Source organism: Mya arenaria, chromosome 6 (assembly GCF_026914265.1).
Source record: "Mya arenaria isolate MELC-2E11 chromosome 6, ASM2691426v1".
Lineage (NCBI taxonomy): Eukaryota > Metazoa > Mollusca > Bivalvia > Myida > Myidae > Mya > Mya arenaria.
Genome location: NC_069127.1, coordinates 77,811,972 through 78,059,806, shown reverse-complemented (window position 1 = coordinate 78,059,806; position 247,835 = coordinate 77,811,972). Strand labels below are relative to the sequence as shown.

The 247,835-nt window shown below is 36.0% G+C and overlaps 1 protein-coding gene and 2 long non-coding RNA genes across 8 annotated transcripts; 1 reads left to right on the top strand and 2 right to left on the bottom strand.

Annotated features, from left to right (window-relative positions):
* Nucleotides 1-17,513: 17,513 nt before the first annotated feature.
* Nucleotides 17,514-243,553, top strand: LOC128237392 (synaptotagmin-7-like). Of its 6 annotated transcripts, XM_052952893.1 has the most exons (8): nucleotides 29,620-29,697; nucleotides 81,540-81,819; nucleotides 191,720-191,843; nucleotides 195,047-195,437; nucleotides 209,090-209,259; nucleotides 218,159-218,273; nucleotides 218,612-218,653; nucleotides 238,127-243,553. In XM_052952893.1, the coding sequence occupies exons 2-8, from the start codon at nucleotides 81,542-81,544 to the stop codon at nucleotides 238,429-238,431; spliced, it is 1,425 nt and encodes a 474-aa protein (XP_052808853.1). In that variant the 5' UTR covers nucleotides 29,620-29,697; nucleotides 81,540-81,541; the 3' UTR covers nucleotides 238,432-243,553. The 6 variants fall into 6 exon arrangements, with proteins under 6 accessions (XP_052808854.1, XP_052808853.1, XP_052808857.1 ...); XM_052952894.1 differs by lacking the exons at nucleotides 29,620-29,697; nucleotides 218,612-218,653 and adding an exon at nucleotides 17,514-17,532; XM_052952897.1 differs by lacking the exons at nucleotides 29,620-29,697; nucleotides 81,540-81,819 and adding an exon at nucleotides 135,951-136,057.
* On the bottom strand, nucleotides 98,851-101,990 carry LOC128237395 (uncharacterized). Its single transcript, XR_008261596.1, has 3 exons — nucleotides 101,939-101,990; nucleotides 100,884-100,962; nucleotides 98,851-100,561 (listed from the first exon to the last, which is right to left on the bottom strand). It is a non-coding gene; the product is annotated as an uncharacterized LOC128237395 (long non-coding RNA).
* On the bottom strand, nucleotides 202,768-203,364 carry LOC128237393 (uncharacterized). The gene is made up of 2 exons (XR_008261595.1): nucleotides 203,268-203,364; nucleotides 202,768-203,024 (listed from the first exon to the last, which is right to left on the bottom strand). It is a non-coding gene; the product is annotated as an uncharacterized LOC128237393 (long non-coding RNA).
* Nucleotides 243,554-247,835: the final 4,282 nt, after the last annotated feature.

Here is a 247,835-nt window from a genome sequence, read left to right as displayed (position 1 = left end):
TTTCTGAAAGTCTTGGTGTCACGTGATTAAATTTGAACACAACTATGACCTAGTTAAGGAATGCTTGTAATAGGATTTATTAAAATGCTAAATCGACTATCTTTAAAGCGTTTTTTTTGGTTTTGAAAATGTGTTTGTGAACTACATTTTACTTCATTTACCTGAGGATACAGTTATTTTGTCTGTACAATGCATACAAGTGAAATAACAGCGTGACATAAAAATGTCACGAATTCTGGTAGGGTTTGGATATGGCGTTCTCTTCAGCGAACACATCCCAAAAGGTAATATATAACGTGTTCGCTGAAGTTCTTTAGCTAAATAACTAGTAATTATCGCCATTTGAATGCACGACTTCACACATTTGCTACACAGGCATCTGGATCATTGTTTGTCACTTAAATGTTGTTTAAAACCATTTTGGGTACATACAATGAGATAAACAACACATCTGAAGATATTTAGTGTCTTTCATATACAAAAAAGAAACAAGGTATGTCACTCAAACTTACCCGATTTCACGGTAGAGTCCAGTTTTATGCAAATTTCTCAACCAACATAAAAACAATCCATTTTTAAATAAGTGTCATGGAAAGAAGAGTCAATTACCTTTAAAATGGTGTGCGATATGTTGGTATATCTATAATGTCTTTAGACAAACAAGCATAATTCAATGTCCAATTTTCGTGTTTTTCTTTAGTCGGAAAGAGTACAGCAAATTCAAATCTTCAATTTTCCCCGTGTAAACAGTACTAATGACAGTCCATTTGAAGTTATTTTATGTTTCAGTGTACAGATAAATTAATTCCATTTCTTAATATCACCATAAGACTAACACCACGGTTTAAGAAACAACCGTATCAGACGTTCCCATTGTTTTCTGTATTGAAGGTTAATTTTATGTGGAGTTTCTTCTTCCATTTAGTTAGTTTTAATGGACAGTTTATTTAATTTTGGCTTCTATGTCAGATTAGTTTGATCATCGCCATCAGCTGTCGTTGATTTTAAATATCCATGCTTAAACAATTTTTTTTGCTTAAGTCATGATGATGGACAGTGCCTCAAAATTGATACGATTTTAGTCAGATACTGCTGCCTAAAATCTGAACATGAAAAACAAGTCTACAATGTGTGCTAAGCATAACACGCTTGTGTAAATGTCATCATTTTATGTGTGTTTAAGAGTAAAAGAAAGTAGGGAAATTGAATGTTGCTATTATTCGAGTTTTCACTCTCAAAATTTTGCAAGTACTATAAAACTCAACTCGCATTTTCCAATTTTCACTCGCATTTTGCAAGTGCTGAATTCGAGCCCTGTACCTTTCTCTAATTACACTAAGTATTTAAAGAAACATAAATTCAGATCGATCTGTCAACAAAGCATCATCATTTTTTAACTACAGTACTGTTAAGACCAAACTTGACAGTAAGGCCAGAGTTTTTATATCTTTAGATTTACGGGAGCGCCGTACCTAAATATTGCAAAACCCAAATAAAAATAAAATTCATTTTCGTAGTTTTATTTTTATTTTTTCCGACGAACGTTGCTCCAATGTTAAGAAGAAAATAAAATTAGTGTTCTATAACCCATATCCCAGAACCAACAGCAGTCCGTTCAGTAAAGATGTTTACGGCGAACGTTCGCTGTTTGGTTTCCCGCTTAACGTGTATGCGCTGCGTTGCAACAGGGATACAAAACAAAACGTTACTGAACGCACTGCTGGTGTACCAATTGTCATTAATGATAAGTCTTTTTACTGCACAAACCACGTAAACCAGTCGGAAATACGCTGGGAAACAGAACAGGTACCCGTTACCATAACAACGTCCTGTCAAAAGTGAAAGTAGTTTTTGTCATACCCCTTATTTCTCGCAATTTCTGCAGCTATATAGAAATGTTTTACTACAAAAACGTTCCGATGTTTATGTCTCATTATTTAAATCAAACCGTGGAGAACTTAAAGCGTGTTGATGGTGAATTTTTTTATAGATTCAGTATGTTGTTCGCGTTTCGTGGAATGATTGCGAAACTTCCGGTCAAAATAAGGAGACAGAAATTCTTGGGTTGTTTTGTCTATTAAAAGTCGTTGGCGCACGTCGTACATGTATATTAACAAGGATGAATTGGCTTACAGTGCAAAAATGTATAGCTTCTGACAAACACAAACTGCAAAATGATATCGTGTTCATCATAGTCAAAATGGATATTTTTTCTGAATTTGACTCTGGGGAGCATTGAACACACTACTTCACGATCACATATTTGAAGAGAAAAACACAAGGTATCGTGATATTCGTAGTTGTTAATTAGTTTAATAATGATTTATAATGATTTAGAATTTAAATCGTTATAGAGTACTGAAAATAATGTAATAATAACATAGTGTGTGTTTCCGATAAAACAGAAAAAATCTGAACATAAGATATCTGGCAGTCAGTGCAAGAAGTCAAACTTATCCGTTGCTTATTGCCAACGGTCATAGCTGGAATTAGAAGGATATTTTTCAGGACTGATTCTAAAATCAGTTCTTAGACCTGGTTTTTTGAAACATATAACACTTGTCAAATTTATCTTAATGCTCCCGAATTTTCTTTGGTGAAGTACATAAATGCAAATTTTGACTGTCTGTGTATCCGTAAGCCCTGTCAAACTTTGAAGTGAAGAGGAATTTCCATCAGGGCGTCGACTTTTTTTGGTTATTTTTTCTATATCAAAACCACATCACGGTAAATTGTCATGGTGCTATTTCGTTAAAAACACATTTGACCTTATTATACCGTGTCTGAAACTGTGTTCAATGTTTGATTACTTCACAATGGAAAGGATATGCTTATACTGTGGGCAAAAGGTTAGAAATGGCCATTTAAACTTCTTTATTACACTGACATGTTTCATAAAATCCATGGGTTGATAATATATGCACCTCATATGCATAGATGCATTCGAACAAATATATACAATTAATTTCAATGAGCGCTTGAACTCCACAGTGTTGAGGTCAATATTTTCAGTCATTAAAAGGATCTTATAATTATGCTTTTGAAACTTTATGGTGATCTATCACCCTTTTTTCAGCCTATGAAATAGCTGACACAAGTAAGGTGTGTTTTGTCTTCATGATATAAGAAGATTTAAAAAATAAAAAAAATCGGAGAAAAATCCGTTTTATTTTTATTTATTTCTCCTTCGTGACATTTTATTTTTATTTTTATTTCCTCTTCCTTACCCAACTTTTTGAAAAATCTCCCGTAAATCTAAAGATAAAAAAACTCTGGCCTAAGTGAACTTCTTGTTCACTATCAGTTCACCATCAGTGCACTTTGTAGTGCACTAGGGTAAGACAAGGGTAAGACCAGGGAAAGACTAAATGCAGACAAGGGGCTGACCAGATAGGGCTTCTTCAGTCTATCATAAAAGCTATCTTTACAGTGAAACTTAGAATGATGAGTGTAGTTTTAACAGACGTTTTAATGTTAATTAATACATAGAGAATAATTATAATCCATTTGGACCTTTCATGTAAATAATATAGATTTATAAAATTAAATAACTGATGTTGTTTTATAAAAATAAATGGCAAACAAAGATATTTAAATGTTTTTTGTTATGCCCCCTTTTGAAAAAAGTGGGGTATATTGTTTTGCACATGTCGGTCGGTCGGTCGGTCTGTCTGTCTGTCGGTCGGTCGGTCGGAATACCAAATGGTTTCCGATCAATAACTTGAGAACGCTTTGACCGAGGGACCTCATACTTGGTATGTGTATTGGTCATCACCAGCAGATGAACCCTATTGATTTTGAGGTCAGTGGGTCAAAGGTCAAGGTCAGTGTGACCTTTACATGAAAAACGGTTTCCGATCAATAACTTGAGAACGCTTTGACCCAGGAACCTCATACTTGGTAGGTGTATTGGTCATGACCAGCAGATGAACCCTATTGATTTTGAGGTCAGTGGGTCAAAGGTCAAGGTCAGTGTGACCTTTACATGAAAAACGGTTTCCGATCAATAACTTGAGAACGCTTTGACCCAGGGACCTCATACTAGGTAGGCTTATTGGTCATGACCAGCAGATGAACCCTATTGATTTTGAGGTCAGTGGGTCAAAGGTCAAGGTCAGTGTGACCTTTACATGAAAAACGGTTTCCGATCAATAACTTGAGAACGCTTTGACCCAGGAACCTCATACTTGGTAGGTGTATTGGTCATGACCAGCAGATGAACCCTATTGATTTTGAGGTCAAAGGTCAAGGTCAGTGTGACCTTAACATGAAAAACGGTTTCCGATCAATAACTTGAGAACGCTTTGACCCAGGGACCTCATACTAGGTAGGCTTATTGGTCATGACCAGCAGATGAACCCTATTGATTTTGAGGTCAGTGGGTCAAAGGTCAAGGTCAGTGTGACTGTAAGCTGAAAAAAGGTTTTCTGATTGTCCATATTTTATTTTCTTATATAGTAGACAGTAGAAATTTATATGTCACTAAATGCATGAGTTGAAGTATCAGTTTTCAGTGAACATCTAGTTTAATTATGCCCCCCTTCGAAGCAGAGGGGTTATATAATTGCTTTGCACATGTCGGTCGGTCTGTTGGAAGACCAAAGCTTGTCCGAGTGATAACTCAACAATTCCCGGACCTATGGTCATCAAACTTGACATGAAGATTAGGTATGACCAGTAGATGACCTGCCTCATATGCATCCAATGACAAATCAGCTGTCATTTCAGTCCATGCATATTTCATTCAATTGTCCAAATATTTCTGGCAACTTGTTTTCTTTTGAAATATGCATTGCATTATTTTGATATAAATTGATAGGTATAATGATAAAATTTTGGTTCTGGGTTAATGGGTTTCATCTTCAAACACTTATTGAACATAACAATGAAAGGAATTCACGAGCCTTTATTTAAAGTAAAACAATAAGTTTCACAAGGTGATAATTACAAGTTGTTCGTTATTTGAAATAGTAAATCATCAAAGTTCACGCCTTATTGTACCAAGCTCAAACTGTGAAATTGTTGTGCCATTATTGATTCATTCAAAGATTATAGAAACAATGATTTTCTTCCACCTATTCTGAAACTTTCAATTTTATGTTTATTTTTGTTTAACAAATGTATTATGACTTAAGGTGACAACCTCACAGCAATCATTATCAAATAAGTACACCATTAATTATTATAGAATATTTAATACAGTGTACCCAGATTTATTAATTGCATTTCTGATTTGAAACACATAATAGATAAACACATATTTTAAATGTTTTGTATAATTGGTTCTGCTGCTTCATTATCAAATGAAATACTATCCATTGAAGGCTAATTTAAGCCTTCTTTAAGTGCCCCCCATAGTACACAATTCTGTGTATTGATCTTTATCTTTATTGCTTCCTGCTGTTTGTTAAATCTCAGCTCTGTCAGTGTTTGACTAATCGTTTATTTTTTTTAAATCATATTAAAGGCATTATTACGATGCTTTAGAGTAAGAATAAGAGTAATGTTAAATATTATTTATAATATCCAATGAATATCATTTATATTATACAACATAAATGGAATGAAACCCTTTTAACTTTATTTGTTTTATTATTTACTTCCCATCAGTCAAATTAATACATTGGCTATGCATACCTTGTTTATGCAAGAATTGTTTGTGTATTAGAGACAATGTTATTTTCTTCTCTAAATGGTGTCACCTCTAAATGGCACCGAGCCAATAAACAAATACACAGGAAATTGGCCCTCCAATGACACCAGTGCAATAAACAAGGGATACACAGCAAAGAATTATCATGACAATCATTCCTAAAACTAGGCCTTTGAAGGAAACTCAATATATTTTTATGAATTTTGTTTTAGAGAAAAGATATAAACAAATATCTGTTGATAAAAGATATGAAATAGGCTATATTTTGTGTTGCAACTGCATAATAAAACAAAAGTACTATTTCTTGAGGACACTTTTCATCATTTCTTAATCAAATTGTATAGATTTTTTTATTTACCATGCATAACATGTATTTTTACATCAAATAGCAAGTTTAATAGGAACTCATTCATTGTAATGCCTGCTTAATGGTTGGATGCATAGGATAATTCCCTTTTTTGCCATTTTTAATGTTATCACAGCAGGGTTCCTGATACTTCCTGTGTTTATTTTATTTGTTCCGACCTATCGGGGCTAACACTGTTACAATCTCATAATCTCACCACAAAAGTATGAATAAGCATTTTATCATTTGGCTAAAATTCAATTAATTTTAATGCCTGGTTAGTCGGCCATTTGGTAGGATAATTTCCTTTTGTGCTATTTTTATAGACAAAGATAAATAGATACATTCAGTATCAAATGCTCAAACTAGGCTTTTAAAATGTTAATGTTTGAAAAGTAATGAAATAAATTGTGAATATACCGTATTTTCTCGACTATAAGGCGATTCGCTTATAAGACGGCCCCCTAACTTTGCCCATGAAATCTGGTGCTTTTTGTTTCGACTCGCTTATAAGACGGGGTCAATTTTTAAGCAAATCTAAAATGCAAAAATTCTTCCTAATGTGTAAAAATGTTCAAGCTCAACGGACAATTATCGACTTTCGCGGTAACTGTTTTTGTTTTACTCAAAGAAAATGGCGGTCAACTGTGAGCTCTCTATTTGGAGGTAGGTTAAAAATGAGTACATAAGTTTGCAGGACAGGTCGTTACTTATCGAAATTGTAATAATTAATTAAATGCAACATATGTTTGTTTTAGTTTATTTTTTTATTGTAGACACCAATGAAGTTCTTCGGCAAAATAAATGGCTTCAATAACATAACTGCGAAAAGCCGAGGCATGAACAGGTGTTTGTTTAGCAATAATGCTTTAGGCAATATTGTCCCTTGATTGGCGACGAACATAAAGGATTCATATTCGCATTGTCATTTGTTTGCTTAATCAAATTGACAGTTAGGTACCAACATCATATTAAGATCCAATTTATTGATTTAATATATCTGTCAAACTAATTATACTGACACGCGCCATGAGAAAAAATGCAGACAACGGTACACTGTGTGACGTCAGAGCACGCGCGGTGAAGAGATTTCGTGTTGTTGTTTACTTAATTGCCCCATACTTATATCAGCAGACGATAGACTGGATAGATGAATACCCTATGTAAAATTTAACTGATTTTGACTTGGAATCTTTTTTTAATATTTTATCGACTCGCTTATAAGACGGGTCCCCTACTTTGGGGGTAAAAATCGGGACCCAATTTCCCCGTCTTATAGTCGAGAAAATACGGTAGTTACATAACATCTTTACAGGACAGTATCAGACAATTGCATTTATCATTTAGATTAGTATTTATTAACTTTTTGATGAAGTTATAATGTAATGCATATGAAAAAGCCTGAGCTACTATTTTTAAATCATTTTAATTAAGGCGAAGTCTTTTTTTCAACATCTTTAAATCACAATTACTTTTTTATCTTAAACATTGGTTTTGCATTCACAGTTTGAATATAAAAGTGCTGTTCTCTTATATACGTAGGATTCAGAATTATTATTTTGTAATCACTAATTGACTTTAATTAAATGTCTGAATTACCAAAAAAATCATAATTGTTTGGATGTTATAATTGTAGCATAATTATATTTATATCACCCCTATCTTCAAATATTGGCTTACAAAGAAATTTATTGTATTTATTTAAGAAATGTTTTATTCTCATTTCACCTACATTAGAATTAAAAAAAATGTCAAATATAATCAGTAAATGACGGGTAGAAACCCCTTGTCTTTAGTTAATGGCCCATTAAATGATTAACATCATAAAGTCATCAGTAAACTGTAACTGCTTGAGGAAATGATCTTATCAGTAAAATTAAATCAATATAGTAAGGCCAATCTGAGTGGACCAGTAAAATCAATACTGGCTTATCTAATAGACTATAGACTACATTAGTTTATCCATAGTGCACAAATTGTTCACTACGAGTGCACTCCTAGTGAACAAGAGTGTAAAGTTTGGCCTTAACAGTACTGTATCTGGGAGGTCCCGTTATCTTTCCCCTAAAAATATTTAGTGCAGGGATCTGTCATTCTTGGCTAGAAAAACAACAAGTGGGGATATGGATGCGTAGAGTCTCCAAAACAAAAATCGTCAAAGACTCTGAAGTGGCTGTATATACGGACTAAGCAGATATCAGCTGTTTTCTGCTGTGGTCTATGTGGGTAGAACCGATAAGCTGATAGGCTCACTGGGTTTGAGCCCATCAGTTGGACCCCCTTCTTTTGGCTCTTTCTCTAAGGTGTCGATAACTGGTGTCAGAAGTTAAAAGCAATTGTGTCTGGATCAGCCTGGAAGGTTAATGGTAATCCATATAAACAGTCGCTTCAGAGTTTTTGTTTTAGCGTCCATATCCCACTTCTTGTCTCAGGCTGTCGGTTTCATTCAAATAGCTTTCTTTTATCATAAGTTATATAAAAAAAATCATCTGAAATAGCTTCTGCGTTTGCATATCATCTTAAGTCCTGACAGTCATAATTATCATGACCATAGAAGCGTTTTATATGCTGACTAGTGGCCATTTATATAATAGTCAGTTTACGCCCAAAACAAAGTAACGCAGGTGGAAATTTACAATCTTAAGCCTAGTTCTTACACATTCTCCCTACAGTGTACATGAACATTGTATGCGAAATGTGGCTGTTCTATGATTTAATTTTTGTTCTTAGGAAGAAGAATGTTGTCAGATGGAAGCTTGAAGAAAACTTCACTATGCAGCAGTTCACCTTGATGTTGAAGACATTTACCAAGCTTAAAGAGGTAAAATTGATGCAAAGCTGGATTACCAGGAATGAAAGATGCCAAAAAAAAATTTATGTATCTTTTAATGTATGATTTTTTAGCATAGTGCTCCTACTCACCAAGGCATCCCAGGTGTTTCAGCCAAGCGGGACAGTTGGGTTTCCTCCAGGTACTCTAGTTTCCCCCACAACCACACTCCTTACTATTGCAGTGGTCAAATTAGCACAAGCCTGCAAGCCCTGCACTGGTAAAATGCTGTCCGAGCTTGCTCAAATTCAGTGTTTTATACAGCAGGGCTTGTTCAAAAATGTAATGCCAAGCAGTTGTGTGAATTTGGGCTTGTTCATCCAATTATTTACTTTTGATGACTGCTATTGTGTAAAATGAGAGTGATTTAGATAATTTTTCAGTGATTAAGATGATTAAGTTTAAACTAAACTACATAAAGATGTGACTCTATTATTCACAGACCTGAACTTCTACTCTAGTTCTACTTTATATACGCTACTTGCCATTGCTGTGACATTTGTTGAAGAAAGGTTATCAAACATTATTACTAGAAATTGAAGCAGGAATTATTTCCCTTGACTGATATCATTGTATGAATTCAAATGAAGGTTGTAGGACACGTGGGAGAGGTGCATTCTTTCAGTCAAAGAATGATGTATATGCATCATATGAGATATCTTCATATAGGTCTCAAATTCTCAGATGTAAAGCTCAAATACAGCTTGTTTTTACCCAGTAAAAACTCAAATATGTATTCACCAAAAAAAAAATTTTTATATGCGCTAACAAGCTTTATGTTTTACTCATAATGATGAACAGAAAAAAGACGCAAGGTCAATGCTGTAGGTTGACTGTTCTGTTGCTTCATGCAGGGCTTTTTCTGCCCAATTTGGGAAAAAGACCCTGGACATTTTGGGAAACTTTGCGTCGTCAAAATGCCGAAATTGGGAAATTTTACAGTTAAATGAAAAGGCTGTCTAGTCTCCTGTGAATTAGGAAATAATTTTATATTAGTTTATTTCCCTTTAAAAGACCCAAAATGGCTGAAATATCAATCCTTGGGTGTAAATATCTATTGCAATAAATTGATCATGACAGATAATATTTCATACAGATATCTGAATGTGATGAAAATGAATGATTTCAGAGTTCAATTATCAAAAACACTTTATGTCACATAATTTATTAGGATGTTGAAAATGAACCAGTACATGTAAAAAGACTTTCTAAAAAAAACACATTTTTTTTTTTTTTTTTTTTGGATTGGGATTTTTTTCTAGAGATTGGGAAAAATATCTCATATTTTGCTTTGGGAATGGGTCCGATAGTCGGACCCGTGGGTACTATAGAAAAAGCCCTGTCATGTCATTGATTATTTGATGATTTTGGTTTTCTTCTTTCTTCTTGTAAGAACACTGTCACAGTTTGGCTTTTGCAATGAGGCTCCTGTATTTAAAATAACTTGCCAGTATTTCTGTAATATATATTGCTGGTTTTGAATTAGGACATCAATACTTTTTTCATGTAAAAATGCATTTTTATGAATAAGGTAAATAAAATTTTCAAGTTGTATATTTCGAAAATTACAATTTTGGCAACTATTTACTGTTTATTTTGTATCAAAGAGTAAAATAGTTATTATGTCGGTATATGTGTTTTCAGATGCATTTAAAGGGAAAACAAATTTGGTGCCAAAACATGAGCAAGTCCTTTTGAATCTTAAATTTCATGTGATATGGTTCATTAAACTTTGTCAAAACATGAAGCTTGAATATTTTGTTTTCAGCAAGACATTGCTTCTATATATAAAATATTTAGAATTAGGGTTTCTTTTGAGACGTAAAAAATATATAGAATAAGGGCCTCTTTTGAGGCTTAAAAAATATAGAATAAGGGCCTCTTTTGAGGCTTAAAAAATATAGAATAAGGGCCTCTTTTGAGGCTTAAAAAATATAGAATTGGGCCTCTTTTGAGGCTTAAAAAATATAGAATTATGGCCTCTTTTGAGGCTTAAAAAATATAGAATAAGGGCCTCTTTTGAGGCTTAAAAAATATAGAATTAAGGCTTCTTTTGATACTTACATCATGTTGTTTTCACTGACTGTTGGGGCATGACTTACATGAGATTTTTCCAATGGCCAAAGTAGGTCAGAAATAGGTCTTTAAGTAGTAATATCCTTGCTATATGATCTCAAAGCATGTTTAATTGCCCATAAAAACAATTATCTCCACTGTGATAAGTTGGCCCCAAATTCCCAATGCTCATTACACTTTGCTACTTTTTCAACAAGTCCTTTTTTTAACGTCATCGATTTTCGATCTAATGAGTTTTTCCGAGTAAGTCATTGACATACACAGACCAATTCATTACAACAAATAACACCCCACAATGACGCATAGTATAAAATCAAATATTTACAAAGTGTACCCTAGAAAGGAACATAAGAAATATGCCTGGCATTTACAAAGATTTGATAAATAATCCCTATATTATATAATAGTTTGTGATGATCATATATCTGATGAAAGTTGATGGTAGTTCTTAGAGATCCAACCGGATCCGTTATTATTTTGGCTCTATAGGAAATCTGAATCTATTCTATCAAAGTTGAAGCCATGAAAGTAAATGAGAGAATTGATTTTTAATGTAAGTCCATTACATTATATTGTAGATGGCAGCTAAGTGAGGTTGCTGTGAAACAGGAAAGAAGATGCCCACATTTACTCAGGGACCTCCTGCAGGTATGTATAGTATATATATGCATTTTAATGCCTAACGTCTGTCAACTATAGCCCTTTAAAATAGTTCAAATGCATTGAACATTGGTCAAAGTCAAAAGGTTTGAATTCATTGGGTAAATAGATGAGACAAAAATCATCAATATTTAGTTGTAGAGAAAGAGAGATAGATAGCTAAAAGCATTTATACAGCTGAATCAAAATGGGTGTTCACTGCTAAGAAATATAAAATAAAATATATATAAAATGTTAAAAGACCAAATGTGCAGAAATTGAAATAGTCCCCACAATAGCACAGGAATTTATTTTGCAGTTTGAGTTAAGAAAGAGTTGAGAGTGAAAAATTCATTCATAGGCTTTGTTAAAATAATATGTTTTAAATACCTGCTTTATCATATATTTCTTAACATGCCTGCTCTAGCACATATATGCTTCAACATGCCTGCATAAGCACATATGCTTCAACATGCCGGCATAAGAACATATGTTTCAACATACCTGCATTTGTACATATGCTTCAACATGCCTGCTTTAGCATAAAATATGTTTCAACATGCCTGCATTAGCACTTATGGTGCAACATGCCTGCATTACCACATATGCTTCAGTATGCCTGCATTACCACATATATGCTTCAGTATGCCTGCATTACCACATATGCTTCAGTATGCCTGCATTACCACATATGCTTCAACATGTCTGCATTACCACATATGTTTCAACATGTCTGCATTACCACATATGCTTCAACATGCCTGCATTACCACATATGCTTCAACATGTCTGCATTACCACATATGCTTCAACATGTCTGCATTACCACATATGCTTCAGTATGCCTGCATTACCACATATGCTTCAGTATGCCTGCATTACCACATATGCTTCAGTATGCCTGCATTACCACATACGCTTCAGTATGCCTGCATTACCACATATGCTTCAGTATGCCTGCATTACCACATATGCTTCAGTATACCTGCATTACCACATATGCTTCAACATGCCTGCATAACCACATATGCTTCAGTATGCCTGCATTACCACATATGCTTCAGTATGCCTGCATTACCACATATGCTTCGACATGTCTGCATTACCACATATGCTTCAACATGTCTGCATAACCACATATGCTTCAGTATGCCTGCATTACCACATATGCTTCAGTATGCCTGCATTACCACATATGCTTCAACATGCCTGCATTACCACATATGCTTCAGTATGCCTGCATTACCACATATGCTTCAGTATGCCTGCATTACCACATATGCTTCAACATGTCTGCATTACCACATATGCTTCAGTATGCCTGCATTACCACATATGCTTCAACATCTCTGCATTACCACATATGCTTTAACATGTCTGCATTACCACATATGCTTTTGTATGCCTGCATTACCACATATGCTTCAGTATGCCTGCATTACCACATATGCTTAAACATATGCTTCAACATTACTGCTTTAGCACAACTGCTTAAATTTTCCTACATTAGAACATATGCTTTAACATGCCCGCATTAGCACATATGCTTTAACATTCCTGCTTTAGCACATATGCTTGAATTTTCCTACATTAGCACATATGTTTTAACATGCCTGCATTAGCACATGTGCTTTAACATTCCTGCTTTAGCACATATGCTTGAATTTTCCTACATTAGCACATATGTTTTAACATGCCTGCAGTAGCACATATGTATTTCCTTTTTCTGCTAGTTTTTTAACTTATGCCAGATCTTACACTTAAGACTAGCAACCTTTTCAGGGCATTCAAAAAGTCTTAAAAAGTTGTGTTTTTATTCTAGACTAAGCCAGGTAACATAAAAACCTTTCCATTATGTATCTTTATGAATGTTTACTTAAGATTGAAATAAATGAAACAAATGTGCAAAGGAGTATCTTTTTCACATATTTGTATCACCAAAATGTTGCAGGCTTAGTGGGATTTAAGTCTGAATATTTGTATGAAAGTTACAATTTATATCACTCAATTAAGTATTGAGGAATTTCAAAAGACTCCCACTTAAAATTTAGAATTTGAGACACGAAGCATTGAAAAGAGAATCTAAAAATATGACTGTAAACCAGGATTTTGAACTTGAGAATGTTTACATGATAGACCTATGAATACTGGTTGGATATTTATAACCATTGATAACCATTTCATATGCATTGTACGTATTGGATCGTATTTTATTTGATATTGTAGTAAAAGCTTAGTATTTGTAGTAAGTTTATATCTAATTCTCAATGTTTTGTACTTACTTTAAAAAGTGATTTCACATTCAGATGTAGTAGACAGTTTTTAACTTGTTATGGGTAGTAGAGAAACTCTATAAAATGGAATTAATAAGGACTCATGTGTAAATGACCAGTCATATATATATATGCAAAAAAAATAGATGTATACTATTGAAAGTAATATTTAACACTCAAATGCCTGATGGCTTTTTTCATACTGTAGATGATGGGTTGGATGATAGAGCAAATCTTGATGGAGCAAATTGATACCAGCACACTGATCATGTATGTATGAAGATGTTTCACCTTATATTTTCAAACTATTCCAAATGCTGGATGTATATTTAAATGTTAAATAATGAAATATGACACTCATGCATGGAGTGAATTATATCAAAGATGAACCAATGTTAAATAATGAAATATGACACTCATGCATGGAGTGAATTATATCAAAGATGAACCAATGTTAAATAATGAAATATGACACTCATGCATGGAGTGAATTATATCAAAGATGAACCAGGATTATGGTTTCATACTACAACGCGGATGCAATGCATACTTTAATGCACTGTTTATTTCAAACATGGAATCTTAAGAAGAGGTAAGATATCAGTGTATATATAGATTCCTACAAAACCTTTTTTGCTAATAGTGATGTTTCTTTGCTAAAATTAGCTGTAGGTTTTCACCAGAAATTCTTAGTGGTGTAAATCTTGTTTTATTTCTGCAAGAACAAGTTTAATTGATAATATTTCTTTTGCTAAAATGACCAAATTAGACATCAGCTTTCACCAGAAATTCCTTTTGGAATAATTATGTTAGCTTTTTGAGGTAATCATGGTCTGAAAGCAGGATATCAGATAAATCAGAAAGCCTGTTAAGGAATTACCGTGACTTTAGTGATTACTTTCTGACCGACATTATCTGTCCTTGCGAAAGCTTCTTCTAATTGACAACAGTCTAAAGCAGGGCTTCTAAAAGTTTGGAACCTCAATCGGTCCGGACCAGGCGACAACCCCCCCCCCCCCTGTTAAAAAGTCCGATTATATACAAATGTCACACATTTTTGCGACTTGTGTTTTTGTCAATATTTTTTCGCGATGTGGCAATTCTTAAGAAGGCTCTAGAACCACCATAGCCGATTTAGATAGTCATTTATACAAGCTTAATTCGAATGAGATTCTCATCGAGTTCTGTGGCGTTTCTAACAAGAAAGACTGCGATCATAAACTGCAGCCGGCGGGAAGTGGTCAGGCGACAAACAGTATTATGATTTATTTGCTTAATGCTTTTAAAGCGGGTCAATATTCAACTGATAATCTTGTATAATAATATATATCTAGATTATAAAGCTTTAAGTTTGATATCAACAATAATTTACTGTAAATTAAAATGACGTATGCGGCGCACTCAGCTATCAGACTCTGTAGTTAATCAATCGTGTCGCTGTTGATATCCTATAGGATTAGGTTAATTAATTCAGAATTTTAATGCTTCCGCGGTTTAACAATGACAATTGCATTTATCTTTAAAACCGGTTTTAACCAGCAATGCTTCTTTATTACAATTTAAATTTAACAGTTTGGAAATCAACAAACGGATATATTATTTAATGATCGACGACGACATAGCATATTGCCATGTGAAAATATGGACCGATTTTAACACTTAATCAGGATGCTGCAAGCACATAATTAACACATAATTTGTTTAATTTGTCTTCTGCGACCTACCAAGTCAAGTCAATATTTTCATACCAATACATGTGATTGGACCGATTGCAAGCGTCTGCTAATTAATAGATATCGAGTGTTCAGCTTAGCGGAAATAGCAGCTGGTCGCATTGGTCCGATGGTAACAGGACACTTTATTGGGGGTTATTTTGAATGTGTGAATGAGCCAAGTATGTTTGTGTAATACAATTTTTACTGACTTAGTCGTTTTGGACCGAAATGATAAAAAAAAATGAGACACTTTCGGACCGATTTTTTTTACACTTTTTGAAACTGAAATCGGATTGGTTTGGTCAAAATCGGTCCAGACCGGCAAATTGCTGGTTTTTAGAAGCCCTGGTCTAAAGTATGTTTTTATGCTCCCTTAAAATATTCGTGGAGGAAATATATAGTTGCTGCTTATAATGCCTGTTCATCCCCTTATTTATGATCCAAAGGAAGGGTTTGACAACAACAAAGTACAAATGTTTACCAAAGTGCATGTTCACCTTTAAGGTGAAAGTCAATTTCTCACTGAGAGGACTTATAAATGCCAGATTCGTGTTGCTACAGAGTTCTACAACTGTCCTAAACTGATGGAAGGATTTTAAAATACAGAGTGCATGTTTTAGCTTCCTACCTTCAAGGATAAATATCCCCCCACCCCTAGTATACAAAAAATATTTTAATGTAGACTAGATTGCTTTGTACAACGATTCATTTCCTTACAAAATATACAATACTCAATACAGTGCTTTTCAGGTTAAAAGAAACGGCATTTAAATAATATGTTTTAAAAGTAGAAAATGCAAAAAAAATGCCCGGGCAAGGGGCGATTTATGACGATCTATGAAAATCACCCTAGTTGAGGGCAAATGCTGTGGTCTTCTGAGCAAAATCCCCTGCAAACATTCCATATAGCTAGTAGGTGATATTGACATGTTTTTTAAGACATGTTAAAAATTGCCTTGGAGATAAATTCAATGAAGACATACCACGTGGTTTGTGATTTCTCATAAGGTTATTACAGGAAGCATCTTGATTCAGGTAAGATTATCCCTGTAAGTTCATTATTTTCATATCAAATCTTACAAAACATAGTGGAGGCTAAGGGAAAAAATGTTCTTGAGCAATTAATATTTTTTTTAAAAATCGTGGGCAATTGCTCAGAATGTATAGAATATGATAAATAAGCAAATTACTTTTTTTTTGTCAAAAATATGTTTATATAATTATAATATATTCACCAAGCTTGCCTTTAAAACGGAAGTCTCAGAGTTACATAAATGATTTTCTAGCATGAGCAAGTTTAGTTATCAGTAAATACATACATGTGATAATTTCTTGGGTCGATTCCGGGACACTCGTCGTAATGTCAACGCACAATTAAATTATTTTTAAATGGGGAACGTCTGTGGTGCATTCTAGAGCATATCTGGGGCTATTTAAGTCGTTTTTAACGTCGGGAAAATGTACCTAATTTGACCGCCTAGACATATTTTTTACTTGACATGTTTTTTTTTCTGAAAAAATAAAACCACCAGATATTTTCCCAGGCTTTAAATGAAGTGCTAACCAGGGGGATATGCAGTCTACTTTCGGTTTCATCAAAACAGGAAATAAACAACTATATGGGCACCTGTTTTCCCGCGCTTTTGAGAACACGCGTTATTCATAAGACCAAACAAATTCATATGAAAACAATGAATTTGTATACAAGAACCCTCCCCGACTCGTTAAGCACAACAAAAGGCCAATAGATCAATTATCGGGTGATTGACGATGACCTCGACGACACACGTACCAATCAACGGATTAGTGTCAACATGTCCTGTGTTTTACGACCAGTGTCCTGGACAGGCAAAATAGCTGACTTACATTGGTAAAATTAAGATAATCGATTCCGAGTTCTTTTTTTTCGTTTTTTTTATGACTTTCCAGGACAAACATGCACCCTCCATGATACGATTTTCGGGACAATCCCGGACGTGGGGGACGTTATCACATGTATGGTTCATATTAGCTTTATCATAACAAGTTGAAAAGTTTTCAATTCACAAATTTAATAATTTTTATATCCAAAATGTAAGTGATCCTTTAAAATCAGCCGTCTGAGTATCACTGTTTCAGGATGGAGCATCGAGCCATAGTATTCACTAATATAATTGAACAGGTGTGCTCAATTTTAACAAAAGGAAAAAAAAGTGCCTATTTAAACACCATGATGTGCACGGAATGTGCGTTGATTAAACAGAATGGCCTTGTTACCTTCTGAAGGTTGGACAATGTGTATTGATATCAACAAATTGAACGAGGGCAATATTCTCAAAATCGGTAGTCAAGAATCCGTTTTAACTTCCAGGATCTAATGTCAAGTTTCACAGTAACAAAAAGGATACTCAATTAAGGGTTCTTATTAAGCACACTTTCAGCTTAAATTCTAACAAACCTGTTTCATTATTGTCGTAAATACTACTGCTAGATTCTCCATCGTGTATCATAATTAATAACAAACATTACTGACATTCATTGAATACAAAACTTAAAATGGTATTAAAAATGATATAAAACTAGTTAATAATGCATAAACAATTGCATATCATTTACTATAGAACTTTACTAGTCTCTTTGATGCAATTATTCCAATGGGCTATGGGGGAAATGAATATTAAACAACCATTTTCTCAATTCATAATCCTATTATTATATTTTCATTCATTCTTGTCAATGAAATTCCAGGAATCAATGAATTCTACTGACAAATGATAGTTATAAACTGGTAATATAAATAATGAATCAACTTGCAAAAGGAGCCTTTCGAGGATAATGTCTTGTGCTTTAAACATGGCCAATAGCAGCTTCATTTGTCATTCTATTTTAGAAAGTTTTATTGAATAATATTATACCTCATTTGCATATTTCATATTTCCTTCAATACAGTACACTCAACGAGTTAGACCCACTTTCCTCGCTCACTCTGAGGGATAAAGTCGGTGATCGCGGGTTTCCTCCGAGGGTAAAACTGTTGCCCTCGCTAAAATTCCCCCGAGTTCCTCCGAGTGGCTGGCTTACCGCCGAGTTTAATATGAACGATAGCATTGAGAATCGTCCGATTTTATGATCCCGCGGCAGAACTCCGAGTCTAATCAGATAAGCAAGAAATCATTCTTGTTTAGAAGTTATTAATTTTTATTCTTATGCACATTGTTAAGCGTAAAGATTCTTACATGTACCAACGTTTAATTTGTATTTATGTCCGTAAACGCCAATTGAATATTGTCTTGAATTATAAACATTGAATCATTGAAGTATATCCACTAAGTTATTGCATCATAAAGCAGCCGACTATTTACACAATTCTGAACCATGACCTCTGACGTCAAGCGCGTGATCAATACAATGTAGAGTATACTATTTATTATTGGTGGTTAAAAATAGCTATGACGTTCATGGAATTTTCCACAGAAAACGAGGCAAGAAGGCCTTCAAAACCATGCGCTGTGAACTTGGAACACGTGTTTGACCTCCTGATTTTCCGAAAATGTGTAACCTAGAATTTCTCGGAAGAAATATGTTTATCAGTCATTAGCAAAAACACGTTTATAAGATGCATGTGCAACTAGTGAAATACGACTGCATTCTTGTGGTAAGCTAACTTAATGCAAAACGGGCAGAGGAAAAAGAAAAATAGCAATTTACTGGAGCCGTCGTAATCGGTTGAAAATTTTAATAAAATAAATATAACTTTAGCGTAGATTTTTATCTAGTGTCCGCAGAGTTTCGCGGAGGAACGCCGAGTTCGTTATTCTTCGGTCGACTGATCACCCTCCGAGGGCCTTAAATTCAAACTCTGAGGAACGCGGACAGTCGATAAAATCATTTTGCTGTCCGCGATAGCAAAAATCCGCGGAGGGAAACGGAAAGTGGGTCTAACTCGTTGAGTGTACTGTATTTAATCAGACGTCAACTGGTCAATATTTTTTGAGATCCACCTGCTATTGCAGGCCAATATACAGAGATACATCCCACTAGTCAAGGGAAAAAACGTAACAATAATTTAATGTTCAAAATTAAATGGCTGTCAATTTCCGTAGTGTATTTCCATAGTGTATGTAGGGTTGTATATGTTAGATCAAATATGGTATGTTAAGTTTTTAATATGAGAATGCAGCTCCCGGTCCATTAGTTTAATATATTTTTTAAGCTTAGAGATTTTACCAAACTCAACCTTCTGGCTTTGACAATGTTTGAAATACTGGTTATTTCGCTTGAGAAGCCTAAATTATTATAGCATGAAAGTTAGTGAAATGATAATGTTGGCCCATTAGTTGGTTGATTGAAGCACATTTTTTTTAAGTAGAAAAAGTAATTTTTTAAACCTTTAAGAAACACAAAAAAATAACAATTTAGACTCATGTGGCCACTGGTGAAAGTGATGTTAAGTTATGTGATCTTGGGGTGGTTGGGGGGTCTTCTTCCAATAGAGCTATGGCTATTTATCTTTGTCTTATATTATCCATTCTAAGGATCTTTTATCTCTGATATTGATATCCCCCCCCCCCAAAAAAAAAAAAAAAAATAAAAAAAAAAAAAAAATGAATAAATAAAATAAATAAAAAAATGAAATAAAATCATTATTATTATTTTTTTTTTATATATTTATATATATGTATATATTTTTAATAGATCAAAAATACAAAATATCTGCAAGTGCAATTCTCATGTCATTTTACAAGGTCCGCACAGGATAGGAAAAGTCCTGGAAAACTCCTTGAATTCGGCATCAGTCCTGGAAAACTCCTTGAAAATGACATTGTCAGAAATATCCTTGAAATGTCCTGGAATAATAAAAATTTCCCATGAAAATTTATAATTCTCCTTGAAATTGGTCGGAGAAACACTGTCTATTCAAAATAATCATTAATATTTACATTGCTGACCATCGGAAGTCAAATTTTATCGACGAAATAGACGCCGTAAAAAGCGCCGTGATTTCCCGGTTTTAAACCCGTTTTTTAACACTGCCTTTATAGTGCCGCGCGCAGAATAGCATGTTTCCGGTTATTTACTTCCGATAATCCGATAAAAATGTCTTCGCGAGGAAAATGTGTGTTTAGAAGTGAATGGGAGGCGAATGAAAACTATAGACGATGGCTTTGTCCATTTAAGGCCGACAAGACAAAAGCGCTTTGTATTGTTTGCGATAAACTGTTTGACATATCAAATATGAGAGAAGCTGCACTGAAATCGCATGCAAAGGGAGATAAGCATGTAAATAACATGTCGAGGGATTCAAATTCACATCTCAGGACTGCAAAGGAGAAACAAGAACAGCTGCAAGAGCTTGATAAGCAGCTCGCAGCTCTTAAACAATGTTAGGCAGGGTAAGTAACCAACACTAGCACCTTTATATCGAACACGGTATACACTCCTGGAAAAAAATATTTTAAGTCCTGGAAAAGTCCTGGAAAAGTCCTGGAAAAGTCCTGGAATTTGATGATGACAAGTCTGTATGAACCATGTTTTATCAATTAAAGGATAATTATCCTTTATATTGTGTTTAGAAAGGACCATCAAATGGTAAAATGTGGCTTTACACTGTATGCATGCTTGTGTTATCAGCAAATGTTCTTAAATCATTTCTTATTTGATTAGAATCTGGCCTCTTGAACACATAAAAAAGATGCCAGGCTTTACTTTCTTCTCAAGACTGTACATATTGATCAAAGTGGTATGCTGTTGACTATATTGATCAGTTTCAAACATCCTCTAAAAAGTTTCAAACCTAATTAAAAAGTTCATTGAAGACTTCCTTAAGATGGATGATAGCTTCTTAATAAGTGTAATCACCTGAAGAACTGAATGGCCTTCTTGAGTCTGAATATGGAAACTTCTTTGTGTAGTTTACATAATTATATAGAGGATGATTGTTTGTTTCATTGTAAGATCGTAATATATTTTATAAACTGAGTACCAAAAGCTACATTTAACGAGTGGAGTTGATAGACCAACATCCCCCTTAACCACAGTCAGACACTTACCATAATACTCATTAGATGGACCCACATGATCCCTTGTACTGCAGTCAGTCACTCTACTGTTAAACTCAATAGATGGACCCACATCCCCTTGCACCACAGTCAGACACTCTACAGTGATACTCAATAGATAGACCCACATCACCTTGAACCACAGTCAGACACTCTACCGTGATACTCAATAGATAGACCCACAACACCTTGAACCACAGTCAGACACTCTACCGTAATACTCAATAGATAGACCCACATCACCTTGAACCACTGTCAGACACTCTACTGTGATACTCAATAGATAGACCCACATCCCCTTGTACCACAGTCAGACACTCTACAGTGACACTCAACAGATAGACCCACATCCCCTTGTACCACAGTCAGACACTCTACAGTGACACTCAACAGATAGACCCACATCACCTTGAACCACAGTCAGACACTCGACGGTTATACTCAATAGACAGACCCACATCCCCTTGTACCACAGTCAGACACTCTACTGTCATACTAAATAGATGGACCCACATCCCCTTGTACCACAGTCAGTCATTCTACTGTCATACTAAATAGATGGACCCACATCCCCTTGTACCACAGTCAGTCACTCTACTGTCATACTAAATAGATGGACCCACATCCCCTTGTACCACAGTCAGACACTCGACCATGATACTCAATAGATAGACCCACATCCCCTTGTACCACAGTCAGTCACTCTACTGTCATACTAAATAGATGGACCCACATCCCCTTGTACCACAGTCAGACACTCTACTGTCATACTAAATAGATGGACCCACATCCCCTTGTACCACAGTCAGACACTCTACTGTCATACTAAATAGATTGACCCACATCCCCTTGTACCACAGTCAGACACTCTACAGTGACACTCAACAGATAGACCCACATCCCCTTGTATCACAGTCAGACACTCTACAGTGACACTCAACAGATATACCCACATCACCTTGAACCACAGTCAGACACTCTACTGTGATACTCAATAGATGGACCCACATCCCCTTGTACCACAGTCAGACACTCTACAGTGACACTCAACAGATAGACCCACATCCCCTTGTACCACAGTCAGACACTCTACCGTGATATTCAATGGATGGACCCACATCCCCTTGTACCACAGTCAAACACTCGAAGGTTATACTCAATAGATAGACCCACATCCCCTTGTACCACAGTCAGTCACTCTACTGTCATACTAAATAGATGGACCCACATCCCCTTGTACCACAGTCAGACACTCGACCATGATACTCAATAGATAGACCCACATCCCCTTGTACCACAGTCAGTCACTCTACTGTCATACTAAATAGATGGACCCACATCCCCTTGTACCACAGTCAGACCCTCTACTGTCATACTAAATAGATGGACCCACATCCCCTTGTACCACAGTCAGACACTCTACTGTCATACTAAATAGATAGACCCACATCCCCTTGTACCACAGTCAGACACTCTACAGTGACACTCAACAGATAGACCCACATCCCCTTGTATCACAGTCAGACACTCTACAGTGACACTCAACAGATATACCCACATCACCTTGAACCACAGTCAGACACTCTACTGTGATACTCAATAGATGGACCCACATCCTCTTGTACCACAGTCAGACACTCTACAGTGACACTCAACAGATAGACCCACATCTCCTTGTACCACAGTCAGACACTCTACCGTGATATTCAATGGATGGACCCACATCCCCTTGTACCACAGTTAAACACTCGAAGGTTATACTCAATAGATAGACCCACATCCCCTTGTACCACAGTCAGACACTCTACTGTCATACTAAATAGATGGACCCACATCCCCTTGTACCACAGTCAGTCACTCTACTGTCATACTAAATAGATGAACCCACATCCCCTTGTACCACAGTCAGACACTCTACTGTCATACTAAATAGATTGACCAACATCCCCTTGTACCACAGTCAGACACTCTACTGTCATACTAAATAGATTGACCCACATCCCCTTGTACCACAGTCAGACACTCTACTGTCATACTAAATAGATGGACCCACATCCCCTTGTACCACAGTCAGACACTCTACTGTCATACTAAATAGATGGACCCACATCCCCTTGTACCACAGTCAGACACTCTACTGTCATACTAAATAGATAGACCCACATCCCCTTGTACCACAGTCAGACACTCGACATTTATACTCAATAGATGGACCCACATCCCCTTGTACCACAGTCAGACACTCTACTGTCATACTAAATAGATTGACCAACATCCCCTTGTACCACAGTCAGACACTCTACTGTCATACTAAATAGATGGACCCACATCCCCTTGTACCACAGTCAGACAGTCGACGGTTATACTCAATAGATTGACCCACATCCCCTTGTACCACAGTCAGACACTCGACGGTTATACTCAATAGATGGACCCACATCCCCTTGTACCACAGTCAGACACTCGACATTTATACTCAATAGATGGACCCACATCCCCTTGTACCACAGTCAGACACTCTACTGTAATACTCAATAGATTGACCCACAACCCCTTGTACGACAATCAGACTCTCTACCGTAATACTCAATAGATGGACCCACACCCCTTGTACCACAGTCAGATACTCTACTGTAATACTCAATTGGTAGACCCACATCCCCTTGTACCGCAGTCAGACACTCCCCCACTGTACTCAATAGATAGACCCACATCCCCTTGTACGACAGTCAGACACTTTACCATGATACTTAATAGACCCATATCCCCTTGTACCACAGTCAGACACTCCCCCACTGTACTCAATAGATGGACCCACATCCCCTTGTACGACAGTCAGACACTTTACCATGATACTTAATAGACCCATATCCCCTTGTACCACAGTCAGACACTCTACCATAATACTCAATAGATGGACCCACATCCCCTTGTACCACAGTCAGACAGTCTACCGTAATACTCAATAGATGGACCCACATCCCCTTGTACCTCAGTCAGACACTCTACTGTAATACTCAATAGATGGACCCACAACCCCTTGTACCACAGTCAGACACTCTACCGTAATACTCAATAGATGGACCCACATCCCCTTGTACCTCAGTCAGACACTCTTCTGTAATACTCAATAGATAGACCCACATCCCCTTGCACCACAGTCAGACACTCGACAGTGATACTCAATAGACCCACATCCCCTTGTACCGCAGTCAGACACTCCCCCTCTGTACTCAATAGATAGACCCGCAACTTGTACCACAGTCAGACACTCTACCGTAATACTCAATAGATGGACCCACATCCCCTTGTACCACAGTCAGATACTCTACTGTAATACTCAATAGATGGACCCACAACCCCTTGTACGACAGTCAGACTCTCTACCGTAATACTCAATAGATGGACCCACACCCCTTGTACCACAGTCAGATACTCTACTGTAATACTCAATAGATGGACCCACATCCCCTTGTACCACAGTCAGATACTTTACTGTAATACTCAATAGATGGACCCACAACCCCTTGTACGACAATGAGACTCTCAAACGTAATACACAACAGATGGAACCACATCCCCTTGTACGACAGTCAGACACCCTACCGTAATACGCAATAGATGGACCCACATCCCCTTGAACAACAGTCAGACACTCTACCGTAATACTCAATAGATGGACCCACATCCCCTTGTACGACAATCAGACTCTCTAACGTAATACACAACAGATGGACCCACATCCCCTTGTACGACAATCAGACACTCTACCGTAATACTCAATAGATTGACCCACATCCCCTTGTACGACAATCAGACTCTCTACCGTAATACGCAATAGATGGACCCACATCCCTTTGTACTACAGTCAGACACTCTACCGTAATACTCAATAGATTGACCCACATCCCCTTGTACGACAATCAGACACTCTACCGTAATACGCAATAGATTGACCCACATCCCTTTGTACTACAGTCAGACACTCTACCGTAATACTCAATAGATTGACCCACATCCCCTTGTACGACAATCAGACTCTCTACCGTAATACGCAATAGATGGACCCACATCCCCTTGTACGACAATCAGACTCTCTACCGTAATACTCAATAGATTGACCCACATCCCCTTGTACGACAATCAGACTCTCTACCGTAATACGCAATAGATGGACCCACATCCCCTTGTACGACAATCAGACACTCTACCGTAATACTCAATAGATTGACCCACAACCCCTTGTACGACAATCAGACTCTCTACCGTAATACGCAATAGATGGACCCACATCCCCTTGTACGACAATCAGACTCTCTACCGTAATACTCAATAGATTGACCCACAACCCCTTGTACGACAATCAGACTCTCTACCGTAATACGCAATAGATGGACCCACATCCCCTTGTACGACAATCAGACACTCTACCGTAATACTCAATAGATGGACCCACATCCCCTTGTACGACAATCAGACTCTCTACCGTAATACGCAATAGATGGACCCACATCCCCTTGTACGACAATCAGACTCTCTACCGTAATACTCAATAGATGGACCCACATCCCCTTGTACGACAATCAGACACTCTACCGTAATACTCAATAGATGGACCCACATCCCCTTGTACGACAATCAGACTCTCTACCGTAATACTCAATAGATGGACCCACATCCCCTTGTACGACAATCAGACACTCTACCGTAATACTCAATAGATGGACCCACATCCCCTTGTACGACAATCAGACACTCTACCGTAATACGCAATAGATGGACCCACATCCCCTTGTACGACAGTCAGACACTCTACCGTAATACGCAATAGATTGACCCACATCCCCATGTACGACAATCAGACTCTCTACCGTAATACGCAATAGATTGACCCACATCCCCATGTACGACAATCAGACTCTCTACCGTAATACGCAATAGATTGACCCACATCCCCATGTACGACAATCAGACTCTCTACCGTAATACTCAATAGATGGACCCACATCCCTTTGTACTACAGTCAGACACTCTACCGTAATACTCAATAGATTGACCCACATCCCCTTGTACGACAATCAGACTCTCTACCGTAATACGCAATAGATGGACCCACATCCCCTTGTACGACAGTCAGACACTCTACCGTGATACTTAATTGATGGACCCACATCCCCTTTTACCACAGTAAGACACTCTACCATGATACTCAATAGATAGACCCATATCCCCTTGTACCACAGTCAGACACTCTACTGTTATACTCAATAGATTGACCCACATCCCCTTGTACCACAGTCAGACACTCTAACATGATACTCAATGGATAGACCCACATCCCCTTGTACCACAGACACTCTACTGTTATACTCAATAGATAGACCCATATCCCCTTGTACCACAGTCAGACACTCTACTGTTATACTCAATAGATTGACCCACATCCCCTTGTACCACAGTCAGACACTCTAACATGATACTCAATAGATAGACCCACATCCCCTTGTACCACAGACACTCTACTGTTATACTCAATAGATAGACCCACATCCCCTTGTACCACAGTCAGACACTCTACTGTTATACTCAATAGATAGACCCACATCCCCTTGTACCACAGTCAGACCCTCTACCCTGATACTCAATAGATTGACCCACATCCCCTTGTACCACAGTCAGACACTCTGCTGTAATACTCAATTGATAGACCCACATCCCCTTGTACCACAGTCAGACCCTCTACTGTTATACTCAATAGATAGTAGGCACTGAAAGATAGTGTTAAATCATAATTTTTTGGTAATTATCAGTCAAGATCATTATGTGATCAAAATCACAACTTTATATAAATTTTAAACTTTATAGTGGTATTAAAAAGAGTAGCAAGCACAATTTCATGGTTATAAACTTAACAACCATGATTAAACATGAATTCAAATTCTTATGCTGTGTTTTGTTCATAATTTTTTTTTAATAAGTTACATTTTTAGCGATACACTATTTTAGACCTATTAACACTAAAGAGGTTTGCAAAGGATTGATTTTGCAACAGTACTTGATCATTTTTTTTAAACTTTTATACTGTAGAAAGCTAAACTGTGCAAGTGTCAAAGTGTAGCTGTATAGAATACCAGGTTTTATATTAGATTTGTTAAAGATGCACTCTTGTCGAAAACAATGGTTCTTATAAATGAAGGATACCAAGTTTAATTTGAAAGAAATGCGCATATACACTATATTCCTACTTTATGAGACTATGGTAAATCACAGTAAATCTTTTAGCATTCACCAATCACTCAGATTTTGTTATATTACCAAGATTCCTAAAGGTTAATGAAGACCCATGGTATTTGCCAGAACATGTGAAGCCTTGTCTGGGAGAGGGAAGATGAATCCTTACAACTTGGCTGACTGGCTGACAGAATTTTATTGTATTTGCTCTCTATCAAAGAGCAAGCGATCATACGTCTCATCAATTCTCATCCATCAGTTTCATAGGAAACCCCAAATTGCAAGTGATAGAATTAGTCCCGATGAAATTAACAGCAAGTGAAATAGAGGTTGGCATTTAATTGCTCCTAGTTCATCATCACTTTGTGATGCAGCTTCTCACCATCTTGTGGTATATACAAAAAGCCAAGAGCGGTACAGAGCTATGTTCCTTGTTCAATTGAGAAAAATAGCTTTCAGTGCTCTCTTCTAGGGTTTAAATTATCGCACTGCACTTGTGTGCTTGTATTCATTGTTTAGAACTGAAAAATATGTTTGACAGTGTTTGAGTTCAGTTGAAGGGCAATCCACATTCACTAACCAACTTAGATCTAACTTAAAATAAAGAGTAGAATATGAGTGTTTTGATTGGACAGTAAAGGTAACTGGCCAATAGACTGAATTATATCACTGAGTCATATATCTAAGGATAAGGATAAGAATGACATTGAATACTGCCCCAGACGTCTCATTAAAGAGTACCTGCCACCATCAACAACTACAATCCTAGCACCTAGCTATACACAACTGATGACATTGAAGAAATACATCGCACATGATATACAGTTCTCCACGTTACAAGTATAGCCTGACCAAAACTGGTCTCGTCAGCGCAAACCGAGTTGCTTGTTCTTGGTTTTGGTGTTTTAAAACATTCTAGTACCTTGTATGAGATCAAATGTTGCCAACTTTCATAACAATAATGATGATCACTGTCTATGTTCAGAAGTTAATCCTGTAATAGGCCTGCTGGTCTTCATGGTTAACAGGCTGGTGTTTTCCCTGATGTTTTCCCTGATCTAGTCAGTAAGTCATTCCATGGGTTATGTTTTTATTAGAGCTCATATTTAAGGCCAAGATAATTATTATAGTATACTAAATATGTTTGTTTCTAACATTGTATTGAAATTGATCTATACATGGTATGATAATGTTGTTATCTGTTATTCTTTGAGGCTGATTAAAGTATTAAAGTTAAAGATTTGTCTGCACATTCTATTAAAATGCATTTGAAAGGTCCTGAATAGAAAAAATGTTTCTAAACTACTAAATATCCATCCCAGGAACTGTTTTTCATATAATTTGGCCTCAGCATAAGTGGATAGTTTTAGCCTTCCTATTGTGATAGAGCAACAAAGTGAAAGAAGACATCATTTCCTAATCATTTGTATTGTATAAAGCTTTGTTCTTTAAAACTCTAATGCCTTGATGAACAATTCATTGATTCTGTAGATTCGTGACATTGCGGGACAAATAAATGGAACCATTGCGATGACAGTGATAACTTGGAAATGTTTTAAATATTTATTTGCTTTTCTACGCTTCCATACCCAGATTCGCTTGTTGAATCTATTTTGCTTCAAACAGTTCCAGGTTAACTGTAAGAGGCATATTTTTATTCAGTGAAATGTTATATATTGTCAGTGGGTTGTGGACATTGTGAAAGTGTTGGAAAGGGGAACAAGATGTGATAAATGATCATGAGGGTGACATGGTGATATTGGAAAACAGTTTTTCAGTGTTTGGAGCCAGTTTGTGCCATAGACATCCAGAATTACCACTGGTCAGCCTCATACAATATTGAAGAGTTAACAGGTTTTTATATTGGATTATTTTATTGCTCCAAAGTCGGCAAAGGTAATAAAATTGTAGTGAATTATTTGGTTTCATCTTCACACATGACATTTTCTCAATTACCATGTTTGCTATAACCTTTTAATAGTATAGATTAATTTGATATGGTATTATTTCTTCTGTTTTCAATTTTGTTAATTGATTATAAATACAGTATTGTCATTTTGTAAAATGTACAATTTTGAAATGTGTATTATGTTTAAAGATGCACTCTTACTTCCAAATAAGCAGTACCACAATACTCATTTAATATTTGTGCGTTTTTAGCTATTAAATACACGGTTGCAATCATGTTATCAGTAATTGTTATTTTCCTTAAATACATAATTAAGTAAGTGGTTAAAGGTTTATAACTCAAAATTTATGTTTGTTTTATTGATAATAAATACAAGTAACACTTTAATTATTTTGTTTTAAGTTCTTATTTCAATGTTACATAATATGTTTCAGTCATTTTTTTTATGATTTTTAAATTTATATCCCAAAAAGCTTCTTTATATGCTTTCTGGTGGTTTATAAAGAGTTATCAGTGTAATTAAAATGATATATAATTTCAAACAGTGAAATATCATTTTGGTATTTTTTCTGTTTTGAAATTTAAGCCCTGCACTCTAAATACTGAATCAAACGTAAGCGCACACAGGGCTGGGACACAAATTCAATGATGTCATTTTGGAAATGACATTAATTTCGCATACAATTTTGCGTGCTTTAATAAAATACTCAAAAAAATGGTCATTTAAGATCCTTTTTAGGCATATTATATATAATAAAAAGAGAAATTGTTAGTTTCAGCGTAAGATTGGAATATATTTCACCTCATGATCACCAAAAGTAAATATTTCAATGGTGGCTATGCCAATTGTTAAATATAGGTTCTTGTGCTCACTCAGTGAAATATATTACGATCTTTAACTGAAACAAACAATTTTCCATTTTATATAATATTTACCCGAGTTATAATTAATCTTAAGGAACCAATTTCTACTTTGTTTGAAGCATTGTATTTGAAGTTTGTGTCAAATGTGCCTGATATTCTGCATTAAAGCTGCTCTCTCACAGATGGAACGTTTTGACAACTGTTTTATTTTTCTTCTTGGAACAAGCCATTTTTTTTCAAAAATGCATGGAAACCAGTTATATAAGACTGCTGACAAAAAGTTAGATCGTTATCTATATAACTTAAGTTAAAAAATTGAAGTTTTATGCATTTTTCTTAAACTGTTAGTAAAGGTTTAAGCCATAAAACATTTTCAATATATAAACAACAAATCAAAATGTAACAATTTAGGCCACTACAGTACCAAATCTTTTTAATTCACAATATCTATCATCAATATCTTTAGAACAAAATGCGTGCATGCACAACTGTCTGACATCAATATTTGACAGACACAAATGTTTGTAACTTCCTAATTATATTAATGAAATTTTACATACACTCAGCAAAATGTAACAGTAGAATATTGATGCATACTTGATGTACCTGAAGCTAAGAATAAAAATAGAAGAACAAATAGCATTTAATCATGACAAATATGAGACCCACAAACAAAAATGGAGAGTTCTTGATATCTTATATGTTTAATCTGAAAAACGACATGAGTAGCCACATCAATATTAACCAAAAAGAACCTTTTATAAAAATACAAAAAATAATCTTCATGAAAAAAGAGACATCACTCTGAAGGTGTGTAAATGTGCGTGCATGAGTTTCTTTTGTGTGGGCGTGGGTGTGTATGTATGAGTGCGAGTGTGCTTGCGTGCGTGCGTGTGTGCGTGCGTGTGTTTGTGTTGGTGTGTATGTGTTTGTTTAATTTTTTGTAAAATGTATTAAGCATTGAAATGTTTACAAAATATAATTTTTGTTTGCCTTTTATGTCAACATTCGATGTAGAAAATAAATGAGAAAAAAAAAAAAATTGACAGAATAAAGCTCCATATCTAAACAGCAGCAATACATATGGAAGTGATTTTGCAAGAGAGTCTCATTTGCACGAAAAAAGGCCTTCTTGACATACCTTGTTTTTGAAAGCAAAAAAATCCCAACCTACCCTACCTAGTAGATTTGGGGATGTTACCCTAAACAAACACTTTTTAAGCCTTATGTTGGGAAGTGCCTGATATTCTTCATTATTGTTGGGAAGTGCCTGATATTCTTCATTATTGTTGGGAAGTGCCTGATTTTCTTCATTATTGTTGGGAAGTGCCTGATATTCTTCATTATTGTTGGGAAGTGCCTGATATTCTTCATTATTGTTGGGAAGTGCCTGATATTCTTCATTATTGTTGGGAAGTGCCTGATATTCTTCATTATTGTTGGGAAGTGCCTGATATTCTTCATTATTGTTGGGAATTAAGTGCCTGATATTCTTCATTATTGTTGGGAATTAAGTGCCTGATATTCTTCATTATTGTTGGGAAGTGCCTGATATTCTTCATTATTGTTGGGAAGTGCCTGATATTCTTCATTATTGTTGGGAAGTGCCTGATTTTCTTCATTATTGTTGGGAAGTGCCTGATATTCTTCATTATTGTTGGGAAGTGCCTGTTATTCTTCATTATTGTTGGGAAGTGCCTGATATTCTTCATTATTGTTGGGAAGTGCCTGATATTCTTCATTATTGTTGGGAAGTGCCTGATTTTCTTCATTATTGTTGGGAAGTGCCTGATATTCTTCATTATTGTTGGGAAGCGCCTGATATTCTTCATTATTGTTGGGAATTAAGTGCCTGATATTCTTCATTATTGTTGGGAAGTGCCTGTTATTCTTCATTATTGTTGGGAAGTGCCTGATATTCTTCATTATTGTTGGGAAGTGCCTGATATTCTTCATTATTGTTGGGAAGTGCCTGACTTTATTGTTTGTAAATGCCTTATGTTCTTCATTAATGTTGGGAAGTGCCCGATATTCTTCATTTACCTTGGTAAGTGCCTGATATTTTCATTAAAGTTTGGAAGTGCAGGATTTTCTTCTTTATTGTTGGGAAGTGCCTGATATTCTTCATTAATGTTGGGAAGCGCCTGATATTCTTCATTTATGTTGGGAAGTGCCTGATATTCTTTTTTATGTTGCGAAGTGCCAAATATTTTTTATTAATGTTAAGAAGTGCCCAATATTCTTCATTAATGTTGGGATATGCCTGATATTCTTGTTATTGGGAAATGCCTGATATTCTTTGTTTATGTTAAGAAGTGCCCGATATTCTTCATTAATGTTGGGATATGCCTGATATTGTTGTTATTGGGAAATGCCTGATATTCTTTGTTTATGTTGGGAAGTGCCTGATATTCTTCATTAATGTTGGGAAGTGCCGGATATTTTTCATTAATGTTTGGAAGTGCCTGATATATTCATTAATGTTGGAAAGTGCCTGATATTCCTTAGTAATGTTCATCATGTTCTTGTTTTTTGTTGTTTATTGTAAGGATTTAGTGCCTGAAATTCTTGGAACAAAACCGTTTTTGTGCTTGTGTTTTTTACACAAATATGTTAAGATGTTAATATCATGTTTCCTATTGAATTTGTTGGCAAGGTTGCCATTGATGTCTCGAAGGACTTTAGTGTTTATCTCAACTAAGAATCCAATAGTTGAAGCCCAAAATTACAAACATTCTGGTATTTCCCATCTTATCCTCAAGTACAAACAACGTTGTGCTATTTTATTAGACATACGCAGTGTGTTTACCCACGTGATAAATTACGTCATATATGCTACGTCGAAAGGCAATATTTTGCTTAAAATGAAGACTTAAATCAAAGATAACTTTTCTTTTATGATACCATTTTAAATGAAACAAAGGGCAGTCTATGCCGTTTAAAGAGCCCCGCCTTCGTTTTATTACCGTTGTTGCCTTCCGACGTAGCATTTATGAGGCAATTTATCAGGTGGTATACACACACTGATACGTAACATCAGAAATAATAGAACTCTTAATTTTTTACGAGAATTTCAATAGCCTAAATAAAGCGTTTTATTTGTACCGGCATAAAACCCCCATGTTTTAATTGATATAAAGGTAGTCCATTCATCATAAATACAAAAATACTATGAAGTTTTATAAACAAATAGTAAAATGATGCAACATTGATTACAAGCCCTGTAGGAACTGCAGCCCATTGACAATGCTGATTTCATAATTCCTCAATAACTTATTCAATATTTATACTACTGTTTAAAAATGAACATTACAAAGTGTATTTGTCCGTTAGTTAATAAAATCAACGAAGAGTCATTGAGTATGAACTGTTATTATAGGAAAGTAATTTTAGTACTTCAAAGATATTCGTGTGTAATTTAAATCTACCATATAATTGGATGATTGATGTAAAGCTATTGCAAATCGTACATGTATGGATGAATTGTGAGGGTTTGAACACACCCCTTAGTAGTAAGTTCATGGTGAAAGGTGCAAGTATATGCTAAATTGCTGATGACTGCAGCCATTTTTTAACAGTGTTGTTTTCAACCCTGTTCAGTGTTGCCACAAACTCGACACTCACAACATAAAATGCCTTTCAATAGTAACAAATGTCGTCTGCCTCTTTGCCACCAAAAATGTAGTTTGAGAAATTGCGGACTATATAAATTGCAAGCTATGTTTCCAAACCAAGAAGCAATATAACGCAATATCTATTTTAATAATTTAATTTGTTGAACTTAAATAAAGATATTATTAAAGTAGTATCCCTGCACCCAAAAATGAATGAACATCGAAACGTAAACAAAATATTACTATCCACTCAAAGCGCATCATTCCATCACGTGACACAATGATCTCATTGATCTCAATGATCGCACAGTTTCCCCGCTTAAAACAGCACGTGATAGCCCACGTGGGAATAACAAACCCATGCCATTTTGACAGGCACGTACTAAAGTGCTGACGAGTTAGCTGACGATAGAAATAGAAGAGAGTTGCTGACCATATAGACAATGAAGGAAAAAAAGTTTTGAAATTAAAGATTTTTCAAGACTTAATGTTAACTTTATTTTATATACTTTTTATAGTGTATGTATAGACGGATGACTGTGTATTTATTTTTGAAAATTGGCATTTCATTGAAATGAATTGAGTTTTATTTTTTGCTGGTTTGGTGTAAATATGAGAAAATATCACAGATTTAATAACTTTTATAGGTGTTTCATCTACAATTGTTTGAAATCAATTATTTTAATTTTGATCATTTCAATTAAGAAACTATTTCTCTTGAATCTGTTGTATTTTCGAACTTGTTCTGTGAATAATAAGGCAAACATAGGCAAACTCTTGCTAATGAGTAAAGTTTGATTAGTATATATTTCATTTTCTTGGTTGGAATAGCACAAGCATTCACTCTTTTTTGTATTTACATTTTCTATTATTAAACCCCACACCTTTACGGGGCGGAAGGAGGTGGAGTTTGTTTCTATGCTGTTTCAATAATTCACCAGCCGTTGCATATTATCTTGTTATCATTCCTCCCGGCTGAGAATCCATTTTTTATGTAAATAATGTATATATCATTTTAAGTATCATGCAGCGCTATCAGCGCTTTGATTCTTTGCTGTGAAAAGTCAATTTATAGGCTATTGATGTTGTACTAGAAAATTAATTTAAATTCAATTAACATATTTTAGCAGATTTCAAGCCATGATCATTCAATGCATCAAATATTTGAAATGCTACACTCATTTTGCAAACAGTAGTAGCAGTTTCAGAACAGAAGTTTTGCTATGAACCAAGCACTAATTTGTATTAAAATGAATTGACTTTCATTACCTGTGTACAGCATCAAGACTTGAGTTAAAAAAACTTTCTAATGTTATGCACACTGACGAAAGATTATTAATGGTTGTTGAGTAAGTGTAATTAACCTTATTTCTTGTTTTTCTACATGTGCAAAGAGTGCATTGGTTATTTTGTTTGAATAACGGAGAAAATATAAAAAATAGGTTTTTACAATTGCTACTCTATTTGATCAATGATTGGGCCAGAGCTTTAGAATTACGGGAGATTTTTTTGTATCGTAGTGAAAAACAGATTATAAATGACAGTTGGTACACCAACCAGTTGATTCATATCTATGGGTAATATAACACTAATTTTAATTTCTTCTTAGATGAAATGATGGCGTAAAAAAATATTTTATTTTTATTTGGGTTTTGCACTATTGAGTTACAGCGTTCCTGTAAATCTAAAGATATAAAAGCTCTGGCCTTGGTGATCTTCAGTGCTAAAAATTGCCACATTTCTCCAAAAAGTCAAATGCAGGTGTTCTGCAAAATGACTTTAGAATTTTTGTGATATGTTGTCAGTACACACTCCAATCAAATGCAGAAGCATCGAAACCCAACTTCTTTTTGTGTGGTAAAGTATCATTTATAGTGCAACATCAGAAACAATGTTTCCTCTAAAGTTGCAACTCCGCCATGAACTGTCACAAATGGATACATAATGCAGACATCGCAATTAAGGTTTAAAAAAAGTTTTAGTCATTCGATCTGAGAGCCTCTGAAATTTTGACAGTTCCAAAGAGTTTTTGTTGGTCCGAATAAAATTTTAACATTTTTTTTTTTCACAGCCATGAGCTGACTCATAATAAAATTTTGATTTTATCTGCAGTGTGTATTTATCAGACGGTTATAGTACCGTTTCCTTATTGACTGCATAGCATGTTCCGAAAGATAAAATTGAGTTTGGAACATTTTAAATGTCATTTAAAACCTGCCAATGTTTTTGGCAAATGTTAACATTATTTTTTTAGCCTTTCTAAATTATAGGTACTATGGTACCCTTTCCAACATCTACACTCTACTGAATATGATATCGGGGATAATAAACAAAAAATTATTTATGAGAAAATATTAAGTTTCTTTTTTTAAAAAATCAGGTATTCTCACTTTTAAGTGGTGTTTGATAATATATTGTGTTCATTAATTCATAACATCTGAAAGTAAAAACTGTCCGTGAGGTTTCGACAGACCCCTTGCAATTTTAGTTGGACACAGTCCATTTTAGTTTACTGGTCATGACCATTGGACTGACAGTTTTGACGTTGTCTGATAATGATTTAATATTAATCTGTTTTACAAGATATTATTCAATTCTTGTTCCTTCAATAAATGAAGAAAACAGTACTATGGTAATGTTATATAATTAAAAAATATACCAATATCCATGAACATTTTGGACAATATATGATACTAATTTATACTCATATACTATAATTTTGTTCAAGACATCACTTGTGAGCCTATTATAAGACATTTGATCATTTACAACCTCTAAGAAATCATCATAGATTGGAATCATTGTAACACTGTGAATACAAAGTCATGTTCTTGTTGTACTCTTGACTCCTTGGAGCCTTGTCCTAATGTTGATACAGGCATTAAACAGAAGCCCTATTCTAGGGGAGAACACATTTGTCTTTGGCATGCATTTGTTTATTTGCAGGAATCAATCACATTTGAATTATTTTATGGATAGTTCCATCAGATAAGTGTACTTTTGTTTCATATGCATGTGTCCCTGGATAAATGTGGTCATCACTACTTCAATGGACATTCTGATCAAGAAATGTCCATTACATATCAGAATGATGGTGACTATTTGTCCTAATTCCTGAAATGACAGGGCGTTTTGATAATTTTCATTCAAATAATGAAAGCTTTCTAGAGAACCAAACTGTTGATTGCATGGTTGCAGATTACATGCAAGTCACATTATAACCCTTCAGGGTCCCTATTATCCGAGACCGTATTAGTAAAATGTGGGTTACAGGCTTCTTGAAATATCTAAACTATCCCTGGACTTCATATATTGATAAATGTCTGCATGAAATAATCATGGGTTACCAGTTCAGACCTAAAATATGTTTCCATAAGATGTTTCATGTTGTAATTGTTATTCAGCCTTTACATTGTTTTTGGCCATATGTAATGCCATGATCAAAAATTAATGTGCTCTCCGTGGAAATTGTTGTGTGTCCTACTGCACTTACAGAGCATGAAAGCAATGAAGATGTGATCAGTGCTTAAATAGTGATTCATCATAATTATACATTGTTTCTTGGCCATCAGATGGTCCATTTACAGACAGCCATTCATCATCTTCATTGTTTCTAAGCCATCAGATGATCCATGAACAACAGCCATTCATTCTTTACATTGTTTCTATGCCATAAGATGATCCATGAACAACAGCCATTTATTCTTTACATTGTTTCTAGGCCATCAGATTTCCCTTGTACAGACAACCATTCATTTTCTACATTGTTTCTAGGCCATAAGATGCTCCATGTACAGACAGCCATTCATCCTCTACATTGTTTCTAGGCCATAAGATGCTCCATGTACAGACAGCCATTCATCCTCTACATTGTTTCTAGGCCATAAGATGTCCCTTGTACAGACAGCCATTCATCCTCTACATTGTTTCTAGGCCATCAGATGTTCCATGTTCATATAGTCATTCGTCTTTTACATTGTTTCTAGGCAATGAATTATTCCATGTTCCAATACCCATGTAGCCCTTACATTTGTTCTTGGTCATAATATGTTTCATGTTCTAATAGTAATTCACCCTTTTAATCAGATCAAGTTTGCTTTAATTTTGGTCATCAGATAATGCATATCATTTTCGAGACTTAATGATTTTGCTGGCCACGAGGGGGTAACTGGAATCCCAGGCTGCCAAGGTGAGGCCCAGCTTGAACTGAGTACAGTTACCAGTTGCAGATTTCTTTTGTTATTCAAATCGTTTTTTCAAACCTAATTTCTTTGAGCAATTGAGCGATAAATTCAGAAACAATTTGTTCACAGATCATTACAATCAGTGTTACGTCAGTCTGTTTTGAGGTTCCCTGTCTGGAAAATAGTTAATGTTTTTATTGCATGTACAGTGACCAATGAAAAACTTTGATTTCATTATTCGGATTCTCCCGCATTGATATCTTCTAAAATTGCAAATAAGTTTGATAATGGCGCTGATCAACTGGAATTCAAGCACAGGTTGGGAAAACCCCATTTTTTGAGCTATTGGAAATGGTCTGTAGGTGATTAGGAACGAGCCTGTTTACTGGACTTTTCTAAAGCAGGAAAACCCCACTGAGTGTTGCGTAATATGAATGTTTTTATGCCCTTTTTGTGAATTGGCCAAGGGCCCTTGGACATCGTGAAAATAGCCACAAAATGCTTAAATTTGTACATATACATATTAAGCATTAAAAAAAAAAAAACCCTGCTACATGTTTGTGACAGGCTTTGGTTGTTTTAATATTTAAGCTCCTGCCTTTATTTTAGGATTGTGAATTTTTTCATTTTTTTGGAAAAAAAACCCACAAGAAAATCTTTTGGATTGTGAATTAGGCCAAATTTAGACCCATTTTTAGTAAAAACAACAACACTGTATACATATATTCAAAAACTACTTCTAAACTTGGTAAACTAGTAAACACTGCTGTTGATATACAATTGAAAATGTGAAAGTATAGACCTGAATAATGACCAGTGAACACATGCAGTGGAATAGTAGATTTGTTTTTGCAAATGACATATAATTTGATACAGAGTATGATTGCTAGAGTAGTAGTTTATAACTCAGGGGAAAGCTCTGTTAACAGTTAATCATTCATTATATAAATACCATGTTCATAACTCATAAAAAGGCTTTGAAAGGCAACAGGACTGTATGCTGGACCCAAAGGAAGTGTTTTATATTTGGTTTAGTAAATATATGAGACATTCTATGCTTTGATGTGGAGTTAATGAAAAAAAGGATATTTGCAGCAGCTTTGCCAATGTAAGTGGTATAATGATAAAACTATAAATTATATTTTGAAGATCAAAATGTTTACAAGATTTTACAGTATGTGTTTAAAATTAGATGTATTTGATTGTTTTATATATCCCCTGTCACTTTGTTAAATTTTTGTTAAATATTCAATATAATTCCTTTTACCGTTAAGGTATATTTCAGATGTATGTGCAGCACAATATTGCTGTGTGACATGTGCTTCTTGACAGTTTAGATATCTACTGCTAACAGCAATACTATCATGGCAATGTGTACTTTGTCATGCAAGCATAACAATCAGGATCATTTTCCCATGGCTAACAAAATTAAGTTAACTTCCCTTCATGCTTTTGAAGCAAAATATAGGAAACTTGTCAAATGGCCGCAGCATCAGAGATGAATTCAATTAGTTGTGAAGAGGAGGCCATCAGAATTTTTTCAAAACCATCTGATCTTTAAGGAAATGTTTATGATGATGTTTTTAGGACACGTTTTGATCCAACATTAAAGCCTTTTTGTTTTGACTAGATAAATTACGGATAATTACGGATGAGTAAAAATAATTGAATATGAAATTTTTGGAAAATCGTCATAAAATAAATATAATTATATGAAACTGTCGGTGAACATGCAGCAAGAAAGGCTAATTTACAAGATGATGAATGCTTAATGAAGGAGAATTAAGCTCATTTAAGGTCTTCTTTAAAGGAATAATTGACAGTGCTGTCTATAAATCAGACCAAAATGTCTGCAAGAGATTCTCTTAATGGATCAGTATTGCTTCAAAACTAAATGTTCCATTTAAAACAACCACAGATTGTTGACAGAAAATAATGCTGCCATCAAATATTGATAAAAAAAAGAGTTCCAATTATTTTAATTAAATTTCTGGCCATAATATGGGTTCATTATGCAAGTTTTATGAGAATATGATTCCACTTTATTTCCTATTGCTGTGAAAACATTTTACTTCGCCTGTTTTATTCTTATTCTGACGGAATCTATCAACCAGTTTCCATTAAGTTATTATCCCCTGCTGAATCGAAGATTTGTTATTATCCCCCGCCGAATCGAAGATTTCGGGAGGGGGATATTGTTTTGTGTTGTCCGTCCGTCATTCCGGCCGTCTGTCCGTCCGTCCAGTACCATATCCCATATCTTGGTAGGCATTGATCAGAAAATGTTCAAACTTGGTCAGAATGTTCCCCTTGATCATATCTCGACCACTTTTAATAGTGGGTCACATGGGGTGAAAAACTAGGTCACTAGGTCAAATCTTTGGAACATACTAGAGGCATTATACATGGTCAAATATTCATGAAACTTTATCAGAATGTTTTTCTTGATGAACTCTTGGTTGTAAATAAAACTTGGTCACATATGATCAAAAATTAGGTCACTAGGTCAAATCTTAGAAAAATCTTGTCCGGAACCATATCATGGTAATGATTGGTCAAGTTATGGTCAATATTGGTCATGATGAACCCCTTAAAGAAATATGGACCACTTAAAAAGTAGGTCACATGGGGTCAAAAACTAGGTCAGTAGGTCAAATCTTAGAAAAATCTTTGGAACATACTAGAGGCATTATACATGGTCAAATATTCATGAAACTTAATCAGAATGTTTTCCTTGATGAACTCTTGGCTGTAAATAAAACTGGGTCACATATGATCAAAAATAAGGTCACTAGGACAAATCTTAGAAAAATCTTGTCCGGAACCATATCATGGTAATGATTGGTCAAGTTATGTTCAAAATTGGTCATGATGTAAACATTGATGAAATATGGACCACTTAAAAAAGTGGGTCACATGGGGTCAAAAACTAGGTCAGTAGGTCAAATCTTAGATAAATCTTTGGAACATACTAGAGGCATTATACATGGTCAAATATTTATAAAACTTAATCAGAATGTTTTCCTTGATGAAATCTTGGACTTATTTAAAACTGGGTCACATATGATTGAAAATTAGGTCACAAGGTCAAATCTTAGAATTTTTTTGTCCGGAATGGAAATGATTGGTCAGATTATGTTCAAACTTGGTCATGATGTACCCCTTGATGAAATATGGACCGCTTGTAAAAGCAGAGCATATGGGGTCAAAAATTAGGTCACTAGGTCAAATTTTAGAAAAAACCTTTGAAACACATTAGAGGCAATATGTATGGTCTTATATTCATGAAACTTGATCAGAATATTTCCCTTGATGAACTCTTGGACATGTTTTAAACTGGGTCACATGTTATATGAAATTAGGTCACTAGGTCAATTCTTTAAAAATCTTGTCCGAAATTGTGGTGATTGGTCTGATTAAATTCAAACATGGTCAGAATATTCTCTTAGCTTGAAATTCGACTGCGTTTTAAAAGTGGGTTAATGGGTCAAAAACTAGGTCACTAGGTCATATCTTACAGAAATCTTTGGAACACTCTTTAGGCAATACATCTGCTCTATTTTCCATGAAACTTAATCAGAATGCCTCCATGAAATCATGGAATAGTTTGAAACTAGTAGGTCATGGGGGGTCAAAAATGAGGTCACTGAGTCAAATCTTAAAAAAACCTTGTGGACACTAGAGGCTATATTTTTTGCATATATCTGGACCAATCATCATGAAACTTGATCAGAATGTTTGCCTTGATGAAATCTTAGATTAGTTTGGAACTGGGTAACATGGAGTCATAAACCAGGTTTCTTGGTCAATTCTAAATGTTACATTATATACAATATTTTTTTTATTTCAAACAGTTGCAATCAAACTCAAACTCATATATATATATATTTCATCAACAATTGATTTCCATTCCTTGACTTAGCCCAATCAGGCGGGGGATATCAATTCAACGAATTTGCTTGTTATTTGGTTTTATTATGTGTGTTATTTCAAAGCTTGCGTATGCACGCTGCTATAACAGAGGCATTTCTGATCACACTTTGTGAGTTATAATTTATTTTGTGTTCACTAAACGTCCTTCATATGCCGAATAAATGGTTTAGTAGAGCAAAAATAAACAACCATTACATAGTATTCAAATTGATTAAAACAAAATCACATTGAGTTGCAGAGTTAAACATTTCTCTTTCTTGCCGTAAGATCCGTATTTTTTTTCCCCGAAAGTTCTGTATGAGGGGATGTATACTTCTATGCTGTTGAAGATACTGATTGGTCAGTCACAGGCTTTCAACTCCACATTCTTTTTTAGGTGAGGGGTAATTGTATCGATATCTATGATATGACTGATTTTCAAATCTAATGGATTTTAATAAGTTTGTTGAATGGGTGAAATGGTTATTATTAAGCGTGCAGGGTTCTTAAAAAGACAGGCACCTGGTGCATCTAATAGGATATTTACAGTGTGATATAAAATGGACATTACAGTTTAGAAATAGTTAGATAGGTCATATAATGGTCATTGCAGTTTAGAAATAGTTATGCAAGTCGTATATTGGGCATGACAGTTTAGAATTTGTTATACAGGTCATAATGGTCATGCCAGTTTAAAAATGGTTATGTAGGTCTTATAATGGACAAGACAGTTTAGAATTAGTTATACAGGTCATAATGGTCATGCCAGTTTAAAAAAGGTTATGCAGGTCTTATAATGGACAAGACAGTTTAGAATTAGTTATACAGGTAATATAATGGTCATGACAGTTAAAAAATCGTTATGTAGGTCGTACAATGGGCATCAAAATTTATAATTAGTTATACAGGTCTTTATATGGTCATGACAGTTTAGAAATGGTTATGCGGGTCTTATTATGGGCATGGCAGTTTATAATTAGTTATACCGGTCATATAATGGTCATGTCAATTTATAATTAGTTATACAGGTCATATAATGGTCATGTCAGTTTATAAATAGTTATGCAGGTCGTATAATGGGTGTAACAGTTCATAATTAGATATGCAGGTCGTATAATGGTCATGACAGTTTATAAATGTTTATGCAGGTCATATAATTGGCATTGCAGTTTTGAAATGGTTAATCAGGTCTTATTATGGTCATGACAGTTTAGAAATGGTTGTGCAGGTCATATAATGAATGTAACAGTTTATAATTAGTTATGCAGGTTGTATAATGGGCATGACAGTATATAATTAGTTATGCAGGTCTTATAATGGTCATGACATTTTAGAAATGGTTATAATTAGTTATGCAGGTCTTATAATGGTCATGACAGTTTATAATTAGTTATGCAGGTCTTATAATGGTCATGACAGTTTATAATTAGTTATGCAGGTCTTATAATGGTCATGACAGTTTATAATTAATTATTCAGGTCTTATAATGGTCATGACAGTTTATAATTAGTTATGCAGGTCTTATAATGGTCATGACAGTTTAGAAATGGTTATGCAGATCATATAATGAATGTAACAGTTTATAATTAGTTATGCAGGTTGTATAATGGTCATGACAGTTTATTGTGTCGCCTGAAAAGACGACATATAGGGGTTACTTTTGTCGGCGGCGTCGGTGGCGGCGTCCGCGTCCCATTTTCGCTTGTCCGGGGTATATCTCCTAAACTATTAGTGGTATCAACTTGAAATTTCATATGTAGATAGATCTAATTGAGGGCAAGTGCAGTGCACAAAAACCGTAACTCTTGCATCTATATGTTTAGAGTTATTGCCCTTTGTTAATTTTCATGCTTAAAGTTTTGTCCGGGGCATGTCTTGTAGAATATAAGAGTTATCAACTTGAAACTTCATATGTAGATAGATCTCATGGAGGGCAAATGCAGTGCATAATAACAGTAACTCTTGCTTTCTTAGTTTTAAAGTTATTGCTCTTTGTTAATTTTCTTGCTTACGTTTTGTCCGTGGCATATCTCGTAAACTATAGGAGGTATCAACCTGAAACTTATTCCTTAGGTATATCTGATTGAGGGAAAGTGCAGTGCACAATAACAGTAACTCTTGCATCTATATGTTTAGAGTTATTGCCCTTTGTTAATTTTCATGCTTAAAGTTTTGTCCGGGGCATATCTTGAAGAATATAAGAGTTATCAACTTGAAACTTCATAGCTAGATAGATCTCATTGAGGGCAAGTGCAGTGCACAAGAACCGTAACTCTTGCCACCATATTTTTAGAGTTATTGCCCTTTGTTAATTTCATGCTTAGGTTTTGTCTGTGGCATATCTCGTAAACTATAGAAGGTATCAACCTGAAACTTATTCCGTAGGTATATCTGATTGAGGGAAAGTGCAGTGCACAAAAACCATAACTCTTGCATCTATATGTTTAGAGTTATTGCCCTTTGTTAATTTTCAAGCTTAAATTTTGTCTGGGGCATTTCTCGACTAAAAGAGTTATCAACTCGAAACTTAATAGATAGATAGATCTTATTGAAGGGGATCGCAGTTGACTTCAGTATTTATTGTGCTCATTTTGGCCAAATAAAAAAATAGGTGCGTTTCAGGTAACACTGCCAAAAAAAATAGGGTAGGTAGGTCGGAATATTTTTTTATTTTTTTTTTATTTTAGTTTTTATTTATTGATTTCAGTAACTGTTGACTCAGAAAGTAACAAAAATAAAAGTCATCAATTTCCAGGTTTATCAGTAGTTTTTAAACATGTTCCATGCTTCAAAGGAAATATTCTTTATTTGTCTGGTTAAATACTTTGACAATGATGGTTGGATTTCAACTAAGTTATGGTACACCACTCTGCTATTATTTAAGACTTTCCAGGAACGGTTTTACTTTTCTTTATGCACCCTTTTGCTTTCAATCACCCTCTGTAGAATGCTAACCTCCCTGTAACATAATTACATGAAGAGTGAGACAGCAAATTTACCATATAAGCCATCAGCCAAGGAAACCTCAATGCTGTCAAGAGGACCTGGGGGTTCAGGTTTGAAGAACAAGGTAACATGCAGGTTTTATTGCCGAAATTGCACTGACATATCAATCCGAAAGTCAGTATCTGACAAGAAAATATAGTTCAAGAATTGAAATAAACCTGCCACACAAGCACAAACTACCCGTAATTCACCTTAAAGTTTGGACAATCTAAAAATTCAAAAATAATTTATTTTAGGTACCTAATTTTCGGACACCCAAAGGACATCGATTGTCACTTTTACAGTTATGCACCAGTCAATTGTAACCACGCCAATGTTTTGTTGTTGAATAAATATAATAATAAATATTTTGCCTACAACTCTGTTGTTGTGTTTAAGATTCATTTGTCTTGTTTTCACAACGATTGGCCCATAATACCAGAGGTGTGAATGTGATGACAATGCACTAAACACTCGTCATGTGTCATTAAGGGACAAATCGTCGGGTCCTAAAAAAAGTCCCCGTTATTTTACAATAACTGGCTGAAAGACAAATGACACAAAAAATTCAATTATTTTCGGTAAATTGCCTCTACCAATTAAGAATTTCTGAAATAAACTAGTTCCCAAGTCTGGTTTTTCCAATTTATTAGTAGAGGTCAATCCCAGAACGAGGCTGCTCATCCTACGGAAACGCCCTCCATTGGCGCATAACGCCAATTGACCAGAAATCCATCTAAGTACACGTTGTGTACAAATATGAAAGCAGAGGAATATAAATTAAAAGTTTTTGATTTTTTCTTTGTTCATAAAGTATTACTTTTTGTCTTTCTGAAATGAGGAATTTCATAGGCTCATTTGGTGGAATTCAGGGTCCGCCGCATGTAGTGGTTACGAGAAAGTAGAGCTAAAATGCCCCGGCTATTACTTTAGCGAATATTGTAATAGTTTACTACATTTTTTAAAAGATGTATTTTGGTAATCGAATATTCGAAAATTCGTTCGAAAGAATTACCGAATATTCGAATATCAATTTTGCCATTCGTTTGCATCCCTAATCTTTATCATTACAATGCCTGGCTAGATTACCTAACCGTATACATCACTGTGACAAGTTAGTTAGTTACTACCCATCCTTAACGATTTATTGCCTTTTGAAAAGGATGTGTGATATATTTAATGGAGGATTAAAGAAACAACAAGGGCAATCAAGAGATTAAGAAAACACATGACATGTTTGTAAAACGATCCGCCAATAAACTTTGAAACTTGTTCCGCACTTTTAATATAGACTTTATGAAGCAATAATCGTACAGTAATATTCATTGTAACATCAATAGAACAATAAAAGTCAACACATTCAATGATACAGGTAACTATTTAATGTGATGAATTAAAGTTAGAAATGCAATACTTAAGTTACAATCGAAAACACCACCCAGACACATTAATCCTGCATAACAATATCCATGTTCTCCATGAGATCCTCGTGGGTATAACTGAGTGTTATGTGACGTCACACAATGTGACTGTTTGATCTGAAGCCGATCAATGCATGTATAAAATGGTGTTGAATGAGATTTTAATTAACTTGATGAAGGAGTTACACTTATAGGCGTAATACCCATTGATAACTACGGATAAATTAATAAGTGGTAAAATGCAGACACGAAGAAAAAAAGGCAGGTTTACCATACATGTAAATAAAATGTAAAAATGGTTATTTTCTATGAATTCGGAGAGCGAAAAATTTATTATTTTAAGGTGTCCGAACTCTAACGTGAAGTACGGTGAATAAATTTTGAAATCCAACTCTAATTTTGTCAACTTTACGTACATACATTTCGTAAGAAATGCTTTTCGTACCCAAATCACATTTTTATCAGGGAAAAAATAGGTTAGGGTCGGCGGGAAAAAATAGGGTCGGTCGGGTAACCTGAAACAGACCTATTTTTTTATTTGGCCTTATAAAACCAATTGCTTGCTCCTGGCTTAATGTTGTTACCTTCAGTTCAAATGCCACCTACACTTGAAAGTTAAATGGCAACATCATTGTCTATAAATGAATAAAATGCCAATCTAACAGCTATAATGTCGACAGTAAATAATTCGTCAGGCGACACATCCGACTCGCTGAGTTCTAGTAATTAGTTATGCAGGTCTTATAATGGTCATGACAGTTTATGATTAATTATTCAGGTCTTATAATGGTCTTGACAGTTTATAATTAGTTATGCAGGTCTTATAATGGTCGTGACAGTTTAGAAATGGTTATGCAGATCATATAATGAATGTAACAGTTTATAATTAGTTATGTAGGTTGTATAATGGGCATGACAGTATATCATTAGTTATGCAGGTTGTATAATGGACATGACAGTTTATAATTAGTTCTCAAGGTCGTATAATGGACATGACAGTTTATAATTAGTTCTCCAGGTTGTATAATGGACATGACAGTTTATAATTAGTTCTCTAGGTCAAATATAGGCTATGACAGTTTATAATTAGTTCTCCAGGTTGTATAATGGACATGACAGTTTATAATTAGTTCTCTAGGTCAAATATTGGCTATGACAGTTAATAATTAGTTCTCCAAGTTGTATAATGGACATGACAGTTTATAATTAGTTCTCTAGGTCAAATATAGGCTATGACAGTTTATAATTAGTTCTGCAGGTTGTATATTGGACATCACAGTTTATAATTAGTTCTCTAGGTCAAATAATGGACATGACAGTTTATAATTAGTTCTCTAGGTCAAATAATGGACATGACAGTTTATAATTAGTTATGCAGGTTGTATAATGGACATCACAATTTATAATTAGTAATGCAGGACCTATAATGGACATCACAGTTTATAATTAGTTATGCAAGTCATATAATGGACAGGTCGTATAATAAACATGACAGTTTATAATTAATTATGCAGGTTGTAAAATGAAGATGACAGTTTATAATTTATGTTTTCTCTGTAGATAGATGCTTGGAAAAATAATCTGTAAATAATTAAGGAAGTTTTCTTATTCAATAAAAAACAGCATTACTTTCCTGCTCGAAGAATCTACATAATGGCTGATAATGTTGATACATGCCAGCAAACAACCAGTTTCCCTGCTTATGTATAACTTTATAAGGAAAACAATGTGGCCAGGTCGGCAGAAAGTGCCAATTGTCATTTAGTAGCTCATTAATCTAAAAAAACATGGGAACAGTTGGCTATAAAAACCTTTTGTCCCACAACTTTGTTGAGAACTAGGTCTTCATAATGTAACTTGATTGTCTCTGGCAATTTTATGGTCAATGCTCTGTTGTTTACAGTGGAGTTGATATGTATTTCAGTCTTAAAATGTTTTTCTAGTGAGGACCAAGGAAATTTTCCTGACCTTCCAGTGCTTTGTTGATCAATTACAGTATTAGACTGTGTCATCAGCAGATGGCTTGCTTAAGAAACAGGAAATAGTTTGGTTAAGTCCTGATACAAACAAAAAGCTGAATTTGGTGAAAGAAAGTCTATCAGCTAGCGTTGTAAAATAGGACCGATGAAAGGTAGTCCATCAACTTGTGGTGTAAAATAGGAATGGTGTAAGGTAGTCCATCAGCTTGTGGTGTAAAATAGGACCGGTGAAAGGTAGTCCATCAGCTTGCGCTGTAAAATAGGAACGGTGTAAGGTAGTCCATCAGCTTGCGTTGTAAAATAGGAACGGTGTAAGGTAGTCCATCAGCTTGCGTTGTAAAATAGGAACGGTGTAAGGTAGTCCATCAGCTTGCGTTGTAAAATAGGAACGGTGTAAGGTAGTCCATCAGCTTGCGTTGTAAAATAGGAACGGTGTAAGGTAGTCCATCAGCTTGTGGTGTAAAATAGGAATGGTAAAAGGTAGTCCATCAGCTTGTGGTGAAAAATAGGATAGGTGAAAGGTAGTAAATTACCTTGTGGTGTAAAATAGGACCGGTGAAAGGTAGTCCATCAGCTTGTGGTGAAAAATAGGAATGGTGAAAGTTAGTCCATCAGTTTGTGGTGTAAAATAGGGATGGTGAAAGGTTGTCTATCAGTTTGTGGTGTAAAATAGGAAGGGTGAAAGTAAAAAATAGTCCATCAGCTTGTGGTGTAAAATAGGGATGGTGAAAGGTTGTCCATCAGCTTGTGGTGTAAAATAGGGATGGTGAAAGGTTGTCCATCAGCTTGTGGTGTAAAATAGGAATGGTGAAAGATAGTCCATTAGCTTGTTGTGTAAAATAGGAATGGTGAAAGATAGTCCATTAGCTTGTGGTGCAAAATAGGCATGGTGAAAGATAGTCCATCAGCTTGTGGTGTAAAATAGGAATAGTGAAAGGTAGTCCATTAGCTTGTGGTGTAAAATAGGACTGGTGAAAGTTAGTCCATCAGCTTGTGGTGTCAAATAGGAACAGTGAAAGGTAGTCCATCAGCTTGTGGTGTGAAATAGGAATGGTGAAAGGTAGTCCATAAGCTTGTGGTGAAAAATAGGACAGCTGTAAGGTACTTAATTAGCTTGTGGTGTAAAATAGGGACGGTGAAAGGTAGTCCATCAGCTGGTGGTGTCAAATAGGACCAGTGAAAGGTAGTCCATCAGCTTGTGGTGTAAAATAAGAACGGTGAAGGTAGTCCATCAGCTTGTGATGTAAAAAAGGACCGGTGTAAGGTAGTCCATCAGCTTGTGGTGTAAAATAGGACCGATGAAAGGTAGTCCATCAACTTGTGGTGTAAAATAGGAACGGTGTAAGGTAGTCCATCAGCTTGTGGTGTAAAATATGACCGGTGAAAGGTACTTAATCAGCTTGTGGTGTCAAATAGGACCAATGAAAGGTAGTCCATCAGCTTGTGGTGTAAAATAGGACCGATGAAAGGTAGTCCATCAGCTTGTGCTGTATAATTGGAATGGTGAAAGTTAGTCCATCAGCTTGTGGTGTAAAATAGGATAGGTGTAAGGTAGTCCATCAGCTTGTGGTGTAAAATAGGACCGATGAAAGGTAGTCCATCAGCTTGTGCTGTATAATTGGAATGGTGAAAGTTAGTCCATCAGCTTGTGGTGTAAAATAGGACCGGTGAAAGGTAGTCCATCAGCTTGTGGTGTCAAATAGGACCGATGAAAGTAAGTCCATCAGCTTGTGCTGTATAATTGGAATGGTGAAAGTTAGTCCATCAGCTTGTGGTGTAAAATAGGAATGGTATGGAAATAACCCATATTCTACCAGTAATTGACTTTCAAAACAATTGTTGCAGTCAGTGGCAGCTAGCAGTGCTCATATATGCATGAATTGAGTGAATATTGCAATGAAAGTTTTAGATTAAATAAAAGTTTACGGTCATGCCTCTGCCAATTGGATCATGAGATGAAATTTATTCAATCATTTAGAAACTCTCTGATGAAAACAACCACCAAGTGTCCATTTGGTTTTATTTAGAGTTTACTCCCATATCACTGCCAACGGGATTGCTGATTGGATTCTGATTTAATCCATTGAAATGCCTGTGACGAAAAACCCAACAAATTCCCATAAAGTCATTAAGTGGTCTTGTGTTTTGACTTTTGATAATTTAGAGGCATTTTGGTCAAACACTAAGAAAGTTATTATTTATTATGGCTTTAATAAACTTTTGATTCAGCAGCTTGGCTTATTTCCAAATTAATGGCTAAGTAAAGCAAAAAGAGTCAAGAACTATTACTTGGAGTGAAAACAGTTATTTTATTTTATTTTGCAAGAACATAGATGAGTCTGCTGAAGCATTATATATATGTTGTATGGTGAATAGACACCTAACTGTCTGGGACGTACCATACAGTCATAAAACAGAAGTGATAATAGCTGTGATAAAGGTTTGTCTGCTTGAAATCACAATGCATAAGAAGAAGTATTGTTAAAGATCTGTAAATGATATTAATAAAAAAGGCTTTTATTCACAATGCATCATAGGTTTTCCTCTATAAGACAATAAACATTGTAAGAAGTTTGTTGAAGATGATCTTGTGACTTGGTTCCTGTGGCAACATGTAGAGGTTAGTGTTTATTTGGCGGTCTTTATGGAAATTAATCATTCAAATCTCTGTAGCCAGACGAATATTATGCATATGTTATTGTTTATTTGGAGGACTTTATTGAAATTAATCATTCAGATGTCTCCCAGCCAGACGAATTATTAGCATAGGCTATTGTTAATTTGGAGATATTTATCGAAATTAAAACCTCTAGCCTTGCAGAGCTGGGTCAGCATTTGATTTTCAAAACGACCTCCAAATAAATGGTAACATATACATTGGTTGGAATCACTTTTGTTTATTGACAAAGCATGCCCTTTTGAAACAAGCATGTTTTTGTCCGTATGTACGGCTGTAATATGTACGCATAAGAAACTAAAGCAAGATGACATGCAGTTACTATGTTACGTCATTTCAATACAACTATAGTTTTTGACATTGTTTCTTTGTTAACCCTTTCCCTCATGACAAATCAGCCATATTAGGCCTGCCATTGCATGGCTTATCAGTACATTGATAACCGGTAGCCAATAGATAATAAGCCCCTATAAGTACCCCTACTGCATAGGAGATTATTGGAAAATATTGAAAAATTGCCCCCTATGCATTTCTAACTTACTTTTCTAGTATTTCTTTTGGTTTAATCAATTATAGTTCAATATAAAGTTTGTAGGTAAATGAATTTCCAATCCAGTGGTATAATTTTTATTCTGTTGTCTAAATTATTTGGTTGAATATTTATAGAGAAACACAACTCCTGTGAAAAATTGGAAGATGTTTCAATTGATTTCATATTATACTATACTTCCATTGACACCTATGCATAACAACTTTAAAATTTTGTAGTATTTCTTTTGATTAAAATAATGTTAGAAATTCAAATAATGAATTTAGTATTTGTAGTGTATTAAATTTTGAATCTAGTGATCATAGTTTAATCTAAAAAGGTTTTGACAATAAACAAATATTCAAATCACAGAAATCATGCATTGTTAAAAAATAAACACAATTTAATTGGGCAAACAACAAATGTTATTTCAGATTCATTGTTCTCATAAATAAAATTGGCATGTCTGTTGTTTTGAAATGAATTGAATGAAATAATTGTAAATATCAAAATAAAAGGCTCAGGGTCTGCTACTGGCACAGTTTTAAAAACTTTGGGAACGTACTAGATATTGCCCTCAACAAGCCGAACAAATAGAATTTTTAATAGTCAGAATCGCTATTTAAATTAAATTTAGTGATTCCGTAATAATATTATAATTGAAATCTGTCAACACAAGGCAATAAATCAAGGTCTGAAATGCATGGACAATTACGACAACATTCTTGGGTATTTATCGAGATCGAGAGAACACGTGTTTTAACAGCTGTCAAACAGGGTCATATCACATATAATTTTATTATTATCCGTGTATTCACAACAAAACACTAACTTTGATTAACAGACGTAAGGGGACAGTTTTATTACCGGATTAACATTCCATTTTTGGAAACAGAAGTGACAAATGACATGTGTTTATTCAAGTCAGACTATTGTTTACTACATCGTAAATCAGCCATTTTGACACATTTCTAAACCATGACAGGTGACGTCATTAGCGCGTGATCAATAGGATATATTTATATGATATTAATTATTGGTAGTTTTAAATAGCTAGTGACGTGTATGGGGATTTTCCATTAAAAAACGAGACAAGCACGCGTCAAGCATGCGTCAAGCATGCGCTGTGAACTTTTAAGGCGTGTTTGACCTCTGTCTCTTTTAGTCGCGATTTTCCGAAAATCTTGAATAGTAACATCATCTTTTTTCATTATTTATATAATTATCGATGTTTATATTACACAAAAATGCATTTGTTGCGAAAAAATAAGCAACAGATATGTTAATAAATGACCGTAAATAAGCATGGCACATTTTGGAACAATCATGCGGGAATCGATAGAGGGACATTTTGGAACAATCATGCGGTAATCGATAAAGGGACAATTTGGAACAATCATGCTGGAATAGATAAAGGGGCAATTTGGCACAAATGCGGGAAAGGGTTAAGCTGAAATAATAATTAAGCTGAGATAAGTTGTCATTGAAAGAAGTTTTGGACCAAATTTTACCACATTTTGGATTTTATGCATGACTGTGGCCATGGTGACTTGAACATTATTGTCATGAAAACATGTTGAACACTGATTAAAGCAGTAACAGACTACTCCCATAACTGAATAACTGAATACAAATCTTAGAGACTACAACAATACCATCTTCATTGTTTATGACGTTATCTGTCCAAAATAGTCATTGACATACGGATGAGTGTTGTCTCATGTAAGCAAAGCTCCTGTTTTTATGGAGATTAATGCATAATATTATACAACAAAACAAATTTTGCCTATTAAAAGATTGTGTAATCTAGGCAGAGCCACAAATACCCGTTTCAATTCAATGGGAGGGGCACTTGTCAAAAAGGTATGCCCCTCCGACATTAGTTTTTTATTCCTGGTTGCGCTCATGTCAACCCACAAAATCTTTGGTGAGAGAATCATGCAGACGTAACATCAACCTTGTTTTGTCTAATCATATCTGTTGACTGCCACCATAGCAAATGTCCCAAAGTTCTTTCCCTTAGATAAAATAATACTAGCATTTGGTTTCCATTCACATTAAGAGTTGCAGACCCAGGATACCAATATTCCCTTTTACTTCCAATTGTTAAGTTGCATTCGTCTCGATGTATTCCCCATTATGCACCACAATGCAACATATTGAAGGCAACTAAGTTGTACACACATACAAAAGCGATAGACAATTACAAGTAGGCACAATACAATTATATGTAGGCATTTACCAGACAAATGGACTTGCAAACAAAGATGATAAATGAAATAAAGCAGCATGAATTAACTGGCGTTTATAAGCCCTTGCATGCTCTGAGAAACATAAATGCTCAAGGCTGGCAAAGAAAATTAACTTATTCCAATGAAAAAGGAAAAAACCCCAATGATAACCATCATACCCTGCTTCTTTCTTGAACATGCTGAACTCAATCAAATGTGAGGGTTTGCTAGGACAATTGTTACCTTGGGCATCATAAAGATAATTAACTTTAATTCAAGGAATGAGTTGGGTGATTGATATCATTATCAGGATTTGAATGCAGTTTGGCTGGTTCAAGTGTGTGGAGTTTGAAGGATGTTTCATGTGTTGTTTAACCAGACCAACTAGTATGTTCATATCCCTGATTATGACATCAAGCACACAATTCAATTTATTTATTTTTGCACCAATAGCCATAAGTTCTTTCCAGAATTGTTACAAAATACGTTTCATTTAAGGAACTAAAATAATTTATTATCCCGAAACATTCTGCCTGCTTCTGTTTCATTTGAAAACAATGATTGCCTCTCACTATACCTATATGTCACATTTGAGAGATTGGCTTAACTCAGTTGAGTATTAATTAGACATTCAAATGCCTCATTAATGTTACTCTTGATGGCAGATTGAAGCCCCATGTCTTTGTGGTTTCCTCCTGGAAATGTCAGGGGTGAAAACTGTTGTCTTTGAATTGTTATAGTTGGAATTTTCTCAATATTCAAAGGTCACTAAAGTATTTTTTTATTATTTCACTCATGTTCATAAATCTTCATTGTTGTTCATGGGTTGAATGGTGAAAGACAAGTCATAAATATTTAAATATGTTAAATCTTGTTAATATACAGTCTCTCCATTTTATAGATTCTGTGTTTGTTGCAGCATATTTTATCTTTGTTCTTAGAACTAATCATACCTTTTGTCAGTTTTCACTGTAAAGACACTTTGGGCGGATTGTTCAGAACTTTGTTAATGTCATCATTGTTAACCTTTAAATTCTTACTGCTCTGCTGCTGACAGGAAGTTAGGTGGATACACTTGAGATCTGCTGTACTTCTTACAAAATTTTAGACAACTGTTTCATATATGCTGGTTTTATTTGAATATATTGGAACATTGTAAAAAAGTTCACCTTTATAATTTAAAAAGGATGCTGTTTACCACATTGTTTACTTTAACAAAGTTCTGAATAATTGACCCTATATTTCTAGACTCACACAAAATGCTAATGATGATGGTGATGATGATGATGCAAACTACAGGGTGAAACCAAGCAGTCCAACTCTTACTGTGAACTTGTTCATTTGTTGCAATTCACCAGTAAAGAAGCAACATCAGGGGTTCTTAAAAGTTCAGGATAAATCCTAAAAATTAGGATTGATATCTATTAACTACCGACAAGTGTACAGTTATAAAGCTTGTTTTTGCTTGAAAGTTTGCATAAAAAAGAGAAGGAAGTAGCTTGAAATGCATGTAAATTACTTTGGGAACATTTTTAAAAGGGGTTCCAAGTCCTTTCTTAACACTTGTTTTTTGCCATCCCTGTTTCCGACTTTTGGGTTACCAGTCCGTTTGTAACATTTGTTTCTTGCCATTCCTGTTTCCGACTTTAGGGTTCCAAGTCCTTTCTTCACACTTGTTTAATTCTTGCCATTCCTGTTTCTGACTTTAGGGTTCCAAGTCCTTTTTTCACACTTGTTTAATTCTTGCCATTCCTGTTTCTGACTTTAGGGTTCCAAGTCCTTTTTTCACACTTGTTTAATTCTTGCCATTCCTGTTTCTGACTTTAGGGTTCCAAGTCCTTTCTTCACACTTGTTTAATTCTTGCCATTCCTGTTTTTGACTTTAGGGTTCCAAGTCCTTTCTTCACACTTGTTTAATTCTTGCCATTCCTGTTTCTGACTTTAGGGTTCCAAGTCCTTTCTTCACACTTGTTTAATTCTTGCCATTCCTGTTTCTGACTTTAGGGTTCCAAGTCCTTTCTTAACACTTGTTTCTTGCCATTCCTGTTTCTGACTTTTAGGATAACCAGTTCTATCTTAACACTTGTTTCTTGCCATCCCTGTTTCTGACTTTTAGGTTACCAGTTCTATCTTAACACTTGTTTCTTGCCATTCCTGTTTCTGACTTTTAGGTTACCAGTCCAATCTTCAGCCTTGTATTTTACCATCCCTGTTTCTGACTTTTGGGTTACCAGTCCAATCTTCAGCCTTGTATTTTACCATCCCTGTTTCTGACTTTTGGGTTACCAGTCCAATCTTCAGCCTTGTATTTTGCCATTCCTGTTTCTAACTTTTGAGTTACCAGTCCAATCTTCAGCCTTGTTTTTTGCCATCCCTGTTTCTGACTTTTGGGTTACCAGTCCAATCTTCAGCCTTGTATTTTGCCATTCCTGTTTCTAACTTTTGAGTTACCAGTCCAATCTTCAGCCTTGTTTTTTGCCATCCCTGTTTCTGAATTTTGGGTTACCAGTCCTTTCTTCAGCCTTGTTTCTTGCTATAATCCCTGTTTCTAACTTTTGTCACATTATATTGAATATCACCCTCTTTCTTTCATGCATTTTCTGGTTTCCCTCGATAATTTATAAGGTTAATGAGTAGTAGTGTTCCCAGATAGAAAAAAGCTGAAGTCCCTCTCACAGTTTTCTTATTCCTCAACTTTCATATTCCAAACCTGTTGTGTCACACCTGTAATCAAAATTGTCAAAAAGGTAATCAAATACTCCATCTGTATTTAGAGACCATGTACTACTACGGCATTGATTTTTGATTACTAAAGTGCTAGAGAGGTTGGTTAAACAATTGCTCCTATGTTTTATGCTTGTAGACAAAACTTCTGATTACTGATCTTGATTTTATTTATCTGCTACCAGACAAATAAATCTAGCAATTTGTCACACAATTTCATTTATATTATTAGGCTGCTAACAGTGTGATGGGTGTGAAAGAGGAATTATTCTGTCTTGATGAAGAATGTCCTTAGTCTATCCTGGAACAATGAAATGCTGTCTGATAGCATTAGCAGTGACCATAACAGATATAATGAAATTTGTAACCAATGATGGAAAATCTTCAAGCAAGTGTCACTTGCATGGGAATGTTGGTCATACCATAGAATAGTTTGCTGTTTGTGGGCACATTTTAGATCCCAATTAAGGATTTGTCATTACATTTAAATATTTCTCTACTGGGTAAAAACAGATTGATTGCTGTTTTGTGATCCTTTAAACAGACTGAAAAAATATTTTTTTATTATTCTGAATACAATGTTTCTGTTCATGATTGCCAAGAACTGGGTCACACTGTGAAAATAAATTTAGTCAAAAGTGACATGTCCTTTCTTTAAGGTCAACATTTAATTTGAACAGTATGATAGAATTGTGCACATATTCCTCTTTTACCTGTAAGGTCAAGGTCAGAGCTAGGGTTCATGTGAGTTTTTTTCATAGTTCAATTGTGTCAATTGCTTACAATGTTTCCCCAACCCCTTCTCCAGGTCAGGAATATTGGGTACAAACCTATAACTGGTCAACTAATATCTGCATCCAGGAGACTGTTTTGTGACTGAACTGATACCTTTGGGAACAAGCCTATATCTGGTCATCTGTTGCCTGTATCTAGCAAACATTTGTATCTAGGAAACAGCATATGCTTGGCTTACTGGTCTACGTTTACACCAAACACTTTATTACTCTTATTTGCTTATTCACTGATATAACATTGCTTCGGACAGGAATCTTGGACAAAAAGCTCACTGAATGTATGTAATTGGATAGGAAGCTAAAATGAAGTTCACATTTCCTTCCTTGCCTATTGAATGACAATGTTTGAATATCAATTGATTGGCAAACATCAGCTAGGGAGTCCTCATTGTCTAGAATGGTGTGCTGTCATAACATGCACAATGTTTTATATTATTGAATGAACAATGCTTTTTTATTATTCACCCATTTTGTCAGTTAATTTGTCTGAATGCTGGAACACAATACACAACGATTGGTTCCAGAAAGCTCTTAGATAGGACATGATGGATGAAGAATTAAAAGTATTTTTCTGTTACCTTTTTTCGAATAAAAAATGTTGAGGTATTGTGATAAAATACTGTCAATTAGCCCCCCCCCCCCCCAATAATTACAGCATATTTACAAAAAGTTGCACCTGATCCAGTCTTTTGGCCAGTTATTATACCTTTAAAGTAGGGCCTGTACATCGTCATATCCGTCCGTCCTTTCGGTCAGTCTGTCCTGTTTTTTCCAGTCCATATCTTTCTCATTCGTGGGTGGATTTTAAAATTTGTTGACACATATGACCACCAGAGCATGAGGATGTGTTGCGCACAAGACCTGTGTCCATAGTTCAGGGTCACAATCACACCAACCTTCTGAACTGAAGTATGTTTTACTGTATTAGCCTTACTGATAATAAGGCTGACTAGTCCATATCTTTCTCATTCACTATTTGGGTTTTAAAATTATTTACATGTTGCCCTTAGAACTGGTGTCCCTACCATCACAGTCAAAATTTGTCACACAATGTTGGATTTTCCAACTATTTGGCAGAAGTGACCACCATAGTATGAGGACATGTTGGGCATATGCCTTTGTTTCCCTATCTTTGAGGTCAAGGTCAAAACAAACTTCTGAACTTAGTATGTGTTGCTAAGTAACATAAAATCAGATTTTAAGATTATTTGGCATTTCGACACTTTGGTGTGCAGGGGTTTTAATCATATTCTGTGATAGCTCTAGTGTTTACAGTACTGGTCCTGTCCAATTAAAAACGCTCAGATCTTAAGTTCAATCTAGGTTGCTTATTGAATATGGCACTAGGGCAAGATAGCTATACACCTAAATTGTTCTGAGATTGCAACATCTTCAGATTGAAAGTTCTATCGATCTTGGAAATGAAAGATTTTGTAAAGTCATTAGAATAACGTATTGTGAGAATTAGAGTGATTCAATCAAATTAATAAGATTAATTGCCTATCAAAATTCCTTTTCTGCTTGGTTATTTGTTGAAGATGGTAAAATTGTAGGGTTTTCTGCAAAGAGACTTTCAAGTCTCAACCATTTGAAAGAACCTTCACAGGAGACAATGATGAATGAATTTCATGCTAATTAGTTTCAAGAAAAAACCCTATCGCTTATTCCTTGTGTTGAATATTTCATGATGTTTAAAAGATAGAAGGTCTACTTGTTCTACTTCAACTGCAGTGTGAGTGGTTCTGCAGTGTGAGTGGTTGTTTTTTAGTTTTTTTTTTGTCTTGGATGGAGGAACAGATATAGAGGATCTGTCCCGAGTCATCATATAACACACAAATCTACTCAACAATTTCAGGAAATATGTTAGCAAGACTTTGGACAGCTTGCTAAAATATTTCCTGGATGAATCTGAGTGTCAGATTGTTTTAATTAAATGCTTTTTTGCAAAATACTTGTGTTGATCACAAACTGACAGATCTATGCAATTTCCTTTGCTACATGTGTTGAAGTTATGTACAAATTTAAAACCAAATATATATCCCTTTGCTGACAAAGCTACGTAAAGCCATTGTCCATAGTATCCTATCCAGACATTGTATGTTGACGGTGCAACTCCCCTGCAATAGTCATGGGAGCAAGATTTTACAGGCCTTGTGGTGTCCCAACTCTTCCAGGACAACACGCAATGGTAGAACGAGCTCTACAGTGGCCACTGTGAGCTGCTCCCGACCTAAAAATTATGAGCTTGGAGAACATTTTATGAGTCCAGGAGTCCTATTTCTTTAGATTCTATTTGATTTTTGCAATTATTTTGAAAACCTTCTTGAACAAAGCTGGTAGCGTGGATGTGACCAGAGTATCAGTCGTCCAATGATAAAAGGCAGTTTTAATTGCTGGATTTATTATTGTATGCAAAAGAAAAGTAATCTATTCATTAATGCCTGGTTTCATCATGGAAATAAAGCTAATGGCCAGTGATTGCATTAATTGGCATTTATAAGAGCTAATTAAAAAGCAGAACAGAACAGAATTTATTACACGTAAACTATTCAAATAGCATCAAGAACATTTAATGTAACTGTATGCATGGTCTTCAAAAAATGTTTTTGAGAAGTTTGATTACATGTTTATTATAATCCTCTGCTTTGGAAGGCAACAGCACTGTTAATTGGACCCAAAGGAGCTGTTCTGTATGGCATTTCATGCTTTTATACAGCTTTAATCAAAATGGGATATTTGTATTGCGACTATAAACTATTGAGCTGATGAAACTAGAAGCAGACAACAGTTTTAAGGCAGAATGAGTTTGTATCTGAAAACCTTCATAATTGTCTTTTTTGCTTGTCATGTTTTCATATCCTGGATGTTGGCAGCATTGGTTAAAAAATTTTAACCTTGGCTGTATTAAACTAAGACAACTGACATTGATATTTTTTAATTGAAACACAAGTTGTACAGAGACAATTATAAGCACATATATTTCAAGGCCCATAACTCTGGCTTTAAGGTCTTGTTATCATCTCAAAAAGCAGACAAACATGGGGGGTTTTAAAAAGTGAGTGTTTCGGTATAAAATATTCAGAAACTAATCAGAAATGCTTAAACATGTATAACAATTTGTGAGTTGCTAATTATGGTTATACTAATGGAACAAGAAAAGGCAGCCAAATGTAGTTAAGGAAAACATATAACAGGATCATATTAATTGTCATGACAACCAAACAAAAAAAAAATTTTTTTTACTGAAATATGAGAGCTTTGAAGCTTAATGAACATAAAACAAGTGTGGCCTTCTTTGAGCTTACATTCTCTCCTTCTATGTTAATAAATTCCTTAATCTGCTTATATATGTATTGATTCTTATGAAACTTATTAGGAGAAACTCATGGGAACATAACAAGAAAGTGCAACTCACCATTAGATGCTCATTAATCTACGGAAAAAGAAAAATTAGGTCCGAATGACAAGATATAACATTCCCATCAGTGACATCAAATTACAATCTAGGTGATTTTTGTCAAGAAACATGATGTGGTGTAATTTGAACAGTTCCTGTAAATGTCATGGTCAAGGCATTGGAGGGCTAGAGCATGAGCTGGCCTAGGCCAAAAAAAAATGTTCAGTAAGGGTTACATCCTTTTCAAAAGCAGGTAGGGTTTCTTAAGGTCAGCTTTTTTTGTATTTTTAGCTAGACTATTTGAAGAATAAAGAGGGCTATACTACTCGCCCCAGCGTCGGCATCCGGTTAAAGTTAAAGTCCGATACCCTTCATTCAATTCCCTTAATATTTCACACAGTTTTTCAGGGCCATCACATAATGAGGTTAAATAACTCCATATTATCCTTTATACAAATTAAAGCCCCTGATTGACTATGGAACTTAGGTTAAAGTTTTAGGGCAGGTTTAGGATATATATCTATAACTTTTATACCATTCATTCAATTGACTTGATACTTGATACAATGAGGTTACATAACTCCATATTATCCTAAATACAAGTTATGGCCCCTGATTGACTTAGGAACTTAGGTTCAAGTTTTAGGGCAGGTTCAAGTTTTAGGGCAAGTTGAGATTTTCTCTTATAAGTCCAATACCCTTCATTCAATTGACTTAATACTTCACACAGGTGTTCAGGGCAATCACATTATGAGGTTAGATAACTCCATATTATCCTTTATACAAATTATGGCCCCTGATTAACTTTGACACTTAATAAGGTTAAAGTTTTAGGTCAGATTGGGATATTTCTTAATAACTTCTATACCATTCATTCAACTGACTTGATACTTCACACAGTTGTTCAGGACCATCTCACAATGAGGTTACATAACTCCATATTATCCTAAATACTAGTTATGGCCCCTGATTAACTGGGCAAGTTTGGATTTTAATTAAAAAACTTCCATACCCTTTATTCAATTGACTTAATACTTTGCACTTTTAATAACGACCATCTTACAATGAGGTTACATAACTCCATTTAAACCCTAAATACCAATTATGGCCCTTGATTGACTTTTTTTATATATATATTCTTTTTATTTCTTTTGACAAGCACATTTTAATATTCTTAACCAGATTTTCACAAAGGGAAAACAAGTTATAAGAATGACTTGTGGGCAGCGTCAATTTCACCTTATGTATCAATTTTTTTAGCCTGGTTTGACATCCAGTGACCAAACTTGGTATATAGGAAGAGTTTATGGAGACCTTTTATGGGATTGGGTTTGAGGCCCATAGGGTCAAGGTCAAAGCTACTATTAATAGAAAAATGGTTGGTATTGAACAACTTAAGTAAGGGTTGACATATTGTGAGCAAACTAGGTATATATAAAGAGTTTATAGGCCTTTCACGAGATTGCGTTTTGTGCCCCTGAGAGTTATGTTCACTGTTTACTTTTTAATTTGATTTTTATTGCCTTTCACAGGCACAAACATCATTATTGTATTCACTTCTAATTCAAAGCAGCGTAGTCGAGAGCACTGTCTTACGACAGCTCTTGTTTTACGACAGCTCTTGTTTTGTTATGGTTTATGTAAGAACGTCATTGTTATCTTTTGGGAATGGTGTTTCTTCTGTATAAAGCTTTAAAGGTTTATAACAACATATTGAAAGACTGATATATTTTTTTTTATTTTTTTATTTTTTTTTACCATTAGACTTTAAAAAGGTAGCGTCAGAGCCTATTTTGTAGGTAGGGTCACGTAACCCGAACCAAAAATATTTTTTGCACACTCTTAACAAACTTTGATGACTTGCCTTGTAGTGGCACTATCTTTGGATAGCTCAAGCATTATTGAAGGAAAAAATCAGTTATTGTCATAACCTTGGCATTATCATCCTGCATAACTTGAAACCCTTCAAGATATTCAAAACTTACAACACATATTGCCAGACACAATAAACACATGTACAGCAAGGCCCATAACTCTGGCTTTAATTATTGCCCTTCTTTGGCTGAGAAAAAATCTGTACCGATCTTTTTGACACAATGTTGCGACACAAAATGTGGAGTACAGAATTTGTTTTTCAAATTGGATTTCAGTTCTAATAGAGAGATTCAAAAAAACAAATGACTAATTATCTTCAGCTGTATTATTTTGTTGATTTGTTGATTTAAATCAGTACTTCAATTGACAGTGTATTATCAACTACAGATACACCATTGATTAAAATTGGTACTTTAATTGGAAGTGGATTATCACCTGGTGATGCACCATCCGTGGGGGGCCTGCTTTTATGTTTGAATTTCGATTCTTGTTGACTCATGGATTTAGTTTTGTTTAATAGCCTTGTTAGTCTGGTGATTGTCATAACATATTGTCATGTTGCAAGGGAACTTTTGAATAGGACGCAATTGATGATTTTGTGAACGTGGTTTTATTGTAACTCGATAGGACAGTAGTTTTTTTGCAGATAATGCAAAGGCAGGAACTATTTCAATATGCATAAATCGTCCTCACATTTCTCTGATTGCAAAGTCAATATGGGAATTTTGTTAATTGTTAACTTTGTAGGTTAGAATATAATCGTCATGTTAATTAATGTGATTTGCAAAACCTAATTGAGTCCCGCCATTCAAAGACATGAACAATTGATACATTCACTATATAGTGGTCTCTGAACATCAGTCACAACCATTGACTGCCACCCAATTACAACCATTGACTGTCACCCAATTACAACCATTGACTGCCACCCAATTATCGTGGTGTTAATGCCAGCCCGGATAACCTTCTATATTTCAATGTCGCTTTATTGCTTCCTTCTGCCAATTACCCCATGATATATATACTTAAAGTTTTTATGATAATTTGGTTTCCTTCTATATCTTATGAAAAAAGAGCATGGACAGTATTTAATGAGCCTGCAGTGCATTCAGAAAACATGTATGCGGCGAACGTTTGCTGTTTGGTTCTCCCGCTTGCAGTCTATGCACTGTGCTTCAACAGGGAAACAAAATGTTTGCAAGCGTTTTGTTAATGCTCGCCTTACTGAACGCACTGCAGATTGTGGCACACTTTGTTAGGCCCCGTATAAGATATTAATGATAATTGGGAAATGGGGAAAAAGTTGTTTTTGCATTGGGACTAGGGCTAAATTTCGGGCCAAAATTGGAAAGAGAAAAAACACTGGATGTTTATTGCTCCCCATTTCAATGGTGTTGAAAACACCAGGAACAAATCATAATTGCTTCTTTAAGGTGATGGATGACCTAAATAAAGTGCCTGGATGAAAAAAAACAATACTGTCATCAAGAGAATCTTTACTTGATTATGGTTCCGTTATTGTACAGATGAAAGTGGTTCACTGAAAAATGTGCCAAAGCATAGAAATGATTTTATTATACACAGCAGGTCAACTCTGAAATGGAAAAAATAGTTCTTTAGCTAATTTATGCAGATATTATGGTACAGGGAATATTGTCACAGATCAAAAGGCCCCAATCTTTCAAATCTGCATACCATAAACTATCTATTTTTGAGCTTTTATGAACTGTGTACCACCATCCTGGATTTCTAAGTTTTTTTTTTATTCTCAGAACTTTGAGCTTCTGAGCTTCAGTAGATGCATAATTAAAATTGCGAAGCCATTCACTAAGGCATGCAATACCTAATAACTAAGGTGTCTAAGGACTGTGTAATGTTAACAATTTGAAACTTTGAACCTCTACTCCTGCTGTTACTGTTTGATGAAGACACAGTATTGAATGAAGCAAATGACTTTGTTTTTGTTTATTTGAGTGGAGCAAAGTCTGTCATTGGCTGCATTATGGTTTGACCCTGCCCTACCACCTTCATCACTTAAATTGTGTTGAAATGCCATAAATGACATGAGATAGAAGTGACTTCAATGATAACCCAGTCAAATCCAGATATAAGAAGACTGGAAGAAACAGATTATGATACAAAAGATCCAGGTGCGATACCCTAGCTCTTTGCAAAGAGACATCTTGGTTCTTTAACGTGCTCAGTGCCAAGCTCCGATACACGGGATACAACTTTCCTTGGTTTAACCAGTACTGAGTACAACATTTCCCCAGTACTACCCTTTTAATGACTAGTGCTAAGCAAGGGAGCTACTGGTACCATATTTTAATGTCTTTCAGTTGCTGTTCATCAGATTTTCCAACATATCCACTGGAATAAGCCCAGAACCCATACCAAATTTCATGACACTGTGTACAGCTTGTACAACTTCTATGCCACTATGGGTATTGGTCCATATATGGTCATATCTATAACTTATTTTGTCTTCCTCCATATGCCAGTATATCAACAGTGTGAATTAAATGCATTCAGAGAGCTTATTCTGTATGTTTATAATAATAATAACCAACTATTATATGCATATACTGTTGTTTATTGCAGACAATTATAGGCATAATTGCTGGATAATTATATATGTATGTGTTGATGCATGGAGAGGTTGTTGGTCTAGCCTCAGACTATATATCCAATAATGTTGCCAATATAGGATATAAAATCCTTTTTTCTTCAGGCTCGCCAACAATGGGATAGATTAACATGTTACAATTTGGAAGAGCTCTGACAACCGAAATCCCAGTAATAAGATTACAAAAATGCCATCTTTCTATATAGTAATAAAAACAACCGCCAAATACATTTCATCATTAATTTGTTTGATAAAGTCAGTTATTTAGACGTTTGAGCATCACCCTGGCTAATATAATGGCATTTGCGGGGCATTTACTGCTGAACACTAAGAATGTTAGCATATTTTTTTTGTCTAATAAACTATAAGTTGTCGCTGTGCTGTGCCTGGCCTCGTCCTAAATTAAAAAACCAAATATTAAAACTTTGACTTTTACATATTATTTAGCTTGTTATACTATAGATATTGAATATTTATTCCATGTTATTGATACATGTTTATGTTATGCTGATCTTGAAAATGTTGTTCTTACAGTATCCTTCTCAGTGTACAAATTTCTTATTCTTTTTAAATCGAATGTGTGTGTGTAAGTCTGGTTTGTGGTCAGGCAAGTGGGTTTTCACCGGTTCTCCCCAGAACACGTGACGATGTTCTCGGTAACATCATGCAGACAAGAGTGAATTATATTATATTGTAGTAACTTGTTTCATAATTTTTGTAAAATAAATAAGTTTAAATTCAACTTAACTAAGGCCTAAAAAAAAAATACATTTGTTTCGGGTAACCCGACCCTACCTACGGAATAGGCGCCGACCCTACCGTTTTTATAGTCAGTTTGAAAAAAAAATTAAAAAAAAAAAAAAAAAAAAAAAAATTCGTTTTTTTTTTTAATTGCTTTTTAATATTAAGTTTAAACCTGAAATGCTTGTACAGAAGATAGCTTTAACACCATTCTCCAATGATGAAAATTATATTCTTTTATAAAACCTAATAAAAAAATAAAATAAAAAGCCTACCTACCCCACCTATTTTTTTTAAGGATGTAACCCTAACCAAACAATTATTTTTTTTAGGCCTAACTAATTAGACTCCAATTATTATTTCAAACTACTCATTCATGAATGTTTTTCCTAATTATATGAACACTTTTGTATGCTATAATGTAGCAAATGTTTTGTATATGTTATTTAAAAAATAATTCATGGTTGACTATGGCTGCTTTCAGTGGATAATTGCTCCAGTTGGAAGAATATTATTTCCAGAAGGGCTTTAGCCCAAGGTTATTTATTTTTCACTGGGGCAATTATCAACCGAAAGCCATGGTAAACCATGTCTTATAATCCTGTGTAATGCACATGTTTTGTCATTTGTCAAAGACTTTAATCAATTTTGAAAATTAAATTGTGGACCAACATAGGATTTGAGATGCAGAAAGTCTGGGAGGTAAAAATATGAGACATGCCTTTGAATGGCATTAGCTATTAAAAATAACGAAAAAATTGGAAATTAAAATAGCAAAGCTTTTCTCTTCGGAATAAGACAGCAAAATTACCATTCTTAAAATATTTCTTGTTTTTAAATTGGCTGTTTTTGACATTGACATTTCAATATGTTAGAACTTCTAGGGTCGATCAAACCGAAGGAGCAGTTTCATAAGAATCTGGGCTTGAATGACACCAGCCATTTTGCTGGAATAATTAACATTTCTCAGCAGAAAAAGTAAAAAAAAAATGTTTCAACAAAACATGTCCTTGTCTCAGTAAAACAGGCTCACAAGGATGAACCACAGTAGTATGGCTTGACCTAGCAAAAGTCTAGGGCTCCATACCCCACCAGCTTATTGAGCTGGCACTACATCATTACCACATACCAGACATGGCTAGTTACCTGATCACCAGCTACTTCAGCAACATCAACCTATGGTTCTCATATGGCAACTTCACAACAAACAAGCTACCACTTGGGAAAGGAATTGTAACAATATTCACCATCTCTGTCTTCTTATATGTCATGGGCATGATCATAATTATCAAAGCAGCAGAGAGGGAATCAAGAGGCCCTTGTACAAACACTGAGATCACGGCTTCTGTCCAACAGGATTCAAACCAGTGAAGTCAAGGTGTCAATCAAGTGTTTGGTGAAGTGGTTTGATGCCACACGTAAATGACTCTCGCAGCCAAGACATGCAGCCTAAAACAGCAGATTGAAGAGGGACTGAGGAGGATTGACAAGTCTGAACTCCCTGGAAAGTTCAAGGCATGGATCTTTCATTATGGTCTTTTTCCTAGACTCATCTTGCCATTGGCACAGTCGAAAAATTGGAGCAATCAGTTAGCAAGCATTTGAGGAGGTGACTTGAACTTCCACCTTCATTTACCAATATTGGACTCATGGCATGTCAACAAAACAACAGACGTCCTACAGCTCCCTTGTTGAGAAGAGAACCATGGTTTAGGGAGAAGTTCAGAGAGCAGAAGAGCAGGCATGGTTAACAAAGGCAGTACAAATTGGACCACAGACAAAGTGGAACTTGCTAGAGAGAATCATGACAGGAGATCTGAGCCACTTCTTTTGAGTATGCTTCTCCAATCCAAGTAAGACATGTTACTCTCTCCAACCAATTTGAAGCAGTGGTTATCTAAAGACCCTTTCCTGCTGCTGTGTGAGAACATAGGATCGCTGCGGCATGTAATATCTTCTTGCCGTACACACCTTAAAAATGAGAGAAGGAAAGAGAGACCCTTGAAACAGACAGGCCGCTTTGAAAGACAGGGATAGAAGAAGCTAACAACAACAACGTGTTTGACAAAAATTGAACAAGCAATCCATTGGTACTTGAGCATGCATGTATGATTAAAGCAGGGAATTGTGCCATTTGCTTTGACTTCCTGCTTTTTTAGGGTAATGTTGAAGCATTATTGATTGGAATTATGGGTGACACTTATTTTATTTGTTTTTATCTCTTGGGTATTCAATGTCATAACAATTGTTTAGAATCTTGCTTGTAATGGACATTATTTGATTAGTCTATGAATGGAGCCCAACAACACAGCTGAGATACATTTTCAGAGAAATTGTTGCTTAACTGCTTTGTGACTTGCGAAGTAGCTATATATAATTATATACCAAAAGTTGTTTCCTGGTGGTATGTAATTTGTTGTGCCAGCTTGAAGCCTGTCCCTATTGTATTGTCTGGAAGGCTCCAAATTCATCAATGTCTGTAAGGAGGTTAAAGGAGCGCTTAAATTAGAAATTGACAAATTATAGGCGACAGAAACCTACTTCTTGTCATGAATATTTCATCCTTGCATGAAAAAAAATGCTAGAGAGATAAATACACTTTTGGATTTGAACTTTCTAAATATTGAAAGGAAAAAAGTATTGCTCAGCTAAGCATGTTAACTTTTAACGTCAGAAACAACTTCTTGAACCTTTGTCAATATGAAATGAAATGAAAAAATAAGTCTTGTAATGAAAAATGTGTAAATTTTCTTTGTAGAACTAAAGATTTATTTTATTTTTCTTTTAAAAAGGGTGCTAGAGAAGCAGTAAGTATAGCAGAACTTCTGTACTTATAGATATACACACATGCTTCATAATCAACCCTTATTTTATGACAGGACTTCATCCACATTTCAAACAAGCAAGAGCATTTCCACAAAGGACAATACAAGCTATCAAGATTAAACAACCTTTTATTTAGATGTGGTAAAAAGCTATCACATACACCAACTAATTTCCAAGGTTTTGACTGTACTTTAATTACTGGGAAATGTCTGCTGATTCACCTGCTGTTTGGTGATGAACAGTATTGATTTAGTGATCAGAAATAATTACAAGCTCATTGTTTCGGTAAATTCTGTTTACTTTTTATTAGAAGATCCTTTGAGACCACGTTGATGAACTGTTGAGTGTCCCCTTCCATCATGCACACAATTAAACAATAACGGAACAAATTTGTCGCTGCTTTGATTGCTGAAAAAAAGATGGTAATGTTTTGATTGCTTTTAAAAGAGATACTTTAAGGTCTTCTTCAATCATTCAAGTTCCCTACAAATTATCTTAATTGTTAATTACAGTTTTCACTATGTTGCAAATTACACAGTTTTTAGAAAAGTCTGTTTTTAAGTCAGGCATGGTATAATTTGTTAGTTACATTTGATTCTAGTTATGATTTTCTTTCAAAGCCTTTCAAAGCTCTCTCTGCAAGAAAACTGGGTGAAGAGTTGAATGTTTTGGCAGGACTTGAAGTTTGTCATCCCTCTGTGTTTATGCTAGATCATGTTGTCAACTTATCCTGTGGTGCTTTAACCAGTGACTCGGAAATAATTTTTCTTGACCAGAAAATATCAAATCGTAAAAAAGGATGGTATTTATAAAAATCTTACCTGCTTTTGTCAAAAATCGATGAGACAAAACTGTAAATTTAAAAGATTGTTTTTTTGAAATTTACTAAACGTTTTGAAAAAATAATAATATGGTAAATATTTTTTATTAAACGTTTTCCATAAATTTGTAATAAAATGGATTTATATTTTACTACTGTATAATGCAATTTATCTTCCAATCAATGTGCATTAAATAGCATAACAATATAATTAATTTAAGTTCTAGTAACTACTCTCCAAATGTTATAGGACTGTACAGAATGGGTTTTTTTTGCAGACCTTTCTGTGAACAAAGAATCTAAGTTTGACCTGATTGAAATTACATAATTCCTTTCCATCTCCAATTCATTAATGTATAAATGAAGTTGTTCTTTTAATTGTCATTAAAAAACACAACAGAGCATGGATGGAAGCACTTATGCATTTTATAATGTCTTTAATCACTGGAATCTGAATGCATTGTTTCATGAACATTCATCACTATTGATCATGATATCTGACTGCTTTACAAGGTTACAGATAAACTGTTTTTACAACTTTTTTTTATTTTTTATCTTAGAAAGCGCAAATTTTTGCATAAATATCTGCAAACCAATAATAAAAGATTGCTGACAAATGATCAGATCACAGATTTACATAATTCCGTTCAAAAAGTAATGTTTTCAATGCTTGAACTTGATCCTGTTGTCAACTGATCCTTTGGTGCTTAAAATGGATCCTGTTGTCAACTGATCCTTTGGTGCTTAAACTGGATCCTGTTGTCAACTGATCCTTTGGTGCTTAACCTAAATCCTGTTGTCGACTGATCCCTAAGTGCCTAACCTAAATGCTGTTGTCAACTGATCCCTCAGTGCTTAACCTGGATCCTGTTGTCAACTGATCCCTCAGTGCTTAACCTAAATCCTGTTGTCAATTGATCCTTCAGTGCTTAACCTAAATCCTGTTGTTAACTGATCCCTCAGTGCTTAACCTGGATCCTGTTGTCAACCGATCCTTTGGTGCTTAAACTGGATCCTGTTGTCAAAAGATCCTTTGGTGCTTAAACTGGATCCTGTTGTCAAATGATCCTTTGGTGCTTAAGCTGGATCCTGTTGTCAAATGATCCTTTGGTGCTTAAGCTGGATCCTGTTGTCAAAAGATCCTTTGCTGCTTAAACTGGATCCTGTTGTCAAAAGATCCTTTGGTGCTTAAGCTGGATTCTGTTGTCGAATGATCCTTTGGTGCTTAAGCTGGATCCTGTTATCAAATGATCCTTTGGTGCTTAAGCTGGACCCTGTTGTCAAATGATCCCTTGGTGCTTAAACTTGACCCTGTTGTTAAATGATCCCTTGGTGCTTAAACTGGATCCTGTTGTCAAAAGATCCTTTGGTGCTTAAACTGGATCCTGTTGTCAAATGATCCTTTGGTGCTTAAACTGGATCCAGTTGTCAAATGATAACTCAATGCTTAAACTGGATCCTGTTGTCAACTGCTACCTTGGTACTTAAACTGGATCCTGTTGTCAACTGCTACCTTGGTGCTTAAACTGGATCCTGTTGGCAACTGCTACCTTGGTGCTTAAACTGGATCCTGTTGTCAAATGATCCCTCGGTGCTTAAACTGGATCATGTTGTCAACTGATCCCTCAGTACTTGAAACTTGATCATGTTGTCAACTGATTCCTCGGTGCTTAAACTTGATCATGTTGTCAACTGATCCCTCGGTGCTTAAACTGGATCATGTTGTCAACTGATCCCTCGGTACTTAAACTGGATCCTGTTGTCAACTGATCCCTCTGTGCTGAAACTTGATCATGTTGTCAACTGATCCCTCGGTGCTGAAACTGGATCCTGTTGTCAACTGATCACTCGTTACTTAAACTGGATCCTGTTGTCAACTGATCCCTCTGTGCTGAAACTTGATCATGTTGTCAACTGATCCCTCGGTGCTGAAACTTGATCATGTTGTCAACTGATGCCTCGGTGCTGAAACTGGATCCTGTTGTCAACTGATCCCTTGGTACTTAAACTTGATCATGTTGTCAACTGATCCCTCGGTGCTTAAACTGGATCATGTTGTCAACTGATCCCTCGGTGCTTAAATTGGATCCTGTTGTCAACTGATCCCTCGGTGCTGAAACTGGATCATGTTGTCGACTGATCCTTTGGTGCTTAAACTGGATCCAGTTGTCAACTGATCCCTTGGTGCTTAAACTGGATCATGTTGTCAACTCCTTCCTAGCTGCTTAATCTGGATCCTGTTGTCAACTGATACTTTGGTGCTTAAACTGGATCCTGTTGTCAACTGAGCCTTCGGTGCTTAAACTGGATCCTGTTGTCAAATGATCATTTGGTGCTTAAACTGGATCATGTTGTCAACTGATTCCTTAGTGCTTAAAGTGAAGTCTGATGTCAACTCCTACCTTGATGCTTAAGCTGGATCCTAATGTCAACTGATCCCACTGTGCCTAAACTTTATCATGTTGTCAACTGACCCCTCTGTGTTTATACTTGGTTAATGTTGTATGCTGAAACATATAATACATGGTAATTTTAACAGAATCTGTTACCTCATAATTGAATGTCCAATTTTATCCCAAGGATATGGTTTTCTTCAATTTAATGAAGGTCAGTAATACGATGTGTAGTCAATTTGTCAAATACTTTAATAGTTCCTAGCCAGATAAGAACCACCTCAAACATTTTGAGGCATGACCTTTCAACATTATATTACTTTGTTTTTTATGTAACCTTCAAAGATCAGATATACAGGTATGCAAACTGTTGGTATATTAGTCTGTCAGTCGAAAGGCATGTCATTGGTAGATCATTTCTTGTGCGCAAAATAATTGGGATAACAGTTCAACATAAATTTATGAAATATATTTTGAAAGCTGCCTACTAAATGACCCCTTTTGATTTTGGGGCTACATGTAGCATGTCAAGGGTCAAGGTCATAGTCCACAGTGTTATGAAATTTTGTGCCCAATATAAGAAGGAAAAGTTTGACCTAAGACCATAAAATTTAAGTGGTAGGTTGTCCATGACCATTTATTACCCCTCAAAGGTATTTTTGTGTGCAAAAGGTCAAAGGGCAAGGTCACATTTACCAATGCCTGGAAAACATTGTCCATGCATCTACTTAAGAATGCTTTGACCTTGACCAATGAAATTTAAGTTTGAAAATGTATTCGACCAGAAAAAATCTTTATCTGCTGAAAGCTAGAACCATGAAACTCCAGTAGGTTGGTAGGTTGTTGTTTTTGGGGTCAACTGGTCAAAGGTCAAGGTGAATGCCATTTCTTCTTAAAACATGTGAATGCAACAGCAAAGAGGTTCTCAGGGGAAATCAAGTTTTACAAAAACACTCTTGTTCGCTGCAACAGTTTTATCCCCTTCTTAATTCTTGTTTGTTGAAAAATTTAGCTCTCTGTCTCAGCTATTATTTGCTTAAACAGTTTGCCCTTGTTCTATACTCTTGTTTGCTGACAATTTTAGCTCCCCTTATCAACTCTTGTTCAATGCAACAGTTTGCCCCCCTTCTCAACTCTTGGTTCCTGCAATAGATTGCTCGCCTTCTCAACTCTTGGTTCCTGCAACAGATTGCTCCCCTTCTCAACTCTTGTTAACTGCAACAGTTTTCTCCCCTTCTCCACCCTTGGTTCCTACAACAGTTTGCCCATGTTCTAAACATTTGTTTTCTGCACCAGTTATCCCCCTTCTCAACTTTTGGTTCCTGCAACAGATTGCTTGCCTTATCAACTCTTGTTCACTGCAACAGTTTGCTCCCCTTTGCAACTCTTGGTTCCTGCAACAGATCACTCCCCTCCTCAACTCTTGGTTCCTGCAACAGATTGCTCCCCTTCTCAACTCTTGTTAACTGCAACAGTTTGCTCCCCTTCCCAACTCTTGTTCACTGCAACAGTTTGCTCCCCTTCCCAACTCTTGGTTCCTGCAACAGTTTTCTCCCCTTCTCAACTCTTGGTTCCTGCAACAGATTTCTTCCCTTCTCAACTCTTGGTTCCTGCAACAGTTTGCTCCCCTTCTCAACTCATGTTCACTGCAAATGATTGCTCCCCTTTTCAACTATTGGTTCTTACAACAGTTTCCCTATGTTCTCAACTCTTAGTTCCTACAACAGTTTGCCCATGTTCTAAACATTTGTTTTCTGCACCAGTTATCCCCTTTCTCAACTCTTGGTTTCTGCAACAGATTGCTCCCCTTATCAACTCTTGTTTATTGCAACAGTTTGCTCGCCTTCACAACTCTTGGTTCCTGCAACAGATTGCTCCCCTTCTTAACTCTTGGTTCCTGCAACAGATTGCTCCCCTTCTCAACTCTTGTTCACTGCAACAGTTTTTCCCCTTCTCAACCCTTGGTTCCTACAACAGTTTGCCCATGTTCTAAACATTTGTTTTTTTGCACCAGTTATCCCCCTTCTCAACTCTTGGTTCCTTTAACAGATTGCTCCCATTATCAACTCTTGTTCACTGCAACAGTTTGCTCCCCTTCTCAACTCTTGTTTGCTTTAACAGTTATCCCCCTTCTCAACTCTTGTTTTCTGCATCTGTTTGCTCCCCTTCTCAACTATTGGTTCCTGCAACAGTTTGCTCCCCTTCTCAAGCCTTTGTTCCTGCAACAGTTTGCTCCCTTTTCAAGTCTTTGTTCCTGCAACAGTTTGCTCTGCTTATCAAGCCTTTGTTCATTCAACCATTTGTTTCCCTTCTCAAGTCTTTGTTCCTTCAACTGTTTGCTTATATTTCCACGTCTTTGTTCCTGCAACAGTTTGCTCCCCTTCTCAAGTCTTTGTTCCTGCAACACTTTGCTCTGCTTCTCAAGTCTTTGTCCCTTCAACAGTTTGCTCCCCTTCTCAAGTTTTTGTTCCTGCAACAGTTTGCTCCCCTTCTCAAGTTTTTGTTCCTGCAACAGTTTGCTCTGCTTCTCAACTCTTGGTTCCTGCCCTTAGTGACCTGCATTAGGGTGGAACCCAGCCTTTTGATACACAGTATTCAGGGCCTTTTTGATATACAATATTTTGACAGGGGCTTTTTGATACACAATATTCTGACAGAGGCTTTTTGATACCCAATATTCTTGGGCTTTCTAATGCACAATATTCTGACAGGGGCTTTTTGATACACAATATTGTGACAGGGACTTTTTGTAACACACAATTCAAGGGCTTTCTAATGCACAATATTCTGAATGGGGCATTTTGTAACACAATATTCTGGGGCTTTCTAATGCACAATATTCTGACAGGGGCTTTTTGTAACACAATATTCTGGGGCTTTGTGATGCACAATATTCTGAATGGGGCTTTTTGATACAAAACATTCAGACAGAGGCTTTTCGATACACACTATTCTGGGGCTTTCTAATGCACATTATTCTGACAGGTGCTTTTTGATATACAATATTCAGGGACTTATTGATACACAGTATTTGGGGCCTTTTGTGAAGTACTTGTGATTGTAGAGGGTGTGTAAGCAGTATGCAGACACTCAAAGTTGATCATGTTTTCAGTATGCAGCAACTCAAAGTTATTTAGTATGCAGCAACTCAAAATTTGTCATTATTTGGTAAGCAGGAAATCAAGATTTGGAATAAGCAGCAACTCATAATTTGGCTATTTGGTACGCAGCATCTCAAAATTATGCAATATTTGGTACATTAAATCCTGTTTAGGTGGGCATTTCTCTGATTTTAGTAGCTAAACAATGCTTATTACAATAGTTACAACTCTAATTTACTCTGTAAACATGTTAATTGTTGCCAGTTTGTTCACAGCACACATGCTGATGCCATTTATATTAAACTGCTACCCAAGTGTAATACTACTAGAAGGTTACTGAACACTAATAACATTTAAACTATGGTTCATATTTAGTTGCCAGGGGTTTTAATTGACTTGTACTTTGCAGGATGTGTTTATTATCTGTTTTTTCATATGAAATCATCGTCAGTATGCGTTCCATAGCAAATAGGCGGGTATATGACCATAATTGTTTGCCTGTTAATACTGTTCTGCTCCTTTAAGGGAAGGTCTATATTTTAAGTTATATGTTAGAATGGAGCACTTGGTACCACATCACCTGGATCTGCCTGCCAATGGTAACCTAAACTTAAAAAAAGATTTTTCTGTGTTAAAGACCTTTATTTATTTCTATGTAAATGGCACATTTAATTATGTGTTTGCAGGGGGCCTAATTTAGACTAATTTCGATGAGGGAGGAACATGTACATGGACCACCACTGTTTTAAATGTATTTCCAAGGTAAACAATGTATCAGACTGCATGATAATGATTTTTTGATTACCATTATTATATAAATGTTATACGTTTCATTACATCAATAATAATTCGGACAATGACATTAAAAGTAATAATTAAATGTGCTCAAATATGAAGAACTATAATGGTATATAAGTGTATCTGGTAGGTAATTATGTATAACAAATATGCGAGATAATTGGGTAACAAGTTGCCGTTGGCTATGATTATTAACATTTGTTGCAACTCGAGTCTTATTAAAGCAATTATATTAACGCACTCAGTGTGTTATTCTGATTCTGCACCAAACAAAAACTGCATTTAGCTTCAACAGCAAACATTAACTGTGTTTAAACATAAAAATTGGCCATGTAACAGTACACATGTTAAGTGCACAGGCCTTTATTAAAGAAAATGTTGCATTGACTTGATAATGATTTAGCTAAAATAGAAATAAAAAGGCTATATTTTGACTAAACAATTAGTTACATCGTTCCGAGGCAATTTGCAAACATTTATTGGAAAACAAGTTTTAATTGGTCTCTTGGCAAGGGGAGAGGTTGGCCATTGTTACTCCAGAAACTACAACCGAATACTCTTTGCTTTTCATAATAACAAAGTGTAAAATTATATATTTCTTAATTCCTTATTTGTAGATATATATAATATATACCCTGTGGATAGAATATGCATTCTGGAACATTGTAAATATACATATATTAACATATTTTTGGACCAGAAAAGTAATCTGCTTTTTTCAATAACAAATCATATAGTATTCATTCTGAGTATTTGCCCATAATTTTGATAAAGTTATAAATTGCTCAACATATTGCTCAAGAACTGTTCAGTGTACAATTTTTCCCTTAGCCTGCGCTATGTTTTGAAAAAATTAAGAAACCAACAGCAATATTTCTATCTGAAGTGAGATGTATTTAGCTTCTTGTGATAACCAAATGTGATGTCACAAATCAAGTGGTATGTCCACACTGTTGTATGATCACTTTTTAACTGGTAAATTCAATACGGTAAGTGAAAATTTTAAATGTTAAAAAATTGAGACAAAATAATTCATTGGGTTTATAAAACACTGCTTAACCTTAATTTGTAAATAACACTATTCATTTAATTAGTTCTAGTAACTTCACTAAACTTATTGATATTTGGATGTTTGGTTGGTATGGTTGTTGGTAAGACCAGGTCCCTGTGAGGATTGGTACAATGGAAGTCTGTCCCTCACACCATTACACTCCTCCTTGAGGTTAAAGAGTCACTTCTTAATTCACTGAAGTCCTTCAGGACATCATCTGTCATGTTGGTGACAAGTGAACAATGTGATATCATCTAGTGGCACTTACTGCATCAGACCTATTTGGATATAAAAATCTGAAGAGAGCCGATGAATTTGCGGAATTTTTGGTTATCTGCAGTCTGTTGTTCATGATATTTGTTTGTCTTGGACTGTTAATGGATTGAAATCTGTGTTTCTGATATTTCCAACTTAATTTAATATTTGCCTTTTCTGATTGTTCTTGATATGTCATAGTTTATCCACCTTATTGTAGTTGTTGCAAGAAAAAAATCAGATCTTTTTTATTGGCATGCATTGTTATGAAAGTCAATGACTTCTTCAAGAAATGTCAATGATCTGTATTTTTTCAGTGACTATATTGTTAATGTTGATAGTTCAATGCCCATGATTAAAGATGAACAATTTTGTTGACAGAATTGTTACAGAATAGTGTTGCAGGTTGTTTTTATAGGTTGAAAAACAGTCAATCCTCCAGTCAAACCTTCAAGTCAATCCTCCAGTCAAACCTTCAAGTCAATCCTCTAGTCAAACCTTCAAGTCAATCCTCCAGTCAAACCTTCAAGTCAATCCTCCAGTCAAACCTTCAAGTCAATCCTCTAGTCAAACCTTCAAGTCAATCCTCCAGTCAAACCTTCAAGTTAATCCTCTAGTCAAACCTTCAAGTCAATCCTCCAGTCAAACCTTCAAGTCAATCCTCTAGTCAAACCTTCAAGTCAATCCTCCAGTCAAACCTTCAAGTCAATCCTCTAGTCAAACCTTCAAGTCAATCCTCTAGTCAAACCTTCAAGTCAATCCTCTAGTCAAACCTTCAAGTCAATCCTCCAGTCAAACCTTCAAGTCAATCCTCCAGTCAAACCTTCAAGTCAATCCTCTAGTCAAACCTTCAAGTCAATCCTCCAGTCAAACCTTCAAGTCAATCCTCCAGTCAAACCTTCAAGTCAATCCTCTAGTTAAACCTTCAAGTCAATCCTCTAGTCAAACCTTTAAGTCAATCCTCCAGTCAAACCTTCAAGTCAATCCTCTAGTCAAACCTTCAAGTCAATCCTCCAGTCAAACCTTCAAGTCAATCCTCTAGTCAAACCTTCAAGTCAATCCTCTAGTCAAACCTTCAAGTCAATCCTCTAGTCAAACCTTCAAGTCAATCCTCTAGTCAAACCTTCAAGTCAACCCTCTAGTCAAACCTTCAAGTCAATCCTCCAGTCAAACCTTCAAGTCAATCCTCCAGTCAAACCTTCAAGTCAATCCTCTAGTCAAACCTTCAAGTCAATCCTCCAGTCAAACCTTCAAGTCAATCCTCCAGTCAAACCTTCAAGTCAATCCTCTAGTTAAACCTTCAAGTCAATCCTCTAGTCAAACCTTTAAGTCAATCCTCCAGTCAAACCTTCAAGTCAATCCTCTAGTCAAACCTTCAAGTCAATCCTCCAGTCACTGATCATCTTTTGATACATTTATTAACCGGGTTTTCACATAGTGAAACCTGGTTATTAGAATGACGAACGTCATTGTTCGGGCGGGCGGCCTGAGGCAGCCGGGCGACGTCAAACTCACCTATGAAATTGAATAACTTTAGTAAGGGTTGACATATCTTGACCCAACTTGGTATTAAGGAAAAGTTTATGGAGACCTTTCATGGGATTGCGTTTGAGGTCCCCAGGGTCAAGGTCATTGTTACTAAAAATAGAAAAACGGTTGAAATTGAATAACTTTAGTTAGGGTTGACATTTCTTGACCCAACTTGGTATAAATTAAGAGTTTATGGAGACCTTTCATGGGATTGCGTTTGAGGTCACTAGGGTCAAGGTCACTGTTACTAAAAATAGAAAAACGGTTGAAATTGAATAACTTTAGTTAGGGTTGACATATCTTGTCCCAACTTGGTATAAAGTAAGAGTTTATGGAGACCTTTCATGGGATTGCGTTTGAGGTCCCTAGGGTCAAGGTCACTGTTACTAAAAATAGAAAAACGGTTGAAACTGAATAACTTTAGTTAGGGTTGACATATCTTGACCCAACTTGGTATAAAGTAAGAGTTTATGGAGACCTTTCATGGGATTGCGTTTGGGGTCCCTAGGGTCAAGGTCAAGGTCACTGTTGCTAAAACTGGAATAACAGACACAGGCTGAAGTTCTTCTGTCAATCATTGAAAACCTGGTTTCGTTGCATTGCGGCGTTTCTTGTTTAATATCATATAATGAATAAATTGCTGGGCTAGCTAATGCTATTTGATGTTAAACACCAACTGTAAATAAAGGGTCTTGTTTGGAATATTTTTTATTCTGATAATGTTTTTAACAACTGTGTATCATGTTTTTTGTCAATAGATTATTTTTTTATTTTTTTTTATTAAATTTTTAAAAATAAAAAAGTTTATCTTGCATCATCGCTCCAAAATTTCTCATCATTGTTTGAATCATTGCCTTCTGTGAAAAGATACTAAGAATTGGAATATATCAAAATACAATCAATTAGTATTTATAGCTATACTGCATATTATTTATTTTTTCAACATAATCATATTTATTCTTGCTTCTGACTAATAGTCAATGGTTACTTAATAAAGTTGACAGTTGAAGGCAGGTAACAGTTCAACGTCAGTTGGTGGAAATCATTTATATCACCTTATTATTACATTCTGTAATAATTTAACAGTTGCCAGTATTGATACTTAATATGCTCTTATAACATACTGGTACCTTTATTTCTGTTTTGGTTTAATGAAATTAATGATCAGTTACAGTATTTGTTTGTTTTCAAACAAGTTCAAAGGAAGTTTGAGTTAGTGAATGGTTTCCAGTTTTAAACTTTGATAGTTGTTATGTGGAAAATGCTGGGACAAAGAATTTACTTAGAAGAACATGACATACTCATTCAAAACAACAAAACATGGGAATCGACCAAAACTAACAACATTATGACAATTTTACAATAAAAAACACCTAATTTCTCCAAAAATATATTGCTGGACACACCAGCCATCAATGTACAACTGATGCCAGACCTTGCCATTTATTACCGCGGGAGCCGAGGTCTGACAAACTTTCGTACAGACTGGACTTTGTAGAGGAATTTCATTTAATTTTAAAATGTGAATGTTCCAGGGATAAGGGTTGTAACATGGTAACAGAGGAGAAAGACATTACTTAATATGTGATTGTTATAAGAATATCAGAAAACTTTACATAAGTAAGTATTATACAAGATACCCATGTATGTGGAAATAGCTAAAATTGTTTTCATCAAAGAACTGATTGGTTTTAAAAAAAATCTTTGTACATAAATATCTAAAAATAAAAGCTATTGAAACTACAAATTGGACCATAAATGGTAACTGTTTATTTAAATGTACATGTTTCACTATTTTTCGGTTCTCTTTGTTCGGTTTTTAACAAGGCAAAGTTTGACCATAACTTTTGATAATATTGAATGATATTTTTTTCTCTAGAAATAAAAATTGTAATTCAATTACATGTTTTGTTCTTTGCACATTCAAAAACAGTATTTATGAGACAAATATATGTTTTAGTTTTTAACTGACTTGCTTTAATGAACACTACTTGGTTTGATTGTAAATCCTTTACTTCAACAACACAGTCACCTTCTTGTAGAAGAGTACAAGGAGAAATAAGGAGGGAAATAGTTATGAAATACACCTCAACAATGAACTGAGTAATTGTCTCAAACTATATATTGTTGTTGTTCCTAATCTATACTTCGTATGTTGCAGTTAAAATTACTGTTCAAAAAGTAAAAATTGTCATATCAACCCAAGGTATATACTTCTTTTTTTTGTGCAGTTTCTTCAACATCAATAATGACATGACTATAATCTTATGAGATGGTGTTGTGGAATGTTGTGTCCACCTCTCACCAAAGGGAACTTGGGCTCTGTCACCACCTTTGGGTAAACTTTTTCATGCCATCTCTAAATGGACACCAAAAGGGGTTTCTTGTAACCCAGGAAACAGACTCAAATGTGCTCTATAAGAAACCAACTTTTCTTAAAATCAAGGCAAAAGAAACTAGTATAAACTAAACTGATCATAGAAAAACACTGTATACTTTCAGGTATGGAACAATCTGAGGTGTTGCTTATAGTGGTGGTATCAATCTCGTCAGTGGTGCTGCTTGTGATGATGATGTTGCTATGTGCCTGGTGTTGCAGCTGTTGTCGTCGCCATCGCAGGAAGGCAGAGGAGGATGAGGAGGCATTGTCACGGTCTGTACAGTCACTGCAGCTAGACGGGGAGTCTGGGAGTGATGTACGACATCTGCATAAACGCAGCTTGGATGACCCAGCGGCGGGCAAGATAGGCAAGAGTCCCATACTGGGCAGGAAAACTATACGGTAAGTGGAGTGGCACAAAGGCAGGGCCTGGTTTCACATGAGAAAGTTGCTGTACCTATTTTGACTTAATTAAAGTCGGATTGGGTTGAATCAGGTCCTAACAATAAGCAGATTTCTTCCTCTAGATGAACTATGCATTTACATATTACTATGCCACTTAAGGCATTCACAGATTACTATGCCACTTAAGGCATTAACAGATGACTATGCCGCTGAAGGCATTCACAGATTACTATGCCACCTAAAGCATTCACATATTACAATGCCACTTCAGGCATTCACAGATGACTATGCCACTTAAAGTATTCACAGATGACTATGCCACTGAAGGCATTCACAGATTACTATGCCACTTCAGGCATTCACAGATTGCAATGCCGCTTAAGGCATTCACAGATTACTATGCCGCTTCAGGCATTCACAGATGACAATGTCGCTTAAGGCATTCACAGATGACTATGCCGCTTAAGGCATTCACAGATGACTATGCCCACTTCAGGCATTCACATTTGACTATGCCACTTCAGGCATTCACAGATTACTATGCTGCTGAAGGCATTCACAGATTACTATGCCACTAAAGGCATTCACATATTACTATGCCACTTAAGGCATTCACAGATAACTATGCCACTTAAAGCATTCACAGATAACTATGCCACTTGAGGCATTCACAGATTACTATGCCACTGAAGGCATTCACAGATAACTATGGCACTTCAGGCATTCACAGATTACTATGTCACTTCAGGCATTCACAGATTTCTATGACACTTAAGGCATTCACAGATTACTATGTCACTTCAGGCATTCACAGATAACTTTGCAACTTGAAGCATTCACAGATGACTATGTCACTTCAGGGATTCACGGATGACTATGCGACTGAAGGCATTCACAGATTACTATGCCACTTCAGGCATTCACAGATAACTATGCCACTGAAGGCATTCACAGATAATATTCACAGTTTACTTTGCAACTTAAGGCATTCACAGATGACTATGCACACTTCAGGCATTCACATTTGACTATGCCACTTCAGGCATTTACAGATTACTATGCCGCTGAAGGCATTCACAGATTACTATGCCACTTAAGGCATTCACATTACTATGCTGCTGAAGGCATTCACAGATTACTATGCCACTTAAGGCATTCACAGATAACTATGCCACTGAAGGCATTCACAGATTACTATGCCAGTTTAGGCATTCACAGATTACCATGCCACTTCAGGCATTCACAGATAACTTTGCAACTTGAGGCATTCACAGATTACTATGTCACTTAAGGCATTCACAGATTACTATGCCACTTTAGGCATTCACAGATAACTATGCCACTAAAGGCATTCACAGATTACTATGCCACTTTAGGCATTCACAGATAACTATGCCACTAAAGGCATTCACAGATTACTATGCCACTAAAGGCATTCACAGATTACTATGCCACTTTAGGCATTCACAGATAACTATGCCACTAAAGGCATTCACAGATTACTATGCCACTAAAGGCATTCACAGATTACTATGCCACTTTAGGCATTCACAGATTACTATGCCACTAAAGGCATTCACAGATTACTATGCCACTTAAGGCATTCACATATTACTATGCCACTTTAGGCATTCACAGATAACTATGCCACTAAAGGCATTCACAGATTACTATGCCACTAAAGGCATTCACAGATTACTATGCCACTTTAGGCATTCACAGATTACTATGCCACTAAAGGCATTCACAGATTACTATGCCACTAAAGGCATTCACAGATTACTATGCCACTTTAGGCATTCACAGATTACTATGCCACTAAAGGCATTCACAGATTACTATGCCACTTTAGGCATTCACAGATAACTATGCCACTAAAGGCATTCACAGATTACTATGCCACTAAAGGCATTCACAGATTACTATGCCACTGAAGGCATTCACAGATTACTATGCCACTTAAGGCATTCACAGATTACTATGCCACTTAAGGCATTCACAGATAATATTCACAGATTACTTTGCAACTTTAGGCATTCACAGATAACTATGCCGCTGAAGGCATTCACAGATTACTATGCCACTAAAGGCATTCACAGATTACAATGCCACTAAAGGCATTCACAGATTACTATGCCATTTTAGACATTCACAGATTACTATGCCATTTAAGGCATTCACAGATTACTATGTCACTTACTGCATTCACAGATTACCATGCCACTTAAGGCATTCACAGATTACTATATCACTTAAGACATTCACAGATTAATGTTACTACTGATTTATTACACTGTCTCATTGTATTATTGCTAATAAGAGTGTTTAGTTTTCATCTGGGTCCAATCTGTTGAGTTATGAACATGCTGAAAAAGAAAAGAAAGGTTAAACAAAGTCAAGCAATAAATAAGCCATTATTATAAATCTTGTTGTTTGATTGTTGACATTTCCAAGAAACTGGCTCAGAATCACAGTTATGATGTACTTAAATGGCACTTATCTTTATTCAGGGCCGTTATTAAGGTTATCTATTTATGAGACAAAGAAATAATGCTTCATAAGGCCAAAATATGGTGACTAATATATAACTTCATTCAAGAAATAAACATGCAAAGACTGGCCAGAACTCAAAACAGTTCTTAATATTCAAAGGAAACTTCTTGCAAGAGAATATACACAAAAATACAGCAAGGCCCGTGACTCCGGCTTTAGTAACTGTCGAGTTTTGCCCCTTTTTCAATGGAAAAACAACAGTGGAGCTAAGGGGTGCGGTCTACTTTGCTTTTATTACCAATATTTCTTCAAGGTTCCAGTACATGAAATATTTTTCTGGTCTAATTTTGTTGGTGTAAGTCTGTCTTTTTTTCCCAGGAAGAAAAAGGATCACAGTATTAACTGTCTCTGCCTTATGTGATTATTGTTGTTATCCTTGCCGTTGGCAATAACTTAAGGACTATGTTACAAGACATATTTACATATGATTTGTTTCACAAGTACTGCCATAATACTGCTGCTGTTATCCTGTTGCTTGCTGACTGGCAGTGCAATGGCAAAAGTTTTTAAGCATGTTCAAAAACTTAAATTGTCTGCCGTTGCTAATTTGATGTCCTGACAGTGTACATGTAGTGCCGTTCTTAGCAATGTGATACAGTTGTGCTGCCATGCTCGTACTGATCCCCAAAAATTTCCAAATTTGAGCTCCAGTCCAGCCCCAGCAACCCATATCATTGCGACAGGCCATTAAGCAAGAAATTTTACCAAATACAGTCGAACCCCGTTGGCTCAAAGTCCTAGGGACCGGCTACATAGCCTCGAGCCTCGGAAATTTCGAGCCAAGCGGGAATAATTACACTCAGTATATAGAAATCGGTTCCTTATATCCAGTTCGAGCCAACGAGGTATTCGAGCCAAGCGAGTTCGAGCCAACGGGGTTTGACTGTAATATAAGGTACTGAAACCTGTTTGGCTTAAGATTTTTCAAGAAATGGGGCCATGGCAAAAAAACCCAACCTTTTCCTTGCAATTCAATTCCATCATATTTTAAAACAACAACTAAGCCAAACATGCTGTTAAAGAATTACCAGTTGGTTAAATCAGCATCCTTTGATGTTTACAAAATAACTTAAAAGCACATTCTAAGCTAATTTAGTAGTTATGTATTTTGAAGTCTGCAGACATTCCCTGAAATTGCATGTTGTAAAATGCATTTTAAATTCTTATAAGAGTGCTGTTTTACGTCCTTTATGGGTTTGCGCTGGTAGAAAACTCTGTAACATGTTCGTTTATATCTATTGAATGACCAAATCCAACTGACTTGATGTTCCATAAACTGTCACTACATCTATTATCACAATTGATTTTCCTGAAATACACCCTGCCCTGGAAAATGATCATTTCCTAAATGGTCCACTAATGGTGTTTTTGGCAAGATTGTTGTGGGGGGAAAAAGATCATCACCGCCATTGAATGGGTCTGGAAAATTTGGATGATTTATAATAGGTTTGTTATGATACGGCATTCCCATTTATTTTCAGAAGGAAAAGGAAGTAAGGTTGAGTAAATTAACTCAGGTTGTTAGCTATTTTGAGGCTTTGTGTGTTTGTAGAGACTGACTGATGTGAACTACAGGGGCGGCTCCAGGAATTCGCATTAGGGGTGTCTTAATTTAGGGGCGCAACCTTTTGATGTGTGCCCCTCCCTTAGAACCGAAAGTATATGGCATAAACTGTTTGAATTGGGATTTGGGGTGACGATTGTAGAGGGGGCCCACGCCAGGTGCTAAATTAAAAGCAAATGATAATCAAATTTATGATTTATACTTGAATGGTGAGTTTGCTTCAAAATCAGAACTTATAGGTAATAGTATACATCATGTTCATCAATATTTCCACTCATACTAAAAAAACAGTAATTTTAATTATCAAAAATTATGATTTTATAAAATATGAAAGTTAAACATATGTTTGTTTTTTATTTACCTTTGTCATTGAAAAAAGAAATGTCACAAAAAAAATGTAGAAACAATGTAATGGAGTCTCAATCCAAAACTAGTCCACCTAAATGGACGTCTGAGAGTATTTTGACGATTTTTGTACTTGGCAGATGATACATAACAAATGTCAAAATGATTAGTTTGAATCCCTGAACACTCATTTTCCTGGCGAAATCCAAAACCAATCATACTTACCCTAAGGAATAAGGCAATTTTGTTCCATTTTTGCGGAGTATATTTTGGTGGAAGGCAATGTAAGGGAAATAAATGCTAGCAACTAAGATATGTGAGTCACAATGCTTCTCTCCCTTGAAAAAGTGAAAAGGGAGGTAATATCAGCTAGTCGATTGATCACACTACTTATATATTAAGTCCCTTCTTGTAAACTATATCATTTTGTTTTATTTTCACAGCAGCAAATGGCGGTAAGCAGACAGTGTTTAAGTAGTACACATATAGATGTACTTGTAGATTGTTCAGTTTGAAAAGGGCACAATATAGGTTGATGCATAATTATGACTTTTTTGTTTGGATCATTCAAGTCAAATGAGTGAAGCATGATAATGCATTAAAATTCAATTATTATTTTTTGCAACAACCTATGTTGTGCGCCTTTATGGATTTGCCAGTGCCTTGTCCTGTCAGAGAAGGGATCAAGGGCATTTAAAATCGATCAGGAAACCAATCTCAGGGAATTGATCTGGGAACCAATCTGACTCTTGAGGTCAGTCAGGGGTTACATTCCAACTGACTGCTGGCCATTATCCTAACCCAAAACTCATAACATAAGTCACTTCTATGCCTTTAAATTTGATTTAGGGATGTCTGGTGGGCTAGTATGTCTTGTGGGTTAGTTGGATGCTGACTGCTTTCAAAAATGTAGGAGGGGTTTGAACCCAGAATATCCTGTACTGGGGCTATGATTAAGAACAGTCATAAGACCAAGTCTAGACTCAGAAAAGCACCTTTATTAAACCTTTATTAAATTACAAAGAAAGATCTTTATTCCATTCATTTTACAAAAATTAATGTGAATAATAGTACAATTTTGAATTCAATACAGCAAAATGTATCTTGAGTCTGAACTCAGACTTGAGACTGGTCGTAATCATGGCCTCTGCTCCCATCCTAACAGGCTCATGTCACTGGCTGAAGAATAGTCACTGTAACTCCAGTGTAGAGAGATGGTCACCTGTAGCCACAGTATGTAGTGTAAGCCTGTCTTGTATTTTCAGTTGTATTAGCTTAACAGTGTCTGTATTATCCATTATAAGGTACATGTATTGTCCTGGTCTTAGTATCATTTAGCTTGTTCTTCACTGCATCATATTACAATATTACTTGTCAGACTGAGAAAACACAAGCGTTGGTATCCCCACACAGTGCTCTTGTTGTATGCATCATAAGACGAAACATAGAATGACTAACATTTACAGAAGAAACTAAGGAAACAATAAATTATTCAATGAAATGAATTTTTAAAAAGCAATGCGATTGATTTAGTGAACAATTTGTTCTTGATTTGTGACTAAAAACACACATATTTATTTCAGTGACTATCATCATGAGCATGGTATTAAGGACAGGTGTGTTTAATCTTGCTCATTCTGGGCTAAAAGTCAGCCCATTAAATTTCAAGTGCTTAAACATATTTCCCCACCAAAATGAAAATAAAAGTGTTTTTTTTTTTTAAAAGCTGTTTTTGTTTTGATTTTTGTATCATGGTAAAAAAATGGAGCAGATATTATTTTTGTATGAAAGAATTGGTGTATTCTTAAAGAAACAAACTTTATAACATTCCTTTATTTTCTCCGCATTTTTAAGCTCACATGAGCATGAAATGTGCAAGGGTGAGCTTTTGTGATGGGTCATTGTCTGTTTGTCATTAAGATTTTTTTTTCAAATGAAATCTTGGCCAATTTCAACAGGAATAATCCAAGGATGGTTCTCTTCAAGATTCCTACAGAAAAATTGCTTCTATGCAAACAATGTATGTTTCCTTTGCAAAGGGAGAGTATAAAAAGGTATGCTTTTTATATAAAATTCCAATGCAGTCTGACAATGATTTAAGTCCCTGATAACAGGATCAAGCTTTGTGTACTTTATATTCAGTCCATTGCATTTGTTTTGTTGGGTCCAGCTTACATGAAAACCACTGGATGGAATTTAATTAAAATTCATACATTGATATAACATAATAAGAGGAAGTGCAGTTTTCAGGAACCATAACTGGCTAATTACAGAGTTATTTGCTTTGTTTCTTTTACTTGTCCAGAGAATAATTAACAGATTGAATCTTATAAATTTCAAATTTCAAACAATATTAAACCACAATGAGAGAATATAATGTACAATCGCCATAACACTATTTTACCTAATTACAGAGTTATTGCCCTTTGTTACTTATTTTTGTCTAGAGCATAACTGAAGAATTACTGAATGAAATTTAAGTAAACTTCATACAATGGTAAAGCACAATAAAACGAAGTGCAGTGTACAAGAACAATATCTCTATTTCAGCTTATTACAGAGTTATTATGTCTCCCCCATAATGGGGAGACATACTGTTTTTGCTGAAGTTGTCCGTCCATCCATCTGTTTGTACGTTACAAATTGTGTCTGCTCATGTGTCTGCTCCCTATCTCTTGAACCACTGAGAGGAATTGGAATAACTCACAACAAATTTTCACCATATTGTGAAAATACGCAGAGCACATGTTACAATCAGCTTGGTTAAAAGTCAAGGTCACGATTAGAGATCAAAGGTCATATGACTGCATTTCGTGTCCGCTCCATATCTCTTTAATTGCTTAAAAGGATTTGGAATAGCTACCCACAAATGTTCATCAATCTAGATAATGTGCAGAACACATATTACAACTAGTTCAGTTCAAGGTCAAGGTCATACTTAGAGGTCAAAGGTCATATGACTGTATTTTGTGTTTGCTCCATATTTCTCGATTACTTGAAGGATTTTGAAATAGCTACCCACAAATGTTTACCATACTGAGTTGACATGCAACCAGTTCAGTTCAAGGTCAAGGTCATACTAAGAGGACAAAGATCATATGACTATAATATAATTATATTTCCTAAATGCTCCATATCTTTTGAACTGCTTGAAGGACTTGAAAAGAGCTAGCCACTAATATTAAGAGAATGTGCGGAGCGCATCTTACAACAAGCTTGGTTCAAAGTCAAGATCACATTTTAGAGGTCAAAGGTCATATGACTATTTATTTTTCTTCTGTTCCATACCTATGAACTGTATGAAGTATTTTGAAATGACTCACCATAAATATTCACCATTTTAAGAGGGTGTGCAGAGCACATGTTACAACCAACTCGGTTCAAGGTCAAGGTTACACTTATAGGTCTAATGTCATATGACTATATTTTGTGTTTGCCTCTATCTCTTGAACCGCCTCATAACATTAGTGGGATACATCTGTTTTCATGCCTCTGAAGGTTGGCATATTAAAATCACACTGTCTGTCAGTCCATCGGTCCTTCTGTCCATCCGTGTGTCCAGCTCAACATCTCCTGTCCTGGCTGTAACTTTTTCTAGTATGGACAAATTTGAAATAACTTGCCACATGTGTTTGGCATATAAAGACGTCGTGTACAAGACCTTAGTTTCTACCTTTAAGGTTGTAGGTGGTCATGTCCAGGCTGTAACTTTCTCATGTATGTACAGATTTTAATATAACTTGCCACATGTGATTGACATACCAAGACAACGTGTCAGGTGCAAGACCCATTTCCCTACCTCTAAGGTCAAGGTCACACTTAGTGAGTGAATACTATGAAATGCTGCATATAAGGACATGGCCTATAGGTGCTTGTGTCCGGGTTGTAGCTTTCTCTTGTATGGACAGATTCTAAAATAACCTGCCATGTGTTTTTGACATATCAAGACAATGTGTCATGTGTAAGAACCATTTCCCTACCTCTAAGGTCAAGGTCACACTAAGTGTTTGTTTACTAAGTGATGCTGCATATAAGGACATAAGAGTGTAGGTTGTCAAGTAAAGGTGGTATTTTTTATGCTCAGAGGCAATTTAAAATAACTTGCCGTAATTCTTTGAATGTATAGGCGGTGTCGGATTTGCGAGACCCATGCTGTATTGTTGTCAAGCGATAGGGGAGTTTCAATCCTATGGGACAGTTGTTTGGCACATTAAAGCAACATGTGGTGCACTAAGAACCCCCTCTATGGTTTTACTTAGTACATCTAGTTTCATGTTGTGACATTCAGATCCACTTGTTATGTCATCAAAGGACACAATTTATTTGAGTGCAGTGTACAACTCTCCCACTTCAGGAAATACACATGTGCACCTGGAAACTGTCTTGTTAGATTAAATAAACCAGATACAGATCAAAGAACCGTCAGTCAACCATCAATTGTTATAACTGGTGACTTCAACCAAAATGCGATTGCTCGTCCAATTCCTTGAACATGCCTCACACTCACAGAAAAAGGATTTCCCAGTATTCTCACACACCGACCCATGTACAGAGAAAACTCACTAAACCGGACAAGGTCCGGACCGGGGAAAATTTCCGGTTTAGTGAGGATTCTGGTTTAGTGAGGATTTGATGTACGGATTAAGTTTACTCAAAATATTAACTGAGTTAACCTTTAAAGGGAAGTTGAAAATAGGAATAAAATAAAAACACATAAAGATAACATTTATTTTACATCAATGATGGTTCAAGTAACTTGAAATAATGCATAGAATATACATGTATATTCATTTATATATCAATGTACATTACAGATACAGTTTATATCATTGTACATGTACATTGTACATGTATCTTTACGCTTCTAGTGTGATACATAATGTTCATAATGTCGCCCACTGTTGATTTCCCGATGCCAAAGCGCTCAGCGAGAATCTGAAATAAATCGAATGAAACATTTTAATGCAGTGTAAAAGCGAAATTTAAACTGAAATTGAAAATAAACAGCAAATTCAAAACTTTCATACAGTAAACATACCTTGATTGTAGGCTTAGGGATTTTCTCAGAATCTCTAATGAGATTCATTTTGTCCTCTATGGACAGTTCAATTCTTCGACATTTAGACGGAGGTTGAGACATAATTAAAGCACATGCAAAAGTGATAAACATAATTCTGCGTTTTTATAATCATCTTTTTTCCGAGTCTAAAAAAATAAAACAACTCGCGTAATTTAATGCTTGTTAAGTATATTGATATTTTAATTAACGCACCGCTCTAATTTGATTCACTCATAGAAGTCTTTAGATAAAACAACCCTCCAAAATGATCACTTAATAACCGTTTCTAGTTCTTTATTTTCTACAACAAACAAATTAATGTCTCAATCAATTTTTCTTTTCACAAGTTTGATTAACGTTTGATTATCGCGCGGCAGTCAATCCACAGCGGAATCATCATTATCGATTATTGAGTTATCACAACATCAAAGGTGCAATATTTAACGACGCACAAAGTGACAAAGTGACATGCGATTCGCGAATTCCTAATACACAAAATCATTTTGACATGTTTAAACAAATAAACGTCCGATTTTGCGAGGTAAAATTACGTTGACAACTAACAAATTTTCTCGATTTTTTGTCCGGTATCCGGAATTCCGAGGTTCCGGTTTTGTGGGGATTATTTTACATTGAAAAGTATAAGGGAAAAATCGGGACTCTGAAAAAAGTCCGGTATCCTGAGGATTCCGGTTTTGTGGAGATCCGGTTTAGCGAGGTTCCACTGTATTAGGTTCTTGTTTCGACCATATTTTTTTAAGTATCTATCAGGTTTAGTTGGCATGAGACCAACAACACTGAAAAATTACAGTGACCATGCATAGGTCTCATGTGTTGTTTTAAAACATTAATGAGAGGTAAATAGTGTTTTAATATGTTCCACTTATTCATAAACATTCCTTGCTCTATCCACGCATTTCATTGCTATTTTCTTCCCTTTTTTATGTACTGACATTGTTCAAAAAAGAATGTCACGTTCGAGGGTATTCGTCACAAACTGTGACAGCTCTTGTTTTATCACAAAAACAACTGTCTATTTTCCTTTTGTAATTTTCTAATTTCTCAATGGACTTTAATAAAGCAACATACTTTGTTATGGATGATGAGTGGAAATGCAGTGTATAAGAACCTTAACTATATCTTGACTAATTACAGAATTATTGCCTTTTGTCAATTTTCATTATCAGTGATAACATTTAAGTACATGAGCTGTACTATTTAATAACCTTTGCCATTTTCACTATTCAATAGAATTTGTTAAAACAAATATGGCAGCCGATTTTGACATTTTTCCACTACAGTGTCCTATATATACTTTTAGTGGTATTAGGTAGTATTAGGTTTTTCTCTTGATTTTACTCCTATTTCTGCCTACAAAATTTGATAGCTTCTTATGAACAATGATTTACGATATTAGCTTATAACACATTTTTTATTTTATGAGAATTTCGGGCCTGATGATTATACTGTTGTTGTTTTTTACATATTTGAATTTGATATACAACTATTGATATAGACTGTTACCTATTTAAAATTCCAGTTGTTACTGAGAGAACTCTGTGAATCATTGTAAAAGCAGTCGCCACCAGACATACTCATTATTGCAATGCTCCATGTTTCGTGCCAGCTAGCCGTTAAATCTGCCCCTCGGGACCATACTCTATATTCTGTGTCAGAACAGTGATAATATCATTTTCACTTGTCTCATTCTGGGTTTTTATCTATTTATGCAGTTTTATGAACTTGCACTAGAGTAAATATTAGTACTTTGTCAAGCTGTGGCACTGTTTTCAGTGACTTCGGTGCTTAAAGGTAATGTTTTCACATCATGATCAGAGAACCTGCTGCAAGATGTCCTTTTTGCTGTGATTTAAATTCACAATTAAAACTGAATCAGAGGCAATTAACATGGCTACAGTTGCATGTTTCTACATGGAAATAAGTGCTTGTTTGTAAAGTTCTCTGTAACATGTTATGGACAACAAGTTCAGTCACCACAGAATCGGTTGGTTGTCATTATGCAATGGTATGCTGTTGTTCTTTTCTGATACAGTTAGTGGGAAAGAAGTGTGCTTATGAAAAAAAGATCAAAAGAAAAATCTGTGATATTTTTTAAAATGTTTTTGGGAGTTTGAGGAGAAATCTGACAGAAACCAGTCATTTAAAAATTAGAAAATAACACAAAAACTTTATTCAAATGCTATGAATTGTACATCCATTTATGAATGTGTAAGACAATATTTGTATACCTTTGTTTTATTTGAAATTTTTGATTTAAAATTACATTTATTTTTATGAAGAAGATTAGTAAGTTGCGTTATCCAGGTAACTTTTACAACAAGTGATCAATTAATTTGTAGTAATTATCAAAGGCAAAGAAATATTACTATTTTGGAAGGAAGAAAATAATAATATTTATTCTATTCTCTTTTTGTCTGAAAGTCATCAAAGCTGATAGAATTAAGCACAATTTTTTAAAAGACTTTGGAGGAAGGTAAATTTAATTTAATTGTCTTGAAAAACATATTTTTGCAATGACATATTTTGTTCTGCAAGTGCATTACAGTATGACATGACAGTGTATCATAAGAATATGATAAATCATGACATAAAATAATTCTGTATAATGAAAAAGTTAAGTGGTTTTCAAAGCAAACTATATGTGAATACATTTTTTCGTACTTGCGTCTAAAATTACTTTAAAATTTCGCCAACTTAGACCTGCTAAAAAAATCCCCCTGAATACAACCAAAATCCCCCCGAATTTTCAGCCTTTTGAACAAATCCCCCTGAATGGTCTCCAGAAAATATGGCATGTATGATCATTACATGCCTATGATGTAGAGTCACTTGACCTGGTTGGGCTGGTGTTTCGGAAAAATGTACAATGGAACTGGTAGCGCCACGGCCATAACATCGAAAACAACCTTGGATGTATATGGACGGTTTACAATGTCAGAAATCCATAAACTTAAACTATGCTGCAAGTAGATTGTGTAGTAATTTTAATTTAGCAGTTAAATAACCTAACTCTTGGGAATCTTAATTATGTTTGCAATAATACATTTCACAATCAATTTAAACTTTGATCAACAAATACAAGCTAAAACACTACATTTGATTAATGGTATAATTCAACATTTTACGTACTACTTCTACTGATGTACCAGCATACAATACTGAGGTTGTTTTCGATAAAAATGGCCGAGGATTTCGGAATGTGGAATTGGAAGTGATCGATGCATTTTTTACAGTATTTGAATCAGCATCAGCTTTGTTATTGTTATCATCTGTACCCATGAAAGGAGACAAGTTCATTTGATTTTCAGGGACTCTTATGTTCTTTTTAATTTAACTGATGATTCAGTTGGTTGATTTTCATTGTCCTTATATGAACTTGGTTGGAATACCTGTAATAATAATATTGTCATGATGTTTGTTTTTAAAAGCTTATCACAAAGAGTGTGACTGATAGAGACACATTTTCTATCAAAGACTGATTTACAGACTTTTTTGATAAAGAACAGATTTGCAAACAAAAATGCAAACTCACAAACTTTAATGTTATACAGCAGCTCTTTTTACAATTTTTACAAAAAAATAATCATACTCATAATGTATCAAACTTTATAAGAATTTGCTTTGGTGATCATTTAATGTGAGATTCTTAATTTTATGTTCAAATATCGCAAATCCCATGGCTTTACACATCCCATGGCTTTACACATCCCATGGCTTTACATCCCTGATGGCTTTAAACATCCAATGGCTTTACACATCCCATGGCTTTACACATCCCATGGCTTTACACATCCCATGGCTTTGCACATCCCATGGCTTTACATCCCATGGCTTTACACATCCCATGGCTTTACACATCCCATGGCTTTACACACCCCATGGCTTTACATATCCCATGGCTTTACACATCCCATGGCTTTACATCCCTGATGGCTTTACACATCCAATGGCTTTACACATCCCTGACGGCTTTACACATCCCATGGCTTTACACATCCCATGGCTTTACACATCCCATGGCTTTACATATCCCATGGCTTTACACATCCCATGGCTTTACACATCTCATGGCTTTACACATCCCATGGCTTTACACATCCCTGATGGCTTTACACATCCCATGGCTTTACATATCCCATGGCTTTACATATCCCATGGCTTTACACATCCCATGGCTTTACATATCCCATGACTTTACATCCCTGATGGCTTTACACACCCCATGGCTTTACACATCCCATGGCTTTATACATCCCATGTCTTTACACACCCCATGGCTTTACACATCCCATTGCTTTACACATCCCATGGCTTTACACATCCCTGATGGCTTTACACACCCCATGGTTTTACACATCTCATGGCTTTACACATCCCATGGCTTTACACATCCCTGATGGCTTTACACATCCCATTGCTTTACACATCCCATGGCTTTTCAAGTCACTGCTCATAAATCCATCTATCATACTGAATGTATCAGTTGCATTTTTCCTTGGCAGAATTGCACCCAGGTTTCCAGTATTTGATGGTTAATTTTATGAAATCAACAACAATTTAAAGTATGAATTCTGAGACAAATCATGTTCAGTTAGCCCTTGAATATTAAGTAGGTGGCCTTGGAGAAGAGACCAGCATTGAATCTCTGGTGGGACTTAATATTGCAGATCATGTAAGACACTGGGGACAGAATATCAGACAGGCAGACCGCTGGACTCTTAAGGAGGACCAGAGGGAGTCTGTGAAACGCTCTTGCACACATACTGACAAAAGACAGGATAGCGGACGGGCAGACAGCTGGACTCCTAAGGAGGACCAAATTAAGTCTATATAACACGCTCTCACACATACTGATGAAGGGACATGATATTAGACAGGCAGAGGAAGTCTGTGCAATTCTCTCTTACACCTATTGACAAAGGAAAGGATATCAGACTGGCAGACAGCTGGACTCCTTAGGAGGACCAGAGGAAGATTGAGTTACACACTCTCACACCTACTGATTAGGGACCGGATATCATACAGGCAGACAGCTGGACTTCACAGCAGGACCAGAGGAAGTTTAAGTTACACACTCTCACACCTACTGATTAGGGACCGGATATCATACAGGCAGACAGCTGGACTTAACAGAAGGACCAGAGGAAGTTTAAGTTACACACTCTCACACCTACTGATTAGGGACCGGATATCATACAGGCAGACAGCTGGACTTCACAGGAGGACCAGAGGAAGTCTGTTACACTTTCTTACACCTTCTGACAAAGGGAAAGGATACCAGAGAGGTCGGCTGCTGGGCTCCTTAAGAGGATTAGAGTGATTTTTTGTTACACACTTTTAAATTTTCATTAGCTCTTTTGGCACTGTCTGAATTGTCAATATCTTTCTTTAATGACCAGACAAATGTTTGATGTGAGGCATCAAAGAAGCCTACACACAAAAAACTCAGTGCGCCAAACAGTCCAAAGTATAAGACTGGTAATTAAGAAAACATAGTAACAGTAATTTTTATGTAGACTCGATTATATTTGGCTTATTCTAAGCTAAGAAGCCTTAAAATTAGTTATGAAATTGAGTAGCGAGAACAAAGATGGTACATTCAAAGAAATCATCTTAAAGTATTGTGTATGGTGTAACTCACAGCTATGGGTCTGGGCAACTGAATACCAACATGCAATTCCTGTCAGTTAATTGTTTAATTGAATTTAAACACATCCATTTGGTATTGATTGAATTACAATTGTCAATTATTTATTCAATTAGATGAAAAACACATTAACTATTTCCAGCATTCATGCAATGTGATGCAGTCAAAATCCCAGAGAAATGAGCTATTCGGTCACAGACAATTTTACCACAACCATTTTCAGGAATTTATTGGATTAGTCTAAATAATATATTTCAAAACAAGTCTTACAATTGCAAGAAATGGTGTCCAAATGGGTGTTCCATTAAATCCATGACAAAAATGTAGGGGAAAATCATTTAAGGGGTACTCAGTAGTATTTACATAAATGGAAAATCGCTTGTGCATAAAAAGGCTACAGCAGAGTATTATACATAATCTTAAGAACCAGAAAATTACCAGGAATTACTGAACATCTTCTTCTGTTTTGACATCACATGTCAAGTAGCAGGACGGATACTGAATAATGATCCAGTAATAATTCGCCATCAGCCACTGGTGTCTCTATGAAGTAATATAAGCAAGGAGAACGCTGCTGCTCAATAAAAGGCAGGACAGGAATGGACCACTGGCATGCCGACTCACCACAACGTTTGATTTATAACAGAGCCTTTAATATCGATCTGTGGATTTATTATTTGAGTGAAAATTTGTGTTAAAACAGTTGTGATCTAAAGTATAGTTCTTTAGTGAGGTGTCAGTGATTTTGCTGGAATTGGTTTGTAATGATTGGGCTGCTAAAAAATAGTTTAAATCTACTTTGTTATATATATTTATAAATCATAATTTTATTACTCACTTGGCAATTAGCAACAGATATCACATACATTTTGAAATGTAAAAGTATACAGTAGATGAAATAGACTAGCAGTAAAAAATATACCTGTTCTTACATTCATGGCTCAAATAGTTGAGGTGAACATAATGTCATCATCAAAAGGCTTGACAATATTCTAGACAAATTTCATATAAGGCACAGTTCCTCAGGTTATTTTTTTGGCAATTATTTTTTAATGAGACTGGTTCATAGTTTGTAAAATGCCCTTTTTACAAAAAAATAAATAATAATACAAGATGAAGGGTGGCAAATCATCATTAGGAGGGTCAAACTAAGACACTGACAGCTGGAACCCTTCCAAAAATTTGATAATCACTGCTAAAATATTGTCTTTAAAGACCACAATTTTGAATACCGTTGGTAATGCATTTATTGAAGAGTGATTGGTTGATATAAATTATGGTGTAATATTTCCCATGTATTTGATAAGAGTTAAAATATGCATCAGCTATTGTATGAGTCCTTGTGGCGGAGTGGTAAAGATGTCAGTTTTCTAATTTGTTGTGACTCTGGCGTGGGTTTTCTCCACACTTTCAACCAGAATATTTTTTTTATACTTTAATTGTATTTTTTATCTGCATTTTTGGTATCAAGAGTTAAATAATTATAAAATAAGTTTTTTTTCAGATGCATTACCGGGAAAGAAAAATTTGGGTGCAAAAACATGACCAAGGTAGCAATAACAACGTAAAAAATTAATTTCATGCGGTATAGTAAAGTGATATATCATTTTAAAGGTTACGTCATTACAAACTCAAATATGCACCTTTTTTTTTTAAATCCATCAATTTTTGACAGAATTATGGCCCTTTTAATTTTACATTTTCACCAATTTTTCTGCCAAAATAGGTCAAATTCAAAACTTCTGAGTTTAAATGAAATAAATAATGTAAAACAACACATTTTTTTAATTTTCTATAAATTTAATACACATTCCTAAATATAAGAGCTTAAACAATGTTTTAAGCAAATTATTTCACGTTAAAAAAAATGATGAAAAAACGTCTATTTTTAAGAAATTTAAAAAATGCTGTATATTTTGAAGAATGAGCTAGCAATAAGGTAAAAGTCAAAGAACATTTACTTTCTTCCATTCACTGCTTGACTGTTGCATTTTTACAATTAATAGTATTATAAATAGGAAAATTAAAGGCAAACAAAAAATTAGTTGCCATGGTAACCATTCAATAAAAATACAAAAAAATGCCAAGAAACATCGCTTTTTGTTAAAAAGAAGGATTATGTATATCTTGCATTGATTTGCCTGACAATTGTAAAAAAGGTGAACTTAAAACCATCTAGCAGTTCTGAATATTTTAATATAAGTATGAGATTGTCAGCAATTTTTAAGGTTAAATTATAAATATAATTGTATACAAAGTATGACCAAAAGAATAAATAATAACAGAAATATTTCATTGACTGAAGCGGACATGTTAAAAAAGTATCACATTGAAAATACTAAGGTTTTTAGACAACAATTACAGTTTCCTTAGAAAACTAGAGTCTAGTTACCATGGCAACTGTTTAAAGTAACACACTTATTCAATATCAATGCATACACATGTATAACAAACATATACTTTGACTGTTAACTTCTTACTTAACAATTCATTTATGGAAAATATTTAGTACTGATAACAAGATTGTAACGGTGTATTTAATAGCTGACAATGCAAAAATATTAAATGATTGGTGAATGCTTAAAGATTTACTGTGATCTACTATCCTTCATTAGAACCATTGTTTTCGACATTTATTCATCTCTTTTGGAATAATAAAACAGTAGTAAGTAAGTATTAATTGTGGTAAATCTTATGTGAGAGTAAGAGTACATCTTAAAAAGAACTGACTTTTTTTTAACTATAAACATGAATAATACCACTTTAATACTGTTTAGAAACAAACAAAAGGACAATATTTCAGTTTCAAACCAAATTTAAAGTACTTTTGTGAATAATTATTGGTTTCAAAATGTGCATAGATTTGGAATCAAAATGGCCATGCATGTATTTGTAACCATTCATAACATGTGAAGTTTTACACATTAAAAGACAACATTTTATATGGAAACATTTTCACTCTATAATCACTCAAAAATGCAGGAACTGTTCTCGCTGTACCAGGTAATCTTGGATATTGCAGGAATTGAGAGAGAATCTGTGAGACACTTCATGGCATGACTGTTGCATGATAGAACCACTGTCAAATACTGGAAAAATACTGTCAAATTACACCAAGCTGATTTTTTTCTCAGAAACCATCATGAGCCTGAATATATAACAAAGGAATGTGTTGATTTCAATACACATGTACACAAAAGAAACTACATGCATATAGTTTATATGGCAACATACATATACAGATATATACATGCAGAGTAAAAAGGTTTTATCACAAATCAATTAATTAAGGGAATACATTATATTACCAGCTATTATCTTAATTAAGTTGAAATACATACATAGAGAAGTAAGGATTTTCTAATTTAAAACTTCATACTGTTCAACATTTTTGTCCACTTTTTGTACATAGCAAATTACTTTTTCTTTATAATAATTTATTTTTCCTTTCCAAATTATTCCTCAAAAAGGTCAACATTATATTTTTAATAGAGCAATTTGACAAAAAGTACATACAATAGATTACTGAATCTGCATCAGTCAGGTGAAACTGAAAGTAAAAAGAAACATATTAAAGATAATTATGTATTATTCAGAGAGGGACAACTATGTATATATATGTAATGAGGTTTGATGTCTATACACAGTTTGGTATTTATTAGAATCAATTTAAGAATCAATTCAACTTCACAGCCCAGAAAAATGTCAAAAGCATTTATTTTTCAAATAATAAAATGTGTCATCATACAAAATGTCACAGTTTATAAAGAGTTCTCAATAACTTACAATTAGGTATAATTCCAAAGAAAATTAAGCAAATGGCATGTTTATGAGATATTCTCTGGTAAATATGCATCATAGTTCTAAGTTACCTCAGTTCTGCAATCCTTCCCATCATTCTGAGTGGCTGAATTTGAGTGGCATGAATGTATTCTATGGCTTTATATATCACTGAAAGAAAAAAAGATTAAATAAAAAAGGGGGAAACAAACAATCTATGACAAAACTGACCATCCATGAATTGGCAGACTTACTAATGTGTAAAAAATACTCACAGTATTTAGTCAAAAAGTAAGAACAGCCATTTATGGAGTGTGAAGTTAAAAATAATTTCAAATGGATAATCACAACATTGAGTTGAAAATTAATGACAGCAATTGAAATCCTATCATAACAGGAATTCCAATAAATTTGAAGACTAATAATGTTTAAAAAAATAATTTTTACAGAGAGTGATTTTATAATCCAAGTAACTATACAGAACATAAAAATGTTTCCTGGAATTTACACCTTAAAACATTGATATGTTGAAATTTGAAACTTTCCCATCATTATTTGAGTATAAGTTACTTAGTGATAATGTATGATCTATAAACAATTAAAATTGGTAAGCATCCAATTAACTGTTTAGAAGATTTAAAAATGCTTACTTTCTTAGTTTCAATTGTGAAATGCCTATATATAAGCCAGCCTGCATTTTTCTTATTAACCAATAAGACACTTAATGGAAACTTGGCATTGTAATTTGATTAATTGATTTTTGGTTGTCGAGCTCCTGGCTTTAAGTTATCAAATATGAATTTGTCGAGCAATGCCATTGGCAGAAACATGCGCATAAACAATAACAAACTTCAGCTAGACAGATTTTTAATTAATAATTTAGAATGGCTTTAATAAAAAATAACCGCCAATTATCCATTAGTTTATTTACTTGTTTTAAAACCGAAAGTGACCAGATCCCTAAAGAACCCGGTCTGTTGATTTCATTAAAACCGATCACAATATCCAAAATAAAAACAATTGTAAAAGTCTTATAATTTATTTATTTAAATTATAAATCATTTGACCAATTTTCATGCAAAAGAATTGGCAACCCCTAATAAATAGCATTTTAAATATAATAAAACAATGATATGCATAAACCCACCTCAATGTTTACTCAAAATAAATTACTATTTACAGAGGTTGGCATTTCAAGTAAAAAAAATTACTTCCTGGTTAATTCGGATACTCTCGGCTTTTAAGGTTGCATGCCTTATCAAATTGTTCTTGTTTTTGGCCACTCTCAGAAACGATGTGTTTATAAATAGCCCTTGCGGAAAAATGCGACAGATTACTGAATGAAATGGATAGTATCACTGTGTAGATAAATGAATGAATTTTCAGAAAACTGATGATGCATTGTTGTTCTCTTTCGATTTGGACCTGTAAATCAGCATGTCTTATCCCCTGATTTAGTTTTTGTCAAAATAAAAGCAGAAAAACTACATAATAATTCATAAAAGTTATACTCACCGATGCAGGAGACGTCAATGTATCCTTGTAAAGTCATTGACAATCAAAACAATCCTTCAAATATCCGAAATCGGAAGTATAAAATGCCAGTCAAAAAGTCCCAAGACCGGCAGAAAAACGACATATTACAAAAAAAGCTTGTGAAACTTTTTGCTTGTTTTATTTTGTTTCACATAATTAGATAAAACCCGTACTACAGTTGATAGATAATTTATTCATGATTATTTTGGTACCATTTTTGGCAGTAAGTATAAATGTTTGCAGGAGTAATATCCATTGGCGTGAGGAGTGGTATTAGCATTGTGCAGAATAGGGAAGAGTAAAATACGACGTCACGTTGTTATTGCTAACCAAGGCCCTTTAAGATATCAAACTAGCATCTGATAGTTTGACGTACAAGCATCATTAGTGATGACAGTATGTGACACTTGGAAGATTAGAAAAAATGTACACTAATTAGAAAGTACTATTTTCAGTTATCAAATTAAATCAAAACATGTAACAATTCTTAATAATGATGAGAGATTTTTAAACTTGGTAAATTTGTATAGTCACATGGATAGGTGGCAGCGTTGGTCAGAGACTGTAGATTTTTATTTTATCTATTTCATATATATTTATTTATATGTATAAAGCTATAAAGGAAAATAATTTTCACAATACTTTGTGTTCTCATTTGGCGTACTTTGTTAACTATGTTCCTAAAAGAATGGCAGCTTGATTTCCCTGAAGACAGAAAACTTCAAATAACGGCAGATTTTTACATCACCTTAAATTTGAAATGGAGACAGGAGGTTCAAATCATGGCAGTTTTTTTACTGAACTTAATTTGAAATGGAGGCAGAAAGCTTCAAATCATGGCAGTATTTTATGGCAACTTAAATCTGAAATGGTTTAAATTTTAAATGGAGACAGACTTTAAGTTTGTGGTTATGGACCCACTGAGAGACACAGTTAGATGAATGGTAATGATGATCTATATGGCTGGAATTCATTTACAACTGCTTTATTATGTTCTATGCCCCTTCAGGTGAAAACAAGAGCTCTCAATATAGAGTCCCTAGTTGCAGATCAGTTTTAGCAAATGAATTTTCTGATTGATTTTGAACACTCCGCTCTGTTTTTAAAGGCAATGGTTTAATTAAGTGAGTTGCACAGCTCATGCAGCTGCTTTATGCCAGTCAATTGCAATTTCAGAAATTTAAATCATGATGCATTGATGTCATTACAGTTAAGTGCCTTTTATCCTTGATTAGATGCACATAACCATGATGCAGCTTTCCTTTAGTGTCAAGGTCATACACAGAGGTACAGGATTTATATTGTATGGAATTGTTTTATCAAATTGTATGCAAGCTTTGTCTGCAAACTGAAAGCACTTCACAACTCTCTGCTTATAAAATGACAAACATGTTTTCTCTAAAACAACATACTCATCATTACCAGGCTCATATTGCCCTGAATCATGATGAGCAATTTATTTCCTTTGCTCACATTGCAGATAAGGTATGAACAGGTAATATTCCCATCTCAAATTGCAGTTACAGTATGGACTAGTGACTTCCTGGCTCATATTGCAGTTAAGGTGTAAACAGCAGACATTCCCTGCTGATATTGCAGTTAAGGTATGAACAGCAGACATTCCTGGCTCATATTGCAGTTAAGGTATGGACAGGTGACTTTCCTGGCTCATATTGCAGTTAAGGTATGGACAGGTGACTTTCCTGGCTCATATTGCCGTTAAGGTATGGACAGGTGACTTTCCTGGCTCATATTGGAGTTAAGGTATGGACAGGTGACTTTCCTGGCTCATATTGCAGTTAAGGTATAAACAGGTGACTTTCCTGGCTCATATTGCAGTTAAGGTATGGACAGGTGACTTTCCTGGCTCATATTGCAGTTAAGGTATGGACAAGTGACTTTCCTGGCTCATATTGCGGTTAAGGTATGGACAGGTGACTTTCCTGGCTTTCCTGGCTCATATTGCACAAGTGACTTTCCTGGCTCATATTGCAGTTAAGGTATGGACAGGTGACTTTCCTGGCTCATATTGCAGTTAAGGTATGGACAAGTGACTTTCCTGGCTCCTATTGCAGTTAAGGCATGGACAGGTGACTTTCCTGGCTCATATTGCAGTTAAGGTATGGACAAATGACTTTCCTGGCTCCTATTGCAGTTAAGGTATGGACAGGTGACTATCCTGGCTCATATTGCAGTTAAGGTATGGACAGGTGACTTTCCTGGCTCATATTGCCGTTAAGGTATGGACAGGTGACTTTCCTGGCTTATATTGCAGTTAAGGTATGGACAGGTGACTTTCCTGGCTCATATTGCAGTTAAGGTATGGACAAGTGACTTTCCTGGCTCATATTGCAGTTAAGGTATGGACAGGTGACTTTCCTGGCTCATATTGCAGTTAAGGTATGGACAGGTGACTTTCCTGGCTCATATTGCAGTTAAGGTATGGACAGGCTCATATTGCAGTTAAGGTATGGACAGGTGACTTTCCTGGCTGATATTGCAGTTAAGGTATGGACAGGTGACTTTCCTGGCTCATATTGCAGTTAAGGTATGGACAGGTGACTTTCCTGGCTCATATTGCCATTAAGGTATGGACAGGTGACTTTCCTGGGTGACTTTCCTGGCTTATATTGCAGTTAAGGTATGGACAGGTGACTTTCCTGGCTCATATTGCCGTTAAGGTATGGACAGGTGACTTTCCTGGCTCATATTGCAGTTAAGGTATAAACAGGTGACTTTCCTGGCTCATATTGCCGTTAAGGTATGGACAGGTGACTTTCCTGGCTCATATTGCAGTTAAGGTATGGACAGGTGACTTTCCTGGCTCATATTGCAGTTAAGGTATGGACAGGTGACTTTCCTGGCTCATATTGCCGTTAAGGTATGGACAGGTGACTTTCCTGGCTCATATTGCCGTTAAGGTATGGACAGGTGACTTTCCTGGCTCATATTGCCGTTAAGGTATGGACAGGTGACTTTCCTGGCTCATATTGCAGTTAAGGTATGGACAGGTGACTTTCCTGGCTCATATTGCCGTTAAGGTATGGACAGGTGACTTTCCTGGCTCATATTGCCGTTAAGGTATGGACAGGTGACTTTCCTGGCTCATATTGCCGTTAAGGTATGGACAGGTGACTTTCCTGGCTCATATTGCAGTTAAGGTATGGACAGGTGACTTTCCTGGCTCATATTGCAGTTAAGGTATGGACAGGTGACTTTCCTGGCTCATGTTGCAGTTAAGGTATGGACAGGTGACTTTCCTGGCTCATGTTGCAGTTAAGGTATGGACAGGTGACTTTCCTGGCTCATGTTGCAGTTAAGGTATGGACAGGTGACTTTCCTGGCTCATGTTGCAGTTAAGGTATGGACAGGTGACTTTCCTGGCTCATGTTGCAGTTAAGGTATGGACAGGTGACTTTCCTGACTCATGTTGCAGTTAAGGTATGGACAGGTGACTTTCCTGACTCATGTTGCAGTTAAGGTATGGACAGGTGACTTTCCTGACTCATGTTGCAGTTAAGGTATGGACAGGTGACTTTCCTGACTCATGTTGCAGTTAAGGTATGGACAGGTGACTTTCCTGACTCATGTTGCAGTTAAGGTATGGACAGGTGACTTTCCTGACTCATGTTGCAGTTAAGGTATGGACAGGTGACTTTCCTGACTCATGTTGCAGTTAAGGTATGGACAGGTGACTTTCCTGACCCATATTGCAGTTAAGGTATGGACAGGTGACTTTCCTGGCCCATATTGCAGTTAAGGTATGGACAGGTGACTTTCCTGACTCATATTGCAGTTAAGGTATGGACAGGTGACTTTCCTGACTCATATTGCAGTTAAGGTATGGACAGGTGACTTTCCTGACTCATATTGCAGTTAAGGTATGGACAGGTGACTTTCCTGACTCATATTGCAGTTAATGTATGGACAGGTGACTTTCCTGGCTCATATTGCAGTTAAGGTATGGACAGGTGACTTTCCTGGCTCATATTGCAGTTAAGGTATGGACAGGTGACTTTCCTGGCTCATATTGCAGTTAAGGTATGGACAGGTGACTTTCCTGGCTCATATTGCAGTTAAGGTATGGACAGGTGACTTTCCTGGCTCATATTGCAGTTAAGGTATGGACAGGTGACTTTCCTGGCTCATATTGCCGTTAAGGTATGGACAGGTGACTTTCCTGGCTCATATTGCATTTAAGGTATGGACAGGTGACTTTCCTGGCTCATATTGCCGTTAAGGTATGGACAGGTGACTTTCCTGGCTCATATTGCCGTTAAGGTATGGACAGGTGACTTTCCTGGCTCATATTGCCGTTAAGGTATGGACAGGTGACTTTCCTGGCTCATATTGCCGTTAAGGTATGGACAGGTGACTTTCCTGGCTCATATTGCAGTTAAGGTATGGACAGGTGACTTTCCTGGCTCATATTGCCGTTAAGGTATGGACAGGTGACTTTCCTGGCTCATATTGCCGTTAAGGTATGGACAGGTGACTTTCCTGGCCCATATTGCCGTTAAGGTATGGACAGGTGACTTTCCTGGCCCATATTGCAGTTAAGGTATGGACAGGTGACTTTCCTGGCCCATATTGCAGTTAAGGTATGGACAGGTGACTTTCCTGGCTCATATTGCAGTTAAGGTATGGACAGGTGACTTTCCTGGCTCATATTGCAGTTAAGGTATGGACAGGTGACTTTCCTGGCCCATATTGCAGTTAAGGTATGGACAGGTGACTTTCCTGGCCCATATTGCAGTTAAGGTATGGACAGGTGACTTTCCTGGCTCATATTGCCGTTAAGGTATGGACAGGTGACTTTCCTGGCTCATATTGCCGTTAAGGTATGGACAGGTGACTTTCCTGACTCATATTGCAGTTAAGGTATGGACAGGTGACTTTCCTGGCCCATATTGCAGTAAAGGTATGGACAGGTGACTTTCCTGACCCATATTGCAGTAAAGGTATGGACAGGTGACTTTCCTGACCCATATTGCAGTTAAGGTATGGACAGGTGACTTTCCTGGCTTATATTGCCGTTAAGGTATGGACAGGTGACTTTCCTGGCTCATATTGCCGTTAAGGTATGGACAGGTGACTTTCCTGGCTCATATTGCCGTTAAGGTATGGACAGGTGACTTTCCTGGCTCATATTGCCGTTAAGGTATGGACAGGTGACTTTCCTGGCTCATATTGCCGTTAAGGTATGGAGACAGGTGACTATCCTGGCTCATATTGCAGTTAAGGTATGGACAGGTGACTTTCCTGGCTCATATTGCAGTTAAGGTATGGACAGGTGACTTTCCTGGCTCATATTGCAGTTAAGGTATGGACAGGTGACTTTCCTGGCCCATATTGCAGTTAAGGTATGGACAGGTGACTTTCCTGGCCCATATTGCAGTTAAGGTATGGACAGGTGACTTTCCTGGCCCATATTGCAGTTAAGGTATGGACAGGTGACTTTCCTGGCTCATATTGCAGTTAAGGTATGGACAAGTGACTATCCTGGCTCATATTGCAGTTAAGGTATGGACAGGTGACTATCCTGGCTCATATTGCAGTTAAGGTATGGACAGGTGACTTTCCTGGCTTATATTGCCGTTAAGGTATGGACAGGTGACTTTCCTGGCTCATATTGCATTTAAGGTATGGACAGGTGACTTTCCTGGCTCATATTGCATTTAAGGTATGGACAGGTGACTTTCCTGGCTCATATTGCCGTTAAGGTATGGACAGGTGACTTTCCTGGCTCATATTGCAGTTAAGGTATGGACAGGTGACTTTCCTGGCTCATATTGCCGTTAAGGTATGGACAGGTGACTTTCCTGACTCATATTGCCGTTAAGGTATGGACAGGTGACTTTCCTGACTCATATTGCCGTTAAGGTATGGACAGGTGACTTTCCTGACTCATATTGTAGTTAAGGTATGGACAGGTGACTTTCCTGGCTCATATTGCCGTTAAGGTATGGACAGGTGACTTTCCTGACTCATATTGTAGTTAAGGTATGGACAGGTGACTTTCCTGACTCATATTGTAGTTAAGGTATGGACAGGTGACTTTCCTGACTCATATTGCAGTTAAGGTATGGACAGGTGACTTTCCTGACTCATATTGTAGTTAAGGTATGGACAGGTGACTTTCCTGACTCATATTGCAGTTAAGGTATGGACAGGTGACTTTCCTGACTCATATTGCAGTTAAGGTATGGACAGGTGACTTTCCTGACTCATATTGTAGTTAAGGTATGGACAGGTGACTTTCCTGGCTCATATTGCCGTTAAGGTATGGACAGGTGACTTTCCTGACTCATATTGTAGTTAAGGTATGGACAGGTGACTTTCCTGACTCATATTGCAGTTAAGGTATGGACAGGTGACTTTCCTGACTCATATTGCAGTTAAGGTATGGACAGGTGACTTTCCTGACTCATATTGCAGTTAATGTATGGACAGGTGACTTTCCTGGCTCATATTGCAGTTAAGGTATGGACAGGTGACTTTCCTGGCTCATATTGCAGTTAAGGTATGGACAGGTGACTATCCTGGCTCATATTGCCGTTAATGTATGGACAGGTGACTTTCCTGGCCCATATTGCAGTTAAGGTATGGACAGGTGACTTTCCTGGCCCATATTGCAGTTAAGGTATGGACAGGTGACTTTCCTGACTCATATTGCAGTTAAGGTATGGACAGGTGACTTTCCTGGCTCATATTGCAGTTAAGGTATGGACAGGTGACTTTCCTGGCTCATATTGCAGTTAAGGTATGGACAGGTGACTTTCCTGGCTCATATTGGAGTTAAGGTATGGACAGGTGACTTTCCTGGCTCATATTGCAGTTAAGGTATGGACAGGTGACTTTCCTGACTCATATTGCAGTTAAGGTATGGACAGGTGACTTTCCTGGCTCATATTGCAGTTAAGGTATGGACAGGTGACTTTCCTGGCTCATATTGCAGTTAAGGTATGGACAGGTGACTTTCCTGGCTCATATTGCAGTTAAGGTATGGACAAGTGACTTTCCTGGCTCATATTGCAGTTAAGGTATGGACAGGTGACTTTCCTGGCTCATATTGCAGTTAAGGTATGAACAGCAGACATTCCTGGCTCATATTGCAGTTAAGGTATGGACAGGTGACTTTCCTTGCTCATATTGCAGTTAAGGTATGGACAAGTGACTTTCCTTGCTCATATTGCAGTTAAGGTATGGACAGGTGACTTTCCTGGCTCATATTGCAGTTAAGGTATGGACAGGTGACTTTCCTGGCTCATATTGCAGTTAAGGTATGGACAAGTGACTTTCCTGGCTCATATTGCAGTTAAGGTATGGACAAGTGACTTTCCTGGCTCATATTGCAGTTAAGGTATGGACAGGTGACTTTCCTTGCTCATATTGCAGTTAAGGTATGGACAGGTGACTTTCCTGGCTCCTATTGCAGTTAAGGTATGGACAGGTGACTTTCCTGGCTCATATTGCAGTTAAGGTATGGACAGGTGACTTTCCTGGCTCATATTGCAGTTAAGGTATGGACAGGTGACTTTCCTGGCTCATATTGCAGTTAAGGTATGGACAGGTGACTTTCCTGGCTCATATTGGAGTTAAGGTATGGACAGGTGACTATCCTGGCTCATATTGCAGTTAAGGTATGGACAGGTGACTTTCCTGGCTCATATTGCAGTTAAGGTATGGACAGGTGACTTTCCTGGCTCATATTGGAGTTAAGGTATGGACAGGTGACTTTCCTGGCTCATATTGCAGTTAAGGTATGGACAAGTGACTTTCCTGGCTCATATTGCATTAAAGGCATGGACAGGTGACTTTCCTGGCTCATATTGCAGTTAAGGTATGGACAGGTGACTTTCCTGACTCATATTGCAGTTAAGGTATGGACAGGTGACTTTCCTGGCTCATATTGCAGTTAAGGTATAAACAGCAGACTTTCCTGGCTCATATTGCAGTTAAGGTATGGACAAGTGACTTTCCTGGCTCATATTGCAGTTAAGGTATAAACAGCAGACTTTCCTGGCTCATATTGCAGTTAAGGTATGGACAAGTGACTATCCTGGCTCATATTGCAGTTAAGGTATGGACAGGCTCATATTGCAGTTAAGGTATGGACAGGTGACTTTCCTGGCTCATATTGCAGTTAAGGTATGGACAAGTGACTTTCCTGGCTCATATTGCAGTTAAGGTATGGACAAGTGACTTTCCTGGCTCATATTGCAGTTAAGGTATGGACAGGTGACTTTCCTGACTCATATTGCAGTTAAGGTATGGACAGGTGACTTTCCTGGCTCATATTGCAGTTAAGGTATGGACAAGTGACTTTCCTGGCTCCTATTGCAGTTAAGGTATGGACAGGTGACTTTCCTGGCTTATATTGCCGTTAAGGTATGGACAGGTGACTTTCCTGGCTCATATTGCAGTTAAGGTATGGACAAGTGACTTTCCTGGCTCATATTGCAGTTAAGGTATGGACAAGTGACTTTCCTGACTCATATTGCAGTTAAGGTATGGACAGGTGACTTTCCTGGCTCATATTGCAGTTAAGGTATGGACAGGTGACTTTCCTGGCTCATATTGCAGTTAAGGTATGGACAAGTGACTTTCCTGGCTCATATTGCAGTTAAGGTATGGACAGGTGACTTTCCTGGCTCATATTGCCGTTAAGGTATGGACAGGTGACTTTCCTGGCTCATATTGCAGTTAAGGTATAAACAGGTGACTTTCCTGACTCATGTTGCAGTTAAGGTATGGACAGGTGACTTTCCTGGCTCATGTTGCTGTTAAGGTATGGACAGGTGACTTTCCTGACTCATAATGCAGTTAAGGTATAAACAGGTGACTTTCCTGACTCATATTGCAGTTAAGGTATGGACAGGTGACTTTCCTGGCTCATATTGCAGTTAAGGTATAAACAGGTGACTTTCCTGACTCATATTGCAGTTAAGGTATGGACAGGTGACTTTCCTGGCTCATGTTGCAGTTAAGGTATGGACAGGTGACTTTCCTGGCTCATATTGCAGTTAAGGTATGGACAGGTGACTTTCCTGGCTCATATTGCAGTTAAGGTATGGACAGGTGACTTTCCTGGCTCATATTGCCGTTAAGGTATGGACAAGTGACTTTCCTGGCTCCTATTGCAGTTAAGGTATGGACAGGTGACTTTCCTGGCTCCTATTGCAGTTAAGGTATGGACAGGTGACTTTCCTGGCTCATATTGCAGTTAAGTTATGGACAGGTGACTATCCTGGCTCATATTGCAGTTAAGGTATGGACAAGTGACTTTCCTGACTCATATTGCAGTTAAGGTATGGACAGGTGACTTTCCTGGCTCATATTGCAGTTAAGGTATGGACAGGTGACTATCCTGGCTCATATTGCAGTTAAGGTATGGACAGGTGACTTTCCTGACTCATATTGCAGTTAAGGTATGGACAGGTGACTTTCCTGGCTCATATTGCAGTTAAGGTATGGACAGGTGACTTTCCTGGCTCATATTGCAGTTAAGGTATGGACAGGTGACTTTCCTGGCTCCTATTGCAGTTAAGGTATGGACAGGTGACTTTCCTGGCTCATATTGCAGTTAAGGTATGGACAAGTGACTTTCCTGGCTCATATTGCCGTTAAGGTATGGACAGGTGACTTTCCTGGCTCATATTGCAGTTAAGGTATGGACAGGTGACTTTCCTGGCTCATATTGCAGTTAAGGTATGGACAGGTGACTTTCCTGGCTCATATTGTAGTTAAGGTATGGACAGGTGACTTTCCTGGCTCATATTGCCGTTAAGGTATGGACAGGTGACTTTCCTGACTCATATTGTAGTTAAGGTATGGACAGGTGACTTTCCTGACTCATATTGTAGTTAAGGTATGGACAGGTGACTTTCCTGACTCATATTGCAGTTAAGGTATGGACAGGTGACTTTCCTGACTCATATTGCAGTTAAGGTATGGACAGGTGACTTTCCTGACTCATATTGTAGTTAAGGTATGGACAGGTGACTTTCCTGGCTCATATTGCCGTTAAGGTATGGACAGGTGACTTTCCTGACTCATATTGTAGTTAAGGTATGGACAGGTGACTTTCCTGACTCATATTGTAGTTAAGGTATGGACAGGTGACTTTCCTGACTCATATTGCAGTTAAGGTATGGACAGGTGACTTTCCTGACTCATATTGCAGTTAAGGTATGGACAGGTGACTTTCCTGGCTCATATTGCAGTTAATGTATGGACAGGTGACTTTCCTGGCTCATATTGCAGTTAAGGTATGGACAGGTGACTTTCCTGGCTCATATTGCAGTTAAGGTATGGACAAGTGACTATCCTGGCTCATATTGCCGTTAATGTATGGACAGGTGACTTTCCTGGCCCATATTGCAGTTAAGGTATGGACAAGTGACTTTCCTGGCCCATATTGCAGTTAAGGTATGGACAGGTGACTTTCCTGACTCATATTGCAGTTAAGGTATGGACAGGTGACTTTCCTGGCTCATATTGCAGTTAAGGTATGGACAGGTGACTTTCCTGGCTCATATTGCAGTTAAGGTATGGACAGGTGACTTTCCTGGCTCATATTGGAGTTAAGGTATGGACAAGTGACTATCCTGGCTCATATTGCAGTTAAGGTATGGACAGGTGACTTTCCTGGCTCATATTGCAGTTAAGGTATGGACAGGTGACTTTCCTGGCTCATATTGCAGTTAAGGTATGGACAGGTGACTTTCCTGGCTTATATTGCCGTTAAGGTATGGACAGGTGACTTTCCTGGCTCATATTGCAGTTAAGGTATGGACAAGTGACTATCCTGGCTCATATTGCAGTTAAGGTATGGACAGGCTCATATTGCAGTTAAGGTATGGACAGGTGACTTTCCTGGCTCATATTGCAGTTAAGGTATGGACAAGTGACTTTCCTGGCTCATATTGCAGTTAAGGTATGGACAAGTGACTTTCCTGGCTCATATTGCAGTTAAGGTATGGACAGGTGACTTTCCTGACTCATATTGCAGTTAAGGTATGGACAGGTGACTTTCCTGGCTCATATTGCAGTTAAGGTATGGACAAGTGACTTTCCTGGCTCCTATTGCAGTTAAGGTATGGACAGGTGACTTTCCTGGCTTATATTGCCGTTAAGGTATGGACAGGTGACTTTCCTGGCTCATATTGCAGTTAAGGTATGGACAAGTGACTTTCCTGGCTCATATTGCAGTTAAGGTATGGACAAGTGACTTTCCTGACTCATATTGCAGTTAAGGTATGGACAGGTGACTTTCCTGGCTCATATTGCAGTTAAGGTATGGACAGGTGACTTTCCTGGCTCATATTGCAGTTAAGGTATGGACAAGTGACTTTCCTGGCTCATATTGCAGTTAAGGTATGGACAGGTGACTTTCCTGACTCATATTGCAGTTAAGGTATGGACAGGTGACTTTCCTGGCTCATATTGCAGTTAAGGTATAAACAGGTGACTTTCCTGACTCATGTTGCAGTTAAGGTATGGACAGGTGACTTTCCTGGCTCATGTTGCTGTTAAGGTATGGACAGGTGACTTTCCTGACTCATATTGCAGTTAAGGTATAAACAGGTGACTTTCCTGACTCATATTGCAGTTAAGGTATGGACAGGTGACTTTCCTGGCTCATATTGCAGTTAAGGTATAAACAGGTGACTTTCCTGACTCATATTGCAGTTAAGGTATGGACAGGTGACTTTCCTGGCTCATGTTGCAGTTAAGGTATGGACAGGTGACTTTCCTGGCTCATATTGCAGTTAAGGTATGGACAGGTGACTTTCCTGGCTCATATTGCCGTTAAGGTATGGACAGGTGACTTTCCTGGCTCCTATTGCAGTTAAGGTATGGACAGGTGACTTTCCTGGCTCCTATTGCAGTTAAGGTATGGACAGGTGACTTTTCTGGCTCATATTGCAGTTAAGTTATGGACAGGTGACTATCCTGGCTCATATTGCAGTTAAGGTATGGACAAGTGACTTTCCTGACTCATATTGCAGTTAAGGTATGGACAGGTGACTTTCCTGGCTCATATTGCAGTTAAGGTATGGACAGGTGACTATCCTGGCTCATATTGCAGTTAAGGTATGGACAGGTGACTTTCCTGACTCATATTGCAGTTAAGGTATGGACAGGTGACTTTCCTGGCTCATATTGCAGTTAAGGTATGGACAGGTGACTTTCCTGGCTCATATTGCAGTTAAGGTATGGACAGGTGACTTTCCTGGCTCCTATTGCAGTTAAGGTATGGACAGGTGACTTTCCTGGCTCATATTGCAGTTAAGGTATGGACAAGTGACTTTCCTGGCTCATATTGCCGTTAAGGTATGGACAAGTGACTTTCCTGGCTCATATTGCAGTTAAGGTATGGACAAGTGACTTTCCTGGCTCATATTGCAGTTAAGGTATGGACAGGTGACTTTCCTGGCTCATATTGCCGTTAAGGTATGGACAAGTGACTTTCCTGGCTCATATTGCAGTTAAGGTATGGACAGGTGACTTTCCTGGCTCATATTGCCGTTAAGGTATGGACAGGTGACTTTCCTGGCTCATATTGCAGTTAAGGTATGGACAAGTGACTTTCCTGGCTCCTATTGCAGTTAAGGTATGGACAGGTGACTTTCCTGGCTCCTATTGCAGTTAAGGTATGGACAAGTGACTTTCCTGGCTCATATTGCAGTTAAGGTATGGACAAGTGACTTTCCTGGCTCATATTGCAGTTAAGGTATGGACAGGTGACTTTCCTGACTCATATTGCAGTTAAGGTATGGACAGGTGACTTTCCTGACTCATATTGCAGTTAAGGTATGGACAGGTGACTTTCCTGGCTCATATTGCAGTTAAGGTATGGACAGGTGACTTTCCTGGCTCATATTGCAGTTAAGGTATGGACAAGTGACTTTCCTGGCTCATATTGCAGTTAAGGTATGGACAGGTGACTTTCCTGACTCATATTGCAGTTAAGGTATGGACAGGTGAATTTCCTGGCTCATATTGCAGTTAAGGTATAAACAGCAGACTTTCCTGGCTCATATTGCAGTTAAGGTATGGACAAGTGACTATCCTGGCTCATATTGCAGTTAAGGTATGGACAGGCTCATATTGCAGTTAAGGTATGGACAGGTGACTTTCCTGACCCATATTGCCGTTAAGGTATGGACAGGTGACTTTCCTGGCTCATATTGCAGTTAAGGTATGGACAGGTGACTTTCCTGACTCATATTGCAGTTAAGGTATGGACAGGTGAATTTCCTGGCTCATATTGCAGTTAAGGTATAAACAGCAGACTTTCCTGGCTCATATTGCAGTTAAGGTATGGACAAGTGACTATCCTGGCTCATATTGCAGTTAAGGTATGGACAGGCTAATATTGCAGTTAAGGTATGGACAGGTGACTTTCCTGGCTCATATTGCAGTTAAGGTATGGACAAGTGACTTTCCTGGCTCATATTGCAGTTAAGGTATGGACAGGTGACTTTCCTGGCTCATATTGCAGTTAAGGTATGGACAAGTGACTTTCCTGGCTCATATTGCCGTTAAGGTATGGACAGGTGACTTTCCTGGCTCATATTGCAGTTAAGGTATGGACAGGTGACTTTCCTGGCTCATATTGCAGTTAAGGTATGGACAAGTGACTTTCCTGGCTCATATTGCAGTTAAGGTATGGACAAGTGACTTTCCTGGCTCATATTGCGGTTAAGGTATGGACAGGTGACTTTCCTGGCTCATATTGCAGTTAAGGTATGGACAGGTGACTTTCCTGACTCATATTGCAGTTAAGGTATGGACAGGTGACTTTCCTGGCTCATATTGCAGTTAAGGTATGGACAGGTGACTTTCCTGGCTCATATTGCAGTTAAGGTATGGACAGGTGACTTTCCTGGCTCATATTGCAGTTAAGGTATGGACAAGTGACTTTTCTGGCTCATATTGCCGTTAAGGTATGGACAGGTGACTTTCCTGGCTCATATTGCAGTTAAGGTATGGACAAGTGACTTTCCTGGCTCATATTGCCGTTAAGGTATGGACAGCAGACAATCCTGTCTCATATTGTAGTTAAGGAATGGACAGGTGACTTTCCTGGCTCATATTGCAGTTAAGGTATGGACAGGTGACTTTCCTGGCTCATATTGCAGTTAAGGTATGGACAAGTGACTTTCCTGGCTCATATTGCAGTTAAGGTATGGACAGGTGACTTTCCTGGCTCATATTGCAGTTAAGGTATGGACAGGTGACTTTCCTGGCTCATATTGCAGTTAAGGTATGGACAGGTGACTTTCCTGGCTCATATTGCAGTTAAGGTATGGACAGGTGACTTTCCTGGCTCATATTGCAGTTAAGGTATGGAAAGGTGACTTTCCTGGCTCATATTGCAGTTAAGGTATAAACAGGTGACTTTCCTGGCTCATATTGCAGTTAAGGTATAAACAGGTGACTTTCCTGGCTCATATTGCAGTTAAGGTATGGACAGGTGACTTTCCTGGCTCATATTGCAGTTAAGGTATGGACAGGTGACTTTCCTGGCTCATATTGCAGTTAAGGTATGGACAGGTGACTATCCTGGCTCATATTGCCGTTAAGGTATGGACAGGTGACTTTCCTGGCTCATATTGCCGTTAAGGTATAAACAGGTGACTTCCCTGGCTCATATTGCAGTTAAGGTATAAACAGGTGACTTTCCTGACTCATATTGCAGTTAAGGTATAAACAGGTGACTTTCCTGACTCATATTGCAGTTAAGGTATGGACAAGTGACTATCCTGGCTCATATTGCCGTTAAGGTATGGACAGGTGACTTTCCTGGCTCATATTGCAGTTAAGGTATAAACAGGTGACTTTCCTGGCTCATATTGCAGTTAAGGTATGGACAGGTGACTTTCCTGGCTCATATTGCAGTTAAGGTATGGACAGGTGACTTTCCTGGCTCATATTGCCGTTAAGGTATGGACAGGTGACTTTCCTGGCTCATATTGCAGTTAAGGTATGGACAGGTGACTTTCCTGGCTCATATTGCAGTTAAGGTATGGACAGGTGACTTTCCTGGCTCCTATTGCCGTTAAGGTATGGACAGGTGACTTTCCTGGCTCCTATTGCCGTTAAGGTATGGACAGGTGACTTTCCTGGCTCCTATTGCAGTTAAGGTATGGACAAGTGACTTTCCTGGCTCCTATTGCAGTTAAGGTATGGACAGGTGACTTTCCTGGCTTATATTGCATTAAAGGTATGGACAGGTGACTTTCCTGGCTCATATTGCAGTTAAGGTATGGACAGGTGACTTTCCTGGCTCATATTGCCGTTAAGGTATGGACAGGTGACTTTCCTGGCTCATATTGCCGTTAAGGTATGGACAGGTGACTTTCCTGGCTCATATTGCAGTTAAGGTATGGACAGGTGACTTTCCTGGCTTATATTGCAGTTAAGGTATGGACAGGTGACTTTCCTGACTCATATTGCAGTTAAGGTATGGACAGGTGACTTTCCTGACTCATATTGCAGTTAAGGTATGGACAGGTGACTTTCCTGGCTCATATTGCAGTTAAGGTATGGACAGGTGACTTTCCTGGCTCATATTGCCGTTAAGGTATGGACAGGTGACTTTCCTGGCTCATATTGCCGTTAAGGTATGGACAGGTGACTTTCCTGGCTCATATTGCCGTTAAGGTATGGACAGGTGACTTTCCTGGCTCATATTGCCGTTAAGGTATGGACAGGTGACTTTCCTGGCTCATATTGCCGTTAAGGTATGGACAGGTGACTTTCCTGGCTCATATTGCAGTTAAGGTATGGACAGGTGACTTTCCTGGCTCATATTGCAGTTAAGGTATGGACAGGTGACTTTCCTGGCTCATATTGCCGTTAAGGTATGGACAGGTGACTTTCCTGACTCATATTGCAGTTAAGGTATGGACAGGTGACTTTCCTGGCTCATATTGCCGTTAAGGTATGGACAGGTGACTTTCCTGGCTCATATTGCCGTTAAGGTATGGACAGGTGACTTTCCTGGCTCATATTGCCGTTAAGGTATGGACAGGTGACTTTCCTGGCTCATATTGCCGTTAAGGTATGGACAGGTGACTTTCCTGGCTCATATTGCAGTTAAGGTATGGACAGGTGACTTTCCTGGCTCATATTGCAGTTAAGGTATGGACAGGTGACTTTCCTGGCTCATATTGCAGTTAAGGTATGGACAGGTGACTTTCCTGGCTCATATTGCAGTTAAGGTATAAACAGGTGACTTTCCTGGCTCATATTGCAGTTAAGGTATGGACAGGTGACTTTCCTGGCTCATATTGCAGTTAAGGTATAAACAGCAGACTTTCCTGGCTCATATTGCCGTTAAGGTATGGACAGGTGACTTTCCTGGCTCATATTGCAGTTAAGGTATGGACAGGTGACTTTCCTGGCTCATATTGCAGTTAAGGTATGGACAAGTGACTTTCCTGGCTCATATTGCATTAAAGGCATGGACAATAGTTAATGGTTGATATTGCAGACATTAACATGTCACATTCCTGGCTCATATTGGGTGTTAAGTTATAAATGGGTCACTCTCTTTGCTTATAATGCAGTGAAGTCATGAATATGTCACATTCCTTGCTCATATTTGAGTTAAGGTAAAATTGGCCACCCACCGGGCTCAGACATATATTAGTAAGAACAAATAAGATGATTATTTAAAGGTGCAATCTGGTCAACATATAATGGTTGTGATTTCTGTGGCAATTCTAAAGACTAAAAGTTTTGGGGGGAAAAATGCTCTTTGACTAAGAACAGTGGCAATGACAGTTGCCATGCCAACAATTACTATGCCAGTTATAACTTCAACAATGTCAGGAAAAAACTCTGTTTTGATTCAAGTTTGTCTCTCTTGCCCTGGGGCTCTGTAAGTTATTACATTATTTTCTCAGAACTTCTATCACAGTGACACTTCACATGGGTTGATAGTATTGATTGGTCAGTTTATGAGTTAGGTGTTTTGTGACTGTTGTAAATTGTCTGTAGTTTATGGTGTCGTTTATCTCACACTTAGTGCATTTTATGGTGTGGTTTATCTCACACTTAGTGCATTTTATGGTGTTGTTTATCTCACACTTAGTGCAGTCCTACAACTTATCAAGTTTTTGCTGGTCCACCCTGTGTGAAGCTTAGTACATGTCAGTTATTGTATTTTGATCCTGGGACATTGTTTGAAAATTTCACACTTCTTTCAAGTCTGGGGCATACTTTACTACTTTCTAGTCCCATCTGATCTGGTCTCTTTTTGGAAAATTATTTAGGAGCTATCGGCTTTGATTGAGAAGGTGTGAATGACCTTGGGATAATAGGATTACAGTTAATTAAAGTCTTTAAGAAATGAAATAAACATCAGATATTTAAGAATGGTTTCACCACTTTAATATCAATTAAACAAATCATAACTTAAAGGAAAGATAAAAAAAAATACGCAAAAATATGCCATGTACTAAAATTATAGTCATGAATTTTAAAAACATTTAAAAAAAACTCAAACTTAGAGGTATGTAATACTTGAAATAGAAACAATTCATAAACACATGTAACTAAGGTAAACTGCAAAAAATAATTGAGTACTGCTGAGAATTTGGACCTTCTTGACCCTTATTTTATTTTTGTTGCATAAAACACGCACTACCATGGCCATTTGACTATTTTTTCTGCTTGACTGTCTATTATGTAATAGATACAGTATGAGTTTTTCTTCAAAAGTGTCTTTTTACAGAATAAGAGGCCGTTTTGCTAGGACGAACACCAATTTTGTCCGAAAGGAGGCGGTGATAAAAATGGTGTTAGGCCTACCAAAACGGTTTCTTACGTCTGTAAGAGGGCACTTTTGAAGAAAAAACGAGTTACTGTATCTGACTATTTGTATCCTTGGCTTCCCCTCTGACAAAATTGGTGTTCGTCCTAGCGAAATGGCTTCTTATGTCTCCGATGTAAAAGGACACTTTTGAAGAAAAAACGAGTAACTGTATCTGACTTATACGATCATAAGTGTATTGCATATATTAGTGAGCAAATAAATGCATAAATGCATAAATAAATACAGATTTATAAATAGAAATATTTTTCAGAAAGATAAAATTTAGATTATAATCATGGCTTTCTAAATACAATGTTTCGGCTAGTGGGGTTACTCGAAATTTTCGTGCATGGTCCGCTTACAACCATTCAAAGACGCTCTTTCAATAGCTCTGCTGGGGGTATAGTCGTATAATATTTTTTAATAACAACATAATTCATGTGGAATCTTTTCAAGCACTTTCTGTTTTCGAAAAGCGGTGGGCTATATTTTCACAAGAACAGAATGTCTTAATGTTGAAGGTCTTTCATTTACCAGGTAACACTATAGATTGCAACTTCCTTTCAGGAATGGATAAAACTTTTTATTTTCTAGACAGAATACTAGATGTTCCCTCATCTCACTAACAACAAAGTTAACAATTGTGTTGACTCTCTTCAAACAGAATTCCACTGCATTCATGATTGCAAACACACCGCAGTAAGGCCAGAGTTTTTTTATCTTTAGATTTACGGGAGATTTTTTCAAAAAGTTGGGTAAGGAGGAGGAAATAAAAATAAAAATAAAACGGATTTTTCTCCGATTTTTTTTATTTTTTAAATCTTCTTATATCATGAAGACAAAACACACCTTACTTGTGTCAGCTATTTCATAGGCTGAAAAAAGGGTGATAGATCACCATAAAGTTTCAAAAGCATAATTAAAAGATCCTTTTAATGACTGAAAATATTGACCTCAACACTGTGAGTTCAAGCGCTCATTGAAATTAATTGTATATATTTGTTCGAATGCATCTATGCATATGAGGTGCATATATTATCAACCCATGGATTTTATGAAACATGTCAGTGTAATAAAGAAGTTTAAATGGCCAATTCTAACCTTTTGCCCACAATATAAGCATATCCTTTCCATTGTGAAGTAATCAAACATTGAACACAGTTTCAGACACGGTATAATAAGGAGGTCAAATGTGTTTTTCTGTCTTTAACGAAATAGCACCGTGACAATTTACCGTGATGTGTTTTTTATATAGAAAATATAACCAAAAAAAGTAGAAGCCCTGATGGAAATTCCTCTTCACTTCAAAGTTTGACAGGGCTTACGGATACACAGACAGTCAAAATCTACATTTATGTACTTCACCAGAGAAAATTCGGGAGCATTAAGATAAATTTTACAAGTGTTATATGTTTCAAAAAACCAGGTCTAAGAACTGATTTTAGAATCAGTCCTGAAAAATATCCTTCTAATTCCAGCTATGCCCGCTGGCAATAAGCAACGGATAAGTTTGACTTCTTGCACTGACTGCCAGATATCTTATGTTCAGGTTTTTTTCTGTTTTATCGGAAACACACACTATGTTATTATTACATCATTTTCAGTATTCTATAACGATTTAAATTCTAAATCATTATTAAACTAATTAACAACTACGAATCTCACGATACCTTGTGTTTTTCTCTTCAAAAATGTGATCGTGAAGCAGTGTGTTCAATGCTCCCCAGAGTCAAATTCAGACAAAAATATCCATTTTGACTATGATGAACACGATATCATATTGCAGTTTGTGTTTGTCAGAAGCTATACATTTTTGCGCTGTAATCCAATTCATCCTTGTTAATATACGACGTGCGCCAACGACTTTAAATAGACAATACAACCCACGAATTTCTGTCTCCATATTTTGACCGGAAGTTTCGCAATCATTTCACGAAACGCGAACAACATACTGAATCTACAAAAAAAATCACAATAAACACGCTCTAAGTTCACCACGGTTTGATTTAAATAATGAAACATAAACATCAGAACGTTTTTGTAGTAAAACATTTCTATATAGCTGCAGAAATTGTGAAAAATAAGGGGTATGACAAAAAGTACTTTCACTTTTGACAGGACGTTGTTATGGTAACGGGTACCTGTTCTGTTTCTGTATTTCTGACTGGTTTACGTGGTTTGTGCAGTAAAAAGACCGATAATGAATGACAATTGGTACACCAGTTGGTTCTGAGATATGGGTTATAGAACACTAATTTTATTTTTTTCTTAACCTTGGAGCAACGTTCGTCGGAAAAAATAAAAATAAAACTACGAAAATGAATTTTATTTTTATTTGGGTTTTGCAATATTTAGGTACGGCGCTCCCGTAAATCTAAAGATATAAAAACTCTGGCCTAATGTCCATTTGGCTGTTTAGTATTGAACCTGTAGAACTTGAATCATCAGATGAGAATAGCTGTTTTGTAAATTTGTGTATTCATAATAAAATATTGTTCTGGAGTTATTTTATGTTTTCACTTAAATTGTCAAAGTAATAACTACTATCAGTGTCTCTGATCTGGTCGTCTGCAATGGCTAGTTGCATCCAGTGATTTAATTGTGCCATCAAAGTGAATTTGTACGAATTTGAGTGGTTGTTGTCTAAATAAATTAAATCTGTAAGCCATAATTTTGCATGTTCAACGCTAAATGGCCTTCTCAAGTTCAACTGCAAGTTCTCAATATGTCAGACACAGTGTTCATTTGTTATCATTTAACCACTTGTTTTCTACAATGAGAATCAATGCCCATAAATCCATGCCCAGCATTACCATGGTGGGGATTGTTCATCAGTAAATCCATGCCCAGCATTACCATGGTGGGGATTGTTCATCAGTTAATCCATGCCCAGCATTACCATGGTGGGGATTGTTCATCAGTAAATCCATGCCCAGCATTACCATGGTCGCGATTGTTCATCAGTAAATCCATGCCCAGCATTACTATGGTAGGGATTGTTCATCAGTTAATCCATGCCCAGCATTACCATGGTGGGGATTGTTCATCAGTAAATCCATGCCCAGCATTACCATGGTCGCGATTGTTCATCAGTAAATCCATGCCCAGCAACCATGGTGGGGATTGTTCATCAGTAAATACATGCCCAGCAACCATGGTCGCCATTGTTCATCAGTAAATCCATGCCCAGCATTACCATGGTGGGGATTGTTCATCAGTAAAAACATGCCCAGCAACCATGGTCGCCATTGTTCATCAGTAAATCCATGCCCAGCATTACCATGGTGGGGATTGTTCATCAGTAAATCCATGCCCAGCATTACCATGGTGGGGATTGTTCATCAGTAAATCCATGCCCAGCATTACCATGGTGGGGATTGTTCATCGGTAAATCCATGCCCAGCAACCATGGTGGGGATTGTTCATCAGTAAATCCATGCCCAGCATTACCATGGTGGGGATTGTTCATCAGTAAATCCATGCCCAGCATTACCATGGTCGCGATTGTTCATCAGTAAATCCATGCCCAGCATTACCATGGTGGAGATTGTTCATCAGTTAATCCATGCCCAGCATTACCATGGTGGGTATTGTTCATCAGTAAATACGTGCCCAGCAACCATGGTCGCCATTGTTCATCAGTAATTCCATGCCCAGCATTACCATGGTGGGGATTGTTCATCAGTAAATCCATGCCCAGCATTACCATGGTGGGGATTGTTCATCAGTAAATCCATGCCCAGCATTACCATGGTGGGGATTGTTCATCAGTAAATATATGCCCAGCAACCATGGTCACCATTGTTCATCAGTAAATCCATGCCTAGCATTACCATGGTGGGGATTGTTCATCAGTAAATCCATGCCCAGCAACCATGGTCGGAATTGTTCGTCAGTAAATCCATGCCCAGCAACCAAGGTTGTGATTGTTTATCAGTAAATCCATGCCCACCAACCACGGTGGGGATTGTTCATCAGTAAATCCATGCCTACCAACCACGGTGGGGATTGTTCATCAGTAAATCCATGCCCTGCTACCATGGTGGGGATTGTTCATCAGTAAATCCATGCCCAGCATTACCATGGTGGGGATTGTTCATTAGTAAATCCATGCCCAGCATTACCATGGTGGGGATTGTTCATCAGTAAATCCATGCCCAGCATTACCATGGTGGGGATTGTTCATCAGTAAATCCATGCCTACCAACCACGGTGGGGATTGTTCATCAGTAAATCCATGCCCTGCTACCATGGTGGGGATTGTTCATCAGTAAATCCATGCCCAGCATTACCATGGTGGGGATTGTTCATCAGTAAATCAATGCCCAGCAACCACTGTGGGGATTGTTCATCAGTAAATCAATGCCCACCAACCACGGTGGGGATTGTTCATCAGTAAATTCATGCCCAGCAACCATGGTGGGGATTGTTCATCAGTAATTCCATGCCCTGCAACCACTGTGGGGATTGTTCATCAGTAAATCCATGCCCTGCTACCACTGTGGGGATTGTTCATCAGTAAATCCATGCCCTGCAACCATGGTGGGGATTGTTCATTAGTAAATCCATGCCCTGCAGCCATGGTGGGGATTGTTCATTAGTAAATCCATGCCCTGCAACCATGGTGGGGATTGTTCATCAGTAAATCCATGCCCTGCAACCATGGTGGGGATTGTTCATTAGTAAATCCATGCCCTGCAACCATGGTGGGGATTGTTCATCAGTAAATCCATGCCCACCAACCATGGTGGGGATTGTTCATCAGTAAATCCATGCCCAGCAACCATGGTGGGGACTGTTCATCGGTAAATCCATGCCCAGCAACCATGGTGGGGATTGTTCATCAGTAAATCCATGCCCAGCAACCATGGTGGGGATTGTTCATCAGTAAATCCATGCCCAGCAACCATGGTGGGGATTGTTCATCAGTAAATCCATGCCCAGCAACCATGGTGGGGATTGTTGATCAGTAAATCCATGCCCAGCATTACCATGGTGGGGATTGTTGATCAGTAATTCCATGCCCAGCATTACCATGGTGGGGATTGTTCATCAGTAAATCCATGCCCAGCATTACCATGGTGGGGATTGTTGATCAGTAATTCCATGCCCAGCATTACCATGGTGGGGATTGTTGATCAGTAAATCCATGCCCAGCAACCATGGTGGGGATTGTTCATCAGTAAATCCATGCCCAGCAACCATGGTGGGGATTGTTCATCGGTAAATCCATGCCCAGCAACCATGGTGGGGATTGTTCATCAGTAAATCCATGCCCAGCAACCATGGTGGGGATTGTTCATGGATTGTTCATCACACATTTTAGCGTTGTGAGTACTTTCTGAATTAATTGAAATTCAGCTTCTAATTGAAAACTTATTGATTTAGAGTCAGTTCAATGATTGTTTTAATTTGAGACATTGCTGGTCAAATATGGTCCATGTCTTGTTTCAGAAGTAATATAAGGTCATTTTACTGAGGGATACATGTTTTGGCCATTTCTTAGCTTTAACTCTTACTAGCGCTAGAGTTACCTTTTTCCTTCATCTCTACTGCTGTACCTTACCTTTTTACTGTCGAATATGAATCGTCAATAAAAAGTTAGGACAAATGCATTTTCAGTTTCTTCTCAGGTTTAACACAGGCATGCTTTATTAGTGACAAAACCTGAGCAATAAACAGTAGCGGCCTCTTATTAAAATGATGACAGACCTGCATGACAACAGTGGCCATGTGATAGGGTTGCATACTTCAAAGAGTTCATTGTTCACCATACTATACAGTAGTTATAAGTTTCCTATGATAGAATTTGTAAAATACTTTTTTGCTTTTATAGATTTTATTTTTTTTAACTGAATTTGGAACACATAACTCGTACATTCATACGTATAATATTCCGCAGATAAACTTAAGATTTAGGTATTTTACTTAGGTAAGTAAAATATTTCCAATTAGAATATTAACTGTCATAAGGGGCCTATATATAGTATGAAAGGCATTCTGTCTACAATTATTATGCCCCCTTTTGAAAAAAGTGGGGTATATTGTTTTGCACATGTCGGTCGGTCGGTCGGTCTGTCTGTCGGTCGGTCGGAATACCAAATGGTTTCCGATCAATAACTTGAGAACGCTTTGACCGAGGGACCTCATACTTGGTATGTGTATTGGTCATCACCAGCAGATGAACCCTATTGATTTTGAGGTCAGTGGGTCAAAGGTCAAGGTCAGTGTGACCTTTACATGAAAAACGGTTTCCGATCAATAACTTGAGAACGCTTTGACCCAGGAACCTCATACTTGGTAGGTGTATTGGTCATGACCAGCAGATGAACCCTATTGATTTTGAGGTCAGTGGGTCAAAGGTCAAGGTCAGTGTGACCTTAACATGAAAAACGGTTTCCGATCAATAACTTGAGAACGCTTTGACCCAGGGACCTCATACTAGGTAGGCTTATTGGTCACGACCAGCAGATGAACCCTATTGATTTTGAGGTCAGTGGGTCAAAGGTCAAGGTCAGTGTGACTGTAAGCTGAAAAAAGGTTTTCTGATTGTCCATATTTTATTTAAGTGTCCAAATCCTACTAACAATTTGGCTCCCAAGGGGGCATAAATGTTTCACTAACATCTCTTGTTTTTCTTTTGTTGACTAGTTGGTGCAATGAAAGCGCATCATTGTACCAGTTTTATTGACATATTAATGTTCAAATAAGTCATATGGAGCTCATAACATACCATTTTTGATCATATATGGCTTCTTTGGTAGACAAATGGAAATCCTGAAAATTTCATTTACCACTTCATCAGATAAAATGACAGTGTCTGTTTTTTGATAGACCAAATACTACCAATTCCATACAATTAATGTAAACAGACTGTACAATGTACTTATATTTATATATATATGAGGCACTCTCAAGATTAAGAATTTCTGCACATAGACTAGCAATTCAGACGGCAATAACAATTAATACAGTTATAAATGAAAGTATTTGTGCCTCTTGCAACATAGGAGTCAGGTTGAACCTGAATTCTGCTCTCTTCTTGAAACATATTTTAAAATACACAATTTTCAGTGACTCATTATACTCCTTATGCACCAGTCAATTGTAACCACGCCCCCCCCATCCCAGGTACGGGGAATAGCGGGGACTTTGACTTTCTGTCCAGCCAAGCCCGGGTAAAATTACAGTCACATAGGCTTAAGCCCATTCGCCGCTATTTTGGGCTCAAAGACAAAACCACTGTATTCACCGGGCACTGTGGGGGCCACCTTGAAGGTAAAAACACTGCCCATTTCCCTGGCTGTCCCCGATATACCCCTGGACCTTCAGGGACCATGGTTACTATTGACTGGTGCATTACATGATGACTTCCTAAAAAAAAAAACATAAAATATATGCCACTAACAGAAAAAAAATGCAAAGTTCATTGTTATCACATCTTATTTTATATCTATGACAAGGTGCATAAATTAACAGGCATACATTGTATATTTGATCCATTTTGTAACAAAGCAAATTACATGGTCGATTTTGTTAACCAAACATCAGCAACACAATCCATTTCCTGAAGCCATCAGCTATTTCAATATCTATGAACCAGGAATTAGGAGACCAGGTAATACCAGGAGAGACCAGGTAATACCAGGAGAGACCAGGTAATACCAGCTAGGAGAGACCAGGTAATACCAGCTAGGAGAGACCAGGTAATACCAGCTAGGAGAGACCAGGTAATACCAGGAGAGACCAGGTAATACCAGCTAGGAGAGACCAGGTAATACCAGCTAGGAGAGACCAGGTAATACCAGCTAGGAGAGACCAGGTAATACCAGGAGAGACCAGGTAATACCAGCTAGGTGAGACCAGGTAATACCAGCTAGGAGAGACCAGGTAATACCAGCTAGGTGAGACCAGGTAATACCAGCTAGGAGAGACCAGGTAATACCAGCTAGGTGAGACCAGGTAATACCAGCTAGGTGAGACCAGGTAATACCAGCTAGGAGAGACCAGGTAATACCAGCTAGGTGAGACCAGGTAATACCAGGAGAGACCAGGTAATACCAGCTAGGAGAGACCAGGTAATACCAGCTAGGAGAGACCAGGTAATACCAGCTAGGAGAGACCAGGTAATACCAGCTAGGAGAGACCAGGTAATACCAGCTAGGAGAGACCAGGTAATACCAGCCAGGAGAGACCAGGTAATACCAGCTAGGAGAGACCAGGTAATACCAGCTAGGAGAGACCAGGTAATACCAGCTAGGAGAGACCAGGTAATACCAGCTAGGAGAGACCAGGTAATACCAGCCAGGAGAGACCAGGTAATACCAGCTAGGAGAGACCAGGTAATACCAGCTAGGAGAGACCAGGTAATACCAGCTAGGAGAGACCAGGTAATACCAGGAGAGACCAGGTAATACCAGCTAGGAGAGACCAGGTAATACCAGCTAGGAGAGACCAGGTAATACCAGCTAGGAGAGACCAGGTAATACCAGCTAGGAGAGACCAGGCCCCAATATCACGAAAATACTTAAGTCAAATCTCAATCTCAGTCTCAACTCATTTAATCACATGGCATTCAAATTTATTACAAATCATATATGTTTTTTACAGTTTTATAAGCGCATTCTATCATAGAATACGCTAGTAAAAGCCTTTGGTCGAATTCCCAGGTAAATATATTTTACAGCAAAAAAATGTATTTGAGTAGAATTCTGTATTCTTTATAAAATACTCAAGTATTTTTTATGCTCTAGAATTAGTTTTCTTTGAAATATTGACAAAAACAAATATAAACACATTCTATTAGAAAATACGTTTTCAAAAAAGTATAAAATATGCAAGATTTTGAAGAATATTATGTATTTTTATGGTGAAATGCGTTGAGACTGAGTTTGAGATTTGACTTAAGTATTTTCGTGATATTGGGGCCAGGTAATACCAGCCAGGAGAGACCAGGTAATACCAGCTAGGAGAGACCAGGTAATACCAGCTAGGAGAGACCAGGTAATACCAGGAGAGACCAGGTAATACCAGCTAGGAGAGACCAGGTAATACCAGGAGAGACCAGGAAATAGTACAGCCATTAGTAACAGGCAAACACCAAGTAATTATGCTACCTTGTACTACTGACACTAGTTTTACAAGTAAGCCTTAGTTTCATGGAGTTTATTTCAGTCAGACCAACTTTTCTCCATTTCTGGGTGCATTCGTCAGAATCAATTTATATTAAATTAATGATTAAAGAAGTTAAAAAATTCTAAATCGCCATTGGTCCAAAATTTGAAAACTAAGTGTAGGTGTTTTAAACAATAAATGTCCCATATACCAGTGAATTATTGTGTAAAACTGCAGGGGGATTTTACTATGGTCATAAAAATGATGATTAAAGCAAGAAGTTTTCTTACAGATTGATTTTACTCTAATGAAGTAGTTGATGTTTGAGATAGAATAGATGGTATTATAAAACATGCAAAGCATTCTGTTTTAGGGCTGACATGAAAGTTGCTCAAGTATTCCCTTAAACTCCTTGAAGGCATGACTAATATGGATTTCTTGACTTTTTTAGAACAACATGGGTGGAAGATTAAAACCAGGCATGTTTTATTTCATTGAACCAGGCATCATAGATATTAGGGCTGGAACTGTTCAGTAAATGGAAATATTATGGTCGTCTGTTACTTTGATCAGATTTGATAATGCCACAATATTCTGAGGGCTTTATCTCTCATGCAATAGGAGCTGGCAAGTAATTCCTGCAAATTATTGGGTTGTTAGGGTGAAATCAATTTCTTATTTAAAGAATGTTTTACATTTGAAATTACAGACATTTGTTTGCCATTGGTTTTGGAATAAGGATATAACCTAGGCCCTGATCATGGATCTTCCTGCTGTTCTTTAAATGAATTATTATTCCTGCCGAAAATTATACAGTGATGATCAGGCCTCCGAAAAGATACATTATTTGAAGAAAAGTGAAGAATAATATTAAGATTTTGTATATGTTGCTGACTGCATCATGCAAAAACTATCCATGTTTCTGAATTATTTTTTTCACCACATATTATAATTATGACATGGGTTCAGTTAGAGAGATGAAGGAAGTCCCATTTCTCTGACCATAATCTTATGTAGAGATGCAGATTTTTTTACTTTGTGTTTTTGACACGCTAAATGTAATTTTGTTTAGTTCATTGTAAGCCTTAGCTTCACTCAATAAAGTGAAATGGTGATTGTTAAAGACGCCCATGGAAGTGCAAGCATTTTGCATAGACATTGGCCTGATCCTTAAAACAGAATGCAGAAAGCAATTAAAAACATCGGACAGTGCTGACTTCCCTTTGCATTATAAAGCACAATATTCGTCAAGGGAAATTACTGCGTAGGAATGGAGATGATTCTACACCAGTTAAGCAGCCATCCTCGATTCGGTCAAACCGGTTGTTCCAACCAGGATTTTTCATAAATTGATCGTAATAACCGATGCGCCATTATAATAATTTGTATTAGTACCGATACAAATAGATGTTTCATTTTATATCATAATTGGCATAATTTGAAGTGTATTTATGCCAATTAGGTTCCTTAACTGTAGTTGTGCTTATGTTAGTCATCCGTAAATCGTAAGAAGCTGCTGGCTGATGTGAATGGTGCTCATGTCATAAGTTGTCTTTTTGAGGACAAGACCAGTAACAAATGTGACAGTACGTATGGAGAGATAGAGCAAGTCCAGTCACTGTGCATCATAATCTGATGGTTTGGTTATGTCCCTTAGATATTTGAGAAAACTGGACAAGCTGCTGGCTGTCAGTGGTGCTCATGTTGTATGTTATATTGCATCAATTGTCTGTATTATATATTTCCTCAGGGTTTTAACTCTCTTAAATACAATCCTATATCTTTTTATGTAAAATTTACCTTTGTAACCAAATAAAAGCAAAGCCTCTAATATGGTGCCACATCAGACTGTGGAAGCAGTTAGTCCCTTGTGTTTTTTCCAATCTCAGTTTCATTTCTTTTAATGTGTTTCACATCTACGTTCGGCACTTCATTGACTCCCATGACGGTGAAACCCAATACATTTTTGCATTTTATTGCAATGAAATGTCTGAATCTTATCAAAAGTACAAATGATACCATCATATAAGTTATAAATTTTTATTAGAAATCATCCCTATCTGTCAGTAAGGCCATAAAATACGTGGAAATATGTTGGTATTATTATGGAGAAGCTGTTGGTATTATTATGGAGAAGCTGTTACAGCACGTCTTCAAGGCTCTGATAGACTAGGACAGGTCAGGAAACACTACAGTTTCTGCAGAAGTTAGGGCAAGATTTTGTTAAATATGTCTTTCTTGGTTCAAACATAATTATTACACAAAAAGTACATGAAATAGCTATTGCCAATTATTTTCAAGAATTGCTGGGTCCATAAAGATGTGTGAAAGTGCTATAATTAATGGCATTTGTTTATCCTTGTTCTCAGAGCTGTCAAAAGAGATAAACTTAACATTAAACCAGATTTGACCAAATGTCAGGAAACAACTAATGAAGCCAAATCAAAATAAAGAAGTTGATAAATCTCTTTTGATTATCTTAGAGAAAAGAGGGTGCCAATTATTAACACAATAAATTGGATCTGCATTTATTTCTCTATTGCTTCTTAAATTAGCTTAATATTGAGCATGTTATTTTGCATTTCACATATCATGATGCTTATATATGTTATGTTCTCTGTCAGTGTTCCAGTCAATCTCAGTCAGGAGGCTAATACATGTAATGTCAATCAGTTATATGTAGTAAACATTATCTGTCAGAGTATATTGTCAGTCACTTTTGTGTAAGAAACATCTGTTTGTGTACAAAGTCATTCACTTTTGTGTAGGACACATTATCTGTCAATGTATAAAGTCACTAATGTGTAGGAAATATTTCGAAGCGTTGTTGCACGTGACTCATCTTACATGGGGGGTGTAAGATGAGTTTTTCCAGCACTGGTCACATGACTGGAAACACACGTCCGGTATGCAAGAAAACATTATCTGTCAGTGTATGAAGTCAGTCACTAATATGTTGGAAATAGTATCTGTAAGTGTATAAAGTCAGTCACTAATGTGTTGGAAACATTATCTGTCAATGTGTGAAGTCAGTCACTCATGTGTAGGAAACATTTTCTGTCAGTGTATAAAGTTATTCACCATTGTGTAGGAAACATTATCTGTCAGTGTATAAAGTTGGTCACAAATGTGTAGGAACATTATCTGTCAGTGCATATAGTCAGTCACTAAAATGTGTAGGAAACATTATCTGTCAGTGTATGAAGTCAGTCTCTAATTTGTTGGAAACAATTTCTGTCAGTGTATAAAGTCAGTCACTAATGTGTAGGAAATATTATCTGTCAGTGTATAAAGTCAGTCACTAATGTGTAGGAAATATTATCTGTCAGTGTATAAAGTCAGTCACTAATGTGTAGGAAATATTATCTGTCAGTGTATAAAGTCAGTCACTAATGTGAAGAGGTAATAGTATCTGTCAGTGTATAAAGTCAGTCACTAAAATGTGTAGGAAACATTATCTGTCAGAGTATAAAGTCAGTCACTAATGTGTAGGATACATTATCTCTCAGTGTATGAAGTCAGTCACTAAAATATGTAGGAAACATTAACTGTCGGTGTATGAAGTCAGTCACTTAAATGTGTAGGAAACATTATCTGTCAGTGTATCAAGTCAGTCACTAATGTGTAGGAAATATTATAGATCTGTCAATGTATAAAGTCACTAATGTAGGAGACATTTGGAAACATTGTTGCACGTGACTCATCTTACATGGGGGTTTTAGATGAGTTTTTCCAATGGGTAGGAAACATCTGTCAGAGTATAAAGTCAGTCACCTTTGTGTAAGAAATATTATCTGTTAGTGTACAAAGTCATTGACTATTGTTTAGGAAACATTATCCTCAAATGTATAAAGTCATTAATGTGTAGGAAACATTATCTGTCAGTGTATAAAGTCAGTCACAAATGTGTAGGAACATTATCTGTCAGTGCATATAGTCAGTCACTTAAATGTGTAGGAAACATTATCTGTCAGTGTATAAAGTCAGTCACAAATGTGTAGGAACATTATCTGTCAGTGCATATAGTCAGTCACTTAAATGTGTAGGAAACATTATCTGTCAGTGTATAAAGTCAGTCACAAATTTGTAGGAACATAATCTGTCAGTGCATATAGTCAGTCACTAAAATGTGTAGGAAACATTAACTGTCAATGTATAAAATCAGTCACAAATTTGTAGGATCATTATCTGTCAGTGCATATAGTCAGTCACTATAATGTGTAGGAAACATTAACTGTCAGTGTATGAAGTCAGTCACTAATTTGTTGGAAACATTATCTGTCAGTGTATGAAGTCAGTCACTAATTTGTTGGAAACATTATCTGTCAGTGTATAAAGTCAGTCACTAATTTGTTGGAAACATTATCTGTCAGTGTATGAAGTCAGTCACTAATTTTTTGGAAACATTTTCTGTCAGTGTACAAAGTCATTCACTTATGTGTTGGAAATATTATCTGTCAGTGTATAAAGTCAGTCTCTTATGTGTAGGTAATAATATCTGTCAGTGTATAAAGTCAGTAACTAATGTGTAGGATACATTATCTGTCAGTGTACAAAGTCAGTCACTAATGTATAGGAAGCATCTATCAGTGTATAAAGTCAGTCACTAAAGTGTTGAAAACATCTGTCAGGGAATAAAGTCAGTCACTAATGTGTAGGAAACGTTATCTGTCAGTGTATAAAGTCAGTCACTAATGTGTAGGAAACATTATCTGTCAGTGTGTAAAGTCAGTCATCAGTGTATACTGTCAGCCACCCATATTCAAGTTTTGCTGTTTGCAATGCTTTTAATACTATCAGCATATACATTGAAGGTTCTTCATTTATTGCGCAGACATTAGAACATGTCATAAAAAGAAGGTCTGAAGTTCTGATGGTCTGGGAAAATATGACTATAGTAGGAAGGTTCTATTACTCTTAATGAAACCCCTAGATATGTTTCACGAGTTGTCTTGGAAACATTGTTTTCTCATGGTTCCCATACTTTTGAGGTTTTTGAAAAATCTGAGAAAATATATTGATTCTATCAGTTTCAATTACACTGTTGCATGAAACTGATCCAATATCCAATTTGTTTTGTTTATTTGACAGAAATCTGCCATTGATTGGTTCAGTTGCAAGTGGCATTCTCTTTTGAAAGGAATGAATAAGTGGTTCAGCAACAGTGCATCAAGGAACATATCAGATGGGGCTGTGGTTATTGGATTCTTTAAGTACCACTGTTTTCTTTATCTTGAAATGCTGTACTGCTTGTCAAGGTTGTAATACCGACATTTGCATGAAGAAAATCAAAACTTGATCATTATGACAGAACTTGAGACTGCTTTTATCTTATTTGAGATATTAATGATTGACAAAATGAAATAGCATGAATTATTTATGACGAACAAATTGAAATGAAAGAACGTTAAAAGTCATACATAGCATTTTTCAAGCCATAAATGATTCTGTGTGTCTCTCTACCAACTGAGGAACAGGGGAGAGCATGATGGAAGCCGTATTAAATTCAACTATCCCTGTTCAAACAAGAAGAAGAAACAGTCTCATGGATGAGCTATAACTCACCCTTCATCTACCACTCCAAATTCATTGACTTCGCAAGAAATAAAAATATTGAATATTTCAATGTTTCATACTAGTTAATTATAAGTAACATTTCAATGTTTAATACTTCTTAATTATAAGTAAGCGCTTGAACAATGCTTTTACAAGCACACACATGCAACACAATCAACCATCCATTCTGATCACTGATAAATGCAATATGGATTTGCATTTAATAACAGTTAAACATTTAATGCATCTGACTTTGTCTGGCATTTTCATTACCAAGATCCAATTGATGCTGAATGACCTATGTACATTAATATTTATTGACTGAACGCAGGTCACCTGACTACCATAACAAGTTTGTATTGACCAATGAAATTATCATACAGAGGGGAAAAAAATCCCCTTTTTCATTAGGCCTTATATTAAAATATATATGGACATTGTGCATCTGACTGTAAAATCTATGTATATGGTGTTTTCATAAGATAAAGAAGACACTGCCATCTCAGAGATATTTGTCGTTTATCGGTCACATCTTATCCTCATTGTAATGACTTTTCTGAAGAAGTTCTGATTGAGGTCTTCTACGCCTTGCAGAGTTTCAAGATGTTAAGTGATCTCATTAGAATTCTTGAGAAGGAAAAGGCATTGATGAAATCTTAGACAGTTGCCCTTTTCTTCTATTTGAGAGACCTTTACCAAAAAGCAGTGCTTGCTTCTGACCTAATAACATGCAAGCATAAATACAATATTGGTCTGAAACATGTCCTGTCCCTAAAAATCCCAGGAAATGTTTGAATATCTAGCACTGGTGCCTCATTAAGTGACAGCCATAAATACTGAGAAATAAACAATAGGAAATAATATCATTAGATAGATTCCTGATGGATGACTTACTAGGGTGTGTATTGACAAGTCAGCATCTTTATCAGAGTCCAAAACAGGCTGGTATTTGCCATGCTTTTGTTCAATAGTTATAGCAGAAATAGGGCAGGAAGAAGTAGTGGGAAGTTGTTTAAGTTAATGATTTGGCTGTTTTAGGGCTGTATCACATGGGTTATAACCAGGGTATTGATTGGCGGAACATTTGTCAGATATATATAAGCAGTAATGACGACCATTTGTTATAGCTCATCAGTGTAAACAAAACATTTTTAATAGTATTGGTTGGCGCTATATTTACCTCTATTGGATTTTTTAAACACAAATGGCAAAGTTCCTGAAGAAAAGGTAAGTTTTAATTATTTATTAGTTTGTTCTATAAGGGAAGGTCTTAATGCTGTTGTTTAATTTAACATGTCTGGTTGAGTAGCAAAGTTTTGTAGAAATACTCAAATTCTGATTTGTCTGCCTGCCGTCATTAATTCTTAGTCTGTGTTTTGTCCATTTAACAAGTAACAGTTACTGCTGGTGATCAAATCTAAATTTCTTAATTGTTCTTTAAATGGCTATATTGAAGTCATCTGTCCGTCTGTCACTCTGTGTATGTCTGTCTGTTTTTGTATGTATACCTATTCGTGTCTTAATGCTTGTGTCTGTCTGTCTGTCTGTCTGTCTGCCTGTCTGTCTGTATGTCGGTCGATCAGTCAGTGCCTACCTGCCTGCCCACCCAGCCGACCGACGGACCAAACAACTGACTGATAGTCTCTCTGTGTCTGTCTGTTTGTCTGTTTTTCCGTCTGTCTGACTCAAGGTCTGAAATATTTCATTGTTTATTCAATGCTGCACTTTAATTTATAAAGGGTATAGATTTGAAAGATTGGACATTTCACATTTAAAACTATAAAGAAAACTTACAACATCTTTTCATCTTTTCGTTATAATAATAAAAAATGTTGTGAATAATTTAGTATTTGAGATTCGTTTACTCTTAAACAAATTATTTTATTGGTGGAGTGTTGTAAACTTGAATGTTCTATCAGTTTTTATTGTTTGAGATTTGTGAACTCTAAAATCAATTACTTTATTGATGGAGTGTTGAAAACGCTAATGTTTTATGATACTGCAAACACTGAATGCATGTTTGACCTTAAAGCGACAGTCCGCAAATCGGGCAAATTAGCCATGAAAAAAAAATAAAATTCATCTATGTGTTGATAAGCATTCCTGACTGACGAATCCAAAAAAATTTTGGTTCAAATCGACCTAGAAATGAGTTTTTCGTGTCATTTTCAATATCTCTTCTTAACTACCGGCCCCCGAGAGTTAACGGTTATATAAATAGAAAAAACAGTGGGATTCCAAAGTTCTTGCGCATGCGCAGGGCGATACTATTTCCCGGTCTCTCCTCGTAAAATCCGGTCTCATCCGGTCTCATAATTCCCGGTTCATAACTTATGGCCCCAGGCAACGGATTGTGTTGCTGATGTTTATAACACGATTTTGACAATCTTATTTGTTTTTATATGTAACAAAATGGTATAAAATATATAAACATTATGTCTTAATTTATGCAATTTGTTATAGGTATACACTATTTATGCAATTCGTGTTAAAGGTGTAGAGAAAGATGTGATGCAGTACAAATGCTCATGTTTTTTGCATAAAAGATTGAGGACGGCTAGAGTATGAAGTAACTTAGAATTGCACCTTTTAAATTATGTTATGTTATGTTATTGTTCTTCCTTTTATGTTTACCCCCCCCCCCCCCCCCGACATAAATTTTTTTTAAGCATAAATGATTACAATTGAAAAATTCCATGTTTGCATATCCGACTCATATCTGATTTACATGTAGTCAAGCATTGTTATTTTTTGTATTACTATTATCAATAGTATACTTATAACTGAATTTAATATGAAAAAAACACACACTCAATGTGTTTGTTATTCATGACATTAATTTCAGTACATATTTCATGTTTTTATCTTTGCCTAAATTTATTTTATGTTTTATTGATATAAAATTTGAAATAAATAGTGACATAATTATCATCACATATCTAATGTTTTAATCAACTGTAATCTTTTGTAATCCTATTACCCTCCGCGGTCATTAACACCTTTTTGATCACGCCCGATAGCTACTATAAAACAGAGACCGGAGGAGACCGGGACCGGATGAGACAGGGACCGGGAAATAGTATCGCCCCCAAGAGTAGTCGGAAAAACCGTAGACCTACTTTCTCTTTTGCCGTCTAAAAATAGCAACTTTCGGCAATTTTCAATTTGTTAAATCGAAGTTATTAAAGCGATTTTTTAAAAAAATAATTGCGGTTCAGTCGGTCTGAAACAATGTGGAACTTATTAAAAACTTTTGAAATACGGTTACTTTTGCGGACTGTCGCTTTAAAAGATCACAAGGAAAGTTTATTTACATATATATTTGGAAAACAATTGATTGATCATAAATAAAACCTATTTATTATTGCATCATGTCCACCTTGTAAAAATGATAGAAGGGATTATGTCCGTGCTGAAAAATTGATGGGGGGGGGTTGTTTCCACCTATACAAAAATGAGCGGGAGGATTTTTTGTCCGCCTCCCTTCAGTTTTAACTTCAAGAATCTTTTGTCTGTTTAAAAATAGCAAATGGCAAAACATTGAGTGGATTTTATTTGCTCTACTTAATGTTCATTTTTTAACACTGGATCATAGTTCAGTTCACTCAAATATGTAGCAAAATAATTTATGACTTAAATCGACTAAGAAGGGCATGGGGAGTTTTTCAATCTTGATAGAGAATATAGCCATTCAATATTCATTACCATCATTACCATGGTGCCAGGATCTAGAGAGGGTGGGGTCACTGCATGTAAAGAATGGTTCAGTTAAAAATATCTTAGACCTAGACCATATAAATCATTAGGAACACGCTCTTAATGATTAAGTGTTTACAATACATTTTGCTCAGTTATGGAAATGTGCTTAAACTGCCATTAATATTATTCCTGAAAACATTGTTTATCACCCTGGTTGGCAGATTACCACCATGTATATTGATTGGTACGACTTCTAGGTATAGCTCTGGTGCTAGCCATTAGGAAATAATACTTAGTGATTGTCCCCATCTTTTTGGGAATGCTGTTTTATTGTTGACAAAGGCATTATTATATGGCCTGGCAGTTCTTATCACAATTAAGAAAAAGAATTTAGTTTGGATATCTTATTGCCTTTGCCAGAATTGTTTTTGAGTGGGAGGATGTTGTTTGCACTGCTGAAGGTGATATCACGGGTGTGAGAGCTTGTTTCTAGGTAGAAGTGTGTTTGCACCGCTGAAGGTGATGTTTGTGAGAGCTTGTTTCTAGGTAGAAGAGTGTTTGCACTGCTGAAGGTGATGTTTGTGAGAGCTTGTTTCTAGATAGAAGAGTGTTTGCACTGCTGAAGGTGATGTTTGTGAGAGCTTGTTTCTAGGTAGGAGGGTTTTTGCACTGCTGTAGGTGATGTTTGTGAGAGCTTGTTTCTAGGTAGAAGAGTGTTTGCACTGGTAAGGGTGATGTTTGTGACTGCTTGTTTCTAGGTAGAAAGGTGTTTGCACTGCTGAATGTGATGTTTGTGAGAGCTTGTTTCTAGGTAGAAGAGTGTTTGCACTGCTGAAGGTGATGTTTGTGAGATCTTGTTTCTAGGTAGTAGAGTGTTTGCACTGCTGAAGGTGATGTTTGTGAGATCTTGTTTCTAGGTAGTAGAGTGTTTGCACTGCTGAAGGTGATGTTTGTGAGTGCTTGTTTCTAGGTAGAAGAGTGTTTGCACTGCTGAAGGTGATGTTTGTGAGATCTTGTTTCTAGGTAGAAGGGTGTTTGCACTGCTGAAGGTGATGTTTGTGAGAGCTTGTTTCTAGGTAGTAGGGTGTTTGCACTGCTGAAGGTGATGTTTGTGAGATCTTGTTTCTAGGTAGAAGGGTGTTTGCACTGCTGAAGGTGATGTTTGTGAGATCTTGTTTCTAGGTAGTAGGGTGTTTGCACTGCTGAAGGTGATGTTTGTGAGATCTTGTTTCTAGGTAGAAGGGTGTTTGCACTGCTGAAGGTGATGTTTGTGAGAGCTTGTTTCTAGATAGGAGGGTGTTTGCACTGCTGAAGGTGATGTTTGTGAGATCTTGTTTCTAGGTAGTAGGGTGTTTGCACTGCTGAAGGTGATGTTTGTGAGATCTTGTTTCTAGGTAGTAGAGTGTTTGCACTGCTGAAGGTGATGTTTGTGAGATCTTGTTTCTAGGTAGTAGAGTGTTTGCACTGCTGAAGGTGATGTTTGTGAGATCTTGTTTCTAGGTAGTAGAGTGTTTGCACTGCTGAAGGTGATGTTTGTGAGATCTTGTTTCTAGGTAGTAGAGTGTTTGCACTGCTGAAGGTGATGTTTGTGAGAGCTTGTTTCTAGGTAGGAGGGTTTTTGCACTGCTGTAGGTGATGTTTGTGAGAGCTTGTTTCTAGGAAGAAGAGTGTTTGCACTGCTGTAGGTGATGTTTGTGAGAGCTTGTTTCTAGGTAGAAGAGTGTTTGCACTGCTGAAGGTGATGTTTGTGAGAGCTTGTTTCTAGGTAGGAGGTTGATGTTTGTGAGAGCTTGTTTCTAGGTAGGAGGGTGTTTGCACTGCTGAAGGTGATGTTTGTGACTGATTGTTTCTAGGTAGAAGAGTGTTTGTTCTGCTGAAGGTGATGTTTGTGAGAGCTTGTTTCTAGGTAGAAGAGTGTTTGCACTGGTAAGGGTGATGTTTGTGAGTGCTTGTTTCTAGGTAAAAGGGTGTTTGCACTGCTGAAGGTGATGTTTGTGAGTACTTGTTTCTAGGTAGGAGGGTGTTTGCACTACTGAAGGTGATGTTTGTGAGAGCTTGTTTCTAGGTAGGAGGGTTTTTGCACTGCTGTAGGTGATGTTTGTGACTACTTGTTTCTAGGTAAAAGGGTGTTTGCACTGCTGAAGGTGATGTTTGTGACTGATTGTTTCTAGGTAGAAGAGTGTTTGCACTGCTAAAGGTGATGTTTGTGACTGCTTGTTTCTAGGTAAAAGGGTGTTTGCACTGCTGAAGGTGATGTTTGTGAGTGCTTGTTTCTAGGTAGAAGGGTGTTTTCACTGCTGAAGGTGATGTTTGTGAGTGCTTGTTTCTAGATAGGAGGGTGTTTGCACTGCTGAAGGTGATGTTTGTGAGTGCTTGTTTCTAGGTAAAAGGGTGTTTGCACTGCTGAAGGTGATGTTTGTGAGAGCTTGTTTCTAGGTAGGTGGTTGTTGTTTGTGAGTGCTTGATTCTAGGTAGAAGTGTGTTTGCACCGCTGAAGGTGATGTTTGTGAGTGCTTGTTTCTAGGTAGAAGGGTGTTTACACTGCTGAAGGTGATGTTTGTGAGAGCTTGTTTCTAGGTAGAAGGGTGTTTGCACTGCTGAAGGTGATGTTTGTGATAGCTTGTTTCTAGGTAGAAGAGTGTTTGCACTGCTGAATGTGATGTTTGTGAGAGCTTGTTTCTAAGTAGAAGGGTGTTTGCTCTGCTGAAATTGATGTTTGTGAGAGCTTGTTTCTAGGTAGAAGGATGTTTGCACTGCTGAAGGTGATGTTTGTGAGTGCTTGTTTCTAGGTAGAAGGGTGTTTGCACTGCTGAAGGTGATGTTTGTGAGTGCTTGTTTTTAGGTAGAAGAGTGTTTGCACTGTTGAAGGTGATGTTTGTGAGTGCTTGTTTCTAGGTAGAAGGGTGTTTGCTCTGCTGAAGTTGATGTTTGTGAGTGCTTGTTTCTAGGTAGAAGGGTGTTTGCACTGTTGAAGGTGATGTTTGTGAGTGCTTGTTTCTAGGTAGAAGAGTGTTTGCACTGCTGAAGGTGATGTTTGTGAGTGCTTGTTTCTAGGTAGAAGAGTGTTTGCAGTGCAGAAGGTGATGTTTGTGAGTGCTTGTTTCTAGGTAGAAGGGTGTTTGCACTGCTGAAGGTGATGTTTGTGAGAGCTTGTTTCTAGGTAGAAGGGTGTTTGCACTGCTGAAGGTGATGTTTGTGAGTGCTTGTTTCTAGGTAGAAGAGTGTTTGCTCTGCTGAAGGTGATGTTTGTGAGTGCTTGTTTCTAGGTAGAAGGGTGTTTGCACTGCTGAAGGTGATGTTTGTGAGAGCTTGTTTCTAGGTAGAAGGGTGTTTGCACTGCTGAAGGTGATGTTTGTGAGTGCTTGTTTTTAGGTAGAAGAGTGTTTGCACTGCTGTAGGTGATGTTTGTGAGAGCTTGTTTCTAGATAGAAGGGTGTTTGCTCTGCTGAAGTTGATGTTTGTGAGTGCTTGTTTCTAGGTAGAAGGGTGTTTGCACTGTTGAAGGTGATGTTTGTGAGTGCTTGTTTCTAGATAGAAGAGTGTTTGCACTGCTGAAGGTGATGTTTGTGAGTGCTTGTTTATAGGTAGGAGGATGTTTGCACTGCTGAAGGTGATGTTTGTGACTGCTTGTTTATAGGTAGGAGGATGTTTGCACTGCTGAAGGTGATGTTTGTGAGTGCTTGTTTATAGGTAGGAGGATGTTTGCACTGCTGAAGGTGATGTTTGTGAGTGCTTGTTTCTAGGTAGAAGGGTGTTTACACTGCTGAAGGTGATGTTTGTGACTGCTTGTTTCTAGGTAGAAGGGTGTTTGCACTGCTGAAGGTGATGTTTGTGAGAGCTTGTTTCTAGGTAAATGGGTGTTTGCACTGCTGAAGGTGATGTTTGTGTCAGTGCTTGTTTGTAGCTAGAAGGGTGTTTGCATTGCTGAAGGTGATGTTTGTGAGTGCTTGTTTTTAGCCAACAATAGACCATCCTTGCTATGGTCAACTATCATCTTATTATGTGATAAGACATAAATAGTCATTATAAAAATGAAAAGCAGGTGAATGTGTTATAAAATAAAGTCCCATCGTTTTTAAAATGTGACCTTAAAAGCAATGATTTTTGGGTCACATAAATAAGGTCCCATCATTTTTAAAATTTGACCTTAAGAAGGAATAATTTTTGGGTCACACAAATTAGGTCCCATCATTTATAAAATGTGACCTTAAAAAGCGATGATTATTAGGTCACAGAATGTCCTGCTGGTCTGAGACCTGAGCTTATTTCCGTAATTGCCTGCTTTCCTGAAAAAAAAGCCATGTTTGCTAACATTACTATTCCCCTCACAACCAGACTGTTACCAGTGTGGTCATTTGCCAACAAACATCCACCAATATTTAACTCCTGGGATTACTGGTTGTCTGAATATTTGCATACATAGATTGATTTCTGGCCTGTCATAACTAGTATCTGATGGTTTCTCAATGAGGAAAACATTTATTATTGGTCTCTGACAGCACTCTGTTTGTCTTGGTTAAATTGATAGTGGTCCCCTGCATATAGTGGTCACATGGTGGCAATGCTCTGAGTATTAGACATCTCAATCTTTCTTTAAAACTTGATAGAAGAAGTCGAGCAAGCATTACTGGGCCATAAAATCCTGGCAATTGGAATTTCGCTGCTATGCAAAAATGGACAAAAAACAAGTTGCAATCATAAATAATTCAGTTAATGTTACAAGAAATGTGTTAGGACAATTTTATCTAGACAGTTGACTGGCAGTTAAGGATTGTTGAGCAACACCAACAGCACCAAATAGCATAGGCTATATCTTCCAGTATCTACAGTTTCAAAACTGGGTAGAATAGGAGTGTTTACACCTTCGAACCTTGGTAGAAAAGCACCTTTTGCAACTTGGTCAAAGAAATAAAAGTAATAAAACATTATATTACCTAACAAAAATGTTGCAACCATGTAACAGTGCTACACCTTTAAAACATAACAGATTTGAATGTAGTGAATATGTTGCAGTGTATATAGTGAATGTTGATCAAGCAACATAGCAACAGTTACCATGTGGTCCACACTTCTTACAAACAGGAAGGGGAAATAAACATAGCAAAACCATTTCTTATCATCCAAACATGTAGGGGAAATAAATGTAGCAAAACCACTCCATATCTTCCAAAGGGGTAGGGGAAATAAATGTACCAAAACAACTCCATATCTTTCAAACAGGTAGGGGAAATAAATGTACCAAAACCACTTTATATCTTTCAAACAGGTAGGGGAAATAAATGAAGCAAATCCACTCCATATCTTTCAAACAGGTAGGGGAAATAAATGTAGCAAAACCATTTCTTATTATCCAAACATGTAGTGGAAATAAATGTAGCAAAACCACTCTATATCTTCCAAACAGGTAGGGGAAATAAATGTAGTAAATCCACTCCATATCTTCCAAATGGGTAGGGGAAATAAATGTAGCAAATCCATTTCTTATTATCCAAACATGTAGTGGAAATAAATGTAGCAAAACCACTCTATATCTTCCAAACAGGTAGGGGAAATAAATGTAGTAAATCCACTCCATATCTTCCAACAGGGTAGGGGAAATAAATGTTACAAAACCACTCTATATCTTCCAACATGTAGGGGAAATAAATGCAGAAAATCCACTCTATATCTTCCAAATGAGTAGGGGAAATAAATGTTACAAAACCACTCCATATATTCCAAACATGTAGGGGAAGTAAATGTAGCAAATCCACTCTATATCTTCCAACAGGTAGGGGAAATAAATGAATCAAAACCATTTCTTATCATCCAAACATGTAGGGGAAAAAATGTTACAAACCACTCCATATCTTCCAAACAGGTAGGGGAAATAAATGTTACAAAACCACTCCGTATCTTCCTAACAGGTAGGGGAAATACATGTAGCAAATACATTCCTTGTCTTCCAAACAGGTAGGGGAAATAAATGTTACAAAACCACTCCGTATCTTCCAAAGGGGTAGGGGAAATAAATGTTACAAAACCACTCCGTATCTTCCAAACAGGTAGGGGAAATAAATGTTACAAAACCACTCCGTATCTTCCTAGCAGGTAGTGGAAATAAATGTTACAAAACCACTCCGTATCTTCCAAACAGGTAGGGGAAATACATGTAGCAAATCCATTCCATGTCTTCCAAACAGGTAGAGGAAATACATGTAGCAAATCCAAATCATTTTATCTTACAAACTTGGTAGAGGAAATATATGAAGCAAATCCACTACTTATCTCCCAGACAGGTAGAGGAAATGTATGTAGCAAATCCACTACTTATCTCCCAGACAGGTAGAGGAAATGTATGTAGCAAATCCACTACTTATCTCCCAGACAGGTAGAGGAAATGTATGTAGCAAATCCACTACTTATCTCCCAGACAGGTAGAGGAAATGTATGTAGTAAATCCACTACTTATCTCCCAGACAGGTAGAGGAAATGTATGTAGCAAATCCACTACTTATCTCCCAGACAGGTAGGGGAAATGTATGTAGCAAATCCACTACTTATCTCCCAGACAGGTAGGGGAAATGTATGTAGCAAATCCACTACTTATCTCCCAGACAGGTAGGGGAAATGTATGTAGCAAATCCACTACTTATCTCCCAGACAGGTAGAGGAAATGTATGTAGCAAATCCACTACTTATATCCCAGACAGGTAGGGGAAATGTATGTAGCAAATCCACTACTTATCTCCCAGACAGGTAGAGGAAATGTATGTAGCAAATCCACTACTTATCTCCCAGACAGGTAGGGGAAATGTATGTAGCAAATCCACTACTTATCTCCCAGACAGGTAGGGGAAATGTATGTAGCAAATCCACTACTTATCTCCCAGACAGGTAGAGGAAATGTATGTAGCAAATCCACTACTTATCTCCCAGACAGGTAGAGGAAATGTATGTAGCAAATCCACTACTTATCTCCCAGACAGGTAGAGGAAATGTATGTAGCAAATCCACTACTTATCTCCCAGACAGGTAGAGGAAATTTATGTAGCAAATCCACTACTTATCTCCCAGACAGGTAGGGGAAATGTATGTAGCAAATCCACTACAAATCTTACAAACTTGGTAGAGGAAACAAAGCTAGCAAATCCACTACCAGTGTCTTCACCTTCCAAACTATGTAAAGAAATCGTTGAAGCAATTTAGTGAAAATTTAGTTTTCTCATACATGCCATATTTTCTGGAGACCATTCAGGGGGATTTGTTCAGAAAGGCTGAAATTTAGGGGGATTTTGGTAGTATTCAGGTGGATTTTTTTAGCAGGTTTAAGTTGGCGAAATTTCAAAGTATTTTTAGATGCAAGTACCAAAAAATGTATTCACATATATTTTGCTATGAAAACCTCTAACTTTTTCATTATACAGAATTATTTTATGTCATGATTTATCATATTCTTATGATACACTGTCATGTCATACTGTAATACTGTAAATTAAATTTACCTTCCTCCAAAGTCTTTTAAAAAATTCTGCTTAATACTATCAGCTATGATGAAGTTCAGACACCAAGAGAATGGAATGAATATTATTAATTTCTTCCTTTTCCAAAATAGTAATATTTCTTTGCCTTTGATCATAATAAAAATTACTTAAATTTAATTGATCACTTGTTGTTTACCGTAGGTTTCCTTTTGGCATTTATCAAACCTTTTTTAAACAGTCATTTCACCCTTGTCGAGTTGTTTCTTTACATTCAGTTTCACTCACATACTGTGGTTTCACTTTGTCATTATTGCCTGATGTAAAATCTCAAAAAAAAAAAAAAAATCCAGGGGATTTTTACCTCCCGCCGGGAGACCGGGGGTTGGATCGAAATTCCGGGGGATTTTTCCCCCCGCCGGGGGATATGGCATGTATGTTTTCTGTTGTTGTCATATATGAGATTTTGATTGCAAAAAGTTAATTTAAAACAAACAGACATCATCTGTTTAGTCAAGTTCACTTAATGTAATTCATCAGTTTTATGAACTATCTTGTCAATAAGAATTTCTTGGATGGTTTTCTAGTAGGTTGTCAGGAGAGATTATGGTGAACCAAAGGCTAAAGCTTCTCAATTAGTATGCAAATTGAAATACACCAGCCTTATTTCTTGTTGGTCTATGTTTGTTGGCGAGACATGTCAAGCAATCAAGACAAGAATTCAGCTTTATGGAATTAGGAAAACATTCTCCAAATATTGTCAGACATGTGGCAGACTTATGCAATCTATTTTCCAAGGAATTAATAATAGTCTTCAAGTGATTCTTTATTCACTCTTTATGGTGGTTTATCTGGTGATTCCATAGCATACTTGATGGCCATATAATTCTCTGGATTTTGGTTGTTTTATAAACTGTGGTTGGGATTTCTGACAGAATCTGAGCATGCAAGTGTTACAAGTGGGATCCAGCTACAATTTATTGTCATTGAAATATGGATATTTGTTAGATTCTCGAAAATGTGAACATTTAGTTGCATCATTGCACGGCTTATACTATAAGAGGAGTCACACTTGTTGAAGACTGTATTAGAATTTATTTACTTTTCAGATTTTTTATAATGAGAACAAGACAGTTAGAATAGTGAATTTGTTGTTGATAGCTGCTTTAGCTTGGCCTAGTTCGGTGAACATTGGAGTTTGATAGTCTTAAAAATTCATGAGTTAACATAATTGAGAGGAAGTGTTGAGTGAAACTTACTGTTTGGATCCTTTAACTAGTGCAGTTAATTTTTTACCTTTGAAAACTAAGGGAGGTAAAGTGACTTATTCAAGGGAGGCTACTTAGTGATATTGTGGATGTGAGGTATGGGAGATGGATAAACTGTCTGCTGTTCAGATGCTCTGTGGGAATGTAGGGCAGAATGTCTGGTCCTACACATGGCAGAGATCATCCAGGTTGGTAACAACTTCTTTACTGCATTTTTATTTCATCTCATTTGCCTTCGTAGCATGGTCATACTCAATGTTGGCAATAACTTAAAAAAATATTCAAATATTAATACAAAACTTAAACAAACTAATCAACCAACGTCTTATAAACTTGCTACATGAAAAGGGCACTACACGTAAATAGATTCTTGGGCGGTTAAGTGATGGTTTTTTTCTAATTTCGAATTATATATGATGACACCCGTTTGCTTCTACTGTAACAGTCTTTAAAAAAAAAATAATGAAGGAAAGTCTCTCTACAAGTCTGATGTTACAAATGTGGAAAGTCCGAACTTAGAGCCTTGAAATCAACTGCTGTTTTATGATCGTAGGACAAAATGATTGTATGGGTCTGATCATTCCATAGTCAATTTTCATTTGGACATATATGAGTCAGGTTCATTGCTGAGATATAAGATTGGTGGTCATGATTGTTAAGTGTATTGATTTAGACCACACAAAGATAGCTCTATTTTCGTAAGTAGACATCCCATTTTCCTTAAATCAACTTTGTTCTAAGAAAGAAGTAATACTCAGATTTTTTATAGGGATAGAATTCTTGTAGTTGTTTCAATCATAATAAACCTACTTTTTCATACTCTGGAAAATGCTCCATTAGGACTTCTTGGAGTTCTCCCCTGATGACAATGCTCCATTAGGACTTCTTGGAGTTCTCCCCTGATGACAATGCTCCATTAGGACTTCTTGGAGTTCTCCCCTGATGAAAATGCTCCATTAGGACTTCTTGGAGTTCTCCCCTGATGACAATGCTCCATTAGGACTTCTTGGAGTTCTCCCCTGATGACAATGATTTAAAAACTTTAAGAGAGTCATAATTTTTCTAAGACATTTAACCACATGATAACAATTTCAAGGTAGCAAAGTGAAGCCATTTGACCCAAATGATATATCAAGGAGTTAGAATAATAAATTCGCTGAGATCAGATAAAAATCATTGTAATGTTTATAAATGGTCACCAGAATTAGGTTGCTTAGTTTCTCATTGTTGGGAAGATCTGATCATTGATCATTTAATAGTTTGGGCATTCAAGACAAATTAATGCAGTTGATACTTTCATAGATTTGACTGCCTCTTGAAGGATACTTAATTTGTTTTCATGAAAAAAAAATATGGTTAATAACAATGATTTTATTTACTATTTAATAAAGATTACATTCAGGACATTTGGTGTAAATGTACAGAGCAGCTGGGTAATGAATTGTTTCTTAAAGTAAAAATAAAGAATAACTTACACTGGCAGGTAGTGTTGGCAAGTCAATGCCCGTCTATTATGTATGATACTATCGGAGTGTGCATGCAGGTACTGTAAAGTTAAAGGACTTAAGTTACATTTTTGGCTACTTGGCTTGTCCCTGTAGTTTTCACTGCATTGATGGCCCCACACATATGGACAGTGCCGTTAATGTTAATCATGCAGACTTATCTTTAAGGAGTGTGCATGTAAGGACAGATACTGTAAAGTTACAAGACCTTAGTTACATTTTTGGCTATGGGCTTGTCCCTGTAGTTTTCACTGCATTGATGGGCCCCACACATATGGACAGTGCCGTTAATGTTAATCATAAGACTTACCTTAAAAAACAATCCCTACTCAGAGTGGTGGATCTGTGGTCTAGTGATAAGCCACTTGACTATCAACTGAGTGTTTTGCAGGGATGATGCCCCGCCTCTCCACTAAAATGATACTGTCTTCTGGGAGAGATATAAAGTGCTATACACTGACATACATAAATGAACCAGAATAGCTGTAACCAGGGTTACTCACAACCAAGCTTAACTTAAACTTGCTAAAGCTTACTGTGACCCATGGATTGTCCATCATCACCTTGCATCATTAAAAAAAAGTACATTTGTGATCTGCAAATTAACTGTGTTTAGTTTAAAATTGCTGCAGAAACACAATCTGAAAGTTTCACTGCAAATTTTCCTATTTTAAGATATTTCTATATCTGTCATAAGGGAATTTCACAGAAAATGTGCATTTCAATTTTATCGTACTTGTCCATTTTCTATGCCGTTTGCTGAATTTTCCCTTATGGCGTGCTATGCGTGAGAGAAAAGGTATTATTGTTTTAATTAAAAATATGACCACCATCACATGTTCACTGATAGTTACTATGGGAATAGTTTAGACATGTGTGGAAGCTAGCTGTCTTGGAGTAATTTGAAGCTACTTTGGAATGACCATATATAACATACATGGCTTAGATTATTTATAGGGTCAGGCACTGGTCAAATCTGGCCCTTGAACCTCTCCTGGTAATTAGTTGATTAAGTTAGTGTTGTATTATGTCTTTGCCTGAAGTGTAAATAATTCCTTTTATAGTAAGGAGTATATATTGCTATACATACATGCCATATATCTGGAGACTTCCCTAGAGGTTTTTGTTCAGAAAATAGGGGATTTTGACATTAGACCAGTGAATTTTTAATTCACATAAAATGCATCACTATCTCATACATGCTATGTTTCTAAAAGGCTTTTTGTTTGTTTGTTTTTTTTGCTCAGGAAATCAGCAGCCAATTGTACACAACTGGTTAATTCTTTGGTTTGATCAAAGTTAACCAAATTGTCTTTTGATTGGCCGATATATATCCAATTATTCCTTGGATAATTAACCAATCAAGTCATTGAAATGCGCAAACTGGCCAAAATATAACCTGTTGACAACAGTTTCTGTGCTGTGTCATTGATCACTCAACTGTGCACACAATTTTCTCATGGGTGCCCGACATAAAAGCATTTTATTTTAGCTGGCATTTCTTTTTAAATGGAAGCAATGTATTGTGTACATATATAGTCTACATTTTCAGAATTACACCCCTACCCACCACAACAACAACAACGAAACAACACAAAATGTGTTTCACCTCTTTGAGATCAGTGGTTAAATCATTTAATGGCATGTTATGAAGGATATAGGGATTAAATTGCTGCATTTGTGCCATTATACTTTTCTTGCCAACATTTAACTTTCCATTTAATTGTTTCATGAATGTGATATGAAAATTAGACAAAAATATGGTTGGTCTGTTTCATGTTTAAAGAAGTTGAAAAAGTGATTCCGAACAAGACAAGTATTTCATATCTTTTACATATTTACAAGAAATATACACCTTATTGTGCAAGAACTGAATAGCCTATCACCTAAGAATCAAAGCACAGTTCCCATAAGATTTGTGTTTGCTATAAAAAGGTTAATTCCATAGTACAATATCTCCCACACCATTGTCGGGTCTTCTGTCTGTCCCATGTCCAGCGGTATCCTCCAATTTGTTGCCTTGTTCGTTGGCTAGAGCTCCAGGTTCATTGATCTCACTACTTAAGTTGATACTGGAAATCTCATTGACCTGCCTGTGTGTGAGGTGATCTTACAGATCCAGAAATCCTGGAGAGGGACACACAGAATGACTGGATAATTGCAATTACCCTGGCCAGTGAATGCTGCTATATAGATCTCTCCGGAATTTGTCCTCAATGTTGGGACACCATTCACATAGAGGACATCATTTGATTTCTTTGCCATTTTTCTCCAAGGTCAATGTGTTATAAGGTAATTAATGTTTAAACTTGATACTCATATTAAAAATCAATACAAATGTATAACAAACATAAAGTTTGAGTGATAAACCTTTAACTATACTCAATAATGCATTTATGGAAAATATTAATAACTGATAGCAAGATTGTAACCATGTATTAAATAGCTGAAAACGCATAAATACTAAATGACTGGTGGGTCCTAAAAGATTTACAGTGATCAACTATTGTCTCATAAGGTAGAAATACTGTGGTTTCTGCACCTGCCTTTCAAATCATACATTGTATCCTTCATAAGAACCATTGTTTTTCAATATTTATTCAACCCTTTTGGTAAATTGTATTAATTGTGGTACTGCTTATCTGGGAGAAAGAGTGCATCTTTAAACAAGTTTGTAGCATATAACATATTTTACTGAAAATGAAAGCTCTTTTGAAAATTTCATTCCATTAAATCCATCAAATCTCATTATCCACCTTTGAAGACCGATCCTGAAATTGGCCTACAGCTTGAAGCCATATTCCATATTCAATGCAAAACAAATTAGTTTAACGGCCAAAGCATTAAATAAAGCCGTTGCTAGTAAGTCATGCTGCATATTGACTTGTTTACCGGGAGCATTATTATCCTATAATAATTTGTTGTTGAGTCAGATGGCAACATCTTGCCTTTTATATAACATATACTTCAGGAGTATGTTTGTGGTATAGATATAGATACATTTGATATTTGTGATATTTTAAAAACAAAAATATGATAGTTTTAAGAAATGCCAAAAAGTTATGTTTCCGTAGAAAACTGTTTCATTTTTAAATTTGTGTAAAGACAACACTTAGTCTTGAATTTTTTTTTATTAACTGCAAAAAATTGCAGAAGTCTGGTCCACTGCACTGCAATCCAATTTATATGTATATATATCATTGGATGACTGTGATTACATTATTTGTCCCATTTCCTCAATAAAATGTCTTTTTGATATGACATTTACTGGTCATACATTATCCACTGGCCCTGGGAGCACTGTGTATGATGAATAGGAGTGGGACACCCATATCTGATTAAACATGAAATACCATCTGCAAAAAATATCCAAGCCCACACTGTCTGGACAGTGCTTGCTACAAAACTCGTCCAACATTATATTAAAATGCTTAATGACAACCTATCCCCAGCCCCCTTTTAGCCGGGAAGCCTCAGATACTGCCATGTTCTTTTAGGGTAGCCTCGGGTTCTGCCATTGTCATTCCTGGAAGTCTTGGATACTGCCATTGTCAAACCTGGAAATCTTGGGTACTGCCATTGTCAAACCTGAAAATCTTGGATACTGCCATTGTCAAACCTGGAAATCTTGGGTACTGCCATTGTCAAACCTGGAAATCTTGGATACTGCCATTGTCAAACCTGGAAATTTGGGTACTGCCACTGTCATACCTGGAATTTTGGGTACTGCCATTGTCATACCTGGAATTTTGGATACTGCCATTGTCATACCTGGAATTTTGGATACTGCCATTGTCAAACCTGGAAATCTTGGGTACTGCCATTGTCATACCTGGAATTTTGGGTACTGCCATTGTCAAACCTGGAAATCTTGGATACTGCCATTGTCATACCTGGAATTTTGGGTACTGCCATTGTCATACCTGGAATTTTGGATACTGCCATTGTCAAACCTGGAAATCTTGGGTACTGCCATTATCAAATCTGGAAATCTTGGGTACTGCCATTGTCATACCTGAAAATCTTGGGTACTGCCATTATCAAATCTGGAAATTTTGGGTACTGCCATTGTCAAACCTGGAAATCTTGAGTACTGCCATTTTTAAACCTGGAAATCTTGGGTACTGCCATTGTCATATCTGGAAATCTTGGGTACTGCCATTGTCAAACCTGGAAATCTTGAGTACTGCCATTTTTAAACCTGGAAATCTTGAGTACTGCCATTTTTAAACCTGGAAATCTTGGGTACTGCCATTGTCATACCTGGAAATTTTGAGTACTGCCATTGTCAAACCTGGAAATCTTGGGTACTGCCATTGTCATACCAGGAAATCTTGGGTACTGCCATTGTCATACCTGGAAATCTTGGGTACTGCCATTGTCAAACCTGGAAATCTTGGGTACTGCCATTGTCATACCTGGAAATCTTGGATACTGCCATTGTCATACCTGGAAGTCTTGGGTACTGCCATTGTCATACCTGGAAATCTTGGGAACTGCCATTGTCATACCTGGAAGTCTTGGATACTGCCATTGTCATACCTGGAAGTCTTGGATACTGCCATTGTCATACCTGGAAATCTTGGATACTGCCATTGTCAAACCTGGAAATCTTGGATACTGCCATTGTCAAACCTGGAAATCTTGGATACTGCCATTGTCAAACCTGGAAATCTTGGATACTGCCATTGTCATACCTGGAAATCTTGGATACTGCCATTGTCATACGAGGTTACTTTGAGAACTGCCATTGTCATACCAGGTTACTTTGAGTACAGCCATTGTCATACCAGGTTACTTTGAGTACAGCCATTGTCATACCAGGTTACCTTGAGTACAGCCAATGTCATACCAGGTTACTTTGAGTACAGCCATTGTCATACCAGGTAACCTTGAGTACAGCCATTGCCATACCAGGTAACCTTTAGTACAGCCAATGTCATACCAGGTTACTTTGAGTACAGCCATTGTCATACCAGGTAACCTTGAGTACAGCCAATGTCATACCTGGTAGCCTAGGGTACTTCCATCATCATACTAGGAAGCACCATTTTGATATCTGGTAACTTTAGGTACAGCCATTGTCATGCCAGGTATCCTAGGGTAATACTGGGTACTGTTGTTGTCATTCCGGGTAACTTCAGGTACACCCATTGTCATACCATGTAATCTTGAGGTCAGCTATTGTCATACCGGGTAACTTCAGGTATAGCTAATGTCATACCGAGTAATCTTGAGGTCAGCTATTGTCATACCGGGTAACTTTAGGTACACCCATTGTCATACTGGGGAATCTTGAGGTCAGCTATTGTCATACCGGGTAACTTCAGGTACACTCATTGTCATACTGGGGAATCTTGAGGTCAGCTATTGTCATACCGGGTAATTTCAGGTATAGCTAATGTCATAACGGGTAATCTTGAGGTCAGCTATTGTCATACCGGGTAACTTCAGGTATAACTAATGTCATACTGGGGAATCTTGAGGTCAGCTATTGTCATACCGGGTAATTTCAGGTATAGCTAATGTCATACTGGGGAATCTTGAGGTCAGCTATTGTTATACCAGGTAATTTCAGGTATAGCTAATGTCATACTGGGGAATCTTGAGGTCAGCTATTGTGATACGGGGTAATTTCAGGTATAGCTAATGTCATAACGGGGAATCTTGAGGTCAGCTATTGTTATACCAGGTAATTTCAGGTATAGCTAATGTCATAACGGGGAATCTTGAGGTCAGCTATTGTTATACCAGGTAATTTCAGGTATAGCTAATGTCATACTGGGGAATCTTGAGGTCAGCTATTGTTATACCAGGTAATTTCAGGTATAGCTAATGTCATACTGGGGAATCTTGAGGTCAGCTATTGTCATACCAGGTAATTTCAGGTATAGCTAATGTCATACTGGGGAATCTTGAGGTCAGCTATTGTCATACCAGGTAACTTCAGGTATAGCTAATGTCATAACGGGGAATCTTGAGGTCAGCTATTGTTATACCAGGTAACTTCAGGTATAGCTAATGTCATACTGGGGAATCTTGAGGTCAGCTATTGTTATACCAGGTAATTTCAGGTATAGCTAATGTCATAACGGGGAATCTTGAGGTCAGCTATTGTTATACCAGGTAACTTCAGGTATAGCTAATGTCATACTGGGGAATCTTGAGGTCAGCTATTGTTATACCAGGTAACTTCAGGTATAGCTAATGTCATACTGGGGAATCTTGAGGTCAGCTATTGTTATACCAGGTAACTTCAGGTATAGCTAATGTCATAACGGGGAATCTTGAGGTCAGCTATTGTTATACCAGGTAATTTCAGGTATAGCTAATGTCATAACGGGGAATCTTGAGGTCAGCTATTGTTATACCAGGTAACTTCAGGTATAGCTAATGTCATAACAGGGAATCTTGAGGTCAGCTATTGTTATACCAGGTAACTTCAGGTATAGCTAATGTCATAACAGGGAATCTTGAGGTCAGCTATTGTTATACCAGGTAACTTCAGGTATAGCTAATGTCATAACGGGGAATCTTGAGGTCAGCTATTGTTATACCAGGTAACTTCAGGTATAGCTAATGTCATAACGGGGAATCTTGAGGTCAGCTATTGTTATACCAGGTAATTTCAGGTATAGCCAATGTCATAACAGGGAATCTTGAGGTCAGCTATTGTTATACCAGGTAATTTCAGGTATAGCTAATGTCATACTGGGGAATCTTGAGGTCAGCTATTGTTATACCAGGTAATTTCAGGTATAGCCAATGTCATAACGGGGAATCTTGAGGTCAGCTATTGTTATACCAGGTAACTTCAGGTATAGCTAATGTCATACTGGGGAATCTTGAGGTCAGCTATTGTTATACCAGGTAACTTCAGGTATAGCTAATGTCATAACGGGGAATCTTGAGGTCAGCTATTGTTATACCAGGTAACTTCAGGTATAGCTAATGTCATACCGGGGAATCTTGAGGTCAGCTATTGTTATACCAGGTAATTTCAGGTATAGCTAATGTCATAACGGGGAATCTTGAGGTCAGCTATTGTTATACCAGGTAACTTCAGGTATAGCCAATGTCATAACGGGGAATCTTGAGGTCAGCTATTGTTATACCAGGTAACTTCAGGTATAGCTAATGTCATACTGGGGAATCTTGAGGTCAGCTATTGTTATACCAGGTAACTTCAGGTATAGCTAATGTCATACTGGGGAATCTTGAGGTCAGCTATTGTTATACCAGGTAACTTCAGGTATAGCTAATGTCATAACGGGGAATCTTGAGGTCAGCTATTGTTATACCAGGTAACTTCAGGTATAGCTAATGTCATAACGGGGAATCTTGAGGTCAGCTATTGTTATACCAGGTAACTTCAGGTATAGCTAATGTCATAACAGGGAATCTTGAGGTCAGCTATTGTTATACCAGGTAACTTCAGGTATAGCTAATGTCATAACAGGGAATCTTGAGGTCAGCTATTGTTATACCAGGTAACTTCAGGTATAGCTAATGTCATAACGGGGAATCTTGAGGTCAGCTATTGTTATACCAGGTAACTTCAGGTATAGCTAATGTCATACTGGGGAATCTTGAGGTCAGCTATTGTTATACCAGGTAATTTCAGGTATAGCCAATGTCATAACAGGGAATCTTGAGGTCAGCTATTGTTATACCAGATAATTTCAGGTATAGCTAATGTCATACTGGGGAATCTTGAGGTCAGCTATTGTTATACCAGATAATTTCAGGTATAGCTAATGTCATACTGGGGAATCTTGAGGTCAGCTATTGTTATACCAGATAATTTCAGGTATAGCCAATGTCATAACGGGGAATCTTGAGGTCAGCTATTGTTATACCAGGTAATTTCAGGTATAGCTAATGTCATAACGGGGAATCTTGAGGTCAGCTATTGTTATACCAGGTAACTTCAGGTATAGCTAATGTCATACTGGGGAATCTTGATGTCAGCTATTGTTATACCAGGTAACTTCAGGTATAGCTAATGTCATAACGGGTAATCTTGAGGTCAGCTATTGTCATACCGGGTAACTTCAGGTATAGCTAATGTCATACTGGGGAATCTTGAGGTCAGCTATTGTTATACCAGGTAATTTCAGGTATAGCTAATGTCATACTGGGGAATCTTGAGGTCAGCTATTGTCATACGGGGTAACTTCAGGTACAGCTAATGTCATACTGGGGAATCTTGAGGTCAGCTATTGTGATACGGGGTAACTTCAGGTATAGCCAATGTCATACCGGGAAATCTTGAGGTCAGCTATTGTCATACAAGTTAACTCAGGTACCGCCAATCTCATAACAGTTAACCTAAGGTTCAACCATTGTCATATTGGGTGTACATCACTTTACAATAATCTACCAGTTTTACCTCATTCCATCTGCCTGACACTGCTATGTGATACTCTCTCTGGTCTGTTATCATTGTTCCTCATTGACTTGTATTGTCTTTGGTATCAGGGTCAATATTGACACTGTATAACTTGGTGGCAGGTGGCACTGCCCAGGGCTGTGTCATTGTCCCAGTTGTTTTATTGCTGTCTCGACTCCGTTTTCTGTTGTTACAATTATAAAGAAACATTTCCACGACAATATAATTTTGCCTTTAGAGAAACCATTTTAGTATTATATTGCAGTAATTGAATTATCATATTATGCTAGAAATTTGCTGATGTTTTCAAAATTGAAATGAGTTTCATAAAAGAATGAGCACTTTTATTAAATGCTTATAATTATCATTACATCGCCCCCTTAGTGCAATAAGGTGATACCTGTTTATAAGAATGACATACGTTGTTGTTTGGGCAGACGCTTCGTCATCAAACTTGCTTATATCGTATCAAATAATTTTAGTAAGGTTTGACATAGTACGACCAAACTTGGAAGAGTTTATGGAGACCTTTTATGGGATTATGTTTGGGGCCCCTTGGATCAAGGTCAAGGTCACTCCTGCTAAAAATCAACAATTCAGTGTTATGGAATGCTGCAATTAATTGCCTGCATAATCAGTTTAGCTAGTTGACTGTGTTAAGCTGTAACTTTGTCATGCAAGGAGGGCTACATTGCACATATGTTTGAATCATAAAGATGATGTATCCCATGCAAGACCATCAGTCACACTAGCAGGATTATAATCTTTGGAAAGGCTGTATTTATGCAAATACAGTATAATTGGTCATGTCTGGGCTACAACTTTGTCATGCACAGAGTGATTTTAAAATAAATTGGCGCATGTGTTCAGTTCATAAATGTGACGCTGTTGCGTGCAATTAAGACCCAACCCTACCTCAAAGTTCAAGGTTACACAGGGTTCCCACGCTACCGGGAAAACAGGAAAAAGTCGGGAATATTGAAAAGTATGTTCCCGGTCGTGAAAATGCCTTGAATTTTGCAATTATAGGTTAAAATTGGGAAAAAGCCGGGAAAAGTAATATTTAAAATTCAAACTGTTTTGGGTACCAAACTAGTAAAAGTAAGTACTCTCGATCATCTAGACGCTTGCATCTGACACTGTTCTGTTGAATTGACTCTGATCAGAGCGGCTGAATGATCGAGACTTAGAAGGTTTCCGTTACCACATGCAAGTGTTTATTTGTCATAGTGTCTGCACTGCCGTCTGCATTTAAAAGTTATTTTAAACAAGAAATTGGCCGCAGTTTGTCGGGATTCGCTTTATATAAGCTGCCAGTAAGAATCGTGGGTGCTATATACAACGATATTTTTAATCTACAGTATGCTAATGATCATGGATAATTAGCGATCCCTGCATTCATCGAAAGATATTTAAATACGTGAAATTGGCCCTAGTTCATTAAAATAAACTTGATACGCTGTCAATAACATACATGAATGTTAATTGCAATGATCTTACTAGTCTGCGAAGTGCTACACAGCCTGACAAATATTTGCTATTCAAATGTGAATCTATGATCATGCCTTTAGACTGACCTTGCTCGTATCTATAGACATTGAGAAGACCACAGTTCTTTGGCCAGTAGACATCATAATTAATTTAAACTTGTGCAAAAAAAGTCACTTATTTTGCATTTTCACCCATGGATTGATGAAGATTGATGTTCAGATATAGCTGAATTGCATGCTCACTGATGCAAGTAGATTTTTTTAAAGAAAGTTCAACTCTTTTAAAATGACACTGGTTGTTATAAGTTCAAGTTGTTCAATAAATGTTTAAAGCTTCCCTCTCACGGATTGAACAATTTGACAACTTTCTTACTTTTGTCTTGGAAAGAGCCAATTTTGGCAAAAATCCATGAAAACCAAGTATTTAAGACTGCTGGCAAAAAGATAGACCACAGATATTTAAATTTAAGATCAAAAATTAGTTTTTTATGCATATTTATTTAACCGTTAATAAACCATAAAACATAAAAATTTTAACATAAATATGAAAATCAGCGAACTGATCTTTTGTCGGCAATTTTTTATCGTTGGTTTTGCAGATATTTACGTCAAATTTTGATCTATCTCAGACGAAAAATGAAATAAGTTGTTAAAAAAGTATCTATGAGAGTGCAGCTTTAAAAAATGTTCAGAAAGTAAGTGTTTGTTCAGAAAGTAAAACTTTTTTTAATGTGATATTTGATTATATTTACCTTAAGCATGCATTTATCCACGGATTACGAAAATTGGTATTGTTTAGGAGATCAGTCAGCACCAAACCATGCTGGCTGATCAGGGTCCACACTGTTCTATGCACATATAGTAGGTAAGCCTTTAAGTTTCCAAGTAGCAAATACAAATAGCCTAGACCCTGATCATGCCAGCTGATCATGTCTACACTGTTCACAGAGGTCAACAGTGTTCAGCATGCTAAAGGTTAATCATGTTTTTCAATAAATGTCTAAGAAGTTCATAAAGTGAAAGGTTTTGTTTTTGAGAATAGAACCCTTTGAAAATGACATTTGATGTTATTTAACAAGTTGTTTAATAAATGTTAAAAATGGCAAATAAGTTATTTCACTGAAATGTTTCGTTGTAATAATTGTGAAAAATGTTGAAAGTCTGGAATTTGCAAAAAAACACTTGAAAAAGTCTGGAAAAAGTATGGAATTTCACTTGCAGAAAAATGTGGGAACCCTGGTTACACTAAGTCTTACTTATCATGGAATGCTGTATATATACACATGGATATAGTTGGTCATGCCTTGGCTGTAACATTGTTATAAAAGAGGGATTTTAAAATTACTTTGCATATTTGTTCTGTACAAGATGACAGTGTGTTGCGTGCAAGACCCACAACACATCAGAAAACCTATATATCATACCACAGCATCCTCCCAACCTCTGAAGATCATTATATAGATGGAAGAGAGTCCTTCATGAAACCTTTTTTTTTGCTCTTTTGAGACCAGTATTTTCCTTCTTATAAGTTGATGAATATGACAGATTTTATTGGCTTTACTTCAGTTATTGTCCTTCTTGCCAGACGTTTTACAGACTCAATTCAAAGTGTGTATTAAGCAGAATAATGGGGAGATTCTGATATATTTGTTGCATGGAGATTCTAAAGGTTTAATATAATGATGCTTTAGTGAATTTCTTAATTTACTGGCTTGATGTGAGACAATTCCAGGGTGTTTTTTAAAGATGAAGTAAACATGTTGTCATAATGGTCATATCATTATAGCAGTGTTATTTCTGTTGGAATGATAGACAAACAGATTATATTTGATTTAGTTTATTTGTTCTCATTTATCTTTGCTAAATTGTAGAATTATGAAAAAAAACTCAAGACTGCTTCCTGGCCCATCAATGTCCCTAAGGTTACGGTCTCCAGTCTCCTCTTGGGTGAGAGGTGAAATCCCAAACCACTTGACTGACTGTCAAAACTCTGACCCCAAGACTTTGTCATGTGTGGAGGTGTGTGTGTGGGGGGGGGGGGGGCTTAATCTTATGTTAATGGTTCTGTCCAGAGCAGCTTTTGTTGTTTTGTTTGATTTTGTCAAAATTGTTCTTTCTTTTTTGACAGATGTATCAGTACCAGATATTTGAAAACTGAGAAAGAGAAACAGTGATTGTAAAACTTCTAAGATTTCTGTTATGCTTGAAGAAAGGACAGCTCCCTCGAGTCTTCCTTGCAAGAATGACATTTGTGTGTGACATGGTTATTCCTCTACTTTTCAAAGAGATATACCACTTCCTTATGGATTTGTAGATTGCTTGGAAATTGATATTTATGCTTTCTTTAAGTAACACAGGGAATGTTAGATTAAGATCTATAGTATTATAAAAAGTAAGAGCATGTAGATGATAGTTGTAACTGATACAGTTGACATGTTTGAGGTTGCTGTGGACAAGTTTTTACTTTATTTATAATAATTTATAATTTATAATATATTTATAATTTTTTTTGTTTTAGATGAAATATTGGAATGTTGAGGATCATGTGTCAGAAATTTAATCATGCTCTTTCTCAACTCAATGGAATAATAGTACTATTTCTCTCATGCTTTTTGATGAAATATGGGGTTTAATCAGTATCAGTCAATTTGATCAGAACTACCTTTTAAATCCTTTGTAGTTGCTTCTCCTTGATCACTTTGAACCAGAAAATGTTGGCAAATTTAAAAAAATGTTTTCTAAATTTTAATAAATATGTATTTGGAAATTGATAACTTTTCTCAACTCAAGGGAATAATAGTACTATTTCTCTCATGCTTTTCGTTGGAATATGGAGTTTTAACAGTGGAATAACAATTTTCATACAGTGTAACATAAGGAGTGAAAATATCAACATTCATGCGACTTTCAAATAAACTGTACCTACTTACTTCCCTTTGATCAAAACTTAGCAACTCACTATCTTTTAAAACTTATTGGCTTTTGTAATACAAACTTTCTGTAAAATTCAACAATCAACTGATTAACTAAAATACCCCACAATTATTGAATATGTCAAATGTCAACAACAAAGCATGGTTGTCATTCTGGACTTCATCCAGAAAATAAACTGTCTACAAGTGAAGAATCAGAGTGCTCTCTGACAGGTTGAAACCTGATAATTCACATTTGTTTTGCTTACACTTTCAATGGTAGCTTTTATTATTTGGAAAATAAAGGCATTACTAAAAGCTTGATGATGAATGTTTGCACTGAAACACAGGAAATAATCTATTTTTAAAAAAAATGAATATTTGAAAACATATTCTCCTCAAGCTGGCGTAGTTTAGCACAGTAATTTTGTCATTGGCAACAAAAAACTATGTGAGTGAACCGGGTAACAAAAAGGTCTTCCAAGAAGGGGTATTTAGAAAGATAAATTTAATTCCAATAAATGTCTAATCAAAACCATTAATGAAACAGAATATTTCTTGATTTCAGTCACAAAGGCTCAAAGTAAGAGCCTCACATGAAATCTTAAGATTTAGGCTCATCTATTTCTTTAATGAAAAAGTTGGGGTATTGTTTCAGCTTTGGAGTCAACTGTTTTAATCTAAAAATTGTTCAAGATATTCATAAGAAACTATAACACCTATTCTAAGGGACAATTCTGATCTGTATAGCATGACTGTTTGTTAGAGTTCATGAAGGTCTGCCGGTTCCCAGTGCCTGCACTCTGGCTTGATCCCGCCGTGATGTCATCACAAGTTTTAAAGCGATGCAATTTTCATTTACATCTTCATATCGGGAGAGCTGGAGAAACAGCATGTGATAGAAAGCTCTTGCCAGGATTTCAACCAGTTTCCAGTAAAATTTCAGCAGTATGCAAGAGGTATGCCAGTGGTATACCAGGGGTATGCAAAAGGTATATGAGTGGTATACCAGCAGCATGCAAGAAGTTTAGGAGCTGTATTTCAATGGTATACCAGCAGTATGCAAGAGGTTTAGGAGCTGTATTTCAGTGGTATACCAGCAGCATGCAAGAGGTTTAGGAGCTGTATTTCAGTGGTATACCAGCAGTATGCAAGAGGTTTAGGAGCTGTATTTCAGTGGTATACCAGCAGTATGCAAGAGGTTTAGGAGCTGTATTTCAGTGGTATACCAGCAGTATGCAAGAGGTTTAGGAGCTGTATTTCAGTGGTATACCAGCAGTATGCAAGAGGTTTAGGAGCTGTATTTCAGTGGTATACCAGCAGCATGCAAGAGGTTTAGGAGCTGTATTTCAGTGGTTTACCAGCAGCATGCAAGAGGTTTAGGAGCTGTATTTCAGTGGTATACCAGCAGCATGCAAGAGGTTTAGGAGCTGTATTTCAGTGGTATACCAGCAGCATGCAAGAGGTTTAGGAGCTGTATTTCAGTGGTATACCAGCAGCATGCAAGAGGTTTAGGAGCTGTATTTCAGTGGTATACCAGCAGCATGCAAGAGGTTTAGGAGCTGTATTTCAGTGGTATACCAGCAGCATGCAAGAGGTTTAGGAGCTGTATTTCAGTGGTTTACCAGCAGCATGCAAGAGGTTTAGGAGCTGTATTTCAGTGGTTTACCAGCAGCATGCAAGAGGTTTAGGAGCTGTATTTCAGTGGTATAGGAATGACGTCACCATTACGTCATATGTACTTCCGTTGTGTGTAAAATTCTCAATAAAAAAAAATGTTCTTATGATTGATAGACATGTTTTCACATGCTCAATACACTGTAAATCAAAACTATCATTATTCCTGAAACTTTTATACCTTAAGTATCTATTCTTGCTTGATTTATCATTTAGAGTAGAGATTAAAGCATAAACCGCTGCCCTATAGTTGAAAGGTCATTTTGGAAGATCTGTCATGGCGGACGGTGCAATTTTTAGAGTTTGTTTTTCAAGTGGAGTGATTTTTCTTAGGAATAACTTGACCCCCCTTTTTTATTGGCTTAAAAGGTAATTTAAAGCTTGTACTTTAAGAATATATGTGGTTATCATAGCCTGCATTCGCTCGAAATGCCTTTAAATGTTGTCTAAAAATTATAATTTTACATTGAATTATATAGGGAATAACAATGGTGGTGTGTAACCTAAAAGGGACCAAACTGCTTTGTTTAAAAAGTGTCATTTTTGGTAAGAAATGTATTGCATTTCACTATTTCTGGCAAATTTTCATAATTAAATGCATTTATCTTGTCCCGTTGATCAAAATATGCTATTTCCTGGTTTTCACAACTTTCGCCTATTTTTTTTTTTTTAAATGAGTCATCTGCAATCTTACGAGCACTGAAAATGTCCAAATTTGGTGAAAATTTGACTGCGAGAACTTGAAATGTGTGCAAAGATGTGTAGAACTGCCCCATTTGGTGCTTAGAATGCCATTTGAGTCAAGGTTCAGTTGAAAAACCTCAAAGAATGGCATTTTGGGCCAAAACGCCTTAAAAAATACAGACGCACAGGCACTTGGGTGACAGGCAGTAAAACTGGAAAACCTAACACAGACTATCAGATTGAGCTAGCTTTGGGTGTATTTATGTATGAAGGACTAATCGAAAGTGTTTTTCATAAAAAATGCAAGGACGGGTTTAGTTATAGGAATGACGTCACCATTACGTCATATGTACTTCCGTTGTGTGTAAAATTCTCAATAAAAAAAAATGTTCTTATGATTGATAGACATGTTTTCACAATCATGCTCAATACACTGTAAATCAAAACTATCATTATTCCTGAAACTTTTATACCTTAAGTATCTATTCTTGCTTGATTTATCATTTAGAGTAGAGATTAAAGCATAAACCACTGCCCTATAGTTGAAAGGTCATTTTGGAAGATCTGTCATGGCGGACGGTGCAATTTTTAGAGTTTGTTTTTCAAGTGGAGTGATTTTTCTTAGGAATAACTTGACCCCTCTTTTTTATTGGCTTAAAATGTAATTTAAAGCTTGTACTTTAAGAATATATGTGGTTATCATAGCCTGCATTCGCTCGAAATGCCTTTAAATGTTGTCTAAAAATTATAATTTTACATTGAATTATATAGGGAATAACAATGGTGGTGTGTAACCTATACCAGCAGCATGCAAGAGGTTTAGGAGCTGTGGATTTTCATATTACTGTACTCAAAGTGCTGATCAATTTCTGGCATTGTGAGAATATAGATTGCTGTAGCAGAAAATGGAAGAACAATTAGTGATGGGCAGATGCAGCCTTTCCCTCTTATATTTCATGCCTGATAACCATTGGACACAATAATTTTCCACTTATTCAGCTGTTGTTGTATAATTACCATGTTAAAAAAAATTATGATGTTTTTTGAAAGACGGAAACAAATGTTTTGTTATGAGGTGGAATAATAAGTCAATGGGGGTTTGTTTTTTTCATTATTTTTTAAATGTTTTCTAAACGAAAACTCAATAGGGATTTCATTGTTTAAACATTTCACAAAAAGGATAAAAGTAATATATTATTGAAATGTCTTAATATAATGTTATTTACAGAGCAGAATTAATTTTTCTACATTAAGTTCAGAAAACAATTTAGCATGGAGACATTTTACAGTGGCAAGTAAAATCGTTTGTAATAAAAAAAAGAGGCTATTGACCTAGAAGATTGCTCGCTTGATGAGAAAATGACAATGTGTGGTAGATGACATTAAGTCTGATGAATAAATGAGCTCAGAGGTGCCTGTATATCTACAAGATGGGCTCCTCACAGAATTAACACATGGGCTGGGGGAAATGTGATATTTGTTGCTAATTGCTCAGATCTTAACGGAAAAGGCTAATGCATTATTTCGTTTTTGTAATATCTGATTTGATCAATTTATAAGAAACTGTTGTTAATTGATAATGTTGGGTAATATTGCAGCTTAGATATTTTGTAATAATTTTGTTATTGATAATTCTGCAGCCTAAAATAGCAAAAGGATGGACACTTTGTGGATGGGAACATCTAGGAAGATATAGGAGTTGAGTGTTCTCAGACAAAATGTGATAATCATATTGTGAAAGGTGTGAACATAGGGAGTGCATGTTGTTGACTGTTCATGTTTATTTGAAAACAGTTTTATAACACATGTCCAACTCCGTAGTGTATCAATTATATTGTTTGCAAAAGTTGACAATTTTTTTCTTTAAATCAGCATTTTATTTTAGTTCTCTTTTTTTTTTTAATCCATCTCATATTTTGAAACACTATGACAGAATAAAGGGAGTTTGTTTTTAATTACAAAAGTAACTTCCTCAAATTAAAGAAAGATTGTGTTCATTATATTAATATTTACTTCACCAATAGATTTAATATTGGAGAGTTACCATGGAAATATTAAAGAATATTTATTAAAGAAGTAGGATTCTGGTGCAGGATTATTGTTTAGAGCGGAGGCAATGTTTACAATGGATATAATCTCATACAGTATCGAGCTGGTCCAAAGGTATGTATACACAAAATCAAATGGATTATATGGATCTTAGGATTATTCCTTATAAATCTAATTAAATCTTAGACACAGGTCGAAGTTTAACATGTTTTTCTAAAAAAAATAAAAAATGATTTGCTAAGTGAAAGAAATTGTTGAATGGAAATGTTTTGTTGTTAGGAATGATTTTATTGCTAATTTTCTATAACACTTAAATGCTGTATCTTGTAAAATCATTGACCAATTTAGTAAGGGTAATACTGTGCCTGATCCCTATTGGAAAAAATAAAAAAATGTATGTCTTCTTTCTTTTTTAATGATTGAAGAATTAAAATGAGAATAAACTTTAAGATTTCCCCTTGCTTTTTGTTACGGAATTGTGTTCAGTTTTGCAATAAATATTCTGATGGCAAGTGTACACTTATTCTATTATTTTAAGTTAAAAATGCATGAATTAAGCATTCTGTTTTCTGTTTTTCAGCATTATTAATGGATTACTGGACAGGTAATGAAGATGTTTAAGTTGGTAGCCTGTCTATATGCCAGTCTCGTAGAATTTAGGTCGTAGACATCATTATTTTATTCTAGTGCCATACAGATGCTCTTGTTATAGCTTACAAGTACAATCTCGGTAAATATATATCAAATTTCACATGAAAATTATAATTTCATTCTCCTTTACATTTTATTTTTTTATCTATATATTCAGTTGATTTTGTTTTATTTTGTTGGCATATAGATCTATCTACTAATGGACGATGTTGTTTGTGTTACTGTCAAGTCTCTGTCCAATTTGTTGTTGATAAAGGTAGATAACTGCTAGAAACTGTTACACATGTTGTACCCTAGTTACTTACCTTGGTCCAATAAAAAACAGTTCCTTGTTGTTGCATGTAAGTGGTTGTCTCCGTGTTCTTTGCAAAATGTCACTTGATGTCGGAACAATCCCGATAAAAAAAGTACAGAGAAAATTATACTTGAATTTTAGCGTAACTGAGGTTGATTTAATTATTATTAATTATCTAATGTGTTCATGGAAACCATTCTATTAACTGTAAATCTGATAATGTTTGATTGTTTTTTTGTAAATGACTGAAATGTTTTATTAAGTAAATGGCAATGTGACTAAATGCACAGGAAACTCTAGAGGCTTCCAGTTTTTACAAGGGCATTTGCACTCATCATTTAATCTTATTTCACTTGTTAGCTGGTCTGTTTTTCTGTGAAAAACAAATAGAGGTATTGTGAAAGCATTGGTGTTGTTAGCGGCGTTGGCATATCAAGCAATTGATAATAACTCAAACAAATGTTATATCTGCAATAAAACTGGGTACACATATTGCCAGAGACGGAACCCACATGTTGTGAAAGGCCCAATAATTCTCGCTTTATCATTTTTGAGTTAAGCCGGTTTTTCGTTTTGTTAAGCAAAACAGACCAAGTTGGCATTCACACTGGGATGCTCTTGTTTTCTTCATTACATGCCTATTAATGCATATGAATTGTATCCTTACATATGTGCAAGATTAACACATACGATACCATACACAAAATCAAGTCCCCATTTATTTGTATTTCCTGCAAATGTCCCTTTTTAGTCAGGGTGTGTGAACTGTTGAATAGGGGTATTTTCACTCAGTGGTACCACTTCTACTCAGAATCAGAGATGACCCCATGAAATGACTGCCCATGCATCTATGGAATACAGTCATAAAAGACATAAATTATATTTATCGTAAACTCTTATTGTCACATTTGTCAGAAATTTTTTTATATGTTTCTGCAGTAACATTGCACAGAAACTAATCAGACTGATGGATTAAGTCTGATAAATGGCTACTGACTTCAGTGTTTAGCAGTTAATACCATGTCTGAAGCCAGGTTCTTGATGCCTTATGGATTAGATAGCTTGGCCAGACCATTTGTAAGACATGCTGATACACAACATAATGCTGGGTAACATAACATTCTAGAGTTTTGGCTTTAAAACACTGCAATGATTATAGATTCATATATTGGTGTCTGTCTGTCCATATATTTTGAGATTAACAGCTCTTGTATAAGGTCTGGAGAATTTGGTGCACTTTATTTTAGCTTATTACAGAATTATTGCCATTTGTTACCTTTTTTTTGTCTGGTGCATAACTTAAAAAATATTGGATGGAATTTAATTCAACTTTATACAATGGTAAATCACAATGATAGAAGGTGCATTGTACAAGAACCATAACTCTTTTTCAGCTAACTGCAGAGTTATTGCCCTTTGTTACTTTAATTTGTCTGGAGAATGACTTGAAAACTACTGGATGGAATTTTATTAAATTTTATACAATGGTATGGTGAAGGACAATGAGAGAAAATGCAGTGTACAAGAACCATAACTATTTTTCAGGTAATTACACAGCTATTGCCTTTTGTTACATTTTCTGATCAGGAGCATTATGAATTTGAAAACTTATTGATGGAATTTCATAAAACTTCATACAATGGTAAAGCACAATGAGAGAAAGTGCAGGGAACAAGAACTCAGCTACTCACAGAGTTTTTGCCCTTTGTTACTTTTTTGTCTGGAGCATTTCTTGAGAACTACTGGATGGAATTAAACTTCATTCAAAACGAGGAGGTGCAATGTACAATAACCAATTATTGCTCTGCATACAGGAAATAATAAAAGTACCACTTCTTGTCACAGATGATATCATTTGTGGTTTCATAATGGTTTCACAAGTTAGCATCAACTTTAAGGTATGACCATTTTCTGTCTGTAATGCCCATCATAACCACAGAAGAAATGCCATTTTAGGAGATTACCTTATAGTTTATGGGTACCGCAAACGGCCTCAAATGGCCATAAGCACAGAGCGGATGATGGATTCTGTTTGTGTGCAGCATCCACTTAAGAGACAGAGAAACTACTTATTGGATTATTGCCTGCTTTAGTCAATATCCTGGGAACTATTCCGGTGCCAGCCACTTGCTCATGTTTTTCCTAAATTACTAAATGCTTACACATTTTGTGCTTTCTCAGCTTTGTCATGATGACAAAGATCTTGATCAACATGTGTTTATTTCCAAATGGCTGCGTTCCAAAAGAAGGCTATTTTGTGCAACATTTGACCAGTACCCAAAATGCACAATTATTTAACTACTCACATGTATTTGGAAATCAATTCAATATCCCCAGAACTTTTAATTAAAATTGTGCTTCTACTTTTCAGTAGTAACTGAAACCTTTCCAACAACTGTTCAACTTTATGTTTCACCTTTTCAATTGAAACCTTTTACACTTGCATTCAACTTGCGTTCAACTTTGCAACTAGTGTTCAGCCATATTGCAGCCATTTTGAAGCAACAGAAGTATTCAAATACCTCTAAAATCATTTTAACTACTGTTAGTATGCTCATTTAAACTTGTTCAACTGCTAATACCTAAGCAACTTTCCAGTTGCTCTTTCAACATAGGCAAGCATTATTTAGTTGCTCCTAAACATTCCAGCTGTCTTGAGACAATTTCAACAACTGCTTAGCTGGCCATGAGACCTTTGCAACAACTTTTCAGAAAATCCAGAGAGAAATGTTACAAATGTTTCGATGATACATTCACCACAACCATTTAGTTAATCCTTTGATGATTGAAACAAATATTCAGCTGTCCCTAAAACCTTCCCAACATTTAATGTTTAGCTGCTTCTGAGTTGTTTGCAGTAACTGTTAAGCTATCCTTGAGACAATTGCTACAGCAGTTAACATCTTTGCAACAACTGTTTAGCTGATTCTTATACATTTGCATCAGTTGTACAGCTGGTCCTAAAATGATTGGAACTACTGTTCAGCTGTACCAGCAGTCATTAGAACAACTGTCCGGCCGACCATAGGACCTTTTGCAAAAACTGCCAAAATCTCCCTGAGAATTTTGCAGCAATGTTTCTGCTTCCCCTGTGACCTTTGTTACAACTTTTGAGATGTCCCTCTGCACTTTGCCATAACAGTTTAACTGTCTGTGTGGCCTTTTGTCTAGAACAACTGTTCCTGTCCCTGAGATATTTGCAACAAATGTTTAGTTACTCCTGAGATCTCTGCACCAACTATTCATTTGCCCTCAATTGTATGCCCTTTGTATCAATCCTTCAACAACTGTTCAGCTGTTCCTGAGACCTTATAAACTACCATTTAGCTATTCCTGAAGACTTTCCAGCAACTGTTCAGCTGCTCCAGAGACCTTATCAACTGCCATTTAGCTGTTCCTGAAGACTTTCCAACAACTGTTCAGCTGCTCCAGAGACCTAATCAACTGCCATTTAGCTGTTCCTTATGACTTTCCAGCAACTGTTCAGCTGCTCTTGAGACCTTATCAACTGCCATTTAGCTGTTCCTGAAGACTTTCCAGCAACTGTTCAGCTGCTCATGAGACCTTATCAACTGCCATTTAGCTGTTCCTTATGACTTTCCAACAACTGTTCAGCTGCTCCAGAGACCTAATCAACTGCCATTTAGCTGTTCCTTATGACTTTCCAGCAACTGTTCAGCTGCTCCTGAGACCTTATCAACTGCCATTTAGCTGTTCCTGAAGACTTTCCAGCAACTGTTCAGCTGCTCCTGAGACCTTATCAACTGCCATTTAGCTGTTCCTGAAGACTTCCAACAACTGTTCAGCTGCTCCTGAGACCTTATCAACTGCCATTTAGCTGTTCCTGAAGACTTTCCAACAACTGTTCAGCTGCTCCTGAGACCTTATCAACTGCCATTTAGCTGTTCCTTATGACTTTCCAACAACTGTTCAGCTGCTCCTGAGACCTTATCAACTGCCATTTAGCTGTTCCTGAAGACTTTCCAGCAACTGTTCAGCTGCTCATGAGACCTTATCAACTGCCATTTAGCTGTTCCTGAAGACTTCTCAGCAACTGTTCAGCTGCTCCTGAGACCTTATCAACTGCCATTTAGCTGTTCCTGAAGACTTTCCAGCAACTGTTCAGCTGCTCCAGAGACCTTATCAACTGCCATTTAGCTGTTCCTGAAGACTTTCCAACAACTGTTCAGCTGCTACTAAACAACTGTTTACCTGCCCCTTAGACCATTGCCACAACTGTTCAGCAACTGTCATTGAGATATTTACAACAACTGGTAAGCTGTAGTTCCTGAGATCTTTGGAGCAACTGTTCCCCTGCAATACTTGCTAAGCTGCTCCTGAGACCTCTGAAACAACTGTTCAACTGTCCTGGAGACCTTTGCAAGAACTGTTCATCTCTCCATGACACATTTGCAAGAACCATTCAGCAGTCCTCAGATCTTTGCACAACTGTTTCTTCCTTTGATGTTTGCATCAACCATTTTACTGCTCTACATTTGTAACAACAGTATAGCTAGCTGCTCTGGCTCTCTTGTAATGGTTTGGTATTTGTTGTAAACAAAATGTTTGTTTTATTTGTTAAAATGTGTTTGTACAAATTAATATGGCCAGTACAACACTAATTGTTGAATGGTATCTCATTTTGAATTTTGTTCAGAAAAACTTCGTACCTTGTTATCATCAGTTCATACTTGGCAAGTATACTAATTATTTTTGTTATCCTGTCCACACTTGGTATTATTTCAAACCCCAGGCAAAATGAATGTGTGTTTTTTTCTTTCTATTAATTGGCAATTAGCTTGCTATGCACCATGTGACATTTTCAATAGATGGAAAGCCAACAGTTCCAGAATCAATACAAGACATTGTGACATGCTGTTCCTGCTTATTAGTGGTTTTAACATGCTTTTTACATAGCATCACCTGTATGCAAGAACCCAATAATTAGATATAAATGTGAAAGTTATGCACTTTCTGAGGTTGTTTTTTGCACTGGGTCATAACAATAAATGCAACTTCAACATTGATCATGTTGTCAATGAATGAAACCATATGACTGTCTGTGGCAATGCATGTTGCCGTTTTTTGATCGTTTCCTTGGATTCACCCTTTTCTGTTTATGATTCATTCTATGGAGGCATCAATGTGGAAGCATAATGGAATATAACAAGCACTCAAGTCATGTAGCCTTTATTGTATCAAGATCTTTTCTCTGTCAAGAGTTGGAAAATTTGCTAATTTTTGCTAACCTTTCCAGAGTTGACTGAACATTGCTGGCCTTGCACCTGAATCACCCTTGTTAAGTATATGGTTATGTGAAACATACTGTTCCTAATATAATAGGGTTATTAGTACTGCATTTTGATCCACGATGCTAGATTCAACTCGGGTGATTTTTGCTATTTCAGATTTCAAGAGGCCGAGTGAAATCAAAATCTGCAAAAATCCATGAGAGTCATGAAAATGACATTCTGGATCATATTGCAGTACTAATAACCCTTTTATTTTATACATTACTAGTTAAATCAGTTAAAAGACACACATTTTCTTAATAAACATAGTCTTTTTAATGACGCGCTGTTTTGTTTCATTACATCATTTAACATGGCGCAATGATGCTTTCATGATGTGACGTCAGCAGAGTGGACTGCAGCTGTATTTTGCACTAGAGAGTAAAACGAACAGTATTTTGCGATATGTATTATGGATTTATGATGGGTATATGATAAATAAATATCCTTAAGTGAGCAGTTTGTCAGTAACTGTAGCTACCTAAATGCAACAGATTGCAACATCCATTGATACGCCTTTATGATAATTTGTTTCATTTTTCCCCCTCACTAAAGATGTTTTGAATAAATACAATCTAGCATTATCTCTCTTATAATTTCACATCATAATCATTTCAGATCCTTGGTATATCTTATTACACAGTGAGTCTTGTCCTGGGCAACTATTTTTTACCAATAATCCATAGTATAAAATCACTAGATTCATTTATAAATCTCAGTACTCCGAATGCAATGGAATTCTACCAGATTGCCTGTGGTTGCATTATCCTGAAAAAGCAATTAAAGCAAATGTCTCATTAGATATCTTTATTGAATTGTTGTTCAATCGTTTTTAAACTAATTGGATTTTAATGATGTCACATGGAAGTGAAGTTGATCTTTAGTGGAAAATCAGTGCTGCAGTGTTCAATGCTTGCATTAATAATTCAGATGATCTTCTGGTAGGCGTGCTTTGGCTTGATTTTAAGCAAATGAGACAGCTCATGCAGTTGTGGTTAAACCTTATACAACCCATTCACAGCATTGGTGATGATCACTGTAAGAAAGTACACAACATGCTCACAATTGGATACTTCAAATGATATCCTAGATGATCTTTCTTTTATCAATTGTACAATGTCTTAGAGAAACTATTGGAAAACTATTTAATGTTACGGTTTTGATATGGGAAAAAATTATTCCTAAAATTTCTCACACCAAAAACTGCATTATACAGAATAGCCACTGGAATGGAATGATTTCAATATTGACAGTCCAATCATAATGATATATTGTCATTGTTGAAGGCTGCTCATTGCTCTGGGAAAGATTGCCTATATATTGGCCAGCTTGAGCAAACATGAGGTGGCCACTTGGCAGTACTTTCATGGACTCAAACAGCTTCACCCAAGTTCTATGGTGTGATGCAGCCTGCCAATCAGGACATGAACAACCATTGGATGGCAATGTATTGTGTTAATGTTACACTAAATATTACTACAAGGACTTTTTAACTGTCAGGTGTTTTTCTGCTTATGTTTACAGCATACAGGCTGTAGAAAACCACTAAGGTTTTGAATTTAGATTATGAAGAAAATATATATATTAGATGATTACCAAAGATGGATACTAGCTGAGCGATTTAAACACAACATCTGTTTCATGAAAGCAGAAGGGTTTAGATGTTTTGAGTATTTCATATTGTTGGATTAATTCCTAACATGGATTGATATGTGTTATTGACCTTAGCTGCCAAAAGATTGAAGTGTTTTCAATAAGTGATTTTTTTTTCTACAATGTGAAATCTGATTTATTTCTCCTGAAAGAGGATTAGATTGCTTGGAATAAATGAAAGAAACCGAAATGGAGGATTGTGGCTGTTTTGACTGGATTTGCCAAATGTAATTAAGCATACAATGTTTTTTGTTGTTAGTGATTTATTGTTTTCTGTTTCTGTATCATGGAGTATTTTATATTTTCAAGATTTTAAACTTCTGAACAAATAATTTTTCTCAGCTTCTTGTGAATGTGAATTGTGAAAATAGCGACCAAATGTCTGAAATTGTGAACATAACCTTAGTGCTAAACGGTGTGCCGGGCACACAGGTCCGATCCCCCATCTCCTTAATTTAGGCTCTTTAATCAGGGTTTTGAGGCATGATAAGAAAATACATAAGATTGTATTTTAACATAATTTTTTTATCTGTACTAGTTTTTTTAAAGTAAAAAAAAACAATTTGCTTAGGGATGTATATTTTGGCACTGTACAGAAAGAAAAATAGTATGGCCCCATTTTAGAAAAAAACAACTCCCATGCGCGTCATTTCCAAAAAGAGAACTTTAGGTATGTTTTCAATTACTAGAACTGAAATCATTTTTTTTATAAAAATTACAATAGGTCATTTCGATAAAGTGCAATTTAATATATATTTATGCCATACTTTTAATTAAAAATAAAATGTTGATCTGAAATAACTATGTATCAAGACTTCATTTAAAAAACAGTTTTGCAGGAACTATTTGGTGAAATGTACTAAAATTTAATTCAGGAAAAAAAATCAAGCATATATTTTGTGTCTCCTGTCTTGATTGAAAAATCAGACCCTCAGGCATATGCTGTGCGACAGGTTACTTGTCAAGCCTTTTAAAATGCTTTGCACGATAGATATCATTATTCCCGTCACATTTTTTAAAATGTATTTGCCACAGATTTTTTTAAACGAAATGTTCATGAATTTGTATAAATTAATTTGTAACCTTAAATGGTCACTGATGAGTGTTAGGCCAATTGGATGGTACACACAAGTAACGAAGCCATGGCCTTTATCTCCTTTGCCTTACCATTTTAGGCCATCAATAATATTTAGTGTGGACCCCACTGAATTGCATGTGTGTATACTCCTCTGCTTATTACAAGTGCTAAATATACTTTCATCTACTGTGCTGAAGTATTCTCCCACCCGAGATTATAAGTATCTTCCATGGCAGAGATTGTAAGATAGGTTCATTCCGACCTGAGCGTAGGGTGTTTTGCGGAAACGAGGTTTACCGAGTTTCCGCAAAACACCCTGCGCAAGGGTCGGGATGAACCTATCTTATACGAGCGGCTATGGTATATGCTTTTTCTCCCACTTCAGTTAAACAAAATTAAGTAAAAATGTATTTTTTGCTGGAACTCTTTTTTGCTTAGTGAAAATAATTGCGTATGGATATGCGATAGCACGTGGTTGTCATGGATATACGCGCAGTGATCTAGTTAATGTTAATAGTCAAATCGGTCTTTTTAAATAGTTCTAAGGAGAATGAAGCATTATTTCTTGAATGGTGCCTGAAAACTGTTTTATGGTGACATTTGAAGCGAGAAATAATTAACTTGTGTTCTAAATATTACCATAAGACAAGAGTTCCTTGATGCTACTGACGACAGTCTTCAACAAAGGAGGTAATTACAATGTGGTAAAAGGAGTTCCATACGGGCATTTTATCTTCGCCCGTGGGCAAGATAAGAATATCTAGCATGGTTAAATTATTGGATCTACTTATCTGAGGTGGGAGAAAAGAAGATCCAAATATTTTACCATACTGGAAATCCTTTTCTCCCACCCCCAGATAAGTAGATCCAAATATTTTACCATAGGGAATTCCTTTTCTCCCACCCCAGATAAGTAGATCTAAATATTTGGCCATGCTGGAAATCCTTTTCTCCCACCCCCAGATAAGTAGATTCAAATATTTGACCTTGCTGGAAAACCTTTTCTCCCACCCCAGATAAGTAGATCCAAATATTCAACCATGCTGGAAATCCTTGCCAACAGGCAAAGATAAAAACAATACCTGTTTGTAAAAAAAATGAATTAAAATACATTTTTAGTATATTTTGTTTATAAATGAGGTGGGAGAAAAAGCATCTACCATGGCCGCTCGTGTAAGAAACGTTCATCCCAATCCTGTCACAGGATGTTTTGTAGAAACTCGGTAAACCTTGTATCAGCATATCACCTTAGGCCAGAGTTTTTTTATCATTAGATTTACGGGAGATTTTTCAAAAAGTTGGGTAAGGAGGAGGAAATAAAAATAAAAATAAAATGCATAAAATGTCCCGAAGGAGAAATAAATAAAAATAAAATTGATTTTTCTTCGATTTTTTTTATTTTTTAAATCTTCTTATATCATGAAGACAAAACACACCTTACTTGTGTCAGCTTTTTCATAGGCTGAACAAAGGGTGAAAGACCACCATACAGTTTCAAAAGCATAATTAAAGATCCTTTTAAAGACTGAAAATATTTACCTTAACACAGTTCAAGCGCTTATTGAAATTAATGCACCAGTCAATTGTAACCACGGCACCCCAGGTCCAGCCAACTCAGGGTAAAATCCATGTTCTGCAGGAACAAACTGAGGGTAAAATCCCTGCCAAATGCCCCCGCACCCTAGGGACTCTACGTAAGGCCCATTCCCCGCTATATTTTGCGCGAAGACAAAACCACCGGATTCACCCGGCACAGCGGGGCACCTGGGAGGTAAAAGCATGGCCCATTTCCCCGGCTATCCCCGGTATACCCCGGACCAGGGCGGGGGGCTGTGGTTACAATTGATTAGTGCATAATTGTTAAGTAGATATTTGTTCAAATGCATCTATGCATACATGTGATGCATATATTATCAACCCATAGATTTTATGAAACATGTCAGTGTAATAAAGAAGTTAAAATGGCCTGCCCATTTCTAACCTTTTGCCCACAATATAAGCATTTCCTTTTAATAGTGAAGTGATCAAACATTGAACAAAGTTTAAGACACGGTAAGGAGGTCAAATGTTTTTTTATGTCTTTAACATATAGCACCGTGACCATTTACCGTAATGTGGTTTTCATATAGAAAATTTTACCAAATAAAGTCTAAGCCTTGATGGATACAGTATACCTATTCACTTCAAAGTTTGACAGGGCATACGGAAGCATAGACAGTCAATATCTGTGAACTACATTAATTTTATATATACTTTACCAAAGAAAATTCGGGAGCATTAAAATAAACTTGACAAGTGTAATATATTTCAAAATAACTGGTTAAAGACTGATTTTAGAATTGATCCTGAACAATATCATTCGAATTCCAGCTATTGGGATGCCCTTTGACACATGAGCAACTGATCAGTTTGACTTCTTGCACTGACTGCCAAATATTATCTTATGTTCCAATGTTTTCTGTCTTGCCAGAAACAAACACAATGTTATTATTTGCTCATTTTCAGTATTTTATAACGATTTAAATTATAATTAATTATTAAACAAATTGACAACTACGAACGTAAGAAGATACCTTGTGTTTTTCGCTTCAAATATGTGACCGTGAGGCAGTGTGTTCAATGCTCCTCAAGAGTCAAATTCAGAAATAAATATCCATTTTGACTATGATGAACACGATATCATTTTGCAGTTTGTGTTTGTCAGAAGCTTTGAATATTTGCGCTGTAATCCAATTCATCCTTTTTAATATACTACGTGCGCCAATGACTTTTTTATTGACAAACACAACCCACGAATTTCTGTCTCCTTATTTTGACCGGATGTTGTGCAATCATTCCACGAATCGCGAACAACATACTAGATCTACAAAAAAACACAATATACACGCCTTAAGTTATCGACGGTTTGATTTAAATAAAGTAACATAAACATCGAAACGTCTTGGTAGTAAAACCTTTCTATATAGCTGACATTGACTCGCTACTTTCACTTTTGACAGGACGGTGTTATGGTTACGGGTACCTGTTCTGTTTCCCCGCGTATTTGCGACTGGTTTACGTATTATTGAAGTAAAAATACCGATAATGAATGACAATTAGTATACCAGTTGCTTCTGAGATATGGGTTATAGAACACTAATTTTATTTTCTTCGTAACATTGGAGCAACGTTCGTCGGAAAAAATAAAAATAAAACTAGGAAATTTTATTTTATTTTTATTTGGGTTTTGCAATATTTAGGTACGGCGCTCCCGTAAATCTAAAGATATAAAAACTCTGGCCTTACGCTCATGTGGGAATGAGTCTTACACTCTCTCAGCCATATGAAAGATACTTATTTTCAACACTTCATTTTTGGCTCTTCTTTTACCCTAAAAGACCTCTTCTTACCCTATAATTCTTCCATTAAATACATTACAATACGGAAGCTCAGGCCCCACACTCTCTTGACAAGTATCAATTACTGTAATGGAATAAAAAGAAGCTGTGGATGATTCTTGGCAATCTTGTCATCATTTCCATATCGACTGATGGCTGCTGGCCTGGTCTATACAGAAGTGATATGCCACAATATTCAATACTTGAAACATTTATTGCAAATGTCTGTCTACAAGTACACTTGCATTTATTTCCATATTTTCTTACTATGACGAAATGATCAACAAAATGCATGATGCTGGAAAAACTGACGTCCATTTTACTTCATTATTTCCAATCATAATAAACATTTGCAGACATTCACAGGCTTTGAAATATTATGAGCTTGTTTTGCAGTCATTGCATGTGATTTGATTGATGAAATCTGACTCTGGCATGTCATTTATAATCCAAATCAAGGGAAACAGTATTGTGCTGTTGTTTGTAAAAGTATGATCTTCATCAAAAAGTTTAAATACTATTCTGCTATTCTATGCCACAACAATGTGACAATGGTTGTCTACCACTCTGTAGCATTCATGCAAGTATGGTGCCAAAAGTCATGAATGAAACATTTCTCTCAAACCATGTATATATATATATATATATTCTGGCACAGACAATCCATGGGGTACTAATTGGCAGCTCTGATAATGTTAATATAATTTCATGGCTGTTTTTTACTATGTTTTACTTATTATATCAAATAGACTTTTTGTCTAGTTTTTTTCTGTTATTATGACCCAACAAACAAGGTTTGAAGGTGGTATATTGGAGTAACTGTTTGGTTTGTCGGTCAGTCAGTCTGTTGCAGTTTTCCTTGTCCGAAGTATAACTGAAAAACTAATGGATGGAATTTAATTAAACCTCATATAATGATAAAACATAAGAGGAAATGCAGTGTACAAGAACCATAACTCTATTTTAGCGAAGTAAAGAAATATTGCTATTGGTACTTTTCCTTCCCCTGCGAAAATGATGGCCAATAACCATGGACTACCATGGTAGTTCATGGTCATATGACCATGGACTACCATGGACTACCATGTTACGTCAAATGGCCGCCCCACGGTATCACACCATGGTAGACCATGGTATTATACCATGGTAGACCATGGTCTACCATGGTTTGATACCATGGTAGACCATGGTAGCACACCATGGTAGACCATGGTAGCACACCATGGTAGACCATGGTCATAAACCATGGGGCGGCCATTTGACGTTACATGGTTTACCATGATATATCATGAACTACCATGATATATCATGAACTACCATGGTATATGACCATGAACTACCATGGTAGACCATGAACTACCATGGTAGACCATGGTCACATACCATGGTAGACCATGGTCACATACCATGGTATAGACCATGGTCACATAAATAGGATTGACAACAAACTTAACAAAGATTAAAAATTAGTGAAATGGAATTGTATTGATTACAATATGTTTATGGCGTCATCTAGTTTAGCATGCCGAGTACTGTATTCTGTTGATATCCCATTTACATGTATATGAGAAGGAAAAAAAATGTCTTATTTCTCTGCAATAGCTAACAACTTGTGCCAAACTTTGACTAGAACAAAATTATAGTATATATATATATATATATATATATATATATATATATTTAGTATGATATAGGCCTCAAACTGTCCATTATGTAAAATATTGGAGCGTCTTCGGCGGCGGCACGTAGCGCCGAAGACCCTCCAATATTTTGCATAATGGACAGTTGAGGCTTATTAATTATCTATTACAGAATAACACATTTTTAACAAAAAGATCAAACCCGAAATGCATTTTAGGAACAGATCTTGAACAATTGTTCCTACAATATAGTTCTTAAACTGAAACTGTTACATTTCAAGAACTTGAATTGTTCCTGCACACTTAAAGAGTAGTAAAAGTACAGTTCTTGAACAGTTCAAGAACAATTCATGCACATTTCTTAAATAGTAGTAAAAGTACAGTTCTTGAACAGTTCAAGAACAATTCATGCACATTTCTTAAAATGTTCTTATCATTTTCTAGTGGTTCTTGTACACGTTAAGAATAGATCAAGCACGGATCTAGAAATGTTCTTGCATGGATTAAAATCTTGAAATCTACCCAGTACATTCCTGACTAGATGTGATAACAATTGTTAAACGATAACGTTTTAGGAACAAATCTTGAACAATTGTTACATTATAACTTTCTTGTTTAAAATGTCAACCACTATTATGAAAGAAATAGTCAACAAGAAAATTGAAAACACTTGCTTATAAGCTCAAGTTTTAGGTAACCAATTTCAATTCTTCATGAAAAGTAGATTACTTTTCTTAACTGCTTCTGTTTTACCACAATGAACATTTTTTTCATTTATGATTATGTATTAAAGTTACAAGTATTGCTCACATTTTACTGCGCTTATGCTGTATGAACGCAGTAGGGTAAGAAAGCAAATGACCCAAGATGCTCTAACATGCTTTATGAAATTTGCTCACATGCCCTACTGCGCTCTTACAGCATAGACGCAAGTAAAACTGTTATCTCTCCTTAATTATATCATTATATTTTTCAAACATGTACTTTTAACCAATGTGCATAAAAACATGGATAAAAAATTCAAACTAACACAGTTGATAAAGTTATTGTATTTAAGAAACAAAAAGTATGCACCTGTACATTAATGGTTCTTAAAGGTAATTCTGGAGTTTAAATGCATAGTTATTAATGACTTAATTTTTTGCATCAGCGCGCCATACTCAGTTTTGTATTTACTGATAAAAGTTAGTCATACAGTTGTTATTTTGATTCTAGAACGACAGCGTATTAATTGATTCGCATTTATCATTTTCCATGTATCGAGCTTCTTTAGTCCAGCAAATTACTTATCCATGTCAGTGACGTCAAGCGTTTGATGAGAATAACATGAACTATTCATGAATGACAATTTGGACAAATCATGTTCATGAACTCCCACTAAGTTCATGAACTCCTGCTTAGTAAATGAACTTGACAGTTCATGAACATTATTTTTTCAAAATGTCATTCATGAACTAAATTCATGAATAGTTAATGTCATTCGACACAGGGTGATAATTTCATCATTACTACACATCCATTTATAACAGTTTTAATTTCTTATGACGCATATAAACACAATTAGTAAGAAACCATTGAATTGCTCATTTCAGTCCTTGACATTTACATCTAGTCTCTGTACCCAGGTCCCTTTTCCTTATACACTTGATGATGAAACGCATCTGCGAAAAGATTTTTTGCAGTCATTCTTTGCATGATTGTTTTTGTTGAAGTGGTCTTTTCTTAACTCTGGAAGCCTTTCGTTGTCTGAGACTTTGACATCCATCTTCCAACCTGAAAAATATTTCTTTTATTTATTTGTACTGCCAACATTTTCAAATAACTAATGGCCAGTTGGTTATCAAATCAGTGCGAAATAAGATTTCAATGTTGCAGGTATATAAATTAATGATAGCTTATTTAATTCTTTCGAACCAAAGAGCTCAAATTTATTGAGTCTGATTTTTTTTTAAAGATTCTCATTAGTGTTTGTCTGTTACATATAAAATCCACTCCACACATCCAACCATATTGTTTTCAAAACCAGAATGAAAATCTTACCATTTGCTTTAAAAAATAGTCTACTCACTGATGGATTTGACAATTTACGGCTTTGAATGTTTTTCTCCTTCACTGGTTGATTCTTTTGAGGACTGATGATTTATTTGTTAGCTCCTTTGGGTTGGCTAAAATAGACGAAACAACATTTCAGACACTTAACCATAATTTGCTTGCATAGTGGTTATTTAAAAGGTCAAGGGTTGGCAGCGATGCAAAAGTCCATTGAAGGACCAAAATTTAAAAATGTTAAAAAAATCAATTTCTTCTTAGTTTTGAGGTTCAATATTTAACAAGCATGATTCATACCCATTTATCCATTGCAACATGAGGAGCTGTAATTAGGATTTGAGCATATTTTATGATATAAGATTTTATCAGATTTCAAATCAAAAAGCTATATTGTCTTTAAACAAAAAGAGTATATTTGTGACTGAGTCGAAGTTATTGAAACTGTCCAATCAACAATGTCTTTGTTTTGATTGCAGCTATATTTAAAAAGATATTAACATATTTGTAACCCGGAAATGATCTCTCATCCACTACTTTTCATTATTAATCTGAAGAACTTTTTTTTTTTATTCGACAAGATATAATAACGAACTCACAACATTGTTAAATAGGTAGTCTGGAGCATTTTGACATGAAAACAAAGTGATAATGTCAACAGACTTTTTAGAATAAATGTGAAAGTTTTTTTATAAAAAATATTAATATTCTATTGTAAAATTTGTTAACTCCCTACTAACATGTCGCCAAAAATATATGTTTCACTCCCCTAAAAGATCGTTCCTCAAAACAATAAAAACTTTTTTAAAGGTTTTAGTTTTTGACCTTCCCCACCCACTTTTGCATCGCTGCCGGCCCATTACAATTGATCCTTTTTCTCGACAAAAATAGCTTACCAACGTTAAGAAACAAATTTAAAAGCTGCTTTAATATATATATATATATAAATCAAGTATTAGCTGAACGCTAGTCAAAAACAAGCATTTAACTGTGTTTCTACACAAACGTATTTCGTATGTTTGTCGCGAAAATGTATTACAACCAAACATATTTGCTCATTACTTCAAAATGTTGCTATGTTATTTTAAACAATAATATTAGCGTAAAAGATCGTTATAAACGTTACTGAATTATACTCCTTACATCGCTTGAACTTACCTTAAATAAACGAAACAAGACATCAGTTTATTTGGCGCATTATTTCGACAAAAATGGCGGGCGTTCAAAACTATCTCCGCCAGTGAAGAGCGTTTCGTCTTAAATGCGTAACCGTTAGAAAGTTATATAGCTACGTTAGAATATGGCTATAGTATTTTGTAAATATTATATTTAAACGGTTTAACAACTAATTAACCAGTGTTGACCACAGGTGCTCGTCACATTGCCTGGATACAGTAATTTTATATAAAATAAAATATTTTTTTTATATTTTTTTATTTTTAATTTTTTTTTTGACAAGATAGTGAATATATGTCATTTTAAAAAATATTCCACATTTTTCATGAAAAAAAGTTACTAATAACTTGACAAAATCTTGACAAAAAATAAATAAAAAAATCTATTAAAAAAAAAAATATATAAAAAATATAAATTACTGTATCCAGGCAATGTCACCAGCAATCCATGGCACCTTACATGATACATATGATATATGTGGTGCTTTAATTAAAATAAATTTAATTTTAATGTTCATGTTATTTTGATATGGAATTTTCTTTACGTTTGTTATTTTTTTATTTATAATCTTTGGGTTATAACTGGGCCAAATGTGTTACACTAAATGCACCAGCCAGTTGTAACCACAGCTACCTCAACTTCCTGCCTGTTGCTGATGCAACTACTTGTTTTTGTACAAGTTTCTTTCAAAGACATATGCAGAACATTTTAAGAACTTGCCATGTTCATAAGCTGTTCCTATGATGTGCCAAATTGTTTAAAAAGAACATTTCAAGAACATATTAAGAACATAAAAGTTCATAAACTATTCTTTAAATGTGCCAACTTGTCTTTATGAACAGTTCAAGAACATTTTAAGTGCAAACACTATTCATGAACTGTTCTTATATTGTACTAGACTTTAATATAGAACAGTATTAGAACAACAATAGTCTTTAAAAAATTCAAGAACTGTTCTTAAAAAGTATTCTTGAACTGTTCAAGTACAACTGTTCTTAAAAGTGATCAGTTACTGTTCTAGTACAGTTTTGCATAGTTCTTGAACAGTAATTAAACACAAGAACATCATTTCACAGAGGAATGGAGCATAGATGCTCGGTAATGAGAAAATGCTCTATTTCCCACAATGTTTTCAAAGGTTTTCAAATTTGGCATTCTTCCTTTCCAATAGATATTCTTCCTTTCCATCAGATGCTTTCGTTGTGGATGAGTCTAAAATTAGCAGAACAGCTGGTAAAGGGTTAATACTGAAACACAACTTCTGTTGTTGACAAGTTGTGTGTTTACTAAATATCAGTATAGAATAAGACCACATTTATTAAGTTGCTATTTCTGTTATTTACCAAAATCAACAAATCATTTTTAGACTTATCCAAAGTAAAGAATCAGATAAAAAAGGATGATGGTAGACTATGGTAAGCTGTCACAGTGGCTGACCATGGTCAACCTTGGTGTACCATGGTAGACCATGGTTGAAATGGTGACTCTCGGAGTAAAACTTTTGTACCATGGTCTACTGTGGGTTTTTTCACGGTACTTGATGGTTGACCTTCAAAAACCATGGTATACCATGGTGATCTTTTTTTGTACCATGGTAGACCATGGTCGACCATGGTCAAACCATGGTATACCATGGTGATCTTTTTTTGTACCATGGTAGACCATGGTCGACCACGGTCGACCATGGTCGACCGTGGTCCAGGCAATGATTTTCCCACGGTACTTGATGGTTAACCATGATAAAACATGGTTGACCGTCAAAAACTGTCAAAAACCGTGGGGACCATGGTCGACCATGGTCATTATTTCGCCGGGGCTGTCCATAGCATAACTTGAAAACTGCTTGATGGAATTTAATTTAGCAATCATACAATAGTTAAGCACAGTGAGAGGAAATGCAGTGTGCAATAACTCTGTTTCAGCTAATTATAGATTTATTGCCCTTTGTTACTTTTCCTTTTCCGGAGCATAACTGGAATATTATGGGTGGAATTTATTTAAACTGCATACAATGGTAAAGCACAATGAGAGGATCTGCAGTGTACAATAACCATAACTTTGTTTTGCCTTATTACAGAGTATTGCCCTTTGTAATTTTTCATTTTCCGGAGCATTACTTGAAAACTACAGAATGAAATTTAATCAAACTTCATAAAATGGTAAAGCACAATGAGAGGAAATGTAAAGTATAAGAACCATAACTCTATTTCAACCAATTACAGAGTAATTGCCCTTTGTTACTTTTTCTTGTCCAGAGCAATACTTGAAAACTTATAGATGGAATTTAATTAAACATCATACAAATTGGTAATTAAGGCACAATGAGAGAAAGTCCAGTGTACAGTAACCATAACTCTATTCAGCTAGTCACAGAGTTAATGTCCTTTGTAAATTGTCCTTGTTCGGACAATTAATTGAAAACTAATGGATGGAATTTAATTTTACTGTATACAATGGTAAAGCACAGTGAGAGGAAGTACAGTGTACAGAAAAATAATTCAATTTCAGCCAATCACAGAGTTACTGCCCTTTTGTTAATTTTAATTTTTTTGTCTTGAGCATAACTGAAAAACTACTGGATGGAATTTAAGTTAACCTCATACAATGTTAAAGCACAATGAGAGGAATAACAGTGTACAATAAGAAATATGACTCAATTTCAGCTAATGACAGAGTTATTGCCTGTTTTTACTTTTTCTTGTTAGCAGCATAACACATTTACATAACAGATTTGAATGATACAACATACTTTGGTCAAGCATGATAAGTGGAAATGCAGTGTACAATTACTTTCAAAGATAATTAGTTTGCCATTACTGTGTCCATTCCCCTGGCAGCAGGCGTGAGACCACAGTTATTTTTACTATATGTTTCATATAGACACTAACCTGGCTTTTGACTTTATACACACCCCAATCGAAAAACAAGGACATGGCATCTCTAGAACAATTCAAGACACAAAATATAATCACAAGAAAACACCATGTTGACCATTGACCCGACTGTCAAAATTGAGTTCAAATACATAACCCTTCCGCCAGGGAGTCAATCGGCTACAAACAACTAATTTTCAGACTTCCACAAGCTATGATTTTTCCAATATTTACATTGAAAACTATCAATTTCTGCAATAGAGTGTCAAATTCAGTCAAGTTCTCTGCAAAAAGAACATTTTTTGCTTCTTTTTCATTCAATCTTAATAAAATATTGATACTTGAACACAAGCACTCTTTTTTTCTGTATTCACATCCGGATCTTGGTCAACGGGGGGCAGATAACTGTGGTCTTGAGCCAGCATTCATGGGTAAATGACACTCATGTGACAGCTCAAGTTTATTGTATGAAAAGATTTGGGTTTAGAACACTGGAATGTGCAGAAGGCATAATTATATAAAGAAGGTTGTGAGGTTTTTTCGACTTTCATACAGTAAAATAGAGACACAAAATGACTCCACAATTCAGACACTACTCCTGAAGTTTTATCATTGAACCTAAAACAGGTATTGCCAATAGAGGACTAACAGCCCTCCTCTATATTATTATCTGTATCTTTTTCCGAAAACTGGTCATCAATACAAGTCATATATTATCCTTATTGAATTGCTGGACTCAAACGAAGAACATATGACAAATTAAGTATTTTTCAGGAAATAAATATAACTACATTGTGGTAAACTTAATTGGCTGGACACACTAACAAAGAAACATTTTTGAAATCCTTTTTGCAATATGCTAATGGAACCACACCTATCAAGTTTTGGGGGACATTTGTCAAGATGAGTGATGGAATGGACATTTGTCAAGATGATTGATGGAATGTCTGTGATATTATGGTGTTCGCATTATTGTCAGCCAGGCTGCAGATGGTTATCCAATGATCATTGTTCACATCATGGTCAGGTTGAAGGTGGTAATCCAAGGATCATTGTTCACTTAATAGTCGGCAAGGCTGCAGATGGTTTTTCAAGGTACATTGTACACATAATGGTCAACCAGACTGCAGGTGGTTTTCCAAGGATCATTGTTCACACAATGGTCAACCAGACTGCAGGTGGTAATCCAGGGATCATTGTTCACACAATGATCAACCAGACTGCAGGTGGTTTTCCAGGGATCATTGTTTGCACAATGGACAACCAGACTGCATGTTGTAATCCAGGGATCATTGTTCACATAATGGTGAACCAGACTGCATGTGGTAATCCAGGGGTCACTGTTGACATTATGGTCTGCCAGGCTGCAGGTGGTAATCCAAGGTCATTGTTCACACAATGGACAACCAGACTGAAGGTTGTAATCCAGGGATCATTGTTCACATAATTGACAACTGACTGCAGGTGGTAAAACCAGACTGCAGGTGGTAATCCAGGGATCATTGTTAACACAAAAGACAACCAGACTGCAGGTGGTAATCCAGGGATCACTGTTCACACAATGGTCAACCAGACTGCAAGTGGTAATCCATTGATCATGGTTCACACAATGGTCAACCAGACTGCAGGTGGTAATCCAGGGATCATTGTTCATACAATGGTCAACCAGACTGCAGGTGGTAGTCCAGGGATCATTGTTCACACAATAGACAACCAGACTGCAGGTGGTAATCCAGGGATCATTGTTCACACAATGGTCAACCAGACTGCAGGTGGTAGTCCAGGGATCATTATTCACACAATGACCAACCAAACTGCAGGTGGTAGTCCAGGGATCATTGTTCACACAATGGTCAACCAGACTGCAGATGGTAATCCAGGGATCATGGTTCACACAATGGACAACCAAAATGCAGGTTGTAATCCAGGGATTATTGTTCACGTAATGGTCAACCAGACTGCAGGTGGTAAAACCATGTAATATATAAGGTTGCAATTTAAAAGAGCATGAGTCTGCAGTGTGGACTAGATAATGACCTTTTGGTAAAAAGGATGTTTGATCTGTGTGACACACGAATATATTTTAAAGACTTTGTACATTTTGAAGACATTTCTTGCTTTATGTAGTAGAGAAAATAGTGACAGATCGAACATGTTAATAAGATATGAACAGATAAAGGAAACACTAGAAAATTCATTGGAAACAGATGCTGATACTGACTGGCCTTTAAATTATATTAACATTTTATACCATGAATATACTGTGTTTAATTACACTTAAACTGCTAGTTAGTTAAAGCTCCTTTCACTTTATTGAGGTGGTTTATAGTGTTATAGTCATTTGATTAACTTTTTCATTCAGTCACTATAACTTAAACATGTGTTAGGGGAATGTTATGGAGTTTGTAGTAAATTCTTAATAGGAATGAAAATTTCAGAAATGCATTGTTGAAATTGTCATGGAAACCGATATGGAACATCAGTGTTGCTGTAGTCATTGGATTGGCCAAATGTAAATACTTTTATTTAGTTTAATAAATTTTGTAATGATTTTATTTTATTTGCATTTGAGTATACTAGGCTTTATAGATGGATATTTTCTCCTTCAATGAGGAAGAAAGTATTAAAAATAAGATGGCAGTTAAAGAATGATGGAACCTACGTGTTCCACAATATGAAACATTTATCCATTGCAACTTGTTTTTGAGCAAATTTTAGGAAAGAATATTTTAGCAGAGTTTTGTTGAAGGAAAGAGTTAAGAGTAATGATGCTATATTTGATTTAATTTTTTTGCGCTTAACACTGACCCATGTGCTTTTTAGACAAATATACAAAAATGTGTTTTTTATGTTGAATTTGATCAAATTTAAAGGGATGCCAAAAAAGTTACAATCATGCATTTCCGGCGCAGATGAAAAATCCATCCCTGGGCACAATGCATAGTAGTAAACACTGCAAACCTCATAACCAGCTCTCACACGTGCCCTCGGGTTGGATTTTTCCAATTGTATCGAAACACATGTAAGAATTACGTATATTCTTTCAATGTAACAGATATTAAAGGTCAGAACAGTTTCCAGTTGTTTTTCTATTAAACATAAAATCATTACCAAGTCTGGTGTTATCTCATATATAACTGGTAGGGTGTTACCTAATGACATTAGGAGTCCCCATGAAAAAATGATGGCATCAATAATTCAGGCAGTAAGTACTATATAGAAAAGGCTGAAATCCACGTTCGCAGATTTGGTTCAATATTTTTCTTCCACTTTGGTTACTATGAGGTGTCTATACAATGAGTGTGGACTCTCCATTTGTGTACATCTCCTTATCGAGAAGTAAACCAGAAGCCTTCAGATTGGTCAATTCCGGAGACAGTCTGTGCTTTTCTCTTGTTAGAGGTCAGGATTAGCCTTCAGATGAGGTCATTTCTAGAGGCAGTCTGGTCAATTGCTAGATTCTACTTTTTCCAGCAGTCTTTGAGTCTTCTGCTTGACTTTAAGCAGTCTTTGATGCTAATCTGGCTGACCTTAAGCAGTCTTTGAGTATTCTGCATGACTTTAAGCAGTCTTTGAGTTTAATCTGCCTGACTTTAAGCAGTCTTTGAGTTTAATCTGCCTGACTTTGACTTATTGATTGTAGATTTTTTTATTTCTTTTGAAACAAGCAGGCCAGGTTTAATTAATTCTTCTGCTTTCATGCACATCTTCATGTCAAATATCAACAAGCTTCAACAAAACAAAGGCAACAGTGCTGCAGGAATCATGTGAATCTGTGAGTTCCTCTAGTTAGACATTCAATATGTCTTTGGACTTCATTTGTAGCTGATGCCTGGGTAATCAGATTTCATGAATTCTGCTGGCTTGGCATTGTTTGATTGCCCTGATATAAACGCTGGGACTCATTGATTGATGGCACTGAATTCTTGTGAAACTGTAAGTGTTTCACTTGTTTGGCAAATTTAGTTGGCATTCCATGTTGGAATGAAATTTAAGTTTTTTTGGATTGGAAATTTGTCTTGAATTTTAAGTTCTTTAAGATGGGAACGTTGACCTTTAAATTGATTTCTTTTGGACCTTGAAATTTGAGTTCTTTTGATAGAATGTTGATCTTGAAATTTGAGTTCTTTTGGATAGAATGTTGACCTTGAAATTTTGAGTTCTTTTGATAGAATGTTGATCTTGAAATATGAGTTCTTTTGGATGGGAATGTTGACCTTGGAATTTGCGTTCAAAAACTCCTCAAAAATAACCCTGCAGCCATTGGTTTCTGTGATTATACAATAAGTGCAGTATTTATAATGCTAACTCCTCAGAGTTGGTTAAATGTAGTTTTATTATTCTTGGTAGTGTTTCCTAAACAGTATGTTCCAGAAGAGAAACCAACTAATGATGGTTTACGATGTGCCCAAAACAGGACTTTTAAGTCTTCAATGCCTGAATGCAATCTTTCATAAATCATTTTTGCTGTTTTCTCACTTTTCTAAATATGAGAGTGACTCAGCCACTCGTTTTTTGAGTTCCGAGTATTCAATTTTCTACCCAAACCCTGCGTGACAAATAATATTCGACTGTTTTGAGAGTGTATGTTCTGAATGATGCCAAATTTTCAACTTACTGCATATCCCCCTCTGGAGTCCTAAGTTCTCCCCGAATATGGCGTTCCAAAATGGGGGTTTCAGTCTCATACATCAGTAAAGCCCATACTTAAATATCCAATCATGTTTTAATTTGATACTGTGTTTGGACTGATATAATAAATAATGGAAAATAATGGATTCTATGTTATTTTCATAGTTTCTATTGCAGACATTTCAGTTTTCTGGCCTTTCTCAGATCTTCATCTGCAGTATAAAACAGTGTTCATATTATATTGGTCTACACAATAATTTGGAATTTTATTGGTTTAATAACATTTGTGGCAAAGTTTTCCATTATAGAAAACTTAAGTGTAAATTGCATCCTGAACTCCCTGAAAACAGCAGCCTGTTACATTGTTGAATATGTAGAATTCATGTTTGAGTGGTTTATTAGTCATTAGTATGCATGACCATGTGTTACAACATCCCGCTATCACAAGAAATATCAGATTGGATTCTTGTCTCTCATTACAAGTCTACCATTCAGACGTTATTGAACCAATTTTGTGCAAACTGTAGAAAATTTTATGTCTTGCATGGTCTGTTCAGGTCAAGCATGTTGTTCCTCTTCAACTATTAAGTAATAGTTATATGACATGAATTAAAATCTTAATGATTAAGAATGGGCAGAGTGAGTGTAGCGAATGAGCTCTTCTTAATCATTAAGATTTTAATTCAGGTCATTTAACTCACTTAGAATACCGCTTCATTGACTGACACATTGTCAGCACAAAATCTGACGCAGGGATTGTCTATCGGATGATTGGCAATGGGCACACCCTTAAACAACCGCAGAAGTTGAAATTCTGAATGATTAAGCCTAGAAATTAATGATTGCATATTTGCAATTTCATTGGGTGTAAATGTATGTTGTTTTCTAAGGTATATAACACTAGTTCCCTACTGTATTGCATGATACTTATTTCCGATTAACAGTTTTGTTGTGTTTCTGAAGGTTTGAAAATCCTGCCCATACTTTATAACACAACTTGAAAATGGAATGTACATTGATAGCCATGTTATACATTTGCAGGTTTGAGCGTCCTGAGCGTCGTGTTGTCACGGAGACAGTGCAGCCCCCTCGGTCCTCCAGCACGGCCCTGAACGAGCCATTACATTCACGGCGCGACCAAACATACCAGTCACTTGCACAGAGGGTAATGGTCTTGATATACTTCCTTTACTTAGACCATGAAAAACATGAAACATAACTAAAAAAAATACCAACTCCCCAATGGAAAGAACAAGATGTTTGATAGCAAATGTATATTACATGTCCTTGTAAATCATTCAATAAACACACATGGCTATATGTTGTGTGTTAGGTTTTAAACTTAAAGTCTACAGAATTAGTAAGCTTTTGGTTTTGAGCGCCTTGCCAGTTTCACTGAAGGCAACTATAGGGTTTACCTTCTGTCCATCTGTATGTCTAGGTAAAACGGATCCTGTGATATCTGTCCATTTGTATTCCTGGTAAAAACTGGATTCTGTGATACCTGTCCATTTGTAAGTCTGGTAAAACTGGATTCTGTGATACCTGTCCATTTGTTTGTCTGGTAAAACTGGATTCTGTGACACCTTTCCATTTGTATGTCTGGTAAAACTGGATCCTGTGATATCTGTCCATCTGTATGCCTGGTAAAACTGTATCCTGTGATATCTGTCCATTTGTATGCCTGGTAAAACTAGATCCTGTGATACCTGTCCATTTGTATGCTTGGTAAAACTGGATTATGTGATACCTGTCCATTTGTATGCCTGGTAAAACTGGATTATGTGACACCTGTCCATTTGTATGCCTGGTAAAACTGGATCCTGTGATATCTGTCCATTTGTATGTCTGGTAAAACTGGATCCTGTGATATCTGTCCATTTGTATGCCTGGTAAAACTGGATCCTGTGATATCTGTCCATTTGTATGCCTGGTAAAACTGGATCATGTGATATCTGCCCATTTGTATGTCTGGTAAAACTGGATCCTGTGATATCTGTCCATTTGTATGTCTGGTAAAACTGGATCCTGTGATATCTGTCCATTTGTATGCCTGGTAAAACTGGATCCTGTGATATCTGTCCATTTGTATGCCTTGTAAAACTGGATCCTGTGATACCTGTCCATTTGTTTGTCTGGTAAAACTGGATTCTGTGATATCTTTCCATTTGTTTGCCTGGTAAAACTGGATTCTGTGATATCTGTCCATTTGTTTGCCTGGTAAAACTGGATTATGTGATACCTGTCCATTTGTATGCCTGGTAAAACTGGATTATGTGATACCTGTCCATTTGTATGTCTGGTAAAACTGGATTATGTGATACCTGTCCATTTGTATGCCTGGTAAAACTGGATCCTGTGATGCCTGTCTGTATGTCAGATAATACTGGATCCTGTGATATCTGTCCATCTGTTTGTCCTGTAAATGTGGATCCTGTGATATCTCAGGAAGTGTACAAGCTAGGTTTATGGAACTTGGTACTTGGTTAAAGTGCTATTAGGAGACTGTTCATTTGTTTTATGTTTATGTCAACAAAAAATGTGGCGGCTATGGCAATGAAAATAGTGAAGATAATACATTTTTTAACTGGATCATGGCAAAACTTAAAAAATATGAAAGCTAGATTCATGAAACTTGGTATCATTTCAAAAAAATATGTCAGTTGGTATTGTAACAGAAATAGCATGAATGGCCATTCACAAAAATCTGGATTATACAATATCTGTTTAAGAAAGCAAACTAGCTTATGAAACTTGGTTTTAGGTTAGAAGGCAATAAGGAGATTATGAACTCAAATTAGTACTCAAAGTATTAAAATTAATTAATAAACAAGGCTTCTGGGACTCATTTACACTGCTCACTTCATGAAACAGTCCTTTTTAAAAAAAAAAATGAAACTTCAAGAAAAAAAGCTTTCTCTTTTAGTCTATAGATACTTGAAACATTAATGCATAGAATAGTTACTTCACATTTACGGAAGTGCCAGGGAAAAAGACATTTTTGTGGAATCTTCAATAAATGAGCCGGAGATTGCCTTATGTAGAAGAAATTGGCTTTCATTGTTTGATTAATGAAATCTATTTTGCTCAAGTATTTTTTTCCCGGAAAATTCTTCTTAAAATGGGAACAAAAAAGGAAAACTATAGCATTGTTTCTGATAGAAACTGGATAAAACGCGTAGTTTATTGGGCATTACTTCAAATCTCATTCTCTGTCATGATTAAAATTCCCTTACATTATAATGCAGGATTTATTTCAATAGAAAATTGAAAATATCAAGAGGTACCAATTTGGGTAATTTTCTGGCCCGCAGAACATATTGTTTGGAAATTACCTGAGAATTTATTGCCTTACGAAATGGTATGAAATTATTAAAATGGTAATGATCAATAGTGTCATGAAACTTTTTTGTGTCAATAACTTAAAAAAAATTGTCACTATGAAACTTTAGTAGGTTGCCAGCGCTCAGTTCATTAGCACTATTGTTATGGTTTCAGCAGGCCAAGGTTAACAGTGTTTTAAACACTTTGTCTGCAATAACTGATTTAATGTGGATCATGAAATTTCACTGGTGGGTTATACTTGGCTTGTAAAAGACAAATCTGTGTTAAAGTTTTTAATCCATGTCATAAAGTCAAAAGTTTTTATCCGATTGTTATGAAATTTTGTCAGAGTACTTGTCTACATGTTTTCTTGAACATTTATGAATACAGGTCACCTTAGGACCAATCTTTGGAAGTTTTTATTCCATGTCATAAAGTCAATGCAATTTATCCAAATGTATAAAGTCCTTTGTAAGATCACTTTTTTACACTTTGTTTTGAACATTTATGAATATGGGTCAACTCAGGTCAAAACCTAGGTCACAAGGTCAAATCTTAGGAAGTTTTTATTAAGTCATTAAGACAATATTTTTTATCCAATTATTTTGAAACTTTGTCAAAATACCTGTCTACCTGCTGTCTTAAATAATTAAGGTTTTGGGCCACATTAGATAAAAGACTAGGTCACTAGGTCAAATATAAAAAAAATCAATGTCATTAAAGTCAATAGTTTTTAACTTACCACTTTTACAGTGATATGTTAACTAGAGGAACCATGCACATGTGGATTGCCCCTTCAGCTGGAAAAACCAGTTGATATGAACACTGAATACTGTTCTCAAATCCACATTATGTTTTGTAATTTTATGCATGAATGTATTAAGAAACTGCTTTTGTAAATAATTGCAAAGAACAGACAGCGACCTTGAAGATCAAAACATGAAATTCTTATATTGAATTAAATGCTCTAAGAATATAGTTATAAATTAAAGACCATTAGCCAACCATTATCAAGCATAACCATGAGACTGTGAACTATTTCAGCCCCCTACTGAACAGCAAGCCAACTCCACAAAAGCCAATGGTGACACTGGTGGGGACACTGACAGTCTGTGGAAGGGGGTACGCAACTTGGCCACCATGTTCATGGAAGACGGGGAAGAGGAGGGAGTTGGGGCACCAATTGAGGCCGTCCCGATTGACGGCATTGACTATAAACTTGGAAAAATACAGCTCGCCCTTAGTTACGATTTTCAATCTTTGACGTTGACTTTGAAAATATTACAAGCTCAACACTTGCCTGCAAAGGATTTTACGGGAACTAGTGACCCTTATGTGAAAATATTGTTATTACCGGATAAAAAACATAAACTGTTAACAAAAGTGAAAAAGAAAAACTTGAATCCGAGATGGAACGAGTGCTTTTTGTTTGAAGGTGAGATAACATTTCATTAATATTATCCAATTGCAGCATGGAACATCACTGAACTGCAGCCTACAACAGGCTTTGGCTCAAAACCGTAGATAGATATTCAATGTAAGAAAAGTTGGAATGTACTCTAGAATTACTAAGGCTATTGAACCTTTAAGCTGTGTGTGAATGTTTTCTAGAATTGCTAAGGCTATTGAACCTTTAAGCTGTGTGTGAATGTTTTCTAGAATTGCTAAGGCTATTGAACCTTTAAGCTGTGTGTGTCACAATGTTTTCTAGAATTGCTAAGGCTATTGAACCTTTAAGCTGTGTGTGTCACATTGTTTTCTAGAATTGCTAAGGCTATTGAACCTTTAAGCTGTGTGTGTCACAATGTTTTCTAGAATTGCTAAGGCTATTGAACCTTTAAGCTGTGTGTGTGTCACATTGTTTTCTAGAATTGCTAAGGCTATTGAACCTTAAGCTGTGTGTGTCACATTGTTTTCTAGAATTGCTAAGGCTATTGAACCTTTAAGCTGTGTGTGTCACAATGTTTTCTAGAATTGCTAAGGCTATTGAACCTTTAAGCTGTGTGTGTGTCACATTGTTTTCTAGAATTGCTAAGGCTATTGAACCTTTAAGCTGTGTGTGAATGTTTTCTAGAATTGCTAAGGCTATTGAACCTTTAAGCTCAGTGTGTGAATGTTTTCTACAATTGCTTAAAATACTTTAACCATATGCTATGTTCAAATGTTCTCTAGAATTGCTTAGATTATTGAACTTTTTAGCTGTTTGAGAAAGGTCTCTAGAATTACTAAGGATGTTGAACCTTTAAGCTATGTTTGAATGTTCTCTAGGGTTGCTAAGACTATTGAACCTTAAGGCTGTATGTGATTGTCATTTCAATTATGGTCTTATGAATATTTGAAGTTCACTTCAGTCCAATACCCTTTAAGAGAAAATTAAATATCATTAGACAATGGTATTATATTGCAGACTTCCATTATCTTCCAAAGCTAATATTTTGCATTCTTCTATTATATTAATCTAAAATAAAGCTTTGTCTTTTATTTGAAAGATAGTGTTATTTCCTTGATGTAAAACAATGAGTAGAAATATTGCAGAGTCATTTAAAACAAGAAAAAAAATACTGTTAATCTTTTACAGTATATCATATTTCCTTTGAAAACATCTGATACTATTTCAGAGAAAATCCTAACATGTAAGATGTTATGATTTATAACACCAATATCATGGAAGTATTAGTTCCCCCATGGTGTTATTGCTTCAGTTTTAAGACTGTTCACCATTTAAGGATGGAGTGCTGGTTTTAATGGGATTTTAGTATCATTTAAAATCTATTATTAATGGAAATAAGGCATTTAGAAGAAAGATAAAAAAAGTTGTGAATTATAAATAATAGCAAAAAATATATGTATGACATTTTTATGCCCCCTTTTGAAAAAAGTGGGGTATATTGTTTTGCACATGTCGGTCGGTCGGTCGGTCGGTCTGTCTGTCGGTCGGTCGGAATACCAAATGGTTTCCGATCAATAACTTGAGAACGCTTTGACCGAGGGACCTCATACTTGGTATGTGTATTGGTCATCACCAGCAGATGAACCCTATTGATTTTGGGAAAAAAGTGGGGTATATTGTTTTGCACATGTCGGTCGGTCGGTCGGTCGGTCTGTCTGTCGGTCGGTCGGAATACCAAATGGTTTCCGATCAATAACTTGAGAACGCTTTGACCGAGGGACCTCATACTTGGTATGTGTATTGGTCATCACCAGCAGATGAACCCTATTGATTTTGAGGTCAGTGGGTCAAAGGTCAAGGTCAGTGTGACCTTTACATGAAAAACGGTTTCCGATCAATAACTTGAGAACGCTTTGACCCAGGAACCTCATACTTGGTAGGTGTATTGGTCATGACCAGCAGATGAACCCTATTGATTTTGAGGTCAGTGGGTCAAAGGTCAAGGTCAGTGTGACCTTAACATGAAAAACGGTTTCCGATCAATAACTTGAGAACGCTTTGACCCAGGGACCTCATACTAGGTAGGCTTATTGGTCATGACCAGCAGATGAACCCTATTGATTTTGAGGTCAGTGGGTCAAAGGTCAAGGTCAGTGTGACTGTAAGCTGAAAAAAGGTTTTCTGATTGTCCATATTTTATTTAAGTGTCCAAATCCTACTAACAATTTGGCTCCCAAGGGGGCATAAATGTTTCACTAACATCTCTTGTTTTTTTTTAAATTGACATATTATTATTTGCTATCCAGTGTTTCAGGCAGTGAAAATATCAATTCAATATTTTCACTGTTCCTGCTCTCACATCTATTTATCATCACCACAAAATAATATTACACTTGTACACATTTTAGAGTGGCTTTTTGAAAAACTACAATAAATTATTAACTGTCTGTTATATCCTTTCTAAGCATATAATAACAGAAAAAGTGTTTGTTTCTGTGTAATTAAGATCACAATATATTTTACCTACATGTACACCACTTGCACTTGTGAAATGTATTGAGTGAAATATATTTTGATCTTATACTGAAACAAACAAGTATCTTTTACCCATTTATGATAATGTTTGTGGTGTTGGTCTTAATGTCCCTTCATGAAGATTTAGTTAAAAATATATTTGTAGAACCGGTTATAACTATTTATTTAATAATAATAATGGTATGATACATTATTAACTATAAGCCTCACTTGTATATGCAAATTCCACTTTCATTAACCTACATCATAATCAGGGGATTATTCTGATTTTGTTTACTGGAGATAGTAATGGCTTTTGTATGCAAATCAGACAAATTGCCATTGTCATGGGAAATAAATGAGGCCTTGAAATGTTCCAGAACTGATGTATTATGTCACTGTGACCATGCAGAACTCAGGGACAAAACAGAGCATACATGATTTTGCAGAGACCAGAATCAGGGATCTGTCTTATATCATATTTTGCCCCATAAAAGGGATTTTGTAAATTTTCAAATATGTATATAATTTTTTAAACAAAATGTGTGTACCTGATTATTGAACATGTTATTTGGAACAGATACAGAAATTTATAGATACTAAAATATATAGATACAGAAATATATAGATAGATAGATAGATACAGAAATATATAGATATATAAGAAATGTATAGATACAGAAATATATGGATACAAAAATATATAGACACAGAAATGTATGGATAGATACAGGAGTATATAGATGGATAAAAAAATGTATAGATACAGAAATATATAGATAGATAAGAAATGTATAGATACAGAAATATATGGATAAAAAAATATAAAGATACAGAAATATATAGGTACAGAAATATATAGATAGATAAGAAATATATAGATACAGAAATGTATGGATACAGAAATATATAGATACAGAAATATATATATACAGAAATATATAGGTACAGAAATATATAGATAGATAAGAAATGTATAAATACAGAAATATATTGATACAGAAGTATATAGATACAGAAATAAATAGATTTAAAAATATATGGATACAGAAGTATATAGATACAGAAATATATAGATAGATTAGAAATATATAGATACAGAAATATATGGATACAGAAATACATGGATACAAAAATATATAGACACAGAAATGTATAGGTACAGAAATATATGGATAAAGAAATTTAGGGCAGTATTGCTATTTCAAGAGCTGGATTTCTGTAGTTCAAGATTAAACCCGAAATCAGAATTTAGAGCTTTTAACGTCAGACTATTGTACAGATGTAAAGATAGGGGGATTTTTCAATTGATATTTCTGAGTAATTATAATATCCATTTTAAAACTAACAGATTTATTGGTCTGATTTAAGGCAATGATAATTGGACTTTGCAATTAAAATGTTTGATATTGTTTGTGACTCTCCCTTCCCATTCGATGTGACACTCTTCATTTTGCGATATTTTTTCCTAGTCAATCATGACCCCATTCTTTGTATTGACATTTCTCCTTAATGTGATTTTCTGCAAATGTTATCAATCCTTGTACCACGGTTATTTTATCAAGTCAAAGCTGTCAGTTTTGCTGAAAAAAACTACTGTTGACATATCAAGAAATGAGATATGATTTAATTACTGTTATCAATGTTATTCATTGTGTCCTATAGTTCTGGGTATTGTTCTTTTATTACATCATAGGCAGTTACAATTAGATGAAGAACTGTCTTGAGGATATTTGAAAACATTATCATATACTTCCTTAATTGCCTCTGGTAAATTTTAACCTCTAGAAAAAAATTTAGTTTCGTTTGACACCTTCACCGCATATATATGCTATCCAGGGAATTGTTTGGAGAAAATTTCTTTTCAGTTTCTTTCAGGAAAAATGAGAGAAGAGAAACGTGTAATCTACTTAAGTTTTCTTGGAAGTTCAGCAAGATTGAAATTCAGGTTTGGGTACTTAAAAAACAATGTCTGTTTATTTTAGTTTAAAGATATCAGTGTAGGTTTAAAAGATCAAATACTGTCCACAGTTGTGGTAATCCTAGCCTTGGTGCTTCTGGTGTGGTTGTCTATGTCATTATGTACCGTAAGTACAAAAATGTTAACCTTGGCCATAACTTAAAAATTGTTCATTTACATTTGCAAATTAATCTTAATACAGATATTGCCGAAGACAATATACACATGCATTCCAAGTTGTTAATGTTGAGGTTTTTAAAGGTCTGCCCGCGCCCTATAATGGCTGCATTATGGCTTGACCACGTCGCATCCCCAAGTGTGACTTAAACAAAATTTTGAAGCCAAAGGGGGAGTTTTACCCCCATCGGTTGATGGGATATTCATCAAAGGAGTAATTTTGTACCCAAAATGCATTCCAAGTCACATTACTCTGGATTTAATATTGAATGAGTTATGCCCCTTTTTCAACTGAAATATAGAAGATGAGAATTGGCATTCACCTCGCAGCACTTTTGTTGCATTTTGTTAATAAAATTATTCAGTTTTAGAGGCCAGGCCATCTAATAAAGAGATGTTTTGCAAGTTCTGTTTCTGCAAAAGTCTGCAATTCTTGAGTAAATCTTTCTTATGTTTCCAGATGATGTTTCTTGTTCATATATTTACAATTTCCCTGGGGCATAGACAATCCAGCTTGTGGTAAAAAGATATTGCTACCAGAGAATGGTTTATGTTTTGTTATGTCTGGAGTCTATTAGCTAGAAGTACCATGCGTGTTGTCATCGTTTTGCTGGAGGAGTGAAGCCCAATCTGCCTTTGTCAAACATAGTGTTGCAATTGTTCTTCCTGTTTCTCTGACAAATGTGTCTGCTTCGTGGAAGCTGATTGATTAGCAAAGATCCTCAAAGAGCACAAATGTGGAAAATGCATTAACCTCTTCCTTGTATTTAATTTATGATGCATGTACTTTAGCATTATGTTGTATGTAGTTGTTGGACAACTCTTAAGATGCTATTTATAAGTGGTTTTCTACCAGAGGGACCAAGATGCCAAAGCAGATGAGAGTCTATCTCATTTTTGGAAACACTTTGGTATTAAATGATGTGTTCTGCATATGTACCGTCAAGTTTTCAGGGAAAGAAAAACATTATAAACATAGTATATTTGTAGAATTAAAGATGGTTAAAGGCTACATTAAACTTGATAGTATAGTTTTAAAATTGGGCCTTTATCTAAGATGGTTAAAGGTTACATTAAACTTGATAGTATAGTTGTAAAATTGGGCCTTTATCTAAGATGGTTAAAGGTTACATTAAACTTGATAGTATAGTTGTAAAATTGGGCCTTAAAGATGGTTAAAGGCTACATTAAACTTAATAGTATAGTTGTAAAATTGGGCCTTTATTAAAGATGGTTAAAGGTTACATTAAACTTGAAAGTATAGTTGTAGAATTGGGCCTTAAAGATGGTTAAAGGCTACATTAAACTTGATAGTATAGTTGTAGAATTGACCTTACGACAGGATTTGATTGACAGGTCCTATCAGCCAATCAGAATGCAGGGCTGATAAGCCGTGTTGCTATCCGCCATTTTGTCCGTCAAACTGACCAGAGTCCGTCATATACATGCGCTGGCAATTCCTCGCCTTTTTAAGTATTATGGTAAAAAGGTGTTGTCATGGTACTTGTAATTCGGATACAAGGTAGCCAGGCCGACTAAAGATGGCTTCCAATTCGTTCCGTATTCGAAACCAGCGAGTTATTTAGAAAAATACAAGTGCTGTATCAGACTCTGTGGAAGACCTCATCAACAGCTGAACTTGGAAATTTTGAAAGATCGTTCAAAGGCGAAACATCTATACGTCTGTACAAAAGTATTTTTTTTGAACAAAACTACTTATTTCAATCCGCTCAAAATTTATTTAATACTGAAATTGTCCATGCATGACCTAAATAAGTGTTACTATTTTTAAACTATAAACATCGTACATTTATGCTTTGGCTTGTGAACTGTCAAATCGGCATTAATGGCCATTTAATATCAGGTTCAACATGGACACGATTGATTTCATTCAAGATAGAGGTATTTTTGTTGATACCGTTATGTAGTTTTTATAAACTGCTTTGCTTTCAAAGTAAATCAGGAAATATCGTACAACTAAATTTTTGTCCGAACCATCACATGCTTCCGAATCTCATCTACTCGTATGGATCCTATGTAAACAATGGCTTTTGTAGCTGTCATTCTGACACATTTCATAGATTTCTTATTTTCATATCAGCACTTTGTCGACGGGAAATCCAATCAAGAAAACCCTGACCCTCAAGCAGCTACTGTATTTGTCCAGCTCACACCAGCTAGGCCTCCTCCAAAACTCAGATAAATATTTGAGCCACCAAAAAAAAAACAAGAACAGATCGGTCTGAATCGTTAAGGTATTATTTTCTGTATGAAACAATTTATTTCACTGTACATTTAAATCAATTATTATGTTCATTAGAACTTGATTCGGCCAAACATGTGCTGTAAAGACATAGACTTATTATGAATAAAGAACAAGTCAAACATGTACATATTTTCATTGTTATTCTTATATTTTGGGCCATTTACGTAAATCTACAATATTTAATGATAGTTCATCCAATGTTCAGAGTCCGGATCACATGCACACTCGATTAATAGTATTCTTTAAGTTGCACTCTCACAGAATTCTAGTTTGACACTTTTTGTCTCAGAATCGTCTTATTTTGGCATTCTTTAAATTAAGACCTAATATATAAATCACAAAGCAAACTTCTCCGAGCCAAAATATGATAAATGCAATCAAATCCTGTGTAAGTTGTCAAAGTGATCAATCTGTGAAAGTGCAGCTTTAACAGTGAAAAATAACTTCTGCTAATGCTATATATTTTAAAATATATTTGCCATTGCAATAAAGAGATATTCACCTACAATATCATACATAAACACCAAAGAAATATCAAAGTTTAAGTAATGTTTGCAAAACAACAATGTATTTAATAAATCTGATATTAAATATGCAACAACTGGTGTTATACTCCAGAACTGAAGCTAACATCATAGAGGTACATCCTTCCAAGAATCCATCAAAACAACATGCTGAACAACTTCAAGAACTCTCTTCAAAAGACCACACTTTCCTGAAATAAATAAAAGATGCCAATATTAAAATAAATCAGTTACATGTATTGTTAAATATATTAATACTAGCTGTAAATGCTACTGCCTTTGATGTTTGCTTCCTACATGTATATCATAATGAAATATTGACAAGATAATAGCTAATGTTTTGTGGTTGTTGTTTTTCTCTGGACAAATAGTCCATTACTTTTGTACAGCAAAGTAAAACTAAATGTTATAAAAAGCTTTAAAATAGGTCCTACCGATTATTTGTAAAACTTGTCATCACTGGTTTTCTCTTGCGGTTGACATTGCCTGGACTGGCAAATATCATGTGTGTGTGTGTGTGTGGGGTGGGGGGGGATGGGGGCGGTTTCCGGTCTTATGCTAGGTCCCCTGTTGTGGTAGGCTTGTTGAAGACAATAATAAGGGGACTTCCTTATCTCCATCAATCAGAATACTTTAATGGTGTCAACGGTAAATAGCAGGAGACCCTCCACCAGCCTTAACCGGTAAATGGGGGGAGGGTAGTGTGTGTGTGGGTTAGAACCAGCTGCCCGGTCAGCTTAGTTGGTTAGAGCGCCGGGCTAGTGTTCTGGTGGTTGTGAGTTCGAGTCCCACACCGGGTGCAATTTTCCTCCCAGGTCTACTTTTACAGCCAGAGTGTGTGAACATGTTCCACAATTTCTGTAAGAACAAAAATCAAAGCATGTGAATGTTTGAGCAATGCAAAAGTTACAGATTGGTATCACCCACGATTGTCACTTGTCAACTATTACATTATTATTCATAAGGGGGAGTGTTCAATCGCTTAGAACTGAAACTTTTTATGCATAACTCCAATAAACCATTTCTGCTCATACTATAGAATACAAGGTTATACTGTATAGCTGGCATGTAACTGTTATTTAATGTCACTTCCGGGTTCCCCATTCGGGCCATTTATGATTTACTCATATTGTGCGATGATTTAATCTTTAATTCAACAATACTGTAAGAAGGACCGGAGTTATTAAAAGTTAAACTTACCCTTGTTTGCATTTACAGTATGCGTCACACACACGCTTTTCCTTTGTATCGATGTCAATGTTGACAACATGGCGGCTATCCGTCTCTTACTTGGATAGATTTCAACCCGTCAATGTTAGATATCGTCATTTTCTAAAGATATATCGAGCCTTCCGATGTAGCAGCCAGTTACAAATTCCTTTGACTTCTATTTTTTTCGCATTGTAATGTCACATTTATGATAATTTGTCAGGAATATCGGATAGCGAAACGACGCAAGACGCCATTACTTCCTCGTTTGTTTGACGGACATAGACAGAGTTCGCTCCCTTGAAATCAGGGGGCGTGGCTTAGAAGCCGCTGTCGTAAGGTCAATTGGGCCTTAAAGATGGTTAAAGGTTACATTAAACTTGAAAGTATAGTTGTAAAATTGGGCCTTAAAGATGGTTAAAGGCTACATTAAACTTTATAGTATAGTTGTAAAATTGGGCCTTTATCAAAGATGGTTAAAGGTTACATTAAACTTGAAAGTATAGTTGTAGAATTGGGCCTTAAAGATGGTTAAAGGCTACATTAAACTTGATAGTATAGTTGTAGAATTGGGCCTTAAAGATGGTTAAAGGTTACATTAAACTTGATAGTATAGTTGTAAATTTGGGCCTTTATTAAAGATGGTTAAAGGTTACATTAAACTTGATAGTATAGTTGTAGAATTGGGCCTTAAACAAGTTGTTAGAGGAAAAAAATGTTTCACAAATGTTTTGAAATATGTTCTTTGGACGATAATAAAATGGGGCTGCATGCTAACAAACAGAAGAAACTTTCATATAGTAAAACTGTGGTCGTTCGAACAGGCGTTGGAAAACCGGGGATCCCTCGAGGTCGAGCTTTAAGTGTAAAAATTGCAATGATGGTTTAAAGGAGATTTGTTAAGGTGTGAATAATCATTTATAACTGTTAATGCATGACCGCTAATAGTTGATAAGAGCATTTGAGAAGAAAATTATGAGAAGTTAATGACAAGAAATGTAAACAAAAAATTTATGAGTTAAATAAAAATATTAATAAAACACTACCATAGTGGTTCAATAGTTTCGCGAGAAGGACAAGATGTGCCAATTATCAATCCTTGATTTTGGGAAACTTAAATCTGACAAATGCCATATTAACAGTCATATATGTTGCTTGTTTAGAAAATAGGCCTTTTGTATACTATTTATTCATTTATTGTTTTTTCTTTTACATTTAGTATACGACAGCTTTTGAACATATGAGCGATTTCCACAACGCAATACATAACCAGTGTTGAAGTAAACATACGGTTTGACGACTTCAAATTAAAAAACACTGAAAGACATTTTATAACCAACTGAGATATTGAAACTTGGGTCATTCCAAACATTTGTTCCTTCGAGGTTTGAGCTTGGACCCCTGCGTCCTCGAGCAATCGCAGTTTTACTGTAAAGAGATTATTAAAGGTTGATCATAATGAGTGAGCTTGTCAAACATTGTTCCATGTTGGTGATGATGTGTTACAGATTAACCAATTCCTTTCTGGTGTTAATAACATAAAACTTTCTCTCTGCTAGTGATGAAATATCTTCTTGAATTCATTTCAATTCATTATGTAATCTATTTTATGGTTGTCAAGACCAATGGGTGTAATGTATTGGAAATATCAGTGGTTTTCAAAGCATGTGTTATGTCTTTGACATTCCACTTGAAGTTCATGGAGTTCTCCCTTCTTATACCAATGCTACATTAACTTTTAATCTGCAGGTGATTTTCTGACTAATGAAATCACTTCAAACGATTCTAGGAAGGTTTGATTAAAGGTATTCTGATCACTTTTAGTAGTGATTAAAGCTGCACTCTCGCAGATATACCATTTTTACAACTTTTTTATTTTTTGTCTTGTGAAGCGCAATTTTTTTGCATAAATATCTGCAAACCAATAATATAAGATTGCTGGCAAAAAATCAGATCGTACATTTTCATATTTCCGTTTGAAAATTAATGTTTTATGGCTTAAACCGGCCATTACTTACGGTTTAAGAAAAACGCATAAAACATCAATTTTTGAACTTAAATATAAACATCTGCACTCTGATTTTTTGTCAGCATTCTTATATAACAGGTTTCCATGGATTTTCGCAAAAATTGGCTCTTTCCAAGAAAATAAATAAAAAAGTTGTCAAAACGTTCAATCTGTGAGAGTGCAGCTTCAAGGCTTTTCAATCCAGTAGTCTTTTGAATATTTCCTATAACAAAGTTACCTTGCCGTGAATAAGTTCATGTGACAGACCTGTTCAGTTTGTTGGTCTCACAGTGCTTGATAAAATAAATGTCCAGTACAGTGGATGAGCGCATTCACTTCTCATTAAGAATTCCCAGCCTTCAACTCGTGCCTGTGAGTTAGTCTTGTGGTCTCTGGTTACTGGACATCTACCCCCATGACACAAGACCAACTCTCGCTTAACATCATGCAAAGGAGAGTGATTAATTCAGGCATTCAATTGCAGGGCTTGTGTTGTTTTATTTGTGAAATATTTTTTGCTATTTTGTTAAAATAAAGCTTGTCATATATTGTGAAATACAACAGTTGCAGTGACACTATGAGTGTGTCTGAGATTGCATGCAGTCGATTCCAATGCTTTTATGATATTAGATTGATTCAAATAAATAAAAGCTTCATTGTAGGCTTTGTCATATCTGGGGAGAGCAGATTCATAGTTGTGACATCAGGAACTGTCCCTGTAGTAAAACCTGGTGGACACTGTAGTGTGATAGCGTAAAACTGCGATCAATATTAATCCTGCAAGATGAGTCAAAGACTGTCGTAATATCATGGGCTAATATTGCCCAGCTTTATTCCGTGTTATATTGTCATCCGATATTGATGCGGTCTCCATTAACTTGTTAGCATTTACCAGGAAACTAATGCAAATTTCATTATTGTGCTATTGAGTTTGAGCGTTTCATTTTGATTCAATCAGGTCAAGGAATGAAGAATAATGAAGAATGTTCTCTTGATATAAATGTTCTTTTTTATGCTCCTGAAGCATTGTCTGTACTAGGCCATCAGTCGGTCTCGCCCTGGTCTCAGCCATAATACCTTTTTGAATGGGATTTCAATCCCATTTGTCGGAAAAGAATTTGTTTTCTTAGATAGTCTAGGTCAAACATTGAGGTAATTGTTGTACAATATGGATTTCATAGTCTCAGCTATAACATCTTAACTTATAATTATTAGGAATTCAAACAATCCGTTTTAATAGCAATTTTTTGTAATGCATCCATTTCTCACAACTATTGCTGAATTTTGATGAATGTTTGTAGAGTCAGAGTGCACCACCAATTGTGTATTGTGCATATAACTTGTGCTCTCATCTCTACCGTCAAGGAAACACTTGGACATCAAATTTGCATCAAATGAATTCTACAGCAATTCTCTGTGTCACAGTTATAGTTTGTTTATTGTTTTGCAAATTCAGTCAAAATTTACAGATCCGTAGAACACTTTTATAATAATAAAGCTTTCACTACATGAAAGTCACACTTGATGGTCTGACATAGGTTGAAGAAATTGAGTTTTTCAATGCAGTTCTTACTGTCTCAGCCATTTTTTTGTTACTATTTATTGGATTTCAATCAAACTTCATAGACTTGTAAAGTACCATTGGGAGGTGTGTCACACATACACTTAGCAACCACACTTTTCTTACAAAAAGCAACAACGCCTTGTTGCCGCAAGAGAGATTGTGTCATCGTGGTAAATTGCAGGGATATTTTCCGCTGTGTTACATGTACCACACCTCTTTCATTTGCTGCTGTGAACTTTGAACGCGTGTTTGACCCCAATCACTATCAATCATGATTTGCCGAGAATTAAATAATAACATAAGTCTGTTTCAGGTGTAATGTATTTATCAATATTAATATTATATCAAAATAAAATGCCATTATTCAGTCATGATATGATTACTCATTGTCAACAAGAGCATATTAGTCAAGTTCTGAAATGCCTGGGCAAATTCATATGACTGCATTTCTTGTGGTAAGCCATTTACTTCATGAAAAAAACGTAATGTTTTCAAGTTAAACAGGTCAACAGAATGCCCTGTATGAATTTCTTATATAGCAATTCTTCATATCTCAGTCATAGCATTGTAACTGCTTTTTGGATTTCCATAACAGACAGATAAATGCAGGCAATTATACTTTGCTTTTGATTTTCATAGCACTTTGATTTGAAATGGCTTTGTTTTGAAATGGCTATATGAGCGCCAAATCAGGGTTGTTTGAAACTTTCCTGTGATATACATGTAGTTCTTGTTATAATATGACTTGAAACAAAGTAAACCATATTAAGAATCAGCAAATTCTGGAAACATTGAATACAGCAGTTTTGAATAAAGTGTCGCATAAAGGTTGGATTTTCTCAAAGGTGTCTTTAAAAAAATTGGTCATAAAAAATCTTGCCTTTGTCAATAATGTCAATATTGCCTTATGTCTGAATTTGATGTCCTTTAAATTTGTGTTGAATTTTCCTGTCTAAAGATGTTTGATTAAAAATTTGATAAGGAAATAATCCAGCAACAAGTTAACATTCTGAAAGCAGTGAAAAGTATTGCAACTGGAAGGAATTCAACAAATTGAAACAGAAAATTGAACTCTCAACGAGAATATGTCACACAGAAAAAGGATGAAAAAGTGCATCTTTCTTGTAGAAAATTTACAAGTTACTCTGCATGTAATATGCTAAGAAAACCTCTCCTAAAAATATTTCATCTTGCTAGAACACAGGCTTTGTCTGAGGCAATCTGTAGTTGACATATTTATCCCTTGCTTCTACATATTGGATCCTGTCCCCTGCCACGAATTCCTCCGATCTCAGACAATGTTTTCTTGTATATCAAAAAGGAATTTTTGTTCAATTTCTGGGAAATTCAGACACACCCCTTGCCAGATGAGTCACAGGTAGCATGCCTCGTTCCTGTTTCCAGCTTCATGTAATCTGCACATGCCCTCAGGTCTGTACTGCAACATTTGATTTATATTGTCCTCCTTCTTCCAGGCTGGCCTCACAACAAGCTTTTAGAGAAGACGTTGTACCTACAGGTGATTGATTATGACCGGTTCAGTCGAGACGACCCGATCGGGGAGACGTACATTCCGTTGAATGAGGTGGACCTCTCGATGTCCCCACTCATGTGGAAGTTCCTCGCTCCCTGCAAGGACAGTAGGGTAAGTGAAAGACTTGAGGCAAGTATCGACATATAATGCAGGATAGAACTATTAATCACTTCTTAAATTTCTTTGATAGTTTTATATAAATTTGACTTCTGGTAAAAGTGTCTGAAATAGTATCATTTTTGTAAATGCATTTGTAGACAAATCATTATTTGGTCAGACCAAGTTCATTGGTATTTTACAAGCTGGCAAGCAGTGGCCTGCAACTAAGAAGTTGGCTGCATAGACAATTTTATAATGTGTGCTGCCAGTCAGCTAAGACTTGTGACCTTTGCGTACAAAATTCCTCTTGGAATTAAAGCACCATTGAAAGCAAGCATTTCAATGTTTATCATCACATATATCAAATGTTTAAGACCCGGAATGGAGATGTGACTTCAATACCAAACCATTTTTGGTCAAAGCCAATCACAAATATTGCTTCTTCACTTCAGGAAAATCTGAGATTGGCTTATCTTTGAGAGCAAATATTGTTTCTCACTGTCTGTCAACATTATTAATGTAGGAAACACTGCCCCTTGGCCTGTGAAGCATTAATATTGTCCCCCATTACACTGACCAAGAGGATTAACAGAGACTAATATCCGGCCTTAACTTGTTCCTCTCATGGACATGGGACGATTTCCTGAATAAAGCCAAGGGCAATCAAAGGTCTTGTACTTTTTGCTCTTCATTTTTAGTCTCTGGCAGGTGTTGACCAAATCCTGCGGTACAAGACATTGAATAGACATTCTGACTCCGGAAGGCTTTTTTTATCTTTGTATGTTTTTGCTTAACTTGTACTAGTTTCTAATTATGTACACCATTTTTAGCTCGACTATTCGAGGAATAAGGAGAGCTATACTACTCACCCTGGCGTCGTCGTTGGCGTCACACCTTGGTTAAGGTTTTGCATGTAAGCACCTTTAAGTCATTATCTCAGTAAATACATCAGTTATTGCATTGAAACTTTGGATATGTATTCCAAACTATCTAAGATACTAAAGTTAGATAACAATTATTTGAATATAATGCAAATAATAAGGCCTTTATTATTCGACTTAGAAATTCTGGTTAAGGTTTTGCGTGTAAGCACACATAGGTTAATATCTCAGCAACTACTTGAGGTATTGCATTGATACTTGATATAATGGTACTCAACCATCCAACCTACTAAATTAACCAAGTTAGATAACTCTAGTTTGCATTTAATGCAAATAATTGCTCTTTATTATTTGACTTAGAAATTCTGGTTAAGGTTTTGCGTGTAAGCACACATAGGTTAATATCTCAGCAACTACTTGAGGTATTGCATTGATACTTGATACAATGGTAGTAAACCATCCAACCTACTTAATTAACGAAGTTAGATAACTCTAGTTTGCATTTAATGCAAAATAATTGCCCTCTATTGTTCGACTTAGAAATTCTGGTTAAGATTTTGCATGTAACCACATTTAAGTCAATATCTCAGCAAATATATCATGTATTGCATTGAAACATTAGATATGTATTCCCAGATAACACTTTTGAATATAATGCAAATTATGGGCCTTTATTGTTTGACTTAGAAATTCTGGTTAAGGTTTTGCATGTAAGCACACACAGGTTAATATCTCAGCAATTACTTGATGGATTACATTCAGACTTTATAAAATGGTACTCAACCATCCAATCTACTTGAATAACCAAGTAAGATAACTTCAGTTTGCATTTAATTCAAATAATGGCCCCTTTTTTATTCAACATAGAAATTCTGGTTACAGTTTTGCATGTAACCACTTTTAAGTCAATACCTCAGCGAATACATCATGTATTGCATTGAAACTTTACACACAGGCTCCAATCTATTTAACCTTCTTATTTAATCAAGTAAGATAACTCTATCTTTTATAATATATAATTTTTGCCCCTTTATTATGCGACTTAGAAATTCTGGTTAAGGTCTTGCTTGTTAGCACACATAGGATAATATCTCAGCAACTTATTTGATGTATTGCACTGAGACTTTATACAATGGTATTCAACCACCCAACTTAATTGAATAACCAAGTTAGATAACTGTATTTTGCAAGTAATGGCCCTTTATTATTAGACTTATAAATTCTTGTTAAAATTTTGCATGTAACCACATTTATGTTAATATCTCAACACACCATGTATTGCATTGAAATTTAATCTAACAGTGATCCATGCATGTTTCCCCAAAAGGTTTCAATCCTAACATTGAAAAGCGGCGGAATAGTCGAGCGCGCTGTCTCTGTGACAGCTCTTGTTTCATCTACTAGCAAGTCTTCAAGGCGATAAGTTGTCGCAAAAGTATATAAATTATTCCGTTGATTTGTATGATTATGTACATGTTATGAGTAAAGATTCCGTTGATTTGTATGATTATGTACATGTTATGAGTAAAGATTCCGTTGATTTGTATGATTATGTACATGTTATGAGTAAAGATTCAATATTTTCACGACTTATGATAACAGCAGTGTCTCTAATTCTCTCACTTTCAAAAGGGATTTCATGGATGCATCGTACAATACTGCAACAATCTTTTCTGCCATCCAAGTTTCATCGGAACTAATGCTAGACCTTATAGTTTAAACTTTATATAGTCCCTTTCTGAAGTCTGGAATCTCTTCAAAAATATGTCAATTCATCTTTGTTTTCGCAAAAATTTCATGGGTGAATACCGGGGCTTTTATATCAGTCATTGTCTGTTTCAATAGAATTTCACATGATGTATGCTGTAAAAGGTCAGATCTGCTTTCATCTATGATAGAATTAATTATAAATATATATATTAAGAAGAAGAATGCAAATCAACTTCATCTACAAAATATTTGAAACTGGAAATTGGCACACAAACCGACAGTGTGTGCTATTATATATAAGTACACCCTTTGCTAAATAATAGAGATGCAAGTCAAATGTTTGTTGTTTTTGCTTTTGATTTAATTTCTGTTTCAATTTTGGATTCCTTATAATCCAACTTTCTTCCAAAAAATTAAGGAATCTGGTCGGACACCTGACTTAAAGGTTCTGGTTGCCCTCCATGATATATGGTGTTCTCTGGGTCCTGGTACACCGTTAAGTGTCTTAAATTCATCTTCATTATCACTAAATAATACTTGGTTCCCTGTTTTGAAACTCGGATACCAAATATTTTATTCCAGTTCCATGTTGATACCCCTTCCATTGCCATTGTTTCCACGTTTGATGTTGTTTAGATTGTCAATGTTTACACTTGTGTTTTTAGCCCTCTTATCACTGTTATTTACATACCTGCCAACATCTTTAACCCCATTGCCATTTTTAACCCTTCCTTCAATGTTGTTTACACTCCAACCCCCTTAGTATCTCTGCCCATCACCGCTGATTTTTTTTGTTGTTGCCAGAAACATTTTTCATTCATTATATCTAGTGTTGGTATGAAATGAAGTTATAGGGAGTTGAATCCTGTATTATTTTATACATGATCACTATTCAGAACCTGAAAGGACATGGTAAGAACTTGATACAAACGTGTAAAGCACCAAACAACCAAACATCAGGTCTTCTTCAACGTGGCACGAACGTACCATAGTTGTAGTAAAAGCGTGGAGGGGTTGTGGTGAGAACTCCACTGACATAGCTTAAGAACGCATTGACCACCCAGAGACAACACATTGAAAACGTCATTCAATATTTTCCGTCCATTGCACTAAGTCAATCAATATCCTACTCAATTTAAGAATGCATTTATAAGCTAAGACAACAGGAAATCAGGCATAAAGGAATTGATGATCAGTTTTTAACAAAAAGCATGCGCATCGGAGGACTTTCATGAAGAGAATCATGGCAAAATATAGCCTTTTGTAAAAATAATTATCAAAATTAGAGAAGGGGTTAGACCAATTTGCATGTTTTTTTAAAAATAACCCCTTCATCTATTAAAAACCTGGAAATTTAATATATGCCTAAACACTTTCATTGATGTAACACCGTGTGACCGCTCACTATCGTAACAAACCAAAATTGAATAAAATGTGACATTTGTTACCATGACTACAACATGGAATATTCATTTGTCATGGTCTCATTAAAGCAGAACTCCATGGCAGCAATCATGACATTGAATAAAGGACTTGTTACAGTCCTTACAGTTATAAATACCACTTTCAGCATTAAGAGAGAAATTAGTAACTGACATTGATGTTCAAAACATAATAATTAGATCAAGACTATTGAGAAGTCAGTGATGACATTATAAAGACTGAAAATGTTTTTGTTGTTCTGTGGGTTTCCTGTTCTCTCTGTCATATTCAATGTTCCTTTGCTTAACCTATGATGCAACTGAAGGTTTTCTGGAAATCATAACAATACAGCTACAACATTTAGAGTGTGTTTTTATTTGTAATAATGTCACTTTTCACATTCTTTCACTAAGATGTAATGGAACAAAACGCCTTTTGAAAATGTTATAATTTGCATTTTTTTGTACACAGCAATATCTACTCTAAGAATCTTCTTTACATATACGACTTAAACTTTATCTATGGTAATGTTCTTCTGCCATTACATTTAAAGCAGATAACAAAATAACCCAATGGAATTCAGGCCCCAATTGTTTACACACTTGGACATCAAGTAACATTCCTTTCCATTATTAATATACAACAAATCATGGAGCAATTCCATTTCCTGCACTAAGCTTGTAAGATCAAATCCTAGCTTCGTGTGACAACAGGCCTGGTCCCTTGTGGGTAATGATTCCGTGGCAATGAAATCTGTCTGAAAGGCAATTTTGTCAAGAATTGTGATGTCCTTGGAGAGGCCTAGAAGAAACATTGCTAGATTTCCAGCATAAAGCACATTGTTTGATCAAAAGGTGAACTAATTCCAATAAGAAACAAAAACTTGGGGGATTGGACAAACCTACCTATATCATTGAACTGCACCAGAAAATAGAGGGATGGGACAAACCCTACCTATATCATTGAACTGCACCAGAACATAGAGGGATGGGACAAACCTACCTATATCATTGAACTGCACCAGAAACTAGAGGGATGGAACAAAACCTACCTATATTATTGAACTGCACCAGAAAATAGAGGGATGGGACAAACCCTACCTATATCATTGAACTTCACCAGAAAATAGAGGGATGGGACAAACCCTACCTATATCATTGAACTACACCATAAACTAGAGGGATGGGACAAAACCTACCTATTTCATTGAACTACACCATAAACTAGAGGGATGGGACAAAACCTACCTATATCATTGAACTACACCATAAACTAGAGGGATGGAACAAAACCTACCTATTTCATTGAACTACACCATAAACTAGAGGGATGGGACAAAACCTACCTATATCATTGAACTACACCATAAACTAGAGGGATGGGACAAAACCTACCTATATCATTGAACTACACCATAAACTAGAGGGATGGAACAAAACCGACCTATTTCATTGAACTACACCATAAACTAGAGGGATGGAACAAAACCTACCTATTTCATTGAACTACACCATAAACTAGAGGGATGGAACAAAACCGACCTATTTCATTGAACAACACCATAAACTAGAGGGATGGAACAAAACCTACCTATTTCATTGAACTACACCATAAACTAGAGGGATGGGACAAAACCGACCTATTTCATTGAACAACACCATAAACTAGAGGGATGGGACAAAACCTACCTATATCATTGAACTACACCATAAACTAGAGGGATGGGACAAAACCTACCTATATCATTGAACTACACCATAAACTAGAGGGATGGAACAAAACCGACCTTTTTCATTGAACTACACCATAAACTAGAGGGATGGAACAAAACCTACCTATTTCATTGAACTACACCATAAACTAGAGGGATGGAACAAAACCTACCTATATCATTGAACTACACCATAAACTAGAGGAATGGAACAATACCTACCTATATCATTTAACTGCACCAGAAACTAGAGGGATGGAACAAAACCTACCTATATCATTGAACTGCACCATAAACTAGAGGGATGGAACAAAACCTACCTATTTCATTGAACTACACCATAAACTAGAGGGATGGGACAAAACCTACCTATTTCATTGAACTACACCATAAACTAGAGGGATGGGACAAAACCTACCTATATCATTGAACTACACCATAACTTAGAGGGATGGGACAAAACCGACCTATTTCATTGAACTACACCATTAACTAGAGGGATGGGACAAAACCTACCTATATCATTGAACTACACCATTAACTAGAGGGATGGGACAAAACCTACCTATATCATTGAACTACACCATTAACTAGAGGGATGGAACAAAACCTACCTATTTCATTGAACAACACCATAAACTAGAGGGATGGGACAAAACTGACCTATTTCATTGAACTACACCATTAACTTTTATTATTGTTTCTGGCTTATCTGCACTATTTTATTTATTGTTTTGTCAATTGCTTTTTGTCTGGGAATAATTGTGTTTTCTGACTCCACAAGATTTGGCTTTTTGTTGGTTTTGGCTGAGTAACATTGTGGAAAGTTTTAAACAATTCAAAATTTCATGTAATGGTTACATGTTCATGACATTTAATGTGTTTCTGAAAGTCTCCCAGTATTATGCTTCTCAAAGGTGCAATATTTTATGTGGGTTTTCCAACCCTCAAACCCACAAGCTGTAATTTGTCTGGTATGAAGCTGAATAAAACTGTATAATCATCACTGTCAAATTCATTTTCATAACAGCACAAAATTTATAAATGTTTTTGTAATGATTTTCTTTGCTTTGAAGACCAATTCCATCGACTGGATAGAAATTTCCAATGAAGGTTTTGCACTTGTTTTTCTGCCCTTGCAAGCTGGGTACATCCAAGTTTACATTGAAGAAGAACAAAGAATTAAAATAAATGGAAATATTTTATAATGCTTGTGTCCCATGTTAAAAAAAAACTTGTAGCCAGGACAATTTGCTCAAACAGAACTAATACTAAAGTCATGTTTTCCAGTGTTGAAGTGGGCCCTCCAGCCTGGGCAGCATTGTCTCATAATTATGAAGTTGGAGTTGTGCATCAGGTTTTGTCATGGTGGTGTAACAGTTATATTTCATGCCATGAATCCCTTTGTTTTCCAACCAGGCAATTTCCTCCACTGGTAACTGTAAGTGTTTAGCACATTTAGAGAATAACATGACAATCTGTTCAAGAGCCTGGTGCTTTAGCTTAAATGTCAAGGTCACATCTAAGGTCTTACTGATCCTGAATGAAAACATTCACAGCATTCCACATGGACAATGTTTGTAACCCAGGCAACATTTGTGCCTAGAGGTACTCTTTGTCTTTTGTAAAACTGTCCATGTTTATTTGAGGGGGAGAGCTGTTAATAAATGGTCAGTGTCCTATGAGCCCAAAGTTGGACACCTTACTGTGACAGTTACCATGTATTACCATGTTTATTTTAGGGCAAGCTAAGAGAGCTGTTATAATTGCTGTGCTATGAGCCCAAAGTGGGTCGCCTTACTGTGATAGTGACAATGTTTATTTCAGGGCAAGCTAGGAGAGCTGTTATTATCGCTGTGCTATGAGCCCAAAGATGGACGCCTTTCTGTGACAGTGACAATGTTTATTTCAGGGCAAGCTAGGAGAGCTGTTATTATCGCTGTGCAATGAGCCCAAAGTGGGTTGCCTTACTGTGACAGTGACCATGTTTATTTTAGGGCAAGCTAGGAGAGCTGTTATTATCGCTGTGCTATGAGCCCAAAGTGGGTCGCCTTACTGTGACAGTGACCATGTTTATTTTAGGGCAAGCTAGGAGAGCTGTTATTATCGCTGTGCTATGAGCCCAACGTGGGACGCCTTTCTGTGACAGTGACAATGTTTATTTCAGGGCAAGCTAGGAGAGCTGTTATTATCGCTGTGCTATGAGCCCAAAGTGGGTCCCCTTACTGTGACACTGACAATGTTTATTTCAGGGCAAGCTAGGAGAGCTGTTATTATCGCTGTGCTATGAGCCCAACATGGGACGCCTTACTGTGACAGTGACCATGTTTATTTCAGGGCAAGCTAGGAGAGCTGTTATTATCGCTGTGCTATGAGCCCAAAGATGGACGCCTTTCTGTGACAGTGACAATGTTTATTTCAGGGCAAGCTAGGAGAGCTGTTATTATCGCTGTGCTATGAGCCCAAAGTGGGTCGCCTTACTGTGACAGTGACAATGTTTATTTCAGGGCAAGCTAGGAGAGCTGTTATTATCGCTGTGCTATGAGCCCAAAGTGGGTCGCCTTACTGTGACAGTGACCATGTTTATTTCAGGGCAAGCTAGGGGAGCTGTTATTATCGCTGTGCTATGAGCCCAACGTGGGACGCCTTTCTGTGACAGTGACCATGTTTATTTTAGGGCAAGCTAGGAGAGCTGTTATTATCGCTGTGCTATGAGCCCAAAGATGGACCCCTTTCTGTGACAGTGACAATGTTTATTTCAGGGCAAGCTAGGAGAGCTGTTATTATCGCTGTGCTATGAGCCCAAAGTGGGTCGCCTTACTGTGACAGTGACAATGTTTATTTCAGGGCAAGCTAGGAGAGCTGTTATTATCGCTGTGCCATGAGCCCAACGTGGGACGCCTTACTGTGACAGTGACCATGTTTATTTCAGGGCAAGCTAGGGGAGCTGTTATTATCGCTGTGCTATGAGCCCAAAGATGGACGCCTTTCTGTGACAGTGACAATGTTTATTTCAGGGCAAGCTAGGGGAGCTGTTATTATCGCTGTGCTATGAGCCCAACGTGGGACGCCTTTCTGTGACAGTGACAATGTTTATTTCAGGGCAAGCTAGGAGAGCTGTTATTATCGCTGTGCTATGAGCCCAACGTGGGACACCTTTCTGTGACAGTGACAATGTTTATTTCAGGGCAAGCTAGGAGAGCTGTTATTATCGCTGTGCTATGAGCCCAACGTGGGACGCCTTACTGTGATAGTGATCAAGGCCAAGGATCTCAAGGCAAAGGACATCACCGGAGCCTCAGGTTTGTTCATATTTAACTGCTTTAACCATTGTTATGTATTGTACAGCTAGCCTCAGTTATCATTTTCCATAATTCAGAGAGCTTGCTTAATGTATTTTAGAACTTTTGTATTGAGAAAAGCATAATTCTATTAAAAACCTGACCAATACTTTCATTAACTTGGAAAATATTTCCTTAAATGAAAAGAATATTTGTATTTGTATTGATCTTGAAAAAACTTTAAGTAAGACAAAGATATTTTGGACATGTTATATAATTGTGTAGTAAATGGTGATTTTTTTCAGTTTAAAAAGCACATTATTTACAAACATTTATTACGTTTTGGCTTAAATTTACAGAATGCCATCACTTTTTAGCCAAAAAGCCCAAACTTGGGGCAGGTAGTCATGCACACAAACATTTGCTCCAAATCCTCCCCGCCCCCATCCCTGGTTGGGGTCACTTATTACCTATTTATGAGGGTAGTTATCCTATTGGTACCTTTCAGTTTTACCAGGTTTGAAATTTAATCAGATATTTTTAAAAGGAATGTGATTATTTTTAGTTAAATGAAGTTTAAACGAGGGTTTGTCATTCGGAACTCCTCGGCCATTTTTTTCAAAAACAACCTCGGATGTATTTGGACGGTTTACATACTCAAAAAGTGGTACGTTTAAGTCCACTGCAAGTAGATCGCGTAGTAATTTTATTTAGCAGTTAAACTTTGTGACATTACTGTTGGGATTCTTAAATATGTTTGTAATAATACAATTCAATGGCAATCAATTTTAACTTAGATCAATAAATACAACTCTAAAACACTACATTTAATTAATGATATAATTCAAAAATTTACGAACTACTTCAACTGATGTACCTGCATACATCCGAGGTTGTTTTTGATAAAATGGCCGAGGAGCTCCGAATGAAGGGTTTGTTTGCTTTATTTTATTGACATAGAACTTTAATTTCCTTTCTCTCCTAGAACTTGATTGAAATGAGTGATTTATTGAATATGGACATGTTTTTGTTAACATTTCGTTGTTGTATTATCTGCTTGATGGAACCAGTGTTGGGCAGTTTTAACAGGTTATTGAAGATTAGATCAGATATTGACTGTTATAATACATACTCTTCCTGAAACTAGGGGGTCAAGGTTGTATGATTGTCTATTATTTAAATTTGTGATGTTATAAAGCCTGTGCCATATTGGGGCTCTGAATGGGGCTATTGAAAAAGCCCAATTTATGCAACAACAATAAAAGAATCCAAGTGTCTGCAAGCTGTGTCGAGTTATTTACAGATAGGAGTGAGTTATTTATGCGTGCAATTGACTACAAGTTGGTGACTCGTAAGAAAAATCTGTGTATGTATTCATCGATATTTTTTTCAATTGAAATAATGCCAGACAATAATGTGAAGTGACCATGCATATTGAAGCTATGGCCACCTATATGAATTTTAACCACTTAATAGAATTTGTTTCAATAACTCAGGCCGTCAACCAATTTCTATATTTTCCTATATTTTTGAGAAATTTCCTATATTTTTCAAAACCTATACTGTGAAATCATTTATATTCGTTGGCACGAAATTTCGTGGTTTGCCGAAATAATACAATTTCGTGGGTACTTAAATTCGTGGTTTTTCATTTTTGAAAAAAAAAAAACGAATATGCGAAGCCCTATTCGTCTGCATAATCTCCACGCGCTGGCCCGTGATTTCCGTCTTCTACGTCACACAGTTTATGACACTCGCTAAAGTGGTACGAGATGCCAATTAGTGCATATACCCATGACAATTATCGATTTAATTGGGAATTAAGGTCATAAAAGAAGATGCACCCTTATAATTAATACAGATAGGGGAAGCCATTGAATACCAATTAAGAATTTTGCAAACTGTGAAAACACCGAAAAGGTGCGTATATTTGAGTAAACAAGATCATTTCAATATTTATTCACACGTTTTTGTTTAATAAACATATTGAACGCGTGGTTTTGTACTTTGTCATGTTGGGTGCTCAGTAACCTCCAATGTAATCGATTAATTATTTCATTAAATAAAACAATCGAGTACCGACACTCATCAAGCACATCTTGTAAACCTGGAGATTTTCATTAACAGCACACGTTTAAACACGTGCTTCTGTCATTTAGTTCATAAGAACACATTTTATTGATTTGGTTTATTATTTGTTAAAGGCAGATATAATATATTAACAAAACAAAGATAGTAATATATACAGTGAGACAGGTATAAACACTGTATACTGCGACTTCTGTAACGAATAAACTAGTATGTACATAACATGGCAGTTGAAAAAGTGAATAAAGGGTCTATATTTCGTGGGATCTTAAATTCGTGGATCACCCTACCCACGAAAACCACGAACATTAATGCCCCACGAACATTAATGATTTCACAGTATTTCCTATATTTTCCTATATTTTAGATTTTTTTCCTATATTTTTCTTAAAAAGTGGTGCTGGGATATATTTAAACTTATTCAAAGGTTTGATACTGCATTTAGATATTGTTTATTTACAGTTTAAGACTGTCTTTATCCTCTAAACCATCACTATCATTCAGAATTGCTGTTGTACATCCTTGGTTATCCATCTGGACACCTTTGATGAAGAGTATGATGAACATCAAATCTTAAAGGTGTCTACTTTGGTGACCACAGTTGTGTTTCTGCAGCATAGTCTGCCTTGGTGGAGAGGTTTAAAGGGGCTGTACTCCGTATGATGAAATAGCGAAAAAAAAAAAGAGGAAAATTGTCGTAAACTGACATAAACTTGGTATCGATGTGTTCAATGCATTTAAACTTCGCAATTTATTGGTATTTTTCCATTACTAGGTATGTCTACCTAGTAAAATTCATTCCTTTTGCGTGATTGGCTAGTCGATGTTATCACATGATATTACCAAGTTAGGTATATAGCTGAAATATTCCAACTGTTAAGGGAAAGCCTTCGTAGGACAGTGGATACAACACTGGACTGCAATTTAGGGGACCACGGTTTGAAACCAGAGTCCAAAGGCCAGAAGAGCTTTTGCGATGGTAATGTGTACGTAGTATTGTGTGTCCGTGCATCTGTAAACAATTTCTTGTTAACACGATACAGTCTTCAGTTTTGATTGTATCTCGATGAAACTTGTACAGTATCTAGATATCTATTAGAGCTTAGTTCCTTTTGAAAACCAGCCAGATCCGCTTATGCATGCCTAGATAATGGCTTTTAAAAGTATAAAAAAAAATGCTATTTTTAGCTAAGTCTATTTTAAGCCAAGTCTACATGAGCAAAGTCTATTTTTAGCCAAGTTTACATGTAAAGTCACAATTGCTTGTAAATGTTTGTTCAATTTATGCCCCTGGGGTCATAACTGGCCGTACCCAGGGATCACAGGTTTGGTATACTTAAATTGGGAAATGTCTGAAACAGCTATGCAGATCCTTGCTATTTTGAACAAGGCTTTATTTAGTGGTCCACTACCATGGTTGTTCAAATTATGCCCCTTGGGTCAAAACTGGCACTGCCCCGGGGGTCACAAGTTTCCTAGAGACTTATTTAAGAAATATTTTCAAAATCTTCTTGTTTCAAACCACAAGGCCCATACCTTTGATATTTGTTGTGGAGCATCATGATGACCGTCTAGCAAAACATTTGAAATAATGTCCCTTGGGCAAAAGCTGGCCCCACCTTTTTTTACTGAGCATCAATGTTGTCCTCAGATGTCCTTGAATTTGAGCTTTTGACCAACTTTTTTTCATTTTTAAAGCTACAGAAATGAAATTTTGACCATGAGTTTAAAAAGCAAATATTTTTTACCCTCAGATTACCTTTACTTGGCACATATTACATCAGTTCATGCAACTAATCTGCTTACAACACTTTCTGTCCTCAGATGTTGAACATGCAGCTTTTTTAGCTAACCCAAACACAAAAAGTGAATGAACTATATATTTGTTGTCTATTACTCATATGTACATGCTCTGGATTGAAAATTACCACAAGAGCCATGCCAGTAGAGCATAGGCCCTTTTGGGCCTCTTGTTTTTATAATTATGATATCGAAGAGTAAAAAAAAAAAAAAATTGTCCTGAGATTCGTTACAGAAAAAAACTTTTTTGATGCCAATCTGGTGTACAGTCCCTTTAAGGAATGTGGCTTAAGTGAAACACAAATTTTATGATTATAGCCAATAAATAAGTTAGCAAATGTTCACTTACAAAGCTCTTAATGTCGATTTTTCAACCTTAAAATTCCTATATTTTGCCCAGAAATTGCCAAAACCTCCTATATTTTTGGACAAAATTTCCTATATTTTTTCCTTTATTTTCACTAAAACTTGGTTGACGGCCTGAATATCTGTAAAAGACCCACAAATTGTTAGGCTCTTAGCAAGGGCATCAGCAGTTGTCAGAAACATTCAAAAACTAATAAATATAACCATCTGTAATTGAATTAAGTTGTCAGGCAAAATATTTGCGCAATCAAGTGCAAACAAGAAGGGAGGCAGCTAATTGACCTGCCATTCCAGCTAACATGTTGGACAATATCAGCTCAGGGAAAAGGCGGCATCCAGTGACACACATCAATCTATTGGTTCCATACTGGAGAAATTAAACTGCAATGGTATTCAAGTGTTTGAATTAGCTTAACTGTTCAAGTTGAAATGATACATGGCAGTGTTACTTCATTTACTTAAAAAAAGAGCATCATAAAGTTTGGAAGAAGTTGTGACTGTTTTCTCAGTCTCAAAGTTGCTTGATGTGTGCTTCTTACATCCCTATGTTATTTTAAATATTAGGGAACTATTTGTTTCATTATAAATACTATTATTTAAGTGTTTTCTTAGTTTTGCTTTCGATTATGTCTATTATCTTAGCATTTTCTTTAAGGAATGGCCAATGATAAAGTCTTAATTATCTTAGCATTTTCTCAGTTATGACCAATGATAAAGTCTTAATTATCGTAGCATTTTCTCAGTAATGGCCAATGACGAAGTCTAACTTATTGGCATTTTCTTAGTTTTTGCCTACAATTTTGTCTATTATCTTATAATTCTCTCATCTTGGCCAATGATAAAGTCTATTATCTTAGCATTTTCTTTGTAATGGCCAATGATCTTAGCATTTTCTCAATTATGGCCAATGATAATGTCTGTTATCTTAGCATTTTCTCAGTTATGTCCAATGATAATGTCTGTTATCTTAGCGTTTTCTCAGTTATGGCCATTGATAATGTCTGTTATCTTGGCGTTTTCTCAGTTATGGCCAATGATAATGTCTGTTATCTTAGCGTTTTCTCAGTTATGTCCAATGATAATGTCTGTTATCTTGGCATTTTCTCAGTTATGGCCAATGATAATGTCTGTTATCTTAGCGTTTTCTCAGTTATGTCCAATGATAATGTCTGTTATCTTAGCGTTTTCTCAGTTATGGCCATTGATAATGTCTGTTATCTTGGCGTTTTCTCAGTTATGGCCAATGATAATGTCTGTTATCTTAGCGTTTTCTCAGTTATGTCCAATGATAATGTCTGTTATCTTGGCATTTTCTCAGTTATGGCCAATGATAATGTCTGTTATCTTAGCGTTTTCTCAGTTATGTCCAATGATAATGTCTGTTATCTTGGCATTTTCTCAGTTATGGCCAATGATAATGTCTGTTATCTTGGCATTTTCTCAGTTATGGCCAATGATAATGTCTGTTATCTTAGCATTTTCTCAATTATTGCCAATGATAATGTCTGTTATCTTGGCATTTTCTCAGTTATGGCCAATGATAATGTCTGTTATCTTAGCATTTTCTCAGTTATGTCCAATGATAATGTCTGTTATCTTAGCGTTTTCTCAGTTATGGCCATTGATAATGTCTGTTATCTTGGCATTTTCTCAGTTATGGCCAATGATAATGTCTGTTATCTTAGCATTTTCTCAGTTATGTCCAATGATAATGTCTGTTATCTTAGCGTTTTCTCAGTTATGTCCAATGATAATGTCTGTTATCTTAGCGTTTTCTCAGTTATGGCCATTGATAATGTCTGTTATCTTGGCATTTTCTCAGTAATGGCCAATGATAATGTCTGTTATCTTAGCATTTTCTCAATTATGGCCAATAATAATGTCTGTTATCTTAGCATTTTCTCAGTTATGGCCAATGATAATGTCTGTTATCTTAGCATTTTCTCAGTTATGGCAGATGGCAGAAATTACAACAAAAAATACAAAAATTGGACAGATTTTTTAGCCATTTCCTGTTACTGAACTCTGTTCAACTTAGTTAAAATTTGTCCCAACTGGCAAATTGTCAGTGTTATATAACAGAAGCCCTGATCCAGAGATATAATTTTTATTCTCTTGTCTAATTTATTTTGGCAAAACATTTATAACAGAACTCTCAGAAGAAATCAAACTCTGAAATGCATGAGCTATTTATAACAAAATACTAACTTAGATTAACAGTTTTAGTGTTTGCCCTACATTGTCAGCAAATCAGGGGTTCTAGATTTTTAAAATGTTCAAAATAAATTCTAACCTATGCATAGGGGCACATTTTTATTGCCAAATTAACATTTCATAATGAAAACAGAAGTGACAAATGTCATGTGTTTATACAAGCCAGACTATGTTTACTGCATCGTAAATCAGTTATTTTGACACGGTTCTGAACCATGAACTGTGATACATACACGCATGATCACTAGGATATATTTACATGTAGTTGAAATTATTAGCTAGTGACATGCATATGTTTTGGAATCTTGCATAGGAAAAAACGAGGCAAGAATGCCCTCAAACTTATGCTGTGAACTTTACCATAATCACATTCAGTTGTGACAATCTGAAAATCTTCAAATAGTAACATAGTCTATTTGCGCAAGTATTTATATTTATTGATATTTATACTGCATAGAAATGCATTTATGCAAAGAAAATACAGTTGAACACTGCTATTCCGAACACCGTTTTCGCTATTTCGAAACTATTTTTCGGTCCCGATTTTACTCCTTCTTTGTTTAACTAAAATTTGGTCTTTATTCCGAAATCGCTATTCCGAAATAATCACTATTCCGAAGTAAATATAACGGTCCCGATTTGTTTTTTCACACCTATTTATTAATTCTTATTTTGAAATTTTTTCACACCATACTGCGAATGCACTTGGGCATCGGTTTGAGGTGACAATGGAGCACAATTAGTACGTGCTTGTTAAAGAATGACATTGAGCACGCGTAGGTTACAAACATTGATGTCAGATAATGAGTGATTCAGTGTGTATATAATTGCTGGTTAACACAATCTGAATATCATTCCAAAATGTCTATCTCATCTGATTCGCTCACCGCATTGCCCTCTTGACCCGCTACTATACAATCCGATTGCATACATGTGCTGTCATTTTGTTTTAAATGTTTTATGTTGTTTAGATAAAGAAGTATAATAACAAATTATTTGTCAATAATTAAACACTAAATCAACAAATATTCTTGTATACGAAAGATAACTCAAACCGAGTGTATCGTATTGGTAACTTGTAACCGCCATTGCAATCTTCACAACTCAGTATTTCACGTCACTATAATTCATGAACGCTGTCATTTGTGGAAAATTGTTAATCCGAAACACCGCTATTTTGAAGTAATTTGTTGGGTCCCTACAATTTGGGATTAACGGTGTTCAACTGTATGTAAATAAATGACCTTAAACAATGATGGCGCATTTTAGCGCAATGATTCGGGAATCAATGGAGGAGCATATGTGCGCAATCATGAGGTTATGGATAAAAGGGCCATTTGGAGTAACAATGCAGGAATAGATCACGGCACATTATCCCGCATTTATACGGCAAAGGGTTATCTTTCTTTTTAAAAGTTATAGCCAATGATAAAGTGTTTTTTTGACGCTGCAGTCAAGGATGACACTAAGACTGACTATACCTCAACTTTTTTCTTCCTCGAAAAACAGGCAAATTATGCCTTTTCCACCTAGACATCTTGAATGCCTTTTCCACTTAGTCATCTTGAATGCCTTCTCCACTTAGACATCTTGAATGCCTTTTCCACTTAGACATCTTGAATGCCTTTTCCACTTAGTCACCTTGAATGCCTTTTCCACTTAGTCATCTTGAATGCCTTTTCCACTTAGACATTTTTAATGCCTTTTCCACTTAGACATCTTGAATGCCTTTTCCACTTAGACATCTTGAATGCCTTTTCCACTTAGTCATCTTGAATGCCTTTTCCACTTAGACATCTTGAATGCCTTTTCCACTTATAAGACATCTTGAATGCCTGTTCCACTTAGTCATCTTGAAGGCCTTTTCCACTTAGACATCTTGAATGCCTTTTCCACTTATAAGACATCTTGAATGCCTGTTCCACTTAGTCATCTTGAAGGCCTTTTCCACTTAGACATCTTGAATGCCTTTTCCACTTATAAGACATCTTGAATGCCTGGTTCATTTAGTCATCTTGAATGCCTTTTCCACTTATAAGACATCTTGAATGCCTGTTCCACTTAGTCATCTTGAATGCCTTTTCCACTTAGTCATCTTGAATGCCTTTTCCACTTAGACATCTTGAATGCATTTTCCACTTAGTCATCTGAATGCCTTTTCCACTTAGTCATCTTGAATGCATTTTCCACTTAGTCATTTTGAATGCCTTTTCCACTTTAAGACATCTTGAATACCTGTTCCACTTAAACATCTTGAATGCCTTTTCCACTTAGACATCTTGAATGCATTTTCCACTTAGTCATCTGAATGCCTTTTCCACTTAGTCATCTTGAATGCATTTTCCACTTAGTCATCTGAATGCCTTTTCCACTTAGTCATCTTGAATGCATTTTCCACTTAGTCATCTTGAATGCATTTTCCACTTAGTCATCTTGAATGCATTTTCCACTTAGTCATCTTTAATGCCTTTTCCACTTAGTCATCTGAATGCCTTTTCCACTTATAAGACATCTTGAATGCCTGTTCCACTTAGTCATCTTGAATGCCTTTTCCACTTAGTCATCTTGAATGCCTTTTCCACTTATAAGACATCTTGAATGCCTGTTCCACTTAGTCATCTTGAATGCATTTTCCACTTAGTCATCTTGAATGCATTTTCCACTTAGTCATCTGAATGCCTTTTCCACTTAGTCATCTGAATGCCTTTTCCACTTAGTCATCTTGAATGCCTTTTCCACTTAGTCATCTTGAATGCCTGTTCCACTTAGTCATCTTGAATGCCTTTTCCACTTAGTCATCTTGAATGCCTGTTCCACTTAGTCATCTTGAATGCATTTTCCACTTAGTCATCTTGAATGCATTTTCCACTTAGTCATCTTTAATGCCTTACTCAGTCTTGAATGCCTTACTCGAAATCTGTTTGCATTCTCAAATTGGAACAGAAAGGTTACATTGTTCTTTAAATTTATGGACCAATATTTTTAGAATATTTTTTAAGAGAGGCTGTAATTATCTGGAAGTCTGTGTGTCATAAATCCCGTTGGAGCACGTTACCTTTGAATACCTCCTACTTAATGTCAGTTATTCTCATTTCCCTCCTAAAGGTCAATGACAACCTTGAATAAATATAAGGCTTGAATAAACCCACTTCGTGAGACATAAGGAGATTTGGCTGCATAGGCCCACCTACAGACATATGCCAATTGTAACCCTGAGGTGTTTTCAGAAGTGCTTTATGACTGTTGCTTTATTAATTTTTTGATGATTTATTAATGTCATAAACTCCTGTAACTGGCTTCTTTTCTGTTATGGTGGTCTCCTCCTTTTTCTCAGAATAATAATTTCAGGCATCGCTGTATATGAATTCACTGCATTAGACTGTAGCAAGCCATTAAACACATTTGTTATAATGGGGCATACCAGGGATGATGTGATTTGTCTGCCGATTTTTGCAGATTCTAACGGCCCATTAGGGACCAGAAGAAAAATGATAAAAAAAAAAAGTAAACTAGTGGCATTTGTTTTGTTGTTTTTTGCTTTAGTAAGTACTGACAGTCCAGTTTCCTTCAAGTTTGTAGTCAGGCAAACCCTTAAAAGGTCAATCCCTTTGATTCACCAATTGGGAACCTAAAGTCTCAGCCACCAAAACCCATCACCAAAATAGTTCCAGCCCTTCAGCTGCCAGGTCAATCTTACCCCTGCACATAGGTTTGCTAATGGCAGTAGGTCTGTTGGTCTGTCAGTCAGTCGGTTGTTATAGATCTGTTTGTTGGTCAGATAGGACCATGAATTGTCTGCACAGATTAGCTTGAGAACTGTTTGCATGACTTTAGAACCATAAACATCTACCAGTAGATTGACAGTGACTTCTGTTTTAGGGGTCAGGTCCGTCTGTTGGTAGAGAATGACTTTACTCTACAATGAGAACTGAACATAAGACCATGAAACTTTTAGGTTGCCCTTGACCTTTGACCAGAAGATGACACCTGTTGTTTTTGCAGACCGGTAGGTCAAAGGTCAAGTTCACAGCAAATGTTTTTGTTTTGTCATTGTATTCGTAGGGTTAAACCTGGTAATGCATAAAAAATTTAAAAAAAGAAGATTATTTTTGCATCAACCAATCAGGTTAGGCCATGTTTTTTAGTTTTGATCATTGTAGTCAAATGAGTTAAACATGATTATGCATTAAAATTAAAAAAGGGAAATTATTTTTGCATCTACTTTTCTTGTGGGCCTATAATGTAACAAACAGTATAGTTATCGAGTTTCCTCTTTCAGAATTGGAATATTGTTATGAACATCTTTTAACTACAAATTTGCCTACCCACTCAAGTTGAGACGAAGATTCTGTGTAGGCTGAAGGTCGACAAATTGCGAGGCTAATTGTCATCTTTGACATGCTTTAGACACTATGTGGGCGAGAACTGTTCAGAATGTGCAATTAGTAATGCAAATTTTCTGCAACTCGCATGATTAAGCCCTAACATATGGCAGATTTCACAAAAGGGTGACCATAAAGTTCTTGGCGAATATTGATTTTTAAAATTTATTGCAGATTTGTGATTTCAACATAATCTTTTACAGCAATTTCTTATCTATGATATTTTAGAACATTTGCAATGATTTATTCATGCATTTTTATAAAAAAAAAAAGAATTTGGTATCACCGTACCATTTGTGCTAGTGTTACAATATTGCACTAAATGGTTCATTTATCTATAAAACAGATTGTACAGACAAAAACTAAAGATTGTTGTGTTTTTCTCAAATAAATTTATTGAAACAAACCCGAACTGGACAACAAGACAGAAAATATTTTCTGCAAACATAGGTTTTCTTTTTATATCAGATCAGATAAGCTATAAACATAAATGTTTTGCTGTGGTGATATAAATGTCTCTAGTATGGTGCAATTATCATTACCTTTGATATCAAACATATATATTATAAATTGCTAATTGCGAGTATGTGCTAGTGTTACCACAAGACAGAATGAGTAACATTAGCACTATGTCACATTAGCGGTTGGACAGAATGTTTCACAACAGAATAAAATACAGACCTACCACAGACTCTTTGAGCTTGATACAATATAAAACAAACTATATAAATGATTGATAAACACAGTCAATTGATAATCACATAAAAATCATAATAATCCTACAAGATTTGACGAAGATGCAGTGTGACAGACGTACACATTTTATGAGCTTCTACAGTTGAAAATAGTTTCTTTGACTCTTCATTTAGTTTAAATGTTGTTATAATGTTTTACTCATTTGAGATTTTAATAACCTGTTGTTTCAAAATAATTCTATTGCTTCTCATATAGTTCCTACTAGTTTTGTTCATGTTGATTTATAAATACACTGTTGACCTAAGTTTATATGGTGTCAGTCTGAATGACGAATCCTTGAAACACTGTTCCCGCAGCAGTTTGATAAAACAATCTCGTTAAAAAATATACCAATCTGGATAGAATAACTTCCAATACGAAAAACCAACAATAGAACTAAAGATCAGACTGTTGTGTGTCTTAAAAGCCTAGTTTAAGCCTTTTAAAAGTGACCCTCCCCCTTTTAAGGCCTAATTTAAGGAATATTTGGCATGATAATCCCCCACTGTGCATCTCCTTCTAATCACACTGGTTTAACAGTAGGGGCCAATTTCCTGTGTTTACCGGTAGGTTTATCGGCTCAGGGCCTTTTAGGGTCCATTTCTATCTTAAAATATCCCATACTGCGCAGCAGGATACTCAGATTGGAGATCTGATAAGACGATTAGGAAACAGTGCTCCAGCTAGCCCGTTTTTCAATGGCGCAGCGCCCGTGCCCCTTTTCTTACCGCCCTGCCCCCTTTTTGAATAGTGCCATTTTTACAAATGCTCTATAAGCACCAATTATCCCGTTAGTGCCCTTTTTACTATTGAAATCATTATAAAAGATTGACAGCCTTTAATCCGCTGTCATAATTGAGACAAATTACGTAATACTTATGATAATAGTGTTCCCGCTAGGTGTCACCATGCCCCCATTGACTGCTTAAAATATGCCGTACTGCCCTTTCATCTTCCCATGTGCCATGTCCAAGTCAAATGACAGCTAATTGTGTATTTGTGTAGTGAGCAGACGACCTGTGTATTCATAATCGGTCATCTTCTAATCCAATAATTAAGAAGAGACAAATAGGGAAACATCGGCAGGAGGCGGAGCTATTGAATGAGAGCCAATCAGAATATACATTGAGAATTCGTTCATTTAATGATGAAAGTTCGTAAAACGCGATAGAAAATGTGAAGGAATGGTGAAAAATGTTGTCAAGCACAATAAAATCTTTTAAAATAATTGTTAATTGTATTGTACTGACGAAAATCGCCATTTAAACATTGTTGATTTGAAGCAGACGGCCACTGCCGATTTGTAAACATAACAATGGTGGCGCTAACACAATCAAATACATCACTATTTCAGTAAATGTTTTTTCAAAGTTTATTTGTAAAATATTCATGATGAAAATTTCATTGTTACCCACAAATATATGTTGATGCTTTATGTAGTGTTTACCTATCGTTGTTACGATCATGTCAAAATTCGCCGAAACCGCCATTTTGTCAGAACGAACGTTATTTTATCAATGTTCTATGTTTTATAAGTGATTTTCAAAGCAAGGGCAGTGATTTTTATTGTCATTTTATTCTAAAACATTAGCATATTAAACATTATTTTACCAAAGACAATTTAAAAACAGCCAGGCTGAATGTAACATTCGTACCCAATCCCGATCGTACCAAACTAAGATTCGTCCCCTACATAGTTGTTTTTTGTGTATTTATTTATTTGCTTGCTTCAAATGTTTAACTTGTTTTTTTTTCTTCATTTTACATGATTTTTTTTTAGAAATATGTGCCATTGCACTAAAGAAGACTCCAAAAAAGTACAATCATACTACCACAGACAAAAAGACAAATTTTAATTTTGATATTCAAACACACCCTACCAAATTTGGAGAAAAAAAACAACAAACTTTTTTATTCAAGTCTGGAAATCCTGGAAAATGATTTAAATTGAGTATGAAAACAAAACAAATTCTAGGTGGAGACCCCCCCCCCCCCCCCCCTCCCAAAAAAAAAACACCTTGTGACGGGGTGGACCCCTCCCACAACCACCCCCAATCACCCCTACACGACTCATGTAGTTTGCCCTTTTCAAAACTCCACCCTGCCCTTTTCAAATCCTGGCTGGAGCACTGGGAAATTATGCACAAATCAATTGTAACCACGCCCCCCCCCCCCCCCCCCCCCCCCCCAGATCAGAAATCTTTACCCCGAACTGTATATGCCTACACAGTGACATGGACACTGATCAAAAGATCTTATCATAAAAAAGGCAAACAAACATCCAGAACTTTAAAACCTGTAACAAGAACCACCCCACCTGCAGTAACCTTGCATAGAATCCAACCCGACACATCGAAAGACAATTCTTATAAAATAATGTTTAATGTAAGTAAATTGCAACAGTCAAACAATTCAGACGATTTACACATCATCTTCTTGTCTTCAAGGGTACGGTTCTGAAAAAGAAATTAAATTATTACAGACTTTCTGTTGAGATATGCGAGAGTTCTATGTTATATATGTCTGCCTCTAACACAAGAAGTCGTGGGTTTGGTTTGATCCCCACCAGAGGTACTTTCTCATTGCCTCACAAAACTAACACAATACATAATGTTTTCTACCAAGGGAGCAGATTTGATAGATTAAATTCACAGAGCTGTCTTCACAATCTTACAAACTAAAACAAAACACTCAAACGTAAATGCCATAAATTCAAACATTTAATTTTTTTAGCAACAGATCATTTAGATACTACTTTTACTAACACTTCTTATTGTTTTGCTACATTCAAAAAACAGTTTTGTTTGAAATACTACAAGAATACAACGTCAATTTATTATCTGTAAATCTATTCATCAGACTCCTTCCACATGGAACAACATTTAGTTCGTCAACTTGCGCCACAATACCACTGGTCATAATGCACCAGTCAATTGTAACCACACACCCTGGTCCAGGGGTGGGGTTCAGGGAAAATAGAAAAGGTCTTATCAGATCTCCAGAGGTGGGGTTCAGAGAAAATAGAAAAGGTCTTATCAGATCTAAAATCTGATAAGATCTGCTGTGCAGTTTTCAATGTTTTATTATGAAAATGGACCTTAACTAGGCCTTTAACTAATTTGTCGTATTTTTTATTGTATATATATATATATAACACTGGCATTCAGTTAATTTAATCTGGGACAGTTTAAAATTGAATAAAAAACAGTCACTAAATTGAACAGTTTTAGAAGCACAGAAACAATGTTCTTCAACTTGTATATATGCCATATGCCGTCCTTTTGTCATGCAAAATTTATAGCACACATTGTTCTGTCCAAAATGTAACACTAGCATTCAGGTGACTAAAATAAGGTAAAGATACAATATATAACACAAGTTTGTGTCAAAAATAAGATTTGTCTAATAAGAAACACAATGAATCACAAAATGAGCATATAAATATTGACTTTCATCTCAAGCATTCTCTCTTGTTGATGTCAAACTCTGCTTCTGTCCTATGTAACATTAGGGGAAAAGTCCTTTTGTCACATTAGCAAACATATTTCTGTCCCAATTATAACATAAGCATTCAGTTTACTTAATCAAATTCAGATTGAGTATTAAACAGTTAAGCTTGTATCAAAAGCCTACAATGGATTACAAAAAACAAAACATAAATATGTATTTATAAAAAAAGAAGGTTTCTGTCCAATGTAACATTTGCAGTTATGTCCATTTGTCACGTTATCATCTATATTTCTGTCCATTTTAAAACATTTGCATTCATAATTCTGTCCAATAAATAACGATACCAAACACAAAAGCGATATGAATTCAATATAAACTATGTACCTAATGAATGAATACTTACAAACGATAGTTTACAGACAACATTGTTATGTTCGAATAATTGACTCTGGGAAAGTCATCAAATTTCAACAATTTTCTCGCTTTATTACGCGCTTGTCTTAATGCTAGCGTGACATAATGTTAACGTTACATCGAAGGACAGAATGAGCCAAACTTGGATTAACTTTTTATCAACAGTATTCACCACTATTTTTATCATTTCAATGTCAACTGTGAACCAGTCCAATATGAAAGTAATCGCTACCTGGATGTTAACCCTCAGTCGGTGTAAATTATTCACGAATAGAAAAGGTGCTATGGTCATGCTAAAATGGGACAGAATCGATTTTGTGTAACATTAACACTTTTTATGCCCCCACAAAGTGGCGGCATATAGGGTTGCCCTTGTCCGTACGTACGTACGTCTGTCTGTCTGTCTGTCTGTCTGTCTGTACGTACGTACGTCCCGAAGATTGTTTCCGATCTAATTCTTGAAAACTGTTTGTCCAATCCTCACCAAACTTTAAACACATGTTTGTGACCAAAATATCTTGATCAAGTTCGATAGTCATGGAAATCGCTTTAGTCATTTAGGAGTTACGGCCCTTTTTTGCCAAAAATACTTCAAAAATATATGTTTCCAATCTAATTCTTGAAAAGTATGTGTCCAATCCTCACCAAACTTTACATACATGATTGTGACCATAATATCTTGATCAAGTTCGATAGCCATGGAAATCGCTTTTGTCATTTAGGAGTTACGGCCCTTTATTTGCAAAAAAAGACTTGAGATTATCCTGAATAATCATTATGGCTTATTTTTTTTGCTTGTCATGTTTTCATATCCTGGATGTTGGCAGCATTGGTTAAAAAAATTTAACCTTGGCTGTATTAAACTAAAACAACTGACATTGATATTTATGCCCCCACAAAGTGGCGGCATATAGGGTTGCCCTTGTCCGTACGTACGTCTGTCTGTCTGTACGTACGTACGTCCCGAAGATTGTTTCCGATCTAATTCTTGAAAACCGTTTGTCCAATCCTCACCAAACTTTAAACACATGTTTGTGACCATAATATCTTGATCAAGTTCGATAGTCATGGAAATCGCTTTAGTCATTTAGGAGTTACGGCCCTTTTTTGCCAAAAATACTTCAAAAATATATGTTTCCAATCTAATTCTTGAAAAGTATGTGTCCAATCCTCACCAAACTTTACATACATGATTGTGACCATAATATCTTGATCAAGTTCGATAGCCATGGAAATCGCTTTTGTCATTTAGGAGTTACGGCCCTTTATTTGCAAAAAAAGACTTGAAAAATACGTCCCGAAGATTGTTTCCGATCTAATTCTTGAAAACTGTTTGGAGTTAGGGCCCTTTATTTCCCAACAATACTTAAAAAATATCTTATCCGATCTAATTTTTGAAAAGGATTTGCCCTTGTGCAGATTATCCTGAATAATCATTATGGCTTATTTTCTGTGACAAAAAATCGAAGTGGGGGCATCCGTGTCCTATGGACACATTTCTAGTTTAGACCTAAAAAACTTTATGATCGGTAATGACCAATTTCTTGTTACATGCAATTCTGTTTTTATCCGACACGTAGTCTTTGTTTTCAGTGATTTAATAAAGGTGTGTTTAGGCTTAAAACAGTTAGCAGTGGATCATGTCTGCTAATGTTACACAAAAATTGGAGGACAGATTACCGTATCGTTATCACCATGCGCAATTACCGAAAATTTAAGTATATTACGAACGAAATGCAATCATTTTAGATATATTATTGTTTTAATTAACATTTCTTGCAAACATTATTAAACAGACAAGAATAAAATACTTACCAGATGTTACTGAAAAGCATCCTCAAAAAAGTGGTATATTGGTACCGGGAAGATTTTCTGTCTTTTTTGTCCTAAATATCGGCATATTTTTACATTTTTTTACCTTATTTAACACAATATTTTCATTATTTTAATACAAATCACTTCTATAAGGTGTTCTTAATGGGTTGAGAAAGGCAATTGCTGTATATATGACGTTTACATGCAATAACAATTAATGAAAGCAAATGGGCCAAATACCGTAATTGCCTTTTTTGTGAAATCTGCCATATGTCATTTGTGAATCTGCTTTTAAACTTTTAGCAGGTTTTAATTGTGTAATGGTACTCAGACTACAGAATTCCTGAAAAATGCTTACAGAAGGGTTAAATTAAGTAATTAACATGCCAGTATGATTGTCATTGTCTGTTCACAGCTTGGCTTTAATTCTGTAGCTTACCCAAATCCTGAACATCATATTACAATATTGCATTAGAACCTCTATAGGAGAAAAAAAAGAAAATACCAAAATATTGATCCATGTTTGAAATGTAAAGCTTAAATGTAGTTTAAGCAATGATCTATAGTTTAAGTTTGATGCTGCAAAATATTTCTTAGAATATTAAGAGTTTAAGGCGTAATGAGGTTATCCTACATCTTGGCATTGAAGAAACGGTTTCTTAATGAACACAGAATAGAAGGCCAGCTTCTACAGACATGTGAACCTCTTTAGGTGGTTTGGGTCCAGAGAGACAAAATTCGGGTTAACAAAAGTGTACTTGTCTGGAGTTTCCTTTTTTGCATTGTCAGATTGTTTTGTTTTTCTCATAAAAGAAAAATCTCAAACAAAGAAACAAACAAAGTTAACATTTGAAACAATAAGCATGGCCTATAAAAATACATGTACTGTTATAAAAACATTAAGTGCAGGGGGCGAATCTTATTGTACGATCGGGATTATAGGGAACGATTGTCACATTCAACTGTGTTGTTTTTTACTTGACTTCGGACAACTTTTTAAAAATGCTTACATATAGGAACTAAATGACACAGGTAAAATTGCTGACTTTGATGAAAAATTCATTTATTCTAAATAGAATGATGAAAAAAAAATAATCTGAAGATTGTTTCTGACAAAAAACACTCTCGCTAAATTTTCGCCCAATAATCAATTTTCTGACATTGTAAGATATACAGAAACTACTGAAAGTATGGAGCATAACAAATGGGTATATGGTTACAAAAGAACTTTTATGAATGACTATTTTATGACCTTACTGGACCTAAAATGCAATTAAATTTAAGGCCAAATTCTTAATTTTATTTTTTTCAAAAGTGGTAGATTTTGTTGGTTGAGTGGTAGGGGGGCCTCAAAAGTGGTAGATTGCAGCTACTGCTGGTAGAGTTCACATGTCTGCTTCCTATTTATCACATTTATATTTGAACAAATATTGTACCTTTTAACCCAGTGGTTGCCTTCTTGGATGACATTATGAATGAAAATAAGTGATTAAAGGTTTCCAAAATATGCAAAAACATTTTCTATGCACAGTCATGTAGGATTCTTGACTTTGGCTGCCAGACTAATAGAAGGTTTCCTATTTAACACATTTATATTAGTCTGGTAATCACCAAACTCAGCAACTACTTTTCCCTTATATATTGGCGTTCCGTTCTGAGATGGAGAAAACTCCAGTCATTTCTCATTGCCCAGTAAGTGGCTCACTCACCCCAATTCGATTAGAATCATCTAATTACCAAGAATAAACTGTAAAAGACCTGATTGTATTGGTTGACGTCACAGGCACAGGGAATTAAGAGTTCACAAATGCAGATAAATCTGTATTACTACAGAGACAAAAGCTTTGATCAGCTTAAATGGTGTCGTTTGGTGCTGGTTTTCATCACGATTCTGCTCTCACATATAAATTGACATGCACAACATTTCATATTCCCTTTGCATGCTTGATAAAACTGCCTCATTCATCTTGGATATAGACATTTGTTCTGCTTTGACCAGCACTTTATTACCATTTTCATTGCATATAAATCTCCCTCCTTCTAATCGACTTTTTAATGAAAAAAATCAGAGCAAATACAAGTCTGTTAAATGAATGCCTTTTATTTTGAGCTGAATAAAATTTTAGACATCTTCGCAATATCATGAATATTAATATATCTGGAAGCTGTGCCTGTGTTTTATGTCTCTTAAGGCAATAATCTGCCTGCATAACTACACGTCACATTGATAGCATGTGTTTAAGAAGGCAGTAAATTGAGCATCTTGATACTTTATGATACCAGTCTTGCAGTTAAAACAATTTCAGTTGCTATGTTATTGTCTGTCTGTGGAAGTCCCTTAGTTTTGAAGGAAAAAAGATTTGTTCACAAGGATACAATGAAATTTTATGTCAAACAGAAAATTTATATTGCTTTATGTTTGTCATAAACTGTTCTAGTTTGCAATCTAAACGAAAGTTTTTTAATGCACTGTCTCTTACCTAGAACAAAACTAACAATTCATTTTACATCTTACAATGATAGTTTAACACCATATTTCAATGCATCAATAAATGTGGATTTGTTTTTAGAGTTCTGTCCCTTATCATGTGTTACTTCCCCATATTTCAGATCCATACGTGAAGATGTGGTTATGCTTTGGCAAGGAGCGCATGGAGAAAAAGAAGACCTCAATCAAAATGCGGAGTTTGAACCCAGTGTACAATGAATCGTTCATGTTTGAGATTCAGTGGGACAAGATTAGAGAGGCCCATATTGAAGTGACGGTGATGGACTTCGATAAACTTGGTAGGAATGAAATGATTGGGAAAATACTGTTGGGCTCAAAGAGCGGCCCCTTAGAAACCCGGCATTGGAACGATATGATCTCCAAACCACGACAGCAGGTCGCACAGTGGCATCTGTTGAAGGATTGATGATGGCTGTGTTCGTAGTGCTAGTTGCAGTTTCATATGGGTGTACAAGTGTGTGAGTGGTTCACTTCATGGTGATGCAAAATTGATTGTTTGTGAAGTGGGGCAGCCCTGTGTGCTTTGGAAATGTCAGCGTGCTCTGCACAAATAGACATTGATGTGATTGATCACATGTCACTGTGGATACCCAGTTGCTGTATTTTGTGGCACCGTTTGATTATTGTCCCATGCTTTTAACAATGGCAGATGATAATATGATGCATATAACAAACATATTGTAATGCATTACAGTAAAACAGCTTCATATTATTTGTTGACCCACATCCACAATTAAATCTTCAGAGAGACCAGCTCTTGAGGGAAGGGTTGTTAAGAAGATATTTTTCTTTGGTGATTTTGGTTAGTAATAATTATTTTATAGGATTGTTTGTGATACATTATGTTGTTTCTATAGAAACAGATTTTTTTTTGTTATTTAGTAGCTAAAGCTACAAAAATGAGTTTATGTTTTAGTATATATATTTTTGCATTCTGTTTAGCTTTTGATTTTTTGTGATATGGGCTGTAAAATGGATCCTATGAAGGCAGTATGATAGGTTTACTGTCAAATATTATGGCTCATAAGCAGATAGACATACCTGCATGTATGTTGAAATACATTTGAAAACACTCACTCATTTATGCACAATTTAATGTCTTTTTCCAATTCATGACATAAACATCAAAGATGTTACTTTCTCTACAGCACTCAATTTTAGTTATAACTTCTATTTACAAACCATTATGAAAAAAGTTATATTATTTTAAACTATGTCGTCCGCATGATATTGAGTGAAAGTGAGGTCTTGTGCTGTAGGGGGAAATCGAGTTCCTGGAGAAAACCCACTGATCCAGCTTGGTGAGATGAAATCAAATGACACACGCCCACTAGCCGGGAACCATACCCGGGACTCTTTTGTTAGAAGCTAGTATGCTGACTAGACAACCTATAAGTTTTGATGTCAATGTCACAATTATAGATAGCAGATTTAAGGCAACTCAGTTGTCTTAAAAGGTTTAAAAGAGGTAAAAATGCTTTTAGATTATTATAGAGGAATATATATATTCATAAAAGTTCAAATGTGATATTAAAGGAATGTTTTGTCCACCAAAGTCAGTTTGTATCTCAACACTTTCCTTTAAAAAAAAAAAAACGCACACGCACACCCACACACGCAGTTGAAAAAGTTTAAAAGGTGATGTTTTATGGGTACGTCACATCTCATTAGACTTTAATATACTAAAAGTGTATTTTGCTTCATACTTTTCACTTTTCAAAATTGAATGCCAAAATGATTTTGTTTTCTTTTACATAATGCAATTTTCATGCACTTAAAAAAAGTAGACAGTCTGGCCTTCCTCCAGGCCGCAATATTTCTTGCTTAATAAGGGTAAATGGCCAACTGATGATATCGAGAATGGCAAATATATTACGGCCATATGGATAATAATACAAAATAAATCACATCTCTGGCATTAATGTCCAGTATCTTGGGATCTTTAAAAGAGAAAAACAGCCAGTTCTGGTGCTAGTTAAACCTCGATGAGACAGAGTAAGTGACGGTATGCCAAAAATTGCAGTTTTGCAGTACTGCCTGAGTGTATAATGTTCTAAATTTTAGAACATGAAGTGTCAAGCATCTTGGCTTATTTTCAAATTTCTTGGCCACACACATTTTAGTTTATAAATATAATTATTCTTAGTCTTGTGAAAAAGTACTTTGTAGTTCCTTCATTTTAAAATTGTTTTCTTTTGGGAACAAAAAGCAGAAATATGTTTTTGCTTTTAAAAGTATAATAATGCCATTATTTTTGGTATCAAATAGGAAAGTTATTAGAAGTTTATTACCTATGTCATGGAAGTTTTTATTTTTAGATTACTGAATTGCTTTTAAAATACATTTAGTAACCAAATCAAGTGTACATTTTCTTCTGCAACAGAGCTTTAATTATATATTAAGTCACCATTTTTGTGTTATTCAGCTATTGTTACAAAAACATTTTCCAGACAGATTAATTAAGTTCTTAATTCTTACCTTAAGTTATTTAATGATTACATGATCATTTTCTAATATATTTTGACTCTTATGTTGTGATTTGGACAAATAAACACAAAACAACCTTTAATTACTAACTAAAATAGTGTATACATATATCTTGGTAGCATGACATATATAATGGTTACCTGAGATATATCTTGGTTACCTGACATATATCATGGTTATCTGACATATACACACGTATCATGGTTACCTGACATATCTTGGTTACCTGAAATATATCTTGATTACCTGACATATATCATGGTTACCTGACATATCTTGGTTACCTGAAATATAACTTGATTACCTGAAATTTATCATGGTTACATGAAATACATCTTGATTACCTGAAATATATCTTGATTACCTGAAATATATCATGGTTACCTGAAATTCATCTTGTTTACCTGAAATATATCTTGATTACCTGACATAATTTTATATCATGGTTACCTGACATATCTTGGTTACCTGAAATATTACTTGATTACCTGAAATTTATCATGGTTACCTGAAATTCTCTTGATTACCTGACATATATCATGGGTACCTGACATATCTTGGTTACCTGAAATATATCTTGATTACCTGAAATATATATAGATTACCTGACATATATCATGGTTACCTGACATATATCTTGGTCACTGAAATATATCTTGGTTACCTGATGTATTTCATGGTTACCTGACATATATCATGGTTACCTAACATATATCTTTGTTACCTGACATATATCTTGGTTACCTGACATATATCATGGTTACCTGACATATATCTTGGTTACCTGAAATATATCTTGGTTACCTAGCTTTCATGTAAAATAGCAGAAAATAACAGATTTGTATTTATTTAACCAATCAGGTAAAAATAACATTTATTCATTGATGATGTCATGTCAAGATTTATTACACTTATAAGATATCAGAAATATATCATTTCCTTATTTCATGATGCTGACGCCATTTATAATGATCTTAATTTGTTATTTATTTGCTTGATTTCCTTGAGTTTGTTCACTCAAATGGTTCAAAATATACCAATATGCAATGCAGTGCTTTTTAAATGTATGGAAACAAATTGCTTTATTTAAGCCATTTTTTGTGAAACTTTTTTTTGTTTTCATCTTAAAATAAACTGGTATATTTACCCAAACATACCTTAGAATTTTATGGGCATTCTATATTTGTTTTGTGTTTTTTAACATCTTGCTACATATAGTTTGTGTATGAAAATGTAACAAATGTTTTCCAGTATGAATTAAATGCATCCAAGCAAAGAATTAATGTAGAGCAGCCTGTTGCATAAAACTGGTTAATTCCTTAGTTTGGTTCAAGTTAGCCAAAATGTTAATGGATTGGTCAATATTTATCCAACAATTGTTGACCAATCAAATTGCTTTGATCTACAAACTAGCCAAAAATAGCCTGTGGTACCTTATCCAGTTTTATACCATTTGGTGCAGGTCCATAATGGAAGTTCTTCAATTGAGTCTGATATGGAGTTGAGCTGCTTGTCATAAAAACCACAGAAGGCAATTGCATAAAGCTGTTATTTACAGGCCATATTATGGCTTGTTTGCACATATTAGAACTATGAATAGTCAATAGTTATTATTGGATGAATATTGACCAATCAAAATTATTTTGGCTAACTAATGAACCAACCAAAGACTTAACCACAAATGGCTGCAGAACTTACATGTGTACACATGTATGGAAATTTTATCAGTTTTATGATTTTTTCATCAAATACTGAAAAATACAGGCAAAGAATTTTTAAAAAGCAAGATCAAACTACTTGAAAACAATTTAATTATTTTTAAATGTTTTCATGTTATAACGTTTTTGTGTGCGACTAAGCAGATTAAAAAAAATATTGTCCTTTTATTGAACCTGTACTGTACCGTGATTTGTATAGTTTTTGTTAGATGTCAAGTTCCAGAATGAAGATTAAGTTTTCTCTTGTTGTTATCCAGTACCAAGGTTACAACCATTTTGCCACCGTCTTATTTACAAACCTATGGTAACCATCACTTTTTCCAATCAATATTTCTAATAAGTAGTGATATATATTTAAAAAATAGTATTTTAATTATCATATAAGTTGATTTGATTTTTGTATTCACTTGTGACATTGACTGATCATAATCAATGGAATTTTTTGATATTATAATATATTAGCATACGACCTACATTTTCAGCCAATGAAATTGCAGATCATTAAGAACTAGATGTAATCATTAAGAATTTCAACTTTAGGGGGTGTTTAATGGTCTGGCTATCGCCACTCATCAGATACATACCCCCTGCTTCAGATTTTGCGTTGACAATGTGTCAGCCAAAGAGGTAGTATTCTAAGACAGTAAGATGACCGGAAGTAATATTTTAATGATTAAGAAGAGCTTGTTCGCTGTTATATTTTGTACCTCGTTAATCCTTCTATCTGTTGTCTGTTAATGACTATCAATGCCATTGTTCTGCAACTGTTCTTGGCGAATGCTGCCATTATTATGCATCTATGTCAATCTGATATGTTAGATGTGATGCATTACATGAATGTATTCCCATGTCCTGTACCCTACCATGCCAAACACGGAAACATATATTTCATATCCATTTCACTCGCATATATTATGATCGTTTTCTTTATGATATGATATGGTTTCTTTCTTCAATGATTTGATTTTTTCTCTTCAAATTTATGTATACATAGACCCTGCATATGTTATAATGATAGTATTTGATTATTATTTTTGTTAAAATCTAGTAGTAAAAGTTTGAAGGAAGTTTTTGATGACAATTGCTTTTAATTAATCATAATTTAAATTCTTAATGCTCCCACACCAGCTACATGTAGGACACTTTCTGCATTGCTATTGTAATTATTCATTGATTCAGATTATGTTATGTTGTTAAAACTTGTTGTTTAAGATACACTATTATTCTAATACATTTCCATCCTGTCAGAAATCCATTGTTTGCAATATTTGTACATTGACTGTATTATATTAATGTTTTAATGTAATAAAAATGGAGAATGTCTCCAGCTTTCATGATTTCTTTTCTCCACACCATTTCATAAATCTTATTATACTGCTGTCATCTATATTATATGTAAGCACTACAGCTGTCAAATACAGCTGTCTCCCAAAGACCAAAATGAAAAAAAGAAATCATTTACAAGGAACATGTAATAAGTAAAGGACATCTAAAAAAAATTCAAAAGGTTTGTCTTCCTTATGATAACAAAGGAAGGCATTGATTATTGGAACCCCACTGAAGTGGGCGGGGGAGGGCGGGGGTCTCTAAGGGAATGAGATTTTGGTTCTGTTCATGGGAGGACCAGCAATTATGTCCCTCTTTAAAGAAGCCGGGTATATTGCGTTGCATATGTCGGTCCGTTCATTAAATGGTTGACCAAACCCTGTCTGATGGGGCCTACGTCCTCAAACTTTGTTGGGAGGTTGCATGGTCATGACCTGCAATTGAACCCTCTTGAAATTGAGGACAGCAGATCAAAAGTCACAGTGACCTTTAAAACAAAAACTTTGTTAAGTATAAATAGAATCCTTTGACATACTGTCCATAACCTTGGTAAGGAGGTTGGTCACGACCTGTAGATCCCTATTGTAGATGCCTATTTATTTTTTCAGATCAAATGTCATGGTCACCAGTTTGACCACAGTCATAATTGATGTTTTTACAATGATTAAAAACTAAAATGTTTCCCTTGGAACATGTCATATGTCAACTTGCCGTTGTCATATTATAATACACATAGTGGTAACTACTTGTATTGACCTTGAACAGCTTTAGTATATCTATAAAACTTTGCCCATACTTTTAACTTTAAAACTTTTAAAAAGATTCACTGCTGTCAGGTGGATGCATACATGTCTATTATTCATCAATTCCTTTAACAGCATTTCGAACTGGTCAATAACTAAACTTATTATCCTCAAACTTGGAAGGAATAGTGGCCATAACCTTAAATATATGTAACATATATGTTGAATAAAAAGTTAAATTAAAATCCCATTTATCTTAACAAACGCCTTTAAAAGTTAACAAACGCCTTTAAAAGTTAACAAACGCCTTTAAAAGGTCCTCGATAGGATACAAAGTATTGTGCAATATGATCTCCAAATGTGACATTGCTTTGTAGATGAGAGCACAAATGTCATGCGCGACGCACATTCCCATGGTGCTCTACAATTGTTTGATGTACGACTGAATTTTAAAATAGGTAAAATGGCACGGATTATTGCTATGAAATCCATTTTGTATAACATATCCATGTTGTATAACATTGACCTCCAAGTGTGACCTTGAAATAAGACTATCAATTGTATGCGCAACATACCTCACATTTCCATGGTGCTCTACAATTCTTAAAAGTTTGATTGAATTCCTATTTATAGTTCAAACGTTGTGGCTGCGACACGAAGTATTGCTATGGAATCCATATTGTATAACCTTGACCTCCATATGTGGCATTGACCATAGGGATGAGAGCACAAATTGAATGCTTGACACGTCGTCCTATTGTGCTCTAGGACTCATTGCAGTTTGATTGAATTCCCATTTACAGTTAAAAAGTTAAGCCTCGGGCAAGAATTATTGCCTTGATCCCGTCTATAACGACACAATTGGTATTGATTCAAGGTTGTAACGGACAGACGGACGCACGGACGCCGATGGACAGTGCGAATACTATATACTTATTTTGGGGCATAACTTATTGGAGTTGTAAGTTTACGGTACACATGCATGGATCGTCAAAACTTTAAATTTCTATGGCTAATAGAAATATGTAAAGCTGACCGAATACATTTCGATTTTGAGATAATTTATTATAAAGTCGGGAATTGTATCCTTTGCCAAGATACCCATAACACCCTGCGCTGTGGTATTTTTGTTCCATTTGAGTTTATGAAGTTCTGCCCGAACTCAATAGCTGCAGTTATGACTTGCCTCGCCGTGATGCATTCATGTGTTAAAGTATTTTTGAATGCCATAAGTGACTTGAGGTAGAAGTGACTTCAATTCCCAGTTACAATTGGGATCTAAATATTATCAGACTTGAATGAATAAAAACAGATTCCTGATAAAAGACTTGTTATTCCGAAAGCGATAAAAGACATGAAGGCATCAACCATGGACTTCCACGATCTATTTGGGAAATGAGGAAACTTTGGAACAGGTAAATACTTAGATACATGTAGGTGATATCCTGCAGATATCTCTACATCGTGTGATAGATGGTATCAAAGCTCTGCAAGTTCATTTGCAACCTATGGCTATTGCGAGCAGACTGTCATTTGTGAGATGGATGATTGCAAATTGCAACATAGTCGATACTGTAATGTTTCATGCCCCCTAAAGGCGCCACATAGTAATTGGACTGTCCAGCCGTCCCAAAGGTTTCCGATCGAAAGGCTCAGGGATCTTAAACTTGACAGGGTTGTCATGATGAAGACAGCAGATGAGGCCGGCTATCAGTGGTGAAGGTCGTGGTAACCTTGAGCTAAAATCTCTTTCAAAAATAACTGAGAAACGCTAGGACCCATGCACCTCACTCATTGTAGGCAGGCTGCTCATATTATGCCTTATCGATTTCAAGGTCAGTGGGTCAAGGGTCAAGGTTTTGGTGACCTTGAGTTGAAAATCAGTTTCCAATTAATAACTTAAGGACATTCAGGTCCAGGAACCTAAAACTTGGTAGGCAGGTCAGTGGATCAAAGGTCAAGGTTGTGTTGACATTAAGCTGAAAATCCGTTCCCGATCAATAACTCAAGCTCGCTCTGTTCCAGAAACCTAAAACTTGGTAGGCATGTTGGTTTAGACCAATAGATAAATCCTACCGATTTCAAGATCACTGGGTCAAAGGTCAAAGTCTCGGTGACTTTGGAATGAAAAACATGATGTAAAATATTCACATGTACACATGTTCAATAATGCCCAACAACCTCGTTATAAAGTACAACAAACACGAATTGAGATCCACTCCATTTTGCAGTGACTTATCATATACGTGTTCATACTATTTTCTCTAAAAATGTTGTCGATGAATATTTCCAAGCTGCAAGGGAAGGAAGGGGAGGTCATCATGAAAATATGTTAGATTCGTAATGCAATCTGTCTTTATAGGCCAAAACACTATTTTGCAACGAGGCCTTCCTGGGGCAGCGCTTGTTATAATTTTAATTCTTAATATCTACAGAGACATCATTTGGATAACATCATGCAAAAACACAGACCTCAAAGTATGACAAATCAAACATGCGAATTCGAGAATCTATAGAGTCGAAGAATTAAAAAGTGCAAGACTCAAATGTAAGCAAAATTTTGGAAAGAGAAATGTATTTAAAAACATAATAGTTATGAATATGAATCGGGTAAACAGTTGTTAAGTTTAAGGTTTGATGTTGTAAGGCCAAAACTGGTTTATATTAATGAATATAAGCTTCATATGCATTCAGTAAAAAGAGTTCAAGCTTCAAAAGGACAAACTAAGATATTTCATTATTGAAGAGCAATAACTCTGGAGGTACTGATAAACTATAGCAAAACTTCTGTGTGCATCTTCACACTATTGTGATACATGCTCTAGATAAGTCTAATTAACGTTCTGTTCATTAGTGACATACTGTAAAGTAATGACTCCCAAAATATATATTCATGTTAATTAAAGAACTCTTATGTAAATGCCCGATGTAAGCGAAACTTTCACATTTCTCTCTAATTCTAAAACACTGTATTTAACTTTCATTAATTTATATCTTAGAATTACAATAAGATTTAACTGGACATACAAACGTAAGATAGTTGATAAATACAATAACTGTTATGTTGCTGAACTGATAAACACAAAACGTGAGCGTTCATCATAGCAAAAAAGTTATAAACTCCGTGGATGATATATACATTCGAAGCTTACACGTTCACCACTGCACTATGGTTTTACAAACACCATGTAAGTTTCACTAAGTTCAGTCAATTAGTAATGGCTTCGGCTGGACACAATGAGGTTTATTTCATTAATTTAGGTCTCTAACCCTTTTGTTACTGATCTGATCCCGACATGACTTAAACGTGCATCACAACACTGTAGCTGTCTCAGCACCACGTAAGTTCCTTTAGTGACATAGTAATGGCTATGGAAGGACAAATTTTCCCTAAGTGAAAGAGCAATAACTTGTATTATGACGAAAATCGTGCTTATTCCACACTTTTCATATACATTTTATAAATTTCTAACAATAAGTCATAAAAACAGGCAAAGACGTGGCTAAGTTTAAGGAAGATGAGCACATGATTATGT

Coding starts and splice junctions, on each gene's coding strand:
- LOC128237392 (XM_052952893.1), top strand. CDS start 81,542: ATGGAACAATCTGAGGTGTTGCTTATAGTGGTGGTATCAATCTCGTCA. Junction 218,274..218,611: donor GGACATCACCGGAGCCTCAG/GTTTGTTCATAT, acceptor TTAAATTTACAG/AATGCCATCACTTTTTAGCC. Junction 218,654..238,126: donor AAAGCCCAAACTTGGGGCAG/GTAGTCATGCAC, acceptor CCCATATTTCAG/ATCCATACGTGAAGATGTGG.